Here is a 217,952-nt window from a genome sequence, read left to right on the forward strand (position 1 = left end):
TCTTTGTGCAGTTATTTATCTATAAAAAGGCAGGCATAAAGTGCTGCTTTTTTTAAAAAAAAGTGAGGAAACAAATATCTCGAAGGAAGGAATAGGATACTAAGAACATCTACGGAGAGGAGAAAACTTTTAAGAATTGAAATTTGCTAAGAGAATACATCTTAAGTGTTCTTCGTGTGCACACACACACACACAAAAGGTAACTATGAGAAGTGATGGGATATGTTAATTGTGATAAGCATTTCACAATGTATACCTATATCAAATCATCATGTTGTACACTTTAAGAATGTACAATTTTGTCAATTATACTATACCTCAAGCTGGGAGGTGAGGAGAGATGAGGGGGGAAATGGTCAATCCACTGGTGAAAAAACAATAACAAAAAACCCCCCAAATCCCTTAGTGTAGTTTCCAAATCCTGCCACTCCTACAGAAATGGACTTCAAATAGACCTCAAGCATAGATCCACTGAGAGACGCTCTTGAGAATTTTATCTTTGCTATACCCAGTTTCTCCATAAGTGAATGGCCAGACTGCCAGTGAGGCAGTCTCCAAACTTGACAGGGAAAGATAGAAATGGAATTGGCAAAAGAGAGTATTAAAAAAAAAAAAGCCGCCTAAGATAACTAGAACTACAGAATGGATGGCAAAGACAGCTTCCTCATGCCTGGAATAATCCTTTTGTAAATGTGATAGCACCCACAGTGCTGTGTCTTTGTGAATAATTTTTACTGGAAGCCATACTTCAGTCCAGAAGCATATTGGGGTAGCTCCAGCTTTATGTAACTGTAAGATTTCATATCATTTGCCGGTAAGGGAATGTTACATTCTATAATCACACCTGTTGACATCTTTCTGTCTGTTACATTACTCTTCCATTTGTGACAATCACACACGTCCCAATACATCCTACTTCCAATGATGTTGAGCCATTGGCTAACCTAGTCATTCATTTTCACTCATCTATGTCTTTACAAACCCGTCAAATGCCCTTTCTCCTGTAAAGTTTTCCTAGATGCCCCAAACACAACGAAATGCTTCTTCATCTACAACCATAGCAATTTGCATATCTCTCTCTTATTCAGTTGCAATGATGACTGTTTCTTGGTGTGTATCTTCACCAAAACTGAACTCTTTTCCCCTAGACAAGGAGATATATACCCAGTGACTAGAAAACATCTTCTATACATTGAAATGTAGTAGACCCCTTTTAGGGTACCTCCTAGTTCACAATTTCCCCTTTAGCTTTACTCACCCCCATTCCATAGGGTGGACTTCAGGGCATTAAAAAATGACTCCTGGCCACAGTTAATTAACCAAGGGTGGGTGTCTCAATACAATTAGCCCTTTCCTGGAAAATTTTAGAATTGAGACAAAGTCAAAAAGTAGCATTAGTAAAATCAAAAGACAAATGATAAACAAGAAAAAAGTGCAATTCATATCAGAGACAAAGGACTGGTTCCTCTAATATACAGACACCTGGAAATCAATAAGAAAAAGACCAACAACCCAACAGAAGAAAAAAAAATAGGCCAAGCATAAAGAAAACTTAAAAAGTTATATATTTTACGTATGTCTTATGTCTTATAAGTACATTATAAACACACTTTTGGTTTTTTATTGCAACATTAAATTCCAAAATTTGGAATCCTATAATTTAAAAGAATGATGGCACTCTCTGAGTGCTGATACTGTAAAATCTCCAGGATAAATTGCTCAGTGAAAAAAAATGTGTGTATGGTATATTGCCATTAGTGTAAAAAATTGGGAAAAAAAAAATTGGGAAGAGGAGAAAGGTAGATAGATAGATAGATAGACAGATAGATGTATTTTATCACATATACATAAAATTTCTCTGGAAGGAGATGGAACAAACTGGTACCATTGGTTGCCCTTGAGAAAGGCAACTGAGTAGCCAGAGGAAAGAGGCTGGAGAGACTTTTTACTGTACCTTTTTTGAACCAAAAGAATCTATTTGCTATTTAAGAAAAAATAATTAATTAGAGTGAAATATTTGGGATTCTAGAGAGATTCGTTTTCTTTGTGCAACTAAGCCTATATGGGGTTACCTTAGGAGTTGGGGGCAACTATATTCTGCATGAAGCCTGAGGAGAAAAGGAAGCTGTCCTTGAGAGAAGACTGAAGCAGACAAGCAGAGAAGAGAGATTGGAGAGATAGAGAGAAAGTATTGTCTGGGCTCTCAACAATTTGGTTCTAGTCTTTCCTGGAGCCAGCTGCATCCCTCCCCTCGGTTTCTTCAAAACATTCCTATAGGGCTTCCCTGGTGGCACAGTGGTTGAGAATCTGCCTGCCAATGCAGGGGACACAGGTTCGAGCCCTGGTCTGGGACGATCCCACATGCCACGGAGCAACTAGGCCCGAGAGCCACAATTACTGAGCCTGCGCGTCTGGAGCCTGTGCTCCGCAACAAGAGAGGCTGCGACAGTGAGAGGCCCGCGCACCGCGATGAAGAGTGGCCCCTGCTCGCTGCAACTAGAGAAAGCCCTCGCACAGAAACGAAGACCCAGCACAGCCAAAAATAAATTAATTAATTAATTAATTTTTTTTAATTCCTATATTCTTTTTTTCTTCCAGTTTTATTGAGATATAACTGATGTATAACACTGTATAATTTTAAGGTGTACAGCATAATGACTTGATTTACACCATGAAGTGATTACCACAGTAAGTTTAATGAGCATTCATCATTTCATATAGACATAAAAGAAAAGAAAAAGAAAAAAATATTTTTTTTCTTGTGATGAGAACTCAGAATTTGCCCTCGTAACAACTTTTGTATGTAACATACACCAGTGTTAATTATATGAATCATGTTGTGCATCATATCCCTAGTATTTGTCTTACAACTGAAAGTTTGTACTTTTTGACCACTTTCATCCAGTTTTTCCTTCCCCCACCCTCTGCCTCTGATAACCACAAATCTGGTCTCTTTTTCGATGAATTTGTTTGTTTTTTGAAGTATAATTGTCTTACAACACTGTTAGTTCCTGGTACACAACATAGTGGTGCAATATTTGTATACATTACAAAATGCTCACCACAATAAGTCTAGTTACCATCTGTCACCACACAAAGATATTACAGTATTATTGACTATATTCCCCACACTTACATTTTATCCCCATGACTCACTTATTTTGTACCTGGAAGTTTGTATCTCTTAATGTCCCTCACCTATTTCACTCATTCCCCCACCCTCATCCCCTCAGGCAACAACCTACTGTTCTCTGTATCTATGATTCTGTTTCTGTTTCTCTGTTTGTTTGTTTGTTTTGTTTTTTAGATTCCACATGTAAGTGAAGTCTTTTTCTTTCTAACTTACTGCACTTAGCATAATACCCTCTAGATCCATCCACGTTGTAGGAAATGACAAGATTTCACTTTTCTTTATGGCTAACATTCCATTGTATATATATACCACATGTTGTTTATCCATTCATCTATCTATGGGTACTTAGGTTGCTTCCATATCTTGGCTATTGTGAATAATGTTGCAATGAATATAGGGGTGCATATATCTTTTCAAATTAGTATTTTTGTTTTCTTTGGAAAAATACCCAGAAGTGGAATTGCTGGATCATATGGTAATTCTATTTTTAATTTTTTGAGGAACCTCCATACTGTTTTACATAGTGGCTGCACCAATTTACATTCCCACCAACTCTTTTCTTCGCATTCTTGCCAACATTTGTTATTTGTTCTTTTTGATAATAATCATTCTGAGGTGATATCTCATTGTGGTTTTGAATTGCATTTCCCTGATGATTAGTGATGTTGAACATCTTTTCATGTGCCTGTTGGCTGTCTGAATGTCTTTGGAAAAATGTCTATTCATGTCCTCTGCCCATTTTTTAATCAGGTTGTTTGGTTCTTTGATGTAGAGTTATATGAGTTCTTTGAATATTTTAGATAATAACCCCTTATCAGATATGTTGTTTGCAAATATCTTCTCCCATTCAGTAGGTGACCTTTTTATCCTGTTGATAGTTCCCTTCCCTGTGCAAAAGCTTTTTAGTTTGATATAGTACATTTGCTTATTTTTGCCTTTGTTGCCCTTGCCTGAGGAGACAGATCCAAAAAATATATTGCTAAGACGATGTCAAATATACTGCTTATGTTTTCTTCTGGGAGTTTTACAGTTTCAGGTGTTAAATTTAAGTATTTAATCCATTTTGAGTTTTTTTTTTTTTTTAATGTGGTGTGAGAAAGTAGTGCAGTTTGATTCTCTTGCATGTAGCTGTCCCATTTTCCCGACACCACTTATTGAAGAGGCTGTCTTTTCCCCATTATATATTCTTGCCTCCTTTGTCATAGATTAACTGATCATCTAAGTGTGGGCTCATTTCTGGGCTCTCTATTCTGTTCCATTGATCTACATATCTGTTTTTATGCCAGTATACTGTTTTGATTACTGCAGCTTTGTTGTTTAGTTTGAAATCAGGGAGTGTGATACCTCCAACTTTGTAAAAAACATTACTATATTCTTATAATAAATCTCCTCTTTTTAAAAAAAATTTATTTATTTTATTTATTTATTTTTGGCTACGTTGGGTCTTCGTTGCTGCGCTCGGGCTTTCTCTAGTTGCAGCAAGCAGGGGCTACTCTTCATGGCGGTGCGCGGGCTTCTCATTCAGGTGGCTTCTCTTGTTGCGGAGCATGGGCTCTAGGCACGCGGGCTTCAGTAGTTGTGGCATGTGGGCTCAGTAGTTGTGGCTCGTGGGCTCTAGAGTGCAGGCTCAGTAGTTGTGGCACACGGGCTTAGTTGCTCCACGGCATGTGGGATCTTCCCGGACCAGGGCTCGAACCCTTGTCCCCTGCATTGGCAGGTGGATTCTTAACCACTGCACCACCAGGGAAGCCCAAAACTTTGATCATTTTGAGAATCAAAACTTAATTGCTTTAAAACTTAAACTCAAAGAGATATCCAGAGTTTTAATCAAGTAAACTAGATAAGGGAAAAAAATTAAATATTGTTTTCCTAGAAAAACATTATCATTCCTAGAAAAAATGTTGTCATTCCAACTTGCTCTCTGAATGTAATATCACCTAACATAAGTGCCTTTGTCACATGTAAAACAGTTCCAGATTTTACTTTAGGTCCCATATAGATATGCGTGTTTCAAAATATGTCCTTCATTGGACATTTGATCATGGTAGGGCATAGGAATTTCTCATTATTTGCTTTGATGGACTGCTGAAAATACCTGTTCCAAATCAGGATGGTTTGTAGGATGATGTCAAGGAGTTTCCTCATTTTCTTTTGGCTGATTCCAAAATACAGAGGAATTTGCAGCTACATGGAACATAGAAAAGAGAAGTTAAATAACAGTAATTTGTCAGAGATTGACCAGCATTGATCAGAGTAGCCCTGCTCAGTACACAAATTCTCCAGTCTCCTTCCGTTTAATTCAGTAAATATATACTCCTTTTCTGTTTGGTTTTGTTTGGGTTTTTTTGGCTGCACCTCGGGGCTTGTGGGATCTTAGTTCCCGACCAGGGACTGAACCTGCCCCCTCGGCACTGAGAGCTTGGAGTCCTAACCACTGGACCGCCAGGGAATTCCCAGTAAATATATATTCCTGTGATTTATGTTGGGGTCTTCAGGGAGCCCAGTAAATAGCATTGGTCTTCTCTGTCTAAATTGAGAGTAAAGGGCAAGTGTAAGGTAAATGATGGATCAAGTATCTCCTGAACTGATAAGGACCAACTGGAGGCTGTAGCTTATGAGAACCAAACTGATCTGTCACCTGAACAACTCAGTTAAGTAGACTTCCCCACCCTATTCCACAGGCAGCACAGGGCCACACTGGGTCTTGCATGGGGCCATAGGCACTTCTGCCTTTATGGGTCCCTTCTTCCATAAAAAAATATTTAAAGACATATTTTATGACTGCACTGATATAAATAAAATATATTAATACCATATATTAAAACATTTTCTTTAGCCTACAAGTTCGTTTTTTTCCTTCTCATTTTAAATTGAATGAAAACATGTTCAAGGCCCCTGAAAGTATCCTGACCCCTAGACACTGGGCCCACTGTGCCTAATGGAGAAATTAGCCCTGGGTAACACACTGGACCAAGTAAGTCATAAATCCTTGGTATGTACTCTCTGAGCAGCCTTCCTGTCCAGAGAGAAGAGAGGAAATCAGGCAACCATGCCTAAGTTGTTCTTCCTGAATTTACCAATCAGATGTCACTCTCTCTACTCTGGGATGGGTAAAGGAATAGGGAGAAGCTAGGAGTTACACCATTCTAGCTCAGTCCACATAAAAGAAAATATCAGTAGAGAAAAAGCAACCCTCTCTTAGCAAGCCTGTCCTTACTACTGAAATGGTTACATTCACTTACCATAATTCGATAATCCTGGCCTTTAAGATTACCCATCTAACTCTTCTTGCTCCAGATTTCAGTTTACCAGAAAACTTTCTGATTATAACTATATGGCCTCCCATATCTTCCTACCAAGAAAGAGTGTATCAAGCAGCTGATAAGACATACAACCTGCTCTCTGGTTACATTTATCATTGTAAATTAATAAATTAGCATCCTGATTTACATATTATTCGCACAAGAAATTGGTTGGCATGAGAATTCATGGATTTGTTTAATGCATTCATGCAACTGACTTGACCATGTTATTAAACCAGAAAAGTTGAGGTTGAAAACCTGAATCACTGACAGCTTAATCTAAGGTACTAAAACCCTAGAGCACTCCACCTCCGTAGTCAGCAAGTTTTTGTTAGCGGCAGTTCCATTTTACCATTCTCTAATCACAGCGTCCCTCACACTACTTCTAATAATAGTGTACCCTTAAATGACACTTGGGGGGGGGGGCCTGTGGGGGGAGAAATACTCTGGCAAAAGTTTTCCACAACTACTGCTTCCCTCCAGTTCTATTCAGGGAATTAAGAATACCACCTGCTTTTCTCCATGAATTATAATTAGGGGGAAATTAATTATCATTAGTTAGTTAGTTCTGTGTAAAACAAATCATATTCTTTACAACAGATCATCCACAGGAAATTTTCATTTGGTCTTAACTACCTCTATGGCCAGACAAGATGTCATCTTGGATCAAGATAAGGAAGAACTGGTGACACAACAAAGTTTATAATGGAATATCTCAGTAGTTATATTCTTTCATTAAACATCTACTGAGAGCCAATGATGTGCCAGTCAGTATGTGCCTAACATAACTGGAGACTGCAAAGCATTATCTAGCTGTGTGTCCAAGAAGAAAAGGAAACAGATTTTGGTGAATATATATATATATTAGTTTCTGACTCAGTGACTGGGATTATTATCCACACTTTCACAGAAAATGAGGCACAGAGAGTAAGTAACTTTCCTAAGGTAGTATCTAGAAATCGTGATATAATCATGATGCAATCATGACTGAAACCCAAGCCTGTTCAGTTCATTAAACATTTACTGAGTTCTTACTCTACAGCAGGCCCTGTGATGGGCATTGAGGGTGCAGCCATGGCCTTCCCTTGAAGAACTCCATCAGCTTCCTGCCAGCGGGCCAGTAAACCTACCTACGTGGCCACTCATGCTTTCTGCCAGCCTTCTTGGTTCCATGGGAGCAGCATAACTTCTCCTAACTAAGGCTACTTATTCCCTGTGCTCTAGATCTCACCCCTCACCTTTATTTATTTATTTATTTATAATTTTAATTTATTTTTTCTTTTGGCTACGTTGCAAGGCTTGCAGGATCTTAGTTCCCAGACCAGGGATTGAACCTGTGCCCCCTGCAGTGGAAGCAAGGAGTCCTGGGAAGTCCCAGGAGACAATTTTTACAAATCATATATCTGATAAGGGACTTGTAGCTAGAATGTACAAAGAACTATTGCAACTCAATAATAAAAAGACAACCCAATTTAAAAATGGGCAAAGGATCTAAGCAGACACTTCTCCAAAGACGGCCAATAAGCATATGAAAAGTTTCAACAACATTAACTATCAGGGGAATTGTATGTTTCTGATGCTCTGACATTTTGGGACCTTGCAGACCTGAAGCTCCTGCCCCTCCCCTGCCTGGGTTAGCCAATTTTTATAGACAGTAAAACGACTTGCCTGCAGGCATGCCTTTCATAGACAAACCAACCAATCTACAGCCCAAATCCTCAATCACATTCTTTATCAGACTCTTATACTCCAGGCTACTATTTCCCTATCCTACTCCCCCCAGGCCAGGTACCAGACAACTAGGAGCAGTCCCTTTGCCCCAGGGCTTATGGAAATTATTCAACCTAGCCAATCCTAAACCGTACCCAGCCTCTCTTGTTGCTTACCACAGAAATCACAATAAAATTCGTACCCACATTCCCCTCCCCTACTGACTGAACTTGGTGGTTTCCTCTGCCATGGCATGGCGTGCCCCCTCCTCTTGGGATCTCTGAGCATAACAGCTGTCTTTTCAATGGCAATCTGATCTGTTGACCTTGTCATACCTGAATAATAACAAAATCTATTACTTTATTTTATTTTTTTGTCCACAGCATGCAGCATGTGGGATCCCGGGCTCCCCAACCAGGGATCAAACTCGTTCCCCCTGCAGTGGAAGCACAGAGCCTTAACCACTGGACTGCCATGGAAGTCCCAAAATCTACATTTTAAAACAAAAATGCAAATTAAAAACAAAATGAAATGCCTTGTCACACCCAGTAGGATGGCTGTTATCAAAAAAGATGGACAACAACATGTATTGGCAAAGATATGAAGAAATTGGAACCCTCATACATTGCTAGTAGGAATGTAAAATGGTGCAACTGAATGGAAAACAGCCTGGAAGTTCCTCAAAAATTTAAACATATATTTATCACATGACCCAGAAATTCCACTCCTAGGTATATACCCAAGAGAAATGAAAACATGTCCACACAAAATCTTGTACATGAATATTTATAGCAACATTATTCACAATAGCCAAAGAGTAGAAACAACCCAAATGTCTATCAATTAATAGATAGATAGATAGATAAAATGTGTATATCCATGCAATGGAATATTATTCATCCATAAAAAGGAATGAAGAATTGGGAGTTCCCTAGTGGTCTAGTGGTTAGGATTTGGTACTTTCACTGCTGTGGCCCAGGCTCAGTCTCTGGTCAGGGAACTGAGATCCTGCAAGCCGCACAGCAAGGCCAAAAAATAAGTAAATAAAATGTTTGTTAAAAAAAACACGGAATGAACTATTGATATACTGCAAAATAGATGAAACTTGAAAACATAATTTCAAGAAACCAGTCACAAAGTACCACATTTCCATTTACATGAAAGGCCCAGAATAAGTAAATGTATAGAGAGAAAAAGTAGATTAGTGGTTGCCTAGGGACAGGGAGGATGAGTAACAACTAAAGGTTTCTTTTTGGGGTAATGAAAATGTTCTAAAACTGATTGTAGAGATAAACGCACAATTCTGTGAATATACTAAAAGCCATTGAGTTGAACACTTTAAATGGGTGATTTGTATGGTTTATGAATTATATTTCAATAAAGCTTTAAAAAAGAGAACTTTTGGGAATTCCCTGGCGGTCCAGTGGTTAGGACTCTACGCTTCCACTGCAGGGGGCACGGGTTCGATCCCTGGTTGGGGAACTAAGATCCTGCTAGCCACACAGCATGACCAAAAAATTAAAAAATGAAAACAAATTTAAATTTAAAAATAAATAAAAAAGAAAGCTTTTCAATGGCTTCCCACTGCCTTAAAAATAAAAACTAAATCACTAAGATTAATAGGGAAATTAGGAATCTGGTTCCAGCTAATTTTTCCACTGTCATCATTCACCAGTCCTCTCTTCATCAGTCATTACCCTCGTCTTTTACTCTAATTCTAGCCATGCTGAATTTTCTTTTCCTTGAATATGTTTGATGGTTTTAAAATATGTCTGCAAGATCTTTGGCACGCCTCCTTTCAAAATGTTGACGTGTAATTCTCTCCCCTTTAAATATGGGCTAGACTTAGTGACTCACTTCTAATGAGTAGAATGTGGTAAAGTGATGTTGCATGACTTCTAAGACTAGGTCATTAGGCATTGTGACCTCCTTGCTCTCTCTTGGGGAAGTTGCCATATTTCAAAGATACTCAAGCAGCCCTATGGATAGACTCATGCGGTAGTGAAACAGGAAGGAAGTGGGCAGGACACAACCTTTGAAAGAATGACATAGCCTGAGGACATGACATAAACTGATTAGAACCAAAAGGGTCCAATATGGCAGACAAGTCGACTTCCACTAGACCTTGAGCCTCAGTATACGCTCATTGTACTACATTAGCATGCTAAATGACACACCGGCAGGCGCCATGACAGTTCCAAGGCCGACCATAAGGATCAAAAAGTGGGTGGTGGCCCAATTCCTGGAAATCCCGGCCCCTTCCTGGAATAGCTAGAATACTCCTTCCACTCATTAGCCTGTGAAATTACCCACCCCTATAAAAACTGACAACCCCATACCCTGGTGCTGCTCTTGCCTTCTGAGGTGGCCCACACTCTCTGTCTGTGGAGTGTGTTTCTCTCTAAATCAATCCACTTCTCACCTATCACTTTATCTCTCACTGAATTCTTTCTGCAGTGAGACATCAAGAACCTGAGCTTCATTAAGTCCTGAAACCAGGTGTGTGATCTCAGTTGGAAGACCTTGGGTTTTGGCCATGTTCGAGTCCCGGCCTCTTGGGTTCGAGTCCCAGTCTGGGTTTTGGCCGGGTTCGAGTCCTGGCACGTGGGTTCAAGTCCCAATCTGAGGTGCATGGTTTCAGTAGGGAAATGAGGCCTCCTGCCAACAACCATGTGAGTGAGCCATTTTGGAAGCAGATCCTCCAGCCAAATTTATTAAGCATTCAGATGACTGCAGCCCCAGCCAATATCTTGATGGTAACCTCATGAGAGACCCTGAGCCACAACTACCCAATTAAGTCACTTCCAAATTCCTGACCACAGGGACTTCCCTGGTGGTCCAGTGGTTAAGACTCTGCACTTCCACTCTTCCCTGGTCAGGGAACTAAGATCCTGCATGCCGCACGGTGTGGCCAAAAATTAAAAAAAAAAAAAAAGAAAGAAAGAAAAGAAAAAGGAAAAAAATTCCTGTCCACAGAAACTGTGAGATCATTTTTTAAATTTTTTTAATTTGATATTTTTATTTTAAGCTACAAAAACAAGCAAATAAACAACAACAAAAAACTTGAAATAGGCTTTTCAAGTTATGTAAATTCCTCCTTTCCAAGGAAGCAGAAGTTAGATCAGTGCAAGTTACCCTCAAGGCCACATACAACCTGCTTCACCGCTGCTTGCTCTCTGTTGGGTTTTGATCCTTCTTTGAGTCATAGTCTGGATCATTTTCCTCATCTCCTTCTTCTTCCTCTTTCTCATCCTCTTCTTAACCTTCTTCATCATAATCATCATCATCTTCTTTAGTAACTTCTCCAGTAAAGTATACAGTGATCTTGGGAATATACATTCATGTAAAAAGTGATGACTTCCAAGGTCTGCAGCAAGGATAGCTTCAGCAGCAGCATCCAGATCTCCACTCTCAGGAACTTCAGGAGGTGCAAAAATATTAAAGAGTATTAGAAACTGTTTTGGTCACAGTACAAACTGCCCCAAGTCCCTTGTTTCTGCTTCTTAATGATTTTCAAAGTGACAATTCTTTCCTTTTTTCCAATCTATGTGGACCTTGTACAACCCTTAATTTCTGGTCCATCAAAAGAAAAAGGAACAGAATCATCTGGTTCTGACTTCATACTATGTGTCTTTGCCAACAGTTCACTTGTAAAATATTCACTGGGTTCAAAGTGAAACTCTAAGGCAAAACTCATAGGCCAGCCTGCATCTAAGGACTTCACTTTAATATCTTTCAAGTGCTTCAGAATATGTTTATCATGTTCCTGAAACATATCACTGAGCAAGTCAACATTCTTAAAAAACAGTCAACCAAAATTCAGGAATTCCCTTGGGGTCCTCTTTTTCTTTATCTTTTTTCTCATCTTCAATCTTGGCCTTTTCTTTCAGTTCCTCCAAAATTTCATTTTCCTCATCTGGTTTCCATTCACATTCTTCTTACGTAGGTTCATAAGTGACCTCAAATCGCTTATCAAATAGAGGCTGATAGAGAACAGCATATTTTCCTTCAAGATCATGAACTTCCTCATAGAATTTGGCTTCTGTCTGTGCACATTTAACTTGAAGGATTTTCAGAGTGTTCACTTGTCTTTTAACTACCCTAGGCAAGCTGTCAATGTATCCTGTTGGTGTTTCTACCAGACCATCAAATCTTTCTTGACGGGCTGCAAGAATCTGAGGATTTTGCAACATCTGAACAGTCAGCTGACCTGCTTTGATTTTTGATTCTTCACCAGTTTCTTCTTCTTCTACTTCTTCAACATCAACCAAACCTTGATCAAGTTCAGACTGCTCTTTCTTGTCAATGTCTGCGTTACATATTGGTGGCTAGCACAGGGAGCCAGGTGGCCGGAGCTGCACAGGTAGTGACTCAGGGTGGCAGCCAGGGTAGGGGGCAGGGGTGGGAGCAGAAGGTGGCACCATGAGCAGATGATGTTTGCTTAAGCCACTAAATTTTGGGGCTTAAAAAAGACATAACTTATATAATATGACATGCTACATGTCACCCTCAAGCCAAACATCTTAAGATGTTTACCTCACTAATCCTCTGTCATCCTTAAGATGTTCCCCAGTCATCAGCTTCAAGATCATTTTTTCCAGGCTTCTTTAACTACTGATTAGGTCCCTTTGCTACCTGTTACCATAGCAAATATCCATTAGTTGAATCATTTGTACACCCCTATAGACTCTTAAGTTCAATGAGGTCCCATATAGGATCTGTCTTGTCAACGTCATGTCCTTAGCACCTGCCACGGTGCCTGACATGTGGTAAACTATAAATAAATATTTGGAGAATGAACAGTTAAATGAGTGCATGATTGAATTGGGAGATATAAGGAGATAATATAAATGTAATGAGATAAAGAACCCATGTGTGGGACTTCCCTGGTGGTGCAGTGGTTAAGAATCCACCTGCCAGTGCAGGGGACATGGGTTCAAGCCCTGGTCCGGGAAGATCCCACATGCCGCGGAGCAACTAAGCCCGTGTGCCACAACTACTGAAGCCCGCACGCCTAGAGCCCGTGCTCCGCAACGAAGAGCAGCCCCCGCTTGCTGCAACTAGAGAAAGCCCGTGCGCAGCAACGAACACCCAACACAGCCAAAAGATTAAAAATAAAATAACAAACAAAAGAACCCATGTGTGCAGAGTCTGCTATGAGAGCACAGAGGAATGGCATTTAATTCAATCTTCACTCCCTTACGGTGTGACTTTTTGGCAAATTACTAATATCTCTATCTCTCACTCTCTCTAAGGGTCATTTTCCTTATGCATAAAATCAGGATAAGAGTTCCTGCCTCATAGGGTTGTTACATTCATAAGCTAATACCTAGTAGAAAAAATGATAATAACACCTGGGGATTTAGAGAAGAGCTCCATGAGAAATGAATGCCTGGGTAGTATTAGAGCGTGAGTAAAAATTAGGCAAAAAGGTGGGGGGAAAATCTAGGCAGACAGAAAAGCAGAAACAAAGTTTCAGAGGTTAGAGGTAGCAAAGTGCATGCAGAAAACTTCACACAATTCATATCCCTAGAGTATAAAGTGCAGGAAAGGGAAGTGGCAGATGGTGAGACTAGAGATAGGGAGGTAGGGATAGCAACATGGAAGGCTTCTTATGTTAAATTACACTTTTGGAATTTATTCTGAAAAAAAAATTAGGACCATTGAATGGGAGTGAGTTGGTCATATTTGCATTTTGAACATATTATTCCGATTAGCTTAAAAATCAGTAATCTTCACACCCACTGAAATGGCTATAATTAAAAAGATGGACAATAATACGTGTTGGCAAAGATGCAGAGAAATTGGAACCATCATACATTGCCATTGAAAATGAACAATAGTGCAGCTGATTTGGAATTCCTATTTTCTGTTTTTTTGATAGTGGCCACCCTAATGGGTGTGAGGTGATATCTCATTGTGCTTTTGATACGTATTTTCCTGATTATTAGAGATGTTGAGAATCTTTTCATATGTGTGTCACTTATTTGTATATCACCTTTGGAGAAATGTCTATTCAAATCCTCTGCTCATTTTTTAATCAAGTTATTTGATGTTTTATTGTTAAGTTGTAGGAGTTTTTAAATATATTCTGGATATTAACCCCTTGTCAGATATATGATTTACAAATATTATCTCCATTTAGAAGGTTGTCTTTTTACTCCATTGACTGTGCTCTTTAATGCACAAAAGTTTTAGTTTGAAGTAGTCCCATTTGTCTATTTTTGCCTTTGTTGCCTGTGCTTTTGATGTCATATCCAAGAGACCACTCATTGCCAAGTCCAATGTCATGAAAACTTTGACACTTTCTTAAATCCCCAGAATGCTCTCCAGGGAATTCCCTGGGGCTCCAGTGGTTAGGACTTGGCGCTTTCACTGCAGTGGCCCGGGATCAATCTCTGGTCAGGGAAATAAGATCCCGCAAGCCACGCGGTGTGGCCAAAAAAAAATGCTCTCCAGATCCAGATTTTTCTGTTTACCTGTGATGAAAGCCAAGTTTTTTCTTTCCAGTCCATCGCCAGCAAATACCTCTGTAAAATACAATAAAAATTAATTACTAGAAAGTGACTTTAAAAAGAACAAAGACCTCAAAAATGCAAGCTGACATTTTTATTATTAAATGCAACAAACATAAATTATTCTGTCAAATTGCTATAAAAGTTTCTAAATGTTTGTTCTCAATTTCCATGATTATCTGGACACAGACAGGTAATACTAGTTCAGGAACTAACTCTAGTCCACAGTGCACACTCTGAGACTTTGAGTAGCACTCCTCTAGATCTTCCTCAAGGGTGTGGTATGGCAAGTAAGGTGAGGTAACCACTGTGTCTTTATGTAGCCATGGTGCCTCTATGGCTTACAGACAGAGCATCCCAAAATAGTTAAGATTTCCTATAAACACACAAGGACTGAGAATGCCTTCAACATGACTGATCTTCACTGTGACAATGCACAGTGGTCTAAAAGACTCCTCTACATCACCACAGTTAGGTAAAACAAGAACTGAAAAGAATAAAAAAATTCACTCTCACTGTATCATAGTCCCCATAGCAGCTCAAACACCTGCCTCCTCCATCTCCCACTTAGTCAACCAAAAATCCTGCAATTAGCAAGGGAGGATCCTTTCCTGACACCGCCCGTGTGTAAAAGTGGGTGTAGAAATACTTGAAGAATTTTTACTTCTTTTACTTTATCTCAAGGTTTTTAGGAGAAAAATCAACACCAGAAGAATTTAGAGGAAATGCTTCTGATTCTGTTGATGTTACATCATCTTAGTAACAAAAGCTGTGGAACTCATTATTATGGCAGTGCCACACCTGTCCTTTTTGCAACATGCATCAATAGAGCTCTGGCATCTCAAATATACGGGGAGGAAGTCACTTTGACCCAATCCTATACAGTATTTCCTAGAAAGAGACCAACCCTTGCTATGAACAGAAGAGAGGACTCAGAAATACCTACAACGCACTCTTAAAAAAGGCAAACTGATTGGAAGGGTGACTGTGGAATTTGTCCTGAAGCTGTAAGTTTGCACAACAAGTAGGCTACTTTTACTTAGATTGTATGTTTATTTGTAGTGGTTTATAGGGGTGAGGGTAGCTGATGAAGAATGAGATACCCCTCTAGGGCCAGGATTAAGGTGGAGTAAGTAAGTCACTCAACTAGGGAATAAAATTTAAGGGGTGCCCAAAAAGCTCAGTAATCAAGATAAATAATATTTAACACAATATTTTTTAAAATAAAAATTGGTGCAGAAAGCCCCAAAAAACCAGAATGTCAAAATTTTAAAGATAGGATCAGTATTGCTAATTTTCTCTTTGGTCTCAGGCTTCGGCATAGCTAGGCATATCACTGCTTGGCACTGCCATTGAACAACAAGTACATGCAGAAAGAACTGCTTTCAGAAAACTGTTGGTTTTTGATTTTTGGTTTTTGATTTTCAACAAAGTCTGGACAGTCATGATCAAAGCAAATGCTTGGAAGTCACCTCCACAATTCCCAGGATTAAGATGGCTGATCACTGACCTTTCTAACCTCTTCTTTTGAAAATCTCCTCCAGGGAATTCTCTGGCGGTCCAGTGGTTAGGACTCCTCACTTTCACTGCCAAGGGCCCGGGGTTCAATCCCTGGTCGGGGAACTAAGATCTGCACGGTGCAGCCCCCGCAAAAAAGTCAGAACGAGAAACAGAAACACAAACCCCATCTTCAATAAAACTAGGAAATATTTGTACCCCCAGACCTCAACATATGAAGACAAAAAGCAGGTGGAGGAATGGTTAGCAGAACTTTGTTGGAGAATACCCTCAAGAAGCAAGACTACCTCGGGAAGGACTGAAGCCTGCAGTACCCTGGAAGGCAGTGGTAGGAATAGGGCATTGAAAGCGATGAGTGGGGTCTGAAAAGACTAAAAAAGCAGTTAGCACTCCAAGCCCCACTCCCACCAGTCAGCCAACCACCCCTCCCCCACTCCCACAGTACTTTATCTGGGGGGAGGCTTCCTGGGGAGCAACAGGCAGGAAGAGGGCAGGAGTGAGGATTTAAGGAAAATGAAAGTCTGCCTACTGAACTGAGATCCCTCAGTCCCCTTACCTCACCCTGTGCTACAGTGCCAATGGTCAGGCTTATCCTTCCCGGCAGATTACAGGCTCCTTCTCTTGATAAACTAAATTGCTACAGAGAAAATACCTACACACACTGACATTTGGGGGACCACATTCACACCCACACCCACAAGCTGGCTGACTACATCTTTAATCTAAAAATAAGCCCACAAGCTGACAAGAACTGCCCACTCACACAGAGCTTCCAATCAGCTTTGCAGCGATTCATTTGAAAATCTGAACAAACATTCAAGGATAACCAGATCTTTGAGGAAAGTTTCCAACAGTAAAGAGAGATCAAAACAAATAAACTGGAGGGGGAAAAGAAGAACTCAGAGGAAACAGATAATGCAGACGGTAGGCTAACATTAAATTAACATTCTCAGGGAGATAAGATTTTATATCCCTGAAATAAGACTGAAATTCTCTCAGGAAGGAAGGAAAGAAAGGGGGAGAGGGAGGGAAATGAAAGGGAGGAGGGAGAAACATTAGAGAACATTAGGTGTTTTTGGACATTAAAAATGAGGGTGAAGTAAAAAAGATAAGAAAATTAAAGGATTAAGCCAGGAAATTCAACATCTAACTAAAAGAGTTCCCAAAAGAGAGAACGGTGGGAACAAAATTATCAAGGAAATAGTACAAGAACACTTCCCAGAAATAAAGGCCAAGTCTCCAGTTTAAAAGAGTATATTGAATATACAAATATGGAATCATGATGTTGTACACCTAATATAACTAATGTAATATAATGGTATGTGTAATTACATCTCATTTTTTTTTTAAAAAAGACCATATTGAGTGCCCAATATAATAAATTTTAAAAACAGCAACTCAAAAACATATCAACTTGAAATTTCAGAATGCCCAAGAGAGGTGATTCTAGAAGCTTTCAAAGAAAGAAAGAAAGAAAAAAAGAAAGACCACATACAAAAGGTTGGGAGTTAAAATAGTATTAAATTTCTCAACAACATTGGATGCTAGAAGACAGTGGATCATTGTCCTCAAAATTCAGAATTAGAAAACGATATTTAATTTAGATATATTTAGACATGCATAGTATCAAAACGTTTATCTTCTTTTTATCCTTCGTCAGGATGCTATTGGAGGATGCACTTCAGCAAAATAAGAGAGTAAACCAAGAAGGAGTAGGTCATCAGATCCAGGACCCTGGATAGTCCAAGGATGACTACTGTGTGATAGGTCTAGAAAGAAATCAGTACAGATCCGAGCCTGAGGACAGACATCTCTAGGAGGGAGGTCTACATGGGAGGAAATGGCAATGAAAAGTGTGAAAAATGGAATTCGCAGGCATTTTGCAGAAGGAGAATGTGGGAGAAAGTTCTTTGAACCTAGTCAGAGGTTCGAAGAAAACTAAGCAGAGGAAGAAAAAAAAAAGGGTAGGGTGAGGGCGGTTAATGTCATTATTCTACACTTCTAGGCTAAGTAGTAAACAACATAAATACATGCTAGTGGTATTGAAAACTCTGAAAAATTAAGGAGGAATCCCATATTTTCCTAAATACAGAAAAACTTCTTGGCATAAAGTTATGCTTTATAGTAATCAGTTATAAAATCAAATATTGAAAGCAATCTAAATGTCCAACAAGTGGGGAATGGTTAAATAAATTGTGACATCACTTCATGGAATTTAAATCAATAACACTGCAGTCATTTCTGCACACCAAGGATTCATTATAGAACCTGCCTTGAGAGCAGCTTGTTAAATTGACAGGAGGACTGAGAGAATGAGAGTTGCTTGCGTGTTACTGTTGTGGGAAACTAAAACTAAATGCCTGCAGAAAGATCAATCAATCAAGTAAATGCCCAAACAGGCAGCCTCAGAGCTCCCACGTTGTTAGTATTTAGTATTGTCGATAGGAAGTAGGAAACAGAAGGTAGATGTTTTGGTAAACCTGTATCTGATGGCTTTGGGAAGGAGGACACAAAGGTTAGTAATACCATGATCTCAAAGTGGTACCACCTGGAAAGAGACGGATGGTGGTGGCAATGTCGACCTACCTCAAGAGTGAACTGATTCACGGTGCAATAGGAAACCAGTGGGGAAAGATCTCGGCTACTGTCAAGAACAGAGGACTCACATTCCCCTTTTCCTAGGACCAGATCCTCAGCAGATCAAAAAAGCCACCCTTCTACCCCAGCAGCACCAGGCATGAAGTCCTGGCTGCTCCTGAACAAGGCCAGTGAGGCAAGGAGACGGGGACCCTTGGGAAAACCTGCTGGTGACTCCAAGCCCCAGAGGCTCCAAAGCCATCTGCCAGAACTCTGAGCCTTATGCAATAGGGCTGTTAGATGGCTTCAACAGAAGTGCCCTTTAGGGGTTGAAAAACTGATCAACTTTGGCTCTAATTACCCACCCCCAACCCTAACCCCGAAAACAAGACAAACAAAAACACGCTATGAGAGTACAAGAGTCTATATTACATTTTCTTGTCTTAGTTAAGACTATTTTGAAATAGAAACTTCAGCCAAAAAAGCAAATTCACTGTAAGGATACAGGGGAATCTCTTGAACCCATGGGTTTGAAACATAGCCAGGGAACTAAGAACGGAAAACTATCACAAACAAAATCAAATGCCCTCTTAGTCTCTGGTCTGTCTGTCTGTCTGTCTGTCTGTTTCCTACTCTCTCTCCCTCTTCGCCCCTTTCTCCTTCCCTACCTTTCTCCATCTCTCCCTCTTCCTCCCTGTCTTTCTTCTCTATCCCTTTCCCCCTTCCCCTCAAGGACTCTCCCTCTGTTCTCTCCTTGGGTGGGTCTCATTCTTTTCCCTCTCCACCCACTGGCAAACCTTGAGAGGTAGTTTTGTCTCCTGCTCAAACTGCTTTTACTTAAGAGAAACGTTCCCCTTCCCCACTTCCTCCCCCATTTTACTGAATAAAATTCTCTGTGGTTTATAATATCAACTACTTTTGACTACTATTTTGAACTCGCTGGCTCAATTGTCCTTCTCTGGCACCAGTCTGGCAAAAATCCCAGGCCTCGATCAATCCGATGGTTCATATTACCCATATGTGTACCTGTGCTGCTGTGAACACTTGGAGAAAACCGTAATGTGCAAATTGGTATGATTGGCACCACAATGAATTCATGGTCTCCAATCTCCACTGGGCTCTTACAACACTGTCCAGGAATTCTTTGACTCCCATATCCTGTTCACACACCCATTCTTCATAGATCTTCCTTACTCTTCTCACATCTCCAATCCTACTGCCTCTCCCTCACTAGTATCAAGTTTCCTCATCTCTTACTGTAGAAAGAAAAGGCAACTGGTAATAATAGTAGAAGATTATTAGAAATAATGATAGAAGAGAACTCTGTTAACTCTTATCAGCGAATCATTCTTTGATCTTTTTTTCCTGTTAACAAGACAGGCATCTCTTCCCTTACCTGAGGCTAATCCCTTTACAGCGTCCCTTCAACATCCTCAGGGATGTCACCCCACAGATTATCCCTCTCTTACATATTACTTGCGGAAGGCTCACCCTCACTAAGTTACAGTGCGTCTATCCGGGGTTTTTTGTAATTAGCAATGGTTTAATTTTATAAGATTACAAACCTGTTCTTATAAATATTTCACACAGAATAAATTGTCCAACAATATGCCCCAATTTTTGTTCAAAAGAATAACTTCACCATGCCAACCTTAAAATGAGTATTTACTTTTGGGGAAATAAAATCGGTGAGCATAGTGTATCCTTTGCTGTACTAGGACACAGGTTATTTCCACAAATAGGGCTGCAGTGATCATCTTTGTTCATTTCATTTTTTAAAATTTTATTTATTTTAATTTATTTATTTGGCTGCACCGGGCCTTAGTTGCGGCACATGGGATCTTTAGTGGCAGCATGTGGGATCTAGTTCCCTGACCAGGGATTGAACCTGGGCCCCCTGCACTGGGAGCGTGGAGTCTTAGCCACTGAACCACCAGGAAAGTTCCCTGTTCATTTCATTTGATGAAATATCATCTGTGCATATCATTCACTTCTCAACTCATTCCATCAACTAAATTTAATCATTGCTTTTCATTTTCATCTTACTTGAACACTCAAAAACTTTTGACTTTTTTGACAGCTTTCCAGTGAAACATTCTTTTCTCTTGAATTTCCATTACAAAACACACTTCCGGTTTTCCTCCTACTTAGATGGTCACTACTTTTCAGTTTTCTTTTGGACCTTCTTCTTCACTCAGCCTTTCAATGTTGGAGTCTTCCAGGCACAGTCATTAGCCTTCTCTTCTTGACACGCTATATATTCTTCAACTACATTATCTATTCCATTCATTTCCATGGTTTCAATATCAATTTTATTTCTTTACACAAGACTTCTGAGTTCCAGATCACTGTCTCTTACTCCCAACTCAACATCTCCACTCAGACATCACATATTTGGTCATCTCAACACTTAATACTGCCAAAACCATATTCATGATTATCCCTTGCAAACCTAGTCTGCCTCCACTGTCCCTCTCTTGCCCAATAACATCATTCAGCCACTTGTTTATGCCAGAAACTGGGGACTCATTTTGACTTCTTTTCCTTTACCACTTTTATATAATTAATCAACAAGTCCGATAGAGCCTACTTTCTACATAAATCTATATTCACTTCTCATCATCTCTACTGGCACCACTTCGAGCCATCAATCATTTCTTCTTACTCCACCTCCTTCATGAACCACTGCAATAGTTTCTTCTTTTTTTTTTTAATAAATTATTTATTTACTTATTTATTGGCTGTGTTGGGTCTTGATTGCTGCATGCAAGCTTTCTCTATTTGCAGCGAGTGGGGGCTACTCTTCGTTGCAGTGTGCGGGCTTCTCACTGCAGTGGCTTCTCGTGTTGCAGAGCACGGACTCTAGGCTCGTGGACTTTAGTAGTTGTGGCGCATGGGCTTAGTTGCTCCGTGGCATGTGGGATCTTCCCAGTCCAGGGATCGAACCCATGTCCCCTGCATTGGCCGGCAGATTCTTAACCACTACACCACCAGGGAAGTCCCTGCAATAGCTTCTTAATTTCTCCCTTTTCATTCACTCTTGCTTTACCTCAGTATATTTATACCATCTTCTTATGACATAAATCTAATTTTATATAACTTTCCAAGTTCTCCCATACCTTTGAGCCTTTGCATATGCCACTTTCTGTGTCTGGAATGCTCTCTCCTTTCTCTTTGCATGGCTAACTTCTACTCATTCATCAAGTCTCAATTTAAATATCATTTTCTCTGGAATACCTTCACTAATCATTCTCAAACCAGGTTTATAGTCCTCTTTATTTTTTCTTCATAGACCCTATCACAATTATAATCTAAATATTTTATTTGGATAATTATTTGTTTAATATCCATCTCCCCACTATGTGTCTTGCTCACTGTTACATTGCAAACCCTCAGCACAATGCTTGGAGCTTGGAGCATGGTAAATAAATATTTGTAGAAAAATATATATTTTTAAGTGAATATTTAAGTAGCTAAATGAATAAACATTTGAACGAAGCACATCAAGAATCAAAAATATTTATCTCATTAATTCACTCATCACTCTTCTGAGACTCATTCTATGTGAACAATACTAAATAAGCCAAAGCTTTATATATAACCATCTTTATTGCAGTCTTATTTATAAAAACGTACAGATGATCCGAATATCCAACAAAAGGAAACACACGCATACTAAAATGAGGTAATTTCTTCTCGAATCTAGCTGATCATCAGACTCCCCTGAGCAACTTTTATAAAGATAGAGATTTCTGGGTCTCGCTCTGGACCTACAAAATTAAGCTCTCTTTGAGTGGACACAGGGGAAAAAATTCCTTAGGTTCCTCTGATGATTAGCCAGGTTTTGGAACCACTGGGTTTAATGGGAAGAATAGAAGTAGGACTAACCTTGCTGCTTATCAGCTCTGAAACCAAAGGCAAGTAAATTTTCAGACTTCCCTGAGGCTCAGTTTCCTCATCTGTAAAATACCAATCCCTGGGGTTGGTGAGGAGTAAATAAAATTGGTGTCTGTAAAGTACTTGACAGGTACATTAAGTAATTGCTATTATTGTTAAGGTACATTGGCACTATAGAATATTATACAGCTACTAAAATAACCTCTCTGAAAAAATTCTTGTTCTCCTATGTATGTCAGTCAAAGTCCTGGAAGAAAGGACCTGGTACACTGAAACTGCGTAATTTGAGGGGATTTAACAAAGGGATTATTTAAAAAAGGTTTAGGGAAACCAATAAGGATTATTGCAGAGCTTTGGGTCTGTCAACAGCTGTTACCAATCCTAGGCCAGAAGGGAAGATCCCAGAAAGGGTAGCGTATGAGAGAGACAGCCTCTGATAGGAGATGGAAACTTCCATAAAGGGACACAGCCAACCCACAGCAATCCCTCAAAGAGGGAGTGGAAAATAAATACTCTTATGTGGTATTGGGTTAATCCATACAGAAGAACGCAATAGAACTTATTGATGGAGTCCTTACTGGTCAGCTTCTGGGGACACAAAGCAGAATGGAGAAGGGAGAGAAGTTGATCTGGACTAAAGCAGGATACGAATCATATACACAAGTATTTCAACAGTATAAAAATATCCATAGCAATTAGATTTAAGTAAATACATAAACATTTTAATACTGTTTTTTTTGGGGAAGTGGGACTATAGATTACCTTCCTACTCTTTCTAATTGTTTGAATCTTCTAAAGTTTCAACCGTAAATAGTAATAGTTAAGATTTATCGAGCACTTATTGTTGTATATAGTATGTGTATTAATACATTTCATCTTTGCAGCAACCCTGTAAGGTAGGTATTATTACTATCTTCATTTCACAGATGAAGAAATTTCAGCTGGAGAGGATAAGTGACTTATCCAAAGTTACAGAGCCACAGGAACTAAACTATGGAGCCATGATTTAAATATAGACATTCTCCTCTGGAGTCCATGCTTTTAAAAGCTCTACTATGTTATTTACATTCATAGTAGATAACAAGAAAGACTTTTGGGACTTCCCTGGTGGCGCAGTGGTTAAGAATCTGCTTGCCAATGCAGGGGACACGGGTTCGAGCCCTGGTCCTGGAAGATCCCACATGCTGCAGAACAACTAAGCCACAGCTACTGAGCCCGCATGCCACACTACTGAAGCCTGCACTCCTAGAGCCTGTGCTCCACAACAAGAGAAGCCACTGCAATGAGAAGCCCGCGCACTGCAAGGAAGAGTAGCCCCCGCTCACCGCAACTAAAGAAAGCCCGCGCGCAGCAGTGAAGACCCAATGCAGCCAAAAATAAATAAATAAACAAATAAATTCATTAAAAAAAAAGAATTCTACAAAGAAAAAAATGAATAAGCTTGAATTTGTTTTAAAGAAAAACATTTTTACAGTACATTTTCCTGGTATTCAATTAATATTAAATATATATAATATACATAATATTTGTATAATAAACATAGTAATGTATAAAAATATTTATACCCTTGATTCACTAATCTCACTTCTTCTTCCTCCTTAGTAATAAAATCCCTGATTTTCATCCTGGATGAGGCCACCCAGAATAAAGACTACATTTTCCAAATCCCCATGTAACTAGATGTGGTCATGGCTAAACTCTGGGCAATGAGAAGTAAGCCCAGAAGTTATGTGTGCAGCATCCAGAAAGTGTCTTTGAAGGGAGAGGGTAAGCACTTCTCTCCTTTATCCTTTCTGTTGGCTGGAATGAGGACATAATGACTGGAAGTTAAGCAGCCATCTTGGATGATGAGGCAAAAACCACAACTTAAGTCTGAGTAAGTAGCAAGATAAGAAGAATTTGTGAAGACTTTACCAGCCTTGGAATACTCATCTCCAGACTTTTTTTTACATGAGAGAAAAATGAACTTCTCTTTTCTGTAAGCCATTGTTTATTTGGATTTTCTGTCAGTCACAGCTGAACCTAATCCTAATTAATACTTTTACTTACCTTCCTTTAATCTTCTTTCTGCATATTTGTTTTCCATTCTTCTCTGCCATGTGCCAGACACATCTAGTTTTCTCTTCCTCTCCGTCACTTTTCCTGTCCTTATTCCAATAAACGTTTATTGAGCAATGCTATCTACTAGATTCGGAAGAACAAAAATGCAGATGATTCTGGCTCTACCATTTAGGCATTCATGGTCTAATTAGGGGTGACTTGTAAGCAGGTGCAATATGGTGCAAAAAATACCATAAGGAGGTATGTGCAAAAGACATGGAGAGAACTTTGAGACTCAACTCATGCGTAAGTTTTCCTGTTTATCCATAAATCTGTATATCTTAAACAAAAATCTTTTATCTTCTTTCTTTGTATCAGCTGTCTTTCTCCTTCTTTAGTATGTTAAATGTTATAGTGGTGACATAACAAGACTGGCATGAGATGGGTATAACTAGGTCCTTGGGCCTGCTCTTTTCCTTTTGGACCCAAAAAACCTTAAAAAGGAGGTGGATGTGAAATTGATGTTTGTACATGTCAAGAGGCCTTAAAGTATTGCAGGATGATAGAAAACCTGCAAATGTGAAATGTTAAAATGTGGATCAATTGGTAGGTTTAGAATCTTCTATTTAAAAAAATTTTTTTTGCCTGTGTGTGCCATGCATATAACATTAGGTACTCAGAGGACTAAAAGATTAAATAGAACACTATCTGTGCTCTCATGGAGTGTATGTGCTTAATGGATTACAGTAGACCATAGGGTAAGGACCGAAATAGAATTTTAAAATGCTCCTTGTTTCTCCAGGGCAAGATGAGCTACCTGACTCCTGAGCCATGGACTACCTGGTGAGAGAATTGTAAACCAGAGACATCTTGACTCCTGAAACTACGTTTAAGAAATGTCACAGAAATGTCACAAGACGATGATTAACCCCAGCTTCTTTGTTCTTCCCCTTTAAGAACCCCCTAGGACTTCCCTGGTGGCGGTAGTTAAGAATCCGCCTGCCCATGCGGGGGACACAGGTTCCAGCCCTGGTCCAGGAAGATACCACGTGCCGCAGTGCAACTAAGCCCGTGCGCCACAATGACTGAGCCTGTGCTCTAGAGCCCGCGAGCCACAACTACTGAAGCCCACGTGCCAAAACTACTGAAGCCCGCGCGCCTAGAGCCGGTGCTCCGCAGCAAGAGAAGTCCGCGCATTGCAACGAAGAGTAGCCCCCGCTCGATGCAACCAGAGAAAACCTGCGCACAGCAACAAAGACCCAACGCAGCCAAAAATAAATAAATAAATAAATAAATTTATTAAAAAAAAAAAAAAAGAAACCCCTAACTCAGAGACAAGCTGGAGTTTGATCTGAGGCTGTCTCTCACTTCCTTGCTTGTCGCCCTGCAATAAAACCTTAGTTTGTCGCAAAAAAAAAAAAAAAAAAAGTGCTCCTTGAACAGATGACGGCACAATTAATTTTGGTTTTTGAAATTTTTACTTGTATATTTATAAAAAATTTGAGTATTTCTTGGTGTGTAGAGATTATAAGAGCATATGCATCAAAATCCGCTGTGAAGTTTTATTTTATTATGAAATATTACAGACATAAAGAAAAGTACAAATATAAAGAACACCTGTGTACCTCCTACTCAGCTTACGAAATAAAATATTAAAACCCTCTTGGGACTTCCCTGGTGGTCCAGTGGGTAAGACTCTGTGCTCCCAATGCAGGGGGCCCAGGTTCGATCCCGGGTCAGGGAATTAGATCTCACATGCTGCAACTGAGTCTGCCTGTCGCAACTAAAAGATCCCACATGCTGCAACTAAAAAAGATCCCACATGCTGCAACTAAGACCTGGCACAGCCTAAATAAATAAATAAGTATTTAAAAATAAAAAATAAACCCCCCTGAGTGCTCTTCCCTATTCTTAGTCCCTCTCACTCTACAAAAGGCAGCCTCTATCCTGAAATGATTATCATTGCCATGTACATCTTTATATTTTTATAACATGCATATGTCTCTACAGAATAATTGTCATTGCTTTAAGTTGTAAATGATTTATATAAATAAAATCATTTTCTTGTATTTTTCTACAACTTGTTTTTTTGCTTTTTATTATGTTTTTGAGATTTATTCAAGTTGGTTCATGTAGCTATACTTCACTCCACTTAACTGTATTCTTTAAAATCCTAGCATCCCCAAACTAAGTTATAGTGATAGAAATCAGAACAATGGTTGCCTCTGATATGCTGGAGCAGATTGGACTGGACACAAGGGAATATTAGGATGATGGAAATGTCCTATATCTTGTTTTGGGTGGTAGTTACTGGGTTTATATAGTTGTCAAATTCACTGAACTGAACACTTTAAGATCTGTGCGTTTCATTGTAAGCAAATTTTATCTCCATAAAAACAAGCGAGCAAAAACAATTTTAAAAAACCTCTAGCCTTGGGGATTATAATTCAGTAGGTCTGTGGTGGGGACCACCATGTGTATTTTCTTTATAAAGTTCTAGGTATAATTCTGAAGGGCATCCCCAGTTGCGGACAACTGCCCTAGAATGCCACAAAATTGGAGTAGGAATTAGGAAGAAGAGTCATCTGTCAAAGACCTAGAAACCTCTCATGGTATTTTTCCGTCCTTCCTAAACCCATTATAGTAAAGATGGAGTTGCATATTTTACAAGAGTAGAGAGAGCAGTGTTTGACCCTGAATCAAGCATTGATGGCAGCTAGGCCTGACTGCAATAAAGCTAATATGTTTACAACTTAGTAATGGGCACCTTAATTGGATTTAATTCTTTCTCACATATTGGTGAAGGCACAACCAGGAACATATCTCTGTCTTGCACATCTAGGAGGTATGCCTCCCCAAATGACCTAATCTCCCTCCCACCACCTTCTTTATCTTTTACCTTTTTTCTCCTATCTTAAGTTCTTTTCACAGTCAAGTCAAGGAAAGTTCACTTTCAGAGTATGATTTGATTTTTTACTTTTTAATTCTTTTTTAAAAATTTTAAAATTTTGTTTATTTATTTTTGGCTATGTAGTGTCTTCGTTGCTGTGCGCGGGCTTTCTCTAGTTGCAGTGAGCAGGAGCTACTCTTCGTTGCGGTGTGAGGGCTTCTCATTGCGGTGGCTTCTCTTGTTGCAGAGCACAGGCTCTAGGTGTGTGGGCTTCAGTAATTGTGGCACACGGGCTCAGTAGTTGTGGCGCATGGGCTCAATTGCTCCGCGGCACGTGGGATCTTCTCGGACCAGGGATAAAACCTGTGTCCCCTGCATTGGAAGGCGGATTCTTAACCACTGTGCCACCAGGGAAGCCCACGATTTGATTTTTTTAAAATCTGATTTGTCAATGACATTTTGAGAAGCTGTTTTGTGTAGAGTACCGTTTTAAAGATGATGGCACTGCCTCCAATAAGTTCAGGGAGAGGTACCTGCCTAATGATGCCTATTGGAGGATTTTTTTTTTTTTGAGCATTTTTAGCCATGTTTCTGATGGATACACACATGCCTATTTCTGATGGTTACAAAAGCATGCATATATGTATACACCACTGTATTTTTAATTTTTTCTTCCAGTTTTATTGAAATATAATTGGTGTACAGCATTGTATAAGTTTAAGGTGTACAGCACAATGATTTGACTTACATATTACCACAATGAATTTAGTGACTATCCATCATCTCATATTGATACAAAATTAAAGAAATAGAAGAAAATAAATTTTTTCCTTCTGATGAGAACCCTTAGGATTTACTCTCAACAAGTTTCATATATAATATACAGCAGTGTTAATTATATTTATCGTGTTGTACATTATGTTGTAAGGATTTTTTTAAATTCAACCTAAGTTGGATGTACTCTCTTCCTGGAGAAGACCCTAGTGTGGCATTCCTTGTGTGCATTTCAGCACAGTGTCCTGGCCAGTGGTCTTGTGCCTCCTATCTCCCATGTCCTCACTTCATTATTGAAAACCCTCGTCAAATTTCAGCTCTCCCATACTAGGTGAATGTGAAGATTCTCACTTTCCTCAAAAACAGCTGCCAAAGAACAATTGATTAAATTGGAGTCTATTTATATTTCTATTGTAGAAAACAAACTTTTTTTCTCATTAAGAAAGCAATGCATGCTTGCATCAATTAGGAGTGTATAATTGCAAACAGCATAACACAAATTTGGTAACTTAATAAAAAAAGAATTTATCAGAAATATATCAGAGTTGTTCATAGAACCAAAGGAAGAACTGAAGACATGGGTATCTGAAAAGATAGCAGCAAAGGCAGCCCCCAGAACCTGGAACTAAATGACCAATCCTTTCAAGGGCTGCCTTTCAACAAATATTCACTGAACTCCAGCTACACACCTGGCACTACCCTGGGTCCAATACAATCAAACACGATGCTTGTCCTTCAGGAGAGGAAAAGGAGGAGAGTCAAGCAAGGCTTTACCAAAGAAGAAACGCTTGAAACAGGTCTTAAATTAGAGTTTGCTGGGTGGATCAGGGAGAAAATAGCATGGATAAATATGCAAAGATGCCAAAAATGATGGATGGCATATAGGGAGAGGGACAGTAGTTAGGGAGACAGGGAAGGATACTGGAGGACTCTATGTCCAGTCCCCAAAACTGAAGGGGAATTCTGTGGGGTATGGAGGTTGTGGGTCAGGAGAAGGGGGAGGAATTGTCTTGGTTGTACCTGGACAGTGATGACTGATGGAAATGCCTCTATCTGAAGCTTCAATTACACACAAATCACATAAGAATGTAAATTTAAAGTCACATGGAGTTGGCCTGAAACTAGCTGGGTGGTGTAATGCTTCCAAACAGGTCAAAAGACCTAGAAGTCTGATATAAACTTGGTGAACAAGAATCAAAGAATACAAAAACCTGGACAACAAGAGCAAGAATGTTCTGAGTGAACACCAGAGACAGGAGCTTAATGCTCACAGATAGACCATGTGTGAGTGAACCAGCTCCGTTTTAGAGCTAAGGATGTTGCAGACATCTTTATGTCATGAAACACTTAGATTTAATCATAGGCGATTAGGAAGAAGAGAGGGGAAATGGAGATGCTCAACCATTATTTTGAGTATTTACTAATGCCAGGCATTGTGCTAGGAATTTTACACACATTATATAATTTAATCTTCAAAATAATCTTATGAGATAGATACTATTATTTATCTCTCTTTTGTAGGGGAGGAAACTAAAAGACAGAAATGCTAAGTAGCTAGCAAGCTACGGAACCAGGGTTTGCTGGCTCTTTCTGACTTACCATGATATGACTTTATTTATTTATTATTTTTAAAATTTATCTGGTTGTGCTGGTGTTAGTTGCGGCAGGCGGGTCTCCTTAGTTGCAGCACACGAGCTCCTTAGTTGTGGCATGCACACTCTTAGCTGCAGCGTGCAAGTGGGATCTAGTTCCCTGACCAGGGAAGTCCCACCATGATGTGACTTTAATCAGAAGAACATAATCAGTTTGGAAATTTAGAAAGATCTGTCTGGGGGACTTCCCTGGTGGTCCAGTGGGTAAGACTCCGTGCTCCCAGTGCAGGGGGCCCAGATTCCATCCCTGGTCAGGGAACTAGATCCCGCATGCATGCCATAACTAAGAAGTTCGCATGCCACAACTAAAAAAAGATCCCTCATGTCACACCTAAGACCCAGCATAGCCTAAATAAATAAATAATTTTTTTTTTTTAAAAAAGAAAGATCTGTCTGGTGACAGCGTGAAAGGAATTCAAGAGAGTAAGTGTACGGCAGTGGCAAGGAGGTAAGCAGAGCAGTATGAATGATGAGTGAAGGCAGGGAGACTAATTAGGAGACTGTTGTGATGTTCTGGAAAAGAGATGTTTAGGATCTAAGCCAGGGTGATTGCAGAAGGGATTAAAAAATAGAGTACAAATTAGAAGAAGGAAAAAAAAGGGAATGGAGTTGTCAGAAGTTGATGACCTCAGTCTTAGCTCTGGGGACATGCCATGGAAGGGGGACTAACTCTGTGCTCAGCTGTGTGTAAGGAACCAAGTGTTGGGAATGTGAGTCTGTGGCGATTTGGGCCAACTATTATGAGTGAAAGAGACTTCTCATTTTGTTGCCAACCCTCATACATACAGAGTCATACAGGAAATGCACACGGAGGTTTTGGGGAACAGTTATTGAGGTTGTGGGAGGAGAACTAAGGGTGACACGTCCTTGGGCACAGGTCCAGATAAACACTATGCTGAGCCTCCAGTGTCTTCCTGCTTACCCACGGTAGAGGTTACAGAGGTAGTTATAGCAGTGGTAGCAGACCCTTAGCTTCAAGAGTGGGTATTTGAGCTTTAACCCCGCAGGTTCCATTGGAAATTCAGTGGTCAGGATCCCTCCATGGCTGACCAAGCAACCCATAAAGAGCAAATGGAACAGGGTCTCTGGTTTCTTTGAGGCCATTGTTCTTAGGCCTGAGTAAACCCCTGGGGATATTGGATGTATCATGAGTAAAGAAACTCTTGGAAGAAAATAAACTGTCTCTTAACCACTAAATGGAAGCTCCAGTATTTAATTAAAATACTGAAAAAAAAATGTGTCCAGTGTAGTGGAACATCAATAAAAGGTTATATTTTAGGCAGAGAGAACAGCATGCACAAAGTTCAGGGTTCAGGGTTCAGGGTTCAGGGTTCAGCACGTATTGATTTGAAACTAATCACACTAATGATATCCTGCTACTTACACAAGCAATTTGCTCCTCCTCTTCTATAGTTTATCCTAGTCAGTGAATGAAGTGTAAAATTGGAGGAGTGACAACAGAAAAAGATTTTAAAACTTAAGAGGGGTTATCATTTGAGGTCTTGTAAGACATGTTAAAATGTCTTTGTTCACTGTCATCCATTGATTCTGGAAAATTCTGAGCTCTTTGAATACTCTATTTCATTCTATTCTCTGCTTCTGAACCACTGTTAGAAATATATTAGGTCTTCTTGTTCTATTCTTTACGTCTCTTAACTTTTTATATTTTTTATTTCTTTAGCTCTCTATACTATATACTATGTATTTTTCCCTAGATCAATTTTCCAATTCCTTAACTTTCTCTTTAGCTAGTTTAATCAACTGTTAGACCTGTCCATAATTTTTAAAATTTCAAAAACTACATTTTTCTTTTCTAGAAATGATACTGATGAACTTTCTTTCCCTTCTTTTTCTCCTTCTACTTCTCCTCCTCCTCCTCCTTCTTCTTCCATAAAAGGTTAAGAGTTATTTTCAAAGCTCTTTGTCTTTTCCCAATAATGTCCTGTTTTTGTTCTAACGTTTTAAATTCCTTATTACATGCCTTTATTATTTTAATATATACTTAATTTATACTGTGTACTGAATAGCCTAGTTATCTGTGATCCTTGGGTATCTCATTTTGCTGATTATTGTTTCTCTCTTTATCAATGGAGGCTAGTAGTTTCCCTGTGTGTTTTGAAATTTTTTGTGGTAATCTCATGTTCAGCTGGGCTTTATCTCTGAGAATCCTATAAAGCCTGAGTTAAGAGTATGTACCTCCAGAGAAGTTTTTGTATTTTCTAGGAACATAGTAAGAGCAGGCCACTTTTTTCCATCTGCTTTATTGAGGTATAATTTACATACAATAAGATTCAGTAACTTAAATTGTACTATTCAATGAGTTTTGCTAAATGTAAACAGTCTTGTAACAACCACCATAATTAAGATATAGAATATTTCCATAACCTCAAAAAGTTCCTTTGTGCCTCCTTGCAGTCAATCTTCTTCCCTCACCCCTGTCCCAAGCAATCACCAATTTGCTTTATGTCACTACACTTTTGCTTCTTCTAGAATTTCATATAAATGGAATCATACACTATGTAGTCTTTTGTTTCTGATCCTTTCCTTTAGCATAATCCTTTTGATATTCTTCTATGTTGATAAGTGTATTAGTAATTTATTCATTTCATTGATAGGCCACAATTAGTTTAACTATTCACCAATTGATGAATATTTAGGTTCTTTCCAGTTTTCTACTATTATTGATAAAACTGCTATGAAAATCTGTATATAAGTCTTTATGTAGACATTAGTTGTCATTTCTCTTGGGTAAATACCTAGAAGTGGGATTCCTGGGTTGCATGGTAGATGTATGTTTATCTTTATAAGAAACTGCCAGACTTTTCCAAAGTGGCAATTTGGAAACTGCCAAGCTTTTCTGAAATGAGCATTTTGCACACCACCAACAGTATATGAGAGTTCAGTTGGTCCACCTTCTCACTTACACTTGGAATTATCAATCTTTAATTTTAGCCATTCTAGTGTAATGGTATTTCATCGTGATTTTAATTTGTTTTTCTTTAATGACTAGCGATGTTAAGCATATTTTCATTTGCTTTTTGATCACTCATATATCTTCTTTTGTTAACTGGAAGTTCAAACCTTTTTTCTATCTTTTAAATCATACTTCTGTCTTTTTATTGAGTTCTAAGATTTTTTAAAAATATATATTCTAAATACAAGTTCTCTCTTGAATAAATGTTTTCCAAATATTTTCTCTCAGTGTGGCTTGTCTTTCATTTTCTTAACAGTGTTTTTCAAAGAGCAATCTTTTTAATTTTTATTAAGGTCAATTTTATAATTTTTTTTTTCTTTTATAGGTTGTGCTTTTTATGTCCTATGTAAGAAATCTTTTCCCAAGCCAACTTTTCTTTTGGAAAAACTTAGGTTTAGGTCTATGCTCCATTTCAACTTAATTTTTTTTTTTTATGATATGAGGTAAGGATGAAGCTTTATTTTTTGCTTATGGATACCCAACAGTTCCAGCACCAATTGTTGAAAAGACTGTCATTTTCTATTGAATTACCGTGGAATATTGACCATATACATGTTGGTCTATTCCTGAACTGTTGAGTCTGTTCTATTGATCTGTACATCTATCCTTATGGCAATATCACGCTCTCTTGATTACAGTAGCTTTATAGTAAATTTCAAAATCAGGTCTCATGAGTCCTTCCAACTTTGTTCTTCTCCTCCAAGATGGTTTTGGCTATTCTGGATCCTTTGCATTTCTATACAAATTTTAAAACTTGCTTGTCAGTTGCTACAAAAAATCTGCTGAGATTTTGTTTGGTATAACATTGAATCTATAGATCAATTTAGAGAGAATTAAATCTAAATAATGTTGCTAATTCATAAACACAGTATATCTCTCTATTTACTTAGATAATCTTCAATTTCTCTTAGAACAGTTTTATAACTTTCAGTGTACAGATCTTGCACATATTTTGTTAAACTTATCCCTAAGTATTTCATGATTTCTTTATTCTATGGTAAATGATATTTAAAATTTTAAATTTCCCATTGTTCATTGATAATTAGAAATACAACTGATTTTTGTGTATTGACCTTATATTCTGAGAGCTTATTGAAATCACGTATAGAACTAGTACTTTTTTGTAGATTCCTTAGGATTTTCTATATAGATGATTATGTCACTCACAGATCACTTTTTATGTTAAATTCTAACTGGGAGTTCCCAGATGGATACTAATACAACAGTGGTATACACTCAAACTCCAAATCTAAGTGAGGTCAGGTCAAGCTAGTAGCTACAAATTCAAAAAGAATACTTCCTTTTTACTTTCCAGATTCCCAGGCCAAGACAGACAAGCTTTCTTGTCCTTTTACTATGCCAGAGGAGATTTTCTTACTTCACCTGTCACTTAGAGTAGCCTTTGAAAGTCTTGACTTTGTTAATGGGACAAAATTCCAGCTCCTTACCTCATGAGATGTCAAATCCTTGTTAAAAACCTAAGCTCTGGGACTCCCCTGGTGGTGCAGTGGTTAAGAATCCACCTGCCGATGTGGGGGACATGGGTTTGAGCCCTGGTCTGGGAAGATCCCACGTGTCACGGAGCAGCTAAGCCCGTGCACCACAACTACTGAGCCTGTGCTCCAGAGCCCATGAGCCACAACTACTGAGCCCACGTGCCACAACTACTGAAGTCCACGTGCCTAGAGCCCTTGCTCTGCAACAAGAGAAGATACCAAAAGGAGAAGCCCGCACACCACGATGAAGAGTAGCCCCTGCTGGCTGCAACTAGAGAAAGCCCTTGCACAGCAAAGAAGACCCAACACAGCCAAAAATAAAAATAAACTAATTAGAGTCAAGATGGTGGTGTGGGAAGACACGGAGTTAGCATCTCTCCACAACTGGGGCACCTGCCAGCCGCTGGTGGGGAACTCTGACCACCAAGGAGACGGGAGGAACCCCAGAGTGAACCAGTAGGATGTAGGGGAACCGAGGTGGGGTGGAGGAGAAGTGGAGGCCAGACAAGATTGGCGCCCCTGAGGCCGGGGAGATCAGGAGAGGCAGGTGGGAGGGACTCTCCAGGGACAGTGGGAGAGGAGTGGAGGGCAATCGCCTGGCCCACTCGGACTGGGGAGCTTGCTGAGCTCCCAAGCTGGTTCCCCCCTCCAAAGCCCCATCCAGGCTGCGTGGGTCCTGGGGACATAGGAGGGAGGCCAGTGAGATCAGGAGTGGCAGGTGGGAGGGGCCATCCAGGAGGAGCAGGAGAGGAGGGGAGGGTGTTTGCCCTGCCCACTCGAGCCCAGGAAGCATGCTGGGCTCCCAGGTGAGGTCCCCTGCCCTCTGAGACCAGGGGCGGGGTCACGCCTGGGACCTTTCTGTTCCTTGAGCCTAAGCCCCACCCCACACATCCCCCAGGGCCTTTTCCAGCCCTGTGAGTCCTGAGCATTGACCCTGCCCACCACCTAAACCTTGCCCTTGCTTAGGCCCCACCCTCCACAGCCAAGGCCTTCCCCCTTGCTTTTTGTTTTTCTTTTCCCTCCTTCTCTTTTTTATTATTGTGGTACTGATGTACTTTCCGGTTGTTGAGTCATCTATATTTTTATTTTTACATTCTTTCTAACATATCTGTTAGTTTCCTAGTCTAATTTTAATTTTTCCTTTTTTTTTTTGCTGCCCCTCGTGGCTTGTGGGATCTTGATTTGAGAGCCCAGGGTCAGGCAGAAGCTCCTCCAGTAGGATCTTGGAGTATGAACCATTGGACTAACAGAGAACCTCAGACCACAGGAAATACTCATTGGAGTGAGGTCTCATAGAGTTCCTCATCTCAGCACCAAGATCCAGCTCTACCCAATAGCCAACAAACTCCAGTGTTGGAAGCCTCAAGCCAAACAACCAGTAAAACAGGAACACAATCCCACTAATTAAAAAACAAATGAGACAGCAAAAAAATATGTCACAGATGAAGGAGCAAGGTAAAAACCCACAAGACCAAATAAATGAAGAGGAAATAGGCAATCTACCTGAAAAAGAATTCAGAGTAATGATAGTAAAGATGATCCAGAATCTCAGAAATAGAATGGAAGCACGGATTGAGAAAATACAAGAAATGTTTAACAAAGATCTAGAAGAACTAAAGAACACACAAACAGAGATGAACAGCACAATAACTGAAATGAAAAATACACTAGAAGGAATCAATAACAGAATAACAGAGGCAGAAGAATGAATAAGTGAGCTGGAAGACAAAATGGTGGAAATAACTGCCGAGAACCAGAGTAAAGAAAAAAGAATGAAAAGAATTGAAGACAATCTCAGAGACCTCTGGGACAACATTAAACACACCAACATTTGAATTATAGGGGTCCCAGAAGAAGAAGAGAAAAAGAAAGGGTTTGAGAAAATATTTGAAGAGATTATAGTGGAAAACTTCCCTAACATGGAAAAGGAAATAGTCACCCAAGTCCAGGAAGCACAGAGAGTCCCATACAGGATAAGCCCTAGGAAAAACACACCATGACACATATTAATCAAACTAACAAAAATTAAATTCAAAGAAAAAATATTAAAAGCAACAAGGGAAAAACAAAAAATAACATACAAAGGAATCCCCATAAGGTTATCAGCTCATTTTTGAGCGGAACCTCTGCAGGCCAGAAGGGAGAGGCAGAATATACTTAAAGTGATGAAACAGAAAAACCTACAGCCAAGATTACTCTACCCAGCAAGGATCTCATTCAGATTCAAAGGAGAAGTCAAAAGCTTTTCAGACAAACAAAAGCTAAGAGAACTGAGCACCACCAAACCAGCTTTACAGCAAATGTTAAAGAAACTTCTCTAAGTGGGAAACACAAGAGAAGAGGAAGACCCACAAAAACAAACCCAAAACAATTAAGAAAATGGTAATAGGAACATACATATTGATAATTACTTTGAATGTAAATGGATTAAATGCCCCAACCAAAAGACACAGACTGGCCTAATGGATACAAAAACAAGACCCATATATATGCTGTCTACAAGAGACCCACTTCAGACCTAGGGACACATACAGACTGAAAGTGAAGGGATGGAAAAAGATATTCCATGCAAATGTAAATCAAAAGAAAGCTGGAGTAGCAATACTTGTATCAGATAAAATAGACTTTAAAATAAAGACTTATCTCCTTACAAGAGATAAGGAGGGACACTACATAATGATCAAAGGATCAATCCAATAAGAAGATATAAAAATTATAAATGTTTATGCACCCAACATAGGAGCACCTCAATACATAAGGCAAATGCTAACAACCATGAAAGGAGAAATCGACAGTAACACAATAATAGCAGGGGAATTTTAACTTCCAATTACACCAATGGACAGATCATCCAAACAGAAAATAATTAAGGAAACACAAGCTTTCAATGGCACAATAGACCAGATAGATCTAATTGATATTTATAGAACATTCCACCCGAAAGTGGCAGACTACACTTTCTTCTCAAGTGCACATGGAACATTCTCCAGGATAGATCACATCTTGGGTCACAAATCAAGCCTTGGAAAATTTAAGAAAATTGAAATTGTATCAAGCATCTTTTCTGACTACAACGCTATGAGATTGGAAATCAGTTACAGGAAAAAAACTGTAAAAAGCACAAATACATGGAGCTTAAACAGTGCGCTACTAGATAACCAAGAGATGACTGAAGAAATCAAAGAAGAAATAAAAAAATACATAGAAACAAATGACAATGAAAACACGACGACCCAACACCTATGGGATGTAGCAAAAGCAATTCTAAGAGGGAAGTTTACAGCAATTCAATCTAACCTCAAGAAACAAGAAAAACCTCAAATAAACAATCTAACCCTACACTTAAAACAACAAGAGAAAGAAGAACAAAGAAAACACAAAGTCAATAGAAGGAAAGAAATCATAAAGATCAGAGCAGAAATAAATGAAATAGAAACAAAGAAAACAATAGCAAAGATCAATAAAACTAAAAGCTGGTTCTTTGAGAAGATAAACAAAATTGATAAACCCTTAGCCAGACTCATCAAGAAAAAAAGGGAGAGGACGCAAATCAATAAAATTAGAAATGAAAAAGGAGAAATCACAACTGACACTGAAATACAAAGGATTATAAGAGACTACTACAAACAACTATATAACAATAAAATGGACAACCACGAAGAAATGGACAAATTCTTGGAAAGGTACAATTTTCCAAGAATGAACCAGAAAGCATTAGAAAATATAAGCAGACTTATCACAAGTAACAAAATTGAAACCATAATTAAAAATCTTCCAACAAACAAGAGTCCAGGCCCGGATGGCTTCACAGGCGAATTCTATCAAACATTTAGAGAAGAGCTAACACCGATCCTTCTCAAACTCTTCCAAAAAATTGCAGAGGGATAAACACTCCCAAATTCATTCTACAAAGCCACTATCACCCTGATACCAAAACCAGAAAAAGATATCACAAAAAAAGAAAATTATAGACCAATATCACTGATGAACATAGATGCAAAAATCCTGAACAAAATACTAGCAAACAGAATCCAACAGCACATTAAAAGGATCATACACCATGATCAAGTGGGATTTATCCCAGGGATGCAAGGATTCTTCAATATACGCAAATCAATCAATGTGATACACCACATTAACAAAGTAAGGAATAAAAACCATATGCTCATCTCAGTCGATGCAGAAAAAGCTTTTGACAAAATTCAACACCCATTTATGATAAAAACTCTCCATAAAATGGGCATAGAGGGAACCTACCTCAACATAATAAAGGCCATATATGACAAACCCATAGCAAGCATCATACTCAATGGTGAAAAACTGAAAGCGTTTCCACTAGGATCAGGAACAAGACAAGGATGTCCACTCTCGCCACTATTATTCAACATAGTTTTGGAAGTCCTAGCCACGGCAATCAGAGAAGAAATAGAAATAAAAGGAATACAAATTGGAAAAGAAGTAAAACTGTCACTATTTGCTGATGACTAAAGATGCCACCAGAAAACTACTAGTGCCAATCAATGAATTTGGTAAGGTTTCAGGATACAAAATTAATGCACAGAAATCTCTGGCATTCCTATACACCAACAACAAAAAATCAGAAAGAGAAATTAAGGAAACACTCCCATTTACCACTGCAACAAGAAGAATAAAATACCTAGGAATAAACCTGCGTAAAGAGGCAAAAGACTTGTACTCAGAAAACTATAAAACACTGATGAAAGAAATCAAAGATGACATAAACAGATGGAGAAATAAACCATGTTCTTGGATTGGAAGAATCAATATTGTGAAAATGACTATACTGCCCAAAGCAATCTACAGATTCAGTGCAATCCCTATCAAACTACCAATGGCATTCTTCACCGAATTAGAACAAAAAGTCTTACAATTCATATGGAAACACAAAAGACCCTGAATAGCCAAAGCAATCTTGAGGAAGAAAAATGGAATTGGAGGAATCAGGCTCCCCAACTTCAACCTATACCACAATGCTACAGTAATCAAGACAGTATGGTACTGGCACAAAAACAGAAATATAGATCAATGGTACAGGATAGAATGCCCAGAGATAAACCCACACACATATGGGCACCTAATTTACAACAAAGGAGGCAAGAACATACAATGGAGAAAAGACAGCCTCTTCAATAAGTGGTGCTGGGAAAACTCGACAGCTACATGTAAAAGAATGAAATTAGAACACCACCTAACACCATACACAAGAATAAACTCCAAATGGATTAAAGACTTAAATGTAAGACCAGACACTATAAAACTTTTAGAGGAAAACATAGGAAAAACACTCTGACATAAACCACAGCAAGATCTTTTTTTTTTCTTTTTTTTTTAAGGTAAGGCACAGACAAATGAGTCCCTGTTCAGTTTATTCAAATAATATATATATTTTTTTCTCTGTGAGTAGAACTGAGGAGGGATCAAAGAAAGCCTCATATATTAAATTCTTAAATAGATTCTTTGAATTCAAAAGTAAGAGTCAATAGGAGAGGCACGGGTGGTGGGCCTTGTTCCAGCAAACAAAGCCACCAAGGCAGTCCTGCAAATTAAGGAGGATGGCAAATCCATTTCTTAAAAAAAAATTCTCGAGGGGAAAAATATAAAATACCTAAGTTTCAAAAGCTGGACTACCTCCACATTCTTGGTTCTCTACCCCGGACTATCCTAAGATAGAGTGTTTCAAGGTTAAGTTTCCAATGATTCAGCTTTTGCAAACATGTACAAATACATTCCTCGTGAGCAGTTCTGTTTTGGCGATTAATAGCAAGCAATATGCTTGGATGAGGGGTCCAATTTCCACTCGAATGCAAAGTTTCTTCTCTTCTGGCAACAAAGCCATTTGCAAAGACCTGGAAATCATGAGCTTCCTAGGTGGGAAGAGGTGCTATTCTGGTTCACCTGAAGATAATAGCCTTTCAGCTTGGCTGGTGTTTTATCGTCCCCTTTCAAGACCCAGTGTGTGTTGTTCATGACGATGGAGTCGGGGCTGTCGTAGTTGGGTGGGTTTGCATAGGGGTCATAGACGAGCCGAGCCAGCATGGGGGCGATCTGAGCCATGTCCCTCAACACATCCCCAGGGATGTGGCCAGTCCACTTGGAGAGAGCTTCCAGGTTCATGGGCTTGATGACCTGGTCTGTGGATCGCTCGATCTTGGACAGGGAGACGCTGCCGGGCTTGCCGATGAGGTCCTCATGGTGCAGGACAGCGTCGCTCCAGGTGATGCCAAGGAAGTCGAGGATGAGCTTGAGGCAGCGCTGGGGGTGCAGCACCAGCTACTCGTAGTACACGGGCAGGCACTTGTCCTTGCCCACCTCCATGCACTGGGCATACATCACCTCAATGGCCTTGTTCCCCTTGGTGAGGCAGTCGCGGTAGCTGCTGAGGTCGAAGCCAGCGATGGTGACCTTGCGGGTGATCATGGAGTGCACCGAGGCCCGGCCGTCCCGCACCATCAGCAGGGACTTGGAGTTGGGGAACAGGCCCAACAGGTAGACGGAGGACTTGAGCGTGAAGGGGTCTGTTACAGAGGACGAGGGCCGGCTCTCCATGCTTGGCGATCACCTCCAAGATGAAGGCCGGCATCCAGCACCTCGCCTGTCACACCTGCCTCGTCCAGCCGCAGCTTCTCCCGGCCCGACTTGGACCAGGCCTGGGCATGGCCAGCACGTGGGGGATGATGCGGGTCTCCTCCCCGCAGTGCACCTCGGGATGGGCGTCCAGCATCACATGCGTGAGCGTGGTGCCACTCCAGGGCTCACTCCCCACGAAGATGAGCGGCATGGCCTTGCCGTAGAGGTACTCCACGTGGTCCGTGCCCCCCATCATGAGGTCCTCCTGCTCTGGCCACATGGCCTGCTGGGGACCCCCTAGCACCGCCTGGCACTCCAGCAACCTGCTGCCCCAGCTGGACCACCAGCACCAGGGCCAGGGCAAAGCCGGCTGCCAGCAGTGCCCTCCGCACCGATAGGCGCATGCTGGGCCCGGGGCTGGGGGCGCTTCAGCGACAGGTGGGCGGGAGCCCCAGTGGGCTCACATCTCCCCTGGACATTCTCATCCCTGGGATCTAGCCCTTGTGGCTGCTTGCCAAGACTCTCCACTGGCTGAGCCCGTGAGAGACGTCCCGCTGCAGCTCCGCGCGCCCAGCGACTCAGTGCTTGCCAGTCGCCCCGGCCCACAAGATCTTTTTCGACGCACCTCCTAGAGTAACGGAAATAAAAACAAAAATAAACAAATGGGACTTAATTACACTTAAAAGCTTTTGCACAGCAAAGGAAACCATAAACAAGACAACCTTCAGAATGGGAGAAAATATTTGCAAATGAAACAACAGACAAAAGATTAATCTCCAAAGTATAAAAACAGCTCATGGGGCTCAATATCAAAAAAACAGACAATCCAGTTAAAAAATGGGTGGAAGAACTAAACAGACATTTCACCAAGGAAGACATAGAGATGGCCAAGAGGCACATGAAAATATGCTCAACATCACTAATTATTAGAGAAATGCAAATCAAAACCACAATGAGGTATCACCTCACACCAGTCAGAATGGCCATTATCAAAAAAGCTAGAAACAATAAATGCTGGAAGGGGTGTAGTGAAAAGGGAACCCTCCTACAGTGTTGGTGGGAATGTAAATTGATACAACCACTATGGAAAACAGTATGGAGGTTCCTTAAAAAACTAAAAATAGAACTACCATATGACCCAGCAATCCTGCTACTAGGCATGTACCCTGAGAAAACCATAATTCAAAAAGAGACATGCACCAAAATGTTCATTGCAGCACTATTTACAATAGCCAGGACATGGAACCAACCTAAACGTCCATCGACAGATGAATGGATAAAGAAGATGTGGCACATATATACAATGGAATATTACTCAGCCATAAAAAGAAACAAAATTGAGTTATTTGTAGTGAGGTGGATGGACCTAGAGTCTGTCATACAGAGTGAAGTAAGTCAGAAAAAGAAAAACAAATACCGTATGCTAACACATATATATGAAATTAAAAAAAAAAAAAAAAAGGTACTGATGAACCTTGTTGCAGGGCAGGAATAAAGAAGTTGACATAGAGAATGGACTTGATGACATGGGGTGGGAGGGTGAAGCATCGACGTATATACACTACCTAATGTAAAATAGTTGGCTGGTGGGGAGCAGCAGCATTAGCACAGGGAGATCGGCTGGGTGCTTTGCGGTGACCTAGAGGAATGGAATAGGGAGGATGGGAGGGAGGCTTAAGAAGGAGGGGATATGGGGACATGGGTGTGTATATGGCTGATTTGCTTTGTTGTACAACAGATACTAACACGGTATTTTGAACCAATTATGCTCCAATAAAGATGTATTAAACAAAAAAAAGTAATTAAAGTTAAAATAGCCTGACCACTGCAAAAAACATAGATTAATTAATTAATTAATTAATTAATTTAAAAACCTAAGCGCCAGGACTTCTCTGGTGGTCCAGTGGCTAAGACTCGGCATTCCCAATGCAGGGGGCCCAGGGTTCAATCCCTGTTCAGGGAACTAGATCCTACACGCCACAACTAAAAGATCCCGCGTGCCGCAAGTAAGACACGGTAAGGCCAAATAAATAAAATAAATAAATAAATATTAAAAAAAACAAAAACAAAAACCTAAGCCCTATTGTTATCAAGATGGGAAAACCACCTCTAACCTTAGGATAGGGCTGAGAGCTTACTTGCTTTCAGCTCTGGTTTTACCTTTGTTTTTGGCTCCCAACTATCAGTTATCCATTGTTACATAACAAACAACACTAAAACTTAGTGGCTTCATACAGCAATGTTTTACTATATCTCACACTTCCCTGGGTTGAATGTGGGTTCCCTCTGCTCATTTTGCCTGGGGTCATTGATGAAGCTGCACTCAGCTGGAGGGTCCAAAACGGCCTCATACACATGATTAACAGTTAGTGCCGGCTATTGGCTGATGCACCTCAGTTTCTCTCCACATGGCTAGACCAACTTTTTTACATGGCAGCCTTGGGGCAGCGTTACAAAAGTACAAAGTGGAAAACTGTAAGTTTTCTTAAGACCTAGCCTTGGAAGTCGTATAACACGTTTTCACTATATTCTATTGGTTAAACGGCATTATATAATACAGAATTTGACCAGTCTTTGTCTCTGGTTGCTGGGAGTGAGGCTCTAAATCCTTGGCACTTCCGAAGTACTAAGGATGCCTTTGCTATTCATGACCCCCCTTGGATACCACCTTAGTTTATGCTATGAGATAAAAAGACTCATGATGGAGCTGGTCACCAGAAAGATCAACTATATGATTAAAAGGTTGGGGTTTTGAGCCAGTGTAATCTCCAGAAAGGGGAGAGGGGCTGGATATTGAGTTTAATCACAAGGCAAATGATTCGGTCAATCATGCCTATGTAATCAAATCCCAGTGAAAACTCTAGATACCAAATCCAAGTTGAGCTTCCTGGTTGGTGAATACATTGATGTGCCAAGAGGGTGATACACCCTGATTCTACAAGGAGAGGGTGTGGAAGCTCTGTATTCAGAATCCTCCCAGGCTTTGTCATATGTGTCTCTTCATTTGGCTGGTTCTGACATGTACCCTTCATAACAAACTGTTATTGTAAGTATAGTGCTTTCCTGAATTTTATGAGTCATACTAATGAATTACCGAATCTGAGGGGGTTCATGGGAACCCTCCATATTTTTAACTAGTTGGTCGGAAGTGCAGGTGGCTGGAGGACCCCACTTGTGGCTGGCATCTGAAGCCAAGAGCAGTCTTGTTGGAGATCATGACCTTTAACCTGTGGATTCCTACAATAATGCCAAATAATTAGCATTAGAATTGAATTGTATTGCAGCACACCAGTTGGTGTCAGAATACAAGAGCAATCCAGGTGTAAAGGGTGAGGGAATAGACCCTCTCTTGAACAAGAAGCAGCAAAGTTGCACTGCAAAGGGAAGTGCATATTGGGATGAAAGGAATTTATGGCCATTAAACATCAGTTCTTTACTTAAAAGAATGTTTTATTTTATCCAGCACTTCTAGATGTTTTATAGGAAGATTTTTGCAGTTATCAGTTCACAATACTACCAAAGAAAGGGTAACTAAGATCCCACATGCCGCTGGGCAACTAAGCCCTCACGCCACAACTACTGAGCTCCCGCGCCTCAACTACAGAGCCCACGTGCTCTGGAACCTGTGTCACAACTAGAGAAGAGAAAACTGGCACACCACAACTAGAGAGAAGCCCACGTGCCACAACGAGCACTGCAGCAAAAGATCCCATATGCTGCAGCGAAGACCTGACACAGCTAAATAAATAAATTAAATATATATATATATATTACCAAAGAAAGAATCTATCTTGGGACTTCCCTGGTGGTCCAGTGGGTAAGACGCCACGCTCCCAATACAGGGGGCCCAGTTTCGATCCCTGGTCAGGGAACTAGATCCCACACGCACGCTGCAACTAAGAGTTAGCATGATGCAACTAAGGAGCCCAAGTGCCAAAACTAAGGAGCCAGTGAGCCACAACTAAGACCTAGTGCAACCAAATAAATAAAATAAATATTTTTAAAATTATTATATAAAAAAAGAAAGAATCTATCTTTATTAATTACTGTACATGCTCAAGTGTGGTAGTTAGAAGCTTTTTAGGAAAGGCCGAAAGGAAAAATCCTGCCAGTAGCACAGAAAGATTCATTTAAGAGAAATCTAGAGAATAGAGAAGATGATGGGCTAGTAAGTACTAGTTAAAAGTATGTGATAAGAATGAATTATCTAGGAGGCTGGAATGGAGTATTAACTTTGAGCTAAAAAAAGGAAAAAAGTGTAAAATGAAGAAATATAGCAGAAACAAAAAGAATGTAAAATATTAAAGGTCCATAGAAATTCTCTCTGGAAAGAAAATTCCTGCAAGAAAGGTAAGTCTCTACTCAGGGGGAAAAAATGGTTCAAAATACTGTCTTTTTTGACTACAGAAATAAAAATTCACTGAAGACCGATATTCTTCATACTGTCATGTTTGTACAGAGTTGTTCTTCAATTTAAAGTCACAGTCATGGGACTTCCCTGGTGGTCCAGTGGGTAAGACTAGGCGCACCCAATGCAGGGGGCCCGGGGTTCAATCCCTGGTTGGGGAACTGGATCCCGCATGCATAGTGCAACTAAGAATCCGCAGGCCGCAACTAAAACATCCTGCATGTCGCAACTAAAACATCCCGTATGTTGCAACTAAGACCCGGCACAGCCTAAATAAATAAATATTTTAAAAAATAAATAAAGTTACAGACACATGGTCAGTTAATCTACAGCAAAGGAAGCAAGAGGAAAGACAATCTCTTCAATAAGTGGTGCTGGGAAAACTACATGTAAAAGAATGAGATTAGAACATTTCCTCACACCATATACAAAAATAAACCTAAAATGGATTAAAGACCTAAATGTAAAGCCTGAAACCATAAAACTCCTAGAGGAAAGCACAGGCAGAACTCTCTTTGGGAGAAAATATCTTCAAGTGATATAAGCAACAAGGGGTTAATATCCAAAATATATAAGCAGCTTATACAACTGAATATCAAAAAAAAAAAAAATCAAAAAATGGGCAGAAGACCTGAGTGGACATTTTTCAAAGAAGACATACAGATGGCTAACAAGCACATGAGAAGGTGCCCAGCATTGCTAATTATTAGAGAAGTGCAAATCAAAACAATAAGATATCACCTCACACCTGTCAGAGGGGCTATTATCAAAAAGTCTACAAATAATAAATGTTGGCAAGGATGTGGAGAAATGGGAACTCTTGTACACTGTTAGTGGGAATGTAAATTGATGCAGCCACTATGGAAAACAGTACGGAGGTTCCTCAAAAAACTAAAATAGAACCACCATATGATCCAGCAATTCCACTCCTAGGTATATATATATATATATATATGGAAAAAAATGAAAACACTAATTTGAAAAGATACATGCACCCCAATGTTCATAGCAGCACTATTTACAATGCCAGGATATGGAAGCAACCAAGTGTCCATCAACAGACAAATGGATAAAAAAGATGTTGTTTATATATATAATGGAATATTAACCATAAAGAAGAATGAAATTCTGCCACTTGAAGCAATGGGGATGGACCTAGAGAATATTATTCTTAGTGAAATAAGTCACTCAAAGACAAATACTGTATGATGTCACTTATCTGTTGAATCTAAAAAAATAAAGCAAACAAATGTTCATAGCAAAACAGAAACACACTCAGAGATATAGAAAACAAACTAGTGGTTACCAGTAGGGAGAGGGAAGGGGGAAGGCGCAAGATAGGGGTATGGGATTGAGAGAAACAAACTACTATGTATAAAATAGATAAGCAACGAGGATATATTGTATAGTACAGGGAATTATAGCCATTATCTTGTAATAACTTTAAATGGAGTATAATCTGTAAAAATACTGAATCATTATGCTGTATACCTGAAACTAATATATTGAAAATCAACTATAATTCAATTTAAAAAATAAAGTCACAGATACAGTGACTAAAATTGGAGTAATCAGACAGTGATGCATATGGCAGTAGCAGTTGACTTTCCGTAGCACACCCAACCCCAGGAGTTGCTTTAAGACTGAGACTGCTTCTTCTGAATATGCAGATACACTAAAAGTACCATGGGGTTATACAGTAAAGCTAGAGTTACAGATCACTGCTATGGGGTCAGTCCTTTAGGGGAGGTAGGAAAGGGATAAGGGGAAGTAGGATTAAGACCATTTGGCAGGGCATAAAGAGTCGTTTAGGTAGTTATGGATTCCTCTTTAGACTAGAGGGTGTAGACAAGATCAGCTCCCCACCTTCAAGCATCAGCAAGAACCCTTTCCTACCTGAACATCCTCTGTCTCAAAGTATGGTTCACGTATCAGATATTGGTGATGTGGAACTCAGGCTAGGCTGCTGCTGTGTCTGTGTTGAATTACCTGACCCAGTTCTTTTATCTGCAAATGCTAGACTCCAAGTGCCTCATGAGGTCAACAAAAAGATCAGGTAGGTATTGAACTGTTCTTTGCTTGTTTATTTAAACTTCTGTGCAACACAGAGCATATTCTTGCCTCTGCACTGCAGTGAGGTGGGAAAAACAGTGGACTAAAAATCTCACAACTCTTATACAAGAATGTTCGCAGCAGCTCTATTCATAATGACCAAAACCTGGAAACAACCCAAATGTCCATCAGCAACAAACACCTGCAGATACATGCAACAGCATGGATGAAATACAAGTTAAAGAAGCCTTATACAAATATATAGAGTATACATATACACTCTAAGTTTCACTTATATGACATTTTAGAACTGGCAAACTGGTCTTTTGGACTCATTCCCACTGCTTATGATGAGCGATAGCTACACTGTCATCCTTTTGTTTTCTTTTTTTTCAATCAACAAGTACCTTCCCACCTCAGAGCCCTTGTTTCTACTCTTCCCCCTGAGTAGGATATCCTTCACTCCCCCTTTAATCTAGATACTCCTCTGGTTTTCATATACTTTTTCTCCAAGGAAACTTTCCCTAAGATTCAGACTTAGGTTATCTCTAGAGCATTTTGCACTTCCCTTTTATCACAGTATCATAATTATAAATAAATAATTATTGATATGATTACTTGCTGGGGGTCTGCTCCTCCTTAGACTATGAATATCTCAATGTCAGGGGCTATTTGTGTCTATTCACTATTCTATTCTCAGCCCCTAACAGCATTCTTGAAAATATAGTAGGCAAATAATAAATATCTGTGGATGAAATAGCTAAAGGAGTGAATCTTTCCATATTTCCATACTCTCATTTTCTAAAACTTTGGTTATCTTTGATCACCTTTTCATATGACAATGGTTTTGTTATATTTTTTTCTGTATAGAGAATGAAAAGTAGTTTTTCTTTTCTGTAATCTAGTTATTCAGGTTTTTTTTCCTATTGCTAGTTTTTAAAAAGTTTATTTCAGCTCCACAACTTGTTTCAGTAATGTCATATAAACTTTTAGGATCATTGTCAAATACGGGAAGCCCTCTACCAAGCTTCTTTCATGTATGAGGTGCAAGATTACAAGGCATCTGAAGATCTCTTGTTCAGTGACAAACCTTAAAAACTCTGCATTGTCAACATTCATTGACAGTTTGCAGAGGCAGAGTTCCTGGAAGCCATTTCTACACTGAGACAACCGGCAATAACTTAACTATACATAAAAGTGATTGCAAACCACATAAATATATTTCGTTAAATCCAAATTACTTTTTTTTTTTGGTCCTGCCACGCGACTTGTGGGATCTTAGTTCCCCAACCAGGGTTCGAACCTGGGCTCTCGTAAATGAAAGGTTGGAGATTTAACCACTGGACTGCCAGGGAATTACCCATTGCTAAATCCAAATTAAATGTACCAAATTCAACTCCCCCTCAGTCGGATCCCAAAAAATGCCTAAGGACACTCCAATGTCTCTCAAAATGAGGGAAGTGCTAAAGAAGGGTAGTCACAGGGGATAGAGACAGTAGTCTAAATCTACTGTGGTTAAAACTGCAAATTTTACAAACTCTTATGACTGTGTGGCTCTGCTAAGGTACTTCCCAGGGGGCGCTGAAACTTAAACTTCATTAGCTTCATGGTAAATCCGTCTCTGCCTACCTCTCTCAGTTGTTGACAGCATTAAACAAGATATTGGGTATGAAAGTACTTTTTAAACTATAAAGAACTACACACAGATAAAATGATGATGACAATGGGCTCCCAGCCTCAGTCCAAGCTTTGTCCACTATATTTATGTCTGGAGATACCTAGTAACCTGGTGGGAAGAGCTAAAATAATCCTATTTGCCAGAAAGCAGAAGCAGTTCCTGGTGAGAAAATTTATTCTAAGAGAAAAGCCAGGATTGACTCATTTGACTCAGTAACAAAACCCGTGATGCCTACAGTAAGAGGTGATTATTGTCTAGCCAAGCCCCCTTGTGCACTGTGTCTCATCCCTTTGTGGGAGTCAGTTGAGGGGTGCATCATGAATAAATACTAAAATATCTATTTCGGGACCTCCCTGGTGGCGCAGTGGTTGGGAATCCGCCTGCCAATGCAGGGGACGTGGGTTCGATGCCTGGTCCAGGAAGATCCCACATACCGTGGAGCAACTAAGCCCGTGTGCCACAACTACTGAGCCTGCACTCTAGAGCCTATGAGTCACAACTACTGAGCCCACACACCACAACTATTGAAGCCCCCGCACCTAGAGCCCAAGCTCCGCAACGAAGAGTAGCCTCCACTCGCCGCAACTAGAGAGAAAGCCCACGCGCAGCAATGAAGACCCAACACAGCCAAAAATAAAATTTTGTTAGAGAACTTTCCAAAACTCCACTCCAGAACTTCTTAAAACTTCAAAAATCAGAGCAATATTCTCAAATCTTAAAACAGTTCAGTTGACTGGATAATAAAATACCCTGGATTCTGCCTATGCAGTTTCATGTTCAAATATAATAATAAGCTATTTATATGTATTTTTATATTGTGATGCATCATTAAAGCAATGATACTTCGATAAAAACTTTTTTTAAAATATAAGTATGTAGCACTCTCCCATTTCTCCTAGGTCTTATGTCAAGCCAATCCATTTCAGAGTTGACATGATTGGATAAATACTGGGAAAGGGAAGAAGAGAGCAGCAGATTCTATATTCTTAAAAAATTATAGTAATATTGGAAAAATCTAATTCTACTTCATTGTTGACCCTAATTTCTCCTGTATCTGGTATGTTGTCAGAGATAATAGCAGTGAAAGTCTAATACTCTGTCGTGTCCTGTAAAGTATCTCCTTCTCCTCCTCCTCTACTTATGTATATCACTTGACAAATGTACTGGTTCATTTCTAGTGAAACAGCAGAACCATGCCTGGAATAGGGAAGGCAGCAGTGGTACAGCCCAATATTAAACATCCATATTTTTAGCCAGTTAGCGATAGACACATAGTCCAGAATTTTTTGTTTCAGTTGACCAAATATTTATTGAGTGCCTGCACGTGCCAGGCACTGTTCTAGGCATTTGAGATACACCCTGAATAATATAAGCAAAGATCCCTGCCCTCACATGGTTTGTAATCTAGCAGAATGTACACGATAGTACCTTGCTTCAAATTAGTGTCAGATATCCCCAGATTCACAACAGAGTAAGTGTTTGGAAAAGGTTTCTCTACTCTTTTCATATCAGCTTCCCCAGCCCTCAGTGGACAGGGGTTCTTCCATCTAAGTCCACAGAGCCACCTTACCTGGCTATCCCCCTCTCTGCCAACAAAGAAAAAACATCCTCCCCTTTGGCCCTACCCTTTCTCTTCTTCTCCTTCCATGACACCTGCACCCTTTCCCCATGATCTTATGTCTTCTTCTCTACCTCTGGCATAGGCTGTGGGCCATTCAGCTCTGTTCCACTCTAGATGAGACCTGGGGCATGTCAAATCCTATCAGTGGAGTATATACAATCAGACTTTTCACATTGCAAAGACTGAACCCCCTCATGTGTTAATATTCTGAAGGGGTCTCTGTCTCTTCCACTGCATTCAGTAACATTGCCAAATGCTCCTTCTGTTCCCCATGGTATGTGCTCTGCCCCAGGAAGGGAAGAGCATACAGGGAGGAAAAGAATGTCTGTCCTGCCATACTAACAGTGAGAGAATCAGGGATGCAGATCAGGGTACAGAAATGGAGTTTCTTGGAGATAATATTTTCTGTTTTAGTATATGAAAAAAGATAGATATTATGTTATAAATTTTGAACTTATTAATATATATTAAATATTATTTATTAAAATGTGAAAATGTATTTGATTTTTTAAGGTTAAAAAAGCCAAAACTCTGAAAATTCCATTTAAATAATTAACTCTGATGCTAATGGAGAGGGTTTTTTTTTTACGAGTTGGTGGGTACATTGGGAACTTTGTGTGTGTATGTGCTTTGGTACTACTTTTAACAAGATAAACCCTTGGTGGCAATTTTTTGAAAGATGTGCTTGGTCTATGACCCAAAAATCTTTGTTTTCTCTGGAAATTGCTGTTGGTCTCCCAGTTCATTAGTGGTGGCTCATCCAGAGGTATGTTTTAGCCATGACCCTGCCCGCCTGGCCCCAATTGATTAGACCAGTTATGAGCACCTGGAGAGACAAACCATAAACAGTAAACATAATAAGTAATAAATTATTTATTATGCTAGATGATAAGTGCTATGGAAGAAAAAAGAATTAAATTTATTGTCCTTAGCATTTGCAACTTGGACTAAGAAATTCCAGTTTAGTCTGGGCTGATCTAAGATGAAGGAGTTGTGAGCTTAGAAGATGGATGGTTCTCTTCTGCATGTCATGTGAACTGAAAAGCAAAAGAAAGGAGCCTCTTCAAAGAGCAAAGAATGAAGTAGGCGTTCAGAGGGAAGTAGACAGCATCCTGCATGCATGAATATATAGTAATAACATAATAATAACACAAGAAAACTTCAAATTGCCTGTTGAAGTCAGGGACAATATCTTTTCCACCTTGCATCTTCAACATTTAGTATAGAACTTGCAGACAGTATATGCTAAGTGGATCAAGGTATCAAGACCCAATTTAACAGAGGTTCTTAACTGGCCTCCCCTGTTGTAATCAAAACAAAACAAAACAAAACAAAACAAAAACCTCAATACACACAGAGATGGAACTAACTTCCATGGAAAGTTCTAGTCTCAGTACCTATTTGGCTCAATCAGTCTTTGATTCTACACCTACAATTTTGCAAATTCAAGTGGCTTTCAGATTGACAAACCTGAGGCACTGGGCTTTGTTCAAACACCAAAGATTCCCCATTATGTTCACTATCTTGTGCTTCCTAAAGAATGAAAAGAAAACTGATGTATTCTAGTAATATTTTCGATTGAGTGGAAAGGAGTTTTCTGATTAAGTTTCAATTTGTCGAAAATTCAATTAACAAGAAACTTCCTATCTCCTGAAAATCATGATAAATCTCATGATAAGAAGGTGAAACAGCCCTTGTTAAATTTCCTGCAGGCTCACCGTTTAATTTTCTGTAGTCTCTGGATGAGTCTATGCATAACTGAACTCTGAAGAGTTTTTCCAAAACAGTATTTACTAGGTAGTCCACATTCCAAATACTATTCCGTTTCTGGAACTACTTGGAAAAATTCAGAAGGCAAAAGTTACGTAAATTCTTGGCACATTCCTTGGACAAGTCAGATGGTGCTGGCTACCAGTTCTGATGTGGTTACATTTTCAGTTAAACCAGAGATTTGAAGTTCAGCTACTTATTCTTACAATCTGCCACAGTTATTACGGTAATGACATTTGATAGCTATAAATCATAGAAAATATTGCATTTATAAAAATTCTTAGTTAATAAAATGAACATAATGAAAAGAATAATTGATTATTAAACAAGCAAACGTTGACTTTAGTCCATTCACTTTTGTACAATCTCATTTAGTACATTATATATTCTCATTTCTACACTGCTTTTAAAATTCCAATTTTGGACTTTTCCATATCAGCTGACAAAGGAATACTTTGAGCCAAAGCTTGGTGGAGCTGCCTGCCAAGCAACAGTTCCATTTCTGCAGTTTCTCTTAGTTGTACAATTATTTAAATATTTGCTTGCATAGTGTTCTTATTTCCTAAGAATGTGAGAAAATGGAAAAATGAAAATGCAGATTCTAGAGATAAACTGAGGTTCACAAACTTAATGCAATTGAGAAAAATGTAGAAATCAGGTAAGCTGTCACTCACGGCTTTATAAATGTTCTATAGCTCTCTTTCAAAAACAAATGAAAAAAAATTAGGTCCAAAAATGAGAGTGATGAAATTTGTCTCTCAGAAGGTAAAATGCTTTTGCTTCTTTACAGCTACTAACTAACCCACTTTAAGACAAATTTTACTTATGGCTGGTGGCAGGTGTATTAGTTTCCTAGAGCTGTTGTAACAAAGTACCATGAACACAGTGGCTTACAACAACAGAAATTCATTCTCTTATTGTTCTAGAAATCAAGGTGTCAGCAGGGTAATACTCTTTCTGAAGGCTCAAGGGAAGAATCCTCCCTTGCCTCTTTCCTTAGTTCTGGTGCTTGCTGGTGATCCTTGGCATTCCTTGGCTTGCAGCTGTCTCACTCCAATCTTTGTCTCTGTCATCCCCTGGCCTTCCTCCCTGCATGTCTTTTTTTCTTTTTTTAGAGTAAAATTGCTTTACAATGTTTTGTTAGTTTCTGCTGTAGAATGAAGTGAATCAGCTATATCTATACCTATATCCCCTCCCTCTTGGACCTCCCTCCCATCCCACCCTCCCATCCCACCCATCTAGGTCGTCACGGAGCACCGGGCCTAGGTCCCTGTGCTATACAGCAGGTTCCCACTAGCTATCTATTTTACACACGGTAGTATATTTATGTCAAACCTAATCTCCCAATTCTTCCCACCCTCCTCTTCCCCGCCATGTCCACGTGTCCCTTCTCTACGTCTACGTCTCTATTCCTATGTCTTTTTTTTTTTTCCTATTTTTTTTTGGCTGTGCTTCAGGGCATGTGGGATTTTAGTTCCTGACCAGGGATCGAACCCTCGCCCCCTGTAGTGGAAGCGTGGCATCTTAACAACCACTAGACCGCCAGGGGAGTCCCTCTGCATATCTTCTTATAAGAACACCAGCCATTGGACTTAGGGTACACCCTAATCCAGTATAACTTCATTTTAACTCATTACATCTGCAAAATCCCTACTTCCAAATAAGGTCATGATTTGAGGTTCCAAGTAGACATTAATTTGGAGGGTACTATTTGATCCAGCCAAGCTAGGTTCATGGATCATGGTTAAGATTTCATGAAGTACAATTGTTCATTCTAAATCAGGTCATATTTGGTGGTTAAAGTTCAGAAATTTACTCAAATTAGTTCAAGTGAAAGGGATTTTACCGTAAGGAAACAATGCTTATGTGGAGCCTAAGAAAAACGGAACAATCAGGACACAAATTAGGGCAGCTCAGTTTTCCTCAGCATACTCACATGCAGAAAGCTGAAGACCTTTACTATTTTACATTGATATAATTCAGCTGAAAGTTCCATCTGTTGCTGAGTTTTAGTTCACAGCGTCTCTCATAATTTTAATTAATTAATTAATTAATTTTTATTTTTGGCTGTGTTGGGTCTTCGTTTCTGTGCAAGGGCTTTCTCTAGTTGCGGCAAGCGGGGGCCACTCTTCATCGCGGTGCGCGGGCCTCTCACTATCGCGGCCTCTCTTGTTGCGGAGCACAGGCTCCAGACGTGCAGGCTCAGTAGTTGTGGCTCACGGGCCTAGTTGCTCCGCGGCACGTGGGATCTTCCCAGACCAGGGCTTGAACCCATGTCCCCTGCATTGGCAGGCAGATTCTCAACCACTGCGCCACCAGGGAAGCCCCACAGCACTTCTCATGATATTTTGTTTGGCTCAGCTCAGCCTGTGGACTGCATTTTCTTGGTTCAGGTGTCAGTGCAGGCTCAGTCAGCTGTGTGTGTGTGTGTGTGTGTGTGTGTGTGTGTGAGACAGAGAGAGAGAGAGAGGAAATATATAGGACTGGGATAGGAACAACTGTCTGAAAAGAGTTTGCGGGAGGGGAGGCAATGATTATCCTAATACATTTCCATAAATGAATCTTTCTGTCTTTACTGTAATGAACAAAAGTATTTGTCATAAGTTTACTTTCTTATTTTATTTAATTAATTAATTTTGGCTGCACTTGGTCTCAGTTGTGGCACATGGGAGCTTCACTGAATGATGCGGGATACTTTGTTGCAGCGTGCAGATCTTTAGTTGCAGTATGCAGGCTCATAGTTGTGGCATGCGGACTTCTTAGTTGCAGCATGCGGGATCTAGTTCCCCAACCAAGGACCGAACCCTGGGCCCCCTGCTTTGGGAGCATGGAGTCTTACCCACTGCACCACCAGGGAAGTCCACTTTCTTATTTATTTTAATCATATAAAACAATAGGAGGCTGACATCCCAAGCTTCATAATAAAAATACACTTTAATGTGATTGTTGAAAGTTTAATTACTCTGACAATTCTTTTAGTTTTATAATCATTTATCATCCAAATACTAGCAATTTAAGGAAGGGCTGCAAAGTGGCATTCATATAAAATATAATTCCAAATAATTTCTCATTTTACTACCACCATTAGAAAAAAATTATCAAGGGGGCAGAATTTCTTTGACATTGGGAGATATAATTTTTTAAAATATTAAATTATCATATAAAATTTTTTGAAATTTTTTGAGTCTGTCTCTTTTTCTCTTCTAGACCTCAGGTGCCCTAATTGGATTAATCATAATCCTTGGGTTACAAGCACATCCTTCCTTGTTCCATGGATTGCTGTCACTCATTCATCCATTCATTCGCTTAACATATAATGAACATACGTGAAGCCACCACTACACCCAAAAGTAAAGCTTTAACAAGAAAATATCTGCCTATGTATTCATTCTCCCATGTTGTTCCCCTGTGTTCCCTGCTTTCCCTTGTACTCCAGGGGTACTCTTTGCTTTTGAACTTTATAAATAGGTTATCATAGTATGTCACTAAGATTTACTCATGTTGTTTACATCTGTAGTTTCTTTCATATTTGAAAATAATTAGTTTTAGTTTGCTGTCCCTGTTCATTAAATAATACTTAATTTTGATAAAACAATTTTAAGAAAGCTAATATAATTAATGATGCAGGTCAGCCTTCACACTTTAAATTGAAGAGAGATGTGCATGGAGTCTAAGATATTAAACAGGATTCAAATAAAGTCTTTAAATTACCATGACAAATAAGTTAATCATTAACATCTTGGTCATACTAGGCTAAAATGATTCAGACTTCATATTTTTAGTCATCAGTCATCAGTGAAACATGTCAAATTCATTTCATTCACTACAGATAGATATATCATTATCCTATGCCTAAATATATTTAAATTTTAGCTAAGCTGTCAGTGATATCTGGAAAGACACTTAAATAAATTAAAGTACCATTTTTTTTAGTTTCACACTAATTATGATGTATTGTTAAAATTTCTCTGTGACCAGAGGTATATGGAAGATTCAAATGTTTAATCTGTGAAATTACTCAGGATAAATTAGCTAGTTACATTTTAAATTGAAAAGCGAATAAAGAATTTCAGATAAATAAAAAACATATTTTTAAAAACTGCTTTAAATATCTTAAATATTTTTGCATTTTTATCTGTTTGGTTGTATTTTTACCTTAGTTCACTTTCACTATAAACGTCTTTAGTCTCCTATTACCCCAATTCATCCTTTGAAACTACCACTCTGTTCAACATCTGCAGCATTCAGTGTGAACACAGTTTATCCTCTACCCTCATCTTCCGTCAATCACTCCTACAAACTTTGCACTCCAGAACTGCACTGTCCAATATAGTAGCCACTAGCCACTTATGGCTGCTTAGATATTTTTAATTAAATTAAATTAAAAATTTAGTTCTTCCATTGTAGTAGCCACCTTTCAGGTGTTTTATAGTCACATGTGGCTGGTACCTACAGTATTGGACAATGCAAGTGTGGAACATTTCCACTGTTGCAGTGCCCTAGAGTTTGGATCTAGAATTTCTATGTAGGAAGAATTCGTGGTTGGTAGTATGATTGAAATAGGGGGTTAGGGGTTTGTCCTGAAGCTGCACTGGATGCCATTTTGTACATAGATTGTATGCTTGTACATTTGTATACGGGAGAGGGGCTGATGGAAATTTAGTGGGGGTAGAGTAAGTCCCACAAAGCCAAGCCACTCTTTTATGCAACTATTGTTCTAATCACATCAAAGTCTTTTCCTCAAAAAGAAATTGCACTTAATTACCTCCAGGCCTTTTTTCACCTTGCGGTTATCTGTTAACTATTGCTCGCCCCACAAAAACTACTCACCACAACAACTCACCCTCCAATGCCCAGCCTCAAATGCCCCTTCCTTTGGGAAGTTCCCATAGCACCCCTTTCTGAGGCTCCCAGACAATATAATGTAAATCCCTATTATAGTATAAATCACAGCCTTGCCTTGGTTATGTTTCGTTGTACGTCTGTGATTCCTCCATTAGACTCTGATCCTGTCAAGAGCAGGGACTTTGTCTTCTTGTTTTCTAAATATTTCCCCAGGGCCTAGTATAATGCCTTACCCACTGCAGGAGCTGAGTAACTGTTAAATTAACTTTTAAATAGCTTAGATTCTAAAAGACATTCTGACTCTCAGTCTGTTCCAAGCACAGTCCTCCCCATCCCAGTTAGTGGTAACTTCATCCTTCTAGTTACACAGGTCAAAAACTTTGGAGCCATCCTTGCTTTCTTGACTCCTCTCTTTTTCTTGTACCATTTTTCATCACTTCCACTGTTATTACCCAGTTCTTATTACCATCTCTCCTTGGGATTCTTGCAGTTGTCTTATACTTGATTATCCTACTTTTATTTTTGCAGCTCTACATTATTTTCAACCCAGCAGCTAGAGTGATTCTTTCATTTTACATATATTAAAAAATTATGTGGAGCTTAGTATGTACCACTTACTATTCTAGGCACTTTACAAATGTTAACTTATTTATCCCTCATAATGACCCTCTGAAATAGAAACTATTATCCTTGTTTTACAGATGAGGAAAATGAGGCAAAGAAAGATGAATGTGTCAAAGGTTGCCTAGCGCATAGAACATAAATCATATAATATCACTTCTCTTTTTAAAACACTCCCATCTCAGAGTACATGCCAAAGTCTTTCCAAAGACCAAAGGCCTAAAAGGTTATATGTGGTCTGCATCCCACCCCTGCTTCTCTACTTTATTTTCTTCCATAGCAATTTATTTATTTTTTTTTGTCTATCTCTCCCCAAACAACTTAAGCTCTACCACAACAGGTAGGGATGTTTGTCCACTTCCCCACTACAGATTTTTTTCTCAGTGCCCAAAACAATGCCTTGTATAATAGGCCTTCTTTAAATAATTGTTGCTCAAATGAATGTACCTCTTCTCATTTACACTAAGTGAAAACTTTTAAAAAAAGAAAGTAAAAACAAGGATTTCAGGATTCCTGAATTTTAGAATTATATAAATTCAACATTTTTATGTGTTATAATCCTTAGGGCTTACTATCCTATGAGTGCTCATAAAATCAAACAGTATTAAAAAGGAATACATTGTATAAAATTAAAACTTATGGGTATATACAAAACTCCATTTAATTATGGGTAAATTACTTAGAGCAAGAATGAAAACAAAAAGCAGCACTCTTTAGCTATTTAAATGTGACAGATTTTTAAAAATCATAAGTGAGAGAAGAGCCTAAAAAGAGTGTAGGTTTTGGTCAATTTCATAGTTTGGATGAAGACAATCTTAAATGGATTCTGCCTGCTACTCTAAATGCCCAAGAACAAAGCTCTGACTTTTGGGCAGAGTTGTAGCAAATCAGCAACTGTGGTGTGTTAGATTCCAAGATGATTGTTCCCTTGTGGAATACCTGAAAAACAATTCAGTGAGGGCAGCACCTATATTTTTTTTTTTAGAAAGAATTTTTAATATTTATTTATTTATTTGGTTGCTCCGGGTCTTAGTTGCAGCAGGCAGGCTCCTTAGTTGCAGCATGCGAACTCTCAGTTGTGGCATGCATGTGGGATCTAGTTCCCTGACCAGGGATCGAACCCGGGCGCCCTGCATTGGGAGCGTGGAGTCCTATCCACTGCACCACCAGGGAAGTCCCAGCACCTATAATATTTTTAAGATCAAGCAAAGAATGTGGAAAAGACCGATGGATATCCATCAAGAATAATTTAAATAAATAATCGAATATCATTTTAAACTATGGCAGTGGTCAGTTTCAAGAGCTGCCTGCTATTTCACATTATTGTGTTCTTTTTTCAACTACATTTTCGGAAATTATGTACGTGCTCCTGAGGTTCATCTGCTTCAATTTTCTTTACATTAAACTGCTCAAACACCACTGCATTGGGCTTTCCTTTGGATGAAATAAAGTTATTCTTCGGTATACTTAACACTTAAAAAAAATGAATTATTCCATATTCACAAGAGCCATCTATCTAATTTGTAAACACGCTTATTTCTGGATTCCAGTCTCATAGATCTTCATTCTCCAGGTTTGGGAGTGAAGCCCAGGATCCTACGTTTCAGACCTTTCTTTGAGAACTACTCGACTCAATGCTATTTTCATATTTTGCTGCTTTCAAAATATTAATTTTAGACATCTAAAGAGGGGAGGGCAAACTCTGGTGGCTGTCAGAAGGAACAAGAATGAGCGGCCCACGTTGTGCCATGTTGCAAAACTTTTCCTCAGTTTGCAGATCCTCTGTCCCTGGGGAGGAAATCAGTTCATTTTCGCCAAGTAATTCACCATTTTTCAACCATTTCCGTCCACGTCCCTCAGGATGAACCCCAAAAGTCATGAACTCATCTCCGCGGCATAAGGTAAAGCCCTGTTCGTCCCGCTTGCCCTCACAGTGCCGCGGGGACCGGTTCGCTTCCCGCCAGCCGGGCTCCTCCTCCGCTCGCCTTTTGGGTCCCGTCCTCCCGGAGGCTTTCGGCGCGGCAGGTCTTGGCGCCAACCGGGTGGCGGCGCTGTCTGCCCCACGCGCCACCGCCTCAGGCCCGAGGGAGGCGGAGGCACGGCCTGCGGAGGAAGGGGCGGAAGCGAGGCGCGCGCCCTTCTCTCGCGTGCTCTCGCACCGCTCGCGTGACCGGCCGGTGTGTGCGAGGGGCGCCGGCTGCCCGGAGCACGGACTGCCGGGCGCGCGCGGCTGCGAGGGGCGTCCGGGTCCGGGTTGACGGACCCGGCCGGCGCGAGGTGACGGCGGGCGGGCCCGGGGTTCCGGGACGAACACACGAGCACACGCTCCCGGAGGAGCCTTTTCCGAGGCTGCTCTTCCTCGGCCAGACGGAGAGCGGCAGTGTCTCCCCGCCCAGCGCTCACTCGCCCCGCGTCTCCCCCCGCGGCGACTGCTCCTCCTCGGCACCGCCAGCCCCAGCGCCGCTCCGGGGCGGGCGGCGGCGGCGGCGGCGGGACCCGCGGAGCCGCTTTGTGTGCAGCCCGGAGAGGGGCGGCGGCGCAACCACCTGACAGAGGCCCGGGCGCTCGATGCACCTTCCGCCCGCATGAGGAGGAGGTAAAGGCGGCGGCGGCTCGGCTCCCGCCCTCGGCTGGTGGAGGGAGGGGACGGAAGGGGAGACCGGAGCGGGTGGGGGGGGGGTGGGGGCGCGGGATCGAGGCCCGGCGGGGCTGCCCGGAGTTGCCGGTAAGGCCTCGGCGGCGCCGAGTGGCCAGGGGCGAGAGAAGCCGCCGGGGAGCCTTAGCCGAAGTTGAAGGAACAAAATGTGAAGTGCGGAGCCGCGTCAGCCGCTTCCTGGCTTGGGGTTCGGGGTGGAGGGCGGCTTGTTTTCCCCTCCCGCGGGGGTGGGGGAGCGGGACACGGGAGGGGCGGGAGCGTGGCGGGGACGCCTGGGGTTCAGCAGCTCTGCCCGGCAAGGGCGTTCGTCCCCGGGAGACGCCGCTGCGTGTGGGTCCTGTTGGGTCCCTAGTTTTGCGGCCTAAGCCGAGCCCTATAGGCCTCGCGTCTCCTATCCCGGAGGGGACCGGCCGGGCGGGGACTCGAGGCTTCTCTCTGACCGAGCGGGAGCTTTAGGGGCCTTGCCGGGCTCTCGAAGCCGCCGAACTTCGGACTTCGGTGTTTGGGGGTGGATTTCATTGTGAAAGGAGGACTGGGAAACTCCTGGCGCTGCCCGGCGCTTCCCGCGGCCGCCGGTGCCAGAGAGCCCAGTGGGCCCGGTGTTGGAGGGGCCCGCGTGGGTGGGCGCGGCGCGGCGGCCGCCAGGATCCAAGCCCCGGGAAGGAGCGGGTGGCGGGGCCGCCGCGAGTCCCCGGCCTCCCGGGAGAAAGGGCCCTTTGCAGATTAGAGATTTTTGAAATGAAAAAAGAGGTTACAAAGTCGTCCCCTTCCCGCTGAACTTTTGTTTTCTGACCGATAGAGGCCGGTAGAGGACTGTGAAAGAAAAGTTGTCCCCCAGGATGGACTTCTCGACCGCGCAGCCCAAGCCTGCCCCTGCTCTCTGTGGCGTCGTGAGTGCCGACGGGAAGATCGCTTACCCTCCGGGGGTAAAGGAGATCACCGACAAGATCACCACCGACGAAATGATCAAACGACTGAAGGTAAGCTCCTCTGGACAGAATGTTCACATTTCAGACGTTTGTGGTAGGAGGTGCTCTCTCCTGTGGTATTACAGTTCTGCTGGGCCTGGCCTTTAAGAGTTTCACCGACCAGGGTTTTTTTTTTTTTTTAGATATTTTACGTCTTCTCTTTTACCGCTTCTGAAAGGTATTGTTCTATCTTGGCTATATCTTTGAATGGTGATTTCTGTTAGGGACATAACCATTATGGGAAATTAGAAGGGTGTGTGTGATCTTTTTTAATCTTACTTTTTTTTTAAGTATAAGAATTCGAGTATTTTTTAAGTTTGTTTGTTTGTTTTTTTTTTTCCGCTAGAAATATTTACGAGAATACTATTCAGAGTAGCTTGTAGCCTTAAAGGTAGGCAGTAATTTGCTTAGGAAGGTTTTCATCAACTTCTGAGGAGACTGATTTATCAAAGCACAAAAGGCATTTTAAAAATTATCACAATTTCCTAACATCCAGAAGCTTAAATATGTATATAGTATGGTTAAACTTTGACAGAAGGGACTGAGTTTTCAAAATTCAGCCTTGAAGTAAAGTGATGATTTATGTCCACATGTTCAAAGGGGTTTGTGTGTGTTTGTTTGTTTAAATATTTATTTATTTGGCTGCGCTGGGTCTTAAGTTGAGGCATGCGGGGATCTAGTTCCCTGACCAGGGATCAAACCTGCGCTCCTTGCATTGGGAGCACAGAGTCTTAACCACAGGACCACCAAGGAAGTTGCCAAAGGGGTTTTAAGAGAGAGTGATTATGGCTCTTTTTATAAGGAGTCAGCGTATTTTTAAGCATGGTGGTCCTAATGTCCAGGTTGTAAGTTTCAGCCTTAAGTAAGTTAATTTTTTGCTTTTTGTTGCATGGACATAGATTGTGGACACAGCCTTACAAAGTAAGTGCTGTTCTTGTTAAGGGATCAGCTTGATGCAGTGGTTCTCAACCAGGACATCTTTGAGCCCCAGGAGACATTTGGCAATGCTGAAGATGTTTTGGTTGTCACTGTCGGGGCTGGATTGGAACAGGGTAAGACTGGAGACAGGGAGTCCAGCTAGGAAACTGTTAACAGTAGTCTAGGTCAGAGATGTTGAAATCATGAAGTAGGGCTATGATAGTGGGAATAGAGTGATAGGGAACGATACAAGACACATTTCAGTGTTAGAATCAATCAGAGTTGGTGGGAGGTGAGGGAAGAAACGATGTTGACACTTTGCCAGTCTTCACCTTGGCCACTTGGTGAAATGTATTTTAAGGAATAATCTTGCCCCTTTGCTTTTAGAACTTATAGTGCCTAGTAAATGTTTATCATGTTATGAGTGATTAATATTTAAAGTATTCCTGTAGTTTGTTGTTAAAAATCTAATTGGATTCTGCAGTTTGTTGCCCCTTTGGAAGGAATGGGACACAATGCCGTCCATTAAAATAAACCTTGATACTAAAGACTGTACATGAAGTAGGGTGCTTAATTGATGCGTCTTAAGGTTATATTGTTATTGTTCTTAAGTGTTCTGAGATGCTGAAATATGAATTATGAAATATAAAGCTAAGTTAAAAAATTTATAGGTCTTTTAATTTTTATTTTCATATTAAGAATATCAAAACCTTGAATTCTAGTGATGGATAATTTGGTTAAAAAAAGAAAAGTTATGACTATATACACATCTTCCATTTGGAAATAGATTAAATATCAGAAATATTGTTAACTAGAAATTGACACCAAGTCTAGAATGAGCATACGGTTAGAATATTCATTTTTTATGAGTTCTTTTGGAAGTTAAGTTTGATATACATATTAACCAATTTGAATGTCCTATTGCTAAAATTTTGCTTTTCTCAAGAATTATGATTCTGTCTTCCTCCTGCCTTTCTAAGTCGATTTTGACTTTGTACATTTTAGGGATCCATGTTTAAAGTATTACTGTCTCGTTGGAAGTATAGGTTTCAAACAATATTTAACTGTATTTTTGATAACTTTCGTGTTATTTGTGGATAAATTTTATAAATTCAGTAGTTTGTTATAACACAGTAACAATGTTCAAATGCTGTATAAATACAAAAGCGCTTAAAGGCAAGTAAAATCTTGGTCAGTGGGGCTTCCCTGGTGGCGCAGTGGTTAAGAATCCGCCTGCCAGTGCAGGGGACATAGGTTCGAGCCCTAGTCCGGGAAGATCCCACATGCCACGGAGCAACTAAGCCCGTGCGCCACAGCTACTAAGCCTGTGTTCTAGAGCCCTCGAGCCACAACTCCTGAGCCCACGTGCCACAACTACTGAAGCCCGCGCGCCCAGAGCCTGTGCTCCACAACAAGAGAAGCCACCGCAATGAGAAGCCCACACACCGCAATGAAGAGTAGCCCCCGCTCGCCGCAACTAGAGAAAGCCCGCGTGCAGCAACGAAGACCCAACGCAGCCAAAAATAAAAACAAATAAATTAAAAAAAAAAAAAGTCTTGGTTAGTGGAATTCAGAGACGTTTGGTCCATTTTCTTCAGTTTTCAAGACTGGAACAAGAATTTTTACAGTGGAACCATAATTTTAGAGTTAGAAGGATTCTAAAAGAAATTCTGGAACTCCCTTTATTTCACAGATAACAAAAGTTAGACCCAAAGTGGCCAAGTAACATTTACCAAGGTCAGCCATAGGACAGGTTAGTGGCAGAGCCAGGGCAATAGCATCATGTATCTTTTTATTCTTATAGCTGCTTTCTTCTAAGGAATCTAAACAAAGTTGAACAAAGAAGTTGTGATTTTTATTATGCAGTTGAAAACAGTAAAGTGAAAAGAGAAGGGAATTAATGAGAGTTAACTTGGTCTTTTGCAGGGAGATTTGGGACAGCGTTTTTTTTTTTAACATTAGAGAGAAATTATTGTGATGCTTTGAAGCTTTCTTGAAAATAATTCTTAGAGTATATCTTTGGAAGAACTTAGACATACTTCTGTATTTTAGAAGTTTTAATTTCTGTTTCCAAGGAACTACTTTAAATATTTTTATGTCCAGTCACACTGGCCTTCTGTCAGTTCCTTGAACATGCCATGCTCATTTCTGTCTAGACAGATTTAGAATTATGTAGCCCATATACATACTCTTCCTCCCAGTTCATTAAGGGAAGTCTCTTAGATTCCTTGTTAATATATTCTTTTAATTCCTTCATATCACTTATTATGGATGTGATATTACATTTATGCATATGTTTATTTGGTTTGTCTCCCCAGCTTCTCTGTAAGCTTCATGAATATAGGTATCACATCTATTTGTTTACTTTTGTATCCTCCCAGTGCTAAGTTTAATACCTGGCACATAGGTTCTCAACATATATTCCTTGAATGAACGATGAATACTTTGTATTTTTTTTTTTTTTTTTGGCTGCGTCGTGTCTTCTCTGCTGCTAGGGCTTTCGTGGAGCGGGGGCTACTCTTCGAATACTTTGTATTAATCCTGGTTTAGAGAAATATTTTTATTTTTGAAGATGAAGGATAATTTGAAAATATTTTGAATTGCAACTAAGTACTTTATCTGAGATTGCATACTAGAGATGATAACACAGATATTTAGAATTTTAGAACCAGAAGGTAGCTTAGAGGTTATTTCATTTTGTTCTAATTTTCCGGATGAAGAAATTGAGTCTCAGAGGTTGTGACCAACCCTAGTCACATAAAGCTGAAAACCATCATTAACAGTTTTGTTATTTAGATAAATTACAAATATATATTAATTGGCAGAAATATTAAAATTCATACAAAAGCTGTTTGCAAGGATAGCAGATATTTTAATACCAGTGTTGCATTAAGCATCAAGATTTCATTAAGGATTCTGAAACTAATGCAAATCATGTCTGATAAGTTTTATAAACAAGATACACCTATAAACAATGTTGTACAAAGTTCCATTAAGTGCTTCTGCCCACAGTTTGTTATACACAGTCTATCTCAGATCATGTATTACAAAGCTGTGTGCTATGCACTTTTTTTTTCTTCCTTTTTTGCTATTTTGGAAGTGGGAAGCCCTTGAAAGCCTTGGTTTTTAAAAGGAGGGATTAGGATGAAGTTTGTTACTATATCCATTTCTTATTATCTGCTCTCAGAGTTCAGTGCCCCAGACAGTTCTCTAGCCACAACCCTATACCCAAACCTGCCATATTCATTCTGTCACAGAATCAAATCAAAATACTTACTACCTTGGTGCTAAGAATTAGGAAAAATTAAATAATAGGGTTTTATTGTTCTGAAAATGTCCCCCACTTTTCTCCCACTAGGTGTTACTTCTGTGTTTTCTTTGTATTTTTCTGTAATCTTTCTCTTTCTGTCAGCCATTCTCCCTCTTCCACGTGCTCGCTCTTCTACTTTCTATAGTCTGGCCTGTTGGATAGTTCAGTAGGAATTGGGATATGGTGAACTTGATTTAGGTGGGACATCTCCCTTTTCTCATCAAACCTAGGTTGGAAGAGGGGAGGAATAGATTAGGGGCAGGAAGGCCATGAATTCTTTCATTTTCCTTCCCCTAAGGTGGATGTCAGAAATACTTGATTTGTTGTAATTATTTTCACTTGCATAGATGACTTTTATTTATCCCTAATTGCCACATAGTATGCTAATTTTGCTCATAATTCAGTATGTAATTTCAAGTCTGAATTTTGTTTATATCTTTTACTCTAATATTTGTATTACTGCAGAAGATTCTGCTAAGTAATTAAGAAGTTAAATGGAGAGGCAAGATTTCTTAAAATGAAGTCCTAAAATATAGCCAATGTACATTTGTGAAGTAATACTTCATGCAGCACAGCTTTTATTTTATTTATTTATTTATCTATTTATCTATCTATTTATTTATTTATTTGTCTTTGGCTGCGTTGGGTCTTTGTTGCTGCGCGCGGGCTTTCTCTAGTTGCAGTGAGCGGGGGCTGCTCTTCGTTGCGGTGTGCGGGCTTTTCGTTGCAGTGGCTTCTCTTGTTGCGGAACACGGGCTCTAGGCATGCAGGCTTCAGTAGTTGTGGCACGCGGGCTCAGTAGTTGTGGATTGTGGGCTCTAGAGCGCAGGCTCAGTAGTTACAGGTGCATGGGCTTAGTTGTTCCACGACATGTGGGATCTTCCTGGACCAGGGCTCGAACCCGTGTCCCCTGTGGTGGCAGGTGGATCCTTAACCACTTCACCACCAGGGAAGCCCCTACCATTTTAATCATTTTTAAGTGTACAGTTCAGTGCCGTAAGTACGTTCACATTGTTATGCAACCTCATCACTATCCATCTCCACAACTTTTCATCATCCTTAACTGAACTCTGTACCCATTAAATTATAACTCTATTCTCCCCTTCCCCCAGCCCAGGCAACCACCTTTCTGCTTTCTGTCTCTATGAATTGGGCTACTTTAGGAGCCTCATATAAGTGGGATCATACAATATTGCTGCTTTTGTGACTGGCTTATTTCACTTGGCATGATGTCTTCAAGGTTTATCTGTATCGTAGTATGTGTCAGAATTCACGTGTATAACATCTTTTGTTTATCCTTTCATCCTTTGATGGACACTTGGGTGACTTCTACTTTTTGCCTACTGTTGGTAACTTTTCTTACTATATCACAGTTTTGTGGATTAGAAATTTGGGCAGGACTTGGCTTGATATTCTGCTCCACATCACATACTGGGCTCACTCACTGGTATTCAGCTGGTGATTAGACTGTTGAAGTATATACACACTGGCTTCTCTCAAACACTTGGTACCTCAGTAGGAACAGCAGAAAGACTGGACTCAGCTGGGCCCTTCTTCCTGTCTATGGTAGTGTTAAGGCTTCTCCACATGGTCTCTCCAGCAGGGTAGTTGGGTTCAGGGTTCCAAGACACTATGGAGGAAGTTGCCAGTACTTTTAAAGACTTTATTCAGAATTGGTAGTGGCACTTCTACCTTACTCTACAGTAGTCATACCGCTATAAAGTAGTCATAGCACAGCTGACATTCAAGGAGAGAAAAATTGACCCTACTTCTCAATGGAAGAAGTAGGAAAGAATTTGTAGCCGTCTTTACCACAGGAGCTCTCATGATAAGTCAAAGTGTACTATACTTTATAGTTACATTCATACATTTGAAAAACATTTAATCTCAAAAACAACAGTATATATTTGCAGCCAATTTGCTAGATTTGTAAAATTTATTTTAAATACTCTAAGAAAAAAATTGTAGGAACTTTTTTACGTGCTAGTTAGGGAGGAATTATGGGGGAGGCTCATGATTTGATCCTAGAACTTGTTTCTTACATTTTTTGAATTTTTACTAGGAAGTATCACTGGCCAATCATAATGATGATCCCCCCTTCTCTCTTTTTAAAAAAAATCTGTTTTAACTTCTTTTTTTTTTTTTTTAAATTAATTAATTTATTTATTTATTCTTGGCTGTGTTGGGTCTTCATTTCTGTGCGAGGACTTTCTCTAGTTGTGGTAAGCGGGGGCCACTCTTCATCGCGGTGCGTGGGCCTCTCACTATCGCGACCTCTCTTGTTGCGGAGCACAGGCTCCAGATGCGCAGGCTCAGTAGTTGTGGCTCACGGGCCTAGTTGTTCCGTGGCATGTGGGATCTTCCCAGACCAGGGCTCGAACCCGTGTCCCCTGCATTAGCAGGCAGATTCTCAACCACTGCGCCACCAGGGAAGCCCTATTTTAACTTCTTATTTTGAGACATTTTATCTCTCTAGAAAAGTTGGAAAAGTTGTACCTTCAACACTCATCCCTTCATTTAGATTCACCAGTTGTTAACATTTTGTTACTTTTGCTTGCTTTAATGTTTCTCCAAACACACACACACAGAGGGAGACAGATGTAACATACTTTTTTGTTTGAGAGTTACTTGCATCTGTCATGACATTCCACCTCTGAATGCTTCAGCAGTCTTCTTAGAACAAGGACATTCTCCTACTTTATAACAATTATCATTATCACACTCAAGGAATTTAACATTGATACAGTGATATCTGTTATACTATCCATAATAAAATTCCCTCAGTTGCCCTAAAAATGACTTTTTAAAAGTTGAATTTTTCTTCCTCTATCCAAGTTGCAGTATAGGATCACATGCATTTATTACGTCTCTCTTGTCTGTTTTAATCTAGAAAGTCCTCTCATTTTCTGGGGGTGTGTTGTTCATGACATTTTTTGAAGCATTTGTCTTATAAGAGTTCATAATCTGTTCTGTCTCATTTCCTCATGCTTCGATTCAAATTGAACCTTTTTTGGCACGTATACTACACAATTGGTGTTGTGTAGTTCCCTTAGCATCATATCAGGAGACATATAATGTCATTTTGTCCTATTGGCTTTGCTAAGTTGATCACTTGTGTACAGCTCTCTGCATTGTAAAGGTATTTCCCTCTCTTTGCAATTAATAAGTAATATTTAAGGTAATAAATAGTTTTTAAGAATAATTTGTTTTCCAACAATTCTTACTCAACTGTTTTAGCACCCACTTTGGTGGTTATAAAATGTTGCCTTGATTGATTGATTGATGGCTGTGTTAGGTCTTTGTTGCTGCTCACGGGCTTTCTCTGGTTGTGGCGAGTGGGGGCTAATCTTCGTTGTGGTGCATGGGCTTCTCATTGCGGTGGCTTCTCTTGTCGCGGAGCACGGGCTTCAGTAGTTCTGGCGCACGGGCTTCAGTAGTTGCAGGGCATGGGCTCAGTAGTTGTGGCTTGCAGGCTCTAGAGTGCAGGCTCAGTAGTTGTGGAGCACGGGTTTAGTTGCTCTGCAGCATGTAGGATCTTCCTGGACCAGGGATGGAACCCATGTCCCCTGCATTGGCAGATGGATTCTTAACCACTGTGCCACCAGGGAAGTCCCAACAATTGGTTTATTTTTTTCTGTTTGTATTCAATTTTATATGTATATACATATACATACATACATTCACTCTGGTGGACTGGACTATTCATTTCTACTGACGAGTATTATCCTTGCTTGATTTTTTTTTTTTTTATTGTGGTAAAAAACATAACAAAAACCATCTTAACCATTTTTAAGTGTACACAGTACAGTAGTGTTAACTATATGTACATTGTCAATACTACAGATCCCTAGAACGTTTTCATCTTGTAAAACTGAAACTCTGTACCCACTGAACAACTCCCTTTCCCCCATCCCCCTCAGCCCTTAGTGACCACTTCCTGTTTCTAGGAGTTTGACTACTTTAGATACCTCACATATAAATGTGGAATCATATGGTATTTGTCCTTTAGTGACTGGCTTATTTCACTTAGCATGAAGTCGTTAAGGTTTATCCATGTTGTAGCATATGACAGGATTTTCTTCTTTTTTAAGGCTGTGTAGTATTCCAGTGTATGTATCTACCACACTTTCTTTATCCATTAATGGAAGTTTAGGTTGCTTCCACCTTTCAGCTATCGTGAATAATGCTGCAGTGAACATGGGTGTGCGTATATCTCTTAGAGACCCTGTTTTCAATTCTTTTGGATATATATTGCTGGGATTGCTGGGTCATATGATAGTTCTATTTAAACATTTTTGAGGAACCCTTCATACTGTTTTCCGTAGTAGCTGCTTCATTTTACCTTCCCACCAGTAGTACACAAGGGTTTCAGTTTCTCCACATCAGTGCTTATTTTCTGTGTTTTTGATAGTGGCCGTCCTAACAGGTATGAGGTAATGTCTCGTTGTGGTTTTGATTTGTGTTTCCCTGATGACTGGTGATGTTGAGCATCTTTTCATGCTTATTGGTCATTTGTATATCTTATTTAGAAAAATGTCTATTCAAGTCCTTTGCCCATTTTTTAATCAGGTTATTTGTTTTATTGTTGCTCAGTTGTAGGAGTGTTTGTATTCAGTTTTAGGAATTACATTGTTCATTCTTTTTATTTAATTTTACATGGTTCAAGAGTCAAAACTATAGAAAAACTTACACTTTTAGAAGTCTTCTTGCCATCTTTATTCTTTCCACTTCATTTCCACCCACCTCCCCTCCGTAGATAATCATTTTCATTAGTTTCTGGTTTATCCTTTCTGTGTTACCGCCCTTCTTCTTCTTCTTCTTTTTTTTTTTTTTTTTTTTACCGCCCTTCTTAAAAGATAAACTACTATATATACTCTATTGTACTTTGCTTTCTTCACCCAATATGTCTTGGAAATCACACCATATCTGGAAATGTCTTTAAATTCATTTTCATGGCGTTATAGTATTCTATGTGTAGATGTGCCATAGTTTACTCAACTAGGCTCTCATTGTTTTTTTTTTTTTTATTTTTTTATTTTTGGCTGTGTTGGGTCTTCGTTTTTGTGCGAGGGCTTTCTCCAGTTGTGGCGAGCGGGGGCCACTCTTCATCGCGGTGCGTGGGCCTCTCACTATCGCGGCCTCTCTTGCTGCGGAGCACAGGCTCCAGACGCGCAGGCTCAGTAGTTGTGGCTCACGGGCCTAGCTGCTCCGCAGCATGTGGGATCTTCCCAGACCAGGGCTCGAACCCGTGTCCCCTGCATTGGCAGGCGGATTCTTAACCACTGCGCCACCAGGGAAGCCCTAGGCTCTCGTTGATTTGAGATTGCTTGTAATATTTTCCTTTTACAAGTAATGCTGAAGTGAATAACCTTGTTACACATTGCTTTGTATTTGTGGAAGTGTGTCTTTAGGGTAAGTTCCTAGGATTGTTGGGCCAAAGGGTACATTTCTAAGTGTTTTTGTTAGAGGTGGTCATATTCTCCTTCATATGGGTTGTACCATTTTGTACTTCCACCAGCAAGTATAAGAGTGTCCAGCCTCTCAGTAATGTATTGTCAAGTAATGCGTACTTTTAAAGTAGCAAATTGGCAAATTAACATCTTGCCCCAAAAGGCCATTTTATTGCCTCCCGGCAACAAGAGAAGTTCTTTATGAGAATGATTAAATATAAGTGCTCCACTGAGGTTCAAAAGGATAAGAACCCTATTTAGATTTCCTTAGAAACTCAAAAGGAATTGAGTGACTTTTTTAGTATGTTTAAAGAAATGAGGGTGGGTGGGGTAGAGTTGGAGACAAAATTTTAGGAACAAAGATGATGTTGAAATCATCAAGCCTCACTTAGGTCTTCATTCAAGACCTTGAGTTAAATAGAAATGAGATGAAGGCTTATTATTTAAAATCATAAATGAAATAAATAACGGTATTGGCATGTAATATGCCAGTGCTGTGATTTATTTTCCCATTATCAGAAATCTATAGATGTCCAAGGGAAAAACTGCTTTGTGTTCATAGTAGGAGAATAGGCTTAAAGCATTAATGAATTTTGTTCCTATTAGCTTCTATTTTCAGAGTTAATTATTTAAATTAAACACTACTTTGGCTGAGGTTGTTGGCATATGGAAGTATGTCCAGTTGAATTCACTGGTCAGAAAGATAAAATGAGAGGAGTTTATACATGATATAAAAGCATAACAAGTTTTTATTTGCTGAAGACAACAAATCGAGACGTTTCTAGGTAACGGTTGTAATAGAAAGCTAAACACAAACATAACGAAGGAGTTTACTAAATTTCTTTCCCTTGCTGTTGGCATTTGGTCTTTTACATTAGTACAGATCTTCCCAACTGATACTCTACACAGTTGTAAGTATGCCTAAATACAGAGTCCCTCAGCCTTTGGAGATTACAAATATTACATCATTTTTTGTATATTATGTGATATTTTAAAAGTTGGGAACTGCCATAACATATGTGTTGTTTTTCATGTTATATTGTAAAATTATTATTAAGATCAAACACTTAAAACTTCCTACCAAATGGGGGCCCTGTGATTAGTGCTGATAAAGCCAGCCCTTAAATAACATGAGTCCATTAGGGGAACCTGGATTTATACTAGGAATAACACTGGAATGGATTTCCGTTTATATGAAGGATATTTGAGATTATTATATCATACGTTAAATGTCAGTTATGTGCTAGGATTGTATCTGTTTCTTTGGATAAAGAGGTACTAAGAATTTTGGTGGTCAAGAGAAGTTTCAAGGAAAAGGTGACAGTTGTACTGGGATTTGAAGGCTTAGACTTTGGTAAGCAAAGAGTGGTAAAACATTTCAAACAGATGAATAGCAGGGACAAAGACAGAGACAGAAGCATGCTTGGTGTGTTTGAAGAAAATGAGTAGGATAGTTTTGCTAGAGCTAAAGCATCCTAAAAGAGTAGTTGAGAGGAAAAAAGAGGAAGGTACCAATGAAATTGGTAGAATCCTTAAATGACAGAGGAATTTGAATTAAAAAAAAAAAATAGAGCTAAAGAGGGATATGTCTACATTGTGGTTTTGCATGATTAGCAAAGCTAGGTGACCAAGGAGTTTTTTAAGCACGTGAATACCACCCTTCTTTGAGGCCAATTTGTGGAGTTTTTTTATCCTCATGTCCAGACCAGATAGTATCTTTGGTTGAATAGTAATCCACTTCTAATTGATACTGTCTGAATGAATCTGTTGGTTGCTTAGAGTTTAGTCACATGATACTAGGTGTGAAGGCTGTGGATGAGTAAAATTTTAAGAGCAGTTAGTAGAATTTTATGTACTAGATTATAACAATATGAATTGGATTTTTTAAAAATAAATTTATTTATTTATTTATTTATTTATTTATTTATTTTTGGCTGCGTTGGGTCTTTGTTGCTGCGCGCAGGCTTTTTCTAGTTGCAGTGAGTGGGGGCTACTACTCGTTGCGGTGCGCGTGCTTCTCATTGCAGTGGCTTCTCTTGTTGTGGAGCACAGGCTTTAGGCACATGGGCTTCAGTAGTTGTGGCGCACGGGCTTAGTTGCTCTGTGGCATGTGGGATCTTCCCGGACGAGGGATGGAACCCATGTCCCCTGCATTGGCAGGCGGATTCTTAACCACTATGCCACCAGGGAAGTCCCAGATTTTTATTATATATATTCAGTGCATGTTTTTCCAAAATTTCCTGAAATTTCTGTGGTAGGAATTCAAGTAAACATTAATTGTAATTTGATGCCAAATTATTATTATTTTTTCTACTTTTTATTTATTTTTGGCTGTATTGGGTCTTCATTGCTGTGTGCAGGCTTCAGTAGTTGCAGCATGCAGGTCAGGAGTTGTGGCATGCGGGCTCAGTAGTTGTGGCTCGCGGGCTCTAGAGCACAGGTTCAGTAGTTGTGGCGCACAGCCTTAGTTGCTCTGCAGCACGTGGGATCTTCCCAGACCAGGGAAGGAACCCATGTCCCCTGCATTGGCAGGCGGATTATTAACCACTGTACCACCAGGGAAGTCCGTCAAATTATTTCAATACTTGAAAATTAAGTTCAGTGGCCATGTATTATATCCTATAATTTCAAATGTTTGTTGAATTGCATAGCCTTTATCTAGCCCCTATAAAATAAGTAGAGGTGAATTTCTCATCTGCAAAAAGAAAATCATTGAATAAAAGTGTTTAAGATTTATAAGGACTGAGTCAGTGTATATAAGGAGACTGCTTTGTTTCTGGCAGAAGTTTCAAAATGACTTTCTTCTTGAAGCATATACCTAAATAGCTTTGAAGAAAGTGATAAAAAGCATCAGGCAGTAATAAAATGAAAATATTTTTAGATCTCTTGGAAATCATGTTATATAATCTTGTCTACTATATTCAGTTCTCATCCTTTTTTTAAAAATTTTATTTTATTTATTTATTTTTGGCTGCGTTGGGTCTTCATTGCTGTGTGCAGACTTTCTCTAGTTGCAGTGAGCAGGGGCTACTGTTTGTTGCGGTGTGTGGGCTTCTCATTGCAGTGGCTTCTCTTGTTGCGGAGCACAGGCTCTAGGAGTGCAGGCTTCAGTAGTTGTGGCACATGGGCTCAGTAGTTGTGGCTCATGGGCTCTAGAGCACAGGCTCAGTAGTTGTGGTGCATGGGCTTAGCTGCTCCACGGGATGTGGGATCTTCCCAGGCCAGGGATCGAATCCATGTCCCCTGCATTGGCAGGCAGATTCTTAACCACTGTGCCACCAGGGAAGCCCTGTGTCCGGTCTTAATTGTGGCACGTGGGATCTTTTAGTTGTGGCATGCAGAATCTATAGTTGCGGCATGCGAGATCTTTTAGTTGTGGGATGTGGGATGTAGTTCCCTGACCAGGGGTCAAACCCAGGCCCCATGCATTGGGAGTGCAGAGTCTTAGCCACTGGACCACCGGGGAAGGAGCCCTGCCTTTTATCTTAATTTGCTATTTTTTAGAATTCCATTTTAATTATTTTTGATTTTATAGGTATATCTTTTCACTGTGTGTGTGTGTGTATCTGTCTGGCTATGTCTGTCTGTCTGGTTGTACAGGGATTGCAATACATATCCTTAACTGTTCATAGTCTTAGACTTTTATTTTTGTGCTATTTCATGTGAAATGTAAGAACCTTCCATTACTATGGGTCCATTTATCACAGCCCCACCCTTTATGCTATACATGCATTATAAACCCCACATTAAACAGTTATATGTATTTTAAATAAATGCAAGGGAAGTAGTCTTTTATATTTATGCACTTATTACCATTTCTTGTGCTTTTTTTCATTTTTTCTCAAATGTCCGATTTTCCACCTGATGATATATCCCTTCAACCTGAGAAACTTCCCTTTAGTGTTTCTTTTAGTGAAGATTTGCTGAGATAATTTCACTTAGTTTTCATTTGTCTGAAAATGTTTATTTAACCTTCATTTTTTAAGGATATTACTTTTTGGATATAAAATTCTGGGTTGACAGTTTCAGTGCTTTAAAGATGTAATTCCACTGTCTTGTGTTCTCCAGTGCTTCAGATGAGAAGTCAGTGGTAATATTTATTTTTGTTTCTTTGTATATAATGTGAGACTTTTTTCTGGCTGCTTTCATGGTGTTTATTTTTCTTTGATGTTCAGCAGTTTCATTGTGATGCCCTGAGGTTTGTGTTTCCCAAATACTTGTCCTGCTTTGGAATCACTGACCTTCCTGGATCTATAAATTTATGTCTTTCACCAAATTTGGGGAGTTTTTGGTCATGGTATCGTCAAGCTGCTTTTTCTTTTTTTTTTTCCTTCTCCCCCCTTTTTTCCTCTTTCCAGGATCCACTTACACATATGTTAGATTTTTTTTTATAGTGCCCTCAGATCACTGGGGCTCTTTTTCTTTTTTCAGTCATTTCTCTTTGTGTTCTTCAAATTTGGTCATTCCTATTGATATGTTCTTAAGTTTATAACTCTTCTATTATCTTCAGTCACAGATACAGCCTGAAAAAATGTAAAATCACAGGGACTTGGGAGATGATCTATATAACATTAACTGTGTGTTTCCTCTTTTTAAAAATATATAAATTTTTACATATAGTAAAGTTCATAAACCTTAAGTATAACATTTTATTAATTTTTACATACATATATGCATATTGTCATTATCCAGATCAAGATGGCACTGCAGCAGGCTGCCGTATGGTCCCTTCCCCAGAGATAGAGACCCTTCTGATCTTTATCAACTTAGATTAGTCTTGCCATCAAACTTAACATAAATGAAATCATGCAGTATGTACTCTTTTATGTCTGACTCTTTTCCTAAACGTTGTGTCTGAAATTCATCCATGTTGTTATGGGTTGTAGTGATTTTCATTATATGAGTACACCAAAATTTATTTATCCATACTGTTATTGATAGGTATTTGGGTTAGTAGTTTTTTGCTTTTATGAAAAAAAACTTCTATGAATAATGTACGTGGTTTTTGGTAGTGGTAAGGACTCATTTATCTTGGGTATATACCTGGGATTGGTGGATTTTTTCTGTGAAGGGTCAGTAAAAATTTATTTTGTGGGTCAAGAGAATACTCTGCAAGTACTTACACAGTAAGAACTTTTTTTTTTTTTTTAACAAAATTCAAAACATAGTGATTCAGTACTTTTTTTTTTTGTAACACAGGTCTGCTAATGAGAAAAATGGAATTCTTTGGAGGGGAAGGTGTGGAACTAACATTTTACTTAATTGGGGCTCAAAGTTAGTGTTTTCTATCACCAAAATTGATTTCAAGTGTTTACCTATTAATGCTGATCTGTAGTGAAATGTGGTGTATTTCATTTGAAAATGTTTTTTCACACAGAGACTTCCAAATATTGATATGAGTTCATGAACATATGATTTTAATTGACCATATTCATTGCTTGGAAGGCATTTATAGAATTATTTTATACTTTTCTCTTGATAATTGCCTTTTAGCATGTCATTACATTGCATATTAATAGCTTCCAGTGGAAGGGTTAGGTGGAAGTTCCTCAACTGCAATGTGAAATGGACTTTGAAATGCGGAAATTTCCTGTGCATGTGTGTTGAGGTGTTAAAAATCCTGCTAGAATTGCAGTTTGAGCATGGAAATGGAAACCTCAGTTTTTGTTATAATTTTTGGCAGCACAGGAAGAAGGAGCTTGACATTTCTTGTGATTCAGTGGATGTTAGTTGTTGAAATATGTTAAATTTTCACATAGATGTGCTTAACAGCCCTTTGGTTACAGCTTGAATTCATTGAGAAACAGCCCCACACCAGTAGCCAAAGCTACTTTCTGAAGCCATTCAGTGTTTAAAAATACTAACAACAAATACTATCAATTAAGGGGTGTTGAGTGCTGAAAGAAGCTGAAGACTACTGGAATGATGTTTGCAGGAATAGCAAGAAAAACAAGAAGGAATTCTCTTTTTTTCCTCTTCCTGCCTTCTAATCACCTTCCTGTCAAAGAAGTCTACGCAATGCATTTTCCAGAATCCCAGTCTCAACATCAGAGAACAGAGTATAGAGGAGGTGGATTTGGAGTTGAGAGACACTGTGTAAATAATTAGCATACTATTCTGATATGTGAACTTCAGTAGAACAAGAAAAACTGTTTCATGTTTCCATCTAACAAGATACAGCTATCCTTCTTTTAAAAATGAGGATGTTCTCACCTCTTTCCAGATAGTCTCAGTAGTTATGCAGTATCAGTCCCTAGGTGACAAATACCCTATTCTGGGTGATGTTACTGGTTTTTAAGTTAAAACACTATTCCATCTGAATAGTCTAACTCAAGGGTTAACTTAAATTTCATATTTTTACACATATAAAGGAAAATAAAATTGAAATAATTTGGCTGTTAGTCCTAAAAATCTTCACATTCAGTTTGACCCTTGTAAATCTTATTCTTGACTAGATGTTGATGTTTTTGTTTTCCCATGCAGTGAAATTGTTGTCAGAAGTATTAGTGATAAAGAATATCTTGAAAAAGTGCCCCATAACTGACAAAGGAATAATCTCCAAAATATGCAAGCAGCTCATGCAGCTCAATATCAAAAAAACAAATAACCCAATCCAAAAATGGGTGGAAGACCTAAATAGACATTTCTCCAAAGTAGACATACAGATTGCCAACAAACACATGAAAAGATGCTCAACATCACTAATCTGCAGAGAAATGCAAATCAAAACCAGAATGAGGTATCACCTCACACTGGTCAGAGTGGCCATCATCAAAAAAACTAGAAACAGTAAATGCTGGAGAGGGTGTGGAGAAAAGGGAACCCTGCACTGTTGGTGGGAACGTAAATTGATACAGCCACTGTGGAGATCAGTATGGAGGTTCCTTAAAAAACTAAAAATAGAACTACCATACGGCCCAGCAATCCCACTACTGGGCATATACCCTGAGAAAACCATAATTCAAAAAGAGTCATGTACCACAATGTTCATTGCAGCACTATTTACAATAGCCAAGACTTGGAAGCAACCTAAATGTCCATCGACAGATGGATGGATGAAGAAGATATGGCACATATATACAATGGAATATTACTCAGCCATAAAAAGGACCGAAACTGAGTTATTGTAACGAGGTGGGTGGACCTAGAGTCTGTCATACAGAGTGAAGTAAGCCAGAAAGAGAAAAACAAATACCGTATGCTAATGCACATATATGGAATCTACAAACACAGTACCGACGAACCCAGTGCCAGGGCAGGAATGAAGATGCAGACATAGAGAACGGACTTGAGGACACAGCGGGGGAAGGGGAAGCTGGGATGAAGTGAGAGAGTAGCGCTGACGTATGTACACTACCAAATGTGAAATTGGTGGCTAGTGGGAAGCAGCCGCATAGCACAGGGAGATCAGCTCGGTGCTTTGTGACCACCTAGAGGGCTGGGAGAGGGAGGGTGAGAGGGGGGCTCAAGAGGGAGGGGATGTAGGGATATATATATGCATACAGCTCATTCACTTTGTTGTACAGCAGAAAGTAACACACCATTGTAAAGCAATCGTACTCCAATAAAGATATTTTTTTTTAAAGTGCCCCAGTGTTGTTTCTGAGATGTTCTTCCAAGTCATTAAACACTTAATGCTGCAGGATTTGGTGCTAGTGCTTTTCTAGATATTGTCAGGCATTGTCAGCGCAAGGTTTTCAAACTGAAGTTTGTACAAGCGCCAACAACAGCACTTCTTAACAGTTACTTCCAGCTGTGACTTTTTCTAAGATCACTGATCTTTAAGACACATGTGAGTATCAGACATGTTAAAATTTGGGTGTTAGAATGAATAAATATGGTAATTTTAATTTATCATGGACCCATGTATACCAGACACTAGGCTGGGAACTTCATGTCTGTTATCTCAAAATATCATAATCTTTTAAGATTGTATTATTATCTTTGTTTTATAGACAAAGAAGGACTTATTTACTTATTCAAGTCACATGTCCATTGAGAGGTAGAACAGAACTCACACACATGGTCTGAATAAATCCAGAATTTAATTTGTGTTCTTTTTGTGCTCTAAGGAGGAGATCAGTTTCAGAGATCAGGGTAGAATGAGTGTGTATGCTCATCAGTCCTTAGCATTGTTGTCTCAGTGGACTCAGCCAATAGGAACCACTCTGGATTGGAGATTGACAATCAAAAAATTACCAAAATCTGAGGTGGGTGTAGGTGCAGTACTATTAGAGTTTGACTGAAATGGCTACACTTGGGTGTAGGCAGACAGGGGAGGTAAGTAAGGCAGGAGGGGCCTGTAGAATATGATTGAAGATTTAGAATTCATATTGAAGGCAATGAGTAGACTTAGTGAGAATAAAAAATGAAGGAGTTAGGGGTGGAATGTTCTAAAAAGGGATTTTTAACCACTGGACCACCAGGGAAGTCCCTAAAAAGGAAACTTTTTAAGAGGTAAAACAGTTTGTAATGAGGTTCAAGATGTGACTCAAGTAGGATGAAGATGAAAAACATTGATAAGTTAGTGAGAGATGCTTTCAGTAATTCTGAGACAACAGGTATGAACTATTTGAGGCAAATTGGGGCATGCAGTCACTCTGTGAATAAGGAACTATAATGCTGGGATATTAATTGGGTCTTTGATCTAGAGTGAATTGTAAATTTAAATTCTTAGTCTGGGAATTCTGAATTGAGAATCTGAAGATTTACATCTAAATCCTGGATCCTCTTCTTACCAACAATGTAACCTATATAAAATCTTTTCTTTGAAGTTTTCTCCTCTGTTGAGAATGGGTATGTTTAGACTCTCTCCCTCCTTCCCCCGTAGTCATAGTTAAGGGTTATAGACTACACACACTACAGGCTAATGTCTTTTTCCCCCCTAGGCCTAGGCTTTAGTTTTGTGGTCTTAAAATTCCCTGGGACTTTTTCACTTTACAAAAGGCATGCATTTTGCCTTGCAGAAGATTGTCCTGTCTTTGAACCTTTGCAGTCTCCCTTAGTTTCTCTGGGTGACTCTTTTTTGTCCCTCAATGTTTGCTTAGAACTTACAGGAGGAAGAGAAGTCTATATGCTATAGATGTCAATGCCCAGTGGTTATATAGAAAAAGCCATGGGTTAGCTTACTTGGCTTACATTGTCTAGGGCGATTATGTGTCTTCTCTTTCAGTTATTCTCTTTCCTGATGTTGGAAGGTGGCTTATAAATCACAGCTCTCTCAGTTGAACCTTTTTCATTGCCTTAAAGGGACCTTAACATTTAAAAGAATATTTTTGTGGAAAGATGTGAGGCTTTTATCTCTCCAGTTCATTTTTTGAAATAAATTTATTTATTCATTTATTTATTTTTGGCTGCGTTGGTTGGGTCTTCATTGCTGTGCGGGGGCTTTCTCTAGTTGCAGTGAGCGGGGGATACTCTTCGTTGAAGTGCACGGGCTTCTCATTGCGGTGGCTTCTCTTGTTGCGGAGCTCGGGCTCTAGGCGTGCGGGCTTCAGTAGTTGTGGCATGCAGGCTCAGTAGTTGTGGCTCGTGGGCTTAGTTGCTCTGTAGCATGTGGGATCTTCCTGGACCAGGGATCGAACCCGTGTCCCCTGCACTGGCAGGTGGATTCTTAACCACTGTGCCATCAGGGAAGTCCTCTCCAGTTCATTTTTATTCATCTGTATTGTCTTTTTTTAAAAACATCCTTATTGAGAGGTAATTCGTATACCATGCAATTCACCAATTTAAAGTGTACAGTTCACCTATTTAAAGTGTACAATCACTGGTTTTAGTATATTCACAGATACGTGCAACCTGCGATGTGTGGCTTGCGGGATCTTAGTTCCCCAACCAGGGATTGAACCCGCACCCTCAGCAGTGAGAGTGCAGAGTCCTAACCACTGGACCGCCAGGGAATTCCCTAGAGCAGCGGTCCCCAACCTTTCTGGCACCAGGGACCGGTTTTGTGGAAGACAATTTTTCCACGGACGGCGAGGGAATTGTTTCGGGATGATTCAAGTGCATTACTTTTATTGTGCACTTTATTTCCATTATTATTACATTTTAACATGTAATGAAATAATTATACAACTCCCCATAATGCAGAATCAGTGGGAGGCCCGAGCTTGTTTTCCTGCGACTAGGTGGTCCCATCTGGGATGATGGGAGACAGTGACACCCGAAGTGTCTTGCTTATGTCCAGTCTACTCTGTAATCTCATTTTGGCTGCTGTCACTGCAGAAAACCCTGCTTCACAAAGATAGGATGTTGTAAATCGAAGCAGGCTTTTCAGTGCTTTTGTGGCAATCTCAGGATATTCCACCTTGACTTTAATCCAGAAGGTATGGAGATTTGAAGTTGTCTAAAACATTTTTAAGGGCACCGTCATTTGCCATCTCAAGCAGTTGACCCTCTTCTCACACGGACAAAGTCGATTCACCTGGCTTATTCACAAATGGGTCGCAGATCCATTCCTTCCCAGTTCGGGGGTCTTTTTGTGGTTGGGAAGTAATGCTCAAATTCTTCTGAAAGCTGAGATGGGTGATGATGATGCACCAGCTGGGAGAAAGAAGGCCCTGGCTCGGTCTCTTTCAAAATCTCTGCTAACGTTTGAAACATGTCAAAAATCCCATGTTCACTCGTCGCCCCCGTAATTCCAGTTTGGCTTTGAATGCAGCCACTTTATCTGCCGACTTGAACACAGTTGTCACTCTCCCCTGAAGTGACAGAGTTCACTGAGCAGGTTGAATATGTCACACAGCTAAGCAAGTTTTGCGACCCATTCTTTGTCACTGAAATGTGCTGCCACTGGTGACTGTTTTTCTAAAAGTAATCTCTGGAGCGGCTCTCTTAACTCAAAAACTCTGTCCAGTGATCTGCCTTTAGAAAGCCATCTCACAGAGCCGCATGAACAGATGTGAGTTAAGGGCATGTACTTTAATGTGGTTGATCATTTTAATCACATCCTGTAAAATGTTGTTAAGTTCAGGTGACATTTTTCGGCTAGCCAGCATTTCTCTGTGGATGACACAGCGTGTAGACTCACATTCAGAAGTGACCTCTATGACCCGAGTAGTAAAACCAGAAAGCCGTCCAGTCATGGCAGCCACTCTGTCCATGCATATACCAACACAAAATGACCAGTTCAGTTTTCCTGATATGTAATCGTTCAAAGACTTGAATAGTTCTGCAGCTGTGGTGTTGGTTGGCAACAAAAGTGCACATAACATATCCTCATGCACATCCTCCTGAAAAATATATATCACAGAAACAAGCATTGTTGCCTCGTTGTCAACATCGGTAGACTCGTCAGCTTGGATTGCGTACCATGGTGACTCGTTAATCCTCTTTAACAGTTGTGCCTCAGTATCCTCTGCTATTTCATCAGTTTGTCTAGTTATGGTGCTAGCCGAAAGAGGAACATGTGCCACCTTTGAAACTGCAGCCTCTCCTAAAAGTTCATGACAACTGTCCTTAGCAGCAGGCAGGATCAACTCTTCACCGACAGTAAAGGGCTTCTTAGCTTCAGCAATGTGGTTAGCCACTATGAATGATGCTCTCAGTGCAGGCACATTTGATGAAGTGTTGGCCTTCAGTAATTGCTTCTGTTCTTTGTGTTCACATTTTTTTTCTTTTCAACAATTCCAAAGGCTTGTCTTTTAATGCAGGGTGCTTGGTCTCCATGTGGCAAAGCAGTTTTGAAGGTTTCATGGCTTCGTTGGGTAGCCGGTCGCCACATGTTACACAAAGCGGGCTTGGAGAATGTGAATCACCTGTTGCAGTGAACCCGTAATTTAAGTAGGACTCTTGGTATTTTCTTTTAAATGCAGCTTTCTTTTTGTTGGCAGTCTTAGAGTCTTCTGCTGTCTCATCATTGGGTCTTTCCCCCTTTTCAAAGAAGCTCTCCAGTGCTGTTTGTTTTTTACTCATTTTGTCTAGGGTTAGCTTGTGGGCTTACCAAACTGACTGAGACAAGTGCACAGTGTGGGAAAGAGGCACGGATGGAAGTGGTAAATAAAATAATGGTGGGCCACACGCAGACTAAAATAAGTGTCGGATTCTGACTTAAAGCCTGCCACCATATGCGGCTGTACAATTGAAGTACATCCACTCGCTTGCCACTGTAAAGCCTGCCACCAGATGCAGCTTAACTGTCACTTGCCACTCACTGATAGGATTTTTTTTTTCAAGATTTTTTTGATGTGGACCTTCCCCCCCCCCCCACACACACACACACACTGTATTTTATTTTTACAAGAGATAAATAGACTGACACCAAGCATTGTACATGGATGACCACAACAAAAGCAACGATGATTGCAATTACCAAACGTGAAACACACTCATACTATGTCATAATATTGACATTCAGTCCAGTAATCCTGATGTGGACCATTTTTAAAGTCTTTTTTATTGCATTTGTTACAGTATTGCTTCTGCTTTATGTTTTGATATTTTTGGCCATGAGGCTTGTGGGGTCTTAGCTCCCCAACCAGGGATCAAACCCACACCCCCTGCATTGGAAGGTGAAGTCTCATGATGCTAATGATAATCTGTATTTGCAGCCCCTCCCCAGCGCTAGCATCACCGCCTCAGCTCCACCTCAGATCATCAGGCATTAGATTCTCATAAGGAGCGCGCAGCCTAGATCCCTCGCTTGTGCAGTTCACAGTAGGGTTCGCACTCCGAATCTAATGCTGCCACTGATCTGACAGGAGGCGGAGCTCAGGTGGTAATGCGAGTGATGGGGAACAGCTGTAAATACAGATGAAGTTTCGATCCGTTCGCCCGCCGCTCACCTCCTGCTGTGTGGCCCAGTTCCTAATGGGGGTTGGGGACCGCTGCCCTAGAGCAGTTTTATCTTCTCAAAAAGAAACCACCTGCTCTTTAGCTGTCATTCCCATATGCCCCTCCAGCCCTAAGCAATCACTAAATTGCTTTCTGTCTCTGTACATTTCCCTGATTTGCACATATCATATAATTGGACTTATATAACATGTTGGTCTTTCATGACTGGTTTCTTTAACTTAAGATAATGTTTTCAAGGTTCATCCATTTTGTAGCATCAGTACTTCATTCCTTTTTACAGCCAAATAATATTCCATTGTGTGGATGTATGAAATTTTGTTTATCCATTCATCAGTTGATGGACATTTGGGTTGATTCCACCTTTTGGCTATTAGGAATAACGCTGCTATAAATATTCATGTACAAGTTTTAGTGTAGACATTTTTACTTAATTGTTAGGTCATATGTAACTCATTTGAGGAACTGACAAACTTTTCCAAAGTGCACCATTTTATATTCTCATCAATAGTGTATGATGGTTCCAATTTCTTCACATGCTCATCAACACTTATAATTTTCTTATCTGTGTAATTGACTTTTTGATTCTAGCCAACCTAGTGGATGTGTAGTGGTGTTGTATTGTAGTTTTAATTTGCGTTTTCCTGATAACTAATGATGTCAAGAATCTTTTCATGTGCTTATTAGCCATTTGTGTATCTTTTTTGGAGACATATCTATTCAGATCCTTCTTCCATTTTAAATTGGGTTATTTGTCTTCTTATTATTGAATTGTAAGTGTTTCATATATATAAATATTCTGGATATGAGTTCCTTATAGTTATATGATTTGCAAGAATTTTCTTCTGTTCTATGGGTTGTCTTTTCACTTTCTTGGTGATGTCCTATGAAGTACAAATGTTTTTTATCTTGATGAAGTCCAATTTATCTATTTTGGTTTTTCTTTTTGTCACACTTTTGGTATCATATCTAAGAAACCATTGCCTAAATTAAGGTCACAAAGATATATGACTGTTTTCTTCTAAGAGTTTTATAGTGTTAGCTCTTACATTTAGATCCTTAATCTGTTTTGGTCAAATTGTTCAAAAATTTAAATTGGTCAAAATTTGTTTTGTATATGGTTTGAGGTAAGCGTCCAAGTTCATTCTTTTGCATGTGGATGTCCGGTTGTTCCAGCACCATTTATTGAAAAAGCTATTCTTTCCCCATGGGATGGCTTTGGCACGTTTGTTGAAAATTAGTTGACCATTGCTGTATGGGTTTCTTTTTGGACTCTTAATTCTATTCCACTGGTTTGTAAGTCTGTCCTTGTGCCCAGTACCACACTTTTCCCAAGTTTTATTGAGATATAATTGACATACAGCGTTGTATAAGTTTGAGATGTACCACATGATTTACATATATTGTGAAATGATTACCACAGTAAGTTTAGTTAACATCCATCATCTTGTATAGTTTTTTTTTTTTTTAATTTTATTTATTTATTTATTTATTTTTGGCTGTGTTGGGTCTTCGTTTCTGTGCGAGGGCCTTCTCTAGTTGCGGGGAGCGGGGGGCCACTCCTCATCGCGGTGCGCGGGCCTCTCACTATCGCGACCTCTCTTGTTGCGGAGCACGGGCTCCAGATGCGCAGCCTCAGTAGTTGTGGCTCACGGGCCCAGTCGCTCCGCGGCATGTGGGATCTTCCCAGACCAGGGCTCGAACCCATGTCCCATGCATTAGCAGGCAGATTCTCAACCACTGCGCCACCAGGGAAGCCCTTGTATAGATTTTTTTAAATGTTTCTTTTCCTTGTGATGAGAACTTTGTTTTCCCCAGTCCTGTGGAAGTCCTGCAGTCAAATCCTACTGGCAGATTCCCTGGGGATTCCTGGTCCTGTTGCCGGACCCCCAGGCTGGGAAGCCTGACGTGGGGCTCAGAACCTTCACTCCAGTGGGAAAACTTCTGTAGTATAATTATTCTCCAGTTTGTGGGTCGCCCACCCATGGCTTTGGGATTTGATTTATCGTGATTGTGCCCCTCCTACCATCTCATTGCAGTTTCTCCTTTATCTTTGGACGTGGGGTATCTTTTTTGGTGGGTTCCAGTGTCTTCCTGTCAATGGTTGTTCAGCAATTAGTTGTGATTTCGGTGCTCTCGCAAGAGGAGGTGAGCACAAGTCCTTCTACTCGGCTGTCTTCCACAGGGGTCTGTGATGAGAACTTTATACACCATATTAATTGCTGTTGCTTTGCAGTAAGTTTTGAAATCAGGAAATGTGAATCCTCCTACTTTGTTCTTTCTCAGGATTAACTATTCTGCATGAACTTTAGAATCAGCATGTCACCTTCTACAAAGAAGTCAGCTTGGATTCTGATGAGGATTGCATTGAATCTATATATCAGTTTGGGGACTATTGCCATCTTAACAATGCTAAGTCTTCCAGTGCATGAACGTGGGCTGTTTCTTCATTTATTTAGATCTTTGATTTCTTTCAACAGTGTTTGTAGTTTTCAGAGTATAAATTTTACACTTCTTTTGTTAAATTTATTCCTAATATAATTTATTCTTTTAATGCTATTGTAAATGGAATTGTTTTCTTAATTTCATTTTCAGATTTTTCATTCCAAGTATTTAGAAATTTAATTTATTTTTGTATATTGATCTTGTATTATGCAACTTTGCTAAACTTATTAGTTCTAATTGGTTTTAATGAACTCCTTAGGAGGAGTTTTTATGTGCAAAATTATGTAATCTGTGAATAGAGATAACTTTACTTCTTTTATAATAGATGCCTTTTATGTCTTTATCTTGTCCAACTGCCCTGGCTAGAACCTTCAGTATAATGTCAAACAGGAGTGGTGAAAGCAGACATGCTTGTCTTGTTCCTAATCTTAAGCATCCAGTTTTCCACCTTGGAGTATGATATTGACTGTGGATTTTTCATGAATGCCCTTTATCTTGTTGAGGAATTTCCCTTCTATTCCTAGTTTCTTGAGTATTTTTATCATCAAAGGGTGTCAGATTTTGTGAAATGCTTTTTTGCATCTATTAAGCATCATGTGATTGTTGTTTTTTATTCTACTGATATAATGTATTACATTAATTGATTTTCAAATGTTAAACCAACACTGCATTCTTTTTTTTTTTTTTTTTTTAAGATTTTTAGAAATTTCATGTAATGTCTGAAACATTTATATTAACATATTTCCATACATATTTCCAACACTGCATTCTTGGCATAAATCTCACTTGGTCATAATAGAATTCTTTTTATCTGTTGAAGATTTGGTTTGCTAGTATGCTGTTGAAGATTTTTGCATCCATAGTCATAAGAGATACCGGTCTGTAGTTTTCTTGTGATACTTTTGTCTAGTTTTGGAATCAGGTTAATACTGACTTCATAAAATGAGTTGGAAGTGTTTTACCATCTTTCATTGTTTGGAAGACTTCTGGGAAAATTGGTATCCTTTACATGTTCAGTACAATTCAGCAGTAAAGCCATCTGGGCCTGGGCTTTTCTTTGTTTCTAGTTTTTGATTGTTAATTCAGTCTCTTCCTTTGTTATAGATTTATTCATATTTTCTATTTTTTTTTAATTGAAGTATAGTTGATTTACAATATTATGTAAGTTTCAGGTATACAACAGTGATGCACAAATTTTAAGGTTCTGTTTCTTAAGTCAGTTTCAGTAGTTTGTGTCTTTCTAGAAATTTATGCACTTCATCTAAGTTATCTAATTTATTGGCATATAATTGTTCGTAGAATTTCTTTATAGTCCTTTTTGTTTCAGTAAGATCAGTAGTAATAGCCCTGCTTTCATTTCCGAATCTAGTAATTTGAGTCTTCTCTCTTTTTTCTTGGTCAGTCGAACTAAAAGTTTGTCCATTTTGTTTCTTTTCAAAGAACCAGCTTTTGGTTTTCCCTTTCTCTAGCAATCATCAAGTTCTTCTGGGCAGAAGTATTTTGGGGCAACTGATAATAGGGAGACTTTGCCCAATTCTGCTTCTCCGCCACTATCTAGTCTTTCCCACTGTACCCCTTTTTATCTTGCCCCTAGGGAATTTCCCTGTACTTACTATTGCTTATTTTCTGGCTCTGACTGTTTGAACCATAATTAATTCCATGTGTTTTTTACCCATATATATATATATATATATATATATATATATATATATATACTTGTGTGCTTGAACCTCATTATTCCTTTCCTTCTTTTGTCCAAATCTTAATCCATTTAACCTTAAGGAAAGCCAGCTGCTTTTCATTGTGGGTTTTTCTTTTTTTGTAGATTATATTCCATTATAGCTTATTAAAAGATATTGTATAATTCCCTGTGCTATACAGTTGTTGTTGCTTATATATGTTACGTATAGTAGTTTGTATCTGTTAATACAAACTGTATCTGTAGTTTGTATCTGTTAATCCCATACTCCTGATTTCTCCCTCCCCCACCTCTCCTCTGATAACCACAAGTTTGTTTTCTATGAGTCTGTTGCTGTTTTGTATATAGATTCATTTGTATTCTTTTTAGATTCCACATATAAGTGATATCATATAGTGTTTGTCTTTCTCGGATTTATTTCACTAAGCATAATATTCTCTAGGTCCATGCATGTTGCTATAAATGACAAAATTTCATTCTCTTTTATGGCTGAATAATATTTCTCTGTGTGTGTGTGTGTGTGCACGTGCGTGACATCTTCTTAAGCCATTTGTCTGTTGATGGGGACTTGGGTTGTTTCTGTGTCCTGGCTATTGTAAAGGGTGCTGCTGTAAACATTGGGGTGCATGTATCTTTTCGATGTTTTGAGTAAAAAGACCTTAAATGATGATTGATCATTTTAAGAATAGGGCAAATGATCCACCTTTATCAAGGAAAAGGAAAGTTAGAAAACCGAAAGTTAAATTAATATATTAAAGGCATCTATTAAGCAGCCATGTACCCACATCTACATTGTCTACCATAGTCTTCACCTAACTACGTTGTGAGAAAAGTAGTCTTTATGAGCTGGCCTGGGAACATAACCACATATAGTCGTTCTAGCACTATAATATAGTGTAGTTTCCATAGTATACTCTCTCTATATGTATATATTTTATTTTTCTCTAGTCATTTTGGATAACCACTCATCATATTATACTGTACTATATATAATGTATGGATTAAGAATGGTAAGAGGTAGGTAAGAGTGATTAGCCACACTGCCTGGATTTGAGTTTTTATGCCCTTGAGCAAATTACTTAGCTTAAGTTTCTCATCTGTTAAATGGGTATGTTAATAATGCCTCCCACAAAGAATCATTGTATTACATGGGTTAATAGTACACTTAAGTTACTTGAAATATGCCCAGCACATAGCAAAAATCAGTAAATGTTAGCCATTAGTACTATTACAAATAATTCACCTATAAAAATATGCCTTTTGAATTGCGAATTTTCTCTATGAGGATCAAACTGTAGAATAACTAATTGATTTGTGCCATGTTGCCATCACTCATTTTGGTCTTCTGCCTCACAAGTACTCGGAATTAGAGAACATCTATGGTTACATTAAACCAAAAGTCAAAACCTCTGAAGCCTCAGTGAAAGTGGTCAGACCCTCAGTCTTTAAGGCTAATATTTTAGGACCTTATGAATTTCCCTTAAAGCTAAAAATAGCTTCCATGATGACTGTCTCTTTTACAGTCAGTGTCCAGGTTTAGAACCCTAGTATTCAGGGTATTTTTAGAACTCTAGCAGTACCAGCTTAACTTGAAGGTGGAAATAAATGGAGTAAAACATTTCTTGAAATTCAGAAACTTTCAGGAATCTTTGTGAAGTGTAGTTTTGTAGTATATGCTTGTTAAATGGTTTGGGGCTGATAGAATGAGTCTTTAAAATATAATTTGGTTTAGCTCTCAGGAAGAGTACAGTGAAATGTGTAGCATCTAACTTTTCTATACCACACAATTTAGGTATGAAATAATCTTGTCTCATTAAAGAATAGTGACCTTGACTAAGTATATGAGTAACAAAACAAATTGTATCTTCAAGTAGGCTCTATTGGTTTATTAGAAAAATAGGTTATTGAGTTTTTTCCATAGAGTAACTCAATTTGTTAAAATTGAAGTAGCTGTATTGATGCTCTGTTGTTTGTTTGTTTGTTTGTTTTTTGGATTTGACACATAAGAGAGATCATATGGTATTTGTCTTTCTCTGTCTGACTTATTTCACTTAGCTTAATGTCCTCTAAGTCCATCAGTGTTGTTGCAACTGGCAAGATTTCATTCTTTTCTAATGGCTGAATAACATTCCATATACACACACACACACACACACACACTCATATGTATGTATACAGAGTCTACAGTTTCTTTATCCATTCATCCATCAGTGGACATTTAGGTTGTTTCCACATCTTTGCAATTGTAAATAAAGTTGCAATGAACATGAGGGTGCATATATCTTCTCGAGTTAGTGTTTTTGTTTTCTTTAGATAAATATCCAGAAATGAAATTGCTGGATCATATGATAGTTCTATTTTTAATTTTTTGTTTTATCTTAATATTAGCACTTAGTCTTGAAATATATATTGATTGTATAGCTATTGACGAATCAGAATTTTAGGGAGATTTCTGTTCTCAGACTTGATGAACCACTGAAGTCTAGAGCGTGTCAAAAAGTACACTAATAGGTTTCATTCCTTCAGAAAATATGAATTTATATCTTACTGTATAAGACAAATGTAGAGCCCTTAGGAGATCACAATCTTCTTGAGGACACATGATTTTTATACTAATAACCGCAGCAAGGAGACACTGTAAGATAATTGCTTTGTAATTGGTACAGTGTTTTCAGTTCAAAGGAGTCAGTGATCCTTTCAGACTAGAGTGGGTCAAGCAGGGCTTCAAGAAGAGGAAGCAGAATTTGGGCCAAAATTTTAAGAGCAGGTAAGATTTTAATAAGAGTACTGAGGGGTAGAAGCAATTCTATGACATATTCACATATTTTTTCACCAAGTGTTGAACTCTTTCCTATGCAAAGCTGTAAAGATGCTCAGGATGCTTTTTGAAGGTAATGAATAAACCTAGTTTGATTGGAGTGGAGAGTGGAAATCAAAACATTTTATATTTACATATTATAAATATATACATTTATATATATAAATATATATACACATACCTACACATAAAAGTAAGATAAAATTATAAATTATGATGTTTTAAATGCCATAAGGTATTATCAGTGGGAAACCATTGTTTTATTGGGATAACATTAAAATAGATGTTTTAAGAGTAACTTAGAAGCTCTGGGTTTGATTTTGAGACTTAAAGAGACTAAAATCAGGTGTGATGTAATAAGGGCCTAGAGTATGGAGTATTAGAGTATTAATACAGTTTATCAACTGTATTAATATGAAGGTAACTTACTTTCGAGAAGAGTAGTCTGGGCACTTAAGAATACTGAAGTTTTCTTAAAAGGAATTTACAACGTAGGTACAATGGAAAGACTTTTTTTTTTTTAATTAATTTATTTATTTTTTTGGTTACGCTGGGTCTTAGTTGCAGCAGGCAGGCTCCTTACCTGTGGCTCCAGGGCTCCTTAGTTTTGGCTCGCCGGCTCCTTAGTCGCAGCTCGCCAGCTTCTTAGTTGCAGCATGTGGGCTCCTTAGTTGCGGTATGTGAACTCTTCGTTGCAGCATGCATGCAGGATCTAGTTCCCTGACCAGGGATCGAACCCGGGCCCCCTGCATTGGGAGCGCGGAGTCCCATCCACTGTACCACCAGGGAAGTCCCGTGATATTCTAATTTTTAAGGTCACATTGGAGTTTTTGCTTCAAATTCTTTTGGAACAGGTTTGAATGGGGGATGGTTTTACTTCTTAATTGCTTATAGGGAACAGAAATAAAATCTAGAGGGTCTGTTTTTTTTGGTTGAGTTTGTAGCACTTAATGAGTGCATGAGCTTTACAGGCTGAAATACTTTACTTTTCAATTACCTGAGAATACCCAAGATGAATGGGCACCAGGTTATTTTCTTAATGTCATAACTGCACCTATAGAGTAAAAATTAGAGTTATCTAGTTAAACTTGAATAACCTCCCCAACCTAAGTTGGGTAGTTCCAGGATAAACATCACTTTCGGGATTGCATTTTCCCATCTGTTCTATTATTGATCATGTAAACTAGAAAATATCCTAATACTCGCTTTCTGCTACAGTATGTATGGGCTCCATACATATTTTAATTCTTCAAATGAATTATATATTAATATAATTACTTATACATACTACATTAAAAAAAGGATTGGGGTAATATTTTCTGTATATTTTATGGATCATCATATGGAGTCAGGCAGAGGTGGCATCAGTTTTGTTCATCAAAGGTGCTTGTAGAAAGTGGCAGAGTTTGAGTTGGGCTTCTAGGGTGAGCCAGCTGAAACTTTCTCTTCAAGACCTGGGTCATTACTGGGGTCAGCCCAGTTCCTGTTTCCATATTTTCTTTATTGGTAAGTGGGGTTCCACCTGGGCTCCTCTCTACGTCGACTTTTCTGAGTAGTTTCCGCAGTTCTAACTGGCTTTTACCAGGAGTAATGAAGACATTTGTAACTCGAGTTGATAACACTTTGGACTTCGGTTTCAGGGAAACGCGCTGCAGGTCAGAGACAGTAACTAGTGGATTCTGTGCCTTTGGTGATGGTACAAGCTTCCTCCTTTCATCAAAACTCTGTGTCTTCTTTAATTTCACAGTCAGTAGGTCTTTAACTGTTATCTGCATGGGTCCACTTTTTTTTAATGGTCCAGCCTGAAGTGCTTTAGTGAGATCAGATTTTCTGAGCAGCAAAGGTGCTGTCAGTGGTGGAGGCGGAGGCAGGGGCGGAGGAAGATGACTGGCTGGCTGTGGCAGTGAGGCGGAAAGTACAGCCCCGGAGTCTCCAGGGGTGGTTAGAGCACATGCAGGCACATTTGTAAGTTTACCACGCATGTGACACATCTGACCACAGCTTGGACAGGAAGAATTTTCTGAGACGGCCTTCAGTGCTTCCTGGAGCCTGCGTAATTCATTTTCCAAAATGCGAAACCATTGTTTTAGACTATGAAGTTCTTGGTGGCAGAAACGGGATGGGAAGATGGTGTCTATCAATACTTCCAAACTCCGGGCCATGCAGTTCTGAAACCAGTTGTATGTAGACCATACTCTATTTGTCCAAAGCTTTACTGCATCTTTAAAATTGGGAAATTTGAAGTTCCAGGATGGTCTTAGCCAGCTTCTGCTAAGGGGTGTATCTGTTGAAGGAATAACCACTCTTTCTGGTGAGGGTGGCGGAGGGGGAGGTGTAACTAGCTTAGACAGAAAGTGAGAGGCTTCTTTTCTTTTGAAAAATCTTTTCACTTCGGCTTTTAGCTTTATTCTTCGTTGCTTGAACTTGGGCATGGTTTTAGGCTAAGAGTCTGGGGATTTGATGGAGTCCCGGCAGTGGCATCTCCCTCGCCATAAAGAAAAATTCAAAAAATAAAATAAAATAAAAAAATCAAGACATACTATTAATGTGATAATTTAGTCACTGTGTCACTTGAACTTTGAGCTTTAGGCCCCAAAGTTGCTCTGCTGTGAGCACACTTCTAAAATTATCATCGAATATGTATTAGGTAGACTTACAATTTTTGTAATTGTGTTTTCTGTTTTTTGGGTTTTTTTTTTGGACACACCGCACGGCTTACGGGATGTTAGTTCCCCAACCAGAGATCGAATCCATGCCCCCTCCAGTGGAAGCATGGAGTCCTAACCACTGGACTGCCAGGGAATTCCCTAATTTTTGTAGTTGTAATGGCTTATGCATTAACTACCCCTGCCTCGCCTGCTTCTCTCAGGTTTCACCTCAAATGTATATTAGATAAAAGGATTTATGTTAAAAATAATTATATGAAACCGGAAAGGAGTGCATATTGGCAAATAGCTCAGTGCTCATTCTTTTTTAAATAAATTTATTTTATTTTATTTATTTTTGGCTGCGTTGGGTCTTCGTTGCTGCGTGCGGGCTTTCTCTGTTGCAGCGAGTGGGGGCTCTTCTTCGTTGTGGTGCACGGGCTTCTCTTGTTACGGAACACGGGCTCTAGGTGCATGGGCTTCAGTAGTTGTGGCGCACGGGCTTAGTTGCTCCACGGCATGTGGGATCCTCCCGGACCAGGGCTCGAACCCGTGTCCCCTGCATTGACAGGTGGATTCTTAACCACTGTGCCACCAGGGAAGTCCCTCAGTGCTCACTCTAATCTGGCAGTCCATGTGTATATTTACAGAGTGAAGCACCATATTAATATAAAAACTATAAGGCTTATTTAACTCCAAAACTTACATGTTCTCATGTGGATTTTTTTTTTCTTGGAAGGTTAGTGTACATGTAGAGATTGTCTGAACTAGTCAGTTTATTCATAATTCAGCAAATACCGAGCACTGTGTATAAGGCGTAGTTTTATAGATTCTGGTACTACATAAATGAATACATTTTATTGCCTTTGCAAAACTTAAGTCTAGTGCAGGAAAGAGAATAAGCAAGTAAAATATGAGAAAAATGTTGATAATGTAAAAGCGTGTGAGAATTAAAATGGTGTCCTGGAAACTATTAGATTAGTAATCTTGAGACCTGGATTTAATTATCAGTCCTAGACCTGCCATTAACCCGTTGTATTTCTTCAATTAACAATCCCCCTCCCCACACCTTCTCTTTTTTTTTTTTTTTTTTTTTTGACTAAATCACAAGTCTGTTCAATTTAAATTATTTATTTCTTTATTTTTGGCTGTTTTGGGCATTTGTTGCTGCGCACGGGCTTTCCCTAGTTGTGGCAGGCGGGGGCTACTCTTCGTTGCGGTGCGTGGGCTTCTCATTGCAGTGGCTTCTCGTTGCGGAGCACGAGCTCTAGGTGCGCGGGCTTCAGTAGTTGTGGCACGTGGGCTCAGTAGTTGTGGCTCACAGGCTCTGGAGCGCAGGCTCAGTAGTTGTGGTGCACGGGCTTAGTTGCTCCACGGCATGTGGGATCTTCCCCAACTAGGGCTCGAACCTGTGTCTCCTGCATTGGCAGGCGGATTCTTAACCACTGCACCACCAGGGTAATCCCCTTCTCTTACTTTTAAATGGAAAATTTCTGAAGTCTACATTATCTAAAATATGATTAGGGAATTCCCTGGCGGTCCCGTGGTTAGGACTCCTTGCTTCCACTTCAGCGGGCATGGGTTTGATACCTGGACTGGGAACTAAGATCCCACATCCTGCATGCCAGGTGGTGGCCCTGCCCCCCAAAGGTGATAAGATTAGCTCCTTTAAAAGGAATCTAAGATTCTTATGGTACATGTAATTTTTTTTAACTTTTCCATTTTTTATTATGGAAAAACTTCAACAAAAACAAAAGTGAAGAAAAGAGAACAATGAACTCCTGAAGCAAATCTCAGATAGCATTTCATTACTATTTCAGAATGTATTCCTAAAAAATAAGGTACTATATTTTTAAAAAAATCATACTATGATTACCATACCTAAAAATTTAACTATTATTAACTATTATTATAATTAAAGTAGCTATTAACTATTTTATTAAATGCATATACATATATTATGGTGGGTCTTGTGTGTGTATATATATTTATATGTGAACATATGAAAAGTACATAAAATATGTAGAGTTTAACAAGTAACTATAAAGTGAACATATGAAGAAAGAAATAGACTATCAACACCTTCAGAATATCATCAGCACCGCCTAAAGTCTAGTGTGTACCTCCCAGTCATAAACTTTTTCTTTCATAACCACTATATAAATGCAGTCTCTTTGGTTTTCTTATAGTGTCACTGTCTATGTACAAATCTCTAAAAATATAGTTTAGTTTTTTCTAGTTTTAGCTTTGAATTTTATATGAATGGAATCATATAGTATGGTTCCTTGTGTACGCATCTTTTTCAGTATTATGTTTGAGCTTCATCCATGTTATTGCTTATGTGTTTTTCAATTATTTTTATTGCTGTATACTAAGTACTCTATTGTACTACTTACTTAACCAATCCTCTCTTGCCACTGACTTCTAGTTTTTTGGCTTTTACAAACAACGTTGCTATGAATATACTTGTATGCATGTTCTATTGTACATGTACAAGCTGCTTTAGGGCATAGACATTAGACATTAGTGAAATTGTTGGGCCATTGGGTATGCATATCTTTTACTTACCGAAAACACCAAAGTGGTTGTACCAATTTACATTCTAATTAACAGTGAATCAGAGTTTTCATTTTCTGTGTTGGACTTTTTAAAAGTTAATTTTTACCGGTGAGGTTTTGAAGTTCTTTTACTTTACTGTTTTTCCCCCAAAACAGTGCCTTTTTAAAAAAACAACTGTATTGAGTTATAATTGAAATACAATAGGTGGCACATGTTTGAAGTGTGTACTATAATATATATCTAGTCTAGTCTTTGTCACCAGTTCTTAGCACGGAGCTTCAAAAACCCTTGCAACTTCCTGAGTGATAGGAGTATCTTTGTTACGTTAATGAGGTGACTCTTGGCCCCCTTCCTGGATAGCTTCAGGAAGGGACTGGTCACCAAAATGTTGGAGATTTGGAATTTTCAGCCAACTGGGAGGGGTGGGGGGAGGCTAGTGACCTAGCTCAATGAAATGATAATGAATTTAGTTAATTATTCCCACATAAGGAAGCCCAGTAAACCTCTGGAAACCAGGAGGAGCTTCCTGGTTGATGAACACATTGATGTGCCAGGAGAGTATTGTGTCAGATCCACCAGGAAAGAACATGGAGGTTCTTCATCCCTGCCTTCTCTCCCCAAGATCTTGACCTATGCGTCTCTTCTGTCTGGCTGTTCCTGAGTTATGTCCTTTATAATAAACCTGTAATCATAAGTATAATGCTTTCAATGAGTTCCGTGAGTCATTCTAGCAAATTACTGAACCTGAGGGTATTGTAGGAATCCCTAAAGTCATAACTGGCCTATCACAAATGCAGGCGGCCCCCAGGACTTGCACGTGTCATCTGAAGTGCGGAGAGTTTTGTAAAGGAATTTTTTGCTCTTTAACTTGCGGGGTCTGTGCTAACTCCAGGTAGTTAGTGTTAGAACTGAATTGAAATGTAGTACATCCAGTTGGTGTCAGAGAGTTGCTGTCAGGGCAAAACAATTTGACAAGTTTTGACGTACATATATAGCCTTGAAACCATCATCACAATCAAGAAAATGAATGGCTCTATCTCCTCCATATGTTTCCTTGTGTCCTTTTTAATCTACCCTGCTCCCCATTTGTGTCTGTCTTCTTTGGCTCTGAACACAATGGAATTCCCAATTAAATTGGGAATTATATTCCCAATGGAATACTTCTCAGCACTTAAAAGGAATGAATTACTGATATGTACACCATGAATGGATCTCAGATGCATTATGTTAAGGGATAGAGCTAGATCCAAAGAGCGATGTACTGTGTAACTCCATTTATGTGATATTCTGGAATCACAGAATATCACAGATCAGGGGTTGCCAGACAGCACAGATCAGGGGTTGCCAAGGGCTAAGGAAGCAGCTGAGGGTTGACTTCACAGGGACACAAAGGAACTTTTTAGGGCGATGGAAGTAGTCTATGCCTTGATTGTAATGTTGGTTACACAACTGTGTATTTGTCAAAATTCATAGAATAGGACACTAAAAAGTGAATTTTATGTAATTTTACCTCAATAAACCTGTCTTTAAAAAAAAAGGTAAAGGGCTTCCCTGGTGGCGCAGTGGTTGAGAATCTGCCTGCCAATGCAGGAGACACAGGTTCGAGCCCTGGTCTGGGAAGATCCCACATGCCTCAGAGCAGCTGGGCCCGTGAGCCACAATTACTGAGCCTGCGCGTCTGGAGCCTGTGCTCCGCAGCAAGAGAGGCCGCGATAGTGAGAGGCCCGCGCACCGCGATGAAGAGTGGCCCCCGCTTGCCGCAACTGGAGAAGGCCCTCGCACAGAAACGAAGACCCAACACAGCCATAAATAAATAAATAAAGCACACCTAGTATAGTGTAATTTAAAAAAAAAAATTGATTAAAAAGAAAGGGTAATAAGGGCATATTATAAGCAAGTTAATGCTAGTAAATTCAGTATCTTAAATGAAATAGATATATTTCTGGAAAAATGCAAATTACCGAAACTGACTTAAGATGAAATAGAAAACCTGATAGCTTTATACTGATTTTAACTATTATACATTGCAGGTGATAACTGGTCACTTAGCTTTTGGCAGATGTTGTGATTGATTATCACTCCTGCTCAAGGGCAAGAAATATTCACTTAGGAGCTACTCTATGCTAGACAAAGGGCTAGGCACTCAGGGTACAGTTTTTGTTTTTGTTTTTGTTTTTGGCTGCTCCATACAGCATGAGGGATCTTAGTTCCCCAACCAGGGATGGAACCTGTGCCCCCTGCAGTGGAAGAGCAAAGTCTTAACCATTGGACCACCAGGGAAGTCCCACCTTATATTGGTTTTATCTTATTTTTTAAATTTTATTTATTTTTGGCTGCATTGGGTATTCGTTGCTGCACATGGGCTTTCTCTAGTTGTGGCGAGCAGGGGCTATTCTTCATTGCAGTGTGCCGGCTTTTCATTGCGGTGGCTTCTCTTGTTGCGGAGCACAGGCTCTGGGCATGCGGGCTTCAGTAGTTGTGGCACATGGGCTCAGTATTTGTGGCTCAAGCGCTCTAGAACACAGGCTTAGTAGCTGTGGCGCACGGGCTTAGTTGCTCCGTGGCATGTGGGATCTTCCCGGACCAGGGCTTGAACCCATGTCCCCTGCATTGGCAGGCAGATTCTTAACCACTGCACCACCAGGGAAGTCCCTTTATACTGATTTTAGAAACTAGATTTGCAGCTAAAAACTTTCCCACAAATAAAGACCCAGATGACTTCATTGATGAATTCTATTAAACACTTAAGGAAAAAAGCATACTAGTCTGACACAAACTAAGCGAACAGGAAGAGTGAACACTTCCAGCTCACTTTATATGGCCAATATTACCTTGGTACCAAAGCAAAACATATTACAAGAAAAGAAATCTGTAGACCAAGAGCCTAAATGAACAACAAAATATTAGCAGGGGAGATCCAGCCAGCCAAACCAAACAAACCAAAAATAGGAAAAACGAAAAACAAAAAAAAACACCGCACACATGCAAAACACAATGCACCCCCAATGACCACCATGTCAGGTTTATTCCAGGAGTGCAAATTTGGTTTAATATTTGAAAATTAAATCAATTTATTTCCACATATTAACACTAGTGTAAATTGGGAAAAACATGTTATCATCCCTACAGATGTGGGAAAAGTATCTGAAAAAAAATACAACACATTCTTCATAAAAACTAACAGCACCTTAGGAATAGAAGGTAAAACTTTCTCAACCTGATAAAAAGGCATCTACAGAAACCCATTAACTTAATACTAATGGTGAAAGACTGAATGCTTTCTAAGATCTCAAAGAGGCAAAAATGTCTGCTCTCACTTTTGTTCAATATCGTGGTTTTGCTAGCACAATAAGGAAAAGAAATAAAAGGCATACAAATTAGAGAAGATAAAATTAAACTGTCCTTATTTGTTAATGATATTGCATTTATAGAAAATCCTGAGAAATGCATAAACAAGCTACTAGAACCAGTAAAGCTGTGTAGCAGTGTGAAGGGCTCAGTATGCAAAAATTGACTGCATCTATGTAATAGGAACCAGCAGTTGGAAAATGCAAAGTTTTTAAAATTTGCAATAGCATCCAAAAAGGTAAATAGTTGGAAGTAACAAAATATACAAGACCAATACACTGAAAACTACATAATAAATGCTGGAAGACATTTTTTTCCACTCAACAAACTTTTATTGAGTATATGTCAAACCAAAGTCTTTGTGCCGAAGGTATAGAAATAAACAGGGTGCAGCCATAGCCCTAGCAGAGACAATAAATAGGAAAGCAGAGAGCACAGTGAGATAAGCATTGTGATGGAAATGTACAGTGTGTGGCAACATAGAGCGTATCCTTCCAGAAGGATGCAGTGATTGTCCCAATATTCAGTCAGTCTGGAAGAGAAAAACCTAAATCAGTAGAGACATATACCGTATTTGTGGATCAGAGAACTCAGTATTATTATTTTTTTTTTTTTTACAAATAGTGGTTTGTTTGTTTGTTTTTTAAATTAATTATTTATTTATTTATGGCTGTGTTGGGTCTTCGTTTCTGTGCGAGGGCTTTCTCTAGTTGCAGCAAGTGGGGACCACTCTTCATCGCGGTGCGCGGGCCTCTCACTATCACGGCCTCTCTTGTTGCGGAGCACAGGCTCCAGTCGCGCAGGCTCAGTAATTGTGGCTCACGGGCCTAGTTGCTCCGCGGCATGTGGGATCTTCCCAGACCAGGGCTCGAACCCGTGTCCCCTGCATTGGCAGGGAGACTCTCAACCACTGGGCCACCAGGGAAGCCCCAAGAACTCAGTATTATTAAAATGTCATTTCTCTTATCATTGTTTTCCTTTGCATGTCCTTGGCCACCAACGGGATTTAGTCCCCCATTTTTTTGGCTATTTGGGTTTCTTTCAAAAAGTGCTTAGTCTAGCAAGTCATTTGTCCATTTTACAATTGGGTTTTCTCTTCCTTATTGAATTGTAGGAATTCTTTACATATACTTAGATAGGTTCTTTGTTGGTTATGCGTGTCACAAGTATCTACTTTCATTAAGTGGCATGTCTTTTTGAAAACTTTAGTGATATCTTTGATGAGTTCACATTAACTTTAATTTATGGAAAGAATCAATCCATAGCTAGTGCTTTTTGTGTCTTGATTTAAGAAATCCTTCCTGCTCAAGATCATAAAGATACTCTTAATTTTTTTTTTTGCTGCGTTGGGTCTTCATTGCTGCGTGCGGGCTTTCTCTAGTTGCGGCGAGCGGGAGCTCCTCTTCCTGGTGGTGCATGGGTTTCTCATTGTGGTGGCTTCTCTTGTTGCAGAGCACGGGCTCTAGGTGCGCGGGCTTCAGTAATTGTGGCACCCAGCCTCAGTAGTTTTGGCACATGGGCTTAGCTGTTCCGCGGCATGTGGGATCTTCCTGGACCAGGGCTGGAACCTGTGTCCCCTGCATTGGCAGGCGGATTCTTAACCAATGCGCCACCAGGGAAGTCCCTCTTATTATGAATTTATTTATTTTATTTATTTATTTTTGGCTGCATTGGGTCTTTGCTGCTGTGCGTGGGCTTTCTCAAGTTGCGGAGAGCGGGGGCTACTCTTCCTTGCGGTGCACGGGCTTCTCATTGCAGTGGCTTCTCTTGTTGTGAACCATGGGCTCTAGGGGCGTGGGCTTCAGTAGTTGTGGCACACGGACTCAGTAGTTGTGGCTCGTGGACTCTACAGCTCAGGCTCAGTAGTTGTGGTGCACAGGCTTAGTTGCTCCGCAACATGTGGGATCTTCCCGGACCAGGGAACGAACCTGTGACCGCTGCATTGGCAGGCGGATTCTTAATCACTGTGCCACCAGGGAAGACCCCTCTTAATTTTTAAAAAATTTCTTAGATGTCCCTTTCAAATTTTGATTTTCATCCCACTGGGAATTAATTTTTTTTGGTAGGTTCTAAAGTGGTCTGTCTTTACCATTACTTTTGGGTGTGGAAAATGTTATTGATATTTTCTGTAGTATGGTTTAGGAGTATGTGCTGTAAAAATCCTCATTAACATTTTGAAGGCTCTCTGGATTTTTTTTTTTTTTAAATGGGAATTATTTATTTATTTATTTATTTATTTATTTATTTATGGCTGTGTTGGGTCTTCGTTTCTGTGCGAGGGCTTTCTCTAGTTGCGGCAAGTGGGGGCCTCTCTTCATCACGGTGCGCGGGCCTCTCACTATCACAGCCTGTCTTGTTGCGGCGCACAGGCTCCAGATGCAAAGGCTCAGTAATTGTGGCTCATGGGCCTAGTTGCTCCGCGGCATGTGGGATCTCCCCATACCAGGGCTCGAACCCGTGTCCCCTGCATTGGCAGGCAGATTCTCAACCACTGCGCCACCAGGGAAGCCTGGCTCTCTGGATTTTAATGATGTTCAGTTTATTGAATATTTTCTTCATAATCTTTTATACCTAATTGAAGAAAACTATTTAAGTATAAAAGAAATGGCAAAACAGCTTTTCAGAATAATTTGTCTGCCTGAAAAGTTGGCTGTGCTGACATTTTTCCTTTGAAATATTTCTAACAATTTGCAAATTGTTGACTTGAGGACCACATAGACATGTTTTGCTTGTCCCTCACAATGGTATGAACTTTTTGGAGTTGCTGAAATTCTCAAGTCAGATGATTTCACTTAACGTTTTATTGTGTCCTGATCAACTGAATGATTTTGCAGTACTAGGTCTGCATTCTCACCTGGCAACAATTAGCTGAAACCAGCTCTTGTCTTTGGATGGGGCATGTGCTCTCCATTTCTCCCGAGTGGTTATTTCCAGTTCCCTCCCCTTGAGTTGTGACCCCTGCTATAGACCTATGTTTAGACTATATTTACTTAAAAATTCTAAACAAATTTCGAGCAACAGACATAATATACTGATTGAGTGTCTAGAACTGATGAAATTTTTTGCAGAATGGTAGGGACATATGGATCATATTTTTTAAAATATACATAATGTATATTATCAGAGTAGATGTTAAAAAGGCATTTCATGAATTTTAAGAAATTTTTATTGAAGTATAGTTGATTTACAGTATTGTGTTAATTTCTGCTGTACAGCAAAGTGATTCAGTTATACATATACTTTTTCATATTCTTTTCCATTATGGTTTATCACAGGATATTGGACCTTGGATATAGGATATAGGACCTTGTTGTTGATCCATTCTATATAAACTAGTTTGCATCTGCTAATCCCAAACTCCCAATCCTACCCCCTGCAAAGCTTCCTAGCTTCTATGAGGGGTAGCAGTGGTTTACAAACTTATTTTAGTCTTAGGATATTTTACCGCCCAAATATGGAAGGTCAATATATAAAGCTAATGAAAAGCCAGCTGCTCAGAAGCAGGCAACTGAGAGACCCTGGGCATGTGCCTGTCACACCACTCCTTTTGGCTGTCTTCTTTTGTTGCCTCTACCAGGGCTACTAGGAACCTCAAAGTTGGAACATGGTTGAAACAGCTGTTCTGGAAAATCTCCCAAGTAGCTCAAGTCATATTGGAAACTTGCACCCCAAACCTTAAAAACAAAAGTTCGTTTTACCTAATCAAATTGCCTCCTTATAATTTTGTAATATTTCAGACATTCATAGGGAATAATAAGACAAACATTTATGTACCTACCACTCACCTTTATCAAATCTTAACATTTTACTTTGTTGCTTTGGTTTTTTTTTTTTTTAATTGGAGTATAGTTGATTTACAATGTTGTGTTAGTTTCTGTTGTATAGCAAAGTGAATCAGTTACACATATACATATATCCACTGTTTTTTTAGATTCTGTTCCCATATAGGTCATTACAGAGTATTGAGTAGAGTTCCTTGTGCTACATAGTAGGTCCTTATTAGTTATCTATTTTATATATAGTAGTGTGTATATGTCAATCCCAATCTCCCAATTTATTGTTCTCTGCCTTTCCCCCCTGGTAACTATAAGATTGTTTTCTACATCTGTGACTCTATTTCTGTTTTGTAGATAAGTTCATTTGTACCATTTTTTTAGATTCCACATATAAGTGATATCATATGGTATTTGTCTTTCTCCATCTGACTTACTTCACTCAGTATGACAGTCTCGGTCCATCTGTGTTGCTGCAAATGGTATTATTTTATTCTTTTTTTGTGGCTGAGTATTATTGCATTGTATATATGTACCACGTTTCTTTATCCATTCCTCTGTCAATGGCATTTAGGTTGCTTCCGTGTCCTGGCTATTGTAAACAGTGCTGCAGTAAACATTGGGGTGTGTGTATCTTTTCAAATTGTGGTTTTCTCCGGGTCATGAATTTTAGTGTTCTTTCAAAAAAAAAGTTTGCAAGCTCACTATGTGCCAGTCGTGTTCTAGTCATTGAGGATACAACTGTTAACAAAACAGATAAAAATTCTTTTCCTGACAAGAGTTAGGTGAAAGAAACAAATGACTTCTAAAACTGGAAAACATTTTTCTCAGCTATATGTTAATGTTAAAATCAAGTGGAATAAACACAAATATTTCAAAACATGTTAAAAGAAATAAAGCTCTGGATGAAGTAATAATAGTGTAATAAGAAATAATAATTTTAAAAAGAACATCTGGTCCTTGGGAATTCGCTAGGATTCAAAACTTTCAGAAGGCAGTGCACCACACACATTGTCATAAAATATAGAGAAGTATAATATGAATGGCTTAACCTGGGAAAAACAACACAGATGTGGATGACTGTAAATCACTATGCCATATGCATTTCTGATTTAAAAGGTTTTAAAGTAGAATTAGAATACTTTATAAATGTGATTTTATTTCCATATTATTAACATCTCTATATCAAACTAGTGATGCACAGATAAATATGTCCTATTAAAATCAGAAAAAGAGGGCTTCCCTGGTGGCACAGTGGTTAAGAATCCGCCTGCCAATGCGGGGGACACGGGTTCGAGCCCTGGTCCGGGAAGATCCCACATGCCACGGAGCAACTAAGCCCGTGCGCCACAACTACTGAGCCCGCGCGCCTAGAGCCCATGCTCCGCGACAAGAGAAGCCACCGCAGTGAGAAGCCTGCGCACCTCAACAAAGAGTAGCCCCCGCTCGCCGCAACTAGAGAAAGCCCGCGCACAGCAACGAAGACCCAACACAGCCAAAAATAAATAAATTAAATAAATAAATTTTAAAAAATAAATAAATAAAAAAATTTTTAAAAATAAAATCAGAAAAAGAATAATACATCTTCCCCGCCCCCAATTAACATTTAACATTATTTGTTAAAATTTTTTTTAAAAGACAAGTCTTATTTGGTGAGCTTTCAACTATTAATATATGTATGTTTGTCCCATATCATGTGGTAAATGTATTCTTTTTTAATTTTGACTTTTGCTTCTGATATAATTTCTGACTTGGAAAAGTTGCAAGAATAGTAGAGAGCTCCTGTATTCTCTAGATGTTGACTGTTTCCACTTTTACTGTTCCCTTCCTCCTTCCCCACCCCCAAGCTCTGTATGAGCACAAAGCCATTTATAACAAAATCACCGAATTCAGTTCTTTAAGATGCCATTCCTGACGTTTGTATTTAGGCTCATAAGGAATAGTGATTTACAGTCATCCTCATCTGTGTTGTTTTTTCCAGGTTAGGTCATTCATACTATACCTGTCTATATTTTAGGACAGTGTATGTTATACATTAAAATTGGATTATAATTAGAAAACCAGTCAGTGGGATTTACTCTCGTAACAGAATTAGGTGGAAAATATCACTTCAGTAGACACAGAAAAAAGTATTTGAAAAAACCCAGCACTTACGATAAAAAGTCTTGTCAAAATAGAAAAAGAAGTACAACTTCAGTATTTGAGAATGGTGACTGGTTAGGTTAAGTCTGATTTATTTAAAGAAAAATTTTGATGGCATGAGGAAATAATCATGTTTGGATAAATGAATAAGGAATGACTATATGGTTATATGCATCTTTACAGAGAAAACAGACCAGCATAAAATACACAAAAACGTAAATAGTGCTTATTTTCTGGGGTTGGTAAATTATGGATTTTTTTCATTATACTTTTTTTGCCTTTTAGAGTGATTCTAAAATGTGCATTTGTTAATTTTGTAACCATAAGTAAGAACAGAGGTTATTTTATAATTAAGGCTTTTAATCAGAAGTACAACTACATAAAAATATTTAAACATGGCTTTCTATTGTGAATTGCAAAACCCATTAAAGTGTGAAATGAAGTAGTTTTAAGGAGCCTAAATCAAGGCAGCTTTGATGATACAATGTACAAGAAACATAATTGATGAGGTTGTAAAATATCAAATGATTTGCTTATCCATATGAAGCCATGAACTTTTTACCTGGGCTAGATATAATATTAATAACGAGAGTCTTTAGTTCTTCATAAACCTGGTACAAATGCAGATAGTGTATCTGTCAGTAATCCAAAAGTTGGTATTTGTTCACGCTTGTAATCTTTACTCGAATTTTATTTATTGATTGATTGATTGATTGATTGATTGATTGCTGTGTTGGGTCTCCGTTTCTGTGCGAGGGCTTTCTCTAGTTGCGGCAAGCGGGGGCCACTCTTCATCGCGGTGCGCGGGCCTCTCACTATCGCGGCCTCTCTTGTTGCGGAGCACAGGCTCCAGATGCGCAGGCTCAGTAATTGTGGCTCACGGGCCCAGTTGCTCCGCTGCATGTGGGATCCTCCCAGACCAGGGCTCGAACCCGTGTCCCCTGCATTGGCAGGCAGATTCTCAACCACTGCGCCACCAGGGAAGCCCTTTACTCGAATTCTTAAATGAAGATGTACAAAAATTGATTGTGAATCCTCTGATGGTAACTGATTGCTAGTCTGTGTTGTAATGGAAGATGATTAAATATGTATACTCCACTGGTTTCTAAATATCAAGAGTTGATTATATTTTTCTTCTGTATATTTTTGCAGATGGTAGTCAAAACTTTTATGGATATGGATCAGGATTCAGAAGATGAAAAACAGCAGTATCTCCCACTAGCCTTGCATCTAGCATCTGAATTTTTTCTCAGGAATCCCAATAAAGATGTGCGTCTCCTTGTAGCATGCTGTTTGGCTGACATCTTTAGAATCTATGCCCCAGAAGCTCCATATACTTCCCACGATAAACTTAAGGTAAATACAATCTTTACAAAATTGGTTTACTTTTTTTTTTTTTTTTTAAAGATTTATTTTATTGATTAATTGATTGATTGATTGATTGCTATGTTGGGTCTTCGTTTCTGTGCTAGGGCTTTCTCTAGTTGCGGCAAGCGGGGGCCACTCTTCATCGCGGTGCGCGGGCCTCTCACTATCGCGGCCTCTCTTGTTGCGGAGCACAGGCTCCAGACGCGCAAGCTCAGTAGTTGTGGCTCACGGGCTCAGTCGCTCCGCGGCATGTGGGATCTTCCCAGACCAGGGCTCGAACCCGTGTCCCCTGCATTAGCAGGCAGATTCTCAACCACTGCGCCACCAGGGAAGCCCTGGTTTACTTTTATAGTTTAGCTTACTACCCTTAGGAACATAGGTTTCATTTTAATCATCCTGTGACCGTAAGAAGATTATATCATAAGTTCTAAAACTAATTAATTATTCATTCAATTAATATTGAGTATCCACAAAAATGATTGGTATTTTTATGTGGCATTAAAAGGTGTGGATCAAAACTAGTCCCTATCAGCCCATATCTAACCTTCAGGGATATCCATCTCAAAGCCCAGATGGCTGAATTGAAGGGATGGTGGATGAATGACGCTTTTTAAAACAACTATATAACAGAATTTACACATTCAAATGACTGTTTTCCCCTGCAAGTTATATTATATGCAAAACTGTATGCTCATCTTGATGGTTCTGCCTTTGTTTGAAATGTTTGAGGAACTCCTCTTTTGAGTTGATCTCTTGAGCTGATTTCAAATTTTGAATACTTTTATACTTGAATCCTTTGGATTGCTTTCTTTTAAATAGTCCTAAAAATCAGTTTGTTCCATATTGATACTATTTGGGGTTAAAACTTCTAAAGAAAGCGTATTAAGAAATGGAGCACTATTGTTGTGGAAAGTACAACCCTTGGACCAGTCTATTATTGCTTTTGTTCCACACAACTTTGTAGTCACTCATCAAATTCAAAACTAGGTACTGAAAATTACTATTTAATTTGGGAAATTATAATGGAAGACTCATATCCAGGTACTTAAACTGAAGATAACTGCCATAGTACAAGATGAAGATAGTGAATAAAGTGGAAGTTCTGTACTAGAAGGGTAGCAAGATATAGAACCTATGGTCCTCTCAGAATGAGAAAGCCTAAAGATTTGTGGCAGTAATAATCTTTATTTTTGCTTCTAAAGAATATAATTTTAAGTGATTTGCTTTTATCCAGATATTTTAAGTAATGGACTAGGCCAGTCCCAAGTCATTGGCTAAAGGAGAATTTTCTTTTATTGTCTATAATGGAGAATATATATTACAGACTATTAGTGTATTGTGAAAGTGATAAATATTTGTATCTAAATTAATATGTTTTATCATTTTTTAAAACAGGACATATTTTTGTTTATTACCAGACAATTAAAGGGTTTGGAGGATACGAAGAGCCCGCAGTTTAATAGATACTTTTATTTATTAGAGGTAAACAAATTTTATTTAATAAATATCACACTATTTCATGTTGTAGAAAATTCTTTATAGTAACTTTATAATGTAAAATGAATCTTTTTTTTGTTTGTTTTATATGAAGCCCACTTAAGAAAATGTCATTTACAATCTTTTTTTTTTTTTTTTTTTTTTTTTGCTCCTCATATCCTGAAAAGATAAAGCATATTCTACTGGCAAAGCTGTTATATTATTTGAAACTTTATTTTTATATTTCTGTTTTTATTCTTTTCTAATCCCAAAAGAGATTAAGTTGAATTAATTTTCACTGTGCCTTATATTTTGTATGTATATATGTGTTACTAGCCTCTGACAGTTTAGTATTTTTCAATTAGAGAAGGTTAATGCCAGCAGATACGTCTTTTTAAAGATCAGAGTACGACTGTTTAAACAATTGTAATTTTGTATGTTGGCCCATTATAAGCTTTACTATAGATTTATAATTCTAAAAATTAAATTTTATTAATGAGCTTGCTTTTGTGTAACTTTTATGTATGTGTAAATAATTTTATTTATTTATTTATTTAAGAATTTAGCTTGGGTTAAATCATATAACATCTGCTTTGAATTGGAAGATTGCAATGAAATTTTTATTCAGCTTTTTAGGACTCTCTTCTCAGTGATCAAGTAAGTTATTTTTTAAGCATCTGTCTCTTTTTCTTGCTCTGTGTATTGAAGTATCATGTACTGTGCATTTACTAAGATCTTTTAGTTAAAAGGAAATGTTTTCCTTAGAAGAGTTAACATAAAGAGGAAAATAAAAAATTCTGTGGTCTGAAACCTGCCTTTGTCCTTATATTACCATTTTAAATTATGGTATCAATTGTATAGGTTGACTCTTGTAAAGCAAGCGGTATGAGACCTTATATAATGAAGTACTAAACTATGACGTGGAAATTTTAAGTATTGTAAGTATCATTAGTGAGTGCTGGGAGGCATAATAGCTCAGCGGTTAAGTATACTGACTTTGATATCGTCTCATTTTACAGCTAAAAAAAATCGTAAGCATTGCTCTTTCCTTATAGAAATAGGGGCATTCATGTACAGAGGAGTTCGGTGACTTGCCGGGGCACAAATTGCTGAACAGGAGAGCCAAAACTGATTTCAATCCAGTGTTTCATTCTGGGTGTGTGTGTGTGTGTGTGTGTGTGTGTGTGTGTGGTGTGTGTGTGGTGTGTGTGTGTGTAAACCAAGCATTGTTATGAGATGTGTTCTGCAACATTACATTATATGCAAACATAATATATGTCAAATATATTTTAAAATTTTCTAGTAGCCACATTAAGAAAGGTAAAAAGAAACAAGTGAAATTTATTTAAATAATATACTTTATTTCACATTATCCAAAAGCATTATTATTTCAACATAAGGCTCTATTCAGACTTTATCTTCAATAGCCAAATGGCTGTTGGATAACAGCTTCTGTATTGGACAGCACATTTCTAAAGTTTCCTGTAGATTTCTTATGAATACTTTAACATGTTTTTCTTTTCCTTAGATAGAATGGTAGGAAGAGAATTAACCTGGAATAAACAGGAAAGGACTGGACCAACCTGGTCTAGTGATAGAAGCTTATAAAAAAACTGCATGAGAAAAAGCTTCCTGTGGCAACTAACTGAAGGCCCTTAAATAAAAGATAAAATGTATAAACTTTACCTTTGTGTTACTTAGCTTTTGCTGCATAACAAAGTAACCCACAACTTGGTAGTTTAAAACAGATTCCATTTTATTTTGCTCATGATTCTGCTTGTCAGTTCTTTCTCTCTGGGCTGGACTTGCTCCTGTATTTGCAGTCAGTTAGCAGGACATCTGGCAGTTGGCTGAGGTAATAGGACAACTGGGTCACGTGTCACTCTCTCGTTATCCTGCAGGCTAGTTCAGACCTCTTCTTATGCTGACTGGGTTTCAAATGTAGCAAGAAGGGCACACCCCACCACACAAGCACTTTTTAAGACCTCTGCACACTTCATGTTTACTTATATTTCATTGGCCAAGCAAGGTACATAGGCAAGCCCACATTCAAAGGTTGGTTAGATAGACTCCATATTTTGTTGGACGGAGCAGCATTTTAAAGGCTTGTGCATACAGAGATGGGAACAGTTTGTGGCCATTGTTTGCATTCTACGACATATTTGCAGTTTTTTCTTTTAATATTAAAATCATCAACAAAATGAAAAAAAAAAAATGCCTGACTTGTCATTCTTCCCATTTTGTGACCTTGGTTATCCACTTAAGTCCGCTTCCCACTCTGCAGTTATACTTCTTTCCTCTATTACTTTTACATACAATCCTATCAATATTTGTCTTTACTGACTCTGAAGATCTAAGTTTATTGTTGACCTAATTATCTAATTGAAAGAATTCACAATGAGGTATCAGTAAATAAAGGACTTGCCTTTTGACAGAGGAGTTTATTGATTTGTATTTACTGACACATTTACCATATATCTGGTATTCTTCATTCCTTCGCATATATGCAGATTTCCATCTGGTATTATTTTACTTTACTCTGAAGGACTTCCTTTAACATTTCCTATAGTTCAAGGCTGCTGTTGACAGAATTATTTCAGTTTTTATATGTCTGAAAAAGTCTTTATTCCACCTTCATTTTTGAAAGTTATTTTCATGGTATGAATTTCAGGTTAATAGACTTTTTTTTTTTCTCTTTCAGTACTGTTAAAGATGTTTCCTGCATCTTTTTCTGGCTTGCATTGTTTCTAATGATAAGTTTTGTCATTTTAAATCTTTGTTCCTCTGTAAATAATGTATCTTCTTTTTCTTTACCCACCCAAGATTTTCTCTGTATTACTGGTTTTAAACAATTTGATTATGATGTCCCATTGTGGATGGAGCTCATAGAGCTGCTTGGATATGTGGGTTTACCGATTACTCTGTTAGATGCCCTGTGAGTTATAAGATTTTCCACTGTAGTTGGAACATGCACATTGTTAAGACCTGTGTGAATTCCGGGAATTATTCCCTCTACTCCTTTCAGGTGGTACCTTCCCCAAACTCAAGAAATTTCCTCACCTGCATGTGCTAATCACTAAGCACCTGAAGACTCGGGGAGGTGGGGGTACCCTCTGTGAGCTTGTTCTCTGAGTAGCTCTCTCCCCTCTGGTATTCTGCCCTGCAAGCTATAGTCTCCCCAGACTCAGGAAAAGCATTAGGCTTTGCTAGGATCTTCTCTTACCACACTGAAGCCTGGAAACTTTACCAAGTAGGAAAAGTAAGCTGGGAAAATTGTTCCCTTCTTTCAGCAGCATGTGTATAATGTCTGATATCTGAAAACTGTTATTTCTTATGTTTTGTCCAGGTTTTTAGTTGTTCAAGTAGGAGAGTAAATCTTACCCCCATTGTTTTTTTTTTTTTAATACTTTATTTATTTATTTATTTATTTATGGCTGTGTTGGGTCTCTTAGTTTTCGTGTGAGGGCTTTCTCTAGTTGCAGCAAGTGGGGGCCACTCTTCATCGCGGTGCGCGGGCCTTTCACTATCACGGCCCCTCCCGTTGCGGGGCACAGGCTCCAGACGCGCAGGCTCAGTAGTTGTGGCTCACGGGCCCAGTCGCTCCGCGGCATGTGGGATCCTCCCAGACCAGGGCTCGAACCCGTGTCCCCTGCATTAGCAGGCAGATTCTCAACCACTGCGCCACCAGGGAAGCCCTTACCCCCATTATTGAAGCTTGGGCTGGAACTTGTGGAAATAATTTTTAAGTCCATTTTTCATTTCTCTTTCCTTCACTCCTTTCCTATCATCAAGTGCATATGGATCTGAGAGCTATATACTCTTTTCATTCTTTTGCATCAAGTTGAATATCTGTTCTTCTTCACCCCCTACCACACACACACATCCCACTATATAATTGATCTTTCACAATCTTGGCCTATAGTAAACAAGATATTTAAGAGAGGATATACAAAAGGGGTATCTTTCTACACTGTAGAAAACTGTGTATCTAACGATGGGACAATTCTTCTACCAACTTTATAAATTTTTTCATCTTTGATTTTACAACTAAGTGTCCAACAGGTGTATTATACATTATTTCAAACTAATTTTTTTAAAATTATAGGTAAGAAATACATAAATGAAATAACATTTAGTTTAGTCTTAATTTAAACTTCCCTGTGTCTGTATTAGTACAACTAAGTTATATCATTATCTTGATGTGTCTTTGCATATATATTCTGATAAATGTGAAAATGGACAGGTCAAGTCTTCAGTTAAGATGCAGTCAGAGAGGGAGAAGCCTAGATGCTCTACTAATTTATAACAATTTTGTAGCCAGTCTTTTTGGGTAAGTTTGTATCAGCAGTAGAGATATTTATTGAGGAGGCCCACATTGACTCTACACTGGCTAAGGAAGCAGTACTGAAACTGATTCTTGGCTTTTTACCTTATTGATTTTTCATTTGTTTGAAATTCCTTGAGAGATAGCAGGATGACATTTTCAGAACCTTCTAGTCATAAGTTCTGGTAAGCATTTTATATCAGACTTTGAGTTCTCAGTATTGTTGAACTAAAAAAAAAAGTCCAGCGGCAAAGATATAGAAGTGTTGACTTAGGCTTTTTTTGTGTGTTTATAGTTCTGCCTTATTTGGGGGAATTATTAAGATCAAAAAGGATAAAAAGGATGAAAAACTGCCTACCTTCATTATCTTGTACATTTTTTTTGTTTCCTTAAAATTTTATCACCTTTTTAAATCCAGGGGCATGTAAGCAAAGATGTCCTTTCTTTGAAGTTGACATTTTTGTTCAGTTGAATTTAACTCACTCTTTGAATTGTAATTGTACAGGGGCTTAATTAAATTTAAAGGTTTTTGTTTTTTGTAAAATACTTTACAATGATATCTTAGTAGCTGTTGTAATAATCAACAAAGGGAGAAAGTAAATATAGAGCAGCCAAAGTTTCTTTGCCGTTACTGGCATGGTTCCCTCAATCAGGTGAAAGTCCTTTTACACTTGAGATAGTTGTTTTAAACTGAGAAGTTTAATTTTCTTTTGTAAGCCTAATTTTTTTTTCTTTTTTTCTTCCTCTTGTTTTAAAGCAATAGCCACAATAAGAAGGTACAAATGCACATGCTAGACTTGATGAGTTCTATCATCATGGAAGGTGATGGAGTTACTCAAGAATTATTGGACTCCATTCTTATTAACCTCATTCCTGCACATAAGGTCTGTATAGTGTGAAGATATTAAAGGTTAATATTTAATGGTAGTGCTACACATATGAAAAATAATTGTTTTTCACCATTTGCAATCCCATGTAATTATTCCCGTTATCATTCTCCAGCCCTAAATAAAATAGAGTAACACATATTGGTCTTATAGCTATTGTTATCTTTAGAAGATATATTGATTAATATATTATATTGTGGAAGATTTTCATTCAGTTAAGTGCTGCCTATTCTCTGGAAAACTAAAAATGTTCCAGATTGATTGACCACTCATATCTAATCTAGGAATTACAAGGGATTGGAGTACTGTCTTGGTTAGTTGCTGTTTGTTTGTTTTGGAAAAGAAAATGTATTTATTCCTTTGTAACATAGATGTAGAGCGTAGGAATTTGTATTTCTTCTCAGAACCCATGTCCTACATTTTTCTTAGGCACTTTCAGAAGAAGATTTGGGCAGAAGCGGGAACTGTGTGGTTAATGTTAAGGGGAAAAGGATGATTCAGAGCTGTATATTCCTCTCCATTTCCTTTTCTGTTTCTCTCTGCTAGCTCCCCCTAAGAAACTGAAGGACTTAGCTCCCCACCAGCTCCCCGTCTGGGGTGGACTCAGGCCTACCCCACTGTTGATATTTACTCATCTGCCCTTTTCCTCTGACTGTTCAGTGACCTATTATCAGATGTTAAATGAAGATGTATCTAATGATACTTAGTCACAATAAGATGCAATCAATTATAAATTTTTCTCCTTACTCACTATATATTATTTGCATTTTTTTAATTCAAATGAGTCTGTAATTGGTCAAAATTTTGAGAGTATGGCATAGGGGGAGTATATGTCAGGCAAAATAAGAAAGGAAAAACTTTTTGAGGAATAGTGTATTTGGTGTTTGTATTCTAGTTAGAGGTTATTTTTAATGAGTAGGAAATATACCTTTTTAGGAAATAGAAAGGTTGCCTTAATTTTTTTCTTCCAGTTTTATCGAGACACAAGTGACATACAGCACTGTATAAGTTTAAGGTATACAGCATAATGATTTGACTTATATTATGAAATGATTTATTTCATTTAATTTAAACATTATGAAATGTTTAGTGAACATCCATCATCTCATAGATATAAAATTAAAGAAATAGGAAAAAACTTTTTTCTTGTGGATGAAATAAGTCTTAGGATTTACTCTCTTAACAAGTTTCATATATAACATACCGCAGTGTTAATTAGATTTATCATGTTGTACATTATATCCCTAGTGCTTATTACCTCATAGCTGGAAGTACCTTTTGAATGCCTTCATCCAGTTCTGCCTCCCCCCCCCAAACGCCATAACTACAAATCTGATCTCTTTTTTTATAATTGACCTACATAATACTATGTTAATTCCTGTTACACAATATTTCTATACGTTTCAAAATGCTCACCTAAATGTAGTTACAATATGTCAGCATATAAAGATATTACATAGTTATTGACTTATGTTCCTCACTCTGTACATTTCATATCTGTGACTTATTGATTTTTCAGGTGGAAGTTTGTATCTTAATCTCCCTCACCTATTTGTTTCCTCCAAGGTTGCCTTAATTTTGAGATAATCTTATCCTCTTGCCAATGGAATAAAAACCTGGAGCAAGTGTCAGGAAGCTACGGCTTGTAGACCAAATCTGACCCACTGCCTATTTATGTAAATAAAGTTTTATTTGAACACAGCCATGCTTATTTGTTTTCATTTTGTCTGTGGTTGCTTCCTGCTACAACAGCCAGAGTTGTGTAGTTGCAGCGGTGACCATATGGCTGGCTAATAAAGCCTAAACTATTTACCATCTGGCTCTTTGCATAAAAAGTTTGCTGACTACTAACCTAGAGTATAGGATATCCTTGCCTTTTTTGGGGATAGGTGTGAGATGATGGTCAGTGAATCTCAGGTTGGTCTAAAACTGCAAAGTGTAGAGATGTTAATGGGTACTCTTCAACACAAGAATTCCATTTTCAGTAAGTTTTTAAAAATTAAATATGTGTCTTTTCTACAGGCTTCCTCAGACCCTTTGTTACCATGCATTGGGAATCTTGAGGAGTGAAGACAGTATTTAGCATTTCAAAAACATAATTGACTGAGAATTTTACCTGAAACACTTACCAGGTCCACTCTTGCTCAGAACAGACGTTGATTAGATGGTGAAATACTGAGGATAGTGGGTTAGAAAGGGGTGTGTGCGTGTGTGTGTGTGTGTGTGTGTTTATTTGTTTAGGATACATGGGTGTGATTGCCAGTTCAAATTGGTTAACAAACAAAACCAAAAAGCCTTAGGTCCATTTTGAGTTTAGTAAAACTAAACTTAATATAGGGTTGGGCTTTTGGCTAATTATCTAATGTATTTTAGTTTTTGATTCGTGGTTGTGCTGTTTGCAACTTCTGCATTTATGACCACTTGACTAGCAGATATTGGGTAAAACCTTGAATGGAGTTCAGTTATATTTTTTGCTTCATACTTTGTGGACTTGAAGACTTTGGTGTTCTAATGTTGCTATCTAGATCATAAATTCACTAATTCATTTGTAACTTTGCATACTTTTATTGCATTTCAGAACTTAAATAAACAGTCCTTTGACCTCGCAAAAGTCCTATTGAAAAGGACAGTCCAGACTATTGAGGCATGCATTGCCAATGTATGTATTTCTGCCTATATTTTTTTTCATAATTGTATAGTTCTTAATCCATTGTGCTAATTTATTGAAACCTTTGACATAAAGGCTTATTTAGCCTGTAAACAGTTTCTTCTTTTTATAAGAAATATATAAAAGAACTGATATGTCTAAATGTAACCAAATGCAGCATAACTTTGTAAGCTATAGACATTATTTTTAAATGGCATAAGATGGGAGGATGTTATTTTATGAAAATTTGTCTACAATTCCTACTCTTTCTTCTACTGCCTTTGTATTTATCTTTTTATCTCCTGGATATGCTGATCTCTTTCACTTTCTCCTTTCATCTTTATCTGTGGCTCTCTGTCTGTCTATATATTTTCTTCTTCATGTCTCTAGGCCATTCTTCTGAACCTTTTTGGTTTGCCCTTTTAAATAATTGTTATAGAGTAATGAATTTTTTTTTTTTTTACTTTATTGAATAGAAGTTTTTTCTTTTTCTTTTTGTTCTTTAACTAAAAAATCAGTAAAGTAATTTGGAAAAAAAGGAAATTATAATTCTACTACCTTAATGTAGCAATTTCATTATTGAACATTTGCTCACACTCCTACCTATTTTTTTCATATACTATATAAAACTTTGAATTGTCTTCATTTATATATATATTTCCATATTTTGATTTTTTTAATTTATGATAAGAATGACTATAAATGTTCCTTTGAATTCACATATAATGTACCTAATCATTTCTCTCTTGCCTCGCATTTAGATTTTTTCAGTGTTTTCCTTTAGTAACTATCTTTGTAGCATTTATCTATCGTTGAATTATTTTCTACATATAAAAACCCAAGTGAGAGTCTGTTAATTTAAATGGTATGAATTATTAGTATTATTTATATTACTAAATAAATACTTAAACGTGGTAAAAAAAAAAATGTTTTCTCAAGTAGTACAAAAGGGTATACAGTGAAAATTGTCTCTCTTCAAACCCTGAATACCCTATTCTTAATTCTCAGAAATAGGCATCACCAGTAGATTTTCATGTATCCTTTCAGAATTTGTGTTCTGTGCTTATTTGTGTGTGTATGTATACTTTTTAATTTTGTTAAAACTATTTTCCTTACTCTTTTCAAGGTCTGTGTAATAAATATTAATGTTTTCTAACTCTTAATGTGTGTTGCTTTTCAAAAGAAATATATCATTTGATGATACTACCAAAAACATATGCTCAAATCAGTTGCATACAGCTGCCTCTGTAGCATTTTTACATTTAATATTTTTTTTCTAAGTTTATGTGTGTTGGCAAGGAGTGGAGGTATCTTTTAATTTGTGCTTTTATATTATATTCTCTTTGTTTCTTTTCCCTAGAATTCTTTTAAATAATCAGCCTTTGTATCATCACATTTTCCTTCTCTTTGTCCTCTGAGTTAAAGTGTTTTTGACTTTCTGGGTATTTTAAAAAAAAACAACTCATCCTCCACCTTCAATTATTCTTTATTACTAAACTAATAGAATCCTCAAGCTTAAATAAAAATCCAAAAGATTGAGACTTTAAAAAATTTCCTCTGCTATAAGGAAATTTCTCTTTAAAATTCTCTATAATGAATTACATAAACTATCTAAATTGTTTTGTTTTAATGAAAGTTAAGACTCCTAGAATTGTCATCCTAATTTGAAAGAAAGCTAACAACTCAATTACTTTTTATCTCTTTCGTGTAACATTCATAATTTGATATTTAGAGGTTTATTTCTTCTGTTTTGGTGGACTGTCCTATCATATATATTAGTAATTTAAACATCTGTTCTTTTTCATCACCTTCACTTATATATGGAATGCCTAATTATATAGTTTTCTTTTAACATGTTTATAAAAAGCCTATCCAAGTTTTTAAATGAAACTGATATTTTATTTTTGTGTTTATCTCCTGTAGTTTTTCAATCAAGTCCTGGTGCTGGGAAGATCGTCAGTAAGTGATTTGTCAGAACATGTATTTGATCTGATTCAGGAACTTTTTGCTATAGATCCTCATTTATTATTATCTGTCATGCCGCAGCTTGAATTCAAACTGAAGGTAGGACTGACTAATTTCTAAGCCCTTTAACATTTAAGAGAAAAATATATATCATATTGTTTTTCTCTAACTGTAAAAGAATAAAATGTGAGTTCAGTTTATCTTCTTATATTTAGTTAAGGTATGCATTTTTTTAACTTTTTATTTTATATTGGAGTATAGTTGATTAGCAATGTTGATAGTTTGTTGATCATACTATCAACATATAGTTGATAGTTTCAGGTGTACAGCAAAGTGATTCAGTTATGCACGTGGGCTTTCTCTAGTTGCATCGAGCAGGAGCTACTCTTTGTTGTGGTGCTCGGGCTTCTCATTGTGGTGGCTTCTCTTGTTGCAGAGCACGGGCTCTAGGGTGTGCAGGCTTCAGTAGTTGTGTTGTGTGGGCTCAGTAGTTGTGGCTCGTGGGCCCTAGACTGCAGGCTCAGTAGTTGTGGTGCACGGGCTTAGTTGCTCTGCGGCATGTAGGATCTTCCTGGACCAGGGATCGAACCCACGTCCCCTGCATTGGCAGGCGGATTCTTATCCACTGCGCCACAAGGGAAGTCCCTAAATTTTATCTTGAAATCTCATACAAAGAATTTCTCTTTTTAAAAAGTTGCTAACATTGAATGAATGAATTTTAAAATCAGATTTTGCTTAAAAATCCAGATTATGCATTTTCTTCTTTTAAAAAAATCAGATGATTTCGCAACATTGGACCCTTATTTTTATATGACACAGAATGGCTGGAACTGAGTAGTAGCACCTTTTTAAATGGGTTATGAGCTTTTCATTTTACCACAGTCATCCTTATTACTCCTTTATCTTGTACCTTCTCTTCTTCATTGATACAATTTGATATTTTTATAGGGGTACGTTAGCAGTACATGAACAAGAATTTTTTTTATAGATTTCATAATTCCTTTTTTAAAAATATTAGCACCATAGTCAGTTAATATTTCTAACCATGTAGTCTCTTTTAATACAATATATAATATATAACCCAAGGCCATTGTTTTTTATGTTTTTCTGTATTCTTAGATAAATTCGTGCCTTTTAAAGACTTTATACTGAACTAATACTGAGTCTAAATAATACTAATAATGGAATATTTTATGGTTTTACAGCAGCTGCTCTCACCTGTGTTATTTGCTTCTGACTATAACGCTAGCCTGTGCCAGTATTACTTTTCTCATCACAAGTGAAGAGACCTGAGGTTCAGAGTAGTTTAGGTGCTATCTATATATAACTAGGGTGCCCCCTTTGGAGTCACCAATGTGTGCTAAACAGATAGCCTAGGAAGTTTTTATGGCTGTGGCGATTTTCTGTAGTTATATCTGAATCATATAGCTACAGCTTTTTATAGTTAAAAGTCCTAGGTTACAGTCCTCTGAGGACATTAAAAATACTTGAGAAAATGCTTCAACATAACAGTTTGTTTGATTTTGCTTTATACTGGGCCACTGCCTGCACCTGTATACACTATCCACTGTGTGGGTCCATAGAGTGCTATTATCTCTTATGTTTTAAGGGATACTCTGGAGTTGTGCTACTTAGCAGCTTTGCTATAGTCAGAAAATTTGCCACATTTTATATTTAAGACTTTTTTCATGTTAGGCAGAGATAGACAGACATTTACATTTATTCACCAATTTAAAACATTATAAAACAGTCATAATTGCTTTATTTTGGTTTTAGAAAATTTTTACAGAGAATTGTTCTGAATCAATTACTTTGTAATTAGAAGCAGTAACAGAGTGGTTACCTTTTTCAGCTAAGGTTGAAGAAAAATAAAAACTAGGTGGCCATTTGAATTTCTTTCAGAAAGTCACTCGTAAATTACAATGCAGAATTTCTCATTTTACCCATTATTTAAATTAACATTATATATATATATATATATATATATATAAAATTTGTATTCAAACAATGTATTAGGTAATATCTTAATGAGATAATTTTCACTTTGGTATAGATTACTAATAACAGCTGTACATCAGAGACACCAAATGATTTTTGCACCAGAAAAGAATTACCAGCACTATCATCATATTCCAACCTCACTCAGAGAACGTATTTAAAAATCAAAAAAGGCAGGGGGTGGCTTCCCTGGTGGTGCAGTGGCTAAGAATCTGCCTGCCAGTGCAGGGGACAGGGGTTCAAGCCCTAGTCCGGGAAGATCCCACATGCCGTGGAGCAAAAAAGCCCGTGTGCCACAACTACCGAGCCTGTGCTCTAGAGCCTGCGAGCCACAACTACTGAAGCCTGCGTGCCTAGAGCCCGTGCTCCGCAACAAGAGAAGCCCCCGCAACGAGAAGCCCGTGCACCGCAAGGAAGAGTAGCCTCCCCTCTCCGCAACTAGAGAAAGCCCGTGCGCAGCAACGAAGACCCAGTGCAGCCAAAAATTTAAATTTAGAAAAAAAAAAGGCAGGGGGTGGGAGCGAGTTTTCATTTCATTTTATTTCAGTAGTTAAATTACATAGATGTGAAATGTCACATTTGAAATAATCACTAAGCTACTGAGTAGTCACCTTCAAGTAAAGTAAAATTTCCAGTTTTTCTAGTGTTTGACATTTAAGGGATAGATTGATTTTTCTTTAAAAAAATAAATCATGTTGGCTACTCAGTTGGACTTACTTACCAAAAGGCAGCACTAATCTGCATTGTAGTCACATTGCTTGAGAAAAACTTTGTGAAAGAAAATCATTTTTGTAGTTGTAAGTGTTCAAGCTTGAATTTTCATTTTTATCTTTGTTTAGTAAGTGTGCCTATTTAACCACAAAACCCCTATCCCTGAGAGTTAAGACATTCTTAAGGAAAAAGTGATATGCTGTAGTCTTCATTTTTCTTTTTTCACTTACTGTCTTTTCCCATAAATATTTTTTTTATTGACTTGCTGGTATTGCTTTAGACACACATTATATTTGAACACTTTAAAAATTAGCAACTGCTTTTCATTATTGCCTTTATTTTCCTAGTGAATATGTGACTTTTAAAAAGTTCCATGCACCATATGGTTTCAGAATAACTTAATTTATATTAAGACGTGACATCACTAGTGAAAACTAGAACACTTTTTATAGAGTATATTGATTCAGGATAAGAAAATAGGCCTCTATCAAAAAATAACTTTAAGTTTTGTTTTGTTTTTTTAAAGTCAACAACTTTTTTTTGTTTTTTGTTTTTTAATGAAAGCTTCTTTATTTATTTATCTATTTTTGGCTGTGTTGGGTCTTCGTTTCTGTGCGAGGGCTTTCTCTAGATGTGGCGAGCGGGAGCCACTCTTCATCGCGGTGCGCGGGCCTCTCACCATCGTGGCCTCTCTTGTTGCGGAGCACAGGCTCCAGTCGCGCAGGCTCAGTAGTTATGGCTCACAGGCCTAGTTGCTCCGTGGCATGTGGGATCCTGCCAGACCAGGGCACGAACCCATGTCCCCTGCATTAGCAGGCAGATTCTCAACCACTGCGCCACCAGGGAAACCCCTGAAGTCAACAACTTTTATTACAACTCACATATTTCATAGAAAAAGGAATGTAGCGTCAGGTCCGGTTGTATGAAAAATGGTAAAATGCAGGTTTGTCCTAGTTGCTCTTTTGACACTCGGGGCAGGCTCTCCACGACATCAGGCAAAGCAGCTGCACTTGTCCGAGGCCCCTTTGCAGACGCAGCCCTGGGCACACTTTTGGCGCAGCCCACGGGGCAGCAGGAGCAGCAGCTCTTCTTGCAGGAGGTGCATCTGCAGGCTTTGCAGGTGCAGGAGCCAGCGCAGCTGCAGGAGCCGCCAGTGGGGCAGGAGCACTTGGGGTCCCTGGAGGAGAAGTGAGGCCCGAGGTCCAAAGCACGGGGCGAAGCCAGTTCACTGGTCCAGTGGGGGGCATCAAGTTTTGCTTTTTTGTAGTGTTCGGTTCACCTGACCTTTTAGATACTCTTAAGATTCATGCTTTTCTATTAAAATGAGTTTTCCTGAATCGTGACATTCTTCAGGATCATGTGCTCCAGTCAGTAGGGGAACCTTGATTAAAACTTCACATATTAGGGCTTCCCTGGTGGCGCAGTGGTTAAGAATCCGCCTGCCAATGCAGGGGACACGGGTTCGAGCCCTGGTCCAGGAAGATCCCACATGCCGTGGAGCAACTAAGCCCGTGCGCCACAACTACTGAGCCTGCGCTCTAGAGCCCGCGAGCCACAAGTACTGAAGCCCATGCACCTACAGCCCGAGCTGCACAATGAAGAGTAGCCCCCGCTTGACACAACTATAGAAAGCCATGCACAGCAGCAAAGACCCAATGCAGCCAAAAATTAAAAAAAAAAAAAAAAAAAAAATTCACATATCAAAACCTTAACTGATATGGGTTTATGTTGGAGATCAAATTATAGGATTAGGGCAGGAATTATTTGTAGCTCTTCCCTTCACAGAATTTTTTCTAGAACTCTTATGGAATGTTAGAATTGAATGATTATCTTCATGTTTCTACAGCATCTGTACAGATTGCAAACAAGCAGTGAAGTAGGCATAAATTAACAGTTGGGAGTGTATGAAATAAGAGCAAAGAGCCTGATGATCTAACATGGAATCAAGTCAACTTCTGCACAGTAAATGAGAGAACATGATATTTTAAAGTTCTCATCATTTTAAGCAGAAATAATGAAATTGTAGCTTCTCAGAAATGTTTCATGTTATCTTTTTGTAATCTTATGAATAAACCTCAGGCTTTATTTATTTTCTTTTTTCCCTTAGAGCAATGATGGAGAAGAGCGATTAGCTGTTGTTCGACTTTTAGCTAAATTGTTTGGTTCTAAAGATTCCGATTTGGCAACACAGAATCGTCCTCTGTGGCAGTGTTTTCTTGGACGGTAAGAGAACATACAATTCTGTGGATTCTAACTTTTATATTTTGGAGGCTAGTGAATGTGGCGCACTTGATTAAAACCACACATATCAAAACTTTGATATGTGTTTGTGTCTTTAGTACCTGTGTTGCTGTCTTTATTGGAGAATAAATTGTAAGACAAATTCTTTATGAAGAAAGCTTTGTCTTATTTACCCACATAACAGGTTTTAATCTTTTTTGTGTGTGCTAAAATAATGTCATTAGAATAAATAGTTCACATCTGAGAATGTTCAGAGTCTTAAGTTTTTTAAATAAGTCATGAGACTGAAGACATCATGGTCCAGTCCATGCTAGTGTCTACTGTCTGGTTTTTTCTAGAAGTTTTCTAGGTGTTAAACTTCTAGAAAAAAACATAGACAGTACACACTTATTGGTTTTAGTAGTATGCTTTTGGATGTGTCTCCTCAGGCAAGGGAAACAAAAGCAAAAATAAACACATGGGACTACATCAAACTAAAAAGCTTTTGCACAGCGAAGAAAACTATCAACAAAATGAAAACGCCACCTACTGAATGGGAGAAGATATTTGCAAATGATATATGTCATAAGGGGTTAATATCTAAAATATACAAAGAACTCATACATAAGTCAACCTGATTTAAAAATGGGCAGAGGATCTGAATACACATTTTTCCATAGAAGACATACAGATGTCAACAGACACATGAAAAGATGCTGAACATCACTAATCATCAGGGAAATGCAAATCGAAACCCAGTGAGATATCACCTCACACCTGCCAGGAAGACTTATCAAAAAGACAACAAATAACAAGTGTTGGCAACAATGTGGAGAAAAGAACTGTGTACTGTTGGTGGCGATGTAAATTGGTACAGCCACTATGTAAAATAGTATGGAGGTTCCTCAAACATTTAAAAATAGAACTATTAGGAATTCTCTGGCAGTCCAGTGGTTAGGGTTCCGTGCTCTCACTGCCAAGGGCCCAGGTTCAGTCCCTGGTGGGGGAACTAAAATCCCACAAGCCACACGGTGTGGCCAAAAAAAATAATGATGAAAAATAAAAATAGAACTATTATTTATCTGAAGAAAATAAAAACACTAATCAGAAAAGATACATGCACTAGCTCTATGTTCATTGTGGCATTATTTATAATAGCCAAGATATGGAAGCAACCCAAGTACCCAGTCAGTAGATGAATGGATAAAGTAGATGTGGTATATACATAAACAATGGAATTTTACTCATCCATAAAAAAAGTGAAATTTTGCCATTTGGGATAACATGGACGGATCTAGAGGGTATTACGCTAAGTGCAGTAAGTCAAACAGAGAAAGACAAATACTGTATGATGTCATTTACGTATGGAATCTAAAAAACAAAACAAATGACCAAACATAACAAAACAGAAACAAAGTCATAGATAAGGAGAACAAACAGGTGGTTGCCAGAGGGGAGGAGGGTTGGGAGAGGAAAGAAATGGGTAAGGGAGATTAAGGGGTAAAAAATAAGTAAATAAAATAAAATCACATTATTCATAATTAATAAATATGTTTTTAAATTGCCCAATAAATTTAAAACTTGAGAGTTTCTCAGCTTATCCTTATTATATGCAGTTCTGAATCTACATACTGAGTTTCATATTAAGTTCTTACAATATATTAGACCTAAAATAGCAGTTACAGGTTGGTCCCAGCCATATGAAACTTTTTTGCTATGAGGCAATATGGCACATGTGTTTTATGTACTTATCTTTGAATTTTTGGGTCTGCCTCGTATATGATTTGCTTTCTACCTCACATTCCTCTAGTATTTTCCTCCTATTAACTTCTTTCAAATAGATTTTGTGCATTTTGAATATTTTTTGTTTGTTTTGTAGCATAATTTTAAGCTCCAATTTTTGGTTCTCCAGTGAAGGTAGTTTGGGTTGGGGGATGTGTTTATAACGTTTTTGTTTTAGCATGGTGAAAAAATCCTGTTGTAAAAAATATTCTTGTGAAATTATGTATCTTTTTACTTTATATTCTTCCTTCAGAACAAGTTAACTGTCATTTTAATAAACCAACACATCTTATAATCAGTAACTGTTGTTGTTTATAGGTATCTACATAGCGTTGATATACCTTATTTGAAAATAGTTATTTTGCCTTACAACTAATATTAGCAATCTTTTTCTATGTAGATTCAATGACATTCACGTTCCTGTGAGATTAGAAAGTGTGAAATTTGCGAGTCACTGTTTAATGAATCACCCAGATTTAGCAAAGGATCTCACAGGTAAGGTAGCTGGTTTATTGAAGTATGAGAGTAATCACACAAATACATTTTAGTTGTGGCCTTTGACTTTAACTTCGGTTTCTGAATAGGTTTCACTCTGGCACTCTTTCAGGTCTCTATCAGTCATGGACTACTAGTAAGGGATTTCATGTTGATACAATAATATTACATTTGAAATCTTCACGTTGTAATCCTTTGCAATTTTCTGGAAATCATAGTTTGAGGAAGTAGACTCTTCCTTATGACTCCGGGTTTGGGCACAAATCATTATATCTGTGTGATAATTAAATATAGTAACATATCTAATAATAGGTGGGAAAATGATTTCTTCTGAAGTAGACTAGAATTCCTCATTCTTCACTTGAAGTAGAGCATTTAAACCTACTTACTTGGTTGTAACAAACAAATAACTGCTATCAAAATATTGTTTACCAAAAAAGAGGAAATAACTTTGTTTGTATCGTAGTTATTTAGGATTTTTTTAGAAGTCACAGAATGTTATTTTATGTTGCGTAATGTGAAGATATATACCTATCAGCAAACTTGCTATAAGCATTTTTACTATTTTTTAAGTATTTTAATATGTATCGTTAACTTAAATTCTAAACTGTATTAAATCAGGTGCTGATTTGATTTCAGGTGCCGATTTGACTTTTCCAGAATAGTTGATATAAAATATTTTATTAAGATGTGACTTTACAGTAATAAATAGTGTGGTATAGTTTATTTTGTTATTATGTAGGGTATTGTCACCTCAAAAATTAAATAATTTTAATTTATGCCACATTTTACAATCATTGTTCCAGTGTGGACATAAACTTAAAAGCATTAGGTTTTTTTTGTCATTCTGAACATAATGAATATTATAGCTAACATTTAGCTTAATTTTTTCTCCGATTTCAGAATACTTGAAAGTTAGATCACATGATCCAGAAGAAGCTATTCGTCATGATGTCATTGTTACTATAATAACAGCTGCCAAAAGAGACCTTGCCTTAGTAAATGATCAGCTACTTGGCTTTGTAAGAGAAAGAACACTGGACAAACGGGTAAAATCTGAGGAATTTTATTCTTTTATAATTTACTGTGTTTACATTGTTAGCAAAATACAATAGAAATTATTTTCTATTTAAAGTTTTTCTGTGTGAAAGTCGAACTAATACAATACCAAATAAAACGCTAATAATTTGTATGTTTCCTGTGTATCTTTTAATTATCTTTACAAATGAATACATTGGATTCTATAGCTTTTCAGGTCTTAGGCGTGGGTTTTTTAGCCTACCTTTACAAAAAGAACAGCTAAATTGAAGTTTTATTTTACCTTTTCACTTACATGATGAGCTTCAGAAGAATAGTGATTGATCACCAGTATTTATTTCTTTTATAGTTAGCATCTTCAAAAGTAACTGTCTTAGAATATCATACTTTCTATGAAAGTGGTGTTTCCATATTGCTGTGCTAAGCTAAGGGCCAAAATGATGTTTAGTTATTATTCTTTTTGTGTAATTTCCTCCATGTGGATGCAGTTAAAAACGTGGGTTGATAAAGAAAAGGAGTACTAAGAACAGTAGTAGCAGTTGCTAAGAAAGTGTCAACCATGAGTAGGAGATACACAGGCAAGGCAGGCTTATTAAATGTGTTACTTATTAACATCTTCAACAAAGGTTGCCTTTGCAGTGTGCTATTTTATTTGAAGCATAGTTGAAAATCTGCTACCCTATTGAAACCAATGTAATTTAGCTATAATTTCAGGGTAGAAGAGCAATATCTTGCTATAGAGATACAGCAAGATGCATTCTTTTTTTTTTTGTAACGTCTTTATTGGCGTATAATTGCTTTACATTGTTGTGTTAGTTTCTGCTGTATAACAAAGTGAATCAGCTATACATATACATATATCCCCATATCACCTCTGTCTTGCGTCTCCCCGCCATCCTCCCTATCCCACCCCTCTAGGTGGAGACAAAGCACTGAGCTGATCTCTCTGTGCTATGCGGCTGCTTCCCACTAGCTCTCTATTTTACATTTGGTAGCGTATATATGTCCATGCCACTCTCTCACTTCGTCCCAGCTTACCCTTCCCCTTCCCCGTGTCCTCAAGTCCATTCTCTACGTCTGTGTCTTTATTCCTGTCCTGCTCCTAGGTTCTTCAGAGCCATTTTTTTTTTTAGATTCCATATATATGTGTTAGCTTATGGTATTTGTTTTTCTCTTTCTGACTTCACTCTGTAGGACAGACTCTAGGTCCATCCACCTCACTACAAATAACTCAGTTTCGTTTCTTGTTATGGCTGAGTAATATTCCATTGTATATATGTACCACATCTTTATCCATTCATCTGTCGATAGACACTTAGGAGCAAGATGCATTCTTTAAGTTCTTTTGAAATAGTCGTAGGAGACAGATACATAAAGTAGACACCATTTAACTTGTTCAACTGTGTCAGTAATTCTAACTCTGGGAGTTTTTTTCCCCTTGGCTTTAATTTAAATGAAATGACACTCCCTACTTGTTAGTTGTTAACTACCCCCTCTCCCCCACCCCCTACTCCCAAACCAGATTTCAGGTATTGCTGTTTGTGTTACTTCCTCATTTTAGAAACAGTTCACTCCTACTTCTGTCAGTGTTTGTTTATAGTTTCAGGAAGAGTTGAATAAATGATTCTTGCTAACTGAGACTGTATGATATGGTCTAATAATTCGAATAACAGCTACTGGACATTTTAGGAACTGGTTTTTGGTGTAATGAATTAAATGACCTTGAGTATAGCCTTTCTGAATTTTGTTTTCTATAAAATGTGGGTACAGGACTTAAATCTTTGATTTCACGGTTTATATTCTTTCGTTTCATGTTAGACATGTCAAAAGACATCTGTTACCTGTTATATGGGAACAGAATTTCATTTCATCTACCAAATAGCATAAAAATGAGAAAATTATACTAAAAAATTATAAGAAAGTATTAACTTAAATAAGCCAAAGATGGAACTCCCCTGGTGGCACAGTGGTTGAGAATCTGCCTGCCAATGCAGGGGACACGGGTTCGAGCCCTGGTCTGGGAAGATCCCACATGCCGCGGAGCAACTAAGCATGTGCACCACAACTATTGAGCCTGTGCTCTAGAGCCTGCGAGCCACAACTACTGAGCCCGCGCACCACAACCAAGAGTAGCCCCCGCTTGCCACAACTAGAGAAAGCCCGCGTGCAGCAAGAAGACCCAATGCAGCCACAAAATAAATAAATAAATTTATTTAAAAAAAAAAAAATAAGCCAAAGATAAGTATACTCTGATTTGTTATTGAGACAAATAACTTGTGGTTATTATTACATCGTACTATTGTTCTAACTCTAGATTTTTATAGTCTACTTTTCTGTCCACTCTCCTCTCACCACCTTTCTTTCCTCCTCATAAACCATTCCAATCTCTTTAAGTCCCAAAGAATCTTTCACGGACTAGGATGTGACTAGGTAAATAATTTGCCCTTTTAATCTACAGAGTAAGGAAGTTCACTTAAGATGATCACTAAGGTGCTTCCCAACTTTGTAATTCTAAGATCTTGATACTAAATTTTGCTCTTCTTATTCTGAGTTAATATCAAAAGGGACGTAACTAGGACAAAACATTCCAGACGATAGGGCTTTTGTTTGCAGAGTGAATTATACGCTTTCTCTTTTATTTTTTAATCACTTCTAAAACTTGGCCAAATTTTTTTTTAGACAGAATATAATGAAATCTTCTGTAAGATTTACTATTGCTTGGCTTTGAGGGAAATAAAAAATTGGTAGGTGATTTAGCAGTATTTGCACTGGATGATTTCTAAATAGGAACATAATCAAAATTGTTGGTTAAGTGATTTGTCTGCCTGTTTTGAAAATTAATACTATGCTAATCTATACACACATAAATCTCATTGTGCAACCTAGTGAAGAAATGGTAATTTTTGCAGATTTGTATACTAAAGTTTGGTATCTAGCTTATCCAATAAACTTTATACTTTCTAGTGGCGAGTAAGAAAAGAAGCTATGATGGGTCTGGCTCAGCTTTATAAGAAATACTGTCTTCATGGTGAAGCAGGAAAGGAAGCTGCAGAGAAAGTCAGCTGGATAAAGGACAAACTTTTGCATATATATTATCAGAATAGCATCGATGACAAGTGAGTCTGATATGTTGGTAAAATGGTTGAATATAAAAGTGCTTTTAATTTTTAAATATTTCTATTTAATTTTTTCATAATAATTAGTTTCTCTAAGTTTAGAAACCACTTTCTACATATTTAGACATGCCATGTTTAAATAAGACTCCAGCCAAGACTGTGAGTTAGCATAATAATAGTGAAATATGCATGAGATTTGGACTCAGACCAGAGACCAAATGTTCATTCTGCCCGTTATATTAGATCTGTGCCCATACACAGCTGATTTAACTTCTGTGTACTTGATTTTATCTAAAAAGGAGTAATAATAAGGCTTTCTTACAGAATTGCCTTATGGATTAAATAAAATAATGAATGTAATGCCCCCTAGCTCACTGCCTGGCAAAGTAGCACTATTTAATAACTGTTAGTTATTTTTTCCTTTTTACAACACTGTAAGTACCAATAGAGGTATTACTGCATTTCTTTATTGAGGTATCAGTGACATACAGCATTACATTAAATTTCAAGTGACATAATTATTCTGTATTTGTATATATTGCCTGATGATCACCACAATGTCTGTTTAACATTCGTCCCCATACATGGTTAGAAAATTCTTTTCTTGAGATGAAAACTTACATTGTTTTCATTTTCTGAATGTTACTTACAATTCTCTGTTGGATTATAGTAATGATTTAGGTTTTTGCAAAATACTTTGCAATGTTTTATTGAGTTAACTACTTTGACATCATTGATTATGTATTTCATTGACTAATGAAGAGCCCTTAAATTTTCTTATTCCAGTGATGTTGAATAATAATTATAAGCTTAGCAAGAAGGATATTTTAATATTGGTGAGGAATTTAGAATGTGGAAAGGAGACAAATGTGCATAAGAAAAGCTGAATTTTCAGGAAGATGAAGGAAGAGCCCCCTGATTTTACTAAATGACAACATGGGGAAGGAGCCAAACTAATCAAAGGAAATATTTTTTTTTGAGAATTAATTATTCTTGAGATCATAGCTTTATGGGTAATGTTAAGTAATTTGCTATAGCGCCAGACTGATGAAGAAGGACAGGTAGAACAGCCTAGCACCCTGTACTTAGGAATAATATATAACCCTTTTAGAACAAATGTTTCATACTGATAAAACGTAAAGCCACAAATAGCAGCCGTAGCTCTAAATTTTAAAATAGCCATACTTGCAAGGAAAAGCATTGATCACATACTGATCTTTTCCGTTGTATTTTCACACATAGGTATCATCATTGGTATGGTATCTTTGCATGAGGTGGATAAAATATGAAATGGCTGTGGCTTCTAACAAATAGAATAATTTTGTTACTTGGGTTTTTTGTTTGTTTGCCTCGTAGACTGTTGGTAGAGAAAATCTTTGCTCAGTATCTTGTCCCCCACAACCTGGAAACAGAAGAGAGAATGAAATGCTTGTATTATTTATATGCTAGTTTGGATCCAAATGCTGTCAAGTAAGTTACTTTTTAAATGATTGGAGTATTTTTTGAAGATTTTATAAAATTACTTCATCTTATTTAATTAATTGTTTTTGATAGGGTTGTTGCTTCTTCTGGTTGAATCAAGAACCTCAGATAAATATTTACAGGGAAAATTTTTATGATATAAGTTTGGTTAAATTAAAAGCAAAAATATTCCTATATGCATAGGCATATTTGGCAACTGAGCCAGTAATATGGTTTCAGGGATTCAAAGAAGTCCCCATGTCAAAATTACCTTTTGTTCACCTGTTGACTGGGATCTGAATCGTACTATTGGAGCTTTACCATACTAAGCCTAAGAGCTAAGAACTGGTTCTTTGTCAGGAGAGCATGTCCAGATCACTTCTGTGTAGAATAACCATATGATTGATTGTCCAAACTGAGATATTTTTGAGATTGAAAGGAGGCACTAGTAATAATTTTGTTCAGACAACTGGCATAAACTTTAACTATCCCAGGCCACCTAGGATGTGTGGACATTCCACTTTAATAAAGCTTTTAAAAAACTAAATAACTCCTGTCATTGAGAATTCTGATTTTTCTGAATAAGAACCTCAGCTATTACATTTACATATATATATATATGTATAGCCTTTAATTTCATATAATTTCAAATTTACAGAAAAGTTGTGAGAATAAAACAAAGCTTTGTGATATCTCCTTTAGCCAGATTCATAATTTTTGACCATTTGCTTTATCATTTGCCATTTGCGCATACTTTATATATGTATTTTCTTCTGATCCATTGATAGTAATTTGCAGACGTTGGATCTCTTTACCTCTAATACTTCAGTGTGTATTCCCTAAGAACAAGGATACTCTTTTATGTAACGAGAGTGCCTTATGAAAATCAGGAGATTTAACATTGATAAAATATTGTCTAATCCAGTGTGTATTCAGATTTCTTCAATCGTCACATAATGTCCTTTATGGATGTTTTTTTCCCTTTCTAGGATAACACATTGCATGTTTAATTATCATGTCTCAAAAAAAAAAAAAATTATCATGTCTCTAGTCTTTTTTAATTTGGAACCATTCCTCAGTCTGTCTTTGTCTTTTATGACTTTGACATTTTCCAGAAGAGTATTGCCTAGGCCAGTTATTTTGTAGAATGTTCTCTCAGTTTGGATTCATCCAGTGTTTCCTCATCATTGGATCAAGATTATGCGCTTTCAGCAGAAAGTCCACAGAGTAACGTATCCTTGGTGCATCCTATTAGGAGACATTAGCCATCATTTTAAAAAAGGATTTGAAAGTGGTTCATAATGTTCACTGTAGGTAGTAAACCCCTGGCCTAAGGTCTTGATCTCTGTTTATATTTCAAAATATTTGGCAAAGAGTAGAGATAGACTAATTTCCCAGAGGTCTTTTGGGCACCTGAAATTACAGAGTGGGTTTGTGAGAGAAGAAAATCTGCTTTCATGGAGAGAAAAGAGTCTAGAATAAAGAAACTCAATTTAAATTTAGCATTTTGAATCCACATCATTTCTAAGAAATTCATTTTTTGAAATAGTCTACACCACTTCATGCATACCCCCTTAGCCTGGCATAAACAGGCCTTCATGGTCTGATCCTTTTCTGTTGTATGTTCCAGCTTCCTTATGCTCCCCCACTCACATTCTGTGCTCCAAGCCTATAAATTTTTTTTCACTTTCCTGTATGTGCCATGGGCTTTGATGACATTTTATCTCTCTTTGTAGCAGAACATTCTGGCTACCTCTGCTTAGAATGTCTCAATTCCTTCAGTTTACCTGGCAAGATCCTGTTCATCCTTAGAAACTTCTCAAATATTTTCTCTCATAAGAAGCCTTATGTTAAGTAATTTAAACTAAACTCTGTTAATCCTAATAAGTAAATTTTCTGGTGCTTAAAATTTTAGGTAGATGTAGAAGAATGGCGTAAGAAAAGTAGTAAGGTTGAGTAGTTACCAGTATTGTTATATTATGTATTTTTTTCATATATATAACTTTATTTACAGAGCTCTGAATGAAATGTGGAAGTGTCAGAACATGCTTAGAAGTCATGTACGAGAACTATTGGATTTGCACAAGCAGCCTACGGTAGGTTCATGATGTTTTACTTAAATTCATAGTTTTAGTCATTGTTAATTTTTCTGTAGTCATATATAATGAAGCCAGCAATAAGTATTTCATGTGTTTTATTTTCCGCATGTCAGTTAAACAATTTCTGTGGTTATCCAAGCTAATTTGCATTTCACATGAATATAGCAAAATTTTATTTTCCAGCATGAGCAAAGAAATGGTGTTTTCCAGCTTATCAAGTATTTAGACACTAAGAAGTTATAGTTTATCAATTATCAAATCATTAGAATTAAACCTTAATATAAAATTATATTAGAAGTCATAAATGTTTTTTGCTCTGTGATTTGGTCCTTTATTGTAGAGTCAGTATCAAGTCAGGTATCAATCATTTGAATATGCCAAAGTCAAATTAACAAAGAAATTCTGCCCAACATTTTCTGGAAGGTGGAGAAAAATTTGAATAATCTCTTAATATACTTCTAAACATATTTGCTAGAATAGGTGTTCTTAGCCAGGGAACCATACACAGAGACCCCTCAGTGGCCCAAGCAAGGGTTGTCGAAATTTTTTTTGTATATGACCAGATAGTAAAAATTTAGGCTTTGCCAGCCATACAGTCTCCATGACTGCTTAACTCTGCCTTTGTGGTGCAGAAACAGAGATAGTATATAAATGAATGGGTATGACCGTGATCCAACAAAACTTTAACAAAAGCAGGTGGTTCATGGGACCATGCAGATTCAATAATAAAATAATACTCTTGTTGTAATGGAGGAAAGGGCAGTAGGAGGGGAGGTGATATATTAAGTAATGGGCCACAAAATAGCTAATAGAACTCTATTCAGAAAGAAAATGTTTCTGCTCTCCGCATTTTTAGTTAATTTTCTTTGGTGTATGGTTTCACAGTACTTTTGTTGTTTTTTTTTTTTTTTTTTTTTAAGATTTTTAGAAATTTTATGTAATGTCTGAAACATTTATATTAACATATTTCCATACATATTTCCATACAAATACAAATATAAGATTTTTAGAAATTTCATGTAATGTCTGAAACATTTATATTAACATATTTCCATACAAATAACCCAATGAAAGTTTAGTATTAGTTGTTTTGTTTGTTTTTTTATACTGCAGGTTCTTATTAGGCATCAATTTTATACACATCAGTGTATACATGTCAATCCCAATCGCCCAATTCAGCACACCACCATCCCCACCTCACCGCAGTTTTCCCCCCTTGGTGTCCATATGTCCATTCTCTACATCTGTGTCTCAACTTCTGCCCTGCAAACTGGCTCATCTGTACCATTTTTCTAGGTTCCACATACATGCATTAATATACGATATTTGTTTTTCTCTTTCTGACTTACTTCACTCTGTATGACTGTCTCTAGATCCATCCACGTCTCAACAAATGACTCAGTTTCGTTCCTTTTTATGGCTGAGTAATATTCCATTGTATATATGTACCACAACTTCTTTATCCATTCGTCTGTTGATGGGCATTTAGGTTGCTTCCATGACCTGGCTATTGTAAATAGTGCTGCAATGAACATTAGGGTGCATGTGTCTTTTTGAATTACGGTTTTCTCTGGGTATATGCCCAGTAGTGGGATTGCTGGGTCATATGGTAATTCTATTTTTAGTTTTTTAAGGAACCTCCATACTGTTCTCCATAGTGGCTGTATCAATTTACATTCCCACCAACAGTGCAAGAGGGTTCCCTTTTCTCCACACCCTCTCCAGCATTTGTTGTTTGTAGATTTTCTGATGATGCCCATTCTAACAGGAGTGAGGTGATACCTCATTGTAGTTTTGATTTGCATTTCTCTAATAATTAGTGATGTTGAGCATCTTTTCATGTGCTTCGTGGCCGTCTGTATGTCTTCTTTGGAGAAATGTCTATTTAGGTCTTCTGCCCATTTTTGGATTGGGGTGTTTGTTTCTTTGATATTGAGCTGAATGAGCTGTTTATATATTTTGGAGATTAATCCTTTGTCCGTTGATTCATTTGCAAATATTTTCTCCCATTCTGAGGGTTGTCTTTTCGTCTTGTTTATGGTTTCCTTTGCTGTGCAAAAGCTTTGAAGTTTCATTAGGTCCCACTTGTTTATTTTTGTTTTTATTTCCATTACTCTAGGAGGTGGATCAAAAAAGATCTTGCTGTGATTTATGTCAAAGAGTGTTCTTCCTATGTTTTCCTCTAAGAGTTTTATAGTCTCCAGTCTTATATTTAGGTCTCTAATCCATTTTGAGTTTATTTTTGTGTATGGTGTTAGGGAGTATTCTAATTTCATTCTTTTACATGTAGCTGTCCAGTTTTCCCAGCACCACTTATTGAAGAGACTGTCTTTTTCTCCATTGTATATCTTTGCCTCCTTTGTCATAGATTAGTTGACCATAGGTGTGTGGGTTAATCTCTGGGCTTTCTATCTTGTTCCATTGATCTATGTTTCTGTTTTTGTGCCAGTACCATATTGTCTTGATTACTGTAGCTTTGTAGTATAGTCTGAAGTCAGGGAGTCTGATTCCTCCAGCTCCATTTTTTTCCCTCAAGACTGCTTTGGCTATTCGGGGTCTTTTGTGTCTCCATACAAATTTTAAGATGATTTGTTCTAGCTCCGTAAAAAATGCCATTGGTAATTTGATAGGGATTGCATTGAACCTGTAGATTGCTTTGGGTAGTATACTCATTTTCACAATGTTGATTCTTCCAAGCCAAGAACATGGTATATCTCTCCATCTGTTGGTATCATCTTTAATTTCTTTCATCAGTGTCTTATAGTTTTCTGCATACAGGTCTTTTGTCTCCCTAGGTAGGTTTATTCCTAGGTATTTTATTCTTTTTGTTGCAATGGTAAATGGGAGTGTTTCCATAATTTCTCTTTCAGATTTTTCATCATTAGTGTATAGGAATGCAAGAGATTTCTGTGCATTAATTTTGTATCCTGCAACTTTACCATATTCATTAATTAGCTCTAGCAGTTTTCTGGTGGCAGTTTTAGGATTCTCTATGTATAGTATCATGTCATCCGCAAACAGTGACAGTTTTACTTCTTCTTTTCCAATTTGTATTCCTTTTATTTCTTTTTCTTCTCTGATTGCCGTGGCTAGGACTTCCAGAACTATGTTGAATAATAGTGGTGAGAGTGGACATCCTTGTCTCGTTCCTGATCTTAGAGGAAATGCTTTCAGTTTTTCACCATTGAGAATGATGTTTGCTGTGGGTTTGTCATATATGGCCTTTATTATGTTGAGGTAGGTTCCCTCTATGCCCACTTTCTGGAGAGTTTTTATCAGAAATGGGTGTTGAATTTTGTCAAAAGCTTTTTCTGCATCTATTGAGATGATCATATGGTTTTTATTCTTCAATTTGTTAATATGGTGTATCACATTGATTGATTTGCGTATATTGAAGAATCCTTGCATCCCTGGGATAAATCCCACTTGATCGTGGTGTACGATCCTTTTAATGTGTTGTTGGATTCTGTTTGCTAGTATTTTGTTGAGGATTTTTGCATCTATATTCATCAGTGATATTGGTCTGTAATTTTCTTTTTTTGTAGTGTCTTTGTCTGGTTTTGGTATCAGGGTGATGGTGGCCTCATAGAATGAGTTTGGGAGTGTTCCTTCCTCTGCAATTTTTTGGAAGAGTTTGAGAAGGATGGGTGTTAGCTCTTCTCTAAATGTTTGATAGAATTCACCTGTGAAGCCATCTGGTCCTGGACTTTTGTTTGTTGGAAGATTTTTAATCACAGTTTCAATTTCATTACTTGTGATTGGTCTGTTCATATTTTCTGTTTCTTCCTGATTCAGTCTTGGAAGGTTATACCTTTCTAAGAATTTGTCCATTTCTTCCAGGTTGTCCATTTTATTGGCATAAAGTTGCTTGTAGTAGTCTCTTAGGATGCTTTGTATTTCTGCGCTGTCTGTTGTAACTTCTCCTTTTTCATTTCTGATTTTATTGATTTGAGTCCTCTCCCTCTTTTTCTTGATGAGTCTGGCTAATGGCTTATCAATTTTGTTTATCTTCTCAAAGAACCAACTTTTAGTTTTATTGATCTTTGCTATTGTTTTCTTTGTTTCTATTTCATTTATTTCTGCTCTGATCTTTATGATTTCTTTCCTTCTGCTAACTTTGGGTTTTGTTTGTTCTTCTTTCTCTAGTTTCTTTAGGTGTAAGGTTAGATTGTTTACTTGAGATTTTTCTTGTTTCTTTAGGTAGGCTTGTATAGCTATAAACTTCCCTCTTAGCACTGCTTTCGCTGCATCCCATAGGTTTTGGGTCGTCGTGTTTTCATTGTCATTTGTCTCTAGGTATTTTTTAATTTCCTCTTTGATTTCTTCAGTGATCTCTTGGTTATTTAGTAACGTATTGTTTAGCCTCCATGTGTTTGTCTTTTTTACGTTTTTTCCCCTGTAATTCATTTCTAATCTCATCGTGTTGTGGTCAGAAAAGATGCTTGATATGATTTCAATTTTCTTAAATTTACTGAGGCTTGATTTGTGACCCAAGATGTGATCTATCCTGGAGAATGTTCCGTGCGCACTTGAGAAGAATGTGTAATCTGCTGTTTTTGGATGGAATGTCCTGTACATATCAATTAAATCTATCTGGTCTATTGTGTCATTTAAAGCTTCTGTTTCCTTATTTATTTTCATTTTGGATGGTCTGTCCATTGGTGTAAGTGAGGTGTTAAAGTCCCCCACTATTATTGTGTTACTGTCGATTTCCTCTTTTATGGCTGTTAGCAGTTGCCTATGTATTGAGGTGCTCCTATGTTGGGTGCATATATATTTATAATTGTTATATCTTCTTCTTGGATTGATCCCTGGATCATTATGTAGTGTCCTTCCTTGTCTCTTGTAACATTCTTTTTTTTAAAGTCTATTTTATCTGATATGAGTATAGCTACTCCAGCTTTCTTTTGATTTCCATTTGCATGGAATATCTTTTTCCATCCCCTCACTTTCAGTCTGTATGTGTCCCTAGGTCTAAAGTGGGTCTCTTGTAGACAGCATATATATGGGTCTTGTTTTTGTATCCATTCAGCCAGTCTATGTCTTTTGGTTGGGGCATTTAATCCATTCACGTTTAAGGTAATTATCGATATGTATGTTCCTATGACCATTTTCTTAATTGTTTTGGGTTTGTTTTTGTAGGTCCTTTTCTTCTCTTGTGTTTCCCACTTAGAGAAGTTCCTTTAGCATTTGTTGTAGAGCTGGTTTGGTGGTGCTGAATTCTCTTAGCTTTTGCTTGTCTCTAAAGCTTTTGATTTCTCCATCAAATCTAAATGAGATCCTTGCCGGGTAGAGTAATCTTGGTTGTAGGTTCTTCCCTTTCGTCACTTTAAGTATATCATGCCACTCCCTTCTGGCTTGCAGAGTTTCTGCTGAGAAATCAGCTGTTAACCTTATGGGAGTTCCCTTGTATGTTATTTGTCGTTTTTCCCTTGCTGCTTTCAATAATTTTTCTTTGTCTTTAATTTTTGCCACTTTGATTACTATGTGTCTCGGCGTGTTTCTCCTTGGGTTTATCCTGTATGGGACTCTCTGCGCTTCCTGGACTTGGGTGGCTATTTCCTTTCCCATGTTAGGGAAGTTTTCGACTATAATCTCTTCAAATATTTTCTCTGGTCCTTTTTCTCTCTCTTCTCCTTCTGGGACCCCTATAATGCGAATGTTGTTGCGTTTAATGTTGTCCCAGAGGTCTCTTAGGCTGTCTTCATTTCTTTTCATTCTTTTTTCTTTAGTCTGTTCCGCAGCAGTGAATTCCACCATTCTGTCTTCCAGGTCACTTATCCGTTCTTCTGCCTCAGTTATTCTGCTATTGATTCCTTCTAGTGTAGTTTTCATTTCAGTTATTGTATTGGTCATCTCTGTTTGTTTGTTCTTTAATTCTTCTAGGTCTTTGTTAATCATTTCTTGCATCTTCTCAATCTTTGCCTCCATTCTTATTCCGGGGTCCTGGATCATCTTCACTATCATTATTCTGAATTCTTTTTCTGGAAGGTTGCCTATCTCCACTTCATTTAGTTGTTTTTCTGGGGTTTTTTCTTGTTCCTTCATCTGGTACATAGCCCTCTGCCTTTTCATCTTCTCTATCTTTCTGTAACTCAGTAATTTTGATATGACACTTGTTTTCATTATCTTCTGTTCGCTCTCCTGGAAAGATAATTTTCCTATGAAAGTTATATATGCTTTTAAAAATTTTTAAATAACTTCCTGCTGGCATCTCCTTTCCTTCTATTTGTGCTAACTTAATAGTTGTTGCTACTCCATAGTTCTTTGTTATCAACATAGGGTGTAGATATGGTAAGCCATTTTCTAGTGGGTATATTGTGATGGATTTTTTTTTAACTTAAAAAAATGTACAATACTGAGTATAGTTTTCTAGCCGAAATTTGGTAGCACATGTGACAGCTTTTGTTTTTGTTTTAAATTTCAGTCTGAGGCTAACTGTTCTGCCATGTTTGGAAAACTGATGACCATAGCAAGTGAGTATGTTTATTCACTCTGTAGATATATAGTAGACATCAAATAATTTACCCAGGGGGACTATCAATTTAATACTAAGTAAGAAAAAATAATCCTTTTCTTAATAATTTTATTTCTAAGAGCCAGATTGACTGATTATCTTTTGGTGCCTCAGGATTATTTTTTAAGACAGCTTGCTTTTAGTTTAGTGGTTTTTCTTTTGTAGTATTGATTCTCTTTTAATTTTATAGAGAATTTGCCTGACCCTGGGAAAGCACAAGATTTTGTGAAGAAATTTAACCAAGTCCTCGGTGATGATGAAAAACTGCGGTCTCAGTTGGAGTTGTTAATCAGTCCAACCTGTTCGTGCAAACAGGCAGATGTTTGTGTGGTTAGTAAATTATACTTTTATATTTGTTCTCCTAGCTTTGCCTATAGAAACTTAAATTTCATTAAAGCCTTCTTTACATAGATTATTTTATTTGTGTGAGTTTAACAATATTGTGAGCTCTGAATTACCTAGGAGTATATCTGTGGTCAATTTAGTTCTCTTTACTTACCACTCGTCAGCCAAATTCCAGGAAAAACACTAGAGAACTAAGCCAGGGAGATTGATCCTAGGAATTGAGCAAGATAAAATGCTTTGTATTTAGTAGACATTCATTAGGTAAATAAGAACTTTCTAAATGCTTTTGTGTGTTGTGTGTGTGTGTGTGTATTTTCTTCTCCCATGTATTAGGTAAATCAGCAATAGTTACATTGGCATATACGCATTTATAGATAAGGTAATTCCTATTCAGACTTTTGTCTTCATTCTATTCTTAGACTCTTTATTTTATAGAAAACCAATTGTTGACAATATCAGGAAGGAAAAATTCATCCATTTATTTTATTTAGCATTTTATGAGACAGTTTCTGTTTAATTTCATCTTAACCATTTACTACCAGTGAGACCTTTAGTAAGTTGTTCAGTATTTTTGAGACTCATTTTTCTCATCTCTACATGTTAACAACCTCACAGGATTATTAAGAGGAGATAGATACAGATACCCTATATAGATATAGATACGTGGCCCTAGACTGCCCTTTAGGATTTAAATAAATTGTATTTCTATAGTATTACACATATATGACAAACACTATGCTTGCGACCAGGCTTACAGAGATGAATAAGAGAAAGAAAATCATTTTATGATTTTATTTATTATTTATGTCTAACTTTGTTCTAGAAAGATAATTATTTAAATATGTGATAAGGGATAAGGACTATAATAGATGTATATACAAAGTCATCTGGGAACATGGAGTAGGTATTTTTTTCAGTCTAGTAGGGATATAGGGTCTCTAAGTGGATCTTAAAAGAGGAGTAATCAGGAACAGGTGGGAGGAAGCCAGTTTAGGGAAGGAAGCAGTGGACTCTTCCACTGGGCCTAGGGATGTGCTTGTGCCAGGTGCCCAGAATACTTCGGTCTTTGCACTTCTGAACAGGATGGTTTGCTGAGAACATTTATAGGTTTCATTTACTTCTTTGGCATTTAGAATTCTAGTTCCAGAATACTGTATCCTGCCAGGCATCTACTAATATAATTGATCATAGAATGAAATAGCTTGAAAACAATGCAAAGAGAATTGGTTTAACCACTTCATTTTACAGGTAAGGATTGAATTTTAAAGAGATGAAGTTTCTCATCCAGTGTTTCACAGCTGGTTATAGTGGCTGTGCTACAAGTAGAGTCCAGATCTCACAGACCCTCGATAGTGCTCTTTCTATACATTTCATCATTGTTTGCAAGAACAAGGACAAACTGAGTACTGCTCAAGAAATGTGGACCTTAAGAATGAACAATCAAGTGGTGTTTTTTGGTCTGAGAAAAATAAGACTTGAGCTTGAGTTTGAGAAATGGTACTAACATGAATTCCTACTATTTGTCAGAACAGAAATATCTAAGAGTTTCCAAATCTAAAATGTATATGTAAAACAGATGTTGTAAGGAAAACATCTCAGGATGAATTGATTGTAGGAAGCAGGAAAGTGGAGATGAGGACTGGACTTGCACTGGAAAGAGCATGGTAATGACACCTTTTTGGAGGGGAGGTTATTCTGAGGACATTTAAGAAGTGGGCCACCAAATGGCTAATAGAACTCTACTCCAGGGCTTCCCTGGTTGCGCAGTGGTTGAGAATCTGCCTGCCAATGCAGGGGACAGGGGTTCAAGCCCTGGTCTGGGAAGATCCCACATGCCACGGAGGAACTAGGCCCGTGAGCCACAACTGCTGAGCCTGCGCGTCTGGAGCCTGTGCTCCACAACAAGAGAGGCCGCGATAGTGAGAGGCCCGCGCACCGCGATGAAGAGTGGCCCCCGCTTGCCACAACTAGAGAAGAGCCCTCGCACAGAAACGAAGATCCAACACAGCCAAAAATTAATTAATTAATTAATTAAAAAAAAAAAAAAAAAGAACTCTACTCCAGAGGGGAAAATTTCTACTCTTCGTATTTTTTTAGTTCATTTTCTTTGGTAAATGGTTTCACAGTAATTTCTCTCTTAGCTTACATTAGCATTGTGTATTCTGAGCACATTATTTAACTTTATCTCTGTGTTCTCATGTGTAAAGTAGGATTTGTAATACCCTTTAAATGCTCAGGAAAACAACCACCATTAGAATAGTTTTGCTGTTTCCCAGAACATCTGTATCATTTTGTCCTTCTCCCCAAAGGCTATTGTTATTAGTTATACATATCCTTTAATATCCACATTCCTTTTTTCCTCAGTAACAGAGTTAGTAGGAGTGGAGATCTGATATTTTTTTCCCCTTTTGTTTCAATTCCATTCCTAAAAAATTTTAGCAAAAGTACTTTGAGCAAGGAATATGAATAGACACATACTGTAGATTAATGCGAGTATACATGATGGTATAGTGAGAGGGTGAGCAATGGTATTGAAATATGTGCTGTATAGATTTGCTTTCTCTTTGGACTTCACGTTTTGAGTTTCCACACCTTGGTTCTAGTGGAGGACCACTTATTTGCCATAGCTTCAGCTCTGCTTGCTATTTTATCCTCTAGCATCTTCCTATGACCATGGTTCCCAAATTTTAAGATTTTCCAGGAATATTGTTAATTCAGCATTTGAGACAGTCCTAGGTCTGAATTTCAGCATTTACTACCAATTTGACCTTTAATAAGTTACTCAGCATTTCTGAGCCTCATATTCTTCACCTATAAATATTATCAACCTCATTGGATTGTTAAACGAATAAGATAAAATTAAAATTTATGTACGCCCTACTAGAGGGCGCCCTGCACTGCCCTATAAGATGTAAATAAATAGTAATTCTTATAATGTTACATATACATGACAAACACTAAGAATTATTAAAATAGGTCTAGAGTGGGGTCCTGAATCTCCATCTTTTAGCAAAGTCTCAAAGTGATTCTGGGGCTTCCCTGGTGGCGCAGTGGTTGAGAATCTGCCTGCCAATGCAGGGGACACGGGTTCGAGCCCTGTTCTGGGAAGATCCCACATGCCGCGGAGCGACTGGGCCCGTGAGCCACAATTACTGAGCCTGCGCGTCTGGAGCCTGTGCTCCGCAACAAGAGAGGCTGCGATAGTGAGAGGCCCGCGCACTGCGATGAAGAGTGGCCCCCGCTCGCCGCAACTGGAGAAAGCCCTCACACAGAAACGAAGACCCAACACAGCCATAAATAAATAAATAAATAAAATATTTTTTTAAAAAAAAGTGATTCTGATGAGTAGTTCACGGACTATACTTTAAAGAAAAACCTTCCTTACGGGATTATTTGGATATGCATTGTGTCTTCAGAAGTCCAAATTATATTTTGTCCTTTGGTCAAGCCTACACCGTTATAATTCATTACATAATTTAGTAAATTGTATTATACATGCTCTCTCACCGAAGTTGCTGTTTAGGTGACAGAGGCAGGCAAATATTTCAACAGAGAATACAGTGTGTTAAATATTCTGATAGAATCATGCGCTTTGATAACACAAAGGAACAGCAGCCATCCCATGCAGGGGTGGAAATGGGAATAGCTTGTTCTAGAATAAGTCATTCCTGAGTTGAATCTTAAAGGATGAGTAGGAATTAGACCAGTATGTGAAGAATGACTGCTTTATTTCTAGTTTGGGTGACTGGACATCACAGGAGATACTTTAGGGATAGGAGAAGATAATGATGTATATGTAGCCTCCAGCAGTTATATTTAGAATCTGAGATTCAGGCCTTGTTGGTATGTATTAGCATAGTTATATCTCCTGGAGGAGGTCGAGAAGAAAAAAACAAAAGGAGAGAGAGATGCTAACTTAACGCTATTTAGTAACAGTCATAGAGTGCTTCCTGTTTTCTTTTAATATAATTTTTGTTTGTTTTTTTGGCTGCGTTGGGTCTTCGTTGCTGCACACGGGTTTTCTCTAGTTGCGGCGAGCGGGGGCTACTCTTCGTTGCAGTGCGCGGGCTTCTCATTGCAGTGGCTTCTCTTGTTGTGGAGCACGGGCTCTAGGTGCGCAGGCTTCAGTAGTTGCAGCACGCGGGCTCAGTAGTCGTGGCACACGGGCCCTAGAGCATGTGGGCTTCAGTAGTTGTGGCACGCGGGCTCGGTAATTGTGGCTCACAGGCTCTGTAGCGCAGGCTCAGTAATTGTGACTCACGGGCTTAGTTGCTTCGGTGCATGTGGGATCTTCCTGGACCAAGGATCGAACCGGTGTCCCCTGTATTGGCAGGTGGATTCTTAACTGCTGTGCCACCAGGGAAGTCCCAGTATAACCTTTTCTATAGTTTAATGAGAGCGATACACAGGTGTGATACTGTGATTTCTAATGAGAAATATGTATTTGGTGTTTGTCCATATTTCTGGCACAGAGCTCCTAAAACCCTTGAAATTTCCTAAGTGATGAAAGTAACAAAGGTGTCTTTTGTTATGTTAATGAGGTAACTTTTGGAACTCACCTAAGAATGGGAGCTGGTTGCCATCAGAGCCAACCATGTGATTAGAGAGTTGGAACTTTTCGGAGGGGAGAGGGGCTGGAGATTGACTTCAATCACCAATGGCCTATGATTTATTTAATCAATCATGTCTATGTAATGAAGCCTCCATAAAACCCCAAAAGGACACAGTTCAGAGAGCTTCTGGTTTAGTGAACATGTAGAGATTTGCAGAGAGTAGCAAGCTCATAGAGGGCATGGAAGCTCTGAGTCCTTTCCTTGTCCTATGCATTTCTTCCATCTGGCTGTTCCTGAGTTACATACTTGTATAATAAACCTGTGATCTAGTAGTAGTAAGAAAATGTTTCTCTGAGTTCTGTGAGCCAGTCTAGCAAATTAATTGAGCCCAAGGAAAGGATGGGGGTTGTGGGAACCTCTGATTTATAGTCATTTGGTTAGAGGTACAGGTAAACCTGGGCTTGCTACTGGCATGTGAAGTGGGAGAGTTGGGCGGGTGGGGGGTAGAGATTGAATTTTAGTATGCTCTGCTTGTGTGCAGAGAATTGCTTGGTGGTGGTGGGGGGGACACCCCCCCCTCCCCGCCCCTGTTCACCATGTTGGAATTGGGCCCAGGAATCCAAAAGAATAGGTCACTAACATGAAAGTTAAACCTTTGGAAATTATTTCTTGTGAGAGATGTGTTTTATCTAGTTTACTGATTCCAGCTGCAGAAAAATATTGATAATATAAATCCTTTCAGGAATCTTTTTTTTTTTTTTAATGCAGAAGCCTTTGTTTTTTAATATATATTTTTTAATTTACTTGGCTGCACTGCTGGCACATGGGATCTCTGTTGCTGCATGTGGTACCTTCATTGCAGCATGTGGGATCTTTTTTTTTTTAGTTGTGACATGCGGGATCTCTTAGTTGTGGCACGTGGGATCTGGCCAGGGATCGAACCCAGGCTCCCTGCATTGGGAGCACGGAGTCTTAACCACTGGACCACGAGGGAAGTCCCTCAGGAATCATTTTTATTAGCTAGGAAAGCAGTAAATTATACAAGAGGAAATACCGTGTATGTGAAAGAATACTTTCTTTTTTAACTTTTTTTATTTTTTTTAACTTAAAAAATTTTTTAATTTATTTATTTATTTTTGGCTGTGTTCGGTGTTCATTGCTGCATGCAGGCTTTCTCTAGTTGTGGCACATGGGGGCTACTCTTCGCTGTGGTGTGCGGGCTTCTCATTGCGGTGGCTTCTCTTTGTTGCGGAGCATGGGCTCTAGGCACGTGGGCTTCAGTAGTTGTGACACGTGGGCTCAGTAGTTGTGGCACACAGGCTTAGTTGCTCTGCGGCATGTGGGATCTTCCCGGACGAGGGATCGAACCAGTGTCCCCAGCATTGACAGGTGGATTCTTAACCACTGCACCACCAGGGAAGTCCACTTTTTTTTTTTTTTAAACAAATAGGTATTTTTTATTGTCAAAATGAGAAAGCAGGTATGTATGAAAAAGAAAGGAGATACATAGATGCAGCATTTTTTAAAGCTTTAAAAATTTTTTTGTAATAACAAATTAGTAAATTATAAACTGCTTGAGAATAGGGGCTATTTGCTTATTTCTTTGATATACCTTAAGAGTGCTTAAGTATTCTAAACAACTTATGTAACTATGTAACTAGTAACTATGTAACTAGTAGATATCAGTCTGCAGTGATAGCATAGATTTGATCAGAAATTTCTGAAGCATTGTCAGGAATATAGAAAGAATTAATTTTCTTTACTCTTTCTGCTGTCATTTCTTAAAAGGATTACATATGGTTACTTCTCAGAAGTAGTTCTCAACTACTTTTCAGTTGTAAAACATCTTTATCTGATGTTTCTGTTTGTGTATTGGAAGTTATGTGTGAGTACCCCTTTTTTTTTCTAGAGTGTGTAAAGAAAACAAGGAAACTGTTTATTTGTTGCTGCTTACTTGCCACATACTAATTTGGCTTGTTGCTTATCCCCAGTATCACTTCTGATTATGACATATATTATTTTAAAAGAATTGTTATAAGAGATTACCTAAATATTACATACATAAAATATGGTTTGAAGGATTACTTAAATGTAAGATTGTTATATGGAAATACCAAAATGTCAGGTTTTTAAAACTGTGCCTTAATATTATTATTTACATGCATTGGTGTATTTTATATAGTGCTATTACTGTGCTTAAATGTGATTTATTCTTTTTCCTGTTAGCATTTCCTTTATTTTTCTTATGCTTATATATGTATTACTGTAACTCTTTCCTAATGCCTAGTTTTTCCATTTTTTAGTACTGACTGTATAGTTTGCCTAGCAATTTTCCAGTGGCATATTTGTTGTTAGACAATCACTTGACTTTATCTTATGTTAAAGCAACTAAATTTTATACAAAGTGGGGGAAAATCGCCTCTTTTGGAGACCTGCACAAAATAAGTCTGATTTCAAAAGATAGTAGAGTATTTAAGTTGATTTTAAATGTGTATCTGTGGTTTAGAGCAAAGTATATAAGGCCTAAGCACTGCCTAAAATATTTTTATTTTCTCAAATGCTGAAATTTTGCTTGATTAATTACAGCTTGCAAAATAAATCAAGCATCTCCTAGTGACTAATAAGTTTTCTTCAGAATCTCAGTTCTTTGGATTTACACTCTAATAACAAATATGGGTGGTATCTAATTTAATGTGACCTTTATAGTTAATTTGTGTCAAGATGTTACTGAAACTACAATAGAAATTTTTTTCCTTTCTCCTTTATCCCGTTGGACAAATATCCTTAAAATTTTTTTTTATGAAAAATTAATAGAGTGACTATCATTTGTTATTGCTTTATAGTTCAGAAAGCACTTTTAATGTGCTTTATCTTGTCAGCTAACATTTTACACCTATTCATCAGAGATAGTCAATTAAAAGCCTTGTTATTAAAGTAAATTTCTTACCCCAATGCCCAGCACATTGTAAATTTAACCTTGTCTTTGGAGGACTCAGTCTCTACAAACATTAAGTCCTTATATTCTTTAGAAGAAACTTCCAGCAGTAATATCTTTTCTTTGTAGGAGCTCTTTGATGTAATGCCACCGTCTTTGAACTCAACTATGTTCTTCCAGAGCTGAAAAACTTTATACACTTACAAGTCTTCCCCTCTTTAAAAAAAAAACCAAATTGTTGACTGAAATAAAAGTATTTTTTCAAACTATGAAATAAACCAATGAAACCCATGAAAGTATAAATTGTTTTAATTTTTTCAAAAGTAGAGCATTATTAAAAAGATTGTTTACAGGGTATTAATTTTATGGGAGAAATATGAGACAAAAGGCATAAATCATACCATGTCACCCCCTTTCTTTTCTCTACAGTCCAGGTTTTCTAGTGATTGCCTAATGAGTATATCATTTTAGTCAGGCTGTAAAGCAGGAAAAGGGCTTTTTTACGTCTGATGGTTTTTAATCTTTAAATGCTTTTGTTGCCCGTGATCATTTTTATTTTGAAAAACATGAAAGAGGATGGTACTTACCGTAAAAACTCTTTTCCTTTCTATAGAGAGAAATAGCCCGGAAACTTGCAAATCCTAAGCAGCCAACCAATCCTTTTCTAGAAATGGTCAAATTTCTGTTGGAAAGAATTGCACCTGTGCACATTGATTCAGAAGCCATCAGGTAAGCTAGGAAATATATTCACTCATAAATAGAATATAATCTGAAACTACAGTGTTGTAAGTTTAAATTCTGGGTCCCCAAGAGACCTAAAAAGGTTTCCTGTAACACCTTTTTAAAGGCAGGAGCATATATCATTGAAGTTGAAAGAACGACCAAAGTTCGTTTTTTGATCTTTGGTTTGCTTCACTACTTTTGATTTTTTTAAGAGTTCTTGTGTTTATTTTTAGCTTGTATGTGCTCATTAAAGAAAACCTAGAACATGAGAAGGAAGAAAATTTTAAATCTATAGGCTATCATCAGCCTTTGAGTTTTCTTAACAATTTTCATGGCCACATAGTGTTCTTTAGTATGTATTATATTACTGTTCACTTGAGATATGTGAAAAACAGAATAATATTTTGAAGGTAGCACAAGATTGCCATTAGACTAATCTGCTTTCAAAACATGTGTATTACTTACCAGTTTTTTGGCTCTATCTGAGTTTTTAATTTATTTTTAACTTTAATATGGGTATAACATCTTATTAGATGAATGTGAAAATTAGTGATAATATGCAAAAAGTAAGCAGACTAGCATAATAGACATTGACAGCTATTGTTTTTAATTAACTGTTCCCATAATTTCATGCATTTCACTTGTTTCTAATGATTTTCTGTTGTAAACTTCTGAGAATACTTTTCCCTTGCACTAACCATTTTTCCAGTAGATTATCTACATATCTTTTCATGTTGGGTAACTAAATAGCATTTATTGATTCTCTTTTCTTTGGATTAGGAGACCTGGTTCTAGCTGTTAGTTATTTTATCTTATGTGAATCACTGCTTTGGTTGTATTGGAATTCCAATTGTATTAGTTTGCTAGGGCTGCCATAACAAAATACCACAGACTGTGTGACTTCAACAACAGAAATTTATTTTCTCACATTCTGGAGGCTAGCAGTCCAAGATTCAAGATATCAGCAAGTTTGATTTCTTCTGAAGCCTCTCTCCATGGGATGCAGAGATAACTCTTTGCTTTCCTCACATGTCTGTGTCCTAACCTCCTCTTCACATAAGGACACCAATCATTTGGGATTATGCCCCACCCATTTGACCTCAGTTTACCTTAATTATCTCTTTAAAGGCTCTCATTCCAAGTACAGTCACGTCCTGAGGTGTACTGGAGGTTAGGACTTCAACATAATGAATTTGGGGGTACACAATTAAGCTCGTAATGGTGATGTTTGTAGGGGGTTTTTTGTGGAGTTTTCTTGTTTTTTTTAACTAAGATCGCCTTATCTTTTAATTTCCTTATTTGCAAATAAGAAAGCTAAGGTTCTGAGAGAGACCAGGTGGTTTTTTACAGCTGGGTAATAGCAAAAACCATAACTTAAACTGAGATGTATTATTTTCAATGTCAGTGTCCTTTGCTCTATACCGTTTGGTTTTAATGGGGTAAATCAAGGAAATGGTAGGCACTCTTTCCTTTGCATATTGATTTTGAAAGAGACATATAATTGGCATCAGGAAGCCTTTGGTATTTGTCTCCATGAGGCCTCACAGAGTTTCATTACTTCAGTAAATTATAATAAGCTAGTGTTTGATCTCCAGTCTTAAAAGACCAAAAACTCAGTTTTTTCAGTAGTGTCATGATTGTTTGGGCTCAGAAAAACGAACTAACTTATGGTTAGGATGTCTAAGACACTAATTTTATGCAACATTCCAATTTATTAATTTTACTGAGAAGTATATGTCATATAAGATTCCTTCCATGTAACCAAATTTTCATGGAATATAAATTGCAAACAGAGGGTTTATTTATTCATTGAACATACCTTTAGAGGAGTGATTTGTAAAGTACATTGGGCAATTGGGGAAGGAGAGTTACCTAACCTGAATTGTGTGAAATGGATTTGTTATTAGAAAAGGCTCCTGAAATAGATGGCACATAATATGGGTAGTGAATGATCAGTAGGAATTATAGACATCAGCCAGGTGAAGATTGCAGGAGAAGAGCAGACCAGGCCACTAGCCCTGTGTCATTGAGCAGGTTATTTAAATTACTCATCTTTAAGATAAGAACAATAATAATTACTACTCAGTGAAGTTGTTGAGAGGCTTAAATAACATATACGTGTGTAGAACACTTAGCATAATGCCTCACACGTAGTTAAGTGCTAAATGAATGTTAATAGCTATTCTAGGAAGAAAAATAGCAGACACAAAAGAACAAAGGCAAAAGGAATCAGGAATTATTAAGAAAATTGCATATACTTCAGCCATAATGAAGGATTTGGGAAGGAAGCATTGGGAATAGTAGAAAATCATTCTAAATATAACTTTTAAAAATATATTTATTTATTTTAGTATATTTCCCCCAGACTTATGTACATACAAATACACATATGCATGCTACAGTTAGTTATTGGTCTGTAGATAGTGGTTGAAAATGAAGTAGTGATTGTAATAATGATTGAAACCTGGGGAGAGGGTAAAATTTAGAAAGAGAAAGGTTGAGGACTGAATCCTGAGGAAAATTAACAATTAAAAGTCTGGCAGAAGAAAAGGAATTCATTAAATTAAAAGATGTTTTTTAAGAAGGCATGGTCAAAAGAGGTCAGGGGTCAGACACTGCCCAGAGTAAAATAGTAAATTCAAATATCCACTGAATTTAGAAAATAGAAAAACACTACAATGCTCGGAATAGTTTATTTGGGTTAGCAAGGACAAATCCAGATTACCATGGATTGAGAAGGGCATAGGATAGTCCTTCCACACCACATCATGGTACACAAAGAAAATTACAGTATTTGAGCAGAGAAAACTGCTCAAGTCTAGAGGTGACTGGCCTAGCTGAGTAGGAGCCCACTAGATCCCACTTGGCCATCTTGAGGTCTGAGAAAATCAAAGGGATATATACCTTATCACCCTTCTAAACTGCTATAGGAGATAAATTGGGATTTGGGGACAGCTAGTATAGACAGTTTAGCTATAAAAAGTAAAGGAGAAAAATGAGCTGATGGAAAGAGAGTAAGGTTGAAGAAGGGTCTTTTCTTGTTCTTAATGAAGGGATTTTGAATATTTAAATACCTTTAAAAAGTACTAAAAGGAAAGAAGAGAGGTTGAAGATGGGGTAAGGGGAATAGAACTAGGATAGAGCACCATCCCTAAAGAAATGGAACAGGAAGAAGAAAATCTTCCCCTATGGCATTAAAGGAGGTTAGAAAGTAGGATATGGAAAATTATAGTTTTCACTCAAAGCCTCCATTGTCCTCCTTTATGTTAACAGTGAGGTAGTCTGCTCAGTGGAAGGATTTAAAAAATAGACCTGAGTTAGAATGGTAAAGATTTTTAACAGTTATTATACAGGATAGGAGAGAAACGGACACATGGATAATTTCCCAAGCAGTTTTGAACATGCATTTGGATTGGTGATGATCTTTTGCTTCATCATACCCTGTGAAGTATATGGAGTGTATATTATTTATCTAATTTAGAAATGAGGAAGAATACTTTCACAAGAGGAAGGACTATAGTTCTGGCTTCAAGATTTGGGTCTGTCTCACCCAAATAGCTTTTTGACTCATAAGGGTGATCCCACCCACATTGTAATGAAAGCAGAGATTATGCCTGTCTTGTTTTGCACTGTATTTCCAGGATAGACCCTAAGACTTCACACACAGTAGGTAGTCAATAAATACTTATTAAATAAATGCATGCACGGACTCTATTATGAGTAGTCAGATACATTTATAAATTTTATCAAACACGTTTGTAATCGTGTTAATAAATTCATGCATTTTATGGGATTTCCTTCTAATAGAAAGCTTAATTCAGAATATTTTTCTCAAATTGGAAATAATTTTTTTTTAAATGTATAATATCAGAGGTAACAATTCTAGAACAAAATATAGGGTGAGCAAGATTTTAGATGGGACATAAAGAGTACAAACAATGAGAGAAACGTTAATTTTTTTTTTCCTCTCTGCAAGGCATCATTAAGAAAAAGAAAAGTCAAGCCACAGATGGGGAGATAAGACAAACGAACCAATTTTAAAATGGCCCAAAAATTTGAACAGATACTTTATCAAATAAAACATACAAATAGTAAATAAGCACAAGAAAAGACAATCAACATTATTACTCATTGGGGAAATGCAAATTCAAATTAGAGTGAGAAGTACCACTACACACCCACTAGAATGGCTAAAATTAAAGATACTGACTATACAAAGTATTGGCGAGTATGTAGACTTAGCTAACCATGTGTTGGTGATATTGAAAACAGTTTGTTGTACATTAAATGTACATATATTACCTTACGACTCAGGAATCCCAATACTAGACATTTAACTCTAAGAAAAGAAAACATCATTAAAAAAAAAAAAAGAAAACATACTTCCCATAAAGACCTATACTTAACTGCTTTTAGCAGCTTTACTTGTGTCTTTAATAGAAATACCCAGAAGTCCATCAGTTGGTAATTGGATAAACATAACTGTGGAATATCCATACAACGAAATACTTCTCAGCAACAGAGAGGAACGAACCACTGATTTCTATGCAACAACATGGAGGAGTCTCAAAAGTATTATGTCACATAAAAGTTTTCAGACGCAAAATATGTAAAATATATAAAACCTTAGAAAAGGTAAAATTATAGTGACAGAAAGCAGATCAGTTATTATTGCCAGGGTAGGAAAAGGGAATTGACCACAGAAGAGGCATAAGGCAGGTTTTTGTGGAGATGGCAATGTTTTATGTATGTATCTCCACAATGATCACCACTTTACACCCACTAGATGGCTGTGACCAAAAAGATGAGTTGGTGAGGATGTAGAAAAATTGGAACCCTCATGTATTGCTAGTGGGAATGTAAAGTGGTGGAGCTGCTTGTGAAAACAGTTTGACAGTTCCTCCAATACTTAAGCATAGAGTTACCATATGACCTTGCAATTCCACTCCTAAATATATGCCCATACAAAATCTGTATATAAATGTTTATAGCAATATTATTCATAATAGCCAAAAAATAGAATGTCCCAAATGGACCATCAACTGCTGAATGGATAAATAAAATGTCTTACATGCAGACATTGGAACATTATTCAGAATTAAAAAGAATGAAGTACTGATACATACTACAACAAGGGTGAACCTGAAGAACAGTATGCTAAGTGAAAGGAGTCACTCACAGAGACCACATATTACATGGTTCCATTTATATGAAATATTTAGAATAGGCAAATGTATATAGCAACAGAAAGTAGATTAGTGGATGCCTAGGGCTGAAGGAGGTGGAGGTGAATAAGGAATGACTCCTAATGGGGAAGAGGTTTGTGTTGGGGTAGGGTGAAAGCTAAATTTGTTGAATATTTGCCTGTACTAGGCCATTTGCTGTAATAGTTTAATATCCTCAAAGTTTAATATCCTTCTTCAGTTTACTGATGAAGAATAAGTTTCAAAAACAAAGGTCATGTTTGTTTTTACTTAAAATAGTATCATGTTGACCAGGTAATATTCCATTTTGTGGTGGTTAGGTATATTTGAAAAACTAATTCAATAATGTTGGACAATTAAATAGTTTTTAATTGATGAATGTTTATGGATATATTTAGCATGATTCTTCTCATGAATTGTTATAAATTTCTTTGTTATAAATCTCTAGGAATGGAATTACCGATTCAGTTTTAATTATAAGTGATTAATGCCTTTGTCCATGTGAGTGTTTGCTATGTTTTTTTGCTTTGAGTGCATTGTCATTTGTCCATTTAGCAACTGCCATCTTTACTGTTTTTCTTAAAATTGCAAATGATCTCTATATATGGGTATGAATATTACATTGCTTATACTTATAAAAATATATTTCCAGTACATGTGTTGTTTAATTTTAGTTTTGTTGTTTTTCAGTAGAATTACTCTTATTATACATGGGTGGGGCAGATAAACTAAAAATAAGCTCTGTTGTTATGTAGAGAGTGAAGTTTAAAAAGTCACAAAATAACTTTTTCTTCCAGAAGATATTTGAATTTGTTGTTTAGATTCTGTGTATGTCTACCACAATGTAATTAGGATGTAATTACTAATATAGTAGTGTTACTAATTTAGATTTTCTTACTTTAATAGTGCACTGGTAAAACTAATGAATAAATCAATAGAGGGGACAGCAGATGATGAAGAGGAGGGCGTAAGTCCAGATACAGCTATTCGTTCAGGACTTGAACTTCTTAAGGTATTTTTGAAACAGTTTGTCTTTTCTGCAGTCATAATTTGAATCCCCTTAAGGATATGCAAGTCAGGCTTTATTTCATTGGAAACTATTCAAAAGATTAAAATTTGTAATAGAAATCATATTTTATAAAAATAACATGTTTTCTACATTATAATAATGTAATTATTTTACATTATAAAATAATAATTTTATGGGTTTTGCTGTTTCGTACAGTGCCTGCTATGCTTGTAACAGTATGTGCTAAATGATCTTATCTTTCAAATAACCTGCATCTGGGGTAGTGGGACTGTTCACAGGAAATTACTATAAGACATCATCTATCTGATCGGGATTTTTTTAAACAATTGGTAAACATAATAGATGCCAAAGAATTAAGAGAATTGAACAATTAGTAAGAGACATGATTTAATCTAGGGGGACCACAGCATCATCAAAGAGAATAATTCTTGGCATGTTTTAGGGATTGTTGTGAGTGTAGTCTGACTAGATAAAAGTATTGCTTTGGGGAGTAATGGAAGACAAGGTTGGTTCTAGATTGTGGAGTGCCATTGGGGCAGAAAGGTACCATCAAGGGCATTTAACCTGCTTTTTAAAATGATACAGCACTTGATAGAGCTTTCGTTAGATGGAGTAAAGAGGAGAAGAAATTAAAGGCTAAGAGACATGGGCTTCCCTGGTAGCACAGTGGTTAAGAATCCACTTGCCAGTGCAGAGGACACGGGTTTGAGCCCTGGTCCGGGAAGATCCCACATGCCGTGGAGCAACTAAGCCCATGTGCCACAACTACTGAGCCTGCACTCTAGAGCCCGTGAGCCACAACTGTTTGTTGAGCCTGTGCGCCACAACTACTGAGCCTGCGTTCTAGAGCCCAAGAGCCACAACTACTGAGCCTGTGTGTCACAACTACTGAAGCCTGTGCACCTAGAGCCCGAGCTCCACAACAAGAGAAGCCACTGCAGTGAGAAGCCTGTGCGCTGCAACGAAGAGCAGCCCCCGCTCACCACAACTAGAGAAAGCTGGTGTGCAGCAACAAAGACCCAATGCAGCCAAAAATAAATAAATAAAATAAATACATTTATTAAAAATAATGATAAAAAAATAAATAAAGGCTAAGAGACATTTATATCATTACAACATATGAACTAAAGGAGAAGAAACAAACCAGTGCAATGGACATTAGACAGAAAAGAGAGTGATGGGTTTGTATTGCAGTGGTCTTAAATATCTTTTTTTCTTATTCTTTTTGGCCGTGCTGAGCAGCTTGTGAGATTTTAGTTCCCTGACCAGGGATTGAACTTGGGCCCTCAGCAGTGAGAGCGTGGAGTCCTAACCACTGGACCGCCAGGGAATTCCCTTAAATATCATTTCATGGAAAGAACTGATGTGATTCTTCATGAGAAAGACTTTATATTTTTAGTAATGGAGTAATATGTTTAAATACTTTTAAGAGTAAAGTCATCTTTAAGGCAAATGTTTTTAATAGGTTGTTTGATTCAACTTTTCAAATTTAAATCTCCATTTTTCTATGAATAATTAAAACCTCATAACTAAATATTATCACCGTAAACCCTACCAAATGAGACACTTTCTCCACTTCATAACACATTAAAAAAATGCTGGGCTTCCCTGGCGGCGCAGTGGTTGGGAGTCCGCCTGCCAATGCAGGGGACACGGGTTCGAACCCTGGTCTGGGAAGATCCCACATGCTGCGGAGCGGCTGAGCCCACGCGCCACAACTGCTGGGCCTGCGCTCTAGAGCCTGTGAGCCACAACTGCAGAAGCCCGGGCGCCTGAAGCCCGGGCGCCTGGAGCCCGTGCTCCGCAGCAAGAGAGGCCACCGCAGTGAGAAGTCCGTGCACCGCAGTGAAGAGTGGCCTCCGCTCGCCTCAGCTGGGGAAAGCCCGCGTGCAGCAGTGAAGACCCAATGCAGCCAAAAAAAAGAAAAAAAAAATGCTTATTTAATAAGTTAATGAGGGCTTACATACTCCATTCCCCCCACCGCCTTATTTTTCTACTTTTAGCCCTTACTGCCTATATTCTAACTAAATTGTTTCTACTTCATGGAAGGTAAACTTTGTAGACATGTATCTAACTTGCTGTAAATTCCTTAAGGATAGCCTGGAACTTATTATGTCTTAATAAATAAAGGGAATAATTATTTATATGTTTGTAATCGTGATTAAAAGTTCCCAATAATGGCTTGTTTTTAGTTATGATGAGTGAACTTTTTGTGATGGATTTCATTTAAAATATTTCCTTATAGAGTATCTTTTTGCCAGTGAAATAAAGCTCAGTGTTAGCATTTTGTTCGCATCACAATATCACTCCACGAAAAGGAGCCACATTTTCCACATTCCCAGTATCAGAATAGACTAAGAGGTGAAGAAGAAAATATAGCAAGGGCTGTATATCAGGAATCATTAGCCACAACTCACTTCAAGGGAGACTGCAAGATATAATCTTAATTGTATTGCTAGCATATGCAGCCCATAATTTAAAATTTTATTTGTAGTAGAAAATAGTTCTCTTCTTTTAATGGATTAAAACCATCGTCTGTACTTACAAAGTTATATCTATTCCTCTAGGTTCTGTCTTTCACACATCCTACCTCGTTCCACTCTGCAGAGACATATGAGTCCCTGTTACAGTGCCTCAGAATGGAAGATGACAAGGTAGCAGAAGCTGCTATACAAATTTTTAGAAATACAGGCCACAAAATAGAAACAGACCTACCCCAGATACGATCGTGAGTATGTTTTTTTCTCATGGTAAACACAAAAGTTTTCCAAGTTTGGGAGTCATAGGATCATTGTTTCCCTTTCCCTTAGGAAGATAGGAGAGAAGAAAGACAACTTTTGTTTAGAAGCTGCTTTACTGTATCCTTTGTTTTCATCTTTTCTCTGCCTCACACACCTCCTCTACCATTAGAATATGGGCAGAGGAACAACCTGAAACTTTGTTTAAACAACATGATTTTAAAATATTAACATTAATAATCAAAAGTTAGCACAGAATTTAGAACTTAGGATTAATATATCTTCCTAATTTATCTTTTTCTCTCCAACTCCAATTCAATAGCTACTACCTTCATATCCCACCCAAGAATTGGATAATCAAGTAGTGTGCTTAATAAAATGTTTATTAGTTGCTTAGTTGTTGACCATAGTGCTTTTGTCTCTCCCTCTAGACTACCTCCCCTCTCCTCATAAGAATGAAGTATGTTTTGGTATTTTTACTTTGGCATCTTAAAGAGCTTGCCTTAGGATCAAAATTGTGCTGATGTCTTTTGGAGGAAGAACACATTGCTGATAGCTATTATAATTGGATGTTATTATATATATGTAAATAGAATGGGGTAAATCCAAATCAAACCCGTTTTTCCTGACGGGGTAATAATAGGACAAGAAGACTCATGACTCCTGAAGTTTTTATTGAATTTGTAAGCTAATAGTTTAATTTGAGAAATAACTCAACGTTTATTGTACATTCTCTTCATTGTCGGCACTGTACTGGCTAATATACAAGATTACCACTGTCAGTGCCTGCTCTTAAGGAGTTTATAGTCTAGAAATGATAATTTTATATTTGTACATTATAGAAAAAAATCATTGACACAGTAGGATAAAGTTATTTGTGAGTTTTTCAAGGTGGGAAAACCTATACATTTTTTAAGGTAAAGGATTTATTCTTAAAGGAATTCTATCCCAGAGGAAGCAGTGGAGGAGTTAACTTTGGACACAAGGACTAAAACCTCTTGTTCTTAAGACTAATGGGGAAGGAAGGAGAGAATCACTGAAAAAGCAGAGAAGCACAGCACTGCAGACCTCAGTAACAACACTGGTGGCATCACTGGATTGTAGCACACTAGAAAAACAAGGAGAAAGGTTAAACTTGACCTATGCATCATCCATTCATTAGGCTAAGAAGAATTAATAATATATTTAACAACAATTTGATCAACACTGTATCTTCTTTTGTTACTAACTGGTGTTATTTACAAGAACTGTTCCCCTGATAAATGAATTTCAAAGAAAGACTTAAACAGTGCTTAGTCAAGGAAGCTATTTGGGCATGAAAATCCTTCTCATTATTCTCAACTGCAGGGAGAGAAATGTGGCATATTCATAAATATCAAATTAGACTTACACTGACCAGCATATGTTACAGTTTTTTCTTTGAGGTGCATTGCTCTTAATGTCTAGCCTCCCATTATTATAAGAGGACCCTTTGTCACCATCGCATTTGATATCATTGACGTTTATGAAGTAGTCTTTATTGCATTAAGTATATGACAAGTATCTTTCCTTAAATATTTGTTTTGTTTTACAGATTTTCTTCTGATTTAAAAAACTACTTATAAGATCATTGTAAAAAGCTGAAACTTTAGACAATATAAAGGAAAAGAAAGAGTGTTAACATTTTGATATATATTTTTTATGAATGTTTTATCTATTTGATGTGCATGCCAATTTTAATGCATTGACTGTAATATGTATTTCCATATTCTCCTATAGAAAGATTGTTGTAAATCTTCAATGTCAGTGTGGTGGTTAAGTGCATGGATTTGGAACAGAAATGTTTATCTTTTTTAAAAAAAAACAATTTCCATTTTATTTTTTGATATTTACTTTATTTCATTTATTTTATATTTTAATTTTGGCTGCGTCGGGTCTTAGTTGCGGCACGTGGGCTCTTTGTTGTGGCATGTGAGCTTCTCTCTAGTTGTGGCACGCAGGCTCCAGAGCGCATGGGCTCTGTAGTTGGCAGCACACGGGCTCCATAGTTGCCCTGCGGCACGTGGGATCTTAGTTCCCTGACCAGGGATCGAACCCGTATCCCCTGCATTGGAAGGCAGATTCTTTACCACTGGACCCACCAGGGAAGTCCCCAGAAATGTTTATCTTTAAATCTCAATTCCACCATTTCCTATCTCTGTCACCTTAAGAAGCTTACATAAATAATATGTTTGTGCTTTAGTTTTCTCATCTGTTTAATGATCATAATAATAGTCTTTGGGTGATTGTGAGGATTGATTTAATTAATCCATGTTTTGTTTTGTTTTGTTTTAAAAACACCACTTAGAACGGTGCTTGGCACAAGTACTAAATAATTGTTAGAAGTTTTTGTTACTTTTCTACCTATGTATTGTCTATATCCTTGCATACTCTCTTTCACTAGTGTGTTCATTTATGTTTTTTAATGTAACTTGGCCTTTTGCTACTTTTTTTTCCCCCATGGTTGCTTTAAAATAACTGAACAGGGGACTTCCCTGGTGGTCCAGTGGTTAAGAATCTGCCTTCCAATGCAGGGGACACGGGTTTGATCCCTGGTCAGGGAACTAAGATCCCACGTGCCGCGGGGCAACTAAGCCTGTGAGCCGCAACTAGAGAGCCCACACACTCTGGAGCCCACACACCACAACTAGAGAGCCCTCACACTGCAACTGAGCCCACGCACTCTGGAGCCCATGCGCCACAACTAGAGAGAAGCCACAACAAAAGATCCCGCATGCTGCAACTAAGACCCAACGCAGCCATAAATAAATAAATATTTAAAAAACAAAAACAAAACCCTTGATTCTTAAAAAAATTTAAAAAAAAATAACTGAAGGGAATTGTGAAAGGGAAGTGGAAAATTTAGGAGTATTTTCTCAGAAGATAAATGTAAAAATATGGCATGGGGCACTTTTAGATTATAAATTAAGGGTGGCTTGTTTATTTCTCCATATTCATGAGGTGGCTTTAAAATGAAAATTGTCTTCTGTAGTAGCCCTTTTTTTTGAGGCATTGTATTTCTGGGATTATACTTGGGGACAGGGAAGGAGTTTTAAATCTTTTTATAGATCAGGTAATTTAGAAGAGAGGCTTTCTACCAGCATACATCCAAATAGTTACTGTAGATGAAGTGGGAGACAACCAGAAGAACTACTTGTGGTTTATGGGCTTTTTTTTTTTTTTTTAACTGATTATTATTTTTTGCAGGACCTTAATTCCCATCTTACATCAGAAAGCAAAGAGAGGTACTCCCCACCAAGCAAAACAGGCCGTTCACTGTATACATGCCATATTCACAAATAAAGAAGTACAGCTTGCACAGATTTTTGAGGTATATATAATTACATAGGATGTGTTGTTGATTTTTATTTTCATGCTCTGTGGTTTGATGAAGATAGAAAGTTGTTTTTTTAGCTATTTAATCCCACTCGAGAATATAAATTCCATGGGAGCAGGGACTCTCTGTTTTATTCAGCACTTTAGATATTCCCAGCCTTTAGATCAGACTATATAATCAAATACTACATATTGAAAGATGTTTGGTGTGTTTTGTGTTACAACATTTTACTTAATTTTAGCTTTATTGGCTCAGTGGTCCATTTAGTTTGAGAAACTATCAGTAGATGACTTTGAACCACCCAGTTTAAAATTCCTGACAACCCTACTTGAAAATTAGTTCTGTTTGCCTTTCCTTATGTATGATCCTTTGCCTGATTCCACTACTGGATAAGTATTCCTATTATCATAAATTGGATACAATATGAACAGAACCCATGAACTCTTATTTTTTATGATCCGTGGTCATTTAAAATGTTCCCACAGGTTAAGAAATCCAACAACATAACAAAACTATTGTACATGACTTGAAAATAATGCTGATTTGACCATGCAGGAATTTTCTTGCTTTTACGTCTACCTTATATGTGGGCTTTACTTTTTTCTTTTATCTTTTTTTACCTTCTTTGAATCTTATTAAATTTTGGTAGGTGAAATAAGAATCAAGTGTCTAATATGATTGAAGTTACTTTTGATCATCTCATTAGAACAGATTTTTTTGGGCATGATAAATTCAGGAGGACTCAGGAACATTTACTGTTTCTGTACAATGTCTAGATATTTATAAAACAAACTAGTAATTTTGACTGTTTTATTTTTATAGCCACTCAGTAGGAGTCTCAATGCTGATGTACCAGAACAACTTATAACTCCATTAGTTTCATTGGGCCACATATCTATGTTAGCACCAGATCAATTTGCTTCCCCAATGAAATCTGTAGTAGCAAATTTTATTGTGAAAGATCTGCTAATGAATGACAGGGTAAGTTTCTCATTTAATTAAATTTAGAATCATAAGATTAAGACTGTTTACATCTTTATTTGTCACAGAAACAACACTTCTGCTTCTCTCCGTATGATTCTCTTTTACTTTAAAATTATTATATATTTTACCTCCTTATTTACTTACTTAAATTTCCAAATGACATCCTGCTGTGTAGCTATTACTAGAACTTAACACTTCTTGAAGAAAGAAAAAAATGAGAACATGAGATAGATGAATCATGAAGTAAAAAATATAAGTCAAACACTATGAAGGACAGTTAACTAGAGTACTAGAATTTTGTTTTATCAAATATTGTTTAAAGTATAAGTGGAATTGTACTTGACTAGCTTTTTGAAATATAATTACATTGCACTTTTGGCACTAGATTTACGTATTCTGTTTTAGTTATTGAAGTGTGTGTGTGTGCACATGCACACATGTGTGCACACATACTGATTAATTAGCATTGGGTTGGAGCTTTGGGATGTATAGCTTGAAAAGGCTCCCCAAGTGATTACTGAAACACGTGTCTGATTAAGAATCACCGCTTTACCAAACGGATCTAAATTAAAGTTATTGAATGAAGACACAAATCAGTCTACCTGCTGGATCATTGTGGATGACTTTCAGTGCAGTACTAATTTATCCAATTTATCTAGTCCTTCTAAACAGTCCAATAGCCTTTGAACACTCAGTATTGGAACTTAAAAAAAAAATACTTGCCAGCACACTCCTTACTCTTTTCTCTCCCTCCATTTGGATGTGATAGGGATGCAAGAGCATGGCCAAAGCCTCACTTCCTACTCCATACATCTGTTGTTTGCACTACTGATAGATGTGGCTGGCAACAAATGTGAAATTTGACACTTCTTAGATGATGACTTGATTGTTGATAAATTCTATTTTAAGATAGTTCTCTTTTTTTGTGTGTAGTAAAATATAAATAATACAAACTTTGCCATTTTATCCCTTTTAAGTGTACAGTTCTCTTACATTATATACACCCACATTCTTGTTGGGTGTTTTTTGTTTTATTAAAAAACAAGTTTAATAACATGTGTACCTCCTGTATACACAGAGGATAACCCAGGAAAGCCAAGCAACTCTCAACAATGGCCCAAGCCACCACCTAAAATATACACCCACATTGTTGTGTAACCATTGCCACTATTTCCAGAACTTCATCATCTTAGAGAGAAACTTTGTATCTATTAACCAGTAACTCCCCATTGCCTTCTCTCCCCCCAGACTCTGGTAACCTCTATTCTATTTTCCTGCTTTATGAATTCACCTATTCTAGATACCTCTTATCATACAATATTTATCCTTGTGTGTCTGGCTTATTTCTGTTAGCATAACGGTTTCAAGATTCAGCTGTGTTGTAGTATATATCAGAACTTCATTTTATGCCAGAATAATATTCCATTGTATGTGTAACTTACATTTCGTTTATCTTCTATTGATGGACCCTTGGGTTTTTTCCACCTTTTGACTGTTGTGAATAATGCTGATATGAACATTTGAGTCCCCAAAGTCAGATCTTTGGGGTATATACCTAGGAGTGGAATTGCTGGGTCACATGGTCATTCTATGCTAAACTTTTTGAGGGACTGCCAGACATTTTTCCACACTGGCTGTACCATTTTACATTCCCAGCAGCCATGCTCAAGGCTTCCAGTTTCTCTGCATCTTGGCCAACACTTATTCTTTCCTGGTTTTTTTTGATAATAGTCATCCTGGTAGGTGCAAAGTAGTATCTTGCGGTTTTGATTTGTTTCCCTAATGACTAATGACGTTGAGATTTTTTTTCATGTGCTTAATGGCTGTTCTTTAGATATTGAGTCTTTTGCCCACTTTTAATTGAATTTGTTGTTGTTGAGTTGTAAACATTCTTTATATATTCTGAATATTAGACCTTTGTCAGGTATTTGCCAACTCCAGGATTATAAAAATTTTCCCCTGTACCTTCTTCTAGGAGTTATTTTTAGTCTTAGTTCTTAAGTAAAGATTTTTGATCCATTTTTTTGAGTTAATTTTTATATATGATATAAGGTAACAGTCCAGCTTCATTCCTTTGCTTGTGGCTATGTCTAGTTTTTCCAGCACCATTTGTTGAGGAGACTGCTCTTTTCCCCATAATTGGTCTTAGCACTTTTGTGAAACATCAGTAGACCATATATGTGATATATGTGAGGTTTTCTGGGTTTCTGTTTCATTCCATTGGTCTATATGTCTATACTTACGTAGGTACCAGCCACATTGTCTTGATTCCTGTAGATTTGTAGTTAAGTTTCAAAATCAGGAAGTTTGAGCCCTCCAACTTTGTTCTTCTTTTCCAGTCCCTACTTGGTGACTTTCTGTGGGTTTCCTAGAGCACTGCACTGTTCAGCATGAAAAACTTAATGAGCAAAATGTAAAATTTTTTTCTAAAAGTTAAATTTATTCAATTGTCTATAGTCAACAGGTGAGAAGAATGGGAAATTATGGTCTCCAGATGAAGAGGTTTCCCCTGAAGTACTAGCAAAGGTAAATTTGTGTAGGTCTTAATAACTTTTATGTTGAGATAATGAACATTTATAGATACCCTTTTTTTTTAAACCTAACAGTTAATAAGCATTTTAAATGAGGTACTTTATTTTTAAATCAAAAGTTGTATGTTTCTCAAATTGTAGTTGTCATTGAGTTAGTTACATATAGGTATATGTCGGCATGTTCTTTAGACCTTCCTGCCTTGCTAAGATAATTAGATAGTGATAATTAGATAGTGAGGCTGTTTTACATAGAGATTGTAGAATATTGGTGCTCAGAAGCACCTCAGGCCTAGCCTCCTTACCAATGTCTGTCTACAGGCATAAGAATATTAACTTGGCAAAAACAGATGGCTGTCATTTTGAAAACTTCTGATAGATGTAAATTGTCCCTCAGGAAAGCTAATTTTTAAAGGGGTAGTCTTGGGATTTAAAACAAGACTTCTTCATTAGCATCTTACTTGATTGATAATCTGTTTCACCTTGAGTAGCTTCATAGTCCTCATTCCATCAGTTCCTTTATCCAGGTTGTCAGTAAATATAGTAAATAATATCTACATTCTTTAGCTAGTTCTTGCATGTATTCCATAACAATCTTTTGAGTATAAGCCACCAAGCAATTACGGCTACAAATAATTATGAAATCTCCTAGTTTTTTAATCAAAATAGTTTTTCAGTACTACAAAAAATATTACAGTCTATCTAAATAGTTATTTTTAATCACTGTAATCAGTATAGTTTAGTTATTTTTAAACAATATATTTTTAAATGATTTGAAAAGCAATTTTTCAGGTGTGAAAAGTCTGAATTCAAGGAGCCAGACCTTGGGCAAGTTATCACAGTAATGTGTCTAAATTGCCTTATTTATTGGAAATAAGAATACCTCTCTCATAGAGTTGTTTGGGAGATTAAATAAAGTAATACATGTGTAACTCTGGGGAAAGTACCTGGCATAGATTAAACAGAATAAGTATTAGTTCTCATTGTTATTATCCTATAGACTTGTTTAATAAAACATGTCTTCCGGCAGCTAAGTAATCTCACTAACCTAATTAACATAAATTAATCTTGCCTTTAAGTGGAATTTTAAGTTGCTTTCTTTTTTTAGCATGTTAATATTTTATAGGTACAGGCAATTAAACTTCTGGTAAGGTGGCTGTTGGGTATGAAAAACAACCAGTCTAAATCTGCCAATTCAACTCTTCGGTTATTATCAGCGATGTTGGTTAGTGAGGGTGACCTGACAGAGCAAAAGAAGATCAGGTGAGATTTTTCTTCCTTTCCAGGTTTTTTTAGCTCAAGATGTTGGTAGAGCTTACATAGGAATTATTTACTTAATATTGACTGTTGTAATTGTACTATGTGCTTTGTGTTTAAATTTTACATACTTATTTGGGGTTTGTATCTGAATAATGATCGTGTATTTTTCTTCATTCCTAAAGACTGACCTTTTTCCAGTAAACTTTTAGTCATAATCACTATAGCAATGTTACAGTTAGCTTCAATATTTGAATCAGTTAAGCAAATATTTGTTGAATTACTGCTCTTTGCAAAACACTATGAAAAGCATTGCAGCAAAAACAGATAAAATTCAGTTCCTGCCTTTAAGGAACTTACCCTAGTATAGTGATTGAACAAGTAGAGTGTCTTGATGCCACGAAGGGAATAAAAATTTCAGTGTAGGTTCAAAGAAGGAAGAGATGCAGCCTCCTGATGGTTTGCAGAAGACTATACAAGGTTCTGCAAATGCCAAAAAAAAAATTTGTTTCATTTCTACACCTGTTCACTCTTCAAATCTGTGAAATCACCATTTCTTCTTTCTGTTCCTTTTAAGATGAAAATAAAAGCCAAATTTTTTATTTACTAGGGTCCAGCTGAAATAACTGAAAAATTCTACTTGTGATGAATTCTTACTTTAAAATTTTTGTTAGAGGATAGATTTAACTATTTATGCTTTCAGTATTTATTCAGCACTATCATGCCAGGTACTACCAAGCCTTTTAAAGATACAATAATCTCTCCCTCTAAGGAATATGCATTCTAGTGGAGGAGATAGGAAATGCACAATTACAGTGAGGAAAACAATCAAAAATTATTTTTATCATAAAATAAGCCAAGGGTAGCTTTGCATGAACAGATTGAAGAGTAGGGATAATGAGAAGTTTTAAATTTGGGGAAACTATGTACAGTGTATAGCAAAGGCTTAATAATGAGCTCTTACAAATCAATGATAAATAGGATCCCCAATAAAGATGAAGATTATATATTAGCAGTTTACCTTTAAAAAACTGTTTGACATCACTAAATACAATAAGTACAATTTTAATTTAAGTGGAACCTGTTGTCTGTCAAATCAGCAAAAAGCTTTTTAAGCAATCATCACACCATGGGATCAGGGAAATGGGTTCCCTCATAACTCCTGTGAATATAAATGGGCACAGTCTTGGCAGGACAGTTTGGCATTTTATTTCTAAGTCCTTAAAAATGTTATCCATTGACTTTTTTTTTGACTCTTTATTTTTACACTCATGAAATTATAAAAGAATCATACAAAAATATATGTACAAACATGTTCTTTCCAGCATTTTTTATCATCACAGAAGATAGGGGAATGGTTAACTGTGGAACACACATGTTATGAAATATTATGCAAATCTTAATTAGATTTTATGTATCCCATAGTTTAGCTTAGGCTCTGGAATCAGAAACTCATTCAACTCTACCTACGCTCCATTTACTAGCTGTGTGAACTTGCATAAGTCACTTTTCTAAGCCTCAGTTTCCTCATCTTACAGAGTTAAGTACACAAATAGTAGCATTAATTTTTTTAATTCCTGAATCATTTGCCTCAGAAGCCATTTGAGGGTCCCTCATTGTTACCAGTGCTCAGTTTGATGGTCATGTGGTCCAGGAGTGCCATGTTTTCTCCTCCTGTATGCTAAATAATAGTCCCTTGTGGATTCAGGGCAGCTTTCCACATTTCCTAAAGTCTTTAAAATATCAAAGCTATGTTATGTTCCTTATAGCGGTTGAAGTAAGAAGACTATCCTTTCACCACCTCACTGTCACGTTTTACAATTTAGGTAATAAAAGTTGACTGGGTGTGAGTGGGAGTGCCTGGACTCCCTAGATTCCCTTGGAAAACTTCCTGTTGCAAAGGAAAGTCTGCCTCAGAGACTAGTACCTGAGAGAGACTGGCTCTCACCTCCATATCCTTTCCTTTTAGATATTTGTCTGATGCCACCCACGTTCTGGTACAAATCACCTCCTAATTCGTAGCCCCTCCATTTCATCAGACATTTGTAGGCTTAAGATTGATTTCTGTTATGTCTGTGTAAATATGTGTATGCATTTAAAAATTGTGGGAAATACAATAGATTTTAAATAAGTGATTTTTAATTTTTCAGGTTTTTTTAATATCAAGTTTTCTATGATGAATGTGAATGCCTCTTAAAATGAGGAATACAGTTCCTAATGTAAATGTTTCTTGCTAGCGTTGCAGTTAGTGCTGTTGTAAGCATAAGCAGACTTGATTAGCTGTGGTGGAAGATCTGAGCTAGAGTGTAACTAAAAATGAAGGCAGACATAAAAAAAGAATGAAATTTTGCCATTTGCAACAACATGAATGGACTTGGAGAGTATCACGCTTAGTGAAATAAGTCAGACAAAGACAATACTGTATGTTATCACTTATATGTAGAATCTAAAAAATTGAAAGAAACTAATGAGGACTTCCCTGGTGGTACAGTGGTTAAGAATCCGCCTGCCAAGGCAGGGGACATGGGTTCGAGCCCTGATCCGGGAAGATCCCACATGCTGCAGAGCAACTAAGCCCGTGCGCCACAACTACTGAGCCTGCGCTCTAGAGCCCGTGGGCCACAACTGCTGAAGCCCGCGTGCCTAGAGCCCGTGCTCTACAACAAGAGAAGCCACCGCAATGAGAAGCCCACGCACTGCAACGAAGAGTAGCCCCCGCTCGCCACAACTAGAGAAAGCCCGCATCCAGCAACAAAGACCCAACACAGCCAAAAAGTTAATTGATTGATTGATTGATTAATTAATTAAACTAGTGAATATAACAAAGAAACAGACTCACAGATACAGAGAACAAACCAGTGGTTACTGTTGCGGAGGGGGAGGGGCAAGATAGGGGTACAGGCTTAAAAGGTACAAACTACTATGTATAAAATAAGGTACAAGGATATATTGTACAACATGGGGAATATAGCCAAGATTTTATAATAAATATAAATGGAGTATAATCTATAAAAATTTTGAATCACTATGTTGTACACCGGAAATTAGTATATTATAAATCAGCTATACCTGAATAAAATAATAAATAAAAAATTTTTAAATGAAGGCAGATAAATTTAATATCAGATAGTCACAATGATTTGAGCCTTCTGCCCTGTGTTGAATTGAAGGACTCAAAGTAACTTTCCCATATTTGTACATTATGTCATTTTAAGCATAAATTATGCTAAAGACCTTAACAGTCAAAAAGGGATCAAAGAGTTTTGTGAATGATAATGGTTATAGGAAATGTTTATTTCTTTTTTGTTTGTTTATAGTAAATCTGATATGTCTCGCTTGCGATTAGCTGCTGGTAGTGCCATAATGAAGCTTGCTCAGGAACCTTGTTACCATGAAATTATAACCCCAGAACAGTTTCAGCTCTGTGCGCTTGTTATTAATGTAAGTAACAATCTTATTTTTGTCATTTACTTGGCCTTCAAAGTTAAATTTATTTACTTTCTATAGATTACAGATCCATTTGCTGTATGGATGTATGCACAAAAGGAATTGCTATTATTACTATTCTAACCAGTTAACTCCCCAAAATTAAGTTATTTACTCCCTCAGTAGAATTATCTTTTTTAAAAAAAAAATGAAGACATTAAAAATGCTTAAACTGTCCTTTTGTAAATGTTTGCCAAATTTTAAAAACTAAACTAGGGGTTTTTGTCATGGTTTTAAAAGTACTAATACTTTTATTTAAGTATTTTTCGTTTTGTGCTGCTGTAGGATGAGTGCTATCAAGTAAGGCAGATATTTGCTCAGAAGCTACATAAGGCACTTGTGAAGTTACTCCTCCCATTGGAGTATATGGCGATCTTTGCCTTGTGTGCCAAAGATCCTGTGAAGGAGAGAAGAGCACATGCACGACAGTGTTTACTAAAAAATATCAGTATACGCAGGGAGTACATTAAACAGAACCCCATGGCTACTGGTAAGTAACTTTCAAAGTGCTCAGTGTGCAGATATATCTTGTCAGTGTATCAATTTGTGGAGGGTTTTATTTCATATATTTCTATTATAGTTTATAATAACACTGGGACTTTTATAGAATGCTGTTGTTGTAGTTAAGATGTAAGTAAAATCTAAAATCCTGGTTTTTGAGTCCTATTTATAATGCATAAAACTGTTTGGAGGAACTGCGTTTTTTCTTATGGAATCAGCAGTGTGGCTTGATTTGAACACATTGCTCTGATGTCAGAGAGTAAAGAATTACTTTCCTAGCTTTTCCAGGGACTCAATCTTAAATTATCCTTTGTCTTCAGTAGCCTTCAAAATTGAAAAAAGTATTTCAGTATCATCTAGATGTCATTTTGCCTCTAATTTAGAAGTAACTGAGGGAAAAAATGTTAACTGAAGCAGTTAGAACGTAAATTAGGGAGGGATTTTTATAAAGGCTATTATTACTATTGTTAATAATAATGTTTTCACTTCAGAGAAATTATTATCGCTGTTGCCTGAGTATGTAGTTCCATATATGATTCACCTGCTAGCCCATGATCCAGATTTTACAAGATCACAAGATGTTGATCAACTTCGTGATATTAAAGAGTAAGTCATGTTGATTTTTAAGAAGTCTAAAAATTATTTTTCCTTTTTAAAAAATGCTAAATTTTTTCCTTTTACTATTCCCATTAGAATAAAAACATTCTTATGGTTTTATTCTTTTATTGTAAATTTTAAGTTTCCTCTTACAAAATTGTTCCTATCTAATAAGTTCTATTTGGTTGTTTTCTTTGTTTCCTGTTTATTTGCAGTTAGCTTTAGCTGAGTCTGTGAAATAAGTTGATTTGGTCTTTATGTTATTTTTACCTTTGTATTAAGATGGGCTTCAGTTACTTCAGTTTGATAATTTAGAAAGCCATGTAGTGAAAATTTCTCTCCTTAAAACTAAACTATACTTCAACCTCAAAAGATAATTCCTCAAAAATATGCACACACATACGAGATACTCTGTGGCAGGTCTATGGTAACACAAAATTAGATTTGTTACACCAGTCACAGAGAGATTTGTCTCTAGTGAAAAGACAGGCAGGTAAACAATTGCAAAACACTTGTTTAAGAAGTGTTTTTATGTAAAATAGAACTTTATATATGATGCAGGGTGAGTGAACAAGTACGAAGTAGCCTAGGATTGTCTACAAATGACCTCCAAGAAACTTTAAAGCAATGTCTATTTTCCCATTGCTGTGCTTTTGCTTTGCACTTTTAAATTGGTTCCTTCAGCTTGTATTTAAAGTACTATGATTTTTCTATGTGGGACATGAAGCCTTATCCCTAATCTTATTTGAGGTTGTAATCAACATTTATCTGCCTCCTGTAGCTCTTTCAGGAGACATAGGTTCTAGTCTCAGCTATCTGAGTAAAAACTTTACTTCTCTGCTTCAGTTGCCTTATCCATAAGATGCAGGATATGAAATAGATAATCCCTAAAATATCTTCCAATTCTAATTTCTGTTTACTTAATAAATACATTTTATTTGCAAATTCTTTTTCCTTTTTTTTTTTTTTTTTTTAATAACTGTTATTTTGGGATTTCCCAGAAAGCACTTTCATAAAGTGAAAAAGTGATGTATGTATTTGCCTAGAACACAAGGTCTATGTTAAGGAACCTTTTTAGCCCTATTTCAGTTGCAAGGCAGTCATGTGAAAAAGGGATTAGATTTGCGAGAGGCAACAGTGATGTGGGAAAAGTACTGAAGTCGTCAGTTAAAATTGAAATCACTGGCACATACTTTTTGGTTCTATCTAGCATGCAGTACTTTTGAGTATCTTTATACAGTATGCTTTTATACAACTTTATTCCACTCCCTTTATATTTTAATTGATAAAATTATATCTTTATACATTGTTTTATTTCACATATATATGATTATTATTTTATGCATTTGCCTTTTAAGTCATATATTTAAAAAGGAGTTACAAATCAGAAGTTCAGTAATGCTGGCTTTATATTACCTATGTGATTACCTTTACCAGTGTTCTTAATTTCTTACAGCTTCAAGTTACTATCTATTGTTTTTTCATTTCAGCCCGAAGGACTGAGTTTAGTATGTCTTGTAAGACAGGTCTACCAAAAACAAACTATAATGTAGTTCCCCCCTTACAGTAATCTCTTAAGACATTTACATATACTATAGCCAAAGAAGTATACATAGATTATCATCAAATGTTTTTTCTCTCCTGTTGATGGAGTAAAACAGTAAGTCTGTGGTGGCTGCCTGAGAATCATCATGGGAACTTGATAATAGGCTTTGATCCTAGATTTGTCGATGTAAGCTCCCCAAGTGATTCTAATGTTCATCCTGATTTGGGATTCATTTTTACTTAGAAATTCAGGTGTCACCTTCAGACACTTTATGTATTAAATGAATATAAAGTAACAAGTAGAAAACAGCAAAAATGGTTTGAGATGTAACTAGTTAGCTGAATTACTGGTTACTATGCACACCAGCCTCATAGCATGTGAAATTCAGAGTTATGTCACAGTTGAATTACATACCAATCTTAGATCTTCTGCATAGCTTGCAGATAGTCAAAATGGCAAGACTGTGCTGTATGCAGGTTTGCTTATCATTGCTGGATATTAATACACGTTATATCATCTAAATGTCTATTAAATACCTATAGAATGAATCTTTGTGTGCCTCATGAAACTGTCAGGCTTTCTCATATTAAGCTATGTGTTCATATTTGTTATTTGTGATATGATTCTATTTGAATTGAATATTATTAACAGGATATTTCTATTAATCATTAGAGTTTTCTCTGTATTGTACTCTTATTATATTCAGACAACAGAACTTCCCAGTAAGCTATATAATCCCTTAAGCAAAAGCACCTACAATCAGTCTCTTTACTAAGTGAATATGTTTGTCATTTAGGTGCCTGTGGTTCATGCTTGAAGTTTTAATGACAAAGAATGAAAATAACAGCCATGCCTTTATGAAAAAGATGGCAGAGAACATCAAGCTAACAAAAGATGCCCAGTCTCCAGATGAATCCAAGACAAATGAAGTAAGATATATATTAGGCCAGTGGGTATTAAGATATTACAGGAAAAAATATTATGACCCTTGTCCCACTTGTTTTTCCTATTACATAATAAAATAGATTACAGAATGTTTATTAAAACTATATGCCTAGTTTTTACTTTATTTCATTAAATTGAGTTCTATTATTTGAAGAACGTTTATTACTTTGAAAAAGATATTAAAACTTCTACAGAGCACAGGAATAAGAACTAGTAAAATTTACAGCTATGCTGTCTTAAGAACTTTTAGTAAGAGTTACAGACAAAGTAGATATTCTTTTTGTATGTTTCCTTTAGTTTGGTTTGTTGTTTTTAACACATACTTGGCATTCATGTTAAATTAAGATGAAGGGTTTTTTGTTGTTGTTTACTAGGAGGCTACATAAGAAGAAATGCCAAATACAAATGCAGAATGTTCAAGGAATAAATAATAACCCCATATTATTGTTTTGATTCGATTTTATATGTTGGTTAGAATTGGTACTTGTGGTTATTTTTCACTACTGAAAGGTATATGTGATTTTTTTTTTTTTCCTCCCTAGAAACTTTATACAGTGTGTGATGTGGCCCTGTGTGTTATAAATAGTAAAAGTGCTTTGTGCAATGCAGATTCACCAAAGGATCCGGTCCTTCCAATGAAATTTTTTACACAACCTGAAAAGGTAATTTTCTTCCCTTCATTTTTCTACCATACTAAACCTATTTAAATTTGTTACTATCAACCCTAGTGGCAAGTATTGGACTGTCTTGACTACAGAGTAAAAAAAAAAATATACCTCTGTGAGTTTATCAAGAAATGGGAGATTGTCTTCCAAAGCCTGAAAAATATCATTCTCACCTTACAGAGTAGAGAATACAAATCAAGCTTGGTGGTGGTGTTCCTATGTGAGCTATTCCTTCTGGATATTTCTAATATGTAAGAGGAATTTTCAAATTTCTTAAATTGTTTTCATCTCATTAAAACACTGTTAGTATTTTTTCAGACAAGAAGTAAACAAAATATTTGGTAGAGTATAAATATATATACATCTATATATGAAATAAAATGTTAGAATGAATGGAATTGGTCTTGGCAATTGACAGACTTGGATTCAAATCAACCATTTCTAATTTGAGGGACCTTACACATGTTAACTCTTCTAAGCCTCAATGTCTTCATCTCTAAAATGCAGGTGATGATAATACCTGTGAACAATTACTAATATACCTAGGTTTCTAAGAGTTTGTCACAAAGTAAGCATTTAATAAATGGTATTAATAATAAATAGTACATTTATTCTGCTGTCAGCAAATGAAGTTTTCCATGTAAGTAAATTTTTCAGCTAACTAAAGCTCTTTAAGTTTTTCCAGCTAATTTGGATTAAGAAACTTTTCCAAAAAGAATGCCTTTTATTTATTACCCACTTTAAGGTGGTATTTTAAAGTTTAACTTTCCTGTGCTTTGTTTAAAAAACTATCCTTAATATTTTTAATTGGAAAAAATAAGGCATTTAAAATTTTCAACAAAAATTTTAATCAGACTTTGATTTAGTACTCAGAATTTACTCTGCCTGGTTTTGGTAGGAATAATAAAGATTGCAAAGTTACTTCTGTTCTCATTGAATTTACTGGTCTTTATAAATACTCCTGAGTGAGCTCTTGAATTTAAATTTACTTTATTGTTGACCCAGGGCTATCATGACTGGAATAGTACCCAAATAGAATCTTCATACATCATCAAGAATTTAAATTGCTGTTTGTCACTACACCTAATTCTAATTGTTTTTTGTTTTGATATGAAACTTAGAATGTCTTTAGCCTTCTTAATAATAATTTCAGTTTTCTTCTGTTTTCAATGATCAGCTTTCCTCATTTCCTTTTCTAATATGTTGCTTTTAATATGGTATAAATTCAGACAGGAGAAAACTAGGCATATTAAGATAGTGAGCTAAGTGAAGCTATAGTATATCTTCATGTAACATTTATTTTAGCTACATAAAAGCCTTTGTGGGGAAGAAAAGAAAGATACAGCCTTGCCTAGAACACATGCCAAAAGTGTTATTTCTTTTTATAGGCACATTTAAGCCCTCTGTTCTTTTCTGTGACACTAGTGTGAAGGTAAACTTAATAAAAGAAAAATAATTTTTTAAGTGCGATTTCTTAAAAATTAATGAACTTCCAGATGGTAGTAAGTCATTTTGCTTCCGTGAGACCATTGTGGTTTACTCGTGTGCTATTCCCAGGATAATTAACACATAGAGGCACCACAGGATCAAATTGAACTCTTACACAGATACAACTTTCAGAAGTATCATCAGTGTCCACATTTGGTTTAATTCATTTATTAACTGGTTAATATCACTGCTGCCAAAGAACATTATAATTGACTTAATTAGATTTTGATGGTGTATTTACCTTTATGATTTGGACAGTCTACTTATGGTTCTAGGAAACAAAATATTTTAATTAAAGTAACAGATTTTTTTTCTTACAGTAAGGATAATTTTCTTGAGATTCTGTGTGGGGTTCTTTTAGTGAATATTAAGTGCCTGATATATGCATAGTACCATTTTGGATGCTTTGAGAGCCCCAAAGAAGTAAATTTTAGGGACTTCCTGGCAGTCCAGAGCTTAAGACTCCGTGCTTCCACTGAGGAGGCGTGGCTTCAGTCCCTGGTCTGGGAACTAAGATCCTGCGTGCCACGTGGTGCGGCCAAATAAGTTTTTACAAAGTAAATTTTATAATAGAGTGGAGAACATAGTTCATTGAATAAACTGGAGACTGTTTGCCCTGAACCATATGAAAGAATAGAAGTGTGTTTTATTTAAAATGTGATTTAAGGGAATTCCCTGGCATTCCAGTGGTTAGGACTCCGTGCTTTCACTGCCAATGGCCTGGATTCAATTCCTGGTCAGGGAACTAGGCTCCTGCAAGCCACGTGGCGCTGCCAAAAAAAAATGTGATTTAAGTAATTTATATCTGACATTTGACTAAGTCTTGTGTGTCACTGAGTTAATTTTAAAACTAGACTTATGGTATGGTTCATGAAATATGCTTTGATGGTTTGATATGTTTCTTAGCACAAATGAAACTGTTATTGTAAAGCAGAATGCCTTGAAAAGTCTTGTATGGACAATAAAAATATGTTCACTTTTTTTGTTTTTTTGATAGGACTTCTGTAATGACAAGAGTTATATTTCAGAAGAGACAAGAGTACTTCTGTTAACAGGAAAGGTATTATGTACTAGATAATTGGGGGATCTTTATCTCATGTGCATATTACTTCTGCTATTCTTAGAAATAACCTTTAAATGTCCCTCGGATTTTATAGTTCCTGATTCTTAGGGATCATGTTGTGGATTATAGCATCTAAAGCATTTGTTCTCTCAGGCTTTTTTTTTGCCATGAACCACTTTAGAATTACAACCATGTGTTCTCAACAGTACTGATAGGCTTCAAGTTATTTAGAATTCACACAGCAGATTTCCCTGAAAAATGGTATAATAAATTTAGATGTGTAAGATAAAGATAATTTTAAAGTACTAATAAGTTAGATAATTTATATTCTATAAAGGTAATATGACATCTAAAAGAGCAAAGGGAAATTTAATATTTTATAAAGTGTCTAAACTATTACTATATACACTCAGTTTACCTGTAAGACATTTTATTATGTCTTAATTGTTATGTATTTCACTGTTTTAGGGACACTTTTTATTTTGATTGAGCAATAGGAATAATTAAATATTGCATAGTCATTTTTAAGTAGAGGTAATGCTTTTGATTTGTAATTATGTTTAGATATAGTTTTACAGAACTATCATTTCTAATAAATTTAAGATTTAACTTTCCAAAGCAACAACAATTCCTGGCCTTAAGCGAAACAGTATCCCTTACATGTGTCTAAATTTGTATGTATTCCTTTCAGTAAGATATAAAATAACATGCATATATGTAATTTTTAGCCAAAACCTGCTGGAGTACTAGGTGCGGTAAACAAGCCTTTATCAGCAACGGGAAGGAAACCATATGTTCGAAGCACTGGAGCTGAGACTGGAAGCAATATTAATGTAAATTCAGAGCTGAACCCTTCCACCGGAAATCGATCAAGGCAATTTTTTTCTCCAATTGTTTTTGTTACTATCACTCACTACTTGGTTCATCTTTCAGTTTCTTTTCTTAAAGCACTGTATCACAAAAACGGACTTTAGGAAACATCTTAGTAAAAAACAGTAGTGCTAAATTTTAGTATAATTAATGATGGAAATTGAGAGTGTACTACACATTTTGAAACTGTTTAGCATTCTAAATGTGTAGAAAAGTTAAATGGAAAAACGTAAGAATTGGTAATATAGTAAAACTAATTTACATGAAAGTGTGTGTATGTGTTTAAATTTAACACTTAGAACTGAAAATGTAACTCTTTAAATATTTAATTTATATGCTTTTTAATTTTTAACTCAAAATTAGTATAGCATGAGTAGAGATAACATTGTTAATAACATTTTCCACTTATTAAAGATTCCATGTTTGGGACTTCCCTGGTGGTCCAGTGGCTAAGACTCTGCACTCCCAATGCAGGGGGCCCAGGTTCGATCCCTTGTCAGGGAACTAGATCCCACATGCCACAACTAAGTTCTCATGCCACAACTAAGACCTGACACAGCCAAATAAATAAATATTTTTTAAAAAGATTCCATGTTTAACATGTCAAGTGTTTACTGTCTTAGCTACTGCATAAAACTTTCCATCTGACCCTACTCTTACCAACACTAAATATTGAGGCTTTTAAAGATTTTATTCTAATTCGTGAAATTGTAAGCATAAATTCAGTGGTGGTGTTTTAAACACATTTTTAGCAGTAGAATCCCAAAATATAAAAAAATTAACGTGGAACATCTGCGGTTTACATAGATGGTGGGGGTCAGACACCTCCCCTATGGCCTCTTCTTGCAGCCCCTTCCCTTGCAGAGCATTAAGAACACAGACTGGAGAAAACTATACGCTCATCTGTTGTATTTTTTTTTTTAATTATTATTTATTTATTTATTTATTTATTTATTTATTTATTTATTTTTTGGGCTGTGTTGGGTCTTCATTTCTGTGTGAGGGCTTCCTCTAGCTGCGGCAAGCGGGGGCCACTCTTCATCGCGGTGCACGGGCCTCTCATTATCGTGGCCTCTCTTGTTGTGGACCACAGGCTCCAGACGCGCAGGCTCAGCAGCTGTGGCTCACAGGCCCAGTTGCTCCGTGGCATGTGGGATCTTCCCAGACCAGGGCTCGAACCCGTGTCCCCTGCATTAGCAGGCAGATTCTCAACCACTGCGCCACCAGGGAAGCCCCATCTGTTGTATTTTTGCTTTGTTTTAGGGTTTTCCACCCCCAACAGATAGGCTTATAGAATAGTTGTGTTGTTTGTTGCTTGTCAACTAAGCTTTCTATCTGGTGGTTTTAGGCAGTCATTTCTGTCTTACATTAGTAAGGTAAGATGGAAATCCAAAACTTGATATAGTAGAGCAGTAGTCTGTAACCACAGAAGATCTGAGTCTTGTTAATGTTACTTCACTTGGCCAGACTTCTAAATCAGCCTAAGCGTCTTTCCTTAATGGTATAGTGAGAGAGTACACTTCCTATTCATGTGGTGAAATAAAGAAGCTTTGGTTTATTTCTCTTCAACAGGGAACAGAGTTCAGAGGCAGCAGAAACTGGAGTTAGTGAAAATGAAGAGAACCCTGTGAGAATTATTTCTGTGACACCTGTAAAGAATATTGACCCAGTAAAGAATAAGGTAAATTTTAAAATTTAACAAGTGGGTTTTTCCCATGGAGATTCTTACTACAATTTTATGATGGGGTAAGAAACCCACGGTCGACACATTAATATATACTACATACTATACCTTTGTGTATACCACCCCCTGCTATACTTACTGGGCTTCCACTCTACAGAAGTGATTCTGTCTATGTCCACTCTCTTCATTTACCAGAGTTTGTGGTCACCTTCTCCCACCCTACTTCTCCCAATACCTTGAAAGAATAGGAACTGAAGTGTTTTGAGATCTTGTTTTCAAAACTTTATTGACTCCCACCAGGGATCAACACTCTGTTTCTGTTGTTGTTGTTTTAAGTTAAACTTAATGAGCTGACCTTTTAAAATATGTTTGAGTTTTTATTTAACAGCTGCATTCTTTGATGGTGTATCTTTTAACTGTGGCCCCCGATATTCTTAACAATTTTTTGGCAGGACAGAAAGGAGTATAACATTGGTAGGAGGATAACTTTCCTCAGTAAGAATGACCTAATACTATTATTTCTTTTTCTATAGAATCATGTTCTTGACATACTTTTTTTACCCCCCATATATTTATGATATTATCAAATATTTTAGGAGTTATCCTCAGGTACATAAAATATGGGACTATACAGTTATTCCACAGTAGCTGAACTTTTCCTGTCCAAACTCATTATCTGAATTCAAACTGAATAGGTAAGGATACATTTTTTAGGTCAGTCTCTGACTATCCAGACTCTTGCTGTTTGCTATCTGAACTTCAGTATGTCAGTAAATTCAGGTAACAGGGAACCTCTCACTTTCAAAACTCTTAGAATTCAGAAACCAGTAGATTTAGATATTGTGGGATCCTTCTATAGAATTAAACATTGAACATAATCATGCTTAGATGCAGATACACATATTGCCACAGATATTTAAACATGCTTATAATATGTATTAAGAGGTGGTACAGGGATGCAAATGTTTATCTAGTACAAACATCTATCTATAACCTTTTCAACCTCTGCTGTAGAATTGTATAGAAGATAAACTGGGCATTTAAATTCTAATTTCTGAGGGGCCAAAATATTACTTTGATTGATCTGTAATATTATATTGTTCCAAACACTGTTTTAACTTTTTCATACTTCCAAAGAATGTTTTAACAGATACCCTGTTGCCTGAAGAGACGGGTTGTATTTTGACAAAAGCCTGATAGCTTCCCAGTCAGATCTCCCATAAGTTGATATGATCATTTCTTTCCAGGGTCTGGTTCTCAGTCTTGCAGGCTCAAAACACTATCTTTTGTACTAAAAGAAGATAAAGATCTAAGAGAGTGTTTCTTGGTAACCAATTGCTCAAAAAGATTGATGCATAAACCAATTTATTAGTTACGTATATAAAAATTATCCAGCAAATTGTATATGCATGTTTACAAATCAGAACATTTTCTCCTATTATTTACTCTGTGAGCAAAATCAAATGGTAATATGAAGAATGAATAAGGGAGGTGGTTAAAAGAAGAAATAACACAGTAACATTCCGTGGAGCAGGCAGGCAGTACCACCAGTGTTGCCCTTTAGAGTCTTGAATTTCTTCATGCCTACAGCTGACAACTCCCATTTCCTCTTCATTTGGCTTTTGCATGAGTTCTTTATACATATGCACATATACATAATGTTCATAAATGTGTAAACAGGATCATGTGCATGACTTTAATAGTCTTTTTTTCCCCTTTTAAACAGCTTTATCTGTGTGTTCAATTTTTTCTCTACAGTGTTATCATTTTCATGTTTGTATACACATAAATCTTCCTTTCCCTGTTCTTTGTCACTACAATGTTGCATTAAATTTACTGGTGATGTTGTTTCTAGGGGCTAATAAGTTCTAGTAGTGGGAATGCTAGGTCAAGGAGTAAATATACTAGAGATTTTAGATATTTTCATATTGTTTTCTTCGAAAATTAGAACACTTGACATTTCTACCAGCAGGGTACTTTTTCCTCTATATACCCGTTAACAACAGGTTTTATAGTTCTTTTGAATTGTTTTCAGTTTAAAGTATTAAAACTAATGCCCCACTATTGTTTTAATTTATATTTCTCTGATGATCAGTATTTTTGTTGACCATTTGGATGTACTCTTGTGTGAACTGCCTGTTCATATTTGCCCGTTTTTAAATTATCTTCTTCTTGTTTAACTCAACTTTTTTTTTTTTTTTTTTTTTTTTGGCCATGCCATGCGCCTTGCAGGAAATTCGCCAACCAGGGATTGAACCGAGGCCATGGTAGTGAAAGCCTGGAATCCTAACCACTAGGCCACCAGGGAACTCCCTAATTCAACGTCTGATACTGTAGTAGTTTTACCTTCTTGTTAACATTCTTGCTCCCTTCCAATCTCATCACCAAATATAGCAGCCAGTGTGATCTTCTTAAAATATAATTTGGATTATGTTTGTCCTCTATTTAAAGTCCATCAATGACTTTTATTAGCACTTAGAATAAAATCAGATTTCTTAAATGCCCCATAAGGCATTCATGATCTGGTCCATGCCTGCTTCTCCTACCTTATACCAGTCTCACATCACTTCAAGTTCCTTAAATCTTCCAAGCTCTTTCCTTCTTCAGGTACTTCATGCTGCCTCTTCCATCTGTCTAAAATACTTCACTTTTCATGTGATAAGTCCTGCTTTGATATTGTTTAATTAATATTCCCCAGAAGAACCAATGAGAAATTGATGCTCCCTCTGTTTTTTTTTTCTGAATGCCCTTTTCTTTAATCTCTTAGCATTTAGGGTAATCTGTAACAAAATGTTTGTTTACTCTTTAAAAAGTTAGTCACCTACTATGCTAATCTGTTTGAGGACAGGAAAAATAACCGTTTTGTTGCCCAATCTATGCCCAGCAGCCACTGCACCTAACAGGCATTCAGTTGAATGGTTTCTACTTCAAGTTTAACCACACTTAGTTGTTTTTATTGACCCTTCTTATTTTGCCCAGGAATCTCCATCTTTGTCCAGGGTGCCTTCGCATATCTTTTCTCTGATCCATTTTGTATTGTTTTACAGTTTAAATCCTGTGGACCACCGTACTCTTGTTCCCTCATGATGATTTTTGTAACACGACTCTCCACATCCCAAGAGGGTGAAAGAAGTAGAAGTCGTCATTCTCATTAGCTTATCATCCTGGAAGGATGGATTTAAGTCTAGCTGCCCATGTTAAAGGCACATGTCACAGAACTACAAAGATTATTATAGTTAGATGCATCATAGAGAAAGAAAATAACATTGAATTATGAAAACATCCCCCCCTTTTGAAAAGTGATACATTAAGAGCATACCACAATAAAAAGGACCTTTTCATTTAAAATGGCTGTGAAAGCAAAACTGAGTAGGTTTTCTCTTATATACCTGCCTATGCACTTTAGTAAGCATTTATTGAGTATATTATATATGCCAAGCACTATGGTAGGCACCTCGTTCAGTCCTTACCCTTAAGGAGTTTACATTCTTCATGGGATGTAAGCAGTTAATTGGAAGCCCTGGAATTCCAACTCTTTTAAAATACTTGCAGAATGCTTCTTTCTAGTATAGATCAGTGATATTTAAGGAATTTATGTTCATAGAATTGTTTTCTGCTCTTTTAGGAGATTAATTCTGATCAGGCTGCCCAGGGCAACATCAGCAGTGACCGAGGAAAGAAAAGAACAGTAACAGCAGCTGGTGCAGAGAATATCCAACAAAAAGCAGATGAGAAAGTAGATGAATCAGGACCACCTGCCCCTTCAAAACCCAGGAGAGGACGTCGACCCAAGTCTGAATCTCAGGGCAATGCAACCAGAAATGATGATATAAATAAACCTCTTAGCAAGGGAAGAAAGAGAGCTGCAGTCAATCAGGAAAGCCCTGGAGGTTTGGAAGCAGGTAATGCCAAAGCACCCAAACTGCAAGACATAGCCAAAAAGGCAGCACCAGCAGAGAGACAAATTGACTTACAAAGGTAACGTACACCATTCTTTCTGAACTTTTAATTTAGACATCTTGTTTTAATCCTAGTTGCCAGTCACCCCCAAACACCTAGGCATTTGGGAGTGAAAACTGCCCCTGGTTTTCCTGAGTAAGTTATGGTGGCATTTGCTTTTATCTCTTAACTTTCAGGACAACAATTTGAAGAGAGATCTACTTTTTTTCTTTGGTTAATTTTTAATTAGGATATGTTTTTTGATGTTTCTATTTATTAGCAAGGATAACATTGTCTTGGTCTCCCTCACATAGTTGCATGGGGTTTTCTAAATATAAATGGCTACCTTTTTGATACAGAGATCCCAGAGTGGAATAGATAGATGTCATGGCATGCTCTTTAATTCCACTTGTTACAGTAAATTTTAACATAAGTCAGCACCTTACCTTTCCCCCACCCTCCCCAATGGGAATAACCTCACAGCTGCTCATCTTTGATCATGTTTGTGTTGGGATTTCAGATTTTCCACACTGTAACAGTGGTGCCCCAATTGGAGATCTAGAAGTTGGCTCCTTACTTGGTCTACAATTAGAACTTAGCTCTGCACTGCTTCTTTTTCCTTATATACCTATACCTCATTCATCTCCCCCCTGAATTAGATTGTAAGATTCTGAGTTCCTTCTAGGAAAGAACCATCTCTGATCATGTCAGGACACCCTCACCATCCTGCTTCAATATTTTTATAAAGTACAGTGTTGCTAAGGCATATGTGTTTGTAAGTACATTTTTTAAAATTACCACTTTTGAAATTTGGACGTTTGAGCTACTAAATTTTCTTACATTTTAAGTGTCTATGAGTACCTTTTTCAACATCTCATGGCAGCTGATCCAGGCCCAAACCTGACTAAGTAATGGGTGTTTCTTCTACTTAGTCACTTCTGCTTTTATGGACTAAAAGTGTGGTAAGGAAAGGCAGTATTGGGGGCAAATTTATAATTTTTCTCCTCAAACCTGGACCTTTGACCTGGAACAACGTACTTAACCTCGGCCTCCTTTTCTTCATCATTAAGGCAGGATGATAATGCCTTCCTCAAAGGACTGTTCCAAGAATTAAATGGTCATTAAATATAAACCACTTAACAAAATGCCTTGTACAGAATAAATGCTCAGTAATTATTTTAACCATTGTTTTGAATTCTAGTTGCTTTACCTCTTAATATATTTTGTTATAGAAAAGCTGAACAAATTTCGTTGGAGATGGCCAGAATTCTCTTAAGGGTTTCTAGAATTCTAGCCATTCCTCACCCACATAATACTGATCATCACACCCAGGCCACCTGAGCCACCTGACCTTACCTCTCATGTGCTGTCCTTTTGCCATCTAACCAAAATATCCAGGCACTTATTTGGACCCTGAAAATATTTTCAGTAGCAACCAACCTTGTCTCTGAAATTGAGCATTGTAAAACCCATTGCTCTGCTTTTAGTTACACCATTTGCCCCAAAAACATTAAACAAACCAACAAAAATGGCTTACATGCCAGAGACTGGTCTTGATTAAAAATGGCCTTGGGCCTTTTTAAAACTCTTAATACATCTTTTTTAAGAGTGAAAAGACACCTTAGAAGTCTTAAGTATGCCAGTTAGTAGATCAGTTGAGCAGTGTGTTATCCAAAATACAGAATTCTTTGATGGTTTTATATTCTCAGTGAAGTTAGATGGTTAAATTTGGTGTTCATGATAACACTGTACTTCACTAAAACAGATCAAAGATTTTGCACACATACTTCAGAAACTTCTGGTTGAAGTATTGACTACTAATTCGTGGCTAACACAACATAGAAGGACATTCTGAAACTTTCTCCCAAGCTTCCTTTTGTCTTTTCCATTCTTTCCTGAATCTAATATACAACTCTGCCCTTAAATTCTAGCATTATGACTTCGGCTTGGAAACCTAACTTACTCCAGAAACTCTATTACTCATGATAGCCTCTTGCATAGGATTGAATGCACTATAGGCACATGAGTATTGCTCCTTATACTTCTCATTTGTTCTAACAAATACGGACAGATAAACTGCCAGCATTGCGCTGGATGTTGGCAGTACAAAAGTATCCAAAATGGATAGGTTCTTGCCCTCAAAGAATATACTTCCCCAGCTTATCAATTCCAGAATAGAGCAGAAAACTTTCACTTTAGGTCTACTGATTGATAAAAGTGTAAGAATTATTTTTTTATTACTATGTAAAACAATGAAATTCTGACTTATGCCACAATATGGATCAGCCTTAAGGACATTATGCTAAGTGAAATAAGCCAGACCCCAAAGGACAAATACTATATGACTCCACTTCTATGAGATACGAGGGTAGTCAAATTCATAGAGACAGCATGAGGTAGTTGCCAGGGAGAGCGGGAGGAGAGAATAGGCATTACTATTTAATGGGTACAGAGTTTCAGTTTGGAAGATGAAAATATTCTAGAGATGAATGGCAGTGATTTATGTTATATATATTTTATTTCACTTAAAAAATTGCTACATAAGATTAATAATAGCTAACACTAATATAATGCTTATTATGAGCCAGGCTCAATTCTAAGCTCTTTGTTAACCTATTAAATGCTTAAAACATCTCTACATGGGTAAGTACTATCATTATCCCCAGTTCATAAAGAGGAGAGAACCAGGAGTAGAGAGTCCATATAGTTTTTGGTCCCTTTGCTTATGTAAATAGTGGAGGCAGCATTAAAACCAGGCAGCGTCACTCTGGAGTCCACACTATATTGTACTTTAAGGTAAAATTAAGTCTTAATTCTACAGGAACTATACATGCACACAAAACTAGTTTAACAGAGGATGCTTTGAAAATATTTACTTCCATATTTTAAATAGCTAATGTAGTTTATATATGTGGTAGTTTCTGTGAAATGGAAAATCTTTGCATATAGTTTATTATTTATAATTATTACATAAGAAGCTAGTTTATTTAAAATAATCGTAGGTTAAACCAAACAACAACTATAGTCATCTTTTTAACCTATTTCAGAGTTCATGCAAACAGAAGCCCCTGTATTTTAGCTTCAGAGAGGGAAAAAACCAAGAGAGATCAGATGTTCTTGAATTCAAGTGGCAAACTTAAGTGAAGCACCTAATGCTATAAGAACATTGAAAGACCGTAGTGAATATTAGGTAGAATAATGTATGGGGTATTTGCAATGGTGCTTGGCATATATATTGGTAGAAATAATAGTGATAATAAGGAAAGGTTGTTGAATGTATATTTGCCTTGCCAACAATCATTGTGAAGCAAGTACAACCCTATGTTAGAGATAAGGGGGTTAGACCTGAAAAAATTACTTTCTCAGGCCACCTGGCCAGTGCTACACAGAACAGGGTTTTGAATCCAGGCTGTGTCCCTTATTAATCGCCTTACTGTACTGCTAGCAGTGGCAGCTGCGGTTATGTTCCTCCTCTATGAACACTCACAACTCTGTTATTTTTTTTTTTCTCTTAATGTGTAAAAGGAAATGTTTTAAGGTGTAGTAACCACCAAGCGATGGAATAGACAGGCACACTGAAACAAAAGTTTCTTGTTTGTGACTCAGCTGTTGTTCTAACTATCCTTCAACTTGAGAAAACGTTGAGTGGTCAAAATCCTGAAGGTGCCAGCTTTATTTTTATTTCATGGGAAACTATATAGCTTTCACCTTCCTACAAGATTCTAAACATAACTTTTGATTAACCGAAGGTATTTACCTATGATTGACATCTCACCTGTATGTTCCTGAGACCTGGTGAGGATCAGATACAGGTTAAAGCCACATGATTGAACAATTCTGAATACAGAGCTAATATAACACCTTGAATCATCCTGTTAAGGTTATCATTACACTTTGAACCATCTCATTAGTAAAAGAAGAAACAGGGTTGCCAAAGCTGAGAGCCATCAAGCACCGCATTTCTGAGCTAAAGATGAACCCAGAATGGTAGGAACAGCTCACTTATTGCCCTGGCAACTTGAAGCGTAGCCTAGAGTCCTTGCATTGTGGAACCAGATCTGGATCTGGTTCACTGCACTAAAGTAGTTTACCCCCGGATTTTAAGCTTGAATGCAAGCCTTTGAGAAATAAGGCCCAGCACCCTTGTGCTTCTCTGTGGCCCTGCTTTCTAACACTATTTCATCTGTCTTTTCCTTTACCTTGCATTATTCTTCACACACTTTACTTGCTTGCTTTCTCACTTCCCTGATGGTCAATTCCTGCGCTGATCACAACTGTCCTTACATTAACACCTGAAAAGAGCCTTTCCTGACATTACCCTCCCTTCTTTACTCCATGTGCTCCTTTGTAGATCTGTCTGAATACAGGATGATCTCAAGGCAGTCAGTCTACACTGTATACTAGGACCACCTCCAGAAAACTTGCCCATTTTTATTACTTGGTATTTATACTCATCATATTGTATGATTATTTCAACTTTATTATTAAATAATTAATGAAAACCATTTTTGAGGCCCTAGTATATTCCAACCACAGTCTAGATGCTTTATGTTTGTAACCTCATTAATCCTTCAGCCCTATAAAAAGTAGGACTCTTGATAAATGGTAGCCTCTACAGTCATTTAAATACCATAGCAATCACTTAATGTGTAGCAAGTGCACACCCCTCTAGAATTCCTCTTACTAGGTCCTCTCACTGACATTAGGTAAATAATAATTTTTAGTATGACTCCTACTTATATACTTTATTAATTCAAGGATAGATATGTTATTCCACCAAAATACAAAAACTGTGTACAGAAATTTCCTGGCATAGAATTTACTTAATCTGGGAGTTCATACATTTTAACTTGTAAACTTAACTGTAGGATTTTTAGATCCCTCTGGATTTTTGCAGTAAATCTATTCCATCAGAGGTTTTGTGTGTGTGTGTGTGTGTGTGTGTGCGCGCGCGTGCCAATAAATGTTCCTGTTTATATTTTGGGCTGCATTTGGAATTGTTACTTCTTTTGAGAAAATTCCTTGAATTTACCCTGTAAATTTATGAAAATCAGCCATTTGTATACTGTAGTCGGGAAATAGTATCTGAACAACTGGACACTTAATGTTGGCTTCCTGAGTTTGGGAATGGAGGATTCATCATCATTTCAGTTGTTTATTTACTTGTTTTTCCTTTGTTTTTGAATTATTATTCAAATGGAAAACAATTCCAAATATTTTGCATTGAAAATGTGTTTTTATAGGTCTGCTGATTTTTGAGTTTGTTTTATTTATCTTTGAGGCCAAATTCTTCCATGAAAAAAAGAAAATACCAATAAACACCAGTGGAGACACAGTCCTTAAACTTGGGACTTACGGGGAAACTGTGAATTTAAGGAAGTTACCTATAAATAAGACTATAGTTTTCCCATCTTTGGATTAATATGTTTTGCTTAGTATGCTTAATATTGGAGTGTTCAGGAATCTTGGAATTTCTATTTTTTTTAAGCAGAGGATTTCCTGTGCTTATTTGTATATTGAGAGTTTCCTCACATCACATGGGTTTGTATCTTAAAGTATCCCCTAAGTGTGTTTCCTCATGTATTAAACAACCGTGTATTAGTTTAATATGAATATTCTTCAGTAACAAGTGAATTTTTATCAAAATAATATGAAATTTTTCAGAAGCCAAGTGCTCGGAAGTGATGGCGATTCACTTTGGGACATAGAATCAAGTCCAGGAAATTCTTCCAGTGATCTGGATCGTTTAAAAGTCTGTGAGAGCAGCCAGGAAGATACTGAGGACTCAGAGCTAGTAAAGGGAAGCTTCCTGAAGGTGCAGCAGGCAGCTTGTAGAGGATTCTTTGATATCATATTATTAAATTTTATCTATTATAACATTAATTTAATACTATGTAAGAATCTTAATCACTTATTAGCTTTTTTTGGTTAGCATTGTTATCTTTATAAAAAGGTATATGTTATGTTGGGGTTTGGGAATATTAAGTAAACAGCCCCCTTATCTTTCTCTCCCAAGTTTGGAATTGTTAAAAAGGAGATACCGTCTTAATACTGATGTGGCTGATTAAAAATGTGGAATGACAGGGAGTTCCCTAGTGGCCTAGTGGTTAGGATTCTGGGCTTTCACTGCCCTGGCTCGGGTTCGATCCCTGGTTGGGGAACTGAGATCCCACAAGCCACGCTTCCCCCCCGCCACCCAAATGTGGAATGACATAGGCCAGGTAACAACTAATGCCTTGCCCCTAAATTGAACAACCTCAGGTAGACCAGAACACACCTTTTGGAGGCAAAGGAGAACAAATCTAGACAAGACCAAATCCCAGTATGCTCAGTTTTTCCTTACCCCACCCCCTCACCCATTAGATGGGTTCTTCCTTCTCCCAGAGAGGAGTAGGTGAGGGGAGAAGAGAAAGAGACCCTATCCCACTACTTCATGCTTCCAGAGGTCATAATTTTCCCTCCCTATTAGGGAAATAGGATCAGTGGGGCATTTCTCTTAACAGAATTAAGCTAAATTTTCCTCCTTTTTTTAATACACTAAAGAACAGAACTTATTTTGCTGCTTTTAAATTCATTTGCCATAGTGTCTAGTAATTTTTCTACTACATAATTTTGAAAGTATTAATTAAAAATCACAATTACTTCAAATAGCTTTTAGTGTTTTATTGTAGTAATAAACAGATTGGGCACTGGGTAGCAATGCTTAATGGTTGAAAATAAAAACTTCTTCATTGGTATTGTGTTATTATGTAATTTAGGGAAAGATTCCTAAATCAACTAAAGTGTCACATGAACAATGAAAAAATATTTTCAGATTTTAGATAATAACTATAGAAATGAAATAATCTGTGTATGGTTTGTTTTCCTGTTTATATCTTTTCTAACATTGCTTCCTTCTACCCCCAAGGTAAAAAGAAAATTCATTTGCAAAGGGAGAAAATGAAGGCCAAACAGAAGCAGGCTCTAGCTTCTGCAAAAACTTGGATTCAAAATGACCCTGAACAGAAAATGAAGTTAACTTCAAAACACACTTTCTGCCTTGAAAACTGAAAAAAGCTATTACTTCCTTTTTTCACTTGACCACAAGTCCTTTGATGGAAATGTACAGCAGAAACTCTTGAGAGAGAGGCTAAAAGCAACTCTGTTCTACCCTCCCCCCAGACTTTTCTTATGAAAAGTCAATAATTAAGCAAATTGCTTAACACTTGGTTCCAGTTCCTGCATATCTGGAGTTTAACAGCATAATACACCATTAATTTCCATGCTGCAGTCTTTATTTTAAAGAAATTAACAGGATGTTCTTATACTGACAGAATTCATCAATTTTAGAGCCAGGAATTTCCCATGTTACACAAGAAAATAATAGAAGTCTACTGAATTAATTTTTTAGAAGAAAAGAAATCAGATTAAATATTTCTTTGTTTTTCCTTTTGGAAACTTTTATGTATAATTCTTTCTGCCTGCCTACTTTTCTGCAAAATGAGATGTACAGATTTCAGTTCCCTGCTATGAAAAGTGATGTGGTGGCAATTTTATAGATGTTGCTTTCTGATTTTTATCAGAGTGAGAAAATAATTAAAATTATTATTGATTTCGTATCACTTCATATTTTGATTTCCCCTCCATTTTAGTTTAATATAATTTGCAATAAATGTACATATTGTTGTTTGTTTCATAAAGCATATCAATTTAAAGTGGTTTTTACTCCTGTGATTATGTTGGAATATTTGGAATTTTAAAGGAGTAAAGACTGTCCAGCATTTGGTTTTATAGTGTTTGTCACCAGATTTTTATTATTGATGTAAAAAAAAAAAAAAAAGCAATTTTTTTAAATAGTTGGACTCTGGCAGCTTTGTAAGGACAGTGGGAGGAGCTTAGGATTGCCATCAGTTTTCAGCATTGTGTGATTGGGAAGTAAGTGCTTTGCTTTTTGTCTGCCAGTCTGCGCTCCGTTTTTATGTTTATTTTAGAAAACAACTGTTGCATCAATATATTGTTTCTTGGCATTGTTCAGCATAGGTAATATGTGCACTTTTTGTGTACACATATTCATATTTAAGTTTTTTGCATAAAATAAATGCTTCTAGATGTCATATGGTAGTCTTTTTTAATCTTTTTATATTATGTTTTCTTGTGAAATTTTTTATGTAAAAGGGCTAAAGTCATAAAGAAACAAAGAACATGATTACAGTCAACTCTCCATTATCTATATAAAATAGTGACTGCCTCAGGTTTTAGATTTTGCAGTAATCATAAAATTAAAATAACAAAGGCATACCATAAGAGCTAATTCAGGAGGAACTTGAGATTGGTCCTTTCTCACGCCCAGAGTTATCACCTGCCCCCATTCCCCACTTTAAGCCCTTCCCCCAAGCCCTATCTGAATGTGCTCAGTGTCCTTGCACACACCTATCATGGGTTCGAGGGCATAAACGTTTGTGTGATAACTTGGTCTTGACAGGCTGTAGTCTACGTGAGACGTAAAACAAACTGAACGTGAGCTGTGTCAAAAAAAAAAAAAAAAGATGTTGTTAAATGAAATTTTCTGGTAGTAAATGTCACTTATGTTCTCATAGGTAATCAAGAGTTGGCTGTATACTGACTGACTGAAAGATGGGTAATTCTTTTAAATATGCATATACATACACATTTAAGTATTGGATGATGGCTAGGGAACAGTGGATACCAGTGATAGAAAATAATATCTTTGAAAGGGCAGATAGAGCTCTACTCTTCCTTATTGCCTCTTCATAACCCTTTAGAAGGAAAGTATAAAATATTGCCTCCGACATGCTGAAAAAGAGTACCTATGCATAAGCATCAGAGAGGTCCCTCAAGCAATCAGTGGGCATGTTCTGTTTAGATTTTGAAGCTCTCGTAGAATCAGACAGCTTGATTCTTAAAGGCCACCAATTTGCCACCAATAAAAAGCACACTGGTAGGGCCTTCTGTCTCTCATCTATCTCCTTTTAACTAATTACCCAGCATCATAGCTGTCTAGATTACCTAGTGTGAAGTCATATTTAACATAATGTAGCAGACCATTCCCATCAGTTATGGCTGCTTAGATTTTTGCAAGAGAGGAGTTAGCTAAAAGGATCTGGTCCACATACATATGTAAATGGCCCACCCCTGATTTTTTAATATAAGCAAGTATCTGGCACTAAGGAATGGGAGAGTAGGATGATAGACTGAGCTGATGGGGAGGGACTTGTTTAAGGGAAACTTGTCATTTTTCCTTTGAAAAAGGAAAAAGTAAAAATCCCTTAGGAATTTGGTATTCACATCTCAGAGAAATACAACACAAAGTGCAGACTTACTTACTTACATTTGAGAATTAATGTTACCCCTTTGTGTCTAGTTTGAAGCTTCTTGTATTTGTCTAAAACTACAAGCCAGAATTTTGTATCTCCTTTGATAAAAAGTGTGTATAATGTAAAGTAGTTTTGCATATTCTTGTGCTGCACATGGGCTGAATTTTTTTAAAAAATTTTTAAAGACTTGAAGAGAACCTTGTAATTTGTGTAAATGACAAGTGTAAAATCCTACCATAAAATGCTAAAAATATGCATTCTTTCAAATAAAACCAAGAAATGCAGCATTATATAGTAGTGTGGAACCCTGAATATTCATGAACCCCCTTGGTATGTCACAAGCTGATAAAATGTCTTTGCATATTTTGTTTAGATTCTGGAGTTTGCACATTAGGGATCAAATGCCACCTTCGAACTTCCTGACTGCATACTCTGATGTGGCTTACAGTGACTGAGGGAGAACATAATAATAGATGATAAATTCTTATGGACATTTGGGAAATTTTAGAAATTGTTTAAGAACTTAAAAGTTGCCCTCCATTCATACTATTTATTGATACATACATCTATTTATCGCAAATTCTGGACATGCACATTTAGTTCAAAAACTAGTTTACAGAGAGCAAACAGATTACATATATGTATCTGGAATAAGAGGTGAACAGAATGAGAAGTAAGAGAAGCTGTCATGACTGGTTATGTATTTTACCCTGAATGGGATTATCATTCCACACTTGGGATGCTTTTATTCACGAGTAACTGTCAATAGAAACCACTGGTGACCAACAAGTCTCCAGCAGTCTGACGAGCTTTGCAGCGTGCCTAAATAATGATGGCTTTGCCTACAAGAAGTTTAAAGTTTGCTACAAGCCAGCAACAGTGGAAATCAATGGAAATGAGTGTACATAATCAAACACTCAGCCTGTAAACTAGAGCTCCAGCTTTTCATTCCCATTTAAGAGTAATAATAACCTTCACTTATTTTATCTTGTGCCCATTTCAGAGTCCAACAGGAACATGTACAAAGTACCATTTCTAAGGAACATGGGCCAGGCTAGTTGGTGATCAGGACTTCAAATTTTGGGGTGTTTCTCAAATAACGTTTTTTAATCGATGCTGATTACAACTTAAGGCACTTTCCTCCCCTTCCTTCTCTAGTTACTCCTTTCTCTAGCAAAGACCACGCATCCTTTTAAGAAACGGCACTGTATGCGTTCTTCCGGGAGAAGCTTGAAAAACAATCAACTGGAGGTCAGTTATACAGAGGAGTGCCGTAGTTCAAGGTCCAGATCTGTGCAAGCCAGTAAGAAAGTGTAAGGGTCGGAGGTAACCATTCTGTACAGACTGGGCTCATTGGCAGGGGCTGGCATTAAAACACTAAGATGGGTGCCTTAGAAGGACTAGCAATATAAAGCAAATGGCACAACATGGGCATATATGGCTGTTCAGGTGTCCATTGCCTGGACCTCATAGATGCTGTAGAAGCAGAAAATCCTTACCCTTTCTAGAGAAGTGTTAATTTTGAGAACTGTTTTGAGCACGTAGGTCCCTGAAGTGATTGGGCTGAGCAAGCCACCCACCTCCGGATTAGCTGGACCTGATGCAGGAGTCAGTTCTCCAGACTGAGGGCCCCCTGGAAGGAGGTGACCATAACGGTGGGCTGGGGACAGATTAGAAGATGGCTCTTTCAGCAGCATGAACACCACTTGAGCACTTCCCTTGTATAAAACATTGCTCTATTCACAGACTCTGGAATACCTGGTCCCAGCCCCCAAACCTTGGTTGTCCACCATCCTGAGTACACCCCCATCTCAAGCATAAATTCTGGTGTGTTGATAATTCCTGTGGCTTCTTTGGACAAACTGTAGGGATTTAGTGAGCTTCTCCAAGAATCAAATTTTGATGGGGACCCAGGCAGCAACCCCTCAAAGCACCCATTTTAGTTTTATTCTGAGCCTTTTTGAGAGATCACGCTGGTGGCCACCCAACCCAAAAAAACGCCTGAAACCCTTTCCCTCCCAGGAAAGTCTTGACAGTTTTACCATCCGGTTTCACCTGGCATGCGTGGTGGAGTGTATCCTCCAAGAGAAAGGTCAGGTGCAGAGACAAAAGAGTAACCTGCCCCTTTGCCACCCACCGCAGGTTAAGAGCTGAAAGGCAGAAGGCTGGTACCCTTAAAACTACCTTACTTATGACCATTCTACGAGCAGGCTCTTTTAAATGCTGTACATAGAATCGGCCCAGGAGTCCAGGGTCTCTGCATTCATTGCCCATTTGGAAGCTTGGCCTGCCCAGGGAAGCTTATAATTATGTGTAGCAGGGCCTGCCTCTTTCTAGAAGTCTATTACATCATTTGCAGTCTCCTAATTCCACCTTTTCATCACAATGGTAACATAAATGGCAATGAAGTGTTTGTTGTCCAAAGGCCTGATCTTCAATTGATGCGTGATTTCTCTCTTACTGATAATTTTGGCGTTGTGTTTTGAAGGTCAAAGCTACCTAAATTTTACAGTTCCTATGGAAGGATGAAGGACATTACAAATATTCCACAATTAAGTGGAAAAAAGAAGAAAGACACACAGCAATCAAGACAAGAAAAAGAAATAAAAGGTATTCAGATTGGTAGGGAAGAGGTAAAACTGTCATTCTATGCAGATGACATACTATATATAGAAAACCCTAAAGACTCCACACAAAAACTACTAGAACTGATCAATGAATTCAGCAAGGTAACAGGATACAAAATTAACATATAGAAATTGGTTGCATTTCTTTACACTAACAATGAAATGTCAGAAAGGAAATGTAAACAAACAATCCCTTTTAAAATCACGTCAAAAAAAAAAAAGAAACTTCAGGATAAACCTCACCAAGGAGGTGAAAAACTTATATGTTGAGAACTAGAAAACACTAATAAAGGAAACTGAAGATGATTCAAAGAAGTGGAAAGATATCCCATGCTCCTGAAGTGGAAGAATTAATGTTGTTAAAATGGCCATACCACCCAAAGCAATCTACAGATTTAATGGGATTCCTGTCAAATTACCCGTGACATTTTTCATAGAACTGGAAAAAAAATCCTAAATTTTATATAGAACCATAAAAGACCCATAATTGCCAAAGCAATCCTCAAAGAAAACAACAAAGCAGGAGGCATAATCCTCCCAGACTTTAGACAATACTACAAAGCTACAGTAATCAAAACAGTGTGATACTGAAACAAAAAGAGACATATGGATCAGTGGAACAGAACAGTGAGCCCAGAAATAAACCCACACACCTGTGGTCAATCTTCGACAAAGGAGGCAAGAATATACAATGGAGGAAAGATAGTCTCTTCAGCAAGTGGTGTTGGGAAGGTTGGACAGCTGCATGCAAATCAATGAAGTTATAACACACCCTCACACCATACACAAAAATAAACTCAAAATGGCTTAAAGATTTCAATATAAGACATGACACCATAAAACTCCTACAAGAGAACATAGGCAAAACATTCTCTGACATAAATCATACCAATGTTTTCTTAAGTCAATCTCCCAAGGCAATAGAAATAAAAGCAAAACTAAATAAATGGGACCTAATCAAACGTATAACCTTTTGCACAGCAAAGGAAACCATGAACAAAATGAAAAGACAACCTACGGACTGGGAGAAAATATTTGCAAATGATGCGACTGACAAGGGCTTAATTCCCAAAATATACAAACAGCTCAATAACAAAAAAACAACCCAATCAAAAAATGGGCAGAAGACCTAAATAGACATTTTTCCAAAGAAGACATACAGATGGCCAATAGGCACATAAAAAGATGCTCAACATCACTAATTGTTAGAGAAATGCAAATCAAAACTACAATGAGGTATCACCTCACACCAGTCAGAATGGCCATCATTAAAAAGTCTACAAATAATAAATGCTGGAAAGGGTGTGGAGAAAAGGGAACCCTCCTACACTGTTGGTGGGAATGTAAATTAGTGCAGCCACTATGGAAAACAGTGTGGTGGTTCCTTAAGAAACTAAAAATAGAGTTACCATATGATCCAGCAATCCCACTCCTGGGCATGTATCAGGAAAAAACTCTAATTCAAAAAGATACATGCACCCCTATGTTCATAGCAGCACTATTTACAATAGCTAAGACATGGAAACAACCTAAATGTCCATCAACACATGGATAAAGAAGATGTGGTACACACACACAGACACACACACACACACACACACACACACAATGGAATATTACTCAGCCATAAAAAAAGAACAAAATCATGCCATTTGCAGCTACATGGATGGACCTAGAGATTATCATACTATTCAAAGTAAGTCATAAAGAGAAAGATGAATACCGTATGATATCACTTATATGTGGAATCTAAAATACGACACAAATGACATATGTGTGAAACAGAAACAGACCCACAAATATAGAGAAGAGACTTGTGGTTGCCAAGGGGAGGGCGAGGGAGGGATTGGGAGTCTGGGATTAGCAGATGCAAACTATTATATACAGAATGGATAAACAAGGTCCTACTATATAACACAGGGAAATGTATTCAACATCCTGTGATAAGCCATAATGGAAAAGAATATGAAAAAGAATACATATATGTATGTATAACTGAATCACTTTGCTGTACAGCTAAAATTAACAGAACATTGTAAATCAACTATACTTCAATAAAATTTTAAAAAAGAAGAAGAAAGCCATTGTGCAAACCCATGGCCTTCACTGCCATTTGGCTTTGGGGAGAACAGGGTTGTGAAAGTGCAAAGAAGCAGATTAGAAAGCTTTCTGGCTGTGTTCACTTTCATTTTAATATCCCCGCTTATAATTAATATTTTTTTAACAATAATAGTTGAGCAGAGAAGCCCAGAAAGGGCTGGCATTGCAACAATAGATTTTCTTCCCCTTAGAAAAGCTGAATCATGAGAGCACAAATCTATCAGATGCAAAGAAACTTTTGCTCTGTAAATTCAGGCAGGAACCCTTGAAGGCCTGGGTTGAGTACCTCACGGTGTCAATCAAGTGGCAGGAACCAAGTGATGATGGAAATCTGCCTTAAAATAATTGCAAAGTCCAGCAGGTGTGGGAGGCCTTACCAGCTCTCCCGGATACTCAGAAGGGCAAGTGTCTCAGAGAAGCCCAGGTGGGGAAGGGGCCTCACACTGTAGGATGCGAGCCTGGCGCACAGGCCTTCATTCACCTTGGAACGGGATGATTAGGTGGAGAAGACCAGAATATTTTCCTACTTAGGAATTCAAATTAAAAGTTGCTTCCTTGGACTTCATAAAGTTCAGCACCACTGAGATGCTTTTTATTTTCCTTACTCCATAGAGCACCTTCCTTTCATGGGGCAAGATTCAGTCAGTCTCCTTGGAAATTGGCCACTTAGTACCTTTCCCCGTAACCATCAGGTCAGAGTGTGCTGGTCCTTCATTGCCTAGTCTGTCCTGGCTCTGTTTTAGCTATAAAGAAAGTGAGACCCAGAAGAGGCTGTTTGTTTTGTCTATGCTCTAGTCCCCCAACCCACACCCAAAGCTAATACTTAATAAATTACTAACTTATCAAAAGCTTGGATCTTTACATACACTGGCACATTTAATACTCACAATAATCTCATAACTACTATGTTCATCTCCATTACACATACCATTGAAGCTCAGAGATGTGTTTAAAACAATAAGCCCAAGCCTCAGCAAGAACATGGAAATTTAAACCCAGATAGTCTGACTGCACAACTCAGTGCGTCCTGCTTAAACTTTTCCACCAGGTTTCTGAGAGGCCCACAGCCTCTCTGGAATTTGATGGTCAGTGAAATACAAAAGTAGAAAGAGAAGGATAATGAATACAAGATGGTGGGGAGCAGCTGGGATGATAGCACCTATTGCTTTCTGTTGCCTCCAAGTACGCATTCAGCAGACAGTATCCTAAGGAAATCAAGGTAAAATTGAACAAGAATCATTCAATTGGTGGATGCATGAACAAAATGTGATCTATCCATATATATCAAATTTATAAATAATAGAATACTACTTAGCAATAAAAAGGAAGGAAATACTGATCATGCTACAACACAGATGAAGCTCAGAAACATTCTGCTAAGTGAAAGAGGCCAGACATAAAGAAGCATACATTGTATGCTTCCTTTTATATGAACTATCCAGAGAAGGCAAATCTACAGAGACAGAAAGTAGATTAGTGACTGCCTGGGACTAGGGTTGAGAGCAACAATTAACTGTAAATTGGCTCACGGGACCTTACTGGAGTAATGAAAATGTTCTAAAGCTGGATCATAGTGATGGTTACACAGCTCAGTAAATTTATTGAAAATTATTGAATTATATACTTTAAGGGCGGGTGTATTTTATGATATGTAAGTTGTACCTTAAAGTTTAAGATAAACGAGACATCTTCTCAAAAAATGTTTAACTATACACAACAAAGCAGCATCTACTTAAGTACCAGATTGTTAAACCCACATTATGTCAAAAGCACCATTATTAATAATAATTGAGTTTACAGGCACACCACCTTCCCATCAGTGAGCGCCACTTCTCAGAGGGTTACTTGCTGGGGTTACTCCTGTTCTCAGTTAGGAGGGTCTGGAAACAGTTTCTTCCATGGGACTGGCCTTATTAACCAAAGACTATTAAACATAGTCTTTTATTTACACAAAAGACTATGTGTAAACCAGAGGCCAGCATGTTCACAATGACTGATTATTTCCTTCTCTCTGCTTGGGAAGTCTCTGTGGGAAGCTGAGTTGAATGAGGTCTGGGAAGTGTAGACTCTACAAGAAGAGGTGGCTGGGTCATCTTCACGATCAGCCTCTATTACCTGCAACTGCCTGCAGAACCCACCTCTGTTCTGATGTACCTGACACTGTGAGATCTTGGAAATCTCATAGGCCCTTTCACAACACAGGTTTCTCACCTGTAAAATAACTGCTTCACAGTCATGAGGGTAATATATGGAGAAAACCTCACAGAATGAGGTTTCCTATTCCTGGAAACCTATTCCTATTCCTGGCCGTAGGAATGCTCACCTGCTTACAGCTGCTGTCACCACTCAAGCAGACCGGCAGCCCCAGCTACGGCCAGAACATCCTCAGGCAGCGATCAAAGACACCCAGATACTTCGTTCTTGCTCGCTGCGTCTGTTTTCCAGGTTCTGGGCCAACCACTCCACTTCTGTTAATCAATCTTTCTTGAACCAGGGAGAAAGTTTCCACTTCCTCACATTTCCATACCGTTCAGCCCCGAAGAGGCCACATGTACAAGTAAAACCTCATCATCATTTTTCAGACAGTCAGCATACTGAATGCCCTTTTTGGGTTTGGGGAACCCCCACCCCACAACTGACACCCCACGAGGCAGAGCCCATTTCCCTCCGTAGAAGCTGAAAACACCAACACTTACTTTCCCAGCCTCCCTTGCACCAAGGGCTCAGACATTTGACCTGGACGCTGTCAACCAAACACCTATAACCCGCTTTTGAGATGTGGACTGTGACACTACAGAATGGGGACCACTCCACCCTAGAAGTGGGGGGCAGCAGTGTCCAACATCCAGAATTGGTGGTATCGGTGCTGTAGGCTGGCTGGGGTGCCTCAGGCATTGGCAGTGGAGGCTGTACCTTCACAGGACCAGTTCTATGATATTATTTTTGGCATTGCTTCTGGCAATGCTAGTGTCCTTATAAGATGAGAAACCAGAGAACTTGTACACTCTCTCTCCACCTGCAGTAACTGAGGAAAGGTCACGTGAGGACAGAGCAAGAAGGTGGCGATCTACAATCCAGGAAGAGGCCTCACCAGAAACTGGGTCAGCAGGCAGGAAAACATTTAAGGGGTGGGGCTTCCTCAATGCTCCTGACCCCCTCTCAGCAGTAGGAGGCTCTAATGGCCTGGTTCCAGGATAGTTTTCTTCCTCTTCCCCACGGGACAGGGATTTTTTTCTTTTTCTTTCTCCAGCCTCATTTGATCTTCCCCTGTACTCTGGGGTGAAAGGTTGCTCTCCTTCTCAAGCAGATACTGCTTCTTTTACCTAGCAGAGATGAGTTCAGGCAGGGCTTGGTTTCTTTTCCATAGCAGCAACTGCTCACCTCCCCCAGGCCTGCACTACCAAGAAAAGTCATCTCTGGTCTCCACCAGTACCAAGTGTTCCTTGTGAGTGCCGATGGAGGACCGTGTAGAAGTGCCTGCACGTAGGCATAACACTCCCCTTGTGTCTCAGGCACCTTTCTTTAGATTTCAGGCCATTGGGTTACTTCAGTTCTCTGATGGGTTCAAGAAAAGTTACGACTTTGTGGATTTATCTGCCTTTTCTTTTTAGGGTGGGAACCACCCTCTTCACAGTTTTCTACATTCTAGGCAGAAGGCAGAAGCCTGAAGCCCCTAGATTTAAAATAACCAAATAAAGAAACTGAACTTCAATTACTGCAAATTTGCCATTCTACATGACAACTTGGAGTTTTTGTTTTCATTTTTTTTCTGTTGAAGTCACTACAATCAACCCTGAAAAGCAAAAACATTGACAGTATTGCTATTTCTGGAATATTCTGTGATATGGGACTTTATGAATTTCTGACACACTTATCCTTATGTTTAAGACTTTTCCTATAATTTGTTATAAGTTGCTTCATTCAATACTTTTCAAATTTAAAACAAAAAGTGTTCTTCACTCATCTATGAGTAAGGATAAATTACAAATCTGGGTATAATCTTTTTTGAACATTAACATAGAAAGATCAATTTTGACAATATTAATAAATTTGTAGAAGATTCAAAAAATAAAAATTGCAATATTCATTGTACATCAGACTAATATGTAGGTTCTTCCTTTTTCTCAAAAAATATATTAATGTAAATTAAAACTATTAATCTATTACTTTTCCTCTTTTTACTCTAAAATTTTAAATGATTATACATATATGAAGTTCAATTAAAGAAAATTTTCACTGTTTTATTATTATTTCAATGATCACTGGAAATAATTTTGTAGAATAAAGGATGTTAAAAAATGATGCACTACAGGTGTTGAAGAGGCTGGGTACATCACTGACAGAGAAATGTTATAGTGACTGGAATGACTGATCTATATTATCGAATAGGTAAATGAGTTACTGTTCCATAACTGTGGCAGGGAGGGGGTACGGGAGGAATCCAGGGAGAATAATATCCTAATGAAAAAAACTCAATCTATCAAAGTGCTAGCGAAATGCAAGGTGAATTTGGAATAGATATAGGAAAATCATAATGGTAATATCTGTCAACTACTGCCTCATGACCAGCTGCAGATCTAAAGATTGCAGCAATGAACTATAGTCTCTTGCTATATGATTTATATAACATATTTTAGTAATCTATATAAAAATTTAAATAATATATATTTATATATTTTAATCTATTTTCCACTTTTTTCTTCTACACTGTTTTATATACAAGATGTTTTGCAGTTAACTTTTCAATTTAGTCCACAGGTTACGTAATATCTAGACAGGATCAGAGTAAGAAGAGAAATAGATGTTACCCAGAGATCCAAAATGCGGAACCAGACACAGCACCAATGGCACTTTGGTTTGGGCCCACTGAGAGGAATGAGCACTTTGGGATGTCTCTGCTCTTGACTCTCTATTCTCCTCTCCTTGACCCTAATACAATTATTTTACCATTAATTTATTCTACTTGCTTTTAAAACTTGCCTCAAATCTTTTTTGATGCTTGTCAAGGTATAAATGAAAGGAAGTATGGGAAAGAGGTAGAGTAGAAACAGACCTTTAAAAGAAATATATGATATAGGGCCCTTATAAACAGAGCTATTTTATACTCAATTCACTTTCCCTTTTCTTCCAAATCATTTCTTAGAATAGCGCTTCACCTGACTTTCACGAGGCCTAGAATCTGATCACTAAGGCCTAGAATTACCCAAGTCCTGTGGGCCTTTTGAGTTGAGACATCTTACATTTCTGTTTGGCTATTTAGATGTCTTTTATTTCCAAAATTTTGCCCACAAACACAAACTCCCTGAATATTTTTGGCATGGCTTATAAATAGCACCTTTGGTACCATTTTCACAGATCAAAATGGTTCATAATAATAAGAATTCCCATCGGAAGACATTATTGAGCACCAGTACTCTGCCAGTCTCTGTGCTAGGGTTACAGGTAAAAAAGACATGACTCTAACCGTTAAGGAGGAAAAGACTGAGATTAAAACAAACTGTGCTAATACAGTGTGATGTGTGCTATAATAAAAGTTTACACAAAGAACTATAAGCGTTCCGAAAAAATTTACTGTGTCTGAATGAGAGGGAGTTCAGAGAGATGTAAGAGGGAAAGTTTCAGAAAAGTGACATTTAGTTAAAAAGGGATTTAATCAGCAGGGAGACAGGATATTTCAGACTGGGTTGGAAGATATAAAGAACATGGATTTGGAGGTAGTCTTAATTTCAGCTACATGATTTATTAACAATGTATATATGAACCTTAGGCAAGTCAAATCTCAACTTGAGTTTCTCACTAGTAAAAACGAGAGGGATTGCCTGAAAGACCTCTATGACTCTCCCTACTTCCTACAGGGTATATTTACAGCAATCTACACTCTAGACAATAATTCCTTCAAAACAGTAATAATACATTTTACAGCATTTTATATCTAATGTATTTCTTGATTATAGAATCCACACATGTTCTGTAGACCACTCTTCCCACAAAAAAGATAGTATTTTCCATCTCCCCAACATCTTCAATTTCTCTCTCCCTACTGGCGTTTCTCCTTTTGTCACAAAGAAGTATCTGTGCACAAGTTTATCATATCTTCGAAAGAAAGCAAACCTTCACCTGACTCTACTTGGTAATTATTTTAAACAGCCAAACTTCGGAAGTTTTAGCTCACCACTGTAACTTCTAGACTAGCTGTTAATCCTATCATGTGATCAAAACTGCTCAGAGATTGCAAGAAAACAACAAAATGCCAAAAATATTGTCCATATGAAATGACCAGCTCAAATCTGCTCCATCTTTCTGATGCCTTTAATGTTGCTGATGGTGCCTCCTTAGTTCCGTTTTCTCTGCTCCTCTTGATATTTATTTCTTCAGTACACACATAATTCAATTCATTTGACATTCACTGAGTGCCTATTTTATGTCATGAGAGTAACAAGATCGTGTTTAAGGAGTTTACAATAAAAAAAAAAAAGGAGGTTACAGGGAGTTCCCTTGCAGTCCTGTGGTTAGGACTCAGCGCTTTCACTGCTGTGGCCCTGGGTTCAATCCCTGATCGGGGAAATAAGATTCCACAACCCATGCAGCTCGGCCAAAAAAGAAAAGAGTTTACAGTCAACTGGGTCAACAACTAAAAAGGATATAAGGTAGGATGTACATAAGTACTAGAACGCTTACGGAGTCCTATGGGAGATCTGAGGAGGCATTTAGGGGTGGACTTGAAGGATAAGATTTCAATTTCTAGAAAAGGAAGAGAATCGTATCCAAAAGAAGAAACAGTAATTTTAAATGCACAGAGGCAGAAAGTACAATGTGTACTTAGAGAATCATTACTATAGGGTGAAAATGGAAGTTCTTTTAATATAAACATATTTTTATGAAAAGAATAAATAAATGGTAGTTAAAGAAACAAAAGGCTTATAGTGAAAATAACAGTCTTTTGCCCAGCCTTTTTCAATCTCTGGTCTTACTCTTTAGAGATAAGCTTTCTCGGCCATTTCTTTGGATATTTGCCATCATATTTTAAAATAATGTACTTTGAATACTATTTCTTAGTTTATAAATTCTGGATATATCTACAATCTGCTCTGAGATGAAAATCTGACATTCTAAGAGCCATCCCCCTCATCTTGCAATTCAGATTTATCACTACATTTGGTTAAATCGATTATCAGTGTTTACTGCCTTGCAAATGTTGCTCATAAAGTACCAAGTTGTGTAGTTTAATTGCTATATTGCAGCCCATATTGGAGTTCAAACCCTGAATAAGGTAGTTCTTAGCAGTGTTAACTTTGAGGAAGTTATTTTATCTTTCTGCCATTTCCTCATGTGTAAAATGAGCACAGGATCTACAAGGTTGTTTTAAAATCAGATTAGGGACTTACCTGGTGGCACAGTGGTTAAGAATCAGCCTGCCAACGCAGGGGACACGGGTTCAATCCCTTGTCTGGGAAGATCCCACATGCCACAGAGCAACTAAGCCCATGCACTACAACTACTGAGCCTGCACTCTAGAGCCCGAGAGCCACAACTACTGAAGCCACGCACATAGAGCCCATGCTCCACAACAAGAGAAGCCACCACAATGAAGAGTAGCCCCCGCTCGCAGCAACTAGAGAAAGCCCGCGCGCAGCAACGAAGACCCAATGCAGCCAAAAATAAATAAATTAAATAAATTTTTTTTAAAAATACCTCTTTAAAGAAATAAACAAATAAAATAAAATCAGATTAAATACAGTTAATACATGTAAAAGTACATAGAACAATTACTGGTACTTAGTATATAGCCAAAAAATGTTAGCTATTCCTATTACTGTGGGTCTTGTACTCGAGTTTACACTTGTCTTTCTCTTGTGCATTTCTAGTTGCTTCATCCATGTGGGACATGAACTGTGCAATATCAGGGGCTCCACTCACATGGAAAGAATAAATGAGGTTATGCAATAAGGCAATCTGTCTCTATATCTAATATTTTATCAAGTCTTTTTTTCTAAGAGTCAAAAAGCCCTCTCAATGCCCTCTGTCCTGCTCTAACAAAGGGTTTCTTTTTGTGCTGTCATCATGGGTCTTTCCTGTATTACTCTTCTGGAGTAATTCCACTGTTTCTTTGACCCCAAGTATCTTTATTTTTGATATACTCTTGCTACAGCCTATCTACAAGCAACTTCTTAAGATGGCATGTATAAGTAAAATTTCTGAATCTTTGAATGTTAAAAAGTTTATTCCATCCTAATAAATGACTAACAACTGAATGAAAATTTAGATGGAAAAATAATTTTTACTAGCAGTTAAAAACTGCTCCACTCTTTCCTAGAATACAGTGTAGTTTTAAATAAATCTGATGTTATTGATCTTCTTTTCTTTCAAGGGGCTTTTAAGGATCTTTTCTTCTGCCAGTGCTCTAAAATTTGACAAAGATATGTCATTTTTTGATTGATTACACTGAGCTGGTGGGTCTTTCAATCTGGAAATTTGTCATTCAGCTCTACATTTTTCTTGTACTATTTCTTTGGTAATAGAACCCCTCATTTCTCTATTCTCTCTTGGTGGAGTTTATTCTGTTTTCCTTCTGGTTTGGTCCATTCCTCATATTCTTGCTTCTATTTTCTAACTGCCTTTTGGTTTTGTTTTTCTGATTGAGACATCCTCTATTACAGGGGTTCAGAAGCCCCGGGCCACGGACCGGTACCAGTCTGTGGCCCGTTAGGAACCGGGCCGCACAGCAGGAGGTGAGCGGCAGGCAAGCGAGGGAAGTTTCATCTGTTATTTACAGCCACTCCCCATCGCTTGCATTACCGCCTGAGCTCCTCCTCCTGTCAGATCAGCAGCAGCATTAGATTGTCATAGGAGCGTGAACCCTACTGTGAACTGCGCACGCGAGGGATCTAGGCTGCGCGCTCCTTGTGAGAATCTAATGCCTGATGCTCTGAGGTGGAGCTGAGGCGGTGATGCTAGGGCTGGGGAGTGGTTGCAAATGCAGATTATCATTAGCAGAGAGGTGTGACTGCACAGAGACCATAATAAATCAGTTGCTTGCAGACTCATATCAAAACCTATCAGCGAGTGGCAAGTGACAAGCTGCATCTTACGGAGTAGACTGGACATAAGCAACACACGTCGGGTGTCACTGTCTCCCATCACCCCCAGATGGGACCATCTAGTTGCAGGAAAATAAGCTCAGGGCTCCCACTGATTCTGCATTATGGTGAGTTGTATAATTATTTCATTACATGTTACAATGTAATAATAATAGAAATAGAGCACACGATAAATGCAATGCGCTTGAATCATCCTGAAACCACCCCCCAACCCCCGGTGGAAAAACTGTCTTCAATGAAACCAGTCCCTGGTGCCAAAAAGGTTGGGGACCGCTGCTCTATTACATTTCTATTCATTCATTCATTCAACAAGTGCTTACTGATGACTGAACTACTATATTCTTCTATGTCCCAGGCAATGTTCTGGTACCTGGAGATAAAGTAGTAAGATAATCCCAATCCTCATGTTGAACTAAATTGAAAAGTGGGTTAATAGTAAGTGCCATAAAGCACCATAAAGAAAAATTAAACAGGCAGGAGGAGACATGAATGGAAGTAAAAGCTGTTTTAGTTAGGATGGTCAGGGAAGGCCTGACATTAGAACAGCAACATAAATGATTAAGCAAGACATGTGAGGATCTGGGGGAAAAGCATTCCAAGCAGAGGGAACAGGCTATACAAAAGACCTGAGGTTGCAAGAAGCCTGGTATGTTTGACAAATACCAAGAGGCTAGTACATCTAGTATAGAATGAGCAAGGGAGAGAAAGGGATAAGGTTGGAGGAATAGTCAGGAGCAGAGGGGGTGGTAATGTCACATAGAGTCATATTATGGACATGGTAAGGATCATGGATTTTATTCTAAATTAAGCCATTCTGAGCAGGTAAGTACTACTTTAAAAAATAACAATCTGGCTGCTGTGTAGTAGATGGACTGTAGGAGCTCAAGAGTGGAAGTAGGGACACCTACAAGTTTAATAGTCGAAGCAAATGTGATAGTGGCTTGGTTAGGAAAGTAGCAGACAGCAGTAAGTGGAAATCAGAGCCAGAATATATTTAAAGGTTGAGCTAATAAGAGTTGCTAATGAACATGGGCCATTAGGCAGAGAAAGGAATGAAGGATGATTTGGGAGGTTTTTGCTTGAGCAACTGGATAAATGATGTACCATTCAACCACCTAAGGAAAGATGAAGGAAGCAGCAGATTTGGGTGGTAATGGAGAGGGAAGAGGATTGTTTTTTTTTTTTGGCCGCACCGCACAGCTTGCAGGATCTTAAGTTCCCTGACCAGGGATAGAACCCAGGCCCCTGCAGTGGAAGTGTGGAGTCCTAACCACTGGGCCACCAGGGAATTCCCAGGATTCTGTTTTTAAACCTAAGTTTGAAATGTCCCACATAACGGTTAAAAGCATGCAGGTGAGTTGCATGCATGAGTTCAATTCCTAGACTGGATGGGGTAAGAGCCTATAAAGGCTTCCTTTTTCTCTTTAAGATGGAGACATACAGTAAGTCTGCTACATATGAACGAGTTCTGTTCCAAGAGCACGTTGATAAGTCCAATTTGTTCCTAAGTCCAACAAAGTTAGACTAGGTACCCAACTAACACAATCAGCTATATAGTACTGTACTGTAACAGGTTTAAAAATACTTTCCACACAAATAGTACATAAAAAAACAAACATAAAAAACTAAGAAAACATTTTTAATCTTACAGTACAGTACCTTGAAAAGTATAGTACCAGCTACATCACTGCTGCTTTTATGCTTGCTTCCAGACATCCTGGGCTTGAAATAAAGATACTGTACTTCTGTACTCTATACAGTACTGTAAAGTACACAAAAACACAACCACTTGCAGAGGATGCACACACGTGACAAAGTACGCCAGACACGTGAACTTACAAGGCTGGACATGTGAATGCATGTTCACATCTTTGAAAATTCGCAACTTGAAGGTTTGTATGTAGGGGACTTGCTGTAATACCCAGTTTGTATGTTAAAGTAAAAAAGGGGAAATTAACAATGCAGGAGAAAGATGGGAGTAAAGTCCTTAAATAGATGAGAGGGAAGACAGAGTATATAACACCAGATGCAGGCAGGAAGATAAATTTGATAATGAAAAGATTTAGTGCTCCTTGCTTCTATCTCTCAATATAAAAAATTAGTTCATTAGTTGTGAGGAATTAGAAGCTGTTGGAGATTTGAGGCAAGTAAGTTGTGCAACAGTCACCTCAGAGAGTGGAAGACTGAAATGATCAGAGAGATATAAGATTTTAGCTAGGTGCTAAAGGCCCACTTCAGAATAGTGGTTATCAGTTCACAGTAACAGCACAACTGTTTTTCTCCAGGTAAAAACAGCTATACAGGTATATATAGGAGCTGACTAGGCAGAGATGAAATATTGCAAGGAAGGTCAGGAAGCAAACGATAAGGGGATGATTATAGTGATGGCCCATGGAATCTAAACTGGGTGAAGAAGAAGGTGAATAACAGGGAGTGTATCTGTCTCACCTTTAGGAATGTGGGGTGTGGGATTAAAGACAGTTACTGAACGGACTTCCCAAGCCATCCAGTAGTTAAGACTCCTCGCTTCCACTGCTGGGGGTGCAGGTTCAATCCCTGGTGGGGGAACTAGAATCTCACATGTGCACGGCACAGCCAAAAAATTAAAAAAAGTTACTGAAGATTTTAAATCAACTATGTAAGTTATCACTTTAGATGGAAATGGTCTAAACACACCAATTAAAAGACACGAGATTGTCAGAGTGGATTAAAAAGCAAGATCCAACTATATATATGCTAGTGATAAGAAATCTACTTTAAAGACACAGATATATTAAAAGTAAAAGGATGGAGAAAGATGTATCATGCAAACACTAGCTGCTCAAGTGTTTATATTAATTTCAGATAAAGTAGACTTCAAAACTAGGAATTGTATCAGAGACAAAGAGGGACCCTGGACAATAACAGATGTCAATTCCTCAAGACAGAACAACACTGAATGTGTATGCATCTAAAACAAGTGAACTTCAAAACACACAAGGCAAAAATAAATGATATGAAAAGAAAAATATATAAATCCATCAATATAGTTGGAGACTTCAAAACTCCTCTCAGTAATTGATAGTACAAGTAGGCAGGAAATTAATAAGGACATAGATGACCTGAGCAACACTTTCAACCACCTTAATTGACATTCAGAATATTCCACTCAACCATGTCAGGTTATACTTCTTTCCAAATACACATGTAACACTCACCAAAACAGACCATATGTTCCATGCCATACAGCAAATCTTTTTTTTAAAGGAATCCATTTCTTTTTTTTTTTAGAGAATTTGTTTTAAATTTATTTATTTATTTTGGCTGTGTTGGGTCTTCGTTTCTGTGCGAGGGCTTTCTGTAGTTGCGGCAAGCGGGGCCACTCTTCATCGTGGTGCGCGGGGCTCTCATTATCGCGGCCTCTCTTGTTGCGGAGCACAGGCTCCAGACGCACACGCTCAGTAGTTGTGGCTCACAGGCCTAGTTGCTCCGTGGCATGTGGGATCTTCCCAGACCAGGGCTCGAACCCATGTCCCCTACATTGGCAGGCAGATTCTCAACCACTGCGCCACCAGGGAAGCCCAACAAATCTTAATAAACTTAAAATAATAAAAATCTGAAAAAATATATTATTGGATCCTAATAAAATTAAATTAGAAATAAATAACAGAAATATCTGGGAAACCACCAAATATCTGGAATTAAACAATATACTATCATCTAAGTAGCCCTTGGATCAAAGAGGAAGTCTCAGGAGAATTTAAAAAATAATTTAATCTGAAAAAAACTAAAATATAACAGTAAAATCTGTGAGATGAATCTAAAGCAGTGTTTTATAGTTTTTCTAATGTAAGCATTAAGTGCTTATATTAGAAAAAAAAGAAAGCTCTAAAATCAGGAACTTAAGATTCTACGATAAGAAAAAAGAGCAGGGACTTCCCTGGTGGCGCAGTGGTTAAGAATCCACCTGACAAAGCAGAGGACACAGGCACCCTGGTTCGGGAAGATCCCACAAGCCAAGGAGCAACTAAGCCCGTGTGCCCCAACTACTGAGCCTGCACTCTAGAGCCCGCGAACCACAACTACTGAGCCCACGAGCTGCAACTACTGAAACCCGCGCGCTTAGAGCCTGTGCTCTGCAATGAGAAGCCCGCGCACCGCAACAAAGAGTAGCCCCCACTTGCCACAACTAGAGAAAGCCCGTGTGCAGCAATTAAGACCCAATGCAGCCAAAAATAACCCCAAAACAAAAAAAAAAGAAAATCCTCTCAACTCATTTTATGAGGCCACCATTAGCAAAACCAAAGGTAACAAGAAAACTAAAAACCAATATCCCTTATGATCATAGGTGCAAAAATTCTCAACAAAATATTAGCAAACTGAATCCAGCATCATATAAAAAGGATAATACATCATGACCAAGTGGGGTTCATTCCAAGAATGCAAAGCTGGTTCAACATTTGAAAATTAATCACCATTTCAGACTAAGAAAAGCCTCATGATTATCTCAATAAATGTAGAAAAAGCATGACAAAATTCAACATCCGTTAAGCTTATAAATAGAAGGAAATTTCCCTAACTTAATAAAGAACATCTATAAAAAACCTATAGCTAAAATAATAAGACAGGTTGAAAATGAAGTAAAACTGCCTCTATTCACAGATTACATGATTGTCAACATAAAAAAGTATAGCTACCAACTGAGGAGACTCTGGGGAAAACACTGGGCTCAGGGAGTAGGCAAGCTTCAATTTTGTTTATGACAATTCTAAAAATTAGGGCACAGTGGAAGGAGGTGGAGAAATGGTCAGTTAGTAAGACTCAGTCAGATTAGGAATTAGTTTCTTAGGGTTAAAACTCTCTGTTTTAGGTCAAATAACCTTTGAGTCTTGAACTGGATGAATCAGATAAACCAGATAAAAAGCATGATGTGATTAGTCTTGAAAAAGCTCTAGAAGTTGTATAGTTTGTTACGATTATAGCTTCCTTCTTGGGATGGGTTCCTTAGGCAGTTTGTGGTGATAAAGTGTGTGACAGATCATGGAGGTCTTATAAGGAATGCTTTGGGTCTCCCTTAAATCCTGTCAGGACAGAAATAAATCTGAAAGAGAATCAATTTTTTTTAATAAGATTGATTGATTGATTGATTTATGGCTGTGTTGGGTTTTTCTTGCTGTGCACGGGCTTTCTCTAGTTGCAGTGAGCAGTGGCTAATTTTCGTTGCAGTGTATGGGCTTCTCACTGCTGTGGCTTCTCTTGTTGCAGAGCATGGGCTCCAGGCATGCGGGCTTCAGTAGTTGTGGCACGTAGCTCAGTAGCTGTAGCTTGTGGGCTCTAGAGCGCAGGCTTAGTAGTTCCGGCGCACAGGCTTAGTTGCTCCACGGCATGTGGGATCTTCCCCAACCAGCGCTCGAAACAGTGTGTCCTGCGTCGGCAGGCAGATTCTTAACCACTGCGCCACCAGGGAAGTCCGAGAATCAATTATTTAACTTCATGATCATTTTAAATTTTTAAAAGTTCTTATTTCTTAAAGATCCTTTTTTCTTGTTAGTGTTGTATGGGTGCAAAGAATTCTTCAGTGTCAATTAAGAATAACTAGACTTTTAACTACTCTTCTGTTCCCTACATTGTTTCCTCCAGTTTTTTTTTTCATCTTGCTTTCTTTCATGTTCAAGGCATTTCTCAAATTTTTTATCTTAGTTTTTTTGCATACGGTTAAGGGTGAGGCACTGAAAGACTGATTAAGAGTACTGTGACTACTGTTTATTGGCTACCATCAGATCATCTATCAGTTCCTTTCTTTCATTTTATTAGTCTTACCCCAAACTATTTCATCCTTCTAGTCCTCTATGTACTGAAATGGCTGCTCAACGCTGCTGCACAGCTGGCATTCTGGATTTCTCTTCATTTATCCCAGAAATAACAAGCTCTGGTTTGTATCTCATCTTTCTTTTGCATGGCTTACTCCTCCATTTTGGTGGAGTAGGTCATTCAAGTACTTACCAAGAAAGGGACAATGGGAAGACAAAAAAATTCTTTGACACTTGGAATATATGAAAGTATCTTTATTCTACACCGGTACCTCAGCTGGGAATAGAACTCTGTTAGAAATAATTTTCACTCAAAACTTAGAAGTCATTGCTTCCCGTATCACTACTGAGAAACTTGATACCATTCTTATTCCCACTTCATTTTAGGGGCCCACTCTCCATATTCCAATCCCGTTTTTTAGACTTTCTCATTTCTCCTAATGTTCTGAAACAAAATATGCCTTATTATGGGTCTTTTCCCATTCATTGCATTCATTGTGCTGAATGCTTTCAAAGTGAAGAGTGTCAAGTATCCTTGATTATTTTCTTGATCCTTTGCTTTATTCCATTTCCTTTAAGAAACTCCTAGTAGTTAGATGTTGGACAATCTGGAGTGGACCTCTTAAAGAAAAATCTGTATTTTTGGATTATTTATTCTTTCTTATACTCCTTAAACTTCAAATGTTTTAACTAATTTTTGAGCTATATTTATAAAATCTATTCTTTAAAGCATTCTGTACCTTCTTCATAGATACAATTTCTTACCTTTGAAAACATTCATTTTCAGGTTTTCTTCTTTCTGTTATCAATCCTGTTTTGGTCTCGGTTATTAGTGCTGGATCAATCTTCAAAAATCTAGTGATTTTTGAGTTTGTTCATACTTTGAAATTCACTTGGTGGGGACTCAACTTTCTCACTGGAAAATCTTCAAATGTCCGAATCCCTTTCGAGGTATTTTTCTAGGACCACTGAGTTTCTACAGAAAAGGATCCTCCCTCCTTTTTCCTTGAGACTTGTCACCATTCTAGAAACTAGGAATATGCCATCCAAGTACACAGAATTTTAACTTATCTTCATTTTCAATCTATGACTGGTATCTCTCAGTCTGAAGACTTGTTTCAAATTCATAAGACAGCAATTCTCATTCCATGATAAGAGGACAGTAGTAAAATACCTACCTACCTACCTAACTGGGTAGAAAGGAATAGACTTTCAATCAACCCTACTTCCAGCTCAAAATCTCACCCTTACATTCAGCAGTGTCTTTTTTCTCCCATTTCTAGGTTATTCTGAGTCTTAAGGAGCAAATCAGCTTGCTTCTAAATAAGCATTCCTTCCATAGTCAAATTTTTAGGTTTGAACTTCCTCTACTATACCAAATCAGTTTCTACTCTTCAGTCTGCTTTCCATCTTCCATTCTGTGGCACTACAGATTTATTCCTTTAGAAATATGTCATTTCAGTGGAGTTTTAGGAGGCAGCTAATATTAAAGCATTAGTGGTACCCATTACGTTAAATTAAAGTCCAGGCAGCATAATTTGTAATACAGAAAAATAGGAAACCATCCACACATCTAATAGGGTAATTGATATGTAAAATATGGTAGCCCTACTCAAAGACCTATTTATAGCTATTTAAAATATTCATGTAAAGAATTTTTAATTTTTTGTTTATTTAATTTTGGCTGCGCTGCGTGCCTTGCAGGATCTTAGTTCCCTGACCAGGGACTGAACTCAGGCCCCAGCAGTGAAAGCACCGAGTCCTAACCACTGGACCGCCAGGGAATTCCCAAGAGTTTTTAAAGAACTGTGATTATCAGTTTTAAAAAGTCAAATATTGACAATTATATACTATTAACTTAATTGTGTAAAAACAGCACAGCAAGGAGAGAATACTCCAAAATACGTAACTCTAGGATGTAGAATTAAAAGTTTTTTGAGTCTAAGGTTCCTGAAATTAGCACATTTTTACCACTATAACTGCTTTTAAAAATAAAAGTAAAGAAAGAGATATAGTGGATAGAAAACCCCAGTTCTCAGTCTGACAATGTTTTGTTATCTCTGGGTAAGTCAGGGCCTCATTTTTTTGTATCTGTAATTTGAAGTGAAGGGCTGTAGGATTTTCAGAACAAATTTAGAATTATGATGAAGGCCAGGCCCAAATTGTGAGAGTTAACAAACGAAGAAAAGATGCAGACTATTCAGGAGGCAGCATTTTGTAAATGTGATAAGAAGTGGAGTAGGAAAAGGAAATAAAAGCATGAATAGTTTAATGAAAAGAGATATGGAGGAAAGAATGGCTAGATAGTACCAAAATAAACCACAACTAAGACCTGTAGAAAGTAATAAACAGTATAAGGAGGTTTCCTTGAGAAGAGAAGAAGCTTACTCAAAGGCCCAGTGAAGAGAATATCAATCTACTGAATCGAGTTTAAAGGGTTGGGGCTAGAATATAGGACTGGCAACTAGAACAAATTAAAAGGATTACCATTTAGGGCCAAGGTCTTTGACTACACTCCCTACATGCATGTCTTCCCACACAGGCACTCTTTTCCCCTCCTACTCTCCCTTCCACGGGAGGGTGTGATCAAGGTTCACAACCTTGATCTTCTTTTACTACATCTTGCCTTTCTTTCTTCCTTTCATAATCTCTCCCTATCTCTTCATCTTTTAATTACTACCCCAATCTAGGTATCACAGTCTCCTTCTTTCAGTTTACTTTTGAATCTTACCTCTACCTCAGTTCCAAAGCAATTTGTTTCAGTGAGTAAATGCCCCTTACCTGTACATGCCCTGCCGCCGAAGTCACACTACTTTCTCAATGCTTTTGTGTATGCAACAGCCCTCCCTCAACCTAAATTCCATTACTAAGTGAAGATAAAGGTTAGGGATAAAAATAGGGAGTGAAGAGATACTAGGTATAATTGATGGAAGAGAAATGTAATTAACTTACTGTTACAAACAAAGCCTAGAGTTACTTAAAGAGGGATAAGCATATTGCTTAGTGACCTGGAGACAACTCAAAAACAAAAATCAAGAGATATTCAGAAGCTACTGTCTCTATGGATTAGTAGTAGAGGTAGGAAGAGGATCACACATTTTCCACTGTGGACTCTTTGCCACTAATTTTTAAAAATACACGTTTATGGGACTTCCCTGGTGGCACAGTGGTTAAGAAACCGCCTGCCAAAGCAGGGGACACGGGTTTGAGCCCTGGTCCAGGAGGATCCCACATGCTGTGGGGCAACTAAGCCCACGTACCACAATTACTAAGCCTGCGCTCTAGAGCCAGAGCGCCACAACTACTGAAGCCCGCATGCCTAGAGCCCATGCTCGGCAACAAGAGAAGCCACCGCAATGAGAAGCCCATGCACCGCAACGAAGAGTAACCCCCACTGGCCGCAACTAAAGCAAGCCCGCGCGCAGCAAAGACGACCCAATGCAACCAAAAATAGATAAATAAATTTTAAAAATGCACATTATTTGGAAAAATAATTTTTTAATGAAGAAAATCAACCATGCTAATAATCGCCTCAGCAGACTATTATCCTGAATTTGTTTCCTTATTAAAATTTTGCCTTTGTTTTACCTCCAGGTCATGACATCTTAAGGTTAACTAACCGAAGATGAACTACCTCTTCTCCTCATATACACAGAAGTATGACATTATGCAATTAAGAATTGAAGTATCTGTAATGGAATACAATGATTTTTAGGGCCAATTAGATTTTGCAGTTTAAAAGATCTTTTTCTATGGGTTGCATAAACCAAGAACAATGCTATTTATTCTATTCTTCCAAATATCAGGGAAAAAGTGTGTCTGGTGCATGTAAAGCAACTTCAGTAGAAGTCATGAAACCCTACAGTTGAACTTAGTTCATCAAAACATTCTATTCAATTCATACCACGAGGACTGGTTTGGATATACTTCCCTTGGAATGAAGACCTCACTCTCACCTGAACTGGTTTTCCTTTTCATGCTTGCAAAGGATCCCTCCACATTTCCTATTTTTAAGGAAAACAAGAATAGCATTTTAGGTCTCAAAAAGCTACCAGGTTTAGTAGGCACATATAAATAACAATATTAAGGGATTGTCCCCCAAAATAACCTGTGACTCTAGGTATAAAACTTATTTTAATTGATCTATTTTAAAAAAGGAGACTGGAAGGTCTCCTTTTCCTTAAAATTCTGTTAATTCTATGAATACGGTTAGGAGATACCACTGGAACATCATTAATCCTGTTCCTATTACTTAGGACAGGAGGTCATTCATCTATCAATATAATACAAATAATAATGAATGCATATAGCAAGGGAATATATATTTTTCACATACTAAAAATGAAGAGCTGAGGAATACATAACTAGAGAGCTGAATGTTAGCTGTGTAGGAGATGAAAAGTCACTATTTGTTGCTCTTAAATAAAAATTAGGTATATTCTGTACATGTAGCTAAGCTTTTACACTGTAAGGGAGAAACAAAGTACTAGGTATATTAACTAAGTATGAAATACTCTGAGTTTCTGAAACTTTGCCCTGTTTTATACGGTGTTTGCCTTGTTTTATCTGTGTATCTTGAAAAAAGGCTCTACAAGTATCAAGTATTGTAAACTGAATATTTAAAACAGATTGCCCTTCTTGACTTTGGTCAACATCCTATTAAAAAGTAATTTCTGGGGCTTCCCTGGTGGCGCAGTGGTTGAGAGTCTGCCTGCTAATGCAGGGGACACGGGTTCGAGCCCTGGTCTGGGAGGATCCCGCATGCCGCGGAGCAACTGGGCCCGTGAGCCACAACTGCTGAGCCTGTGCGTCTGGAGCCTGTGCCCCGCAACGGGAGGGGCCGCGATAGCGAAAGGCCCGCGCACCGCGATGAAGAGCGGCCCCCGCGCCGCGATGAAGAGTGGCCCCCACTTGCCGCAACTAGAGAAAGCCCTCACACGAAAACTAAGAGACCCAACACAGTCATAAATAAATAAATAAAATAAATAAATAAAGTATTAAAACAAAAAAACTAATCTTTAAAAAAAAAAAAAAAAAGTATGATAAAAGATTAAGTAGATTTATAAAGTTGTGCTTTAATATACTTTTACTGAAATTCAATGAGGGGAAATGAACATTACAACATGAATACTTGAGTAGATAGTATATTACTGTAGGAAATACTCCTAAAAACTTGAGAATTCATGTTAATTCTTTAATTCTTTGATGAATGAAACAAAACACATACCAAGTGTTTACTATCATTTCAATTTGACCATCCTGTGCTAAGGATTAGCATGAGAGCTCTCTCGAATTCCATTTGTTATCCTTGATTTTTAATATGTAAAGATATAGCTTGCTCCATGAAAAGAGCCCTTCATACTGGTATTCCAGTGAGAAGCAATTCCATCTCCAGGCTATAGTAACTCATAAGCCTGCTGAAAGCTGGTAATAAATGCCCTAGAGACACAAAGTTAACAATCAGTTTGCCATATGAAATAATACAAATCCTAACCAACATAGCCTCTTCTAATTATCAGTGTCAATAGAGGCAGAAGTAATCCAGAATAGTATTACCCAGAACTTGCTGAAACAATTCAGAGTCCTTGCCACTGTATAGGCACTCTTTCCAGAAAGATTTGTGTGCTTACATGAAAATAAATACTACTTTCAGTATCAACTACCTCTGGATTACTCTAAATTTTGGATTAGAATCTAGCCAAATAGTGTTATATTTTCAAATAGTTTTAATTAGAATTTCAACCTATTTTAAAATTCAAAGCACTAATATAATTTATTGCATTTATCAACATATACTCATTACTGTAAAACTTGCCTAGCAGAAATATCTACCTGGTTGTTTTTCTTGTTTAAAGCAAGGTGGAGGCTTAACTGCCTGTCTATTGATGAGCACCCAGAAAGAAGATATAAACCATTTTCAGGGGAAAACATGCATGCATTTATTTTTAAGAATTCCCAGTAAGGGGGAAAAAAAATTCAACATCTTTAAAAATGTGTTTATTTTTTAAAAAATCAGTTGTGTACAAAAGTGTTTCGTAGTTTTTAATTCTCAAGACAAATACCCAACCCTCCACCCCCAGCCCACCCTGCTTCAATAGTCTTTCTGGTAACCCACCCAGTTTTCCCCTTACAGGAAGTTAACGGCTCAGAATAGATCCTCCTATAGAATTTATCATCACTAACAGATTGTTTAGAATAGAGATCTAGAGAAGCTAACAAGCAAGATTCTTTCTCAGTGAGGTTAATGAAAATCCCTATAATGGCAGTAGACTTCCAGCAGACACCACAACAAAGCACCATCAATTGCTGAAAGCTAAAAAATAGATATTATTTTCAATAGTATTTCACTTTCTATTGGAAAAGTCTTTAAATTACATTAAATAAGTCTCTTTCCCCCCAGAGAAATAGTCTAGCTTTTATTATGATGCCTGTAAAAAGTAGGTAACAGCAAGCACACAAGGATCATTTAACAGCACAGTGCAAATGATATGAATCCACTCACCCCCTAGGACCAAACCGATAAAATGTGCCACACCTGATTATATACAGCAGCACTGAATATATACATATATATGTATATATTCAATGCTTGGTTGAAATAACCAAGCAAAAGGTGACACATTCACAACTTACATTCAGGTGATGAGCACAGGTTTATGAGGGTAGATCAGTCCAATAGAGCAGTAACAGAACAAATGGGACAAGTGAGATACTGACATTCCCCTACCCTTATGCCACAAGCTTTTTGATCCATATTGCAACAGTGCAAACAGAACATGTGACATAATATGTAGACACGCAGAAAAGTCACACTTGAAGAAAGGCTATTTATCAGTAAATGACTTCAAGTTACCTTCTTCCCCAAGTGACAGCAAATAGCTGATGTTAAGCATTTATTTTTAA

At 37.7% G+C, this 217,952-nt stretch overlaps 1 protein-coding gene and 4 pseudogenes across 5 annotated transcripts; 1 reads left to right on the forward strand and 4 right to left on the reverse strand.

Moving 5' to 3' along the window:
- Positions 1-11,304: 11,304 nt before the first annotated feature.
- Positions 11,305-12,370, reverse strand: LOC137763781 (nucleosome assembly protein 1-like 1 pseudogene; annotated as a pseudogene).
- A 27,949-nt stretch (positions 12,371-40,319) lies between these two features.
- Positions 40,320-41,485, reverse strand: LOC137763782 (protein-tyrosine sulfotransferase 2 pseudogene; annotated as a pseudogene).
- Positions 41,486-60,567: 19,082 nt separating this feature from the next.
- PDS5A (PDS5 cohesin associated factor A) lies at positions 60,568-191,670 on the forward strand. Of its 5 annotated transcripts, none has more exons than XM_068543075.1 (33): positions 60,568-60,657; positions 61,517-61,697; positions 106,734-106,937; positions 108,345-108,431; positions 108,985-109,082; positions 113,507-113,633; positions 116,215-116,295; positions 118,207-118,347; positions 123,065-123,180; positions 125,360-125,454; positions 126,358-126,503; positions 129,457-129,608; positions 130,965-131,078; positions 133,084-133,165; positions 139,596-139,644; positions 139,876-140,015; positions 148,132-148,247; positions 154,352-154,457; positions 157,043-157,203; positions 160,439-160,562; positions 161,391-161,549; positions 164,010-164,078; positions 165,207-165,343; positions 168,655-168,778; positions 169,109-169,313; positions 169,816-169,930; positions 172,264-172,396; positions 172,955-173,074; positions 175,563-175,625; positions 176,357-176,502; positions 178,071-178,179; positions 181,808-182,160; positions 189,029-191,670. In XM_068543075.1, exons 2-33 carry the CDS (start codon positions 61,557-61,559, stop codon positions 189,030-189,032), a joined length of 4,017 nt encoding a protein of 1,338 aa, XP_068399176.1. In that variant the 5' UTR covers positions 60,568-60,657; positions 61,517-61,556; the 3' UTR covers positions 189,033-191,670. The 5 variants fall into 5 exon arrangements, with proteins under 5 accessions (XP_068399176.1, XP_068399180.1, XP_068399177.1 ...); XM_068543079.1 differs by lacking the exon at positions 189,029-191,670 and adding an exon at positions 187,786-188,697; XM_068543077.1 differs by lacking the exon at positions 60,568-60,657 and adding an exon at positions 60,770-60,870.
- LOC137763783 (proline-rich protein 11 pseudogene) lies at positions 92,477-93,546 on the reverse strand (annotated as a pseudogene).
- LOC137764440 (metallothionein-1E pseudogene) lies at positions 121,949-122,593 on the reverse strand (annotated as a pseudogene).
- Positions 191,671-217,952: the final 26,282 nt, after the last annotated feature.

Source organism: Eschrichtius robustus, chromosome 4 (genome assembly GCF_028021215.1).
Source record: "Eschrichtius robustus isolate mEscRob2 chromosome 4, mEscRob2.pri, whole genome shotgun sequence".
NCBI lineage: Eukaryota > Metazoa > Chordata > Mammalia > Artiodactyla > Eschrichtiidae > Eschrichtius > Eschrichtius robustus.

Bases quoted from the DNA above. Each gene is read 5' to 3' on its own strand.
- PDS5A (XM_068543079.1), top strand. From the start codon at position 61,557: ATGGACTTCTCGACCGCGCAGCCCAAGCCTGCCCCTGCTCTCTGTGGC. The intron at 125,455-126,357 runs GTAAGGTAGCTG...CTCCGATTTCAG, and splicing joins TTTAGCAAAGGATCTCACAG to AATACTTGAAAGTTAGATCA. The intron at 182,161-187,785 runs GTAACGTACACC...GAAATTTTTCAG, and splicing joins AGACAAATTGACTTACAAAG to AAGCCAAGTGCTCGGAAGTG.